This window comes from Labrus mixtus, chromosome 3 (genome assembly GCF_963584025.1).
Source record: "Labrus mixtus chromosome 3, fLabMix1.1, whole genome shotgun sequence".
Classification (NCBI taxonomy): domain Eukaryota; kingdom Metazoa; phylum Chordata; class Actinopteri; order Labriformes; family Labridae; genus Labrus; species Labrus mixtus.
In genome coordinates, this window is record NC_083614.1 from 24718247 (window position 1) to 25004918 (window position 286672).

The following is a 286672-nucleotide window of genomic DNA, read 5'->3' on the forward strand; positions in this document are numbered from 1 at the left end:
GTGTGTCTTTTGTCTATTTTAAAGAAATTCCCTGAAACTATTAATTATCAACTGTGTTAAAACGGCAATAAAGTATCTTATCTCATTAAGTTGTTTAAAAAAATTATATCCCTGTGGTGTTCTCATTTAAAAAAAAATACATTTAATGATTACAGACTGATGAAGATAGGCTAAATCGGAAACAGCAGGAAGGCCAGTGTTGAAGAGCAACGGTAGCTACACGGTCTGGTATTGATGGTGCACAGTAGGCGGGACTCCTGTATGATTGACATGTTCTTATCAAATCAGACTTTAGAATGTGCCGACGCAGACCAATCACAATCAACAACAAGACTCCACAACTCGTCGTGGTAAATGTGAACGCTGTCGGTGAAGTCCTGAGGTCCTGACAGGGCTTTCACCGAAGAAGTTTTGCAAACACGGTTAATGGACCGTCTCTGTTTGCTAGCTAACATTTTATTAACAGGCTACTTTGTTATAGCTGAGCTTTTTACAGGTTACATTTGATGTTTCTGTCAAGGAAAGAGCTTATTTTACAATGTCAGTCTTTAGAATGAACCACACGAGAAACAGCCAGTTCGTTTGATATTAGTCACTTAAAATTATGCTCCCATCAATTTATAATGGGATAAGGAGAGCTGCTTTCCACACACTAAGGACAAGGTTTGTTACTAAACTTAATTTATTTTGCCATTAATCAAGAAACCGTCCATATTCTTATTTGTATTAATTCTTGCCTGCTTATTAACACTTCAAAGGGAAGTTAAAGGTTATCAGGTGACTCAAACATACAACAGAATAAATTTATGATCAACAATCTTAGTTGAGAAAGTAAGATGAACATTTAAGAGCAATGGTGTTTTAGTTTTGGATTATTAATCTCAAAAAAGTTGATAAAAGAGGAAGAAGAAAAAACCTTTTCTCCTCATCAGTTGACACTTTGCTGCATTTTTTTCTTTCATCTCTCTACTTTTCTTCTACATTTATTAAGCTTTATATTTATTATTACCCTTTATTTTGATATTTTAACAAACCACATCGTTTTTTTTTGCAATGTGAGTTGTCCTTTTGAGATGCCTGACACACGTTTTAATGTGTGAAGAATACAACAGTTTGTCTCGATACAATACAATGTATCCTACTGTATGTGTGACTTTTATCAGTCCACTATATTTTCAGATGTTTTTTTTTTTTTATGTCTTTCTGTCTGCACCAGGGGATCTCAGCCTTGCAGAGTCCAGTCCACCTTTGATGGACTCCCAGCTGGCCTGGCTGATGCCGAAACCATCTTTGCCTTGTCTTCAGGCCATGGCAGGTGTGGGGTGGCTGTGGTACGAGTCAGCGGTCCAGCCTCAGCTACAGCTCTGAGGTGTATGGCTGGGCTAACTCGCAGCCCGCCTCCTCCACGCACCGCCCTGTTACGCAGCATCACAGACCCTCAGTCCAAGGAAGTACTGGACCGCGGACTTGTCCTCTGGTTTCCAGGTTTAATGAATTTCTTCTTCAGATTTCTGTCATTGGCGATGTGGATTTAATGTGATCAAACCTTTTTAACACACTGTGAGCTACTATCATCTTCTTGCATTAGATGTTATCGATGCATGAAAATCTTATACATAATGTTTTATTTCAATACTCAATACCCTTTTTTCAGAAGAGACTAAACAATCAAATGGTTAATACTTAAAAACATTAACAACAACTGCCTACCTCTGCACCTCCCTGCACATGCAAGGGAGAAAATAAACGCAAAATACACATGCGCACAGAGATACAAAAAAAAAAGATTAATTGGAATTGTGATGTAGTCAAGGAACCGGTTTTTTATTTTTTATTTTTTGGGGCTTTTTGTGCCTTTAATGGATAAATAGGACCGTAGATAGAGTTGGAAATCAGGGAGAGAGAGAGAGAGTGGGGAATGACATACGGGAAGGAGGCCACAGGTGGGAGGTGAACCCGGGCCGCCCGCTTGAGACGACAGCCTCCATATATGGGGCGCGCGCACTAACCACTGCGCCACCAGCGCCCCAAGGAATGGGTTTTATAAGCATAATGTTGAAAAAAGAAAAATGAGCTCCTGGTCCACTAAAATGTGTAGTTAGAACTATGAAGTTTTCAGTCTCTCCAGGCTTTAATGACATGATCTGTCATGTTTCAATTGTTTTTGATTCATTTCACTAAAAGCAATTGTGAGTCATTAACTTACAAGCTCCTGAATATTATTGAGCCTTGTGAATGTCTGAAGTTTTAGCAGTATCAACTACTTGAATAGCCAAAGTTTAATTTAGGAATCCTGAACAGAAGTTTCTAAAAGCGTACTCAGACTGTGTTGTTCCTCTCGTGTGTTCCTCTCATCAGCTCCTCACAGTTTCACAGGAGAGGACAGTGTGGAGTTCCACATCCACGGCGGTCCAGCTGTCATCACTGCTGTGTTACAGGCTCTAGGTAACGTGCAGATGCCATTACATGTATGATGCAATATTATACACCTCAATATAACGCTTTATAACACACACACACACACACACACTGTGTCATGTGATGTAATGTTATTTTTAGGGTGTGATTTATGTCTTTAGAACCATGACTGAGCTGTAAGCTTGCACAGTAACTTGTCGGGTCATGTTGCCGTCCATCACTTTCACTTAAAAGGGAAAACTGTCGAATGTGTTTCCATTTCAAAGATACTTATAAAATGTTCCATGACAAGCAAGACAATCCCACTGTGACTGACATGTAATATTTCACTGCAGTTCTCCCAGTGGCCTTCCAGGGGGCAGTATTGTATAAATAAGATGTGTTACTTAAAGCTTCTTTCCAAATAGTGTGAGGTTATTACTGATTAGGAAAATACTGGTGGGATTTTTTTCCCCCCCATAACAATGCTGAACAATGTTGGACATTTAAAATGAATTGGAAGATATTGGTGAAATGATTACAAGCCAGTAGAATAAAACATGAAATGTGGCTGCTGCTAAAAATCATGACCCTCATTAATTTGGGTTCAGTGCTCCCTGTCGTCTCCAGGTAATTAGACCTGAAAAATGGTTGTGAAAACAATGAAACTGTCACCTCATTAACCTGCTAAACAGTTCTCATTTTTTGTGAATCCAGAGTGACTTATTGACACTGTATTTGATTCTTCTGCTTGCTTGTGTGTGTGTGTGTGTGTGTGTGTGTGTGTGTGTGTGTGTGTGTTCGTGTATGTGTGTGTGAGATCCGTGCCCACCGTTTGCCTTATGCATTTTTCTTTGTTTGTATGCCATTTGTGTTGTTTTGTGTGTGTGTGTGTGTGTGTGTGTGTGTGTGTGTGTGTGTGTGTGTGTGTGTGTGTGTGTGTGTGTGTGTGTGTGTGTGTGTGTGTGTGTGTGTGTGTGTGTGTGTGTGTGTGTGTGTGTGTGTGTGTGTGTGTGTGTGTGTGTGTGTGTGTGTGTGTGTGTGTGTGTGTGTGTGTGTGTGTGTGTGTGTGTGTGTGTGTGTGTGTGTGTGTGTGTGTGTGTGTGTGTGTGTGTGTGTGTGTGTGTGTGTGTGTGTGTGTGTGTGTGTGTGTGTGTGTGTGTGTGTGTGTGTTTCTCAGGAAGCGTGCCTGGCATGAGGCCTGCTGAAGCCGGAGAGTTCACGCGGAGAGCCTTTGTTGCAGGGAAGCTGGGTTTAACAGAGGTAGGTCAAGAAGAGCACATAAAAAAAAACTCACTGAGGCAGATCTGTGCAGATTTTTATGTCAAGAGCTCTTCAGAGTCATTTTGTGAGGTGCATGTAGATTAAAGAAGGACACTGCATTGAAAGTCAAAAAATGAACATTCCCCCTCTTTTACATATTTTGCCCTTTGAACGCGACTTCAATTTGGTTGTCAAACATTTATACAAGAGTAAGGCTACTGGGCTTCTTTTTTGTAAAACTGCCAAGTATGTAGCGCAAGGCATTTATAAGGAGCTGTGCCGGATAGCATGTTGCAATATATTCTGAGTAGATTTTAATGTAATACACCATGCTGCTATTTATTCATTAATAGACAATGCAAATGTTTTTCTAACCACATGACAAAAAAAAATACCTTTAAATGTAGAAAAATGCTCCCTCTGAATAAAACAAACCCACTATATCTTATCATTGTGCTCTTGAAATATGAATTGTAAAATATGTGTATGAATAAAGATATTACAATAAGTAATGTATGGAAACCGTGTACTGACATGCTCCCTGAAGGTGGAGGGTCTTGGGGATCTGATCCACGCTGAGACGGAGGCTCAGAGGAGACAGGCACTCAGGCAGATGTCAGGAGAGCTGGGACATCTCTATCAGGACTGGAGTCACAGACTCAAACGGGTAGGTTTACCTGTAGTACACAGACTGATGGTGTAGAGAGTGGTTTCATCAATCCTATCCAGGACGGGAGTTCTGGGCTAAAGGGTGTGGATGTTATATATGTTGCCTATACCTGCATGCTCTATATTAAAAACCACATTTAGATGATATTTGATGAACTTTTTCCTAAGCATTATTAACATTTCATCAGAATTACACGTACTGTAGAAACCTGTTTGTGGTTGATAAATCTCCAGTTTTACACACAGATCACACACGACCTTACTGACTTGACGGTGTTGTTTTTTCATCGGTAGTCTGACTTTTAACAACAGGTCAACAATGAATGAAAAAAAAACATTCTACCTTATTGTTAGTAAGCTTGACAACACAAGGCACAGACCAAATCATCCCTGGAGAGATTCTGTCCATGTCCATGCCGACATTTCCCTGAAAGCAGTGTTTTGGGAAGAACGTGTCTGTACTGTGTTGTGGGTCAGGCCTCTGTAGTTTCACACCTCAACAATACTTTCTGTTGTTTTCTTTATATAAATCAAGTTCTGATGGGTTAACTTGGGGGAATAAGAGGCTTCCTGTTTTCCTGTTTCTGTGCTCCAGGTGTTTCTGTTTAATACTGAGGATGAAAACACTGATCTTTATGGCACATGTAGATTTCTATCTTACATTGTCAACAGGAATGTGAAAACTGGAAAAAAAACAGGATAAAAATCAAATGGTCTAGATCTAGATGGATAATAGATTTCACATGAGATCACAGAAGTGAAAAACTTACTGGAGTTACAACAAGACGTCGTTTTTTTATTTCACCCATTACTCTATAGTGAAGTAATTGTTAATGAAAGCTATAATATGTCACAAACCTTTGAAATACTGGTATTACATTTCCCAGAATATAAAAGCCTTTTATGAACAACTATCTTAGGCTCACTGATCTGTACGGTCACATTTCTTGTTTTTTTAAGATAGTTAATTTGATGTTGTTATTTTCACTATGGGATATCTGAAGTGGCTGAAGGGAACAGGATTGGGTCAGATTTTCTTGAGGAAAGCTGCTTATTACCTTAAAGGACACATCTCTGTTATGGCTTTGTGACTTTCCAAAATGTTTTGGTAATAAATCAGATGACACCCATGTGATGTGTTTTCCATGAGAGAACATCTGGCTTTGTATTTTTCTGGGTTGATTATAGTTTGTTATACAAACTGCGGCTGCTGTGCGTGTTTATTGTGTGCCTGTCACTGAGGACGGACACACAATAAAGACATTGATGGATTCTGTGCAGCAGTATTGTTTGGCTTATCTGTACAGTATCCTGTTTTATACTCTATGTATAAATACGTGTCACAGTTGGGTCGGTGTTAAAGGTAAGATAAATGGTAGTGACAGAAGAATGGAAAAGTGAAGCACAGCTTGTAGGAAATGCTAAGAAGTATTTTTTTTTCTGCATTTTTTTCTTAATTTGGAAGCAGAGATAGTTGTATGACATGCAACAAAGGTCTCAGCCATCAGGATAATCCTTACTACACAACAAGCGATACTTTCTTTCTTTCTCAGCACGAGTACATACTACCTGTTAGATGGAGTCCTTATGCCAATGATTTTACAACAATTGCTATGTAGTCTGATTGATCTAAAGCTAGCTATCAGCCCCTGTCAGATTAATTTAATGGTAAGAAAAGCAAGTGCTTTTTAGATTTTTGCGGGGTTCAGGAGGGGCATGATGGAAACACAAGAATTTTGTAAAACAGGCAGATAGACAAAAAAGTGTATAAAAACAATGAATTGTAGCTTATATGCATCCTTGAATTCTTGTCATTTGTATCATACTCCTTATTGTGCAATAAAACAATATAAAGTGTGAAAGGACTGTTTGACTGTCACGATAGACTCCATATTGTTGTCACCATAGACTGTATAAAACATGGACATGGTCTCAGACACGTCATTTATTGGTTACTAAAGGGGAGTTTTGAAGCCAACGTTAGCGGTTGCCATAATGAAAACGCTGTCTCAACCAACTTTGGGTCAAGCTAGTAACAGTCAAAGGAGTGGAGCTGAGGCGGACCTTAAGCCTCCTGACAAACGGCTACAATGAGGCCTTCTTGCAGCCCCAATTATGCAATACCCATATCCTTGATCAAATATAGAACAATTCAACCCCTGTACGTTGTTCACCAATAAATCAAACCAAAGTCGCTTTTGTACCAGGCTGTGATTTTTTTAAATTTTTGCTGTAAAAATGGGGGATTTTAACTTCTCTGCTGTGAACTGTTTTGTAGATTGTATGTTTCAATACTTTGGCACAAGATCTGACCACTCAGTCCAGGTGATCTCCCGTGAGAATCTGTGTCAGGCTGCTTGTCTGCAGCTTTCTCAGGACAGTTCCTAGAAGTAATTTAAAGTAGAGTTTATTTTTGACTCTGATTTCTTAGAATCAGAAGTATACCATTTGTATCAAAGTATGGGAATCTGATGCTTCCTGTTATTGTGCAGCTTTACTTCTCTATTTATGGTTCCCAATGTCAGTCACGCTGTTTTGGGAACATTGAAGATATCCCCCCTCTGTTTTCTAGATCCAAATGCAACTCCAAATATAACATTAGGTCAAAATAGTCCTGGAAAAGACTAGCTGAAGCCCTGTGTATTTGAAATGTTAGAATCTATGCACATACACTATACAAATATATGAACTATGTTTAAAACAAAGGTCTGAAATAGTTGCTTATCTGTGAAGAAATCACAACATAAAAAAGGACTTTTTTTCTTCATGACAGTTTTGATCTCCTGTGCCATGAATGGACTGTGAACTATCACTGAAACAGAGAGCTCATATGTCAAAGACTTTACAAAGTGTGCTGAACAGAGTGTATACTCAATCTAGTAGGTTGAAGAAAAAGACAGATTGAATGTCAACCTGAGCTCTGTGAACTTATGACTTCAAATCTAAGTCAAACAAAGTATCTTTACTACACGACCACAGAAGTCAAACATCCTATCATTAGGAAAACAAATTACTGAATGTTTTAAATACATGCTGAAGAAGAAGGGAGACTTGAATATGTTTTGGATCGATATAGATTACAGTACATACTGTAGGTATCACAGATGGCACAGTTATAATCTGTATTCAGTGTAAGCATATTGGCCCCTATTCACCACCACCTGCTTGTGTGTGCCGGCTGGTCAAACTGCACAGTACAAATAGTACATTGTTTGATTAATTATTGAGATCCTTAAATAATTGATTGAGATATTTTCTGGCTGTCAAACGTGTTCATTAACACAAACTTGTATAACAAACACTGACGTCTTCCCTTCTCTCCTCTGTGCTCTGTGTGTCCCACAGTGTCTGGCTCATGTTGAGGCCTTCATAGACTTCAGTGAGGACGAGCTTATTGAGGACGGGGTCTTAAACCAAGGTATGTCTGCACTGTGTTCTCTGTGTGAGGGGAAAAAAATAGAGAACATTTGTCCCCTGGGCTTTCAGAAGGGGTGAATGGGGTCATACAGGGTTCTGTTTCTCTCTGAGGAGACGAGGGGTCCGACTGGCTTTCCTGTTTGGATCTTCAGCCGTCCATCGTGCACCTTTTGCAGCTCTGTAGGGAGACGCCATGGACATCAAACTGCTCAAAAGAGAATTTCCTTAAGGAAGTGTGGACAGAGCGCCAGGGGGACAGTGGAGGCATTCGTCTTACCTTCAAAGCCAACCTGACACGTCGCTCACAGGAATAGTGCTGTCAGCAGCAGTGTACAGTCCAACTGTTCTTTCTGTGCCTAGGTTTCCCATGCTTCCAGTGTGTGTGTGTGTGTGTGTGTGTGTGTGACTGCGAGCTTGTGTGTTTGTGTGTAAGGGATGTCCCCCCCTGAGCCTGTCTAGCACTCCTAAGCCTCAGATGTTGTCGAGTTTGGACACAAAAAGCCTGTGAGCTTTTGTTTATCCTGGTGCCATGGGATGAGGGCTCACACCCCGGAGAGGGGAATATTAATAGGCTTGTTTTTTTACATTTTAAATCTGGTTTTAATATTTCCATTTCCCACCTGTAGACATATAAATCAAACCAATGACTTTAGTATCAACTTTGATGTGTTATTGCGCAATCACGAGTTTCTAGATGAGTAAATACATTTTTCAGTCTAAGACAGTGATGCACTGCTGGTGAACTGTATTGTTAAAAGCACTTAACAGTTTTCGTCACATGCGGAAAGTGACTTGTCCGTGACCCATTTTTTTCCCCCCGTCCAGACAGTTTGTCAGACGACAGAGGAGAGGCTGTTTTCCCCTCAGAGGACAGAAATTCCTTTGACAAGGCCACGAAAGTGAAGTTGAACAAGTAACCTTTGTCACGTCCTGTTCCCTTCTCTGTCTTTATCTCCCTCCAACACCCCTCCATCATCTCACAGTGGACGGATCAGTTCGTGATCTGCAGGCAGAGATAGAGAAACACCTGAAGGATGAGAGGAGGGGCGAGCGGCTACGCAGCGGAGTCCAGGTGGTGATCGCTGGAGCCACCAATGCAGGGAAAAGTAGCCTCCTTAACACTCTCTGTAAGGGACACACACACACACACACACACACACACACACACACACACACACACACACACACACACCTTGGAGGGATTAAGATTAAATATGACATCATACCATTTTCGTAATACAGACCCTTATACGGCTGTCAGCCACGGTTAGGGGGAGAAGAAGAATCCCACAAACTCTAAGCAGCATTGACCCACATCGTTTTGTGAAGTGTGTATCATTCATTGAAATGCAAATACTCTGCTTCACAGACAGACGGTGAGAGAACCTTTTCTCCTGGTCGAGATGGTCGAGTCAGCGTTTTGTGAGAGCGATGTTTGAAATTATGAAAAACATTTCAGACTTGATATTTTCTAAAGAAATCATTAGTGTTTCTTCTCTAAAATCGAGCAAATCATCCAAAGAACATATCACACCTTTCTACCAGGGACAGACCATATGGGATTTTTGGGGCTGATACCGAGATTAGGGAGAAAAAAATGTCATTACCGATATATCCACCGCTGTCTTTCTGAGATCTATCTATGATCTTTAGAAATAGAGATACTGATATTCACACACATTTATTGCATTGATCCCTCAAATGCTGTGATCATTTCTTGTGATAAAGATTTATAATTAAGACAAGGTTTTTTTTTTTTACAGTTGGACAAAAGTCTTTATTGGCAAGATTAACAATTATAAATAAAAACTATCTAAAAAATAAATAACAGACTTAAATTGAATAAACCAAGTTATATATAAATTAGACGATACCGATATTATCAGCTCTTTTTTCTACTAATAAGTCACAATAACAGCTTGTATAGCAGTATTTTCTCAGTCTCAGAGGGGTTTGATTTATCTAAAAAAAAGAGACATCTGTCTCAGTTCATAAACAAATTAGGGCGCGTTCTTAAAAGTACAGAACTTTAATCTTTTTATAACTAAATATATGATCAAAAAACATTAGAGCCTACTCTATGAATTGCCATTTTTCTTCTTCTTCCTAAAGATTCTACTGTATGTATAATTGTTGGGCACCCATTTAGTCTCTGTGATTCTGCAGACAAAACTGGAGTCAAAGTGTGCCCTCAGCTACAACCAACCACTCTCCAAAGAGGGTTGTCAATGTCTTCTAGACTTGAGTTTTTGAGTTTGCCTCCTCAATATGTTGAAGAGTCCAGATCTTGTTGTAATGCCTCAGCTTCTTTGACAGCAAAAAAAAAAAGACATTTTCAAAGAGTTCGACTATTTCTGCCAGACATAATTATTTGGAATATTTGAAATGTGAATTTGAAAGATTAGCATTTGAATGTCCTCTGTAAAGCAGTTCTTCATTCATGTTTCCACTTTGTCGTCCTAAGGAAACCCTTATTGTTGTTGTAAAGGTATGTTTGTTTAAGATGAAGTATCCACTAAACATTTAGAATCACTTTATGTAAACTTGGCAGGGTGAGGCTTGGCAGGGCTTCCTCACAGTTTCCTATAAATAATGCACATATTTATCAAACTTGAGATTGTTATCATTTCCTGTTCTGATTAGTCGTCCCTGCGGCTTAGACTTAGAGTCCTAATGAGCTGCAGAGTTATACCACGTGTGCTGAACAGTAATGTAATGCTGAGATCTTCAGCATGTGCAGTTTTTTTTATAATGCAGTTATGTCTCATATTGATGAAATTAAAGACAATGATTTGATTATCACATTTGCATATGTTTTAGCTAATGTGCAAGAAAACACATGAAGTTCATCCTGTATGGCAGTCCTGCAGCCATTCTTCTTTTCAAAGATAAAACTAAACTACATAAAGAAAATAAATCAAATGCATAATAAACGTCCTGAACAAAAGTACAAACCAAACACAACCTTTTTTATTCATTAAACCGTATTTAAATACTACAAACATCGCAGAGAAGAAAGCCTTTACAATGACACTGTGTGGATTACTAAAGCAAAATTATTATTATTTTTTTATCATTCTAAAGAGAAATACATTTTTAAATCTGCAGCTGAACAAAGTCCGCAAACAAAACAATATTTACTTTTGTTTTAGAAATGTTTGCTACAGTTCCCAGCTGTTTGTGTAAATGAAGTTTATTTGATAAAAATGTCAGTTTTTTTATCTGTATATTTTGACAAGTTTGTAAGTGAAAATGTGTCCTCATTAAAGAATATCAGCTTGGTGCTGAGTGATACAGTGGAGAGGTATGGTTTCCTGGTGTGAAATATGATCATTCTAGAAGTGTTTCACCTTGGGAAATTTTAATATTTGACCACACCTGCCATCATAGTGCCCATCAGCCTGTTGGTGTTGAAATCTATATACAGTATATGGGTGTGCCCCTTTCTTGGTTAAAAAATATACGCCTGAAGAACATAATTGGGAAGAATTCAAACTTTTTGTGGTATTTGAGCATGTGTGCAGACCTATCTCCTTCCACAGTGGAGAGGTACTCTTAGTTTCTGTCTTTTATAATGATATTGTTTGGCAATAAGAATAAATATATGACATATTACCAACCTCATTGACTTTTTCTAACCAGGCCAAAGACCTGCAGCCATTGTGTCTCCCATTGCTGGCACCACCAGGGACGTAGTAGAGACAGCGCTGGACATCGGTGGATTCCCCGTCCTCCTGAGTGACACAGCCGGCCTCAGAGAGAGCCCAGACCTGGTGGAGAGGGAGGGGGTCCGCAGAGCTCGGGAAAGGTAGTGTGGGGGCTTTTATTTTGAATATTTAAAGGTTCTATATGTAACTTTTTACATGTATAAATCGTTTTTCATCGCCCATTAATAAGCGAACGGTTAACTGATGTGAAAAAGTAGATGTTCACTGTCTATCTGTGTTGCCTGTAAAAAAAAATAAAAAAATCCCCGGGTCGTATTTTCCGCGAAAGCTCCAGGAAATTACATTTTATTCGCGTTCTCAACGTCCTCCTCACTCTGCTCCGCTTACAGAGATCAACAGTACAAACTCATCACACACTCCCGCTACAGCCAGAGGTCGTCTTCCACACACTTCTATCCGCCCTTAGAGCTCCCAAAGGCGGACAAACTCATCACGCACTGCTGTTCTCAGCCAGTGCCTGCCGAGACTGTCGTTTGTAGGATGGAGAATGAATCTAATATGGAACAAATAAACGACTGGACTCAAGCACAGCACCGACTCCTTCACAGCACGTATGACGAGCACGCGAGGGAGAGAACAGGTTACTGGTGCAGTTCGCCTAACGGCCATGCGGTATCGCTACAAACGCAGTATTTTTGAAAGTTACATATAGCCCCTTTAACAAAATAGAAGTCATTATGCTCTTTTTTTCTGCTGTTAGAGGCAGACAAAAAATAGAGTAGCAGCAGTGTAAGAGTACATGTAGATTGCTGCTTCAGCATCTGTTGTGTTTAATATAACACAGGACAAATGAGCCTGAGACCGATGTAAAATGTCCTTGAAAACAAAGAAAGGAAGAAATAAGTCATTGCTTTTCCCCTGGCCATGATGCTGAAGTCCTGTAATGTCTGTGCTACATCCAGAGTTTATATTATTGCTGAGACACGGTTATAAATACACGGGACAAACACTCTCAGGAGGTTGCATAATGAAGAGCCTCCTTTCCTCATTTTTACCATTAACACATTCTTCATGTGTGCTGTTGAGAATGGACATATATGGCCCTTCAGCTGACAGCTGCTTCCACTATTTACACCAGGGAGACATACTTGAAGAGCTCGTCGTCACTGCTCTATCACAAACAAACAGGCAAACAAAGGTTCATCACACGTTATTAAATCATCTGTTATACACAGATGTTTGATCACATGAGTTTGGTGTTTGAGAGGAGGAGCGACAAGGATCAGATTAAGCTAATGAGAAAGAGAAGTCATCAGAAATATTAAATATCAAGGATGAAACACACGTCTAAATAGATCATGTATTGATAGGGAGTTGAAAGTTTGAAGTGTCTGTAAAAATTGCTTCACTTTATGGAAACTTTTGTTTATTGTTGATCCTTTTATCTGTTAATACTGCAGAGAAAAAGTACGATTTAAATCAATAGTATGTGTTGCCAATACACCTTACTTGACTAGACTTCATGCAAAATAAATTAAGGGAATAAAAGTTTACAGTTTGGTGTTTTCTTGCCAGAAAAGACTAATGTTGATTGTTTCCCTGAGTACTTGTGTTATTGGCAGGGAGAATAAGAATCTGACAGAAGGCAGGTTTTAAATCACTGCATGTTTATAGGAAATGAAATTTGGTAAGTGGTAGAAGATTTATAGGGACTCACAGACCCTTTTTTATCAAGAGGAAACAGTTGAACTTGTAATTGATTCAATAAATGTGTAATAACAGCCAAAAGCTCGTTTGGTGACACATTCTGCAGAAAGATTTTGAAAGAAAACATCCGTGGAAATCCAGACAGAGACATGATGTGCAAAATGATGCGATTGCAGTGCAGACGTTCTGCGACTCCTTTACCATTTGTTTGAGTTAGTTGGGCGACCTGGTGGCTCCATAGGAAGGGTGGGCACTTTGTGTTCTTTGGGGGGGGACTTTCTGTGCAGGGAGCAGGTCAGAGGCTCATGACCTGGGTCACTACAGGAAGGACGTGGTGAGAACAAGCATCCGCTGCTGCTGCTGCTGCTGCCCCCGCCTCGCTGAGGGGACTGACGCGCTGGAGTTCACAAAGTAATGAAAGTCAAAGCCATGAAAGTCCTTCATTAGAAATATTCCTGCTTTTATAGTGTTTGTTCATATTTATTGAGAAGGACACTCAACTGCTTCTGAAATAAAACCACAGGGTGCCAAACCTCCGCTCTGACCCGGAGCTGCTGCAGCCTGTGGATTAAAGATAATTCTGATGACTTGTCGTCTTCATAAGCTTCATATTAAAAAAAAAAATCTAAAAAGTTATGAAGAAGAGTATTATCCCAGTCTGAGAAATACCAGATTCATTCTTGAACAGATGACAATATTCGTATTACTAATGTGGCTATAAATGCATTTAAGATCAAAGTAATAATTTATCCTGGACAGTTGAACACATTTCATTATACTGCAAAAAGCGATGACGGCTGTTGAAGTATAATGATTAAAATTTTTAATTTCAGTGCTCTTATCACTGCAGCAATCTTCTTTCTCAATATTGATGCCATTAGACCTTCAAAGAGAGTATTGACGGGGTTCAAAATTAAAACTTCTCGCTGCGATCTCCGCTTAGAGAATTAGGCTTTTCCACTTAAAACGTAGAATTTCACTTAGGCTTTCTTTTTCTTTTTTCTTTCTAGAGTGGAGCATGCAGATCTGACTCTGGTGGTTGTGGACTGCTCTAATCTTCCAGCTGAAACAACGCAAGCTGCAGCCTTCCTTCAGGATCACCTCAGGACTCTCCTGCCCACTCAGGAGCAGCCGGGTACCGGTGACATCTCCTCACCTTTCTGTCAGTGATGATTTTTATCTTTAGTGCACTTCAAGCACAATCCTATGAAAGGGTTGCACAATTCACCTACATACCTATAGATGAAACATTAATCCAGAGGTCACTGGCTGATAGTTTACAGCCTTCAGAAGTTATTAAATTGAAGTCATGTTGCAGGGGAAGTTTGCGCTGAGTCACTGATATTGATCACATTTCTCCCTCCCTTGCCATCTTTAGTTTTTCCCACAGACAGGTTTCTCCTGGTGCTGAATAAAACGGACCTGCTGCCTGAGGAGCAGAGGCAGAAGCTGGACAGAGAGCTGAGACAGGTCTCTGGGCTGCCTCCTGTTTGTCTGATCTCCTGCCACAGTAATGACGGACTGCAGGACTTCATCACAGCGCTGCACAGCAGGGTCAAAACTCTGTGAGTAGCTGCAGTTCATGACATTTTGTGATTTATTAATTTAGCAAAATGATTCAAATTACATTTAAATCATCTTTTTAGTTCATTTCCCATGCATAAATGCCAAACATTTTCTGCTAACAGCTTTTTTTTAATTTGCTCCATGTCCTTTTCATTTAAGAAAATATGGAAGTGTCTTTGGGTAAATTTATGTAGGTTGAAAAAAATATATATTTCGAGACATGGCTTTGTGCTCTGGGAAATTGTGATGAGCTTTTTTAAGATGATATGGCATTTTGTTGAAGAAAAAGGTAATAGACTCATTGTTAGATGTTTTTGTTATATTAATCAGATTTATGTAAATATTATCTCAGAAAGATGGATTACTTTACATCCAAAGAACCTTATTTAAAAGTATATTATTTGCATGGGTCAGCATGTCACCTTAAATGGCCAATCCTACTCATGTGTTCATGTTGCTCTGGTTCATTCTGTTCTCTGACTTCCTCTGTAGGTGTGGAGATCCTCTGTCCGGTGCCCCTACCCTGACCCAGGCCCGTCACAGGGCCCACCTGCAGCAGTGTTATGCAGCGCTGGCCCAATACCAGCAGCATCGCAACAACGACCTCGCTCTCGCAGCCGAGGGGGTCCGGTTGGCTCTCACCAGCCTGGGCCGGATCACTGGACGGGTCTGGGTGGAGGAGATCCTGGATATCATCTTCAAAGACTTCTGCATTGGGAAATAGTCAGTGTGTCGTCCAGTCCTCAGACAGCAGGAGCAAGAGTTCATGTTCTTGGCTGCTGGTTCAGTCTGCTCCTGAGACACAAAAATGTTTGTTTTCTGGTGATGTTGTTTAACAGACTGGAATAGTTTCAGAGTGATGACAGGTGTCTCTAAGGCCTTGTGTGCTGGACATTTCATTTAAAAATGTTTTTTTAAAGCCTTTTATAGGTGAAGATTGAGCTCTTGGGATGTAACACATGAGGCCAAGGTCATTTAAAAGTAAGCCAGCCAAAGGCATCTGCAAGGTCATGGACTCAGTGTTCGGCTGTTTACTTGTAATGCAGACATTGAAGGAGAATCTTTTAGGGCGGGGGCTCCGTTTCAGCTGCACTGTGTGTTTGCACCATGCACATGTTGTAGATTTATCTCAGATTGTTGCATATTTTTAATACTTTGATTGTATATGTTGTATTATGTTTTCAGTTGGTCTAAATGTTAACATTTGATCATGTTTAAGTCGCCATAAGGAGTACTTAACTGTTGTTAATTCAAAAATGTCAAAAAGGATCTTCGATGCAAAGGAAATGGTATTACTATGGAGTCATGTCTGTAAGGCTTTAAAACAGGCACCTCAAGCTCTTCAGTAGGTTCATTTTCAGTGTCACATACCACAATATGCACTTCACTTTTTTTTTGAATCCTCATCACCAAAAAAAAAAAAGTTTTACCATGCAATAATTTATTACCTGTTCTAACAAAGATTAAGAAGAGGCCATTTCTAACTGCACAGTTGCTGCTCTCACATTGAGTACAAGTACATCTGTGTAGTCTGTGTTCAAGGACCATAAAGAAAATGATGTACATGTATGATGTAAAGAAGCTCAGAGTGACCCAGCTCTCCTCTCTGCTCTGTGGGAAAGGAACATTTTTGGAGGTAAAGCTCTCTGTGCCCTTTGTTCCCCTGTCAATCTGGCCTTGATCAAATATTTATGTTTCCTCGCTGAACTCCTCAACCTTCTCCCCTGCTTGGCTATGTCTCCTTCAGTCTCTGACGACAGTTACCCTCCTGTCCACCAGCTTAAACTGTTTGTCTGCCTTTTTTTTTTTTTGTCTCCCTCCGCTCTCTCTCTGCTACCTGACCTTTCCTTTTTCCGCACCGCTCTGTCAGCCTTTTTGTCCTCTTTCATGTTTGCTCTGATTAATTACAACTGAGGGGGAGTTTAGGCTAAAAACTGGTCCAGCTGTAATTTAAAAGCAGTAATTTTTAGGGACTGCTTTGTCTTTGAAGTTGTGCCAGTGTGTTGTCTTCTTATTTGTGAAAAACAACTGTGAAAATGAATTGGATACTAACGGCAAATACTTCTGAAGAAACTCACACAATACTTTTTTTCTCATCTAAAAGACAATAAATGTTATTTATGATTGATACACCACTTTAGTCCAGGCTGAAATGGATTCACATTCTTACATTTTCTACAGACAATTATAGTCATCAGAGGGGGTATCCTAGAAAGTTTCTAGTATCTTCATTCATTTTCTGTTTCTGTCGCAGTTCAATCTTTACAATGAAATGATAAATGAAACGGGTAAATCACACTACATGCAGAGTGTGAGTTACCTTCGTGCAGATGGATTAATGCCGGATTTTATACGGTTACCAAATGATCATCTTTAATTAAGCTCAATAAATATTGGATGTTTTGCCATGGTGTTTAACGACAGATATTAATGCAACTCATTGAATAGGGTTACATCAAATAAAATATATTATACAGTACATAAAAAAGTAATTGGGATTCTTCCCCTAGGCACCAATAATATTCGTACTAGATCTTTTTTGTCAATCAAGGTAATAGCTGTCGAAAATGTTATGTTTGAAAAAGCATATATACTGTATGTAGACTAGCTGTGCTGGAGAAAAAGCCACAAAAAATCAGAAAATGAAAAAAATGTGCTAACATAGACTTATAATAGAGAGTGAATATGAATAAATAAAAATGAAAGCAAGGCCAAACAGGACCGTTTTAAGATTGAAACAAGGTTTGATCTGAATATAATATGAACTATGAATGAAATGGAAAGAAGACTTTAAAGCTATGAGGCACAGATGAATGTTTATCACTTGTCTCACCCTTCTCTTAATTTCACAACATGACTTGTCGTATTTAATTCACTGCTGACTAATCAGCGGCCCTTTTAGCTCTCTGTCCGTCAGTTTCCTGTGCTTTTGATAAATGAGATGCACAGTGGACTTCATCAGCTCCACCCTGAACCCATTAAACCTAAAGTGAGGATGTAAGTGTTAATGTATGTGTGACTTTGCTCGTGTCCATTTTTGGGATCCAAAACACTTTAGACAAAGGATTTCCTGCAGACAGGAGGTAGACTCCGTCACCTGTAGCACTCACATCCATCACTACAGTGAGACCGAGAGTTAGTCATCATGTTTTCTTTTTATGCACCATGGAAAGAGTCTCAAATATTGGTAACGCCTAAATCAATGAGTGATTTATCCGCATCTGATTCAGCTTGTCTAGAAGTCAGAAAATAAATCTTTATTCTGATCTACCCAAGTTATGAATTTTAATTTACTGCTGTCTGAATGAAAACTTTGATTCTGTTTTTGAAGAACAGCAAATTTATGAGCTTTTATCGTTTGTTTCTGTAATGATTCAGAAGCCAAAGGCCAAGGCCAAATTCAAAGGCCAAACATGTTTAAAATAATCCAAAGTTGTCAAATTGACATCACAGTTAAAGAAACAAAACCTTAAAGTGGCAGTTTTGGACTCCATACATATGATATGAATCAAAGACACTAAATCTGAATATTAAAGAAAGTGAGAAAGAGAAGTTAATTCTAGAAGAGTTATATAAATTAATGTTAAAACAGAAAACTGAACGTGTTCAATACACTTTGAAAGATCCTTTTCTTTTCTCAGGTAGAGCTTAAATGGACGGATTTATCGACAGAAGCTGGCTCTGCCTCTGTGGAAAGTAGACTGAGTGGACGAAAGCACAATTTGAAGATGTTAACTTTGACTCTGAAAACTGTGAAGAGCGTCAATTCTTTTATATTTAATGGACTAAATAATTGAACATTTAATGGTAATTTATTAAACGACAAATATATTTATGACATATAGAAAATGGCATTAAACACTCTTTTAGGTGTGTTTTAGTACTTCAGTGTATCTGCATCCATAATAACCATAAAAAAAAAAGCTCAAAGAAAAGACCGTCTGCTTCCAGTGCCAGAACTGTATGTGCTTATGAAAGGAAGGGGAAGTAGTAAAGCTTGAGAATAGTTCATATAACAGCTACTGTTCAGATCTCATAAAAAAAGAGAGCATAAAAACAGCAGTCACTTGATGTACATTAAGATTTTAACTGGTTACTAGTCTAATCCATGCCAAATGTATTTATTTATTTTATTTGTTTACATGAGGTCATATGGAGTGTGAATGAGTGCGGATGTGATGATGTGTTTTTGTCTTGGTTGTATGTATTGACATCCTGGCTGCAGGAGACATTCAAAGGTGTGAATCACGAGGAAACATAAAAGGAGCTATTTTAGATGATTCTGTTTATAGCTGCCCAGTGAGCAGCTGCTGCACACAGTCCGTCTGATTGTTAATTATGTTTCTAATACTCAAGAGACAAAATAGACCAAGGACAAAACAGGAGTAAGTCTGTCTTCAGTTTACTGTATTTTATTTCTTCATGATAAACATAGAACTACTAATAGAACAGTGACACACAACAGCAAATATTTACACCAGTGTCATCGGTTTTATACATTTACCTGGGGAGATACAAAGTTTTTCACAGTAAAACCAAACCTAAAGAAATCATGCACAAACAACAGTAGGTATGACATTACTATCAAGGTATTTACAGGGCGTGTTGAAGTGTGGTGTTTTGGGAATATGTACATGTCCTTCGTTCTTTAAATGGTGATCACTGTGGCCTCCAGTGTTTCTTGCTGATGCTGCGTTTCATCTCACCTGGAACACAAAACATGAACAATTACAGTTAAAAATTGATGATGGCAATAAAGGGACCATTTCAAAATGTAAATAACAATACAGATTTCAGAGAGAAATATTTGGGAATAAAAGGTGATGAGAAACAAGCAGAAACATAAAAACACAAGGTGCACACATTTTGTAAGCTAACAGTTTTGTTAGCGTGTGTTAGCCTGATGTCGGCCTGTCAGTTGAACTCAAGACGTTTATGTCTTAACTATCAACACAAACACTCATTAGTCCTCAGAGGATAAATCCGACCAGTTCTGGTGATCCCCTGACAATCCTGTAGTGGTTATAGTAATGTTAAATTTACCGTTGGGGTTTTGCTGATGCCGGGCACTCCAATTAAGGGCCACTTCTGTGCGCCCTGCTGTGGGGCCGCCAGAAGGCCGACAGGTTTAGGAGCAGAAGGCTGGAAAACAGATTTGATTATTTAGTATTATTTAAAATGAAACATAGGTCCTTTTTTTTCTATATGTATTTTTCTGACATTTTTCTGCACTAATAACAATGAGGTTATTTGAGATTTTTTTTTTTTTTTTACTGCTTTTTGTGAACTTGAGACCCTTAGAGAAGGCTTTTCCTTTGTTATCTCTCCTGCCCATCCTTCCTGCTGCCTTCAGATTCCTCATTTCTACTGAGTCCAAACGCACCAGCTTAACGCTACACTGCTGTCAATGTAGTAAATCTTACGGAATAGCACTAAGGTGAATCGTACTTAAAGTGAGACAAAAACACTCTTTAGAGATTAGTCCTGAGGGTTAAACAAGGAATTCTTCATTTCAAATCCCCCGACTCTTTTGTTAAACTTTCTATTGTATCTTCATATGTTTGTTCAGAGCAAAAAGTTAGACTTGTGTGTTTATTTTACCTTAATGTTGGACAGAGCGTTTTGGGGCATTCGCCTTAGGGTTTGAAGCTCTCTCTCTCTGAGGGCCAGAGCGTCTTCCACCAGCTTCTTCTGTTCTCTCAGCTGGTTCTGATCCACCAGTAACCTCTCCACCTGAACCACACGCGCATTTGTTAATCTTAGCAAAAAGGTTCCCTTTACAAATTCATCACTAGTATCCTGAAGTTTGTTTAGGATCCTGTTTAAAAAGATAAAACTGAAGAAATCAACATCGGCCTGCTTCAACACACACACCTGTGCACAGTTAATATCTACCTGGTTATCGTGCATCTGTTGCTTTTTGGACTTGTCTGCCTCCATCTCTTCGCGATTTTGTTCACACTTCTTCAAGTCAGAGCTCAAATGTGAGCTTTGCACCTCCAGACGGCTAGACAGGGCCTGGATCTCTGCCACCTGGGACAAGAAAAATCATTATTTTAATACATGAGATACACATGCCATGTTTTTTTTTTAATTTCTTATTTAAATGGAATATGTTCTTTTCCAGACAAACTGCAGCAGAGTGTGGGAAAGTCACTCAGAGGTAATGGGTCGCTGTGGTAGATGAACATATCACGTTTCCAGATGGCGTCTTTACATAATCACACTTGTCTTTGTTTACCATGCGTCTATTTCTATCCATCAATGTGAGTGTTTGTTAATGTACATTTTACTCAACATCACAATGGAGAATGAGCTGTGCAGCCGTCCTGGGAATTTAATGTATACTGTCCCCGAGGGAAATGACTCCATAGTTTAATGTTGCTCTAAATCAGCCGTGACCGGGCTGGACTCTAATGCTGCTTGATTACGTTTTAAAAATGGAGCAGGTCATCAATTTGACTGTGCAGTTTGAAGACTCATTAAGAAAACTGCCTGACTCTTTTCCTCAGGGAAGCCACTAATATGGGAGATAAAGAAAGTTTAATTAAAAGGCTCACACAGACAATGTAGAGAAAAGTTCCAAACTTACTGTTAATATTCAGACTTATTGGACACTATCAACAATTCTGTGTAATTTACAGAATCCATCATCTTTTTTATATTTAACTTACTTCTTATGATATCTATTTCTAGAGTTTCTTATGTTTTGCTGAACCCACTTACAAACATGAGAGGGGCACAAAGTCTTAATCTACACAAAACTGAACAATGGAGCTGCAATGTACGATCAAGTCAACACATATGACTGAAGCCATTTGGAGAGAAAGAGTGAACATTTTCAACTGGTTGTTGGCTTTGTCTGTGTAAAGGTTTGTTGTTTTCACAGAGGCTTTTAAAGTCGACAGCACACACTTTGTGTAAATGAAGAGGACATTTTAACAATTACTTAGTAACTTTAGGAAAAAAACTAGCAGATACATTAATGTTACTGTTATTTTGAATTTACCAATATATTGGTTGGTATCACTTTTTGTGTTTTGTCCTGATTTTTTAAGTATTTTGTCAAGTTTTAGTGTGTTTGTATAAAAGCTAGTATACGGACAGAGACTGTAAAAAAGCTTTGGCTAAGAATGCTGCACTATGTAGCTTTAGTCCATGTTTTATACTTATCAGAATAAAGGAAAACAAACAGATCAAGAAAGTGTCAAAAAAAGGGGGGGAAGATAAAGGTTTAATTTTTTGTGGGGGAAGTTGTATTTGGATTTGTGCCAGCATAAAAACAACTGATAAAAATGATGAGAAAGAATAGGAAATGATATAAAGCAAAATATACTTTTTGACCCTCAGTGAGTGTGCTGTCCAGATGAAATATCGAGAAGTGAAAAAAAAGATGTGAGGATGTGTTTTTGTTGTTCTGCACAGTGCTGCTGTGTCAGCAGAACCTCACGCCTCACCGTGCTTTGACCCTGAGGTCATCCTAAAGGGTCACCTGTCTCTTGAGCTCCATTTATCACGCATGATTCAGCGGTTAGACTTCCTCCCTCCAGAAACTGGTTCCCCATTCAATTTGTGCTTTGGGATCTTTCATCCACTTTGAGGAGACTTTTTGAAAAGAGTTTAAAAGAAAAGAGTACAAATACTGAAAACTAAAAACCATTGAAAAATGCTGGAAAGCACAACGACAACATGTGTATATGTTCACATGAGCTACTTTGAGGTTCATTCATTGAAATAATTCAATCGTATCCACATTTTACAATTGCTTTAATTTTATTAAACAGTATCATGTTTTGGCCTTTTTCAATGTCTTTAAAGTTAAATCATGGTGTCCAAATATCTCTAGTTTTGTCCCCTTGTCACATTTCAGATGTGTATAAGCTAGGAGGAGAGATGTTCCCTCTTAACTGCTACAGTTTTATTCAAATAACTTTATGAAGCCTTCACTGACAAAATATGTATTTTTGTTCAGACTAAGGAGCAAGCATTAGGAAAAAGTTTGAAATTGGATGCAAAATTATTATGTGGCTAAATATTTTTTCTTTTACATTTATGAGAGATGGCAAGACAGAATCTTTTTTTTGGGGGAAACCAGTGATCTGACTTTGATGCTTTAAGCTCATTTTATTGATAGCAGAAGATCTTTCACCTGAGAAGGATTTGAACATTTATAATTACGACTTCCATCACTCTGAATTAAAGTCTCAACAGTATTAGTATTTCACTGCCTTATCCCTCAGGTTTGTTTGTACTAGTGAAGCCCTGCAGAAAATTCATGAATGTCATTTAAAAAAATAAAATCCAATCAAAGAATTATAAAATATTTTGCACACACCTTGTTTCCCACTTTGTCTAAGTATAGCTGGAACTTGTTCTCCACGTCTCTGGACAAGTTGGTGCAGCTGCTCCTGATCTTCTCCATCTGCTCCCGCTGGCTGTCACAGGTCAGGTGAAAGGTGAGCTGGTGAGGAAACAGGGTAGTGATCCTGTTCAGGAAATCCCGGGTCACCGATTGGATCCCGTCCAAAGAATGAGCAAAGTCCTCTTTGCACTTCCTGGTTAAAACACAAAAGACATTAATTAATTAATATTTTTTCCATCTTAATGTGTTCAGCATCACTCACGGAGCCCACAGAGGATCAGACAGGTGACCTGGTGTAGGTGGTGAGTTGCTCCTTCACCATGTTGTTCTCCCTGCGCAGGATGATGGCGTCCTGGTGGTGTGTGTCTCGCTCTCTCTGGGCTTTGTCTCTCTCCAGACTCAGGTACTGAACAGTCTGAGTGAAGTTTGCCTCGATGAGAGTAATCATGGCTTTCTGCTGCGCGTTGAGGCTCTGCAGAGTCTTCACCTCACCTGCAGGGAAAACAACAGTGAGATTTACAGCCACCTTTTTAGTGGTCATTTATTTTGTGATGCAATGTTCTGACTGACAAAGTGAAACCTGTTTATATGCAGAAAATAAATCAGTGGTGTTTATAGATCAGAGGATAACTTTTTGGTTGCCTTGTTGCTCAGTGATGTTAAGAGAAATGACGTTATGATCAAACGTTTTTTACACTTTCTACAAAGTCATCAAGCTCACTGTTCAAATATCAATTTGTCATCAATAAAGGCTCTTAAACTAGCAAATAAAGCATGAATTAAATACCAGCATTAGATTTTATTCACACCCTGGAACCAGAAAGAAGTTGTTATGATGTTTTTTTTTTCAATAATTAAAAATAGTTTTACGTGACGTACAAATTATGAGCCCTAAATAAAGAAAGCTTTATAATGAAGAGGGGCTTTCATTCTCATTTGTTTAACTGTATCTAAAACAACTAACTTGTCTTGTTTTATTTTAACCACATCTTTGCCTTACACATACAATCTTTATTACCAGGGGAACATTTTTTTTTATATTCATGGAATATTTACAAAGACAGTAATAATTACCCATGTTTAAATAATATCCAAACACTTTAGGCGTACATACCGCTGGTGGTGACCACGACAGGGGGCACGATGGGAGGGGTCGGACGATATGACATCATTTTTAATGTCGTTGAACTAATTTTCTCACAGCTTGCCTGAAAATGAAAAAAAAAAAAAAAAAGAGTTTATTTCACAGGATGATTCAAGATTTGGAGGTTCTGGTTTATTACTGAAGTGACCAGAAGTGTTGTAATGCAACATTAACTCAATTACTCCGCTGTAACAGTACAAAATATGAGGTTCTTCTTTACTTGAGTATTTTATGCTGATTTACGCAACACAACATTTTACTCTTCTTCATGTACAAGCAGCTGTTTACTTAACAAATAAAGATTTGATGTAGAAAATGTAACAAGCAAATGTGACACTCTGGTGAAGTAAAAAAATATTTCACACAAATAGTTGAAAGGATTAGTTAGAATATCATCAGTTAGCTGTGTAACACATTTCACAAACGAGGGAAAAAAAGGAAAAGAAATCATGAAAAAATGAAATCAATCAGATTGAGCCTCGTATAAAACAGTCATAAATATCTCCTCTTTAAAGAAACTCAATGAGACTTTAAAGTGGGAGTAATAATAATGACTTATGATAGTATAACAGAGCGAAAGGCCATTATCTGTTATTATGTACTTTTAATACATACAAACACTTTAGTACCATTTGAATGAAAGAGTGTGACTTGATGTTTGAGTGATTTTATTCTAGTAGAGGACCTGAATACTTCCTCCAACACTGATGACCGATAGGAAAACTAGAACAATGTAAAGGAAACAATCATCATAAAATAATCATGTACATTGTTAGAAAAAAAGAAAAAGATTTGATGTATTTTTCAAAGCAGATTCACTCAATAAAGACCGCTCCTCAGCACTTGTTTTAAAATGTACTCACTAGTTTTTCTCTGAGTGCGATTTGTGTTTTGTTGGCCTCGGTTTTCAGCTTGGCCAGCTCTGCCTCCAGAGCAGCCTTCTCTGCCGTGCGAGCTCCAAGCTGAGCACCCAGCTCGCCTTTCTCCTTCCTCAGCTGGATGTTGTTTTCACTCAGGCTGTTGAAGTTCAGCTCCATCTCCTTCAAAGTTAAGACACCACTCAGACTCACTGTCACTGCGATTTACACCTCAGAACATTTGGACTTCATGCTTGTAAATAAATCAGTAATAATGCTATTTCAATAAAGAAACCTTTGTGTTGAAACATGCAGATGATGATTTATGATGTCCTTTTTTAAAAAACCTAATTAAGGCTCATGACATGCAACTATTTCTAACTAAAGTAACATTAAACCAGATATATTTCTATTGAATGTTCATTCAATTTGTACTAAAATAACAATTCAAATGTCAGTACTTTGATATTTGAAGAATTGCTGAATTGAATCAAATAAACTGAAGTATATCAATTTGGAATAAGTGACTGACCTTGACTCTCTTCTCCTCTGCAGTCTTCTCCGGCTGTCCATAGATGAGGAAGAGCACCAGGCTGACGATGATGAGGGACTGTATGAGGGAGGAGAAGAAGAAGATGATCCTCATGTAGTAGCCGCAGCTCTTCCCTTTGGGCTTGTGAAGCGGCTCCCTCGCCTCCAGGCCGAACTTGGCCCGCGAGTAGCTGGAGCTGTACATGGCTGTTGGGGGTGAAATGGTGACGGCTGGTTTTGGCAGATCTAAGCAGGAATTATATTCAGTTAAAATCCACAAGGTTTCCCCCAGCTTCTGTCCTGACCTCTTGGTTCTCAGTGGATCAGGTGCTGACGCGTCAGGGTGAACACGGTCACAGATGAGAAATGGAGGAAAAAGCAGCAGTGAGATGTTTATTTCACACACTGACAGGCAGAAATGGCACGTATAGATGGATGTAAACAATGACCTCTAGGTGTGCAGATGGGCCATGTTTATAAATGCTCTTGGAGGCACACTTCCACTCCATCCTGGCCCTGCCCTCACCTCCCCCTCCCTCCCTCTCCTCCCCTCTCCTCCCTCTTTGACCTCTGTCACAGTTTGAGCCTCCAGCTTCACCAAATTATCAGGAATTTTCCTAATGCTTAGGAAAAATTTCAGGAAGATTACATCCTCCAAATACTCTAGCTGCTAGTCTTTCCTTTCTCTGTCTTGTGCATTCAAGCAAAAATACACTTGTTTCAAATAATTAACAAAATTACATCTTTAAAATGAGTTCTGTTTTTTTAACATGCATTTAAAAACAAAAGATGGATTGAAATCTTTTGCCGTCTCTCTTAGTGCTCATGTGTCATTTTACCTCTTCTTTGGGAGTACTCCATGCAGCACAGGACTTCAGGGTGATCTCATGGTTTTTTGGGCGTTCAGTAAAGGGACTGGGTAACGGTGCCTTTTACAGATATCTGCCCCAGAGTCCCTCTCCGGTATATCTAGGCAGGCTGTTTGGAATATAAACCCTTTTTAAAAATAAGACCACCTCCCAGTCTTATTTTTTGTACCTTATTTTCAGAAATCTTATCCTCTTAAACTTTTATATATACATATAGATATATATAGATATATATATATATATATATATATATATGTATATATATATATTTTTTTTTTTTTTTTATTAGGTGACTTTTTCTGTCATGTGTTGCTGCCTGGTAAGAAACTGTTTTAACAGAGATTTTTAACCTCAATAGGGATTGTACCTGGTAAAGGAAATTTCTAAATAAAATATTCTATTTAATTTATATCTACAGCCATGGAGTTATTGAAGTCAAATTTACAGCATTGTCTTCTGAAGTGTTTAGGAGAATAAAAACAAGTGGGATCAACTCGAGCTTCTCAAGTAGCGAACAAACACCTCAAGCTTGTAACTGTAAGTTATTTTCCATAACTGTCAGCACGTGATGGGGGGAAAGATCAAATATAGCTTCTACAGATTGTATTCCCCCGGCGATGGATGAACAATGTAAACCATATGACGAGTTACTGCAGAAAACACCAAACAAAAACCAGAATTCAACCATATCCTGTTCCAACCAAGCACGGAAAGGAGTCATGGCAGTGGAGGAGTGAAAGAATGAAAACAATAGGGAGCTGTCATTCTTCAGGGATGAGGGAATAACAAATTCCCCTGCAGTACAGGCACACTGGACCCCCCCCAAACACACAAACACACACACACACACACACACGCACACACACACACACACACACACACACACACACAAACCACTCCTTGTGCGATCTGTGGTGATGACGTGTCTTCAGGGGGAAGTGTGCAAAAGGGGAAAGGTCCTCTGAGCCCAGGGTTTTCCTGCTCACCCCCATTGTCTCCCTGACAACCTGTCCTCACAGGAAAAAAACTAATTTATGACGGCATGTTGGAGTGACAGAAAGTGAGCGACTATCAAGAGTCAGGACTGACATCGGCTCAACCTCAGAGCAAAAACAGGAAACCAAACGCTTGAAGATGGAGATAAAATCACCTCTTAAGATAACCGAGCAGACACCTTTAAGGTGAAAGGGAAACATATCTTTAGACTGAAGTAATAAAGAAGGACAACAGATAAACTTTTCACCAGTATCTGTGATAAGAGCTTAGTGATGCTCTCATTTAGGCCTGTAGATTCACAAATAAGAGTTACAGTGAATAAGAAGCAACACAGTGAAAATGTGCAAAACACTGATAGAGGGAGTAAATGTAAGGATTTTCTCACATAGGAGTGAGTTCAAATAAAGAAAACTAACATCACCTTACCCTCCATGCCGTTGTCTTCAGTCATCTTAAGAGGTCATTTGCTGCCATCTCCTGACCTGAAGCGGTTGTGTACTCTGCCTTGCTTTGAGTGATGAACCAGACATAAGCAGCATTCACCTCTGGCCCCAACACATTTATTCATGTGGGCAGGACGCAGCACACGGGTAATGACAGAAGCATATCAGGTCTCCTCACAGCCACTCTTGGTGTAATAAGCTTAAAAAAATAGCTAAAAAGAAACAAACTATTTACCTAACTGCTGGTTAGCAAGCTACACCACAGAGATCTATGGTTAGGACAGCTTCAGCTAACAATGTAGTCATCATAAATTACTCAATGACAAGTCAATATAATCTTATGTTTGATTTCTCTTAAACATACCGCAGGAATAAATAGCACTTTGTTTTAAGGTTTTTTTTTAGCAGAGTTTATTACAGGATAGTGGAGACGCACAGGGTGCACTGGTCAAGTCTGCAGGGGCGCCATACGAGGACACAAAATAAATACCAGCCGCTAAAAGAAAAATGACATTCTAAATAATATTTAAACAAGTAAAGTAGTAAAATAAGGGCAATTAAGCGTAGGGGTGTTTTATATCCAGAAACACATTCAAAAAGTTCATCTGTACAATATTTTTAATGTGCAGCGAGACAGGCAGTCTGAGGAGCCTTCTTCACAATCAGCCCATCAGTGCCAAAAATTGTCAAAAAGAAAAGAAAAGCCTCTTCTACATGACTATTCATTCTTCGATTGCCAGTCTAATGTGCAAGAAGAAATGATTGAAAACATATAAAATCAAAGTCACAATAAAAAAGGCAACCAAAGGAGGAAATTCCCTACTTTTAAGAAAAGGCAGTGATACAGAAGAAGTGACCTCTGTGATGAAGTAAATCAAAATACAGTTTCTCAAAGTCTCAGAAGGCCAGCTATGGGAGACTGTCACATGTTCATACTGACCCTTGATAAGTAACTTAAAGCCAGATCAGTGAGGTCTAAGATTAGCAAGAAGAAAACAACGATTAGGGGTGTAAGTTTAACAAAGCAAGAAGCTTTCACCAGTTTTTTTTTTTTTTTTTACCTTCACCTTGTAATTGTGCCCTGATCCTCAACTCTGACTTCCACTTCATCGCCTCATCTCCAGGAAACTTCCAGCAGTTTTACATCTCACAATCAGATTATTTTATTAATCCCCAGTTAAGAACCATGACTCATCAATTTCTCTTCATGAAAAAAAAAAATGGTTGTGTAAATAGTAACATGTTGTTTCTTTTCTTATTTTTCAAATCATTGTTCTGCAGAATATAATGGTAAAAACCTTCAGTAATATGGTGTAGTTGTAAAATCCTGACATTTTTGATGAACTACAGTGTCCGAGCTTTCAGTGAAACAGGGTCCTTTGAGCGTTTGCAGCTTTAGACGGTTGCCTCAATGTCCTGGGGGTCGTCCCCCTCCAGCAGGCTGTAAGACGCATGGCTCTGAAAAGGTCTCTGCAAAGGGTGAGCCAGGAGTTTGGCCATGCAGTTGTGCAGCTCGATGGCCGGTCCACTCAGAGAAACCTCAAAGCGATAGCACATGCCCTTTGAGTCCAGGTTGCAGAAAGAAGTGTAGTTGTCCTGGAGATAAAAAAAACCCAAAAAAACAACACATTTGTGATATTCAACATGAACAGTTTGGAAATCAACTGCAAATAATAAAAAAAAAGATCAAAAGATCCTCCCATATGACCTCTAAGGAGCCCCAGAGGAAAGTCTCTCAAAGAGGTAAGAAATGACTTTGTGTTGATACAACACGTAGCACTGAACATTTTCATAAATACAATAATAATACACAACAGCAAAAGAACTCCAGCCAAACAATACAATCTGCTAACAATAAAATGACTGATTATTTGCTGTGTTTAAGTTTATTCACTCACCCTCCAGCTGGTCTCATCCCCCTGCTCCTCCGCCCCGTTGTGTAGGTAAACCACATCAAAGAAAAAATATGGAGACTGCAGCATTTTCTGTGGAAGGACACAAACATGACATTGACTACATCGTTAAGTAATAAACATAGAGTCACGTTAACAGTCTGAAAGAGGGATATCCCTACAGTAAGTTGTTCTCACTCTTACACTAAAAGCCTCTGAAGGGTTGAACTGGAGCTGTCCTGCATGTCGGCTGTAGATGAGCACCGTCCGCACCACATACGGAGGAGGGATGGTCTGAACATTCTCCATCGACGGGAGCTCAATCTTCGAACGTCTACAAAAGAAAAAGAAGACGAAATGACTTTCAATAAACACATCCACGTAACATTATATTTATTCTGAGAGAAATCAGAGAGTGCTTACATTACATTAAGAAGATCTTCCAAATCTAGAGGCAACAGTTAGGGCTCAAACGTGACATCTGAACTTTACTGAAGATCCTACACATTGCATAAAGTAGGGAATTTAGTGATTGTTTTAGAGGAAGTTTTGATTGAAAGGATACTGAAGGACTCGCACACGTTGGTCTCCAGGTCATACAGACAGCTGCACAGCTCCCTGGGGTCAGACGTGAAGCCAGACAGCTGAGACACAAACACATCAGAAGAGAAAAACATGTTACATTGATACTTTGCATGAGCATAACCCTGGGCGATATAGTCTAAAATTAGAAACCCAGAATTTTTAGAAACCAAACTCAACTTGTGAGTTTAATCGATTTTTGACTTAAACAAGTTTTGCTTTTTTTTGATAAATAAACTTTAACAAAAGCAAACTTAATTTCCTTTCAAGGATTTATAACATACATTGCATTTCCCTTTTGGGGTTAAAGTGCAAGCTGTAAACTAGTCTTTAAAAATTAACTTTGTCATTTCAGACTACAGCAAAAGTACCGATGAGGAAGAGCAACTTCAGCGAAATACATGCAGCTGGTTCCACGGGTAAGGAAGTGAACGAGCGGGAGGATGTGAACTACAGGAGCCAAAGGGGAGCAGCGGATTAAGTTGAAGAGAAAATATTGACTTTCCACAAACCCGATTTATTGCTCAAATTGATTTACAGCCTGTACACGATATGTAGAGCAGATGTACTCACTGTACTCACCCATAGAGCGTCATCGTTGACCACTACGAGGGCAAACTCGTGTCTTTTGTCAATCTTGTGTTTAGTTCTGACAAACATCTCAATCATCTTCTGGCAAATGTTCAAGGCATTTGTTTTAGATCTAAATGGACAGAAATTATATTAGATAGTGATGAAAAATTAGATATTTGCATTTAGATAAAGATAAAGATAAAGATAAACTTTATTGATCCCCCGTGTGGGAAATTTGTGCATTACAGCAGCTCCAGAAAACAGGGGATGGGAATATAATTATTAAAAATAAAAATAGAAGTTAAAATCAAATCAAACATATTTACATTCAGTTAATTAAAAAAATGTAAAATTACACAGGAGACAGGATTTACTTTACTGTAGCTTACCCGTTAAAAGACTCCAACTTTGGCAAAGACATCTCTTCAGAAAGGTCGAGGCAGATTATCTGACATTAGGAAGAGAACATTAGATAGTAAAAGCCTTGAGGGGATTCTAAATGTTCATACAAAACCAGTACTGTAGATTAGGCCTACCACTTTCTCTGGACAGTTGACACGGGGAACTCTGAGCTGGTACTCTGCTGGTGGAGGGACTGTGGTCAGTGGTGGCTGCTGCTGCTGCTGCTGTGCGGGCTTCGGCCTCTCTTTGGCAACAGCAGTGGAGGACAGAGGCACCGTGGAGCAGGCTGCAGCTGCTGCTGTCACCGCTGCAGTGGGGGCCACAGTCTGAGCTGCGGCCGCCGACACAGTCGTGGTGGTGGAGCTGGGAGGGCTGTCACTGGTTGACGCCTCGCCTTCCCCTTCGACACGACTCCCCACGGCGGGCTGAGAGATGCTGGGGTTACTGTTTCCTCCGAGGCTGCCTGTGCTGCTGCGGCGATCCTCTGCACCTTCGGGGTTGGAGCGTGTCCGAGGTCGCAGCTCCACCAGACGCTCCTCTCCATCTGCTGGGCCTGGCTCTGGCGTCTCCATTACGACAAGGGTTGCTAAAAAGTGGACATGATGAATTTGTTGTAGGTGAGTTAGCCATAAAGTGTAACTATTAACATAAAATAAAGAAAGTACAAGTCTGTCTATTAACCTAACAATCTAAAATCTAAATATGTTTTTACCACAGGTGCAGAGTCAACCTCTCTGCCTAACCCTCTCCTATCACTGTCTGCCTCTCATCTGTCACTTCACAAGCTGCTGTTTAGAAATGGAGCTAAAACAGGAAGCAGCAAAGATAGAGAGAAAGAGATAAATACAACCACTTTGGTTTTTCAACACAAAGTGAGAATCGTACAAACTGACAGTGCAGATCTTTATGGACATGCAACAATAATAATAATAATAATAATAATAATAATAATAACAAAACCCCACACGTGTAATATAACAGGATGAATAGTTAAGTAAGAAATGCATAAATCAATCACAGTGAGTTCATACGTACAACAATATAGAGATGACAGTGAAGTAGTCTTAGCTGTTAGCATTAGCTTCAATAGAAATAACATCGGGACAGAAGACTCTAGAAATACTTTGCCTATAGTTGTAAAATCATACTTACGAGAAACCTTTTTTTCCTAAACGTCTAGAAAAAGAATTAAGTAAAACTCATTGGAGAGTTGCAAAAATTATTTCACAACAAGCGAACATTCATTTAGATGGGACAACTTCCTCACCGGACATGACCTAAATCCGGAAATCCAAAGCATTGTGGGTAATGAAGTTGAATGGAGCGGTTTCATTTTTCTAGTCTTTTTACAGTCTAATGGGCATTAGTACGGTGGCTGGGAAGTGCAAAGCAAAATTACAAATGTGAGACAAATTTACATTTTGAAAAACATTTTTACATTTTTAGGAAACAAAATTACAAAACCAAAAACACTAATACCAAGAGAAAAAAAAACACATTTACATCTTATAAAACAAATTTACAAACGACAGAATCTTGACAAAATGGGAATGTACTAAATGTCGGAAGTGACCCGGAGTGAGGGGGTCATTTTGTTTGTTTTGTTTTCGTCGCGGTACATTCCCTTTCCGTCAAGATTCTGTTGTTTGTAAATTTGTTTGGGGGACTGGTAAAAGTGTTCTGCTTCTTGTAAATTTGTCTCGGCGATTGTAAAAGTGTTTCACATCTTGTAAATTTGTTTTGGCCTTGGTAAGCGTTTTTGGTTTTGTAATTTTGTTTCATAAAATGTAAAAATGTTTTTCAAAATGTAAATTTGTCTCACATTTTGTAAAAGTGTTTAACACTTTGTAATTTTGCTTTGCACTTCCCAGCCACCGTACATTAGCCTTATGTTGCTGGAAAACTATGAGACCAAACCAGGGACAAAACGGAGAATCTATCATAAAATATAGATTGATATAGTAATATTATGTTGTTCAAATTTACTTTGAACAGTAAAATGTCCAGTAGATCGCTGCATTTAAGAAGAGAACCCTTACAGTGCCTTTATCATGTTAGAGAGGCATCCTAAGGACACTTTTAATACTTTTCTTAGCATTATAGAAGCAGTGGAATGAATGTCCAGGGAAGTCATACCTTTAAACTTCAGACAGGAAGAGATTTTGCATTGAACCTTGGCTAATAGAAAAATAATAATATGTAGTTGAAAACACATTTTGTATCATTCATGATTAATTATAGATTCACTGTTGGTTCAATTCTGCACAATCTGCAGCAGTCTGGTTTAGTGAGCAAAGCAGAAACTGTCAAAAAGTTAAAAAAAAATAATAATAATAAATGTGTAAGACAAGGCAAACGTATCTACTAGATCATATAATGGTCCAAAGTTATACTTCATATTTTGATTTCTAATTAAAAACAATAGACAGCATTCCCAGCCATACAGAGAGTGTTTTTCTATTTAAAAATCATGGACGCTCGCTGTGGACAAAACAGGAAAGGACTGTGAGTGACGAGGAATGGGTGGGGATGACTTTCTGAGTGTTTTCCACTGACTTCATTCATCACAACAAACACTGTTAGGCAGACATGCAGACTGCAGCAGTGACGGACTTTCTGTTAGTTAACTGAATAACACAGAGCAGGAGGCCTGAAGAAAACATTCACTCATTCTGTTGGATGTTTACTTGAAAGCAGTGAAGCAGCTACGACAGGAACTTAATAGTCGCTGCAGGCTTCAGGATCCAGAAGTATGGAGGTCAGTATCTGCTGGAAAATGTGTCTCTTTTCATAATGAGAGCTATATGTGAAATATTTAACCATTGTAAATGATAGCAGAAAGTTTTTTGTGTTAGAGTTTTTAAGTTGTATCATGGTATTACACATTTCCATTATATGAGGGGCATCCTGTCCTCATTCGAGAAATTAACCTCTAAATCACCAGAAATGGTAAGTGTGATTGTTATCTGATGATCTATCAAATGTTTGTTTTCTTTGTAAGCATGGATTGTTACTTTTTACTGGCTGGATAAGGAATTTAGAACATTAGAAACTATCATCTGACCTCTCCAAGTCACGAGACAAGGTTTGTCAGATTTATCAGTATCAAATGTATCACATTTTCACAATAAAAAATTATATACTTTGTTCTAATGTAATGTTTTAGGAGTTTATCCGACATTCTTCCTGCTCAGCAATAGACGGTTAGGTCCACAAGAATTTGTCAGGCAGGATGTTGGGTCTCAGGATGTTTTAGTTTCCTCCTTTTCCCTGCTTAAAACAATAGCCGCTAAATACTGCGGCAACACTGTCAGGTTCAAGTGCATAACAGTCTTACTGTTAATACTTAGAGGGTTTTTTTTTTTTGGCTTAGGAGGATTATTATTTCCAGGCAACAAAAACTTACATCATGTATGGCTGACAGTATATTAGTACACATATACAGGGGCCCTAAATGGGGGAGACAAATAAGGAGGATTCTGAGTGAGGCAGGAGCCAAAAACAAAACGTAAAACATCATTTAAATTTTTTTCATCGGGGCACCAAATCCCTACTGGAACCCCTATATGTGAGTATATTTGAAGGGGTAAAATTGCTTTAATAAATTGTTTTTTAAAAAAGTATCTTTGACTGACAGAAGGCCTACGTCTCTGTGTACGTGCAGGATCTAGGCCTGGTTAGATGTGACAGCCTGGATACTGGGACGGGGTCTGACTGGGAGGTGATGGCCCCGATAGACCATTTGACCCTTGACCACGAGGGCTCTGAACCAGCAGCATACCTGGAGCCTTCGCAAGCAGAACTGGCACAGTGTGAGGCAGAAGTGGGAACACTGCTCAACATCATCGCTGAACTGAACAAGAAGATGGGCTCTTTAAAAGCTCCAAGGTAACCTTATTGAACTAATCTGATGTGGAATAACCTACATTTAAAAAAATGCCACAGTGTTGTATCCCATTGATACCGAATATATAAAACATAGTGGTATTTAATGCAAAACTTAGTTCTGCTTGTACTCTGCAGTGAATCAGGGGATCTGAGACCCCCAGGACCACCTGGGCCTCTAGTTCCTGACCTTTTGTCCCACAGACTGGCTAGAAGCAGCCCAGAGAGGACCACTGCATATGCAAGCAGCCGAACAAAAGGTTATCTTAACATTTTTAAAATTGAACATTTCTATCTAACCATGTGTTTTCAATGAAAGAGCTTATCTCATCTTGTATAATATAAATGATCCCTCACTTTAACTTGAGGCATTGCATCTTTGCTTTTTTTTCCCCACAAGGGGGCAGTAGTGTAATGTGGAGTAAACTGCAGGAGGTTTTATCTTCAGTGGAGACCTCCATCAGCTGCAAGCGGTCCTGGGCAGCCCCCATCACAGCTTTGGACCAGGACAAGCACAGAGAGCATCTAAGGGCGGCCCAGGAAAGCAGGGTGAAGGCCACTGAGGTAGTGAATTGTCTCAAATTACTTAGACTTTATTTTTAATATATTTGAATATTTTTAGAGCTTTAAATATCAATTATAACATTTTTTCTGAAAACTTCAGAAAATAATAAAGGTTCTAGCTAATGTGGAGTAGAAGAAAACTTGATTCCTAACCATTTCAAAAGATGCCTAACATTGTTTTATTGACTAGAGTTTTGATAATTTATTGTACAGTATATACTGTGGACTTCCACCAGCCTCTCAAATAATTTTGTCTCTCTGAATGCAGATATTAGAGGACATGGAAAAAGTGTTCGGGATTTCATGCCCGTCAGGCCCGTCAAAAGACCAGAATCAGGATTACAAACTGGATCTGGAGAAGCATGACTCTGCTGTCCGAAGCAGCCTTCAGGGTCACCAGGAGGAGCAGCAGAGAGCACAAAGCTCCATCGGTCAGATGGAGGAGGAGAGGAGCAAGGTTGGAGAAACTGTGTTTTAATCTTATTTAATTAAATGCCAAAAACATCGAGGAGTTTAGAAGCTGTGAGTAAATAAATAAACATAATTCTGAGATGACTTTGTGACTTCTATGTATGAAGCTCAAGGTTAGATTTAGAGACAGAGTCAGCATGATGATCTACATTTGATGCTCATTGTTTTTCATACGAATAATGTAATACACACCATGTGATTGATTCTGAACATCATTACACAATGGAGATAAACGTAGTCTTGTTTTAAAGAAAGGAACACATTTTATCCATGTGTAAAAATTGTGTGTATGGACGAGATTAAATGTCAAGAACACACACTGATCAAAAAAACGATTTCTCTTGTGTTTAAGCTGGTTGGTCTCCATAAATCCTGGAGGTCGGGGAGTCTCTCTCCCTCCTACAGATCCCACACTGGGCCTCTCAGTCCAGACTGGGCCTCTCCGCCATTCCCTGGTTCACCTTTACAGAGCAGAAGAACTTCCAGAGCTGTAACCCCTCTGTCCCTGGGTGGAGATGGTTCTCCTCTGGGCTCTGTTCACTCATTCAGTCCTTGTCCGAGCCCTGTCAGCTCAGAGTCAGAGATTGAAAGACTCAACAGGTGAGACTGAGGAGCAGATTAATAAGCTACAGCTCACCGTCGAACACATACAGTATGTTATACTTTATTGAAAAGGTGCATTCTGTTGAAAAAACTCTTTCACACAATAAACATTGTAAATGAGTCAAAGGTCAAAAAACACATTCACATTTCTGAATAACAATTTTTTGAATAACCATTTCTGCCTCAACTAATCATATCTACATTAACTACAACCAGTGGATATACTGATGTTACTTCCCTGTGTACAGCACAGGGGCGTGTCCAGAGGGGTGGCATGGGGCCCCCTTGAATTCAGTTTGGCCACCCCAAAATCCTAAACTATGATTGCCTATTTGACTTATCAGAGGCGGGACTTTCAGAGACCAGAATTTGCAAGTAACGCCCTCTCTAACTTGCAATGAACTAACAATAAATGTATTTTTGTTAAGTTAGACAGTGTGCAAGAGTTCGCATGCATTTTTTAAAGTACTTGTGAGTTTGGACATACATCCAAAGTCATCAAAGAATTAAGCAAAGATTTATGTGTTGCCATTCTCTTGTGTTAGTTAAAAGAAGATATGATCAGTGGAGGTAGAAAGCGTAAATAAATCAAATGTATTAGTGTGTGCACACATAAAACTTCATGCCACCTTTATAATAGTCAATGCCCCAGGTTGGGCCTTTGTTTTTTTGTAATAAAATAACACAAGTTTCAGCAACAAACATCTTACATGCCTGATTTTTTAAGGACTTAAAAAAGTGTATCTCCAAAAGTTACAGTTTAAAGTAAGACACAACAATGCACTGAAATGCCACAGAAACTACAAGCATCCTGTTTCGACATAGCCCAATAAGAGATCTTAAACACAAGTAACATAAGTCCTGATGAAGGAGATAATAGTTTGGGGAAGGTTTAAGTATTTTTCAGTTTAGATAGTTAGCTCTTTCTACAATTCCAAAGGTGCCCCTCAAGTTTTTTGCGAAGACCCTCCTCATCCTCTCCCCTCTCCTCTCAGGTGCATCGAGAGGCTGAAGGCCAGAAATGAGCGTCTGACTGCAGCTCTGGAGCGAAGGAAGGGAGAGTCAGAGCAGATCAGTGTTAAACTGAACAGACTAGAGGCTGACTGCTGTGCTCTGCAGACGGCTCTAAAATACAGGTACACTCCTGTCACACAAGCCCAAAGGCCTGTCTGCACTCATGCTGTTTGCCAGTAACCTTGTGAGACGTGTCAAAATAATGGCCTTGCACATGCAGCATAGTCATCTAAAAGTATTATTCAAGGATGTTATGATCAAGGGAGGTCATTTTTTTTGTCTTTGTGGTTGTGATTGACAGCGAGGAGTGTGAAGAGGCCTACAGCGAACTGCTGTCGATTTATGACTCCAAGAAGCAGCAAAGCATTCCAGACTCAGCAGGTGCTTGAATACCATGTTTTAATACCCAGTGTTCGCATTCACTTACATGTACAGCATGTATGTACGTCATTCACACACACACACACACACACACACACACACACACACACACACACACACACACACACACACACACACACACACACACACACACACACACACACACACACACACACAGTCGGGCTCACAGTTTTTCCTCTCTTCAGAGAAAGTCGTTGACATGCAGCAGCCCGACAGTCCATCAGATCAGCTCAGGAAAATGGGAACTGAGGAGCTGTCCACCTCCTTCTCAACAGCAGGGGGAATAGAGGAGGCGCAAACACAGAGCCACACAGGACAGAGGTGATGTTTTAAAGTGCTCTTTGTACATTCACGCATAGGTGGAAATGAAACATGTGTAAATGATTGAGAGAGATTAGATTGACGGACGAAAGGAAAGTTGAGCGATATTGCATTCGAAGTCATGACACAGCAGCAAGGATCCCCATGATGTTGATTTAATGTATTAAAAGCTACCTGGGGTGACTCAATGTAGTGTGAAAATGATTAATAACGCCTGATCACGCCATCTAACCCTCACAGGATCGCTGAGCAGGTGGAGCGGGAAGCTTTTCTCCTTCAGCAAATTGAGCGCCTGAAGAGGGACCGTGCAGCCATTTGTCCACCAAAGCAAAGTCCAAGAGATGAGGCCAAAATGAGCCCTGAAGTTGGTCACCTGGCTGGAATGAGAGGGGCACCTGTGACGAAAGAAAGCGCCAGACCTCAAGATGCGAAGAAAGAGAAGGCTTCACTCTTCTATGAACTCATTTCTGTCAGGGTAGGAGCTGTGTGTCTTCATGTATGATTCAAAAAATAACTAAATCCTGTCACATAGGCGCCATAAAGTAAAGATGTCTCCAAACAAAAATACTTATTCCAAAAAGTTATGAGATAAAGATTCCTCTAAGCTCACAACATAAAAACACAGGGTTTGGATTGAATACCGGTACATGGTCATTTTTGGGAAAATGCTGACAAACCTGCTACTCATAGATTGAGAGGAGTCAGACAGCCCTAAGAGACCTCAATATTATAGAAAATCATTAACAGGAATAGTTGGACATTTAGAAAAAAAAAGACTGGGTTTTTTAATAGATGAGAAAAACTCCAGATGTTGCTTCTGATGTTGATTATCCCCAAAGCTTGCTGTTTCACTTGTCACATAAAACACATGATGAAGAGCATTATTCAATAATCTGTATGAGAAAGTTTAATGTTTTCCTTTGAGAAGAGCCAGGCTAGCTGTTCCCTCCGTTTCCACTCTTTGTGGAAGGTAAACACAAAGAGCAAAAAATATTCAGTCCACTATTTTCTGATAAGAACATCACGAGCAAGCATTAGTCACATGACACATGTCTGATATCTCATTGTATTGCTCACTAAAACATGATTGTGTCTAGGCCTATAGGTTGTAGTTAATGAATGAAAAATGGCTTAACCTCCAACCACAGCATCTAATCTAAAACCTATGAGATATGAAAATGTCGTCATGGTGTTCCTTTACCACTAATGTAGTAGGTATTTTGTTACACTTAAATGATCTGTCTTTGTTCAACTCTAAAACTCTGGTTTATGTTTTTTCTTTGTAAAATCAGGAGGAGATGTCAGATCTGCGAGCTCTAATCCGTCTCAAAGAGAAAGAACTGAGATGTCTGGAGTGGAGTTTGATGGCCCAGAAGGCGCAGGAAGCAGCCGGAGCTTTTGTTCCAGAAAGCCTCCAAGAGGAGCCGGAGGATCGTACAGCCGAACAACAGGTAGCATAAACCCTTACAGCAGCAACAGGGACTTTTTTTTTTTTTTAAATTTTCAAATCATACAGAGCCAAGGTGAAACCAGCAAGAGGGAGCAGGACGATGGTCTACTGTGGCAGACCCGATTCAAATCTGGATGTCCCACACGGGAAATCACACGTCTACAAATGCAGAATCCCTCCAGGCCAAGAGAAAGATATTTTGGTTTCACAAGGTCTTCTGCTGGGCTGTCCTGCCGCTGCAGCACAGATTCATACCACACACACCTCTGTCGTTGTCAAATACGAGAGAACTGAACAGCTACTAAAGGTTAACACAGCTTGGGAAGTTTATGTGGTCTTTGAAACAATGGAGGTGAAAATGTCCCTAGAAAGCTGCCGTATTTCTTTCTAATGGTTTCAAAGTTTATCTAAATCCACATGGTTGACAAAAAAAACATGTCTTTGTCCAAAACTGATCTAAGAGACTTAATTTCTGTTGACAGTTTGAACTATTTTCCAGTGAATCAGAAAGTGAGATCTGGTTTAAATGTAATCTAATCGGCTCAAATTTAGTGAAATAGTGTCGCCGCTGAGACAATTTGTCAAATTCAACACAATGCTGAAGCTGTGCAGCGTGTGGCCATCTTGCTCGAAGAAAAAGATAGAACTATTACGACCATGTGTAGGGAGCTCAAAATTTCAGCTGTTTAAGAATTTCACACATGCGCACAGTTCTGCGACTAAAATAAATAACTCAACAACAATATTTAACAAGTTTAGTCAGCGCTCCACACAGTGAGGCATTCAGATTATTCCTTAAACACAAGTACTGGATCACTGTTTGCTATTTACTGATATCTAACACAAAGGTGTCAGTATCGATATCAAGTCTGAAAAAGTCAAATCAGTGCATCTATCCCGATCTTTAGATCAGTTTTTCTCAAACTATGGGTTACGTCTCTGCAATGATAGGTTTATGTGGCAGTCTCAAGATAATTTACAAAATGAGCAATAGATAAAAAAAAACGCATTCATGCTTCACAAAAGTAGACCTTATTCCCACGTTGACCTCTCCAGGCCTTTAAAACACATCTAAATGTATCACAGACACAAAGCCGTACACAACACTGCTCTGCTTGAGAAGGTCAAAAGCTACAGTGCTCCAGGCATGACTGCTTAGATAACGTGGTATAACATGTACATTTCAACAGAACCGAAAAGGAGCTAAAAGTATAATCGTTCCTGAATGTGATGTTTCAGAGGCTCTGTGAAAATGCAGCTAACCTGGGCAGTGTCGGGGACATCGCCAGCCCTCGGTCCAGACCCATCCTGAAAGAGCTGCAGGCGGTTCTGCAAAGGTGAGACATTGTCATCTCACTAGACTTAACACGGAAAAACCTGGTGATTTAATTAACGTCATTCCACCTGAATAAGTCTTGGTATTCAGAAAAGAAAAAAGAAAAGAAAAAGGTACCTGATAAATGTTTCATTGTAAAAAAAGAATCATTCACACATCGGCCTGTTTTTTTTTTTTCTTTCTTCTGTTGCTTAAGAAGACACTTAGGAGCATCTTTTTCACTACTGAGCTTGAGTCGTGTGCTTCTACATAAATCACTGTTGTTAACACTCTGCTTCACATTTACTCTAAAGTCAACTACACATCATGAGACACTTCTGATTCTTTGCTTTGACCTTATATGATTTCTAATAGGATACGTCATCAGTGCCTGAAGCTTTATGAGTATACAACAACAAGATGGTCTCAGTTTTGTTTTATTTCATCTTATTTTTAGGGAACAAGCTCTCAAAAAGAGACTGGCGTTAGTCCAGGACTCCCTAAACAGCGCTCTGACAGACAGCACCTCTCACAGGAGAGACAATGGGGAGCACTTTGCTCGGCTAACGCAAGCTCACAGGTAGGTAGGAAAAGAAAGTCTGAATGTCAATGTCTGTGGTTATTACTTTTCTGAATCTAAAACCAAAGCAGTAAACGTATGTTTGTTGGTTTAATCTTTTTCAGCAAAGCCTTGAGTTCGTATCGGCAGATTCGAAGAAAGTATCGGGAGCAGGTTTGGAGGCTGGAGCAGAAAGTGGCGGCGATGATGGAGAGTCACCAACAGCAGAGTGAAGCCCAGAAAGCTGCGGGGGAGGCAATGGAGTGGAGGAGGGAAGAGACTGTTCTGTGATCATTCAGTTAAATACACTTTTTTACAATTTATTATCAACTACAACGCACCTTCCTTCAGAATTTAAACAACTTGTATATTTTAGTTTTCTCATTTTTTTACAGCATACCTACAGAAAGCTCGTCATACCAGTAGCCTTAGATGTGATTTGTTTATATTATTATACATATTAGTGTGCCAAAATGCTAAGCTAAGATGGTTTGTATAGACCATTTAATGTTTGACCACAGTGATGACATGTTTTGTGGGCGGAGCCAAACTGGTGGCACAATGTTAGCTAGCAGTGTTGAATATGCTGATGATACTCCGGCAGAACCGGCTTATGAGGACCATTGTGTACCATCAAAATAATGTTAAACATATTTCTACAGCGCTCGCTTCCAGAATACCAGAATTTATCAGTACATGCATGAGTTTGGACTGCAGAGGTAGAACAGGAAACGGACAAGAAGTTTTCTCCCACCATTTGCATTTGCCAGTTATATAGTGTTACTGTACATCGTCATGCCTCAATAAAAACACTACGTCCAAACTAAAGACAAACTGAACACAAACAAATCTATTGACGTATACAGTTCTGTTCTGTCACAACGTTGAATACTGAGATTTATCAGATGCTTTTGTGTATTAAAGACCAACGTAATGCCTAGCCAGCCACAAGGACATAATACTCAGCTAGACGTGCATTTTGCTACTATGAGCTTCCTCGACGACAGCATGTCCTTGTTCTGACCTCCAACAGCAAAATAAGTAATTCTTTCTCTTAAACCAAGGATCTTGTTTGCTCTTTGTGTCTCTCTCCACTTGGTCTCGCTGTTTTTCTGCCACAAGCAACTGATGTGACGTACATTTGAGGTAGACTCCACATTGGTCTGTTGTAAACATTTATCTCCGTACCACAGGAAAACATTGTTAATGTGAGCATGTGATCATTCTGACATTAGCATTAAGGTAAAAGCGCAGATTTACCAAAGTAGCGCATCATATAGCTGCTAGCATTAATTCTAAAATAGACTGCATACTTGAGGGTAATCTAAAATGTAATATATGTTTTTGGATGACAACCCTGGTCATCATGTGTACCCATGTAACAACATGTACCCAATAAATTACAACAAAAAACTTTTCTTTGTGTTCTTATATGAAAATCAAGTTATGTTCAAGTAAACAAAATTGGATGTGAGCTTACACAAGCTTAATAAACCAATTAAAAATAAAATCCACCAACCTTCAACATTAATATAATCAGAGCTAGCTAACCAAGAGGATGTAAACGAACCATTTTGACCTCATCTATTTGTTTTGTGACTTGTCACTTTCAAATCATGTTTTAATGTTCAAATGATTTTCATCCTGCCATCCCCTGACTGTTTAAATATGTCATATGAAATGTGTTGTGATGCAGAAGCTTGAAGTTCTGTTTCATCGCATCTTTTCCAAGATATGTTAATAACAAGTTATATATTCACTTACTTCCTGTAAGGAGGTGTACTTGATCTGTTTTTCATCTTTTTGATCCGGCAGTCCATCATTGACATCTACAGCGGTCCTTTCAGGCATTCATTGGCTCTTCAGAGGTAAATATAGATATGTAGGGCGGTGGTACATGGAAAACATTGTCAGATGTGCCTTTTCAACTATTGTGAGAATTACTAATAAACTAAACAGGATTCCAAAGCTTAACATTTCTAATAGGAGTCACACATCATAAGACACATGCCTTGTTTCAAAGAAACAGCTGCCATGCCATCATGAATGTGTAAGGTTGACTCAAGGACTGAATCCACCGAGGACCTCGGGACTGACCTCGAGAGCGCACATGTCTTTTTTCCCGCACAGGCCGACTCTATAAAGCTGCTCCCAGCCGGCCGTTCTGTCAGGACAAAGCGATGAGAAGGGGGGATGGGGGGCCCGGGACAATGGCAACGCATGATGTGCACACAAAATATACGACCAGCCCATTACTCTTCTGAACAGTTTGATATTCCTCTTCATCTCACTCTCTACACACTTCCCTGTTTCCAATTAGAAACATTATTTCACATCAATTTCTTGAAGCTGTGCAAATGTTTTTTTTTTTTTTATCCATCTTGGGGATTTTGGTCTCAAATTTAACATACTAGTTGACGTGTTCCTTCATACAAAGAGAATATTGAATATTGCAATTATATTCTTTCGGTTCCTGCTGCTGTAAATATGAATTATTCTATGACATTTGACTGCAACCAAAGAAACTACAGTACCTAGCTGGTTTAGTGAATTACTTGCTTTTGTGAAAGATAAAGATAGATTAAGGAGTAATGAGGGGGCTTGTGGATTACAAAGAAAAAGAAGTCAGACAGTATTTAGATGACAGTTAACAACTTAACAAACATGTGGAGGGCTCTGTGTCACTGCTCAGATCTATTTCTGAGAAAATGTTGAAAGACATTATGGGAATGCTCTGTGCTGTGAATGAAGGGAACAGTAGAAGATATACTTCTACTCAACACAAACAATTGGTGTAAAGTTGATCCGCTTGGAAAAGATTATTTAGATAAATTTGATTATAATTCCACTGCAAAAATATTAGTATAAAGGCATACGTCCCGAATATGGATCTCTTAAGATGTAAATAAATTAAACTAAATCAGTGAAAACATCTAGAAATGAAGGTAAATCAGACAATATGAGTTTTTGTATTTGGGTGACCTGACCATTTAAAAACTCCGCTCATTCTCACCTTCTCTTCACAGCCATCCTTTGCTCTTTACTTCTCACTCAAACCACCATTTCTCATCCTTCAGCCTCCATCTCTTCACCTCACTCATCTCTCAATCATCGCTGTCCCCTCTTCCCCCCTCCAGCCGACCTCGTGTCCTGACCCACCATGGCCGGTCAGCTGCAGCTGTGACCGGCGGTCAGGAGGTTAAGGCAAAGGTTGAGAGTCACACCCACCGGGTCACAACGATGCCTGGCTGTTGTGTTAGCCAGTGAATGGAGAGTTCAGAGTGCCAGACGAGGTGGCGAGCCCCTGACGCCCTGACTCTTGCCTAAGGTTGCCCTTTCCCGAGCAGAGGTCACCGCAGAGGGCCGGTCCTTGCCGCTCCCCCAATACCTCCAGGTCATCCTTGCTATTGTTGTAATAGCTGCCATTAGAGCAGATGATACAATTATCGCTCCATTTTGTTTCGGCTCTCTGTAAGATCTATGGTAAGCTTCTGACTTCATCAAAGGTTTTTTTAGATGACATGATTGTCGTAACCTTTGGGTGACTCTATAAACCCTCTATTACAAGTTAAAATCATAGGCAAGAAAAAGTGTGTATTACAATTAAAACTGAATATTGGTAGAATTTATTAACATATACTCCAATAAAACTGTTAATTTAACTGATAAATCAGTAGTCCAATCATTGTATTTTACTGTTGTGGTTTGCTGGGAAGGAGCTTAAATAACAATATAAATCATTAGGAAGTATTACTTGCGCCACCAAAATGTTATGGTTTAGGGTCAAGCTCTTCCTTTAAGAATTCTTTATGAAATTTGTCCTTTGCAAAACAATTTGTAACGTCTGTATAATGTCAAATAAATGTAAAAAAGTGGAGTATAAAGCACACAGAATGCTAGTCTCAAGAAAGTGCACCTACTGAAGTAACTCCCTTTGCATCTTTGATTCATACAGTGGGGTTGTGTTTTGATGAGGAGATGATTCAAAGTTGCAATACCGCACTTTCAAAATTCACTATTACAAAAAAATGCTCTATTAAAAATTATAAATGAGAAAACTACCTACCAAATCTGAAAGAATTGTATGTATACCTCGTTGTCGATATAACGTGTTATTATTAGATAATTATTTGCTATATAAGAGTATGAGTAGAATTCTTGCTAATGTGGATAAATATTATACAAACATACTTCATACTTTCTAATTTAAATCAATGAAACCTTACGTTAATGTAAAAAACCCTATTGTAGTGTGAAGAAAATATGCATCAAAATACAATCTGGTAAAATTAGACTTGTGAAAAAGAGAGTTCATAAAGTGAAAAAGCCCTTGAGGTCTTGAAGTCTTTTCAGGTGCTGTAGTGACTATGCACCTATCTACAACCCAACCACCCTAAAACATGCAACGGCCTTGTTCAAGCCTGTGGATCAGGGTGTTTTTCAGTGCCTGGGAAGAAATACCGCACCATTATGAGACACCGACAGAGGCTGTCAATCAGGGTGGGGGTGGACGCAATCACACACGCAGATCAACAGGAAGGGGGTCGGTGACCCGGGGGTTTAAGGTCAACTCATTTACTCTGTGCTTCCAATCCTCATTTTAATAAGTTGTCCCTCTGTAAGCTGTATAAAGAGATCACAGCCCTGCGCGTCATCCCCATGGCCTTTCTTTCACAAAGCCATTAGCTCACCTGTCACAACCACTCCATATCCCCTCTCATATCCTCCTCCTCTATACATCTCTCTCTGAGCTCTGGGATGCTGCCAGCTGACCTGACACCTCACTCCTGAGCATTTGGACACCAGCCAGCCTGGGATGAGGTCAGGAGGAAGGGGATGCAATGCAATCGGCACAGAGAACTGCCAACATGTGACCTCAATCAAACGGCAGATCACATCCTCTTTGTGCCCTCGCCCACTCAGATGATGTCAGCAAACTGCTCAGACAAACAGGCCATCGCTACATGAAAACCTCCTAATGAAGAGGGTGACTTTGTCGCTCGAGAAACTGGGTCTAATTATGGGGATTAAATATGCAAAAGCTCCCACTGCAAGACTGCATCCAGCTTTTTTGTAGCTTCAAAGATATTATGAATGCCTGAAATCAATTCTGTATTCCTTCATCCTGGATAAGCGTTGTCATATTAAAGGTTTAAACTTATTGTAAAACTTGGCTTGCGGCTAGTTAACTTAAAAAAACCTTTGTTCTGTCTTTTGAATCAGGATGTAAGAGAGTTAAGAAGTTCAACTCGTAAATATTGTCCATGACATTTGTTTTAAAAGGCCCAAACAACACAAACAAGACTAACAGGTAAAGGTTACTGAAATAATTAACTGGCCACGCCCCTAATTATGCATAACCATCAAACTGGTGAATTGTACGAATACTGGTCATACATAGAAATGTTGCTATATACCCAAATACTTTTTTTTCGGGCTGTGAATGTGCTTATTTCTGCTTACATTTTTTTTTCGTTTTTAATAAAACCTTCTAGAGATCTACCCACTTTTGGGGCTAACTTGAAGTGGCCACTCAAAGAACTGCAGTTTTTGGCACTGCTGCGTTGAAGTGAGAGTCGTCTTCAGATCTGCCTCACCAACAATCTTCCCTCATGGCCTCTGAGTCAGTAGTCCAGTTTTTGATTTATAATTTTTTAGAATCACACAGTGGAAACAATTGCCATCAATCTGTCCAGATATATAAAAATAAATCAGCATCACCTGTAATAGATCTTTCTAGGACACTGCACGGTTCTGCCCTCTGTGACCTGTAGTGATAAATACCACATATATGGTAACAGGAGCTGATTGGGCTTGACATGTTGGGGCAGCTTGTACACGGTCTATACCTGTCTGGTCTCAAGTGTTGTGAGTCTGTAATCCAATACATGTACGACGTCAGGTCAAAAGGGAGGACTGACAAGTCATCTACGGTCATTTTCACATCCAGATGTAAATACAGTCAGGTGATGATAGTAGCTTGATAACGATAGTGTCATTGTTTAGAGAATCAAAAAGACTACACTTTTTTATAGAATACTTTGAATCTTTGTATCTTTAAGATTGATGTTTTGAACAATAGTTATCCAACTACAACAGAAAAGAGAGAGATGAACTGGATGATCATTTTTGAGGATGCTGTTGGACAATTTATTTTCTCTCCAGAAAATCTACACAACTTTACACTGTCAAAGTCACACATTTAATTCCCCACCTTCCTGGTAGCCGAAATTCACATGAAGCGTTTATTCAGCTAGAGGTTCTTTAATTATTTTTTTTTAAACAAGGATGTAGTTTGAACATATCATACAGCAGCTTTGCATCATGGGAGCTGTAGTTGGGATGGCTAATAAAATATTTCCAATGAAAATATTTCTGCTATGACTCATAAAGAAGTCATGTTCAGGGACAAGGTGATGTATTAAAAATCCCCATCCAATTATCATTTGCTTCTACTCACGTTACCTTTTTTTTTTTGCAAAATTATCGCAACAAATTGTTGTTAGCTTCTTTTCTAAAAGGCTAACAACATTAGCTAAGAAGAGCTAGCAGACAATCTTCACACACACTTCCTTTTTCACTCTTGTGTGTTTGCTGTTTCCCCAGAAGGCAGGTGAGCAAATGTATTGCAAAAATAAACAAGATTATGAATTTATCTGTTTGAACTTTTTTCTGAACATTTTGGGAAAAGAAATAAAGAAAATCTGTTCAGAAGGTCGAGTCGTATTTTAGCATTTTGATATGGAACTGATGCATAATCGCACATTTGACACCAACTATTGAATGTAGGCTACCTTAGACATAGACGTGAAGACTAGATGGGAAAACAAAGTCTGGATGTTCTTCAGTGCGAGACTAAAGAGGTCACTTAGCTCGGTAGATTACAGCAATAAGGTGTTTAGAGAGGAAAGATGGCGGGAGGAGTGGCCTCTCATTAATCCTGTTAAAGCATTTGAGTCTTCTTCAGTGAGCTGATTAAGTTCATTTTCTGTCCTGTTTAAGCACCTTAATTGACCCGTAGACAAAAGCGGGCCAACAGCAGAGGGAACATTTAGGGAGCAACAGATTGGACTCAGATTTACAGGAGATTGAAGCTGGTGATTGGGAACACAATAAAACATGTTGTGACTGCAAAGAGTGTTAGGTTAATGCCTTGTCTGAAAAAGCTGGCTTGGTTAATGGTTGGTGGCAAAGAGTTCATCTCTATTGACAGCCTCTTAATGGGCACTTCAGATCTTAAGAAAACACTTTGGCTAATCGTTTCTTTTCAATGTAAACAAAGCAGATTCTTCATCCGCTGGAATGGCCGCCCTTATAAACTTATTAAAACTACATTTGCAGCAGACACCATTACTCTTTTATTCTCTGGTGCAACGTAAAAATATAACACCTGCAATGTTAGCATCAGAGTTCAAGTGGTTGAGCTAACGCAAAGCCAAGGCTTGTTTTCCTACTCAATTTGAAACAGCTTAACAACCGCCTCATTCAATAATGCATCTTATCTTCAGATCTGACACATTGACAAAAGTTCCACTGTCGATACAGTAAACAGTTCTATTGACTCATGGACAAACAAAAGGCTATTATCTTGTTCATGTTAGCTGGTTTAAATAACAACAACGCAGGCCAAATGGGAAGTTTCCCACCATCCCCAGCAGGTACTGGGAGGGGAGGATGCCAAACATTGATTGGACACCATTTGTTTCTCTTGATTCACCCCAGCAGATGTTTTTCTTTGGCAGGTTCCACTGCCCTGTGTGTTTTTGAATTGCTCCGTCATTCGTTTGAGGTCAAAGGCCCGAGGATGGAGCGAGAGTTATGTAAAGGAGGAGAGAGAGAGAGAGAGGGGAGAGAGGAAAAAGATGATTTTTCCCTATAGGCCAAAGGGCAGTGAGGCTAATGAGGAAGGAGCAAAGACTCATGTGCTCTCTCATGTTCAACCCGAGTTACGCCTCAGAGTTAAAGTTTAACCCCGGTGTTCACATTCCTCTACACTTTAACTAATGCAGTTTTCAGACTTCAAAGATTATATTTGTGGAGAATTATCGTAACTGTTTCAAACTCGGGTCACACTTCCATGCTCTAAAGAAAGAGGGCGTTGAAGATCAGTTATACTGGTTTTCATTTTTCTGATATTTTACAAAAACATTTTCATACAAAAAGTCAGCACTTAATTTTCAGCAGGGGAACTATAACCTGTGTAGTTTCAATATCTCTTCTTTTCAGATGAGAAATGTGAACTTTGTTGAAGAAAGTCAGATTTCAGTCGACACTAAAGATCCACAGAGCTGCAACAGGTTAAACCTGAAAGAGAGTTTTTTTGTCCATGCCTATCTGAGTGTATGTGTGGGATCCCATCTTGTCTACACAAGCCTTCAGATTTCTATAGCTTAAATATGAACTTTATCTTTTACACATTCAAGCCACTATGTATCATAAACCATCACATGCTTAAAACTACAAATAACACCTAAACATGTTCTGGAAAAAAGAGAGGACAAACAATGCTTTAGTGAAAAACTAACAACCTCACTGAGGTTATCCTGAATCATATAGGTCCCCCTACAAAATCGCAGATATTTAAATTAATGACCATGAATACATTTAGGACTGTATATTAGCCAGCTAGGCAGCTTTTTCAAGTCACTTTTGAGGATATATACAACTCCTGATTAAAGGGATAGTCGGCTTGTATGCAGTACTTGTGAATAGTAAATGTATTAACCACATGAGATGGTGTTCAGCTTGGCCATTTTATTGAAAAAAACAGCCACCTATAAGCTAAACTATGCATCGCTGCAGAATGGAACATTTGTACCATGCATTTAGCTGAACTGATTGGAGTTTGACGCCTAGTATAGTTACATGTAAATATGCAGGCAAGATAGAATATCGAAGTGTAAGCATCACTCTGCAGACATAAACTATATGAGTTAAATTCAATAATATGACATATGTCATATATGTGCTATATGTTCATAACTCTATACACAATCTGTCCTCAGAGGGAAAAAAAATGGTCCCTGCAACACAGTTTGAAGATAAAATGCTAGGCGAGAAGTAATGGTGGGGGGGCCGCAAGAGTGAAACCTTAACTCTCCTGGTAGCTAAACAGTGTTCCAGGGACCCATTTTTTCTTTAAGTAAAGTTTGTGTGTTTAGTTCAGAAAATATAGCATTGAATTGTTTCACTTCTCCAACTTTCAAATTTCACCACCAAATCTCCATAGTGCACCTTTAAATAAGAGAGAGGTATTTAAGAGGAATATTTGAGCACAGTCGTTTCCTCTGGTGGCTGTGTGCGTGTGTGTGTGTGTGTGTGTGTGTGTGTGCGTGTGTGTGTGTGTGTGTGTGTGTGTGTGTGCGTGCGTGCGTGCGTGCTTGTGTTCAGGTGAGTGAACTGATGGTTTGTTTGTTTCACTCTGATGGTTTGGACTCCTGACTGTGTTGAGAATGCACAGACTCCAACACAGTCGACTTCACGCTGAGAGCAGCAGCATTCCTGACCTGCAGTTCAAAGAGCAAGACATGCACACACACACACACACACACACACACACACACACACACACACACACACACACACACACACACACACACACACACACACACACACACTATTCACAACACTAACTCCCAGATGTGTAAGCTATAAGTGGTAATGCAAAAGAACACTTACAGTACAGGACATTTCAGAAACCAAAACAACATAAATAGAACAGCTGTAGGAGGGAAATTCTTTCACACACACCAACAAACCGTGGTAACATACACCAACTGTCTGGTTTTAACCTCACATGCCAAAGCTGCTGATAATCTAAGCAACCAAACAAGTAAAGTCAGAGGTCAATGGTCCAACCTGTTTCTTCTACCTAACACATACCTAGGAAATACTGTTGTCTGCTCCTTTAAAAATGTACAATTTTTATGTTATTGTGCTCAAGTTGGCAAAGTTGTGTTCATTTAATGATTAATCTCAAAGAGAGAGACCGTCGATAAAGACTTCCATACAAAGGATAACAAAGATTACATTAAAATCAATATCTAAACAAACCAAAATACAAATTGAGACATGTTCAACTGAAGATATTCATGTGTTGGATTAATATATTTATGTTCACATTTGTTTGAAATAAATCAGTAAATATCAGTAACCCTAAGGGTCTGTGTCCACAAAAATTATTTTGCATCAGCAGCGCCCACTACTTAAATGTCAGAGGAACATAAATTTACAGCATGATGAATTTGACAATGTTTCTCTGATTAAGTATGTAAAAACAAAACATGGACATTTCATAATCCTCAAACATCTATTATTCTTTTCCCAGGATGATTTTCATCCACTAAACCTGACAGAAGGCTTTTTAAAATAAACCAGATGACAGTTAAACAGATGGTTTTTAAGTTGACACTTCCTACCACTAATGCTTTACAAGCCATTTCCAGTATTGTTAAGTATCAGATACTCTCCCACATGGTCCACTGCCACTGCTGGCTACAAAGGCTCAGAGGAAAGCACTAATTCAAAGTATAGCAGCTTAGCTTGGGCCCTGATAACCTCTTAACCAAACAAAAGGCCTATCCATGCACAATGAGTCTCGCTGTGACGGATGTGGGTTAAAGTTACCTTATGCTCACATTTTAAAAGGCTGACTTAACCACACTGACAAAAATGGCGTAAGAGAAAGCCTTCCCCTTCCTGCCGGCCCTTTTAATCACAAAATACCTCTCTGACATTTTCTCCTGAGGGACCAAAATGTTCTTTTGAACATCACAGGGAAGAAATGGTTTGTCATTCTGAGGGAATTCCTGGAAAACCATGTGATGAGCAAACACTTTTTTGGGTAAACAAAGGTTCTTTTAAGAAGGCATGCAGCAGTGAATACCTCTACTGTGAGCTTTTTTTTCTTCCTGCATTTGGAGGCTGTTATTGGAAACCTTGGCAGCAGGCTCAGTTTGTTTATTTATCCTCCCTTTTTTCGTGGAGACCTTCAGATGACAATGCTGCTGGTACGACAGACAAAGCACGCCAGAAATTCCACAGGAGCTTTGAAAACTGTCAAGACGATGCATGAGCTGCACCGCAAATACATGCAGATAGGTTTGTGTAACTTAAACATACATCAGTGCTTTTAGTTGTGCCGTGGATCATTGACAGTCTAACTTAAAGGGGAAATCCATGGATTTTACAGCAATGCATCAGCGCACAGAAAAGAAAGCAGCTTGCTCAGCAGAAAGGCGACGCAAGCTGCTTACTACTCCCGAATGACTGAGAGGTTGGCCATCATTTTCATCGTCCTCAGATGATAGCCAATAGGATTAGAGATTGGTGGTCTGACAACTTGACAGGTGTTTGGTAAGTGTGGGAAAATGTACATTTCTCTGTTATACTGAAAAGTTGGCATTGCATTAACGTCTGGCATTGGCGTACAATTCATGTTCCTTATGATTGTTTTAAAAGACTAGTTTTCAATAATGGCAGATTAAAAAAAAAAAAAAAAAACAAGGTAGGAATCGATCATGCTGGTGACATCTTCTATAATTTGGTACTATGACTAGACATTTAAATTTGAAGGGAGGGTCACAGATTGATTGCCAGAGAGTTCTGGAGAGTGACCTCTGGGTACCCTACAACCTTTTACTTTGAACCTCACTGCTGCCGGTCACACCACTGTACCTCTGTATTGGGGCTTCAGAAGCTAAATCATGAAGTGCAGAATCACACAGTAGGGACACTGTGTCTCTCAACTATTTAAAACCGATTCTGACTTTTCTTTTCCGAACCCTCCCAGTGTGGCTCTAAAAAACAGTTTAAAAAGGGGCACCAACCAGCACCATCCAGGATCTTTGGCATCCCTCACACAGACCTGTGAGTGTATGCAGCAGGTGTGAAAAGGAACCAGTGGAGTATCATATAACCTTTTGACAAGTTGCTCAACAACAACAAGCCTCCCCTGTTATTGTCGGGTCAACATAGTCGGAGGAATTCTTTGGGATTAGACTGGAGTGGAGAACATGAGTGTGAGTGCCGTGTGCTGGCTGTGTGTCGACCCAAGACCCTTCTCTTTGTTTTACAGCAGTGTCGGGGTTAACTCCCCCTTTGCTCCCAGGCTGGCCCGGGGTCAGGGGGGAAACAGGCGGCCAGTCAGGCAGCCAGGCATTCTTTCTGTGTGTATGTATCTGTGTGTGTGTGTGTGTGTGTGTGTGTGGCTGCAGCCCACTCCGTGCTCTTTGACTCCACTGGCCTTATAAGGCATCCAGCGCCATGGCAACGGCAGGGCTTGAATAGCAGTGTCAAATCCCTCAGCACACAGACACACGCTCACTCTCCCTAAAGGAGGGAGCAAGGCAGAGACACAGAGAGAGGATTGAGAGGAGCATGAGAGAAGAGTAGTGGAGGATATATCACTGAGCTGCTTTCCACTGCAGCGCCTGGCTTTCACTAAAAAATCTCTGTGACCGTGTTTTTCCTGCTCTTGTTTGCCTAATTTATTCCTGCCGGTGCCAACAGAAAGAAAGAAAAGCGGATGGGCAGAGTTGTAAAGAGTGCAACAGTACACCCTGACTTGCTGACAGGGAATGCAAAAGAGGTTCTGGCCTCTGGTTGTTACTGCTGGATGGACAAGCACTGACAAAACAAGAGAAGAAGAGAGGGACGACACTTTGAGAGAGGAGGCCAAACTGCAAACAAGGACATTTTCTCGAGTCTGGTTTTGTTTAAGGTTGTTGTTTTTCTCTGTGACATTTGAGCCTCTTGACAGAACAGACTCTAACGAGTTGGAGGAGCCAAAAGAAAACTTTCTTTCTTCACCAAAGACGCAAGAAGAGGAGGACTTATTTCAAGAGTTTGAGAGATAACGCAGTCTTTCTTGCTGCTTATTTCAACACCAAGCGCGGAATCCGGATAGTTTTCAGCCATTTATAAAGGAAAGAAATACTTCCTGGTTAGAAAAAAAAAATCACTGCATAAAGAAAGCTGAAGTTGAATGTGGTAATTTCACAAACAAATCCTGCTGTCCAAGCTTTTTAATTTTTCTTTTGTAACATATACTTGGGCATTTCCAGAGCAACACCTTCTTTTTCCTCTTCATCACCATCCCCTCAGCGTCTATAACAGCCACGACAAGTCAAGAGTGAGTCTGGACTAGAACTGCCTCAGATCAGCAGATAACACCTCTGCATGGCAGAAACTGGTTGGACTAGTTTATAAGTTGGAGGAGAGGGCAGGGCAGTTTAACCCTGCTTGAAGGAGAGCTGTGTTTTCATTTTTCCTCCCACTCGCTTGTCCTTTTCGGAGAAAGTCCTACCCTGTCGCTGACAGAGGGGCACAGCTTCTTTTTCCTTTGGATTGGACTCAGTTTGGTGCCCATGCTTAGGGATAAGTGAGGTGTTTTGTATCTTTTACTTCTTCCACAAGGGGGGGGGGGGGGAGAGAGAAAGTGAGAGGGAGGGAGAAAGAGAGTCAAAGTGTAATTTATTGTTTCCTGTGAAAAGAGCAAGGCTGCACCCTTTTCTTCTGCTTGAACTCTGAACCGCTCAATGTGCGTCTGAAGTTTTTCTCAGAACTCCGTGGCCATTGATCGGAGGTCAGGACACAGAACACGAGGGTGAAAGACAAGAACAGAGAGAGCAGAGGGATTATAGAAGAGAGAGAGAGAGAGAGAACAACACTGCCAAGGACCTCCAGGTCATTACAACCGCACGGCAAAGGGGAGAAAAGGTCAACACGAGAGAGCACGAGACAACTTTTTGTCCTTCTTTGAGTTCCTCTTGGACAAAACCTGCCTTTAACACAAACTGGAGCTGCTGTTCTCTTGTGTGGAGACATTTTTTAGACTTTGAGTGTAGTTTGAAGCTGGGGGACCGGGCGGGTCTGTGTATGATCCACTCTCAGGGCTGCGTGGCTCAGAGAATATGGCCATGGTGAGCGGGGGATGGGGCAACCCCAACGGGGACACTAATGGACTGGGGGAGAAGGCTTACCTGAGGAGGGAGGAAGATGACGGCTCGCCTCAGGCTGGGAGCAGCGATGTGGACGTCGGGGACGAGGACAAGTCCTGCGTGGTGGACTGTGTGGTGTGCGGGGACAAGTCCAGCGGGAAGCACTACGGTGTGTTCACCTGTGAGGGCTGCAAGAGCTTCTTCAAGAGGAGCATCAGGAGAAACCTCAACTACTCCTGCAGGTGAGGGCTGCTGGGAGGTTCAGATTGAAGACAGATGATCAGCTGTTGAATAAATAAATGCCTTTTTTTTACTTGATCAGCTTTTTATGTTGGGCTTCTCTTAAAAACTTAGATTTCTTCTTTGGATGTTGTCCATGATTAAAATCACCATAATGTCGTTTTTAGGTGACAAAAGTGTTTATAAATGCTGTCAACAATGACTACTCCTCCTGTGGGCACCAATAACCGGAGGGAATGGATACATGATAGTAAAACACACTTTTAATTTGTAAGGTTTATCTTTAAAGTTAAAGTTGTGTGTTCTAAACCTTGTATGAAATGTTCACAGTGCTCAAAGTGAGTCATTTATAGAGATACATTTTCTTTATATAGTTATTCACATTTATAAAGGACAAAGCATTTTAGTCTGTGTCTCTCTTCAGCATAATATGTTCTAACCTTGGACACGTCTAACAAACAGCTCCAGGAAGGAAAAAAAAGGAAAAAAATAAATGACAGCCCTGAAGGTCAGTCATGTGAGGATGGATTGCCTCAGAAGGTCAACATAACCATTATTCTTCAGCACATGCAGGAACGCATTGTTGCAACTCAATCCTTTACCCTTATTAAGACTCCTCTCAGCCTCTGAACACAGTTATTGCTTCCACCTAATAATGCAGCAGCTCTGAGTGTAGGGTGTCTCTTGATTCACTTTGTCATGTCCAGGGGCTGAAAAATACTCCATGTGAAACACTGGCAGACCTCGTCCTGCACAAGGGCGTGTAGGGCTGATGATTTACAAAGGTCACAGCCTCAATAGCCTTGGCTCACACAGTTCACTCATCACAGGGGTCAGCAAGGGAAGGGGGGGGGGGGGGGGGGAGGGGGGGGGGGCAAAGATGTCAGTGCAAACATCACTTCCTTATTGGAAACTTGCACAATGTTCAAATCTTGCTTCATATCAGGAAAGAGCTGTGGATTTTAATTCTTTGTTTGCTCTAAAAATGTATCTTTGATGTTGTCTCCTTAGATCAAATCGAGAATGCCAAATCGATCAGCATCACCGCAACCAGTGCCAATACTGTCGTCTGAAGAAATGTTTCCGTGTTGGAATGCGCAAAGAAGGTATCAAAGCTCCGTCGTTGATGTGCCCAGCAAGTGAAAGGTTTAAGTTTCAGGATTGGTGGATGTATTTAATTATATTTTAATGCTAGTGGTAAACAATCTAAGACTGAATCCTTTCTTTATGTTCGAGGTTACTGTTGACTTGTTGTATCATGGTGGTTTACGATCCTTTCCTTTACGCCGCAATATATATTTATTTTTTTACAATGACGAACTTCGATGCGCAATGTGAATGGTGGAAGACTCACAGAGAATCATCATGTTGTTTTGGCTCAGTGGCTCACAAAAAACATTAAATGATGATGAGTTAGTTCAGTAGGCCTAATATTTTTTAGCACATCCAAAGAGCAACTTTATAAGTAAATGCAGGTTTGATATGACTTAGTAATATAATCATTACTGATGGTATGTGTTTGAGCATTTATATGTTGTATTTAATAAAGATGGTGGATAATTTATTTTTTGGCTAAGGTAAAACATCTTCTTTTTATAGCTTTAAAAACATGTGTAAAAACACCCTTAAGCAAAGGAAAGGAAACTAACCAATTCAAATACCAGGAAAACACACATGCAAGTAAATAAAATGTCAGAAATGGGTAATTCACAGAGAAAGTGCTTACTCTGACGGAAACAGCCACTGACATTTGCCAGTAATCCAAAGCACAATATTTATACTGTCAACCAAAACATGTTTTCAGCCCAGTGTTTGACGCCCAGCAGCTGCTGAGCTTCAGGGACCAAAGGGAACTAGAGGCAACCATGTTTGATTTGCATAACAGAAAAAACAAATACAAGTTCTGTCTGCTATATCTGTTCTGTCTAAACCCAGAAGGCTCTGTGTGCATCTCTTACATAGCCCTATTATATATCCTATATCATTTTAAAAACAGGTAGACCTACGGTTTATCTAATTTCTGTTAGATAGAAGATAGAATTCCCCTTTCCGCAGGTGTGATTTAATTTCACATCCTTCCATCCTCTAATCAAAAAAACACTTTAAACCCATTTGTAATTGTATTCTTGTAAACTCTAAGCTAACTGTAGGACTTATGGTATTTCGGTCTGTGTCAGTGGATACCATGAGCAGTCCCATACATAATGTGCACTGAGGTGACGGTATGCCAGGGGTTATATTGGGCCTGGTTATTAATGAACCATGCTGGCAGCGGCCGTGACGCAGTTCGTGCTGTTTCCACATTACCTGGAAATGTCTTTTCACCTTTAACGCAGTCTGGAAAGTGTAGCAGCTGGAGAGTTTACTCATAGTCTGAAGAATACCATTCAGGTAGGAATCAGGATCTGCGTGTTGAAGGGCAAAGTCAGTACAAATGTGCAAGCTTTATCCCCGTCCCCCACCACAGAATTATATAGTTTATTGTAGCTCAAATCTTATTTTTATTTTTTATTTAGGCTGAGGCTACATTGGAGTTCTTGTAAAAAAGTGCACATTAGACAGATCTCAATTTAACACAATAACATACCTGTAAGGTAAGACTGAGGGCACACTGAACACAACAGCTTAGCAGACACGATGACCAAACTCCACGCAGTTTATACAACAAATAATGACTTTTAAGGTGGCTTAATTAACCAAGGTAAATGAGCAATTACAACACACCAAACTAACATTAAGTGTATAACCAACTTTTGGTGCGAACTTGCGGCTGCTATGTCTAAAAAGTGTGTTTTATCACAACCCCCCTGCCACTCTTTTTCGGGGATGGTTTCGCTTTATTCCGGGTTACTGTGTTTTGTTCGGCTAGGTAGCTATTAATAATGGTGTACCGAAGTAAATTATTTGAAAACAGATTATGGCTGTGTCCGAAATCACTCCCTATCCACTATATAGTGCACTATATAGTGAATGGGGAGTAGGGAATGAGTGAGTGATTTCGGACACAGCCTGTGTTTAAGACTTTAAGTCATTGAGGAAATTCGGTTACCATGGGGACAGGAGCATCTCCTCCTTGGTGAAAGGCCTATTTCTGGGTTTGTCTTGAACAAGTTGATATATATATATATATATTTAAATCGTGATATTTACAGTCTATGGTTTAAATGTGTAATATAACGTCTTTTTCTTTTACTTACAGTGAAACTGCAATAAAAGTATGTTTACTGCTATTTAGAACAACTAGTTATGTGTTAGGTTCAGACAGGACATTTGTGTATTTACCTAGCCCTGCCTAATTCCATTAGATTATAGTCTAATCTTTTAAGACTAAAATGGAGTTAAACCATAATATACAACCTCTGTGACTTGTGATTATATTGTAAGGCTATGGTCGTACTGCATATAATTCAACGATCTAAACCCAATGTGAACATCATGGCAAACCAAAAAAAAAACAGAGCAGTGTTCAAACAACAGCGATAAAATGCTCTCTAAGTTTTTGAAATATGATAAAAAAAGAAAACACTTCTATAGGCCTACTTGCTACTTTAGGATTGTAGGATAATCATAAAATCATAACTAATTTGCAGAGAGTTTGAATCAAAACAAGAAAAAGAGACCATCATTTGTTGCTTGAACACCAAAGACCTCCATAAAGGATGAACATTACACTAGATGTAATTTATTTTTGATTATGTTTCTTCATCCAGTTCAGCTTGCAATAAGACTAGTTGATATATCGATACACATGCCTTTTGGTATTGGAGTAGGAGTAGGCTAGCTGAATGAATAGCTGGACAATGGGGAATCTTTTTTTTAAAGGGATACAAGTCCTTTAAAGGTAACTTGTTAGATCTAGTCGTCAAGGATATGAACCACAGAAGCTCATGGGATATTAAGGCCTGTTATGGGAAATTATAAGAGGGGGAGGGAGGTTATGAAACTGGCGAGCATGGAGACTCTTGGGGTTTTTTCTGTAATAACTAAAATAACATTCTTAACTTCATCAGTGCACATTTTATACCATACAAACCATCACTAAAGTAGTCTACAGCAAATGTTATTTTTTACATGTGTAAGAGAATACAAATCATTTAACTTTTGACAGGCACTAAATCTGATTCTCACTGTGCTCTCTGTCTTCCCTCTCTTCCTGCAGCAGTCCAGCGAGGGCGCATCCCTCCAGCTCACACAGGTATCAGTCCAAACTCCATGGCAGGAGGAGTTGGTGGACCAGTACCAGGTCACATTGGGGCGGACTACTTCAACGGACAGCCAGTGTCAGAACTCATCTCCCAGCTCCTCCGGGCTGAGCCGTACCCTAACAGCCGCTACGGGACCCCTTACAGTCAGGCACAAATGCAGGCGTCTGCGAGCGGAGCCTCCGTCATGGGCATCGACAGTATCTGTGAGCTGGCCGCCCGGCTCCTCTTCAGCACCATCGAGTGGGCCAGAAACATCCCATACTTCCCAGAGCTTCCAGTCTCAGAGCAGGTCAGTCAGGAAAAACAACACCTAGTGATTGTTTCACGAACCTGAACAAAATCTCAACCAAGTATTGTTTTAAAAGAATAATAGGAAATGATGCTACTAATAAGGTCTTTTTCACATGTCCCTAAATTTATCTTTCATCTAAAACAAACACCTCGAGTTCTTTAAAAAACAAAAGAAGTTGTTGTTTGTACCGCAGCTTACAATAAAAAATACCATTGACCACATGATTAACTTTTAAAGGGTTTGAAGATATTTTATTTCTATGGTCAGCGGCCAGAGGTCATGGCCTCGATGTGGACTCGAGTTACAAACAGATCTGCCAAAGTGTCATTTTCACTTTGCGTCCAATTGTTTCATTTGAAGAGTCTTTGTTGGACTAACGTCTCAATCTATTGTTTCCAAGAAAAAAGCCAAAGCTTCAAAAAACACAATTTTTTTACAAAAAATATTTCATATTCTGCCTTTTCTCTTTGATCATCTTATAATCCTGATGTTGTCCTGGGCGGCACACTGCCAGCTTTCATGACTTGAAAAATAATAATAATAAGAACACAGTCATTATTAATGTTTAAGTATTACATTAAAAAGTTTGTTTTTGATCTCTTATCCTTTACTACTCTTAAGTGACATGTTTTAAATCTACAATCGACCCTATAGGTGGCGCTGTTGAGGCTGAGCTGGAGTGAGCTCTTCATCCTGAATGCAGCTCAGTCTGCCTTGCCTCTACACATGGCTCCTCTGCTGGCAGCTGCCGGGTTTCACTCGTCCCCCATGTCGGCTGAGCGTGTCGTGTCCTTCATGGACCAGGTCCGGGTTTTCCAGGACCAGGTGGACAAGCTGAACCGGCTCCAGGTGGACTCAGCTGAGTACAGCTGCCTCAAAGCCATTGCACTGTTTTCACCAGGTGAGTTTAGGGTTCACAAAACAGCAGGAAACAGCTAGCCTGACTCTGCACAATTTCACTTTTTCACACATTTTATCTTGTCAGTCGAATGGCTTGTCCAAAAGAACAGGTGTAAGACCAACAATATGTAGTTTCATGGGGGATTTTGTGCCTGGATTGTTCTTTGTCGTGTGCAGTGACTATTCAGGAGATGCTATGAGTTAGCCACGCTAGTTGTTTCCACTTGTTTTTCAATCTTTGTGATAAGCAAAGCTAAACAAGCTAGCTGCTGGCTACGGCTTTATATGTATCCTACTGTTATAAGAGTGCAATTGATCTCTTTAACCATTGTTTCTCCAAAGTTTAGACAATTCCTTTAAGAAATCAAAAAAGTTATGAAGCATTAACTAAAAATGTTTCTTTAACACACAAGTAAAAAAAATAAACAAAAACTAAACTAACAAAGAAAACTAAAAATAAAACTAGGGTTATCAGAGTTAACACGTTAATCCCGATGAAATTCAGCAATTACCCTTTTAAATATTTGTGAATATTTTGCACGTGGTCCTGTTATCTATGGCACCAACAAGGGGCTTGTCAGTCCCTAGTCTATTTCTGACAACATGAAAATATTTTAGGATAACATGGATGCATGAATTGTATTCTTCATTTTTGTTGTTGTTTTTTATTTTATTTTATTTATTATTTTTATGAATCAATTATTATTGATTGATATGTTTGTATGTATAGGTTTGTGTGGATATATGTATGTACGTAACTGGGAACATGCGTGGGGTGGGGGTGGGTGAGCGGGAACTTGCAGGCAGGCTTGGGAACATATAGCCTCTGAATAATTTATGTTTAGAGTTTTTCCTTGTATTTTTTTCCCATTGCCTGTTTCTGTTTTAATTTAAAAAAAAACATTCAATAAAAAGAGAATCCAAAAAAAAAAAAAAAAAAAAAAAAATTCAGAAATTACTTTTTTATGATTGTTTGTCAGCTCTAATTAAAAGACAATTCTATGTGTCATTGTCTTACAGATGCATGTGGGCTGACTGACCCGGCCCATGTAGAGTCCCTGCAGGAGAAGGCCCAGGTCGCCCTGACAGAGTACGAGAGGTTACAGTACCCAAATCAGCCTCAGCGCTTTGGCCGCCTCTTGCTGCGCCTACCGGCTCTACGAGCTGTGCCAGCAAACCTCATCTCCCAGCTCTTCTTCATGAGACTGGTGGGCAAGACGCCTATCGAGACGCTGATCCGAGACATGCAGCTATCAGGGAGCTCCATCAGCTGGCCCTACGTACCAGGACAGTAAACCTTGCTGAGTCCAGAGTGAGACTCACCGAGATCAGATTGGGAGGAAACAGAGCTACATACAAACACAAACTGAATGTTATGGATACAAACTGGTATCGCAGAAGTTTATGGTACTGTTTGTGAGCATAAAGGTCAACTCTTCCCACATTTTCTGTTTAAAGTTTGGTCTAAGGCAAACTAAAGCTGCCTTGGGAGAACTAAACGTGTAATTGTCTTTATATTTATGTTTGCAGCACTTGTGAGTTTAGCACTGGCCGCTGTCTGATCTCTCTCAGTCTCACTTTGGAGGAAAAAAAAACCAACAACAACAACAACAACAACAGGGCTTTAAGTGAAGTTCAGACTCTAAAATGAGGCCATGTGCCTGTACTACCTCCTCCCATATCACCCCTCATGTGACTCAGTTTGAACCAGTCTCTGTGTGTTCTCCCTGATTTCTTTTTTCTTTCTTTTAAATCAAAGAGAAGCCATAGAATTGCCACTTTCAAAGGCAGGACTTCGGTGGCAGCTTTGGAGTTTTTACATCGTCACAGTCATGTCATGTCATGTTCGATAAATATCAGACTGTCACCAAATGTATTTGTCAAAGACTGCAAAGAATCACGTTGTACAACATAAAAACAAAGACAATGGCATTGTAATGTATATTGTACTGTTTGAAGTATTGTGTATATTAGACATTTTGTATGTTATGAGGAATAGTTCAACATTATGGGAAATATCATTATTGCTTTCTTGTATGTTAACATGAGTTTGATTTCACTTTCATGTCATTGCTGCCAATATGAAGCTACAGCTAGCTTAAATTAGCCTAGCTTAGCATAAGGACTGGAAAAAGGATGGTACAGCTAGTCTGAAACTATCTTAAGACAATAAAAAAAAAAAAAAACCTCCAGCCAACACCTCTAAACCTAACTCATAAATAAAGGTGCTGTAGCTCTGGTTTGTTACCATTAGACAGAGCGTTGATAATTATTCCAGTCTGTATCCAGTCTTTATGCCAAGTTAAGCTAACTAGTTGCTGTGCATACAGTAATTCCTAAATGGTTAGCTATTCCTAAAATATAGTAGATTGTACAATGTTGTGCTTGCAGATGTAATGTACATTAAGTGGAGGGGAATGTACTCAAACACAACCTGGCACTCAGATAGTCACATCCCTGTCGAACATTATTACCTCATATTTTATACATCAAAGACGGAGATTGTAAATCCATGTGCTAAAGATGAATATAAAGGGATCAAGGTGTCTTTACCACAGAAACCATTAACAGTTATAGTCCCCCTATAGACCTCCACCACACTTTGTCCAAAATGTATTTTAAAAATGTTTTGAAATGTCAAACTTGATATAAGCGGAGACCCAAAGTTTGACATCATTAACAGGAAGCTGCAGTCTGGTGACTTTTGCGCTTCTGTTAAATCTCAAACGGTCTGTTTGCTTTTATAAAGGTAGTGGTAGATCATTTTGATTTTTTTTCTTTCACATATTTGGTTTCCTTTTTAAAAGCATCGTGTAAAAGCACCACCACGTGGACAGAGGTCATGTTCAGACAGTTATTCTTATGCAAAGTTCTCCACGTGTTGTATGTGTTGAACGGTTATGGATTTTTGTTGGTACTAAGATAAAGGTACTAAGTCGTCACATTCATGAGTGTTTCTGCCACTAACCGCAGCTCATTGTGACAAATGTTTTCTCTTGCCAAATTAAATGACTGAAAAAAAGATACTTAGGTGGATCAAAATGTGTCATTTGTTTTGTTTTTTTGGGGTGAGGTGGGGGGGGGGGTTATAATCTGTTCGTATGTCATGAGGCTCTTCATGCTTGAGTTAAATTTGTGTTATTTGTTGGAATCTTGATTTGATTTTGTTTCTGTTTTGAAAAGAAGCATGTTCCTATGATCATGCCAAAATGCAAAAAGAAGTTCATATGTGGCTGACTGGTTATTTGTGCATCCCGAGGACATTTCAATGTGGATCAACAGAGTATCTTTAAGACATAAGATAAGATATACTTTGATATACTGTATATAAACATCGAAATCCTTGATTGTAGTACTTTATCAACAGATAGTTCCACAGAAAACTGTTATAATTTTTTTTTTTTTTACTTTACCTTTACTTTTAACTCAAGGGAAAACATATTTACTGGCTCATGCTTTCATATGTAAAATATGCTCAAACACCAGTGTTTATTTGTGTTAGGTTTTATCAAACAGAGAAATGTGATCTTTTATTAAAATGCCCCACAAAGCTATGCCCAACAAAAGCACAATCACTATACACAGCAAGTTTAAACCACTAACATGCAGATGGTGGTGAAATGGTCATTCACTCATTCATTCAAAAGAAGGGAAGATCCATGACATAAGACAACAAATTCAGCAATTCTGCATTTTCTTCAGATAGTTTAATTTCTATAGTCCTTTGGAAAGTTTTTCTGTGTAAAGAGTCAACTTAGTTATACTTACAGCGCTAAAAGTAGCACAGTGACATCTTTAATAAAAGGTTTTAAAAGTGGTTTACCAGAAGAGGGCAGCAACAGTTCAAGCTGAGTTCTCTGTCAGATCAACAGAGAAGTCGTCCTGCGCCCTCTGCTGGACAGTCAGTGCAGGTGCAGAGAGCAGCAGATCTCGTCAGACAAAGAGGGAGCAAAATAAACGGAAAAAGAAAGGAAAGGAAAAGGGCTTGATTATATTTTAGAGAATTAGAAATGTTTATTGCTTACACAATTGAATACTTTTTAAACGTCATGCCTGATGGAAGTATACAGTTACAAAAATGGTCTTCTAATAGCATCAAAGAAAATAAATTCATACAAAAATAAATGGCTCGCAAACAGTTTGTAGAATGACAACAATGTTCTTCATAAAAATACAAAAGCATGACAAATCAAAACCGTGTCTGAATCATTTTTTAGACGTACACAAGATCGTAACACTTTGCACATTAAGTGGATTAATACACAAAAATAGAACACATGGAATCAGCAGATGATCGTTTTCAGTGGTCAAAATAATAAGATGAGTGTAGCTTATACATTGTGAAAGAAACAGTGTTTACCAGTTTTTTGAGAAGCATGCATGGTAGAAAAACAAAAATAGTCCACAGGGTTTTATTAAATTGCATAGCTTAAGTACATTTTGAATGATTAAAAAAAAAAAAAAAGCCACTGTGGGTCTTCAGTATGTACAAATAACCGTGGTCATCACAAATGTTGTAAAACCTTCTAAATGCAATTGTACATTTGTTCTTGAAGTGTATGAGAACCAGACTCATTAAAAGTATATACAAAACAAGAATACCACACATCTCATTGGCCGGTTTGTCCACTTTTTGGTCTCACTGCATCGATCATAATCAGTGTCAAAATCTTTGTCTGAAAGCCAGAACGTGGGAGACGTACACAAAGTCCAGGCAGATACCTTCAGTGATGTTGAGGTTAGTTACAAACACTAACACAAACATAAAGAAAAGCACAACTTAAGATCATTTGTGATGGAGATAATGCCATGCCAAGGGTTAAAGACACTGCATATTTGACTCACTATCAGCCCCAGCAACCTGTCTGTCCCATTACTACATCCTCTACCATACTGCTCTGCTTCTTATCTGTGGAGATCAAACTAAGAAATGTTTCCAATCTGAAGAGCAAACAGAGCTACAGAAACCAAGCACAGTGTTATCACAGGTGACTGAAGGTCGCCTCTCACCAGCCACGCTCTCTGATCCAGACGAGAGGCTCAACCCTGAAAAAACAAAGAGCTGAATCTAACAGGAAATGGCAGTGCTCATTGAGAGTCCTGTTACCATGATCCCTCTAAAAAACAATTACATTGTTTATATGTAAGTGATGAGTGAATGAAGGAAAACACAGAAGACCGTTATTATTAACATACAGGATGTTCCCTATGTGTGTGTGTGTGTGTGTGTGTGTGTGTGTATGTGTGTGTGAGTGGGTTTCTGTACAGGTAACTTTGGTCATGTCACAGTCTTTGTCGTGTGTCGGAGTGTATCTTGGCTGTGAGTGTCTGCTGAGTAGAGCGCAGAGCCGAGCGTCAGGACTCGGTGGATTCACGAGTGGTTCTTGTCGTAGTCCTTCACCATGCGTTTGATGTGGAACAGTTTGTGTCTCAGCCTGCGACACTCTTTCTTCTTAGCTCGGTAGTCGGATGTCTGCAGAGGTCAGACAGCAAGAGTGAGTCATTTAATACCACAGAACGGTGCGTGCACAAACACGCACACACACCATATTCAAACTCAGGAATACGGATGCGTTTTAAAGTATGTGACTGCACAAGAATATTTTGAAAATAAATCTGTTATAATGTATTCAAGATTCAGTGCTGTGGATTTTTATGCTTTATGTTACTATACAAACGACTGCAAGTCATTGGGTTTTGAAAATGTGATATCAGAGATCTCTCTTCACCTGTTTAAGATCCTTTAACTGATTATATTCCTCTGCCACAGCCTGTAAAAAAGAAGAGAGAAAAGTAGTTGTTATGATGATGTGTCATCCAATAAAAACATAATGCAGTTTGTGCACATCACAGTCGATTTCATGTAGGCCTTGGGTTTCTATTAGACTCTTTTGTCGTGTATAACGTTCATCTATTCACTCCCTTTAAGAGCTGCTGTTGGTAGCAGAAGAAGAAAATGAGACATTACAAAACAATTAGTGGAGAATAAGTTCAAAAGTAACTCGACACTAGAAACCATTAAGTAAAGATGAACTGCCACACATTGTTTTCCATTACTTAGTCTTAGTAGTAATGCATTAAGTTACATCACTGTAACGTGTTACTCAACATTTGATACCCAAGAAGGTCGTTTGGTTTTTAAACATACTTCTTTTCATTCATATTCATTTCCCTCCTGTAATTTGAATACCGGAGACAGAGAATATTTTCAAGTGTGTTCAGTGATGCCGTTCAAGAAGTGAGTTGTGTTGATATCTGACCTGGTATTTTACAGAGGTTTCATCCAGTGAGTCCAGCTGCCGGCTTAGTTTGTTCATCTGATCATTTATGTCGTCCATCTCTGCACACAGACGCTTGTATTCCTTCAGATCTGTGTCAAACTCTCTCTTATACTCATGACGCACAGCATCAGATCTTATGTCTGGGTACGCTCTGGAGGAGGGGAAGGAGAGGGGGGAAGTTTAGCATCAGAGACAAACCTGCATCACTTACTAGAAAGACTAATGCTCTAAAGGTCTACTGAGGGTTGCTTTCAATAATGTCGTGTTAGGCCTCAAATGTCTCCCTCGGGGATATTGGTTAGAGTCTGAGTAGATTAAACCACAGGCACAATAATACTACTTTCTCATAAACTACGTTGACTTCCATGTTTTGTACCTTTGGCCCAATTCTCTTAATATGCCTGAGTTCAGCCCATGTGAACAGGCATGCCTCACAGGATTAACTTCTCTCCTGGACAGAGAGAAACACGACCAGACTGTAGGGCCTTTTCACAAAACTCTACTGTAAAGAAATCAGTTTACTATCTTTGTACTCCCCAGCTATATTCGTGCTTCTGAAAAGCTGAATTCTCATGTGAGTTTGAATCGTTCAGCTTAAAGTTGTTCATTTAAATCCAAGTATTGAGGTCTGGTCCGGAGAGAGCGAAAGTATTAAACGGCAATCTACAGTCTGTGTTCTGAGATAAAGACATTCTAATATTTAATCCAGATAGCAAATGAGCAGAGAGCCTTTGTACACTTGGTATAAATGTATTTCAGTGAACTTAACACGAGAGGACAAGTGTGATAACCTCCTCTTGCAGCTTCCTCTCTACATCCCTCTCTTTCTCTCTCCCACTCTCTCGGCCCATCCAGCCGAGGCAGATGATTGTTCAGGAATCAGTCTGGTTCTGCTTCAGGTTTCTCTCCGCCTTTGAAAAATAAGTTTTCCCTTGCCACTGATGCTAAGTGCTTGCTCTAGCTCATCTGGTGGACTGATGATAGGTCTCTGTGTTAATCACTGTTCTTACTGCTTATGTCACTCCTTGGTCAAAAGCTCAAGTACCCAGTTATTACATCCATCCCCACACAAGTATTACATGTTAGGGACAGGCTAGTTCCCTAGTTTTAGAGTTTTATTTTATATGTGTACTTAGTATTTGAATTAATGACGGTGGCAGGTTTAAGCGATAAAGGAAGAGAGAGTTAGCAAAGCAGTAATTTTTTAGGGAAATTCCTGTATTGATGTTATATTATCTGATCATGTTCTCCTTTGGGATGCATCAGGGTACATGAGAACTTACGCTGTTTAAGACATGATGTGTTCATTGATTGGTTTAAGTCGTCAGAAAACACTTTCACGTTCTTTCCGCTTGTTTTTAGCGTTCTCCACTGGTGAACCAACTTCCCAAAATGTAAAAATCAAGTGTAATCAGGCTCACAGATACTGCCATGAAACTCGTTTCTCACCTTTCCCATTCTTCATCGTCGAGTTCATTGCCTGTTTCTCCCCCTGTTGTGTACTCTGTCTCATACTGAGACTCATCTTTCTCAGGGTTACGTCGGCGTCTCTTGCCCCTGTTGGCGGAGGGTTTGCGGACCCCACCAATCTCCTCCGAGGGGCTGGAGCTGGTTCCTCCACCATTGGAAAAGGCTTCCGATGGTCTGCTGGTGGTCCTCTCTGAGTACCTGCAGGACAGCAATGAAAACATGACAATATTTGTTAGGATTGGTTTCCACTGGAACTCCTGGAAAAGTTGTAGATAGTAGATAATCTCTAAGTCTCGTTCAAAACAAAAGGCTCTAACAACAAAGACGACGATTGCCATGGATCACCTTAAGTAAAGTTTTCTGGATCAACATGGCAGGTACCGTCAAGTATGAATTAAAACAGATCTAATCATGATCAAAATGGACATGGTTTTCCTGAATCAAAATCCAATCTATCTAGGAGAGCAATAGATAAAAGTCTGTCTTATTATAAAGTGAATTTATCAACGCTTCAGTAGCTCATTTAGCTTTATGTACTGGAAAATTAAGATCAAATTTTAGTAATTTACGAGACATCAAGTTAGAGATTATGTTTAGTTTTACCAAACTTGCTCCTTAAATTCAAATGAAAAAAGCCGCAGGAGCAGCACAGCCATGATGTCAGGGATTTGTGATTGGTTAACGTTAATCCAATGTTGGTTGAGAGCTGCAATGTGGGAGTTCAATCCAGAACTGACCATGAATTTGAACAAGTTCTATCTGTACCTTCATCACAAAGCTTCACAATTTTTCACACCCTGAGTCTTCTCTTCAGTCATCAAATAGTTAATAATTAATCATTAGGTAATGAAGTAATTAAGCCTGACTGTGTGTTGCCTGGCAGGTCAAACTCAGGCCAAAAAAAGGGTCTCAAAGTCATTCTCTGCTGGGCCCAAAAAGCTGTAAATCACACTGAAGTATATACTGAAGGAGGTAGAAGATAGAAATGCTCTTGACAATAAAGAGGGAGGAAATGGTCTGTTGAAAACAAATATTGGCAGGTGTGACAGACACCACATGGAGGGAGGTCAGCACCTTTAACTTCTACTGATGATTGTTGCCCTCACACTTCACTTTGTCTTTATGCGATGTGGGGCGTCCTTATTGACCAGGAAGCAGAAATGAGGAAACACGGTGAATTTTGTAGGATGTGGAGATTTGAAGAGGGCTCCATATCCAGAGGTGCACATAACAGACATTTAAGCAACAACGCTCCACTGTGTGTCAACATCAGAGCACACTGCACTTCAGGCTAACATTTTTCTGCTTATGAAAATGCCAGCTATGTTTACTTTGTGAGCGAGGACAACATCAAAATGATGATATTCTTAGTATTCTGAACCTCATCCAAATCTGTGCTGTTACAACATTCAATTTGATTATTCTGTCTCTGAGCACTTTAGTCCTCACTAATCCAGTCATTCGGAGCATATTTCTGACACAAGCTTCAAAGGTACAGGGGTATTATGAAACTGTAAAGAGCAATGTACGCTCAGTCACACGCGGCAGTGCTGAGGAGGTTAATGCAAACCATAACAAGGTACTTGAGAAATCATTTCTAAGACGCGTTGAAGAAAAGCAAATACATTTGTTCACAAATAACCTGCCTTTTCCCGTTCTTCACAGTTTTCAATGAACAAGAGAAAAAAAACAAGGGAAAGTTAATCCAACCGGAGCTCAAAGGTCACACGCAGAGCTCTTTTATGGGTAGGGCAATATGTTCTCCTGGGCTTTAAAACAGACCAGTGATTAGATATTGCTTGCGTGGGTAACATGTTTCGAGGTTCTTTTTTTGTGTGGAACATTTGATTTAGAGTCATTCAAATATTGCAACTTCTATTTTATGGAAATGTATTATTTAAAAAAATACCTAAACCCAATTTGACTTTTGGACATGTGTCCTCACAAAGACACTCACAGGTGAAGTATTTCTTGCAGACACAGGAAAAGCCCCTGAAATCTTCCTGAGTTGCTTGTTCACACATCGGAATCAGAATCGGCGTTTATTGCCAAGTACATTTACACATACAAGGAATTTGACTTGGTGTATCGGTGCTAGACAATTAACAAGGAATAACGCAGAACTAGCAACAACTTAAATAATACAGGATAAGAAGCTATCACAATATATAAAATATAAAAAATAAAGATAAAAAACACAAAATGTACAAAAGGTGCAATGTAGGAGCTGTGCAGTGGACTATGAGAAAACATCTTAATGTGTGTAACTACTCACAGAGTGCATGTAAGGAAGATAAACATGCACCTCACAGAAGGAAGCTATCCCTGTCGTACCCGGGGTGCTGGTCTCAGGAGGCAGGACACGACGTTTAAAAGAAAAACGCGCAAATGTCGGACGAAGCAACAAAGTCTGACACAATGGAGGATTATCAACGCTTTTTTATCTTTAAATCGTTGCTACATTTAGTTTGATATATTCACTGTATCAATGAAAGAGCAGAGAAGAATATACTACCACTCGCTCAGGGTGGATTCTCCTGAATGTTACCTGCTGCGTTATCACATTAGTTCACCCTGACATTAAGCGGACAGTAAAGAGTTTTTTGCATGTGTAAAATGTTTTTATTTAGAGAAGAGTGTTTTTAGGGTCTAATTTATTTACTTGCTTTCTTCCTCCTTCCTGGTCCAAAATATAAGGTGAGGGAGTATGAATCAGACCGGGCCAACCGCTTCCTTCGTTCATATTTCCAATCTGTGTTTTTGTAAACATCTGATTTGTGTTTATAATACAGCGTAATAACTCACTGGTTGTTGTCGAAGGTGTCCTCATTGTAGGAGCTGCTGTCCACCTTGGCTGGAGGGTAGGAGATGACGCTGTTTGCTGATGCATTGAGCAGCCCGCCTCCCTTCTCTGACACCAGCAGGGTCGGGGCATCTTGCACGCTGCGGCTTTCCTCCACATTGTTCACCTACAACAGGCAGGAAGAAACAGAGGGAACCGACTCAGCAAACACAAACAAACAAGTTACAAAGACCAGGACGCGCCACAGGCTCGTTTTTTTTTTTTTTTTTTTAACAGACATCCTTTTAAAGAAGCAGTTCTTTTTTCAGCTCTTTTCCTGATGTCTTAGCTTGAGCAGCAAAGGAAGGCTATCACTTAACCAGGAACAGAAGAATGGTTAAAAGTGCTTTAAGTTTGAAAGAGCAGTCAGCTATGTAATTGGAAGTGCAGTCTACCTCCTCAGTAAAATGAAGCTGTCTGCTTGATTCATTCTTCTTAGAAAGGTCAAGACAACACAAACAAAGGGTGGCCTAATGCTAATGGTAAGATAACATCACATGATCCCTAAATAACCCTTTGATAAAGTCTTGTTTAAAGCATTTGGATATTTCTAATCTTCAAGAACATTTTATATACACACAAAGTATCTTACAGTATCTCCAGTTTTGCTTTTACATGTTTTTCTTGTCCAATGTCATTTAAACACCTGGAAGAAAAACCTCTGACGTTCTTTAATTCTATCTAAAGAAAGGAAACGCTGTGTGTCATTGTGAAAAAAGTTCTCCTTAATCTCTAAATCAAAGTCTGTCCTGTGAGTTCACACTTCCTACATGAGGGATTTCCTCAAAAGTCAAGTGTCAGGGGTGGTCACTGCTTCTTCCATTTCCACAGGTTCCAGTAAATCTACGAATTATTAGACGCCTTTTGCTCAACCTCTACATCGAGCAGTGGGGCCTTTAAAAAGATCTTGCTTTCTTTGCTTGTTTACGAGGCTAACCAGACAAATGTGACGGTGTTATTGTCCTGGCTGTGCTTTTCTATTCACTTTATTTCAAGTCTTGTCAGGATAATCAGAAAAATGTGTTTGCAACATGAAAAACTCAGACAAATCCGTAAATTCTGAACAGCAACTCAGAAAGTCAAACAGAAAGTTGGATCCCAACATGACAAATTGATGCACAGCTAAAAACAGAGATGAACAATGTAATCGAGATCTCGACGGTAAAAACTCTTTGCATTTCGCATTTCAATGTTTAGATGGTCAGTAATCTGAAATGATATTAGAGTTGCTCATCCTCAGAAAAGTGTAGTTTAGTTCTGAATTATTAAATACAACACATCTCAACAACTTACGGCTCATCGACACACCACAGATGAAAGAACAATTTCTAAACTAGCAGAATGTGACCATTGAGGAGCACATCGAAGCAGCATCATTTACAGTGTTCCGGCTGTTTTTTCCCTTCCCCCCTCGGTTTCCTGTTTCCCCCTGTTACTCTTCTCTCCAGATGTGTGTGTTGTGGGGCACTGAAACCAATTCCACCCATGAAGCCTCTGCAGTATTCAAACTTTGGCTCTGCCTTCCTTTTTTGCCAGATCCATTAATTCACCAATGTTCAACTCCAAAATAAGCTCTAGTACAAGATTAATGCTCGTGTTTGCTAAATTCATGTGTAATCCTGTGTTTACCTGTGCCTCAGGTCCACTGTCTCTCTGTGATCTGTGCCTGCCTGCTTCGCCAGCACCCTGGCTGTATGCCCTGCTGCTGTCAGCTCTATTCATCCTGCCTTCTCATCTCAAGCAAACAAACACAAGCTCTCCTCGTCCTTGATTTACTCATCTCATGCCCATTTAAAACTAATGACACTGAACTGTTGCAAGTCCTGCTTTGAGTTTAGTACCAAACCAAACCCAACAGATGCACAATGTCCTGCCTTGATACGCTAAATAGTACTGAAAACAGATGAAAACAGATTAAAAAACTAATGAAAAAGGACACCTGACCTCTATTACAATTTCACAAGCAGGCATAAACATTTGCTGTCCTGATCAACATTATCTTTCAGCACCAGCTCTCAGTAAGTTTAACATTTCTTTTGGGCAATGATTAGAGACATAAATTTACTACTACAACTATATAAAACCCAAACAAAACATCACTCTTTTGTGCTCGGCTTGGTGGTACATTACCGAGCAACCTCTCAAATTCCTCACAGAGCAAGGACAGAGCCTAACATCAGCCTAGCCCCCAAAAACAATAATCATGGAGGGTGGAGTGCCTGGGTGGGGGGGAGCGCTACCCTTATTGCAGCTGCAGGGGGAATCCTTTCTGAAGACCAAACTCAAACTCAAGAATCCTAACAATGCCCTCTCAGTGTGCAGGCTGCAGGGCAGTGAGAATGCAAGCACAGGAAGAGCGTAAGACCTGCTGATGAAAAAGAGAGGAAGCAACGATGAAAAGGATCAGAGACAAAGCGGTGGACGTCGATGATGAAGAAAGAAGGAGCAGAGGAAGGTAGTCGGGCATGGGAGAGTAGAAAAAGTAAAGTAGGGTAAAAAAAGTCATTTAAAAAGGAGATGTATGGCATGAGGGTAGAAATCAGCGACAGGTGAGGGAGATGAAAAACACATTTTCAGAGTGTAATACATATAAAATACAAAGGTTTAAGTAGATGTCAAATGTCTAACTGAACTTAATTATCACAAACACACTTCACTAAAGATCACGGAGCTTGTTCTTTGTTAATCTGAGGTTCTACAGCAAGTCTTCATTGACATTTAATTTGAAAGAACAGTAATTGCTGCAAAAAGCCCAATTGAACCAAAATGAAGCAACTTGTATAAAACAGGCAAACGACCGAAGTCATGTAAGTTTTTTGTTTTGTTTTGATTTATTGTGAAGATAAATTCACAATATACTATAGTTTATCTAAAGGGCTTTTGGTTAGATTTAATTCACTATGATAATATATCTTTCACAAATCTTCTCCTCCTAAAGTGTTTAATTAGCAGGGAATTAACCTCATCAGTCAGACAGGAGGAAACACTGGTGTTTTTTTAACCTGACAGAGAGTGTGTTCTCTTGTACCTGCCCCGGCTCTAGAGATGTAAATGAGCTTTATAGATGTCATTTAACTCTGGTACACCTTTGATGCTCTGTATTGTCTCATGCAATCAAAGAAATTATTGAATTGGAATCCAGAGACTCCCAGCCTGTATCCCATTTGATTCATGCCATCCCGTTCTCTCTTCCCCACATTTCCTGTCTCTCTTCAGCTGATTTTTCTCCAAAATAAAGGCCCAAAAAACTCTTAATACCATCCTATCAGGTGTGTTTGCTATAAATACCAATCCTATGCTACTTCTTTAAAGGGATACTTCACCTGTTGAAACATGAATCTGTATTGACATTGGGTCATATATGTAGTAGAAATGTGAAATACATTTTGAAGTTGGTGCCTTCTTGGCCGAGAAAAGGCAGAAAGTGTCTTTTTGGCGCATGTGGATGAAAGACACCAAATCCCAGAATGCACAGCACCCCAGGCCACTCCCACTAAGGTCAGGTTTACAGACATATTTACTTCAACACATGAAGCCGTTTCCTCAACTGATTCCGAGATTTCTTTCAGAAGGAATTGGTATCTTGGAAATTCTTGGCAGAAAACAGACTCTATGTCTGTGTCCATAGGCAAACAGTGAGAGCACCGACACCACCAGTCCGCCCAAGCTCAAGCCGGCCCCGGCACCTCGTCCTGCCTGTCGGTGGCGGTGAGGACGAGGTGCCACGTTAAGTTTAGATTCTGGGAGTGAGTTCCAACCCACTGATCTGTGATTGGTCTGTAGCTTCAGTGGTCGAAAATATGAGGAACTAGCGTTGTAGTTTCACCCCGATAACCGCAACAGCTTCCAGAGACGCAAAATGACGATTTTTGCGTCACTGGAAGTTCCTTTTCAGACTTAAAAATACAAAGATTTCCCATCTCAGGGGAAAATGAGGGCGGGATGCACGACCATTCAAAAATACTACCAGGTTTCTAATGATACAAAGCTGAATGCAAATAGTGAAGTATCCCTTTAACAACATTAACTCTTGATTTAGTATTATGCATCTCTGTGACACCTGCCTTCAGTCTACATCTCTGTAGCTCGTCTGTGTCCAGCACACAGAACCTGCAGAAACGGACTCTGATGACTTCATGCAGCAAACACAATGCAGCCTGCATCCCTGAACGAGCTGAATGAGGCCAGTGTGTGAGGTCATCAGAGTATGCCAGGCCTCCCTGAGCTCAGCAACAGAGTCGGGTTCAATCTCCGTCCAACCACAGCCTAAGACTGCCACTGTCATTGTGTTTAAAGGAGCCATGAAAGTCTCATGACTCATTTTGTGGCACAGATACAGTGGACAGGTAGCATAGCAACGAAAGAGATAAATAAGTGCAGCGGCAGCGTTGAACTTTAAAAATATGAAGAAAAAGTAGGTTAAGGGAAAGTGTGCCCTGTTAAGAGTCGCTGTTCATTGAGATTACATTTAATATGTCAATATACAATAATAACACACTTTGGCTGACCTGCTTTTGAAAGCAAAAGTCAATTATGTTCCACAAACTAGATACATGAGTTGCTTGAGTTGTTAATGATCTGATTGCAAAATAAATAATAAAATCTTCTTGGAGCCCTCTGCCCTTTTTCTCTGACCTTTAATATCTCTTGCCTTTTTTTCTACCCAATATTAACATCAAAATGCACATTTTAAACCGTGACAATCTAAATGGGCAGCATTGTTAACTCCATTACTGTACATAAAGTCAGATGACATCAGTGACCATGGCTGTGTTATTAGACACTAGTGCTAGTCACAGGATTCACTCTGGGCTTGCACCATCTATTCTTACACCTCTGAGGGCATGATGCCATGTTCTTGGCAATGACAGCCACACTCAAAAACAAACAGCTTTACAACATCTAACATAACAACACATCTGTTCAGGCCTCCTTTGGGGTATTTTCAGTGCGAGACATTGAGTGTGACTCACGGCACTTTATGTATTGTTTATTGACCAATATGATCGAATAATAGAGCTATGTTCCTTAAGTGTACAGAAACGTATTATGCTCTATAACTTTAGCTAGGCACGGCAAGAAAAGGCTAGCTTGGCCTTTCAAACCCTCAATACATAAAAAGCACTATCATTCAATGAGTAAGCATGACTCATCTGTTACTATGGTGACATTGACTGTTCTTATGTAGCATTTCTTCGAGTCTTCTGACCGCTCAAAGCGTATTTACACTACATGTAACACACACGTTCATATCCTGATGGCAGAGGATGCTGTGTAAAGTTCATGTCTGTATTAACTGATCGCCTTCTTTTGAATTCACACCAGGAGCATGTTGGTGTTCACGGTCCTTCCCAAGGACATTTCTTGGACATGTGGACTGCAGAAGTTTGGGATTGAACCGCCAACTTTAAGATTAAGAGATTACCCACTCCACCACTGAGCCAAATCCGCCAAATGTAGCCGCAAAGGGTGTGTCTTGTTTCCATGCTTTTTGAATTTTGGTTTATATCCTGTTTTTTTTTTATTTCCGTCACTTACAAACGGCATGCTCAGTATCCATGGTATGTAATGTGTCTGCAGGTGTTGGTTTGTGTTTTTGATGCTCTGCTGCACAATGTCTGAACAAACATTACATGTGGACATTATGTTTTGGGGTTGATGCTTTATCCATCTGGCTACAGTTAAAACTGTAGAAAACAGAAAGACAATATAACAAAGAAGCAGTTTGAAAGATCCAAAATGTTCACAAAACTTAGATACCCAATGTTGAACTATTACTGTTGTTTATGTCACGATCATAAACTGAACTTTACTTTTGAAAAGTAGCAGGTCAAGTCAATAATCAACCCATATAGCTCAGGTAACAGTGCCGGATGATTGGCACGATGTTGACATTTAAAAACCCGGAGGCAGTCTCTCTAGAAACCGCCTGCAAGCCTGCTATCTACTCAGGTGGTTAATGATTACTCAGAGCGAAACCAGGTAGTAGACCATGAACAAACAACAGCTCACTGCTATCAGCCCTGACCCTGAACAAAGTGACTCGGAGGAAACGTTGTAACAGTCGTGTGACTGGATCTGCTGGATCCTATAAACTCATAACGGCGTATTTATGACTCCTTTTGGACTTTAGACTCATGAAGACAATTGATGAAAACAAATGAAAGGTTTTAAAGTGGTTAACAACATGCAGAGTCTATCTGGTCATATGGCTCAGTCACGTCAAAAACAGCATAACAAGTGGCAAGCCAACCATGGGAATGTGAACAACTCAGCTCGTCTATTTGCATCATCTCGTCACAGCACCAACCCAACTTATCTTTATAAGTGACGACTAGCTTAGCAGGATGACTACCTCACTGATGATTCACCTACCTACCTACCGTGCATTGTAAAAATGGGTGGAAACTAATTTGCCACACATCAGTTTCGGATGAACCTTTTCTGCATAAAAACACCGTGGCTGATCATTTCATCATCTTATCAAATTTGTCGGTGAACAATGTTTTCCATCCACTTTCCTTAGGCAGGATTTAAACCCTCTGTGACCCTGTTGATTTGAGTGCAAGCTGTGCACGCACAAAATCAGGGTCAGTGAGGGTCGAAATGTGATTTTTTTTATTTTTTTTTGTAAATCCCCTGTAAACCCAGTCTTATTAAACTGTGACTACCATCCGGTTGTCTCTTACCCATTCCTCTACATCTCTGCCCTCTGAGGCTTTCCCACCGACAAGCGGCTCATCCCAGTAGATGTTTGGCTTCCCATAGCGCCAGATTTTCCCTCTTGTTTTGTACGCGAAAAAAGTTGCAACGCCCAAGGCGATGACGACCAGGAATCCACACACCATGGCCACTCCCTAGAAAAGCAAGAAGAGGGGAATGAAATCAGGACAGTTTCAAGGAGATAAGCTGGAAGATAAGACTGGTTTATCCTGGTACGAGGAGTACACAAACACGTACTGTATATGTTACGTCATTATCAGAAATACATATCACAATTTGTGGCTTCATGTACCGAAGAAGTAACAAATGGTTCTTGAGAACAGAGTCCGTTACAAAGTGGCACACTGCTGATAATATGAGAGAATATGCTTAGTCAGTGAATACTTATCTCAGTGTTCCCACATTTCCAACAGCTTTATACTCAATGGTTTGACGATAGCCAAAGTAAATGTAGAATATTTCAAATACATTCTTTTTATTGCTGATATCGTCGGTTAATCTATGAACACAAAACTAACAGTCATTTGGATCATTTAACAATACGTCATTTGATAACATGAATATGCCAAACATGTATGAACACTTGTTACAGAGATGGGACAATTTGCAGCTTGGTATATTTATATATATATTTATATATATATCTGGGATCTGGGCTGTAAAGAAAGGCTAGTTTAAGACATCTATAGCTCACATTTTAACAATGTTTCACAATGTCATGATAATATATAGACTCCACAACCACTGTATTATTTGCGCATGTGAAATGGGCACATCAATTGATGCAATTGTTACATGCAGCTCTAATTCATTTATAAATAGTCCCTCACATCGTGCATGCAAACAAATAAAACTCAACATACCTTAAAACCTGATACAGTACAACTCTACCTGACTATTGACAACTCTACGATGTTGTCAATAGTCAAATCAAGCCATTGTTAAATCACTCTATCTAGTCTAAACTATTCTACAAATTGTTAGAGGAAAACTAGCATTGTCACATCAAACACTCAGTAAATCCTTAAAATATCTATAAAATATCTCCAGGAAAGGGCACGAACCTCCTGTGGGTCCACAAAGCAGTAATGATAGAGATACTGGTTGTAAATTGGGAAGCCTCCCACTCCTCCCATCTGTGAGTAGCTGGTCTGGTAGAGGTTCTGGCACATCATCAGCATGGGGTTGTACATCATACTGGAGGAGCCCTGGGCCATGGGGTTCACCCCCACGATGTAGACGATGTTAATGATGCCCTGGACAAAAAAAAGAATGAGGTTTCCTTCAGCATATTGACGTTCATTTAGATGTTAACGCGTAAAAAAACAAACTGTCAGACCCTCAATGAAAAAGAAACACATAGTAGTATTCTTCTTTTTTAACGACTGAGACAATAATGTGTTCAAGTCTGTAATAACACTACTTTGAAAACGTAATCAGCTACAATCACCTCCATATATCTACCATCTAATGGATGCATTTTACAATACATGTCTTTTACAAAGTTTTACAAAAGACTGGGGCACAAAAAACTTCTGACATTTCTTTTGATTTAAACAAAATACTGTTAACCTGAATCACCCCATGCAAATGTTCTGGCATGTCATGATGCCTCAAAAAAGACAATTTCTGATGAGCACTTAGGACAGGTCAGTTTACATACTGTATATTTCCTTTGTTTAGACTCTGTCTGAACATCTTTACCACTAAAGCACAATCAGGTTATACAATATTCATACTTCACACCAGAAAGAAAGAAAGAAAGAAAGAAGAAGAACACAGTGATCTGAACAGGGTGAAACTGTTGAGCAATGTTTCAGATTAAACGTTTGGTATTTGGGGTTTTTGAAAACATGCACATTTAAAATACCTCTCATAACAGAGAAGGGCGTTAGACAGTTTGGATGTTGGGGATTCATTTGATATTAAATGGATATGTTTCGGCATACAGAAAAAAGTTTCTTAAGAATTTATCAACTATTGTGTCATGTTGTTAGTTTCCTCCATATAAAGTGAGTAGAGGCTGGACCAGCATAAACATAAGGAGACGGCAACATGTGACTGAGTCTTACCTGCAGGACAGCCATGATGACGCAGCTTATCAGCAGGGCCAGAAAGAACTTCCGGCTGCGGACAATATTAGATTTTGAAAAGCTTGCGATGAAGAAGGCCAGTGCCCCAAAGAAGTTAATGGCAGCCATTGCGATCATGGCTGTTTTGGCTGAGTAAGGTGAGACGTAGGAGCCGTAGTTGTTGTTGTAGCCTCCGTAACCCCCATAACCTCCACCACCATAACCGCCATATCCTGAACCGAAGCTGCCACCTGTGTAACCGCTTCCGTAGCCCATTCCCATTCCCATTCCCATTCCGTACTGCATGTCCCACATGAGAGTGGACGCCACGCAGGCAAATATGGCCACGCACAACACAATCACTGAAGCCATCATGGCCTTGACGATCCCCGGGGGTGACAGCCATTTGTAGAAGTTCTGCGGCCTGTCCTCGATGTAGTAAGATCCGGGTGGAGGTGGGTAAGCGTTGTAATCGCTCTGAGGGGTCTGGAAGCTGCCTCGAGATCCAAAGCCCTTGTTTGATGGGGGGGTAAAAGGAGGACTGTAGACGGGTGGACTCTCGTAGTGCTGCTTGTCAAACATGGCTCAAAGATGTCCAGAACTAAAAACAAAAGAAAAAAAGAGTTTTAGGTTAATCGAGAGAGCAAAGTGTCCGACTGTCCGTACAAAGTGAAGAAGAGTTGTCCAGCTGACTCTGTTTTCTAGCAGCACTGATATGAGTAACTCTGCACGCAGATATGGGAAAGTTAGGCGTGACTAGTCTTTAGTCATGAGCCACAGAACTGTGTAAATGTTTTACCATTTCCAAGGGAGTGTGATTTATGAGGGCACAAGCAAGGCCTGTTTGTGTGTGATTTGATTTTTTTTTTGTTGCAGGGAGCAGAACCTTTATCAGATTTCAAGAAACAGAAATATTAGAGGAATGACCTTTGCGTTGAGGTCTCTGAACCAACAACTCCAGAATGAGCGTGGAGATGTCGGTACCAGGGCAGGGAGGGCGGCCAAACAACAATACTTTCCTTTTTGTCTCTTCACAGGCTGTAGGAGTTTCTCTCCAGCCCCCCTCAATGTCCAGCCAGACTTTGATTATTTCACATCCCGCCCCCCCAGCTGAAAATTTTGTTTTCTTTCTGTTACAAATCTTACAGAGAGACAGCCGAGGCCACAGTGTAAACGACTTAACAATGCCCATTCTTCTACACTAAGACGTCCGGGGAGTGGACTGCTCACATGTTGCAGTGAAAAGGCCTGTAACAAGTAAAGTCACGATCAAGGAAAACATTTACGCACCTTTTACATTCCTCTTAACCTTTAAACTGTAATCTCAGCCAGATATGAACACAATGCTAAGTGCAAGGTGCTTTGAACATGTCATTTGTTTAAACGTCACATTACAATATCAAGAATCCAGAGGAGGAGGGGGCAAGAAATACATTTGCCAATTATGGCTTCATATATTCTGTTTTATTAAATTATTAAACAGTGAAAATAATTCCAAGCAAATGTACCCACATGATCTGTCAGTTCAATGGTCCTTTTTGGAAAACAAACCAAGGTTTCACTTCTGATAGGCTAGAAGCAGGTAAAAAGTTTTGGGGGGTTTTGAAAATGACTCCCCCCTGATTAACTTCTAGCATTTGTACTGGGCTAAAATCAAATAAGTTGTTTGTTCCGTTAGGATAGCTGCAGATTTAATTGAATAAATATCATGATGAATACATTTTTATCTTGAATCATTTCTTGTTTTTCCCCAAAATTCCAAATATTCTCTTGTTTCAGCTTTTCAGTTGTGGAGACAGGATGCTTTCTGATATATGATAATAGTTTTTAATATTAAGTTACACTGCATTTTGTAACAGAACAAAAACATAATCCATCAATAAAACAACTTAGAAACTATTTTTTTAAAGAAAATAATCAACATATTGGTCGTCACTGCAGGCAAATAATTTGTTCCCAATTCCTCTAAAAAATTCCTCGCGCTGTCTTCCATGTACACGTTGGGATTGTTTGAGATAACGGCCATTCAGAAATGCAGACATGCAGACCGATGGAGACAGAGACAGAGAGACAGACGGTCCCTGGCACTGCCCACGGTCTACAGTCTCCGGTCATAACTCTCCTCTCTTTATGGGACTCTGACACATACGGCAGCAGAAGTCTCGCCTCAGAGCCTCCATCCCAGACACCTTCCCATTATTCCCTCCCTCATTCCTCCATATCCTTCATCCCCCTCCCCTCTCCCCCTTTGCTCACCCCCCTCCCTCCATAACTTCTTGCCTTTGTTTCGGGAGCAGGAGGGGCAAAAGTCAAGACTGCTCGTCACGGGAACAGAGTTGCCATGGAGTTTGGGTTAAAAAAAAAAAAAAAAAAAAAAAGGAAGAAAATTGGGGCACTGTCCAGGGAGGATCAAACAAGGGCTCCTCTGTGCTGCTGCTGAGAGGGGTGAGGAGGGAGAAACTGGCTGGAAGAGGGGAGGACAGGTGGATGGGTACGTTGTGTGCAGGGTGTCAGGTATCCCTATTTGTTGATCAACAGGTGGTCTCACGAGCCAGTGGTCCTAGTTATTTTCTACTGTAGTTGAATTTGATTATAATCAAAGTATTATTGATAACAAATACTGAAATTACAGTGAAAAGGACAAAACAACTTCAGTTATAGCCCCTAAAACTCAAAAAAACTTTGTTATAGTCACTTTTTACTTCGTGGAGGATAGCATTTCAATCCACTCTTGGTTAGATAAAGGGGAGACAATGGGTTGAAAAATATTTTAACCACCACAGAAGGAGCTCAAAATGTCGTACCCTTCTTTGAAATGAGGGAAGAAGTTGCCAAAGGTATGGCTGAACTAAATTACCTTTTTTTTTTGTACGGACATGATTGATGGATTAAAGAATTTCCAAGCAAAGATTAGAAAAATGTGATGGATATGATTTTGCTTTTCCTCCTTTCAGCAAAAAATATAATATAATATAACACATATTATATATATACAATATAATATAGCTCCCTGTTTAAAGTGTGGTGTACTTTTACCAAAAGAACTTGCCGTAGCAGCAGTATAGCAGCAAGGGTAGGACGTGACATTAGCAGCACTTAATAGTACAGTAGAGTAGCTGTACAGTAGTGTTTGTCTAAAAACGTCCTGCTGGGCAGAAGCTCAGAACTTGGACCACAGTCACAGGTCAGGTCCAACACCCACCAGCCGTAGCCCGAGCTGCACTACAACACAGAGACTCTATCATCTGCTGCTGATAATGGAATTCCAGTCATACAGTCACATGCCTCACATCTGTCAAAAACAATTAGACCCCTGCGACATGTACGCTGGGACCCACTGGCTTACACACAGGAGTCAGCCAACACTTCCTGCCTGAAAACACCCCACTTAAAAATCTCAGAAAAATTGTGGAGCATGGAAAAAAACAACAAGATACAACATGCTACGGGAAAGGTTAATGTGATTTCAGTCTAATGTGTTTTAGGCTCATCTGTTTAATGTGCATTTTATGTAGACTGTTTCGGAGAGAGGCTTTTTAAATTTTCATCTTAGAGTTGGATTGTATTACATTTTACCCGGATGGGCTTTCATTTTTTGTCAACCCCATTTGACCAATGAAAGAGGACTACAAAGTGTTGATTACACACAACACTGCAAGACAAATATACTACACATTGTTTAGCTATTTCTTTGTTTGTTTAACCCTGTGTTCCTTTTAGCTGAGAAAAAGGAAAGACAAAGTGAATTTTCCAAGAGATGATGATAAAGTTTGACTCAGCTGTTTACCATTTGATGCATCTGGACTTATTACCAGGCTTCCCTTTTCTTTTTTTGTAGTGTACAGACTAATTAGTAAGTCTTAAGCGTCTACTTTATTTCACAACACAAAATAAATCTCAAGTTCTAACTAGTATTTTGTAACCAGGTACTTTATCCATCTTTGAAGGGTAATGGAGTTGAAGTTTCTCCGCTGTTTAAAGCGCACTTGTTCTTGTTTACAGATAGTTTTATGTGTTTTTTAACTCTCATAATGTGTGATAAAAATCCAGTGTTCATGCTGATAATATACACCGTAATAGACTGCTATATTGACAGTTTTTCTTGTGATTTTTGTCCTGGTTGTATTTGTTTGGTATAATTTTGAATGGGGTTTTTTTCAGTGTTGACTGAAATAATGACGCTGTTATCTTAAAAAATGTAAATCTATCCTACCTGAAGGTCACAAACTTGCAAACGTTAACTCTGTAAACTCAAATGCTCAATTCGTCTTAAACAACATCATTAAACGCAATCATGAAAGTTTAACCAGATAAATAACGCAAATACTACTTTTTACTTCAACAACCTTAATGTGGTCTTACCTGAAGGGTCGCTGAGGAGTTGAAATCTGTGCAGTCCGTTTCCTGTTAAGTCTCCTTTTTGTGTTGAAAGTTTGGAACAGTTGGAGAGAAATAATACATCCGACAGAGTGTGAATGTCTACCTGTATTTTAGTTAACCGATATTAAAACCTGATTTATTTCAGTCTTACGTTACTAGTCCGCTGTCCCAGGCAGAGACAGAGGCAACGGATCTCTCACAAGCAGCAGTCTCTGAACAAGTGCTTTGTCCCGCCCGCCTGATGATGAGGCCCACCGACCGGACAACGCTGCTGCACCGCCGGGTTCCTCCGCCAGGGGTCGGGCTTTCTACAGTTTATAACCAAAATCGATGCTATTCCTGCATGAAGCTCATGTTGTTGCATGGTTTTATCTGTTATTTTTCACATGGTCATTTTTAAAACTAAGTTTAATATAAAACTAAAAACTCACGACATATTTATGTTTACGGCTTTAACACTTTGATTTAAAAACTCTAATTGTCCTTTAATTTATTGGGGGATCAATAAAGTTAGATCTATCTATCTATGTTATATAATTTAAGCCCACCCTTACTTGACAAAGAGGCCTAATTCTCATTTGAAGTAATTCCTTAACTGTTAATAATTGGGTAAGAAAACTCAAAAACAATATAAAATATTATAAACATGATTGTATATCAAAGAATAGTGGTATTGAAATGTAGCCTGCCAGAAACCACAAAATGTTGGCTTTAATGCTTAATGCTTTCATGCCTGCTGGACCCCCGCATAGCTGCCTACATTTTCTCACTGAATGACTACTCCATGTGTCTGTGGAAGGCCCTGCAGGTAGTGTAATTCTTCTATTAGGTTCTTCTTGAATTTTAAAAAGTATGGCCTCTTTGCCCCACTGTACCCAATTCAGTACTTTACTGAGAGATGAAGATGCTTTGATGTGCAGGATGCATGCATGGCATACCCCTGCTAATGGTAAGTATAGGTATTATCTAGCTGTTGAATCAAACACACACTGATGAGAACTGATAGACAGAATGGCCAACATAAAGTCAAGTACTTTATTTAGTTGAGGTCTGTATTGTTAATTGATCACATGAACCCATTATCTTAAAATGTCCAATAAAGTATAGATAACAATCAGAAGACTTTTACATAAATCACATGTAAACCTGTGACTTTTGACTTCCTAGTACGTTTTTACAACCCGTAGTTATGAAATAGACCAGAATTAATATTATTGTTGCCTCTGCAAAAGTAAAGGGACCACCAGGAAGAAGACTGAGTATCAACAATCATTTTTAAAGCCTCAAACTGTTTCTGAGGGATTGGTGTCCCACAAGGCAATCCATAGGCTGCTGAAACAGCTTTTCTTTGGATACATTTGCCACTGCAAAGATTAACAGTGATGGTACATTTGACTATTAAAGAAAGCAGAAAGAGACTTTTTTTTTGTCAGAAAACACACTTGATCATGTAGGCTACAGGGTGAAATCAGTCAAGAGCGTTACTGCTGTGACTATAGGAGGAACAAAAATGATACATTAGAATTCACTAAAACAGCACAGTCCTTGATTAATATTTCTGGTATAATTCCTTTAATGACTGAAATTGGTTCTTATATGTTGATGTATACTTTGTTTACATACCATAGTCATAGACAAAACGAGGAACAAGTTTATTATTTCTCATATCTGATGATCATTGATTTAAAAGGGTGTTGCATTTTTATTTAATCAATTCAATCACCAAATTGAATTGATCTGAGAAATTCTGTTTTGTTCCAGTGCCTTTGACATGCAGGTGTCACTTAAAGTATTTTTTTCATGTGAAATGTCTGTAAAGTTGTGCGTCCCCAGCTTCGGCTAAGTTGTGCAGTTTGTTAAACTTCCAATAAAACATCTAGATAAAAATATAAAATATAATAATTTGTGTCACTTCCTACATTTATTTTACACCTCTGAATCCATCTAAAGACTGTTTAATGATGCATGTCTACCTGTATCATCTATATCAGGGTTGGGCAACTGGTGGCCCTCAACACTCAAAGTGGCCCTCAGGTCAGTTTTTACATATCAATTAATTGGAAACATGAAGAAAACATGACAAAATCTGAAGGCTGTGGCCATAACTGGGAGATAACAAATGAACTGAAGTGATTTGTTATTTTAGAAAGGAGCATCGCTGGTAGTCTTGACTGGTCGTAATTTAGAATCAGTAGCTATGTATTCCTTCCTTTGGTTGAATTATAAGTCCACCTAAGAGTATCCTACAATTGGTCGCTCTGGCAGTGAGAATTAAGTGACCAAAATTGTCCATCCCTGGTCTATATAATTCTTATTTTGAAGTCTGGGAGGCAGTGTAGATACTATTTCAGACACTAGGTGGCAGCATGGCTTACATTTTTTTGCAAGGTTTCCCTTGTCCAACAACAACATTTATAAAAATGACACATCGACAAAACTGTACTGTAAGTTATTATATCGACAAGAGGCTGTCCGTTTGTTCTCACAGAAGCAAGCAGTATCAATTATTGCAGCACAGACTTTGAACCCTAATTTCTCCGTATCCTGATTGGCCAGGTCATAATTGTGAACAGGCAAATTGCTGCAGCAATGGCCACACCCCCGGTTACAACGGCCATGACGTCACGATAGAACCAGACACAGTCTGGACAGCAGGCTTCTGTGCTGTGGGAGATGAAGGGGCAGAAAAGGTTTCGCATTTAACAATAACAGCAGCAAAGCAGAGGTATTAAATAAATCAATGAGATTCTTTTTACAACCTGAAAGAAGGAAAAATCATTATTTTGGTACTTTATTTACAAAAATAAATTTGCACAAAGCCATTTGCTAATGGACTATGCAGTTGTTTTTTTTATTTGTTTGTTATTTACACAAAATTACATGTAAAGAAAAAAACTGCATGCATCTTTTCCATGTCTCAGTTATTCCTTGAAGATGTAGATCTTTAAAAACATAAGTGGTGAATAAATATTAACCCGATCTTTGAAAATGCTTGTTGACTGAACAGCTCACAACTTACAAACATTAAACCTGATACGACTGGTCACAAGCAGATGTGGCTTCATATTAAGGTTTCAAAGTCAACTTTTCCTAATGCTTATTCTAATTATTAAAAAACAGAAGTTCTTAAGGATTCCCTTGTATTCTGCCTGGGAGAGAAAAACATCTAGATCAACCACAAAACAGCTTTCAATTCTCTGTCTGTGAAAAATCTTTGCTGACAGCTTCCTCTAGACTTTCATTTTAATACATGGGCAACAAGGTCTGCTAAAATGTGAAACTTACTTGCATGGCCGGAGGCTCTGGATGAGGATGACCCCAAGACCATTAGCCACCTTGTCTGTGAAGCTCATTGACCCGTAAACAAAGGCTCCACTTTGCTGCTTAATTAAACAGAGATACAAGATGATCACAAAACAAGCATAGTGTTGTATTACTGGTTTGAATCATATAAACATAATCAATCTCACAAATCAATATAATTTTATCTCTTCAGTACTGATCAGCTACTGTAAAGATAATACATGTGAAAATGAGGATAGACATTGAGCCCTTATTGATGCTAAGCTAACACAGGTATGTCTATTGTGTTGTACATGATAGGTGAGCGAGCTGATGTAATACAAACTGAGATTGGACTAATGCTACTATTAGCTGTTGGCTAACAGAATCTAATGTTTTTTAATATGTTCAATTCCTCTTGAAATATAGCTCAATGTCTCTGTGGATTCTCTGTTTATTATCTTTTATTTGCTGATTCTGCGCCAAGTGGTTTAACCATATTTGTCAAATTGGCTACATTTATACAGCTAGCAACCTGAATGATAATAATAATAATAATAATAAAAATAACTTTATGTATATAGCACCATTCAAGACAGATGTTTACAAAGTGCTTTGACACACCAATACAAGCCTTCATTTCACAGCTAAGATTGTCCTCACCTAACCTGACTGTGATACTGTTACCAGAACAAACTGATTTGATAACCTCCCCTCAGTGACCTCAGACACATGTATACATTTATCGAACTGTAGATCTACTCCCATGAATGAACGGCTTATACTGAGGTGATATTTAAGACAATGAAGCAGCTGTTTTTTTATGCCTTGTGATTAAGTTTCACCCAAAACCATGTGCTTTATGATAAATGAAATTTAAGGACATGAAGATAAAATCAGCATTTAGATGTTTCTCCATTTTTCTGAATGGCAAAGGTTTAGTGCCCTCACAGGTTGATTCAGTTAAAAGAAGATTTTCAATCTTTCGAAACTGATCAAATTGAACTTTTATAAAAAAAAAAGCTCAGAAAATTCCTGGGCAAACATTAACCAAATAGAAATAAATCCTGTAATGTGATGTGGGATATATAAGACTTTGGATACACAGGGAGAAGTAATTGATAGGACCAATTTATTGTGTGCATGTTTTTTCACATTTTATCGTTCATATCCATAAACTGTATCAAACATGGACAAAGTCTCAGTGACGTCACCCTTTTGTTTCTGAAGCGGACTTTTGAAGCCTATTGATGGCGTTCACCATGAAGGAAATGCTGCCTCAAACTAACTTTAAGTCAACCTAGTAACAGGTAAAGAGGTGGAGCTGAGGCGGGCCTTAAGCCTCCTGACAAACAGTTACAACATGCTCGCCCACCAGTCATTTCAGCCACGACCCTTTTTATGAATTACTCTTATCCTCCATACAATCAGAAAGGGCACATTTAAAAAACAATCCCTCCACAGTACAGTGTTTGCTGATAAAGAAATAAGCTCTTCAGACCATTTTTTTTTAAACCAGGCTCTAAACATGTGTGTGTCTGCGTTTAAAATATTGGACATTTTAGAATGGGGGTCTTTATGTGACTTCGGGGGCTTTTGAAGCCAGCCTCTAGTGGACACTCAAGGAACTGCAAGTTTTTGTACTTCCACAAAGGCTTCATTTTTCAACACCGAAAGTTGCAGCTTCTTCCTATCGGTGTTTTTGCTTTTTTGCGTCAAATTAAAATCTCTCCTCCAAAGCTGTAGTTGTTTTAAATAATGTTCTCTCCACTTACCGTCTGGTCCCCAATGAGCGTGGCGGTCATTGAAAGAGACATAACCAGGATAGTAGCTGTGCCGGCTCCGAGCAGCACGGCGGCTCCATAAATGCTGTCAGCTCCCATGTGCTTGGCCACATACACCCAGATGCCAAATGCAAACACCAGCGCCAGGCCGACTAAATAAGTGATCTAAAAACAAACACATAATTGTCATGTTTAATTCACCATATTCACTCGTCTGCCATCACACTCAGGGTGGGAGTGTAATGTATTAAATGATGTGACGTTGTGAGACAATTCGTTATCATTTCACTTCAGGTCCTGATTGATAAACAGTTTGGATAAAAAACGTTGCTAAAATAATTCTCAGGGACATTAAAAATATTTAAATTCATGATATATTTGACGATCTATTGGCTAGCATCATGTTAACATTCATGCACTTCCTCGCTAATTTTACTTTCTGCTATGAAGTGGCTGAACGCCGACATTTGTTTCTGCTCACGGTAATGCTAACAAGGTAGTAGTTATGCTAGTATTAGCTTTTGTATGATGGTTGCTTGTGGATTATCAAATTATTTTTTACAAAGTTATTCCTGGTCATGCCTATCTTATATTATATTATAACACTTTAAAAAAGTTGTGTTAGAATTCAGAAACTTTAGATAAGAGTATATTTAGCAGTAGGAGGCGGCTGGATGTTAACATTAGCTTAGCTGTATCATTGCTGTCAGAAAGAAGCTAATGGGTGATCATGTATGTTGTTTTAACTTTAATACGGCTCGTAGTCCTTCTGAATTGTTACCCTTGATGAAAAAATGTAGTTTCTGATCAATACTGAAGTACTAAAATTTCTGACATTTATACAACTAACTACCTTGAACACAGCAGTATGACAGTATTTGAGCCTATCACCTTCAGCGATGTCAGAGAAACATGGCTGCCTTGTGAAGGTGGTCAATATAGCTGTTCCTTGAAATCGCTCATTAAAAATTGCGCACCGGACAATTAATTTATAATTACACATGGGAGTGTTGATGCCAAAATGATAATATAGTTGTATAATAAATAAATAAATATCTTATTGGTTAAAGACTCACATAGATTCCTATGAGCTTACTGATTGGTTTCATGACCAATGAGCAAACAAAGCCGCTGAGATACATCACCAGAGGTATGATGGCAATGAAGTTCTGAGGAGAGGCACAGGGGATGAAATAAGTATTCAAACTGCAACACAGACGTTTGATGTTGATGATAATGGGTTACACAAGTCACAGTATGAAATAACGCTATGTGGTCTTACCTTTGGCAACATCAGTGAGTCGGTGATGAAAATTGAAATGTAGGTCTGAGATAAGTTGACTATGAGGCGAGTGCACATGTACAGGAAAGCCATCTGGTACAAAATCAAACAAAGGAAACGTGTTTTTCAGAAAGAAGTTTGACACCTCCAAACAAAACCATTTTTTATTCTTGAATGTTTTTGTTGTAAATGGAGCTGCTGTGACGCAAGTCAAATGTCATACTCAACACAGCAGAGTACTATCAAGCAATCATCAATTAATCAAATCAATAATATGTTCATGTTTTTTTCCTCTAGGATTCTAGGCAATCGACACATTTTAGCTCAATCAATTAATAATCTAACAAGTATTTTCTAGACCTATAGTCTTAAATAGGCATACAGCTCCGTAATGGATAGACTCAGAATACATTCATTCCTGTATTGTGGTGAAATCTCGGATTAGAAAACATATTTAGGCTGTTATGGAAGGTTTGGAGTTCGGACTACAACTATAGCGAGCATTTATTCGGCTCAATCTAACTACAAACAGTGACGAAACAGTTGTAGACAAATGCATTTGTTGGGTAATTTATAATTCCACCACGAGGCAGAGAGAGAGTTCGGGTTAGGTGAGAGAATCAAGAAACTTGTTTTTCCACGTAAATTACTTAAAACTCCTCAGAATAAAATTACCGTGTGAATAATGGCCTCTTAAATCTTGCTGAAAGAAAACTTCCGCCAGAAATTCAATTATTACTGTATTTTACTGATTTAGTCGTTTTACTTAATAAATGCACAGAATGCAGGAAGTTAAGTATTTGACAGTCAATACTTTTATAAAAAAAAATGAATAGATATATATATTGAATTGAAGGTTGTAAACTCTCAAGTTATTTTACCCCTATTAAAAAGTCCACCACATTTACTTATAGCAAACGGTTAAAGAGCTTATCCTGATTAACTTTACAGTCCAAGTTACCAACAATATATCCGAATGAGGAAATATATGATGCAAATCAGGTAGCCAAGCCTGAGAATTTCATTTGGAGTTAGGTGTTTTGCACCACTCAAATGAAGTTTGACACAAGATAGGAAGGGGTAGTTCAAAAACAACAGGCGTGACTGATTATCAGTCAGCTAAGGTGTAAATTTAGCTTTGACAACAAACTTCATCCAGAATTACAAAGCCATTCATCACTGTGAATTTTCCATTTTCCTCTCAAGTCTTGCTCGGGGTTATGCTTCTATAATACCATTCTACTGTGTTATTGCCAATAAACCGTAGACTGAATGGTACGTGGATGTAGTCTCAGTGATGTCACCCATTGGTTTCTCAAGACGCATTTTGAAACGCAGCGATGGCAGTCGCCATATTTGTAATGCTGACTCCAACTACCTTGCAGCAAATCCAGAAACAAGTACTTTCATCAAGCTCGTCATTAACATAGCAAGCATTTTCCAAATGCTGAAAACAACACACACAAAGCCAATAGTTCAATGTCAGCGGTGGGATTTAGTTCAAATAAAGCCTAGTCTCCTGGCAAAGAACACTCTGTTGTTAGTCAAATCAGCCACGTTAGCCTTAATATAGGCTAATCAAAACAGATACAGTTTTTATTAACACAGAAATCAGCTTAAACCGATATTTGTACGGGGCTTTAATCACGTTTATTTCTGTTATGAAAGCCCATTTTAAAATGGGCTCAAACCGGGTTTCCTCTACTTTTGGGGCCAGCCACAGATTTTTTGCACCTTGCACTTTTTAACACCGGAGATTGCTGCTTGAATTACCTCCTTTTGTGTACCACTATCACAAAGTTATGTTATTTTTTTAGCCACTTCCTAGCTAACATTGTAGTGTTGATGGTGTTAAATGTAAGGAGTCAATCCCTAGCCATTTATGTTAGCTATAAGGTGGCTGTTGTCTGACAGTTGTTGATTGGTAAACAACTATGCTTTAGCTTGAATTAAGGCTCAATATCCCTTTTGCTAGTAAGGATTAGAATTATAAGGATTTTTATTCCCTATATTTATTTGACAAATAACTTGGAACAAAGCAGTAGATGGCATTTGAGTAGGAGTCACCTGGTAGAAGGAGGGCTCCTTCAGCCAATTCTTCCATTGAAACACAGTACGAGGTGGGGTATCCTGTGACGGGGCAGGTGTGATCAGCAGATTCTCTCTCTCTGAAGCCAATGTCCCCTCCTTTGTGCCCACATGAAAAACCAGAGAGAATAAAGCCCCAAGGCCCAGCATAATGAGGGCCAGATCCTATAGACAGAGAGGCAAAAGTTAGGTTTAAAAAAAGGGATTCTGCAGTGTAGGAAGTGGTCAGGTATTACTCTTGTTACCCTGAACAGAGGGATGTCCACTGGGCCCACATTGTCTGTGATGGTAGGGTTGATATTGTGTGGAGTCTGGAATCTAAAGAGCAGCCAGGCTACAGTGAACACTGTGATATTGGCCACCACAGTGAAGGCATACCTGAACAGGAAGAAAATGAATTCAAACTTGTTTGTTGTAGCTTTTAAGGAGTAGTAACAGAAGACAAAGAGGATTCTTATTCATACTCATACGTACTACAATTTAAAGACATTACAGCCTCAGGATCTCAGCTGCTCTGGATACAATGATGACATAGTCGAGTTACTTCCCGTTTTGATTTCACAAGAAATGTGGCTGCTGTTTCAGCCACATTTGACTCTTTACTTCCAGCAGTTTAACCATAACCTGTCTGTGACACAAATCTCATGTTCATCTCATCAGCTGTTCTTCTCTCATATTTTGGACAATAAATGACTGAAAAGAATCTTTTTAACTTTCTACACGGGAACGTGGCGAGAGCTGCAGACCAGATAGGAAGCTGGAGAGAGGAAGAGAAGTAATTGAAGAACACGCCACGTCATTCGTGTGTGATATTGTGACATCTGTCATTTTCAACGCTTTGACCTGAAGATGACGAGTGATTTAACTGACACTTTTTTTTTTTTTTTTTTTTTTTTTTTTTTACCGCTTACTGACTCCTGAATTTTAACAATTAAAGCTGAAATAAACTGTTAAACTGCCCCATGATGTCAAAAACAAGTTTAAAACTGAAAAGAATAGTTATCCTTTAAATATTATGATCGCAAGGTTTGTATGAAAGTTCAACTGAAAGTAAATTGTTAAGAGAAGAATTTCCAAAAACAGTCCAGTCAAACAAAAATAAATGACTGCTTGTCCCAAAGCGGGGATTTTTTGTTTAAGAGATTCTTTGAATGCTGCCGTCACTTAGGAACATCTTTTGTTGAGATGCAGAATCCAACATATTTCATATTGTTAAACATGTATGCAAGCACGCACAGCAAATAATCAGTGACACAGTGGCAGGTCTACATTAAGGGAACAATATTAATATATTTATTTATATATCACATTGTGTACCTCAGTTAACAGATCTATAAACATGTCAGTGATATATTATTCTAAAGAGAAATCCTAAAGATATAAATCTCTGATAACTGCTTTAACGAAAGAGGGACTGAACGCAAAAAGAAAAATAATCAGCAAAATTAAGTAAAAACAAACAACATTGCTCAGACCTGCATGAAGTTTGTTTCATTCTTCGATGTATTGTTTTGAACATCTCCTTACAGAGTTCACCCTGGTCTTTCTGATCAGTCTTCTTAACAACTTCCTGACATTTTAAAGGACATGTCATAAAAATTTGAGAATATCAGAAGATAAATCAGGGATGGCTGCAGCACTGTTTGTGTGTTATGGTGTAGGTAAACAAAACACTAAATCATAAGCTTAAATGGTAAATGGACGTGAGCTTGTATAGCGCTTTACTGGTCTTCTGACTACTCAAAGTGCTTTTACACTGCAGGTCACACCTACACATTCACACACTGATGGCAGAGGCTGCTATGTAAAGTAACTCATCCCATTCATACACATTCATGCGCCACAGACGAAGCAGCAGGAGCAATTCTGGGTGAAGTGTCCTGCTCAAGGACATATCGGACATGTTGCTGCAGGAGCTGGGGATCGAACCCCCAACCTTCCAGTTGAGAGACAACCGACTCAACTTACTGAGCCCACAGCTGCCGATGTTGTTTCTTGTTCTTGATTTATGAACAAACACAAAATATCTTCACTTAATGACATCATCATTTTTAATGCCCTGTCTGCGGACACTTCACTTACTTAGCAGCTTCAAATTCAACTTGCATGCCATTGTAGGGTGTAGGCTATATTCCCTTTAAATATTTGAGTCACAGAGTCATAATCATGTGAACATCACAAGGTATACAACATTCATAGTTAGACATTTTGGAAGGTAAACAAAGATAACACTTATTACCCCATGATTTACCGCCTGCAGGTGGTTAGCTTATAGGTGGCATCAGGACAGTCTGAAGAGAAAACCAGCCTGGCCTCCAACCAAAATCCACTTTACACACACAACCTAAACTAACATTTCTTTGTTCTGTTTCATCCACATAAAAAAAAGGTGTTCACACTAGTGTTATGCACTATAGCCTAAATGTTCGTTATTTTAACTGGGTACAATATATTTTAATTTTTATTGTTTTTATTTTATTTGTATCTTTGTTTGGATAATTTGAGGAGGTTTTGCGATAAGCCCACAGTGTTGGATGGTTCTACCTCACCTGCACATGTGATTTATTTTTCTTCACTTTTAGGGGATGTAAGCTTGTGGTGTGCTTGCAGTGTTGTGGGACTTCGGGGGGGGATACAAGTGACAGTTTACAGAGACTACAGATGTATATGAGCTGAAAGCTAACTCTGGTGCAGCTGATTCACAAGTCAGCGAATAAACATTCCGGCATAGGACGATGACGTCAGCTCACCTGTACGCAGTCAGCTCCACCCTTTCGCTCTCCCGGGTCACCAGCTCCGGGATGAGGGACAGGTGGGAGATCTGGGTGGCTGCCCATCCGAACTGGAAGATGATGATGAAGGGGGAGAAGTATACAATCTGAGCCCATTGAGGACTGCTGTCGGTGCAGGCCAGGCAGGGGTTGAAAATGAAGGGAAACGATATAATAACACAAACAGTTCCTGGAAAGTAGAGGAGGAATACGTCTTATTAAACTAGTCTACGTATTGTGTTTTAGCATCATAAAGGCCTAAGCGTGCCATGTAAACAAACTATGACTCGTTTAACATCACCTAATAAGAAATAAAAATGTTTACTTACTTCGAGTTAGCACTTAAACTGATATTTAAATTCCTCTTGGGGGCAATTTACTTATTAAAGGTGAGGAAAGTAATAATTCACACTTCTTCAAGCGTTCACTTTCTTTAAGTCAGAAAAAAAAGACCTAACACTAGTCTTGTCTTCAATAACTTACCCAGTAGATGCCAGGATTTTCTTTTTCCACAGATGCCACTTAATGTTTTGTCGGATTCATATCCAACCAAAGGCGTGCAGAGGCCGTCAGCTATTTGTCCTATGAGCAGCAGCACACCTGCGTAGGTGCTCTGGAAGCCCAGCACGTTGTGGAGGTAGACCAGGAGATAGGTGAACCACATAGACGCACACAGGTCGTTCTGAAAATGTCCCATTGCAAAACATAACCTCCTGCAGAACGACAAAGAGCGCTCGGTGCGCACATAAGGCTCCATGATTGATTGCACTCCTGTGATAAAACTTCCTTTATTCACAGTAAAAGATCCGTTGTTTTCATATTGACAAATACATGATGCAAATAGTAACACCAACAAGACGTTGAGCAAAAACTCTGTTCAACCTTTGGTCTTGGGTATACGCCAAAAATCTCCCCAAAAGTAACAATAAACGCAATGTACTGGATTATTCCAAGCTGGTCAGCTGAACTGGTTTAACTTTCAGGACAAATATTTAATGCTTCAAGAAAAGCTTTTATTGAGTAATGGTCCGAGGATTTCACGCGTAAAAACGCATCAGGGCACCCGGCGTGTTCCGAGAAAACATCTGGATATCTGTGTTGTCTTTAAGATATTTTATAGCTCTGAAATGCACACGCCTCCGGTGCTGTCTGCATTGGATGAATACTCAAGCGGTGGAAAACTCGTGAGTTAAAATACTGTTACCAAACGCTGTTAGTTCCTCTTTCCTTTCTTCACATGATGAGTGATTCAAACCCACTGTGGTTACCTAAACCATACACATATGGACAGTTATATATATATATATCTCCGTCAAAGGTTAGAGTCAGGTAAGTTTGTAGAAGATCAGGAAGCTAAAAAATCATCAGCAGATAATATGCAAAAAATATAAAAATGTCAACTTCAGATTTACTTCCCCATGCAGCTGTTCGATCAGACATGTAAACAATAGATTCGCAGTATTGCATTTTTTTTTTTTAACTCAAAGAGGGAAACAAACAACTTAAAACTTCCCCTTCTGCACCTTTTCATGGAGCTTGCCTTTATGATGTGGTAATCATGTGCTGGCCGTTCAAGTTTTGAGTCACCTACAATCTAAAGTGAACCACAATGTGTTGAGGCTCAAATGAGTCTTACAAAGGAAACGTATTTAACATAAGAATAACTGCTCAGCCATCATCAGGGAGCTGGGGATCCAAAGTCTAAATTAAATAATGATGCTAGTGATGTGATCAGGGTAATTTCACATGAGTGAGCTGGTTTAAGAACAATCATCAGAGGGTTAACTGTGGGAGCATTTAAGAGTCAGGATCTACTTCTAATGAAGTATTCTGTTGCATTAAGGGAATTGTAGTATCCTTTTTTAAATTCATCTGATACAAGTCTTGATATGTTTTGGCTTCCCAGCTGTCTACGGGTTGGGGGGGGGGGGGGGTAAATAATCCTGGACACAAGCTGAGCACAAAGCTAAATAATAATACATCTTTTTGTGGGCCAGGAAATAAAAGATGACAAAATATGGTCATAGAGATACATGAAGCCAGAGCTGCAACTAAGGGCATAAATAGATGGAATGAAAATTACTCTGCAGCCATTGTGAGAAGCGATTCATTATTGAAGTAATCTTTTAAGCAGACTAAACAGCCATAGAGCCAATTAGGCAAGGTGGACAAATGCCAAGATTCTCTGCTTTTCATTTCAAGTTGAATTTTTGTGGACAACACATGACATATTTCACATTTTTTTTAGGCTTTATAATGCAAAATGATCAATCGCTCATTAAAAGAATCCTGTGTCGCAGCTCATGTTGTGTGCAGCAGCAAGGAAATTAATAAAAAAAAAAAAAAAAGGGAGATTCATAGTACATAGTAAATTCATGAAGGTTGCAGCCCAATAATCCAGAGACATGATGTGATTTATAAACAAGTAAAACCTCATTGAGGTGCACATCTGTCTGTGACCCCATAACATATATATACTGTGTGTATATATATATATATATATATATAGTATTTCACAAAAGTGAGTACAACCCTCACATTTCTGTAAATATTGTATTATATCTTTTCATGGGACAACATTGAAGAAATGACACTTTGCTACACTGTAAAGTAGTCAGTGTACAGCTTGTATAACAGTGTAAATTTACTGTCCCCTCAAAATAACTCAACACACAAACATTAATGTCTAAAATGCAGGCAACAAAAGTGAGTACACCCCTAAGTGAAAATGTCCAAATTGGGCCCAATAAGCCATTTTCCCTCCCCGGTGTCATGTGACTCGTTAGTGTTACAAGGTCTCAGTTGTGAATGGGGAGCAGGTCTGTTAAATTTGGTGTTATCGCTCACACACTCTCATACTGGTCACTGGAAGTTCAACATGGCACCTCATGGCAAAGAACTCTCTGAGGATCTGAAAAAAAAAAAAAAAAGAATTGTTGCTCTACATAAAGACGGCCTAGGCTACAAGAAGATTGCCAACACCGTGAAACTGAGCTGCAGCACGGTGGCTAAGACCATACAGCGGTTTAACAGGACAGCTTCCACTCAGAACAGACCTCGCCATGGTGGACCTCAGATGTTGAGTGCACATGCTCAGCGTCATATCCAGAGGTTGTCTTTGGAAAATAGAGGTATGAGTGAAGGGGTTGGGGGGGGTCAGCCTGTCAGTGCTCAGACCATACGCCGCACACTGCATGAAATTGGTCTGCATGGCTGTCGTCCCAGAAGGAAGCCTCTTCTAAAGATGATGCACACGAAAGCTCGCGTAGAGTTTGCTGAAGACAAGCAGAATAATGACATGGATTACTTGAACCATGTCCTGTGGTCTGATGAGACCAAGATCAACTTATTTGTTTCAGATGGTGTCAAGCATGCGTGGCGGCAACCAGGTGAGGAGTACAAAGACAAGTGTGTCTTGCCTACAGTCAAGCATGGTGGTGGGAGTGTCATGGTCTGGGGCTGCATGAGTGCTGCCGGCACTGGGGAGCTACAGTTCATTGAGGGAACCATGAATGCCGACATGTACTGTGACATACTGAAGCAGAGCATGATCCCCTCCCTTTGGAAACTTGGACACAGGGCAGTATTCCAACATGATAACGACCCCAAACACACCTCCAAGACGACCACTGCCTTGCCAAAGAAGCTGAGGGGAAAGGTGATGGACTGGCCAAGCACGTCTCCAGAACTAAACCCTATTGAGCATCTGTGGCGCATCCTCAAATGGAAGGTGGCGGAGCGCAAGGTCTCTAACATCCACCAGCTCCGTGATGTCGTCATGGAGGAGTGGAAGAGGATTCCAGCGGCAACCTCTGAAGCTCTGGTGAACTCCATGCCCAAGAGGGTTAAGGCAGTGCTGGAAAATAATGGTGGCCACACAAAATAACGACACTTTGGGCACAATTTGGACATTTTCACTTAGGGGTGTACTCACTTTTGTTGCCTGCGTTTTAGACATTAATGGCTGTGTGTTGAGTTATTTTGAGAGGACAGTAAATTTACACAAGCTGTACACTCACTACTTTACATTGTAGCAAAGTGTAATTTCTTCAGTGTTGTCCCATGAAAAGATATAATACAATATTTACAGAAATGTGAGGGGTGTACTCACTTTTGTGAGATACTGTATATGGATATAAAAGAAAGAAACAAGGGTTCATACTGATTTGGGTTGTTCAAGCTGGCACCATGAACACTTTCTCTGTGGCCAACACAAACACAAAGAGACACACACACATTCCTGATCTCTCTCTCTCCACACCACCGCTGAACAGATGTGTTGATTGTCACAGTGCAGGATGAAGGCGAGGGATGTGTACTGCCTGTGAGAGCAAAGGTGTGTACACAGTCATTTAACACATTCACTTTAACCTCCAGAGTTGTAAGCACTCACTCACTCACACACACACACACACACAGGCACACACACAGACACACACACAGACACACACATGCACAGACACAAAATAATCCAGTGAGCATTTGGGACAGATCATATAAAATGTCATTGCGCGACACTCACTTGAGCTTTAAACATTTTACTTAGAAAGGCACAAACTATGATTTCCTGGTAAATTATTTTTGATGTAAGAAATAAAAATTGAAAGACATATCTTTTTTTCTTCATGTAAATCGACAACATTTTGCGGCCATAATTCAGATATAAGCGTTATGAAGGACTCTTCCTAGATCAGTCTTTATTTAGTTGTTTTCTTAATTGTTAATTTCAAACCTAAAGTTTTTTTTTTTCCACTGTCATATTTTTCTCTTTTTTTTTTTTTGTTTCCAAAAGTGCAATAACAATAAGAGAATTTGATATCTGTTTCTCTCAATCGTCCACAGTACCTGAGGCCAGTGACTGTGCTACAAAGTCCACGTCGACAGACAAAAACAAAGCCAGAGTGAGGAAAAGAATCAAGCTCCAGAACACTACAACATAAAAATAAGTTTTCAATGCAGGGATTCAACTTTGAAAACTGAGGATTCCATTACAAAAGAAGAAGAAAATAAAACATAAAAGTCCTCCAATTCTGTTTTATAGATGAAATGCTTCCTGTGTCTCTCAGATTTATCATCGGCATACTTCACCTTTTCCTCTTCACCTTGATCCCAAAACACACACCAAAGGAAGAAAGAAAGAAAAAAAATAAAACAATTTCCTAATGAGCAGTTTTCTTTCACTCAAACCACTTGTGGTTCCCCCTGATCAACAGCTGACTGTTGGAACAATATGCAATCTTTATGGAATCTAAATCAATACAACAACTGTTTCAAACAGCATCTTTTTTCATATTCACGCCACAGATTCGAGTTTCATTGTTACAGCTTTTTTTACTTTGTCTCAAGCCCCCCGTTGTAATGCAGGTACGTATATTTCGTCGATAAAGGAATCAAGAGTCTGTTGTGGAGTCAGTAGGACTGCAACATTCCTTTAGCTCGCCAGAAGCCGGGGAGCTCTGAGAACAAGAAAGAGAGAGCGCGAAGGGAGGAGGGGTACAGAGTGACAGGGAGAAATGAGGTGAGAGGGATAAAGAGGTGAGGGGGGGGTGGGGAGCTGGAAAGAGATAAGGAACAGGGATTGGGGTCTGTGTAGTTGCTTCCATTTAAAACTTGACAGTGACCACAATGTTTCAAGTTCTCTCCGTTCTCTTCTTTCACTTGTGTCGTTGCAAGGCTTTCCTCTTTCTTCTCTTGAAGAAACAACAGCACCTGCAGGAAACAAAGAGACATTACATTCAGGGAAAAGACACAGAGTCATATTTAAGATTCTGATTCAATTCTTTGTGAGTGAAGAGCCATGAGAAAAACATCGAGTACTGTGAGCTGATCCCGAGAATGTCACGTCAATATTTAACGTCGGAGATTGTTGTTATGAGATTTCCGCTGGCTAAAGGAGATTTCCTCCAATGCAAACATGTAACAAGATTTCAAATCAGGGTATTTTTTTTTAAACATGGATGCATGTGTTAAAAAAATAAATAATAATAATAATAATAAAAAATAAAAGATCACACAAGAATAATGAGCCCAACCCCACCCACGTCTGAAAAATGCTTATTGATGGCTGGTAGTTGTGGGAGGTGGAGGTGGGGGGTTGCTCGGTGACATTGATTCCTTTTTTTTTTTGGAGAAAAATATCATGTAGTAGACAGAAACCAACTTCACTACTCCTGGCCTTGCAAGGTTCAGAACAAATGAAAATTAATAGGTTTATTTGTTGAGCCTTTATTAAACCGAGATATTGTTGTAAACAGAGTATAAAAAGTTAACTTTTATATTAGAATAACTGAGTTTCATTTCTTACGATCATTACTTTCTTTTACGGCTCAACACCATGTTTTCAGTGTGCTGAACCTCTTTAAAAATATCAGTCCAAAGATATTCTAGTCGTCCTCTCGCAGTTTTTTTCTGCTTACCTGTGCACCTCAGGCTCTCTCTCTCTTCAGTGCATGTTTAGAAATGGATTCATTTCACAGGTGTACTTGTGAATAACAAAAGATAACTCTGAAGAACTCCACAGAGATCAAAAGGATCTGGATTACGTTTAGAACATCATACTAGATGTGGTCTCAAAAACTGCTTCTGTACCTAACCCCAACCCTACGACTAGTAGTGCTGTTTTCTAAACGTGTGTTTTTTCTACATGCTTGTTCATACTTGGTTTCGTCAGCCACTTCAACCTCGGTGGGTGCTGTGATGGGAGCGTTGGAGTGTCCGGCTGTAGGATCATCAGTGTTCAGCTCGCCATTTGTTGAACTCATCACCTAAACAGAAGAAAAACCAGAGTGCTCACAAACATACACATACAGCTGACTGCAGGGAGGAGATCAACATTTACATATAAATATGTCACACTGAATATTTCTGTTTATCTGCCCTCTCGGATACAGCGAGCAGTTCACCATGTAGTCTGGAACCCCCAATATTAGAGATAGGGGAAGAAATCCAGACTCCTCAATCCGTGCAGATATTCTGTATGTTGTGAGATGCATCTAAAGCTTGGATTTCTTTTTAGCAGTTTGATTTTCAAAACATCAAATACGTGTCTTTCAGAGTTACAGTATTTTTAGAACTCAATTCCCACACTGTGTTACTTCTCCTCCACTGTAGCTCAGGACAGAAACAGTGTCTGTGGGAACATAAAGGGGAGTTCCACAGTAGAAGTACTTTCAAATACTTTATTTAACAGAGTGCATTTTTTTAAGTTGTATCCTCCATCTCTTCTATTAGGAGATATATGAGAATATTAAAAACAAAAAGTGGATCTGATGTACACATGGTCGTATACAATGTTTTTAAGACAGACTTGAAACATTTTAAAAGCTGCAATTCAACGAGCTGACACTAGGTGTCATATTTGAGCCATAATAATTATGGAGGACTTTCTCTTCTAATGACATACATTTGACCTTTTAACACAGTGAACAAATGGGAAATGGTCAAATGATTTTAATTTGTTTATGTTTTCTGTTGCTGTGTTTGACCTTTTGTAACACTTTTACTTTTCTATCTCATGAGCTTTGCACCAGAGATTATTTTTCTGGCCCTGCTCCGTGGGCAGCCATCAGCAGATGAGGCGAATGAAGCTGTGAGAGCGAACACACAACAGGCAAAGATCTGACACACAGGGATTCAAACCATCTGACGCAGTCACGCACACAGAGGGTCAGGACAGATCACCTGACAGGCAGGCAGGGAGAGTGGAGTGAGAGGAGGGGTCAGACACACACAAAAAACTATATGGCTTCATGCATTAGCCATCAGAGCGGCAGCAGTAGCATTAGCAGCAGTACCTGAACAGAGCCCCCCAGCCTCTCAGCTGTGAGGTGCGACCCCAGAGTCTCCTTATTGGTCACTGGAGTGGGCTGAGACTCACTTCCTTTGGGCTCAGGCGACTTGACGCAAAGAGCAAAAAGTGTAGAGGCAGGTGGTCGTGAAGTGGGGAGAAAGGGGAGGTGGGGGTTGGGTGAAGGGTAAGGGGGTGAGGGTGAGGCGGTGTGGTGGGAGGATGGGTGTGAGGATGGAGGGAATTGGGACAAGGAGGAAAGGGGAGTGAGTGAAGAAAAAAAAAACAAGGAAACAAAAACAAAAAAATTAAAGAAGACATCTTCCAAGCAGAAGCAGGCTTGTTAAGACAAACTATGTTAATAGAGGAGTAGAGGGAAGCAAAAATTTTACGCAAAGCACAGATCAACACTAATCAAGTCATGCAGGAGTAAAATAAAACAGCCTTGATCACCTCAGCTAGAACTACATAATCAGAAGAACACAGGTAGGATTTTGGGCACGAAGCTAACAACATATTTTAACTTCAAGCTAAAGTTTAGTTTGCTTCTTTTTAAACATTTTGCTTTCATTTGCAGCGCTAACATTGCTCATTATTCTCTCCCCACCAACTAAAACACACCACTTAGCAATAAAGACACCATGTGTTTTATTATGAAACAGCTGACTGTTTGAACGAGGAAGTTACAGGTTTTTACAGTCATGAGAAATGAGGTTGGTACTGATTTGCTTGCTAGTGCTGTTAGATAATCACACTAAAAGGAGGGCAGTAAAAAGAGTCTAGAGTCCACTGATATCAAGTCACAGTAAAATCTAATGCACCACCTGTATGGCTTTACGTGAACCAGAACTATAACGTACAGTAACATGTTTTGTGTGTATGAAAAGTTCTACTTAGTTTTTTTTTACCCCCTTGACTAAACTTCGACATCTAAAACTAAACTTCCATTATTACAAGGCTCGGATAGCATGCCATTAAGAGAGATACAGACATTAAGAACAAGTCCACACTTTGTCACACACTAAGTATGTCATTGCTGGTATGAACAGTGCAATTTGCATGTTCAACTCATGCATGCAATGATTGGAGCTTAGCGTGGCAAAGTGTGTAGATTAAAGTTGTTTTGTCTCACAGCTGGAGCGAGAGAGCCTGCCTCATTGTCTAACATGTACTTTTATTTTTCTTTCATTTGTTAAGCCATATAGTCTGTCAAGGACTATTTGGACAGGTGACGTCACTGTCAGCTGACTTTTACAGGCACAGATATGACAGAGAGGTGGAACTGAATGGCAGCCATTTTCTCCAGGAAGTTGATAGACAACAAGAGTAGCTTGGCAGAGGAACCTGACTGACAGGATTGGCTGGTTGGCTGGCTTGCTTGCAGGCTGGTCAGTTGGCTGGTAGATGGTGCATGGGTGTGGTGTTTGTTGTGCTTTAATACTGGTGAACTCACCTGGTTTTTGGTCTGCTGTTGTGCTTTGTCTCTGCTGCTGGGCTGCAGGGGTGTGTCACTGGGGATGGGGCCTATAGGTGTGGGCTGCAGGTAACACAAGGAAACAAACGCTAAGTCAGAAGAAAGACAATTTTAAGAAACCAAAGGAAGAGAAACAGTCATCAAATTATGAAATGATAGAAATATTTCAGAACCACAACATCAAGTTTTACTCATGAAGTGTATCATGGCCAATGTAGGTTAAGAAATCCAGGGCCTGGGGATGGGAGTAATATTCAGAAAAACCCAAGAATCTCTAAGAATAAAGTTGTATATTTAGGGGGGGGGTGCACATTTTTAAGAGATTATAAAGTCAAATCTTTTTTCATTAAAAACTAACAAACAAACAGGTAAACATGTGGGATCTTTTTTTTTAAAGGAACAACATGGTATCACTTTGAATGTTTTCCAGGGTCACTGCGGCTCCTAATCTGATGTTACAACATCACTGATTGTTTTTTATTATTAATTAAACAACTACATGAATGACACAGACTCCACCGCAGCTGCAATGTATGCAACCTGTTCGGGCTGGGCAATTAATCAAATTTCAATTTCAATAACCAGTTTCCCACGATCACAGAAACAAGATCATCAAGATTTCACATTTACCGCATGCTGTGTTGCGCTCATTTTTGTCGGGGGGGGGGGTTATGTAATGTGTGGTAAATGTTTCAAAGTGTTTGTGGCAACAAGTGTACATCATCACTACCTCAAAAACTAGTAGACTTATCTTCAGTTATTTGTTATTCTTTTTTTTTTGGTGCAGAATGTGAAAGTGTTAGGAGTGTTTAGGTTTGATAAATGCATGTTATGCAGATGTTGTCAAATCAAGTAAATTGTGTTTAATAATCGTGATGTCAATATCAATAAAAAAAAAATGATTCTGTAAGAGGCACTCACAAGTGATTTGCCGACCCAGTCGTATTCATAGTCAAAGACATAGCCGTTCCTGTCAAACAGATCGGTGAAGAGCTTCCTCAAGTAGTCATAGTCGGGCTTCTCAAAGAAGTCCAGCCTCCTTACATAGCGCAGGTAGGTGGCCATCTCTTCTGTAGCCAAAGAGAAAATATTAATAAATCAGAAATATCATTAAATGTGGAAAACAATGTAGTTACACCGAAGTGAAACTAGTGGATACTACTGACCAGGGAAGCTTTCACAAAGCACTTCAATGGGTGTGGCCCGTTTGGTGTCCCCAATTTTCTGATACCTCTCCTTCAAAGTGTCCGCCTAGAGAAGAGAAGAAAGACAGAAAAATACATCACGCTCAGAATGTAAGCAAATGTAAAGCTGCTGGCAGTGGAAATGTTCAGGTGCAACTGGGCACTGAGAAAGACGGACATCCTGTGGTTAGTCATTCTGAGTGCTTGAATCCTTATTAAACAAACACAACACTGAGTGTTGTGTTGGCATAAATCACTCTGTCTGCCATGGCACTTCAGACTTTCACCAGGTCACTAAAAATGGGATGCACTGTGCAGCATGTTCAAGACAACAAGCTTTGGCAGAGACTAAATGGGAACTTTTAGTTTAAACATGTTTAAAAATGCCAAACATTTGTATCCCCCTCCAGACTGTGAGACTAAGAACACAAATATTGTCAACCAATGTTCACTGACTGAAAAATCAAGCCAACGTGGAAGTCCAAAAAGACACAATTTCTCGAATGGCTCAAAAAGTCCATCCTTTAAGAAACCGATTTCAATGCCAAACATTATAGCAGAAATCACCAGTTAAGAGCCAAGTGAAAAGTCTTAGACTCCAAGTTTTAGACTCCATAGTTCATTTAATATTCATGTGAACCTTACAGGGAATATATTTCTTCAATGTGCAGTTTAATGTACTTACAGAAAACTAGTGACATTCTAGTATTATTTTATTCATATGATAACATTCATGTAATATTCGGTATATAGCAAAAGGGTTAATAATCATTGTGTGCACTTTATTACTGCAGAAAATGACTTGTGGCTAATGTAGAAGTTCCACACGGTGTTTCAACTTTTAAGTAGACTTTGTAAAACAATGTCATGTCTATTATTTCCCCTGAATATTGTAAGAAACCCTGTAAAACTCTTGTGTTTGATAGGAAGCATTAAGTTGTCAGTGCACCTTATATCATCTATCGTTCTTCATTTAGCTTACAATTATCGACTACAAAAAAATAAAGAAATACTTCTAATCCCATAAATGCTGCTCTACACTTAATAAGAATCCCACGTCAGGTTTGTATACCGTTACACTCCACAGTTGCTCATCTGTGCTCCTTTACTGTATTTTGATGCCAACTGTTATGCTGAGTGTTGGTGAGAACTGGCCTGAGCCATCCATCATCCTCCACATTCATACATCCCTCACATTTGTCTACCACGAGCTGCCTCCCACATAGCAAATGTGAAGATGAGGTGTCTTGTCTTCTAGTCAGTTCTATTGTGAACCTTTGATACTGACACCCAGCAATCATGTGCAGCCATAACCTGTCCGCCTCGCTTTGAGCTCTGTCTTAGTTAACCAAATGTATATATTTTAAAATGGTCACCTTTTTTCAGTTGACCATTTAAAAATATACTAATTCAAAAATACCTAACAGAAGTATTTTCAGACAAGGACCTAAGTGGCATCTAGACAACAAGTCCAATTGGTACATTGCCCAAGAAGAGAGAAAATAATAACCAACTGTGGCTAGGGAGAATTCTTGATTGTTATTGGCTGACAGATGACAAAGTCATTTATATCTGATCACCTCCTCAATGTTCATTATCACAGATCAAGTTTATATTGAGTCACAGTTAATACAGACTTTAAAGAGTAAAATCCAAGCACTTATTAAGCACTTCAGAGCTACTGGCATTCAATCTGCATTTTAACTCTAATGCAATAGCCAAAATATATAGTTAACAGTTTCCCCTATTACCAAAGAAATCAATCTATATCCCCACTTTGTTTATTTAACCTTTTGTATGTTTTTTTTTTTCTAGATCGTTCAATGCTTGCTGGTTGTAGAGTAAGGGGTCAACAGAGGAATTATTCAGCTGGGAATAATAAATAAAAACTTGAAAGAATTTATGAATAAAACTAAACAGTGAATTAAAAAAATCAAAAAAGTCTCAACAGTTGTGTGGCTGAGTGACAGAGATGGTGCTTATTACTTTTTCAGATTCAACACAAATACATACAGTGGCTTGCAAAAGTATTCATACCCCTTGAACTTTTCCACATTTTGTCACGCTACAACCACAAACGTAAATGTATTTCATTGGGATTTTATGTCATAGACCAACACAAAGTGGTGCATAATTGTGAAGTGGAAGGAAAATGATACATGGTTTTCAAATTTTTTTACAAATAAAAAACTGATAAGTGTGGTGTGCAAAAGTATTCAGCCCCCCATACTCTGATACCCCTAAATAAAATCCAGTGCAACCAATTGCCTTCAGAAGTCAACTAATAAGTAAATTGAGTCCCCCTGTGTGTAATCTAATCTCAGTATAAATACAGCTGTTCTGTGAAGACCTCAGAGGTTTGTTAGAGAACATTAGTGAACAAACAGCATCATGACGCCCAAGAAACACACCAGACAGATCAGTGATAATGTTGTGAAGAAGTTTAAAGCAGGATTAGGTTATAGAAAAATATCCCAAGCTTTGAACAGCTCACTGAGCACTGTTCAATCCATCATCGGAAAATGGAAAGGGTATGGCACAACTACAAACCTACCAAGACATGGCCGTCCATCTAAACTGACAGGCCGGGCAAGGAGAGCATTGATCAGTCTCTAGATGTGCAAAGCTGGTAGAGAACTACCCCAAAGTACTTGCAGCTGTAATTGTAGCGAAAAGTGGTTCTACAAAGTATTGACTCAGGCTGAATACTTTTGCATGCCACACTTTTCAGTTTTTTATTTGTAAAAAAAAAAAAATTGAAAATCACATATCATTTTCCTTCCACTTCACAATTATGTGCCACTTTGTGTTGCTCTATCACATAAAATCCCAATGAAATACATTTATGTTTGTTGTTGTAACGTGACACAATGTGGAAAAGTTCAAGGGGCATGAATACTTTTGCAAGCCACTGTACATCCGTGTGGAGACATTGAAATGTCACCAGTGTGATGGAGAAAGTGTAGTAAACATCAGGCTCTCTGTCCCTTGAGAAGCCTTAAGAGATCAATCTCTTTACCAAGTATTGAGAGGATTATACAGGAGTCTGTTATAAATCTCCATCGGTGTCAAAACACTTCAGTACCTTTAGGCCTTGCCAGGGGAGGCTGCCTCGGAGGAAGTACATGAACATGTGACCCAGCGCCTCCAAATCATCCCTTCTGCTTTGCTCTGGAAAAGACAGAACAAGAGGAAAATTAGGTTACCTGTGAGAAACAAATTCATACTGGAAGCAGCTGGCAAGGTTTAATAATTACTGTGCAGTACAAAATACAGCACAATTACCCAGCAGTGATAATTAACTATGTACAGTTTGAAAGGTTAAGCATCAGGGTAAAGGAGGGTGGGGAGGCAATCCTAAACTACAGAGCACCAACAGTCTGCAGGTTTGTGTTCCTCATTCCACCCACTGATTAGCAAGGGCGAGTAATCAGTGAATTCACCTTCTTGAGGTGATTGGTTGGACTTAAAACGTGCAGACTGTTCTCTCTGCATGGCACACTGTTGGCCAAAATTGCCAAAGAGGAAAACAGAGGTGATTAAGGGCTTAAAATTTCCCAGAATTTAGGCAGCAGAGAAATCTTTTGAGATATTTGTGAAAGACGGATAAAGTTTAACAAGCTTCAATATACACTGCTGATTTCCAGGTAGTTAGGTTTCCAAGGGTCAACATATCACTGTGGGTAAAATCAACGTTTATACATCTCAATTAAACTGAATATAATTCTAAAGGATTAACCAGTTCATGAGACTTTCTTACCTTTTCCCAAGTGTGTGTTGATGCTCATGTAGCGTGCTGTCCCAGTCAGACTCTTGTGCTCCCGGTAGGGGATATGTTTTTTGGTCTCGGGGTCTATGTACTCTTTGGCCAGACCAAAGTCAATGATGTGGATGGTGTGCTGCCTCTTGCTCCCTGGTCGCCCGACCAGGAAGTTTTCTGGCTTCACATCTCTGTATATCAGACTTTTGGTGTGGACGTACTCCATCCGTGTTATCTAGAAGAAAATTAAACAGATCACATGAGTTTCAACAACAAGTATATCCAGTTCATTTTCAAACACAAAGACCTGACATTTTTCTCTTTCCTTTAGTTTTAAAAACCAACTCTACTATACAAAAATATTCAGAGCTGCACTACATATCCTTTAAAGCAGTGCTGCCGGACTCGTTTTCCCCTGGAGTCCCTCTCTTATTCTATCTAAAAAAAGCTTAGATCCCCAAATCCCACAGGAAAAGAAAGTGATACATTACCATCCAAAAAAATAGTTTTTACCTGTTTTCATTGATAAAATCCCAATAGATAAGGGCTACACACACATGCTCTTACTAAAAGACCTTTGAATAAACTATCCAGTAAGTGTGTTATTATCATTTAAGTGAATATATGCAACTTAACTTTTGGACAGCCTCAGTTAAACCCCCTCTCCCCTTCCCCTGAGGCCATGTTTGTACCTTGCGCCAACATCCACCCTGGGTAGTAACATACCAAGGGGATAACACTTAAATACGGACGTTTACACTTTGCATTAATTATGCATCTCCTTTTAGAACTTCGTATTCGGATTTACTTGCCCGCCTCACGTGCAAATAAGTTCCTGCCTGTTTGACAAGACTGAATGAGTCTTTGTTTACACCAAGCTGGAGGCAGCATTGTTCTCCTAGTTGAGGGAATGGTCCTTGTTGTTGCCCAGGGCACATGAACGTCTCCACTACCTAACCAATCTGGATAAATGTATGCCAGACTACCTCCGTATAAGGTGTGAGCTGTTGGATTTCAAGATGCATTTGGGTGCGTTCCGACTTTGCAATAACGTTTTCCATCAGATCACCCAGGATGGATGTTAATGAAAGGTTTAAATAAGGCCTGAGATCTTTGGTCCCCACCCTAGGGGGGCCCAGACCCCAGTTTAGGAACCAATGCTGTAGAGCTTGAACTAATTTAAGTCAGTTTATTTCAACATGCTGTGCCAATCCTCCAGGTCTTACCAGCTGTATGGCTATCATGAGGACGGTCTTGAGGGAGAAGGTGCGGTCACAGAGGTCAAACAGGTCCTCTAGACTAGGCCCGAGCAGCTCCAGAACCATGGCATTGTATTTCCCGCAAGGACCAAAGTAGTACACCTGAGGGATTCCCTCTGTGAAAAGACAAACACAGTCATAGTAAGGTTAATAATCATGCCTTGTCAAAGACGTGAGCACAGTACAAATATGTTCTCTGACAAAATATAATTTTCTCTGAAATGGTTCCTCTAGTCACCTTTCTATCAAGAATTACTTTGTAGTTTCGACAGCCTGTGTAGAAAGCATAGCTAATAAAGCCCAACATACAGTATATTCAGAACCCTATCAGGCCAATAGGGCTGACTATCAATATATCTGAATGGGATATGTATTCCAAATATATGGCAGTATTCAACTTTTTTATACAATATTTAATATAAAAAAACAATGTTCAGGATTAATGAAAACTGATCACAAGGTGTACACTATTGTTAGCACTGTCTGCACAACATGAAGCAGAGTATTAAGCTCAGCAGGCATTGGTCCACACCGTAATGGTTTGACAATGATTAATCATGTTAAATATTTTGAATCAATCTGTTTATGTTTAAGAAAGCAAGCTTCTTAGTACTTTGGTGTAACATACGTGTACACTACATTTCATATAGAAATGATTTATTTATGTTCCAAAATGTACAATATGTGCCAACTTGGCATGGTGCTCTACTTTCTCAACACTGGAGTTACTTAATATGATGACAAATATGCAGGATTTAAAAAACTGTAAATGCACAAATCGGAAGAGGTATGACGTATAATGGCCGGCCTTCATCATCGAGATATCCAGGAGTGTTAGAGGGCCAAATAATGTAAGTGCAGGCCTGCGGGGGACTGGGGAGGGAGGGAAATAGTGCTTTGGCAAGGTACAAGGCAACTGGGCATAGTGTGATCATGCTTTAATTTAAAACCCAGCCCTGGTTTGTGGAGGGAACTATTCTTTGGAGAGCTACACTTGACATTGCTCCCTTCAACAGGTGTGTCAGAAACAGGTGTGGTTTAAAGACTCTGACGTAGAATTAAGAGGAAAGGTGTCTTAAAGAAACACCAGCCAAGTGAGCAACTCACTAGCAACAACTGCAAATAGCCTTTGCTTCTAGAAACCACCACACCCATTTTGTGTTGGTGTGTGTGACTTGTGAAGAATGTGGATGGATCAACCCCACACTGCGCACTACCTTTCTGTGTCAGGGTTTTGACAATGAACAAACAAAAGAATCGAAAGATAAGGAACACAGTAAGAGGTTTTTTAGCAAAAATAATAATTTAAAAAAATTGTATCTACAAAAAAGGTCAATTCAAATGTCTTCATAATTTAATCCAACACTTAGTTCTAAAAGCAAAGAAAACAAAAACAAGCATGTCATAGTGACCTAAAGCTGCTGTTCACAAAAGGCCTACTAGAAACAGACTCACAGCTTTTTCAAAGCTAAATGAACTGCAGTGGCTTGTGAGAAAACAATATCATACTTCACAAAATCTCTCAAATGACTTCCAACAGCTCACTAGAGCATAGAAACGGATGAAAAACATTAACACAAGAAACAAACAAAACAACCTTACGTTACATTTTTGCCAGCCTTTACCAAATGAGTTGGGAGAAATACTAGATAATAAATCTAAAGTTTTCAGATCATTTTTTTTATAAATTGCTGTGGGTTTTGTTTAAAACCTTTCCATACCCATTTCTAAACTGGTTATTTTACTTGAATATTGTTTCATTAACAATGATTTTCTTGTTACCTATTTCTTAAGTTTTAGAGCAGGTTCTTTTGGAAAGAGGAGCCATACAATCATTTTTTAGAGCTTGGTCACTTTTAACAGTATCTTGTAACCAGACAAGGGAAATTACTTTACTGACATTTTGATAACAGTGGATAAACTGAGCTTACTTAAGCCTTAAAGATTTATAAAAGACAACTGCAGCTTGTTTTTAAGCAGAAGACACACAGGTCTACAGCACACAACACAACTGATCCCACTGCTTCTCCTACAAGCCTCTGTATCATGTAACTTCAGGAAGTATATCCAACACATTATTTGGTCCTGGTACAAGCATGCTGCATGGTTCACTATTGCTGATGAGGTTAAATTTGGTACTAAATTACAAGTCAGAGAGGTGACTTTAAGTAATTTGAACAGTGCTGAAATAGTATCAATGTCAGTAGGCCTGTGATTCTGTCTGTACAGTAGATCTGTTTCAAATCTCGATTCACAGGCTACAATCTGATTAATAGACAAACAATGAATTCAAATGTAGAACAATTTGATCTAATCGATTATGGACTCTAAAGTATTTTGTACTTAATGGAACCGACAAAAAAAGGAAAAATGTATAATTTCATAACAACATGTCCCTGAGTTTGTTACTTAAACAAGATACAAAACTAGGCTTCCTGTACAATACAAACAAATAATTGGACGCTATGTCTATGAACTGTAGTCTTCATCGCACAACCACGCACAGGTGTTTCACTATCCCTCTTCAGACTGCCGTTTCAAGCAGCGATATTTACGCCCCTGTAATGTTTCACCTTCAATCTGAATGTTGCTGTGGCATAATGTGTGGACGAAGTGATTCACCCCTCTGAACTGTCTTCCGAGGTAACAGAGGCGTTCCAGTGGAGCCAGCAAGGGAGCACAGCGCTGTGTGTGTTCATGTCGGACTGTTTGTTTATGAGCTCCTGCTGTGTAGTACTTAACCAAGTTGTTGCTGGATAATGTGAAATATTCAGGCCTATTAGTGTGCTACTGCTTGCTAGTGTTAGCATCTTAGCAAAACTGCCGCCCAGCTATCTCACCAGGTGAGATTTGCATTGCTGCCGAGTAATTGCCTTTCTCATCAAGTTAACCCCATCATTAAGGATATATACAGGAATACCATTATGACTAGGAAAAAACACAATACCGAATAACAATATTAAATATTGACCTAAAATATATATACTGCGTTTCCCCCCTACCCTACTACTTCTTCATGGGCTTCCCTTTAAATTTCACAATAAAAGCGGGATATCTCTCCTTCTCAAGAATAACCTGGTCTGTGCAGTTAGTCTGAGACATAGACTTTTTTTTATATACCCTTTTTTATATCGAGTAATTTTGGACTGAAAATCTGTGTACATTAAATGCACTGTCAGAACATTGATAACCTTACACTCCGCTTTTAAAAAAAAAAAAACAGCGTTCTTTTATCAGGCAGCCACCCATTAACCTTCGAACCACTCTTTGGGGGCAAGGGGCAACTACTGCCTATTTTCCACATAACAGCCATCTTCCTGAAAGCAAGAGCTACAACAGCAAGTGCTGCAGATCTGATGTTGTACGTTAGCTAATAACAAGAGTGACTAATATAGATGGTAAGATGAGGGTTAATGCTCCTAGTCCTTTGGGACCCTAGTCCAAGGGTTACAGTTGAATTTACGCCTGGACCCTAATTTTTGCCCACAGAGCAACAAGACACAGTGTCATTTCACAGACGCAGACTAACACACATGCTCTCCTGCATGCACACACACCTGTCAGACCTTTAGTCTCTAGGTTTTTCTAGTTATAATGCCAATGCCAGATGAAGCAGTGACAAGAGATCACTGGGAGGCTGACTCATCAAAACATGGCCCAAATTTAGAGGGCATTCAAAGCACAGTCATCACAAAAGGAGAGCACACAGTTTATTATAATCATCTACTGCTGGACAGGAGCAAAGAGTGGTGCTAGCAGCTACTGTAAAAACAGAGCAGAAAAGGGAAAACGTGGATGAGACCCAGGATATGTGAGATGTGTGCTGTTAGAAGCTTGCATTAAATCGACTATTAAGATCCAACCAATAAAAAAATGACTCTCCAGCCCAACAAATGTACTTCATAAAAGTAAAGACGGAGCTCTTCAAATCAAACAGAAGGAAGAAACATGTCAATCATCTTATTCAGAAAACATTTGGTTCTCTTCATCAGCAAAAAGTCAATTAAACTATTTAAGAGGCTCAATAACTCAAGAGTGATTATAGTCACACTGCTGCCATTTCTCTCTGACGTCACTCTCAGGTTAACATTCCCATCTATTGTAATGTTGTATTGTTTCCATTTCAGGCTTGCAAATCATATAAAATGTTGGAGATGGGGCAAATTGTATTGTTTCACCACTTCTTAAGTGATCAACAACTAACAACACAATGATAGGTGAAAATCAAGAATCACCAAAGCCTGTATAAAAAGACAACGCCATATTTTCACCACCTAACAAGGTGCAAAAAATTCAATTTGATAAACGCTAGCGCTCAACTGATTCTAAGCTAATATTACCTCATAACATTATCTAACTGTAATGTGTGCTATGAGGTGCTTGGATGCTAAAGTAAGCGGTTGTTTTCATTGTAGAGAGGTTAAATATTTTGTTTCAACTTGAAATACAGCCAAATGTCGCTCTGAACTGTCAATCTAGAGGAAGTGAAATATCTGAATATGCAGAATTGGCAAACTGAAATCTTTCCAGCTATTTCATATAACCATACTAAAGTCATAGTCTGTTCAGCATTATGTGACATGCTCTGGCTTTCACCGCAGGCCAATGTCATTGGTGTTCTGACCCCCACTGTCTTGACAATTTGAGACAATCAGACTATTGTATCTGCTGGAAGGCCTTCACAGGCGACACAGTGAGAGGGGAAGGCTGCATCATGGCAGCTGAAGACAATGTTTCCCTACAGTGAAATGTCAGAGTGAAGGGGCAAAGAGGAGAGGTTTGGAGGACAGAGGAGAAGTACAGAGAGGCAAATAGGGAAGGGAATGCATATTAAAGATTGAAATTATGTATTGAGTGGAGTGGACTGAGAGATGAGCAGGAGGAAAAGAAGTGACCATTAAGGCCCAGTGCTCTGGGGATGTTCTCACACGGCTGAAACATGATCAGCACTTCAGCATGCACAGGCTAGGCCTGGAGCTACAAATGCATCACAGCTCATAAGCACAACAATCCCACAAGACATCAAAGCCCTGAACGCAAGTCGAGGGGATAAGACAGCAATACAAGTTAATTATTTATTCTACCAGAAACCTGCAGTTGTTTTACTCTGTAGCAAGCACAAGAATGTAGTCAAGAGAAGATGAGATGAGGTTTTGGCAAACACTAGGGCCATTGTTACTCTTCATGTATTGTTTTTGCAGAACCAGACATATAGGTAAACTATTCTTCATATTTATGGACCACAATGGTTGGTAAAGACTAGTCTGGAGAAAGTTGTTGTCATGAGTGCAATGGTTTGATGTTTCAAGTTGTGTCTAATTGGCATTCTTTGCATTTTTACAATATACATTTTGAATGGTTAGGTGTTACCTGCGGTGTGAAGCGCTTTGAGAAGTCACAAGACCAGAAAAGGGCTATACAGGCTCACGCTCATTTACCATTTAAAATGATGCAGCAGGGGTTGTGTCTGTCCCTGCTCGTCAGTCACGCTGCTAACATAAGGAGCTACATGCTCTGGAGTTGACTAATACAACACTTACTTCACAATCAACAGCAAATTTCAACAACTACTGTTGAACTGCAATGCAATACTACTGGCATTATGCCAGTACAATGCCAGTACAATGCCAGTAGTGTAAATTACTCTAAGGCTGAATTTCCAACAGCTGGGATGTGTTCAGGACAGAAGAGAATTAACAGTGTGCAGATAAGCTCCTCCTTGGCGTTAAAGGTCCCATATTATGCTTTTTCTGGTTTTATATGCCCTTTAGTGTGTTTTCCAAGTGTCCTGTGCATGTTTAGGTACATCTATGTGCAAAAATTCAAAGTCTGCGGAAACGCAGCTTCTCCTACGTCCTCCTGTTAGCTGTGGCATTAGCTGCATGTAACGCTCGGTTCTAGCCCCCCTCGATAAAAATGTGTCAGTGCGGCGTCATTGTCAGTGTGAGATCACTGATCTAAGCCCATTGGCTCGTTGTGGCAAGCCCAGCAGCTCATGTTGAAATTTCCGAGACGCGTGCTGAGCAACTGACCAGTAACGACAGAGCGGATCGGCAGACCAATCAGAGCAGACTTGGCCCACGTGGGGTCTAACAGTGGGGGCTCAGCAGAGCATAGCTGACGGACTTAGAGCGTAGAGGGAGCAAGGAGGAGCAGTACATGAAAACAGACACTTTTTTCGGACTTTAGCTATTGTGAACGTACCAAAGTAGGTACATAGATTAAATATACGAACCCCAAAAAGGGCATAATATGGGCTCTTTAAGCGCTGACTTGTCCATGCCTGTAGAAATATTGTATTGTAATTGTAGGGATCTGGTTTATATACAAGTGCAACGTGATCTTAGCCCAGGCCTTAGATATATCAACTGTGACCTGCATGAAATGGCAAATGAAGGTTTTCTGTATGCTAACAATAACTCAGTGTAACACAGAAAAAAAAACTCCCAAGGTAAAAAATCCTAAGCAATAATTCAAGGAAATGGCACAAAGCATTTAACCTACATTTACTTTAGATCATGCATGTATGGACATGATTGTGTGATATCAGCTTCAAGACCAGAATGACAACATGCAAACAAGGAAGAACAGTTTAAACTCTGTTAGCAGTGCATGTTACAGAGTTCCCTGAAAATCTGCAGTCATCAATCAGGGAGGACACCGGATACTTTGGCTTGGTAAAGCTTTCCAAGCAGACATCACCATGGTGGCCTGACTGCTCGTGAAGGGCTAGCTATAAATAGTCAAGGAATGCCCTAATGCCCCACCTCCTTATCAACAGTAAAGGGCTTTTGCTCTGGCACAAGGAGTGAGGAAGCTGGCACGTGTCACTAAATTAGACCAAGACACACTCACACACACTCTTGCCAGATGATGTAGGATCAGTGCAAGCACCTACATTAGTCTTAGAACGAAAAACAAAAACACACACATATAATACTATCAAAATTCAACTACTAAGTAAGTTTTCAAATATGTTTTGCTCAACATGTAAATGTCACAGTGAAGCACATGTATGTGTAAGAATATGTGTAATAAACTAGTCGTGCCCCTTCTATACTGAATACGACTCTGAGGTGTATCATGTGTGTTGACAACATCTCCTAACTGTCCTTGCAGTGTCTGAGCCACAGACCCAGCTGCTGTTTGCGCTAGCATAAGCAAGCTCAATAACTTGTTGTACATGAACTTGATTTATTCCTCTCCAGTAAGGGGAAAAAAACAAAACATAAACCAATGATTACTGGCAGACTCAGGGCTCAAAAGGCTTAGATACTACATGGCTACAGCTACGTAATGATACATCTTTAAAGACACGCAAACCTTAATAGAGATGCTGTCCCAGCAACACACCAACAGGGTTCCTCTCTCAAAGGGTCATAAATAGGCTCAACCAGCTCTAGTTGCAATCCACACTACACTGAGCAGTGGGTAGTCTCCAATGTTAGCAGACCCTACATGTCTCACCAACAAAGGTCCATGCAACCTACAGTCATTTCTCTCTCTTATGCGTGTTCAGTTCATTTTTATAATATACTCTAGCAGACAGTCAGGTAGTAGTTACCTTTCAATTACCTTAATGGGCATTGTCCCAAATTCTATACTAAAATATCAATTGGGACTTGGTTTCACCTTAAAAGAAATAAGGTACTTGGTCTGGGTTATGGGTCAATAAGAAGCTATGGGATGAGGAGTAAAGGCTGGATGCTTATAGCCCTTCTTGTGATAGTAACTTCTGCTTTTGTAATTTTTAGGGCTTTCACACTGCAAAATATTTCCAGGAGGAGCTGTATATGTGAACACAAACAGCCAAATTTTTCCTTCGGACTTGAGCCAGAGTCTCTCCTGCCAGACCGCTAGTATTTTTTGCTCCGCATGTCCGAGTGAGCTGATGTGAGAACGCAGCAAAATAGGAGGGAAAGTGACATTTATATACTGTGACTGCTGCACGGTGCATAGAATGTATACACGTGGCAACTATTATGCATGTAATTAAAAGGCTGCATTACCTTTCCTGTTCGTCAGTATGTTTTTTCTCCGCTCTAGTGTGGATGTTGTCATTCCGTTGGACTACACATAGCATTGATATAAAGGCAAATGTTCTCATTATAGCGTCATATGGCGAACTCTGTTGCTTTATGATCACGTCTTACCTCAGGAGACCCCCCCGCCCCCTCTCCCCTCTGACAGGGATAGTCACCCGCTGTGAGGAGCATATGTGAACAGCAAGGTCAGGAGAATATCTGGAGCAGGTCTCCTGATATGATCTAGATATTTTCAGGAGTGCATATATGAAAACGACTTTTGACTATGTTTTGGTGACATGTTTGCAGATAGTTTCTGGATTAGAGACAGGGCACAAGTTTTGTGAGCCATCCAAATAAATGCATGCACCTTGACAAACTTACATCAACGAGGCAGTGCTGTGAAATACAAGTCCTCTGTCATTCCCTGCCTTGTTTTTCACTCTCTGTAACCTGATGTCCAGTCAGACTAGATCAAAGAGCTACTCCCCTGGAGCCCCAGCTATGTATCATAGCACATTAACATGTTGTGGACAGTGCTGTAGGAGAGGAAATACTTTGGGTACCACAGAGGTGAATTTGAAAGACGACGCAGGCTTTCATAACTGCCAGTACCAACCAGGGCTGCAGAGAGATAAACAAACTCACTGTGAAATTTTGCCTCAAGTAAAATAAATTTGCTGTTTATGTTGCACTTGTGTGTCAATTCACCCTGGTGTTACATGTCCACAATATTGAGGATAGACATGAAAATGCATCTATTCCTCTCTGTTTCTGCCTTCCATTCAAACTACATAGACAGTTTTCACTAGTGATGCAACAATACAGTCAGCCCACGGTTCTTCTACGTTTTGGTCACCATTTTCAGTTTGATACAATTCTGAAAGCCCGCACTGTTGGAGTGTTTTTTTGGTATTCCTTTGTTTGATGTTTGAGGCAATCTTTCCAGGAATATCAAGGGGTTATGAATAAAAAGACAAAATTATTTTATTTATATATTTTACTTTTAAGAAAAACAACTTTTCCATTCATACACATTCCAGGTGTATGTTGTATAGTCTCAGTTAAAAACGGGAACTTTTAAATATTTATATATAGTTAGATATATTCAACACAGAAATGGTTGTAAAGCGTTGATATTCCAGTGAGAATGGTAACTTTTTTTACAAACGCTGCACTGTTCACTCCAACACCAACTGCTGGTGTAACAGTCAGCAGCTTCACATTAGTAACGTTACAGCCTGCTGTAGTCTGTTGCTGTAAACTTAGCCAAAGTAAGTGTAAGTGTTTCCACTTGAGACGGTGAGTCTTGTAAACCATCATTTGCAGACAGTCATGTTTTTTTTCACCGTTTTCTCTACCTTTACATACTCCACACTGAAAGCCAAATGTCTTCAGATCACTGATTTGAAACATGGCGGTGCTTCCTCACTATGCAGCCTTTCCTCACCACTCGCCATGTTTAAGTAATTTGTGTTATCTGACACCAGTGTTGTCATATTTCCCCAACTTTAGCGCATAGTGACTGTATATTAACTGGGGGGGGGGTCCTTATCCCAGCACATGGACTCACAGGCAAACCAATCAGGCAATTTTTAATGAAATACAATGTATGGAAAGATGTTGCAAAACAAACAAAAAAACGCTATTCACAAGCGCGAAATTGAAGCGTGAATGACTCACTGAACAGTTTCAACATTATGTTGAGAATTGTTGTATCCCTAGTTTTCACAAACAAGAACTGTCATTTTCCTCAAATGATATTGTAAGTTTAATGAAAACAATCTCTGATAATTGGAGGATTACAGAGGACTGTTAATCTTATTTGTAACACAACATAAAAACTACGCTGAGAAATAGCTGTAACGCAACTCCAGTGTAAATCTGGTACAAAGCTTAATTAAGCATTTACTCAAATAATCTTTCCACAGTAAGAGCTAGAATGGTAGGGTCACATTCACTGGCATACAGTACATAATCATAATGTCATGTGCAATGAATTGTCTCCCATAAGCTTCACAGACTTTGCCCTAAAAATCTTTTAGTGAAATAAATCTATATATTTAGCATACACCCTGTCAGAAACCCAACATATTAAAGGGACTGACACTTTCGCTCTAACATTTTAAACTTGTTCACTTAAAAAGGAATCCATTTCTACACTTCCATTATTCACGATTGCCTCCTCTGGTTCCCTTTGTGAATACAAGTCAGATTGTGAGCGCGAATGAGTCAACTGCAAGCTGCCCTGCCTTCTGTGAACTCTGCCTAGGATTTTACATCAAATAGAAAAAACATTTAAAAACTACATTGGAGGTAGGTTGAACAAAGAAACAAGTTGGGTTTTTTTGCTACACAAACTTTGTTTTTTTAGCATGTTGTATTCTAGACGTGTTTCCTGCACACAGCCGATGGGCTTCTGTAGATACTGAATATTTGTAGGTGATTAATGCTGTTGAAAATGCAGAGTTTTAAATTATAAGATTCACATTGCTGATGAATTAATAGGAGTAGATTGTTTTAAAAATCAAGCATGTGATATTTAATTTAGTTTATTTATTATAATATATGGTAAAACACCTACAAGGTTGCATTGCTTCTTAGATTTGCTTTAGTTACAAAGTATTATGTTTATTTTATAATTTTTTAAACATAATGTACACATATATTACCTCTTGAAGGGTCACAGAACTGTGGTCAGTGCAGCAGATGTTTTCTCTTTGTGACAGGACTGTTAGATTTATGTTGCGTGACGTCTGTGTACCGTGTTTTTTGGCCCTTTAATTGCACATCAACTTATTTACCGATGAGTATTCTCTGCCTGTCCAGCACAATGCAGTGCAAAAAGGCTTGTTCAGATTTAAGTCAGGATTAATGTGCTGTGTATCAGAGAACAATAACCTACAGGCTACATATCTCTTACCTGAATTTCCCAACTGTTTGTAAAATCTATATTCCAAATGGAGCTGTGGCGCCCTGGACTTTATAGGTTCCTGAAAGAGAAGCAAGAAAAATAGAGCATAAATATTACAAAGCTCACAGATCAGGGAATGTCAATATTCCCTTTCTACAATGACATGTTATTTGTTGTGTAATAACCCTGTGGTGAAGAATTATTCTCAGAGATTATTGTGTGTTTGTAATTAATTTTTAAAAAAGCACATTGGAGTAGTTGTGAAACATCAATACTTGTATTGCTTTAACCCAATAAAGGGAAATTAAAGACTTAATTCAACATCACAGTAGCACAACTGACTGTGCTACGAGCTTTACTCCAGGTGAAGACCGCTGATTTTCTGAGTGACAACCTTGCATACAATTTAATATGATAACCTCCATTTTCAATTACCTTGTATAACTGCAGCACAATGCTGTTCTTATCCCAATGCCTATTGCCTAATAGAACTTAAATTAGGTCTCAGGTCAGACTTGTGGGATGTGAGAGGATAAAGAGCAGTTCAAGCTGGCGAACAGCCGGCTTTTGTGATGACTTGGCTGATAATTGACCCACTAAGACATATTGTTCATGATATCCCGAGCTCCGGCTTTACAGCCTAAAATATAATCTGATTAACCCCACTCTCATGATGACAAGGGCATTATAGACAAATGTGAAGAAGATAGAGAACACACAGACACAACTTAATTCCTTTCCATAATCTTCAATAGCTGCACTAACTGTGCTAAAGTCATTGAGCAGAAAAGTGGTATGTAACCCCTTTTTACAGACTGCTATCATCACTGAATGGGTGCAAATTGATAAAATAAGCTCCGCTATGCCTTTCCATGCCAAGCAGGTAAACAAAAGATTGACCATCATAATTCATTTACATCTGGCTAATGGTTTCCTTAGAGTAAAACAGTGGGATACAAGTGATGACAGATACGAGGAGAGTTATTGCATTAACCTACCTACAAGTTTAACCAAGTTAATAGTAATAATTCATTTAGATTACCAATTTGTCAAGTGAAGACAGAAGGGAGATTTTAACATTAAAGTTGTTTCCTATGCGCATCAAATTCCAAAGCACTTCTAGTTTGAATTATGTCAACTGAAAGCTGTTAAGCTCCCACATTCACTCCATTAGGCCGTTATCAAATCAGAAGCATTTTCTCCTCTGGTGCCTTCATAGCACGTTGGAGTTAACACACAAAAGGTATGGTCTGTGTTCAACACAGCAGGAGACTTTCCATTATGACTGGTCTCAGTCCTACAGGATGTGTTCTGTGGTTTCACTTGAACGTACAATCAAGAGACGGTTTTTATTTTGTTTCAAAATCTCACTGAGATTAAGAATGTCATTCACAAGAATATCCTGGCCAAGACAGACACCAGCACATTAAAACGTTACAGATATAAAACAGAGCAGTAACAAACACAGATTTAGCAGAGATGGTTAAAGAAAAGATGACCAGGCAGGCTTTACTGTGTAACATAATGTCCCCCTAAGCAGCCATACATAATTTAAAACGTTTGCATAACTTATCTTATAGTGAAAAAAACCTCTACACTGATTGATAATTCAGTGACTATACCGGTTATTCTACAATCCACTGGATAACAAATGCATTACTGTTCTTTTAAGTGATGCAAACATGAGAAGTTAAGATCAACACATTCCCTTAAAGCCAATAGTTGCTCTCACAGACACTAAATAGTTCACACAATGTTGTTCTATCGTCTTCTGCAACATAATGTCAACAAAGTACCAGAGAAGTAAGAACAAATGTGCCAGGGGCTAGAAAACAGAGAATGAAAGACAGGAGGCAGCACAGAGGAGTGGAGGCCTGTAGGAGGACGACACGTGACCAGTCTGGGAGGCAGATCTGGGAACTGCTGTATCGTTATCCACCTCCCACATGAGCGCAGAGAGCGAGCACATCTCGCACAAGTCAGGCCATGCCAGGGAGGAGAGGAAAAGAAAATAAGAAATATATAAATAATGAGTAAAAACAGATGGCACCAAACCACAGGACCCTTTAAAACAGCTTACAATAGGAAACAGAGGCTTATGTCAGCTTTACGTACTTAAGAGTCATCTCTACTCCCAACAGATGGGATAAGCTATGGCTGTGTAAATGACGAGGGCCACGCTGCAAATGTCTGATGTAACATATGACAAGGATTTTTCTCAGCTTCTGCCCATAGATCGTGTTTTAATGAGGTGAGGTTCTCCAATGACAGAAGCTCTGTTCTAATAAGAAATGTACTGGGGGGTCAAGATTTGCTCAACATATTTCCCTTTTTAACACATGCTGCCACTTGTATCCTCTTGGTATTTGTATGAGGGCAAACTTAAGCACAAATTGTTTTCTGATGACTTAAAAATTCCCCTGTTTCTTCATCCTGTCTGCAGTGCTTGACTTAAGTGAAGTTTTTGTTACACCGTGTGTTGTCATGCAAGGAACAGCTTTTTGCCAGGTGTGCTGGCCTGTGTCCGGGGCAGATGACCCACAGGCCAGAAGGGCCCTTCTCTGTCTGACCTGCTGCTACAGGAACCTCTTCAACTCAGCTGTTTTACACAGTGCAGCCCTGTGTGTTGCTGACCGTGACCCTAGTTCAATAAAAAAGTATGATTGTCATTGTACTCTGTGGATGAGACAAGCACATTCTCAACTGATGTACTACGACAAAGTAAAAGTTATTCTTGTTGATTCAGCAAGGAACTTCAATCAAACTCTGTCAGGAGCATGAAACTTATTGATTATGGCAAATCAATGAAATCGAGCTATCAGGAGGCATTTTTTCTATACCCAAAACATAGCGATGGTTGTACATTTCATTTAGCACATGAATACGGTGTGCATTAGATTTGCTTTTGGGTATCAGGAGTTATAGTTTTAAAAGGCCAACAGAAGTGACAGTGTTCAACTAGAAAAAAGTGTGAAGAAGCAATACCTTATTATGCAAAGAAAGTTTGGTTTCTCCCATTTTTGTTGAGACTAAAACAACTAATTTTCAGCTTTTGTCGGTTTTCCTTTTCACAATGTATAACATGATTAAATTCCCTTCATCACAGTGTATTCTTTGCTATATGCTTCCTCAACATATATAATTCATGTGCCCTGATAACTGGCTGAACTTCAATTACAATATGGGAAAATAAATTGTGGTAACAATATGGGATAATAAATTGTGGTAACTGAGTTATGCCAGCGGCAGCTCAACGCTTAAAAGCTTACAGATTTGTTGGTAAAAGTGCTGAAGTAGGTCTCCAGTAGGATCAAATCCTGCAGCTACAACAGCCATGGGGTGGATGCAGGATGAGAGGCTACATGCCATATCAAGGATCCCTCTTAGAGTGAAACACTTGAAGCAAATATATGATTATGTCATCCCTGATTACGTGACGGTTTCTGCATGTTAACCTGTGTGGGGGTGATGGCCTGCTTCATCCACACAGAGTCCTCTTCCCGGGATTAACTAACTCTGCATATGATGTCATCCGGGCTAAATCTGATCTCTGCTGCCACAGTGATGAGCAAGATCAGACGTGACCTCGCTGAATGAATCGAGTAATGACCACCAAACGAAGAGGAAACAAGTTTTATAAATATATTTTTTTAACTTCTTGAGAGGTAAATTTGAGAATTTGTTGTACTCTCTCTGACAGTAAACTCACTGTATTTGGGCTGAGGACAGAACAGTTATTCAATGGCATCCTCTTGGGTTCTGCAATCACTGATCAACATTTACCTTTTATTAGACACTCTCTAGACCAGGGCTGTCAAACCCATATAAGGTAGCGAGCCAATTCTGTCACTTATAAATTTTTTGCCTAAATCAATATGACTGAACATATAAATAGGCTGCTAGTGGATTTATTATTTAAAATCAGGAGTGTCAAGGCCCTAACAAGGTGAACATTTATTGAAAAACATACCTAAAGTGACCATTTTTCAGATGTAGAGGTACATAGAAAAGTAATATGACAAACTATTCTTACACCAATATGAACTTAACAGCTCCTAAGACATCTAATAGAGTTCAGAGCAAACCAATGATGTTTAAAAAAAATCAACCAATCGAGAGATACAATTTTAGATAGAGACATAAGCGTAAATTATTTTTTCGATGTTTGTTATCTTGTCTTGGCTGCCAGAAAAATGTTGAGCTGTCAAAAGTCTCTGGATGATTTGTGTGCTTTAGTGAGACACCTGTGTGAGGTTTTGCTCATGCTCACCTTCATCACAGAGTGAAGTTGCTCACACAGGTAGGCAATGTGCTTCCAAACATGCCGAGCATTTGAGCAGCTTGTAGGTGGAGTTGGGGGAATGTTTCAGGGATGAGGTGTGGGAGTTTAGCAGCCACAGACTCCTTATGTGTGCCATTACATCAGAGTTCCATCGGCTACATTTGGACATTTAAAAGGACTTTTTCCACGTAAGCTGGAGACAGATTATTGAGCATTTCAAAATTAATTTTCTGAGCGAGTCAAGAAAAAAAAGTCTGAAAATCACAGTGTAAAATCGGTGCCATTTATGCTCAGTTTAACGGCACAGTGGGCGGTTGGGAACACAACTATGGAGAACTGGTTTGTCAATAATAAAGTTGCACAAAGTTCTCTTCCTGTATTCGAGTCGCATAGGCGCAGCTGGGCTTTGAAAGCTCTCACTGCATACATGCAAACTCTTATACCCGTTTGTGATCACATGGCCATGAAGCTGCAGGTTTTGCGCACCGAGATGCTCAGGTATGCTGCACAGAAATAGCAGCAGGGAGGGGGAGCTGCAAGTCCTGATTGGCATGCTAGCCATTGAGGTTCATTCTGGGATTTGTAGTGTCAGTGGTGTGTGTGTGTGCGTGCGCGCGTGCCATCAACCGGCCAGTTATGATAGAAATATAAATATTAAGTTATGGGCTTGATCATGGTAAATGTTTGGTACCATAGTACAATTATATAATCTAATCTGTCAATTATTTAATTGGTAATTATCTTAATTGGCGTCCATTGAGTTAAATACAAGTGGCAACCTCCGTTCTAGAAAAATGAAGCCAATGTGGAAGTGCAAAATCCTGCAGTTCATCGCTCGAGGCTGGCTCCAGGAGCCCTGGAAGTCACATACACACCACAGCCAAAAAAGCCAGTTTTACAGTACAAATTAACAAATTAACAGCCTGGTACAAAAAATTAAATAGGTCTGATTAGCTATTGTCATCATGGGCACACACTGCTAACGGCTCTGTTTTGATTTTATGAACGATACGTGATGTCCATAGATAGGCACGTAGCTGACATGACTGACAGGTGGGCGCGATGTAACAGTTTAAAAGGCTTAAAACCAGCCTCAGCTCCAGCTTTTAGCCTGTTGTAAGGTTGACTGTAAGTTAGGCTGAGACAGGATTTCCATCATGGCGGCTGCTGCCAATGAGCCTTCGGAGCTCCCTGCCGAAACAGATGGGTGACATCATTCAGGCATCATCCATTAATATTTACAGTCAGTGGTTAAATATTACTCTCAGTGATTGTATTTGTCAAGAGACCATCATTACTGATCGCACATATTTATGATGCATTACTGGACATATTATTTTTGGACTTCTATTTCAAAAGATCATGGTACAGTGAAGCAGACAGTTGGGGTGGTGTAATGTAACACATAAACACTTGTTTTGTATATCTTTTGGAAATCCAAAATGACACTGAATGTGTGCAAATGTATGCCTATGTGTGCCATGATCAGAGGGACATGCACAGCATTATGCACAAGGCCAAGAATAGACCCTGACCTTTGCTTGACTCCCAGTAAACCATCTCACAGTATGAAACTGGCAATGTGACTCATCTGATCTTAGATTGAGCAACTCAAATGTCAACATGGTGCATCTCCACTCAACTGCCTTCTTTTTTGTGCCTTTATTGGTGTGATAAAACAACAGTGACGTAAAGGACAAAAAGATGACAAGACAATGAAAAATGTACTAACATACAAGTAATGGATGACTTAAATAATTGGCAATATCTGATATGAGAAGTAAGAGAAAAAAGTCTTTATGATCAGAGGTGTCTATGGTTTGAAGCTGGTGTTAAAGAGCGAGTGGTGTAATAAGTAACAGCTGGCTGGTGCCCAGCACTTCTCCTGTTTCAGCTCAGATTTAACACACTCAGTTGGAGCCATAAGATGCCAAAACCCACTAAAGTAAACAGGCAATGTTTGATAACGGGCAGAGTCAGAAATCAATTGCATGTTCTGTAGGTTTTTTTTTACAACTGGCATTGGATATGAGAAGCCTTGGTCTATCCCAACCTAAAGAGTTTGTCAAAGAAGTGGACATTGCCTTTTATTCTAAAAAGCCATGCCAAATCAAGTATTTGAGTATAATGATCTATTAATGTCTTCATTAGAGTACTGGGGTTTTAAAGCAACAATTTAGGAATTTGGTTTGATGTGCTTTATAGTGCAACTGCACTGTCTTAGACAACGGGCCCTCTTAGACAACATGCATCTGCTTACAAGCAGAGGGTGCAGAGCGCGGCCGGCAAAGCTTGGTGAGAAACCTCCATGCTGACTGACCAGGTACAGTAATAGTACCAGGTTTTTTGCAAATATTACTTTGCAAGTGTCTTCATCCCATTGTTTTCAAACTGTTTGCACGTGAAGTATGCATATTCAACTGTCGCCATGATATCTATAGGCTGTGTCTAAATGGTTTCATTGGAGAGGGCAGTTTATTATGCTAGTTGAGGTAGGTTTGTAAGGTTCCAAAAGTGTAAAGCTAAGGACGACAAGGAAAGATTAAACTTTTTGGTGTAAGATGGATTTATTCTATTTGTATGCAAACCTAAAGGGTTGCTAAACATGAGACAATGATAACACCGATAACTACACGGTCTAACATTATGTTACAACCTGTTATGAATAATATCTGCAGGGATGTACACTCTGCTTCTTGCTTGGTTGATCTCTCTTTTTCTCCGCCACACAGTGGTCACGGGAGAAACATCATTCTCCCTGTTGAAAGTTATTTTGCAATTAAATAAACCTTTAAACTACTATTTTAAGGTGTAAAAGTTACATATTGTTGCTTTAAATACAAAAATAATAATAATAATTACTGCCTATACCTGCATTTCTTTTGTTTGTATTTGGTGTTAAATTGACTGGGTATTGACTCAGAAAGTTGGAGAAGCATGCCTATGCAACATATCAGATTTCAATACTCCCCTCCCATTTGCTACCAGGACAACAACAAAAATCTATACAAATAAGCAGGTTTCATAAATTCTGTAAAAGAAAATATCGGGCTGGCTTTTTATAAACATGCTGAACTCAGCAGCTGCAGTGAGAGAAGGCAAACGCAGCACACTGTTACCAGTGATCGACACAGCCATGGGAAGTTCCATTCACATGAACCCAGGAGGCAAGTCTCCTTTGTCATTTTATATAAGAGTGAGGCATGGTACAATGTATTTTGTATTGTGCACTCCATCATTAGTTTAACTTCGGCCTGTAACCAATCCAAAATTAACAAAAATTCCTGATGATCTAAACCACAGCACAGTCACTAAATACTACAACAGAGACGTATTGTTGTTGTCCTAGCCCTACTTCAATGTACAGTCTACAGAGCAAACACGACAGCATCCACAACCTCAATTTCGGAGCGCTTCTAACTAGCGCTTACTGTTGCTAGTTTATGAAATTAGTGTTGCAACACGTTGTACCCTTCGTGATGATCATTGAGTCTGATTTATATTGCTCTGTAAGTCTGTATGCTTAATATTTGCTTTAATTCTACCCTTGAACAAGTCTTGTTGCATAGGCCGTTCGTGTCTCCTCCCCCATTGTTGTTGACAAAGATGGTATCATCATATTTATATAAATTACATGTGTGGTTTACCTATTCATGACATGTCAAAATGTCTGTCGTTGAAGATAATCAAAAGAGATAGGAATCATAAGTCAACACAACTAAATATGTCACTGCACTATATCCAATGGTCTGCATTGTATATATAATCACTGTATGGCACAAGTAAACAACATATTCCTATTTCTTACAGTCCATGAACTACATGAATGTTTATTCCAACGTTGATATTTTGTCTTGCACAGCAGTTTAAAATAGACCTGAGGAGGTCATTTTGACTTCAGCTTGTTTCAAATTACCAAAATCTGAATCTGGTTTGGTTATTTTGGCTGAAGTTTACAACTTTTCTATGATGGCATCAAAAAAGTTGACAGAATAGAGCAGTGTTAGCTCATGGCCCAAAACCATTAGCCCAATAAAATATGAGAAAACGTTTTTTCTTTTAAACACAAAAATACAGTGTCATTGAAACTCTTAAATGAAAACATGATGGTGCTCTGCCCTGAACCAGCACACATAAAAGTTTAAATTACACAGTACTCACTGCTTTGCAGGCACACACCCTCCTCCATGTTCAAACCATTTTCTTGCCGGGTCACAATTTACACATTACACACATCTTTCTTGTTGCAACTTTGAGGTCACCAACATTCAGACTTTCCTGTGCAGGTTTTATGACTGCTACTTAATCATGATTACAGCAACATAGTCTGTCTGTGTCAAAGTACTGTGCTGCTGCTTACTTCTAGTTCATTAGAGGATTAGCTAGTTGACTGAAGGTAGGCTTTTACATGCTGTTGACATCCATGGATTTATTCATTTAGGCTGCCCAGCATGCTCTCTGGGGAGCCCAAACAGGGAGGGAAGAGCAACTTAAATCGTCAAAATGCCACTTTAATTCTGGCCAAACACGCCGACTGAGCTTGTGTGGTTTCACAGTCTTCGACAACAGCCTTATGAAGAGCTGGTTTAAGCTGCTGAGCTAGCTTGCAACAAGAGCTGCTTATCATGCTTCAGTGGGTGGCAGACTTAGCTCAGTGCAACACCTCAGATTTCCTTCAGAGTATCACGACTGACCAGCACAGTGAGCAGCTTCACACCACCTTACTCCTGTGCCTCTGCATCAGTGACTCAGCCAGAGAAAACAAAAGTCTGCCAGAAACTTACAATATGATTACATACCATACAGTACAGGAGGGATTTTTGAATGCAATATACAACATTTATGTCATACCTAAAACATCTTTAAACTTTTTTGGCAAATTCAAAGCAAAGCTCAGGAACACTTAAAAAAATTCAAAACAAGAACAAAAGCCTGGAGACCTCCAAGTGGGTGGCCTGGGTTTGAGTCCGACCTGTGGCTCCTTTCCCACATGTCATTCCCTACTCACTCTCCCTGCCCTATCTCAAAATAAAAAAGGCATGAAAATCCGAAATGTTGGATTCGGACATTTCCTCAATAACAAAACATACCCAATGGCAGAGTGGTATTTCTCAAATATGATATTTACATGTTCAAAAGCAAACAGAAGACATTTGTAGAGCACATTTACCGGTACAATTTAGAAAAAAGCAAGGTTATTTTTGGCAAACTCAATGAATTAACCTTAGTTATCTTAAGATAAAGAAGTCTACCACCTCACTTTTTGATTCAGCGGGAGTAATCAAAGTCACAAGCCAAAAATGAGAAGCCCGAACTAACACTATTTTCTTGTTGTTTCATTTGTAAGTATGAAATCCAGCCATGCTTTGAACAAGCATTACAAACAATAATACAGCACAAAGGGTGAAACACTGCTCTGTACTATTCTGGCATACAATGTACAGTACATGTCTTAATTTATTCTTCTGTGCTGGGGTATAAGTCCAGACCCTATAACCCTCACTTACTCTGCTCCCATGATGGGCAGATATTAAGGCTACTCATCACTGTCAAAACTGTTTGTCACCACTTGAGGCCATCAGTTGATTTATTTGTTAATACTGCTAGTACTGGCTATACAGGAAACAGGTCTCACATGTGTCCCCTGGCTGTCAATGAATAACTGGCTATACCAAGAGAAGCTATAATTAAATACAAGCTGTAACTCAAACTGTTTGCAAAAAGGGGTGGTGAAAATGTCTGTAGAATAGATTCAACTGGATTCCAAAGCTCAAATAATGGATAATGTGGGTGTGTGCTCGTGCTCTGCACACAATTCTAACAAATTGATTGGGATAAGAGAAGGTCGATGACCTTGATATAGAGTACAATGAAGATATTGGCATAAGATAAGAGACAGAAACACTGCTAAACCAAAATAGCCAGAGTTCAAATAAAAATAGTATGACTCAGTGTGCAGGGGGGAAAAGAGGATTAGATGGTCATTTTCTCAGTGGACAGTTATGTCATCAAGCCATGGGAGTGTATGAGATGGTTGTGTCCTTTACTTAAATGGGTCTAATGTAAGACTTGACAGAAAGCTGAAATTCAATGCTGCTGTTTCTTTAAGACGCTGGGATCCCCCTTTGGGAGTTAAGCCTGCAGTGTACCAATACCAGTAGCTATATGGTGCTGCCTCCATCACACAGACGTTTGTCAGTGTGAGATAGTATCCAGCTGAACCAAAGACTGAACCACTGTGTGTGGACAAGACCTGCTAACAAAGACGACCTTTCTGCGCTCAGCCGTTTCCCCCGTCTCCCTTGCCTTTTGCAGCAACACTCACAGCAGTTCCAGATCCACTGACAGAGGATCTTGTGCAGCAGGCCTGCCATACATGCTCCCTCCGTGCCGTCACGTGGTGGAGCAGGGTGACACTGGCATTCACCTTTGTCCCAGGTGCAGGCAGGCACCACCCACATGCCCTAGTCGGCAACGCCAAGACTCTCAGAACATAAACGCACTAAGTAATCACTGTGTGCTGTTCTGTAGAGGCTGACAGCTACAATTTATTGTGTAACTACATGTAACTAGTTTTAACCAGCCAGATAACAAATCACACTCTGCTATCTCAGTTTGATTTACTTGTAGATCAACAACACTTCTGTCAAACACCCATAAAGTAATAGTCAGAAAGTAATAATTGCCCAATGGTTGATCAGTTAAGAAAACATTTGTCTCTTCTTAAATTGTAATGACAAGGGGATTATGAGAGGGAATGTGTTACTTTTCAAAGTGTGTCTTAGAGCTGAATAATAGATTTGCCATCTTAGACATGTTTAAGTTAAATGATTGGTTAAGTAATTTGAAATTAACAAAAAAAAGACTGGGCAACACACTCCATAGATAAGTATGATCAAACAGTGTTTTCGGATTCTATCTAGAAGGGAGCAGTTACCACTGAAGTGACTGACAGACACACTACTTATGTCAAGCATGTGTTAGCAGGTGGTTGTAGATAACAGGGCTGTTATTTGTGTTAGCCTGTAAGGAAGAGCTCAGCAACAGCTTCTGAAAAAGCATGAGGCCTTACTAGACAGGCAGTGACATAGAGGTGGGCGATATGGGAAAAATATCATATCACGATTTTTTTTTGGCTAAATCACGATCACGATTTTATCAAGATTTTTTTCATAATGATCTTAAGACTAAGTTGTAAGTTACTGACCAGTTCAACCAAACTTATTTCCTGTATAATGTTTTTAAGTGCTGACAAGTTTAATCTATTTGACAAACATCTTTGTAGGAGGTCTGGAGGTCTCAGCCAGAACATCTTTAGCAACAGAAATGTCTTTCACTCAATTTGATCAATATTTATGCACAATTGGAAGGTTTTCCTCACCACTTTGAAATGATGATTTAGTAATGTGTCCTCTTTTTATCTTGTTTATCAGGAACATTATCACGCAGTGATTCATTCATTTAAAAACATGTAAACTTCAAGTTCTTGTGTTTCTGTTTTATTTAGCCCTGCAGAGTTCCTACAGCTGTAGCTTCATACAGGCTCTGCAGCCTTTGTTCATAGGCATTCAGGGACACACAGACACATGTGGACAGACAATCGTGCCAGAGTCTAGGTTTCCCCAAGAATGGACAAGGCAGAAACCCTCTCCATCTCATGTGTGATAACACCAGTGAACAAGAGCAAAACTTGATCAACTAGAGAGCAGCGCTTTAGAATTTATGTTGCAAGAATGAACCTTTATAGAGTCACCGTAACAAAAATCAAAGGAATAAAATAAAAATGTAAAAGTATCTGGAATGTGTCCTCTAAATCAGACTCTAAACACACATAAGTCCTCACACTCAGGATGAACTATTAGCTGGGCCTTGTCATGTTTCTTCACACCATTAGCACACTTCCTCCTCTCACTTTTTACCATGCAGATAAACGTTGGGTCCAGTGGGCCAAGAGAGCCGTGGAGCAGTGTCATGGCCCTAATGCCAGATCCAGATATAGCTGGACACCGTGGGGATAAAAATACCCAAACAGATGGGAGGTTTCACAGGCAAAGGGGGAAGCAGCAAGCACAGCTAAAGATTTCAGAAGAGAGGAGAACTGCAATTACGGCTGTTTGCTAACCTCTGTCTTCTGTGTGGTTAGCAAAGTCTTCAGTGGATTGTATACCCGCTCTGAGATAATGACCTCGCTGGGAGATACAAATGTAAGAAGTATACACAGACCAAATGTGGTCGAGATGTCACCAAGCTCCCATCAGCTTTAGTATGACTACTTGACTACAGTAATTTGTTGTTTACAAAAAATAAGATATCCAGCACAGTGATCAAAGTGCTACTATTGGAAACATATTTGTAGCAAAAAAAGTTGATGTGAAAAGGAAGTGGTTGAATAGCTACTGGCTAGCCTAGAATCAAAGAAAAGAAAAGAGCCTTGACATTTCATGTGTTTTTTTTTCCAAGTCTGTAAATGCTACTAAACCAGTGGTTCTATAAAAAAAAGGTGCTAATGCAGACACAAAACAAAAAGACACTGCATATCATCAATTGCTTAAAAGGCCTGGTGTCAGGGTATTAGAGGAAATGCTTCAACAAAAATTAAGAGCTACTCTACCGACTGAGGAAGATGTAAGATAGGTAGGTAGGAACGTTACAAATCAAGCTTTTTAATTTAGATATTGATGTACACTGTATTTTTATAAGAGACATAAATCTGTCCCCAATGGACATCAAGTAATCATTTCTACAATTTCTAAGAAGCACTGCTAATAGCTAAAATTATCGAATAAATGCTTTTAAAAACTAAAACAGCAGTCACAATATGGTTTATGATTTTATAAAGTCTTGTCTTAGCTCATTCTTCAGCTTTTTAGTATCACAAGCACAGCATGGTTGACTCATTAACAGAACATGAGGCCAATCTGTGTGTGTAAGGAGGGGGGCACAGTTTCTATATTCTTCCTGTGTCTGTCTCTAAGGTCATATTTAAGAGTCTGCTGCATATGACAATCTTTTTTAATGAATTTAAATACTAATGACGCATATTAAACATCAGGTCAGTGAGACTATTCAGACTGGAGGTGTACCATAAAAGCAGTGTGGTGCTTGAGTGGAATTTTGGGTTTATATTTCTGTGCTACTTCACAGACCCTTAGGATGCACTTACCAATTTGATGGCCACGTATTCGTTAGTATAGAGATTTTTCCCCAACCGGAGCTCTCCAAAGTTCCCGCAGCCGATTTTTTTACCCACACGGAAGTTTGGGCCAACCATAAGAACTCCAGAATTGGTCCCTGAACTCCGGCCCCCATGTCCAGTCCTGCTGCCTGCTGTCTTAGACATCTTTTTCCCTTCCTCTGTCTCTCCCTTGCCCCCTCTCTTGTCAAAATCCATAAGCTTGTGATACCCTGGCCTCTCCACGGTTATTCTCCAGCCATGCAAACCATAGAAACTCCAATAGCAGCGACCGAGGAGGCTTTAAGGAGGGGGGTGGGTCAAATCTCACAAGACAGAGGAGAGGTGCTGCTGTTAAAATGGTTCAGAAGACACTTAAATGAGTGTCCCGAATGTTGATCAGACAGCTCTTCTGCTGGGTACTTCAGATTTTGCTTTATGTTCCTGGTTTAGCAGAGAAAGGCCTCCTTTCTTGGGTGTTTCTCCGGTTCCAGTCTCAGAGTAGCATACCCCTGCCTGAGGAATAGGCAGGTTGTGCTAGGATGTGCCCACAGACACACATACAATACTAGTCATAAAAACGCACTATGAAGCGTAGCTACTGCATCCACAAGGCCACTTGGGAACATCTCCTGGAGTGCCTCATTCCTTCTGGTCAGCCTTCAGTGACACAGTGGATTCTCTCCATGTTTCAGGACCACAGCAGATGAGGCAATCCAGAGTAGAGAGAATACAACTACAAGAAAAGGGTGGGTTTGATGTCCGCTGGAGATCTGCAAAATCAAAATAGACAAAAATCAGTCTGTTTTCTGCACCGACTGTAAGAACGACACAAATCAACAGTCACATATGAATACAAACCATTGCTCATCCCTACAGTATCATGAAAAAACCCAGATGTTTGCTTTAACAATGCAATGTTTATATAAAGCCCTTACAGATAAAAAAAAATAAAAAAAATCTTAACAAAACAAACATGGTCTTGCCCCAAAACACTTTGTCCATGGAGACATTCAAATATTAAGTTAAATTATTTTACACAAAGTTAAATTTCGGTTGACTGTAACAATGAATCCTCAACAGCTTCTTTAGATGAGACGTCCCTCAGACAACTTTAAAATAAAAACACAAATTCAAAAGGGTGAGTTTAAGAAGAAAATTGATGTAAAACTTTGACAACACATTGTAAACAATTATAAAAGCAGTTCTAGTAACAAACTAAGCCAATAACACACATAATTTCACTATTTTATTGGCATTGTAATTTGACCTTCCCTGTGCATCTTTTTGCTCACAATCACATGTAGACATCTCACTCTTAACTCCTCCATGTCCATGATCTAGGAATCTGTTGGTGCTGAAGAGACCAGGTAATGCAGGCACTAGTGATGAGCAGCAACTATTTCCTATGGAAAGGCACTTAAACGGATCAATGACTGCTGTAATGCCTCATCTCATCATAACATTTGCATCAATGGGACTTATGTAATTTGAGGGATTTGGACTCAGTCTGGTGTACAACTGGCTCAGCTTAGTCTGACAGACAGAAATAATGTAAAAAATAATAAAACTAAAATACATGCCAGAGAAGATCTGATGACAAATGGGGATTGACACATGACACCCATATGATTTAAATCGGTTTTAAAGAAAGTTTATGCCATGTCAAATTAAAGAGAAGACATTTTCTATGAGGAGGCAAAGCTTTGTTAGAATAACTTAAGCTACAGAAACCTGAAAAGTTCTGTGGAGAGCAAATATTCAATAACAAATCAGCTGTCAGCTATGTGTCGTTTGTATTTTTCACTATGGTACCACACCTAAGAAAAAGTCCACATTTGTATGCCAGGTATGCAGTCAGTAATTACACTGCAATGTGTTTCTTGATACATGACACATATCATTACTAACTGTAACTAATAAGACCAACCACAAGTTACATGACTGGAAGGGGGGTAAACGCTGTTAGTAATTATTAACACAACTTCCAGTGAAACCTGTCAAACACTTAATCTTTCAAGGTGACTCACACCACAATAGTTTGTGCATTTTTGAATATAAGTGTCATGTTTTACTCTGAGAAACAATGGAGGTGTCCCTAGGCTAGAAACAACAACAAAAGATCAAAATAACTCAGTCTCATGTACCTCTTTGGAAATCTTGGCCTGTATGTCTAGACTGCCTTATTTCAGGAAGTTGTGTATCGTTTTCACGTCAATTCTTATGAGGAAAAAAAAAGCTACAAACACAGTGACAGAGTACACACATTAACTTTTAAGGAGCCACTTACACAGGGGGAAACAAACTCGTGAATGTGATCTCATGTAAACTATGTTTTGGGCAGATTGAGACACTAACCACCTTGATGATGTTTACATTGAAGTATTTTCTGTTTCTTGACTTGGCTTAGTAATAACACAATATAAGACTAAATCAAAAGTCAAACACATGAATACACACCCCAAAGGAGAGCAAATGTGACAATAAAACATAAAAATACCGACTCATATTAGGATAGTTTCCTTTTCAAATGGTGTAATAATTCGTAATATCTTCATTATGAGCATTTTTACTGGGAGCTAATAGCCACCTAGCTGTCAGGTAGGGTTAGTTTCGGGGGGGAAAAGTGGCTGTATTCTCCTTATGGTGGCAAGAAGTTTGTTACTGATACAAGATTAAAGTGGAAAACAAAAGCTTACAACAAACCCCGTCGAATAATAAGCCTTGAGGAAACCAAAAGGTTAACATAACAAGCTGGTTAGGCGGACAAGGCCAGACACTCTCCGGCTACCTAACACCACAGTTAGCCATTTCAATTTAGCAATGAAATCAATTAGTTTATTTTTAAAATTGAGCCACCTTTTAAGAGATATTATTTTTAAAAGAAACCCCACAGGGGGTGTTATGCTCGTCAAGTAAGTGTTGGGTGTTTTAACTTCACGTCGCCGCAAAATCGAAACGTCACACAGCAGATTGAAAGCTAACCGAGCTAACGCCAGAAAACACGGTTTCATCTCGGCCTCATACCAAAAAAAAAAAAACCCCAGCTAAAGATGTAACATTAGCTCATCTTTTTTAACAACACTGAGCCATGATAACACAAACCCTAAGCGAACCAATGCGATCTGAAACAGCCTCAGAAGGGAAACGAGTATAAAATGAGTGATTGATTGAAAGGCATGTCTTTATCCTACATTAACATGGTTTAGTAAATAACAGAATTATAACATCCCCAAGTGAAGTTCAAATGAGTTAATCACGTCAAGTGGAGTCACGTTATGATAAAGTCGTTGTTTTTTCACCTGCTGGGCTCCTTTTTTTAAGTTTATATTCCACTTAAAGGCTTCATCCTGGCCACTGCTGGGCAACTCCTTAATCCTAAACAACCGACTGCCTGCCTGGGATCTCTTACCGCTTAGCACACAGAGCTAGCCGTGTAGCAACCTAGCACACGAAACGTTAATATCCGGCGAGCAGCAATTACAGTCTTCACATTCACACACCGTGAACTGTAAGCGTGTTTACCTTTGTTTTCCGTAGCTATCGAAACCCAGTCGAAGTCATGGTTCTGTCTCTCTCATTTCGTGTTTCTCTTGCCCCCCCCCAAGTTGCTATGATTTTGCTGTTGTCTCTTTAAGCCTCCCTCAGCTGCACAGCGTCGCTCTCACACACTCTCACACACTCACACACACACACACACACACACACACACACAGCACTGCACTCCGCAGTAAAACCTACGCAGCTGGTTTGAGGAATAAGGCAAAACATCAGGCATGCGTAGCTCATAACTGCTTCAGACTGGTGTGTTTTGGTTGACACATTTCCTAGAACAGAATTGGCATTCAAACCTTTAAAGCTTTGAGAATGTTTGAAACACAACACTGGTCTTAAGTTTGATTGTTTACTTTTCAATTTAGGGGGGTTATTTATGCTACCTAAATACTATTTCCTCAAACCTGACTTTTTTTAATGCTACAGGTGTGTCTTAAGTTTGATAAGAGTTTGTTTTGAGTCAATTGCTTACTTAGTTTCTATTATTTGCTCTAATATCAGTTGTGAGTGACCTCAAGAAAGTAATTTACTAGTCTTGGTTCTGAGAAATGTTGTTGAGCATTCAGTAGTCCTGTAATTTACTGACTGTTTTTACAATTCACAATAAATAAATAACCCAATTAAACATGCAATGGACTGTTTGCCATGGAAAGCTGCCCCTGGAGTTCATAAGACTGACATTAGAGAAGATGTATTTTTCTGACTCAGGTGCTTCATGAACTACACCGTGGGAAAAATAGTCTAAACTCTCTCGAAACAGACATTTTGCCTTTGTAAAAACCTTATAGTCTAATGTTTGTTAGATTTAGGAATATCCTGTCTTACTTTGTTCCAAAAAAATATTAAGTAAAGCTTTTTTAGTGTCAGTTGTTCCTTTCTGAATAGTGTTTTAGAAAAATCAATCCCAAAACACCGGAGTCCATGTAAAGTCAGACAGCTTACATAAGTGCAAGTGTTTTTTATATATATAGAAAGTAACTATTAAGATGTAAATGTAATGGGGAAAAGCAATGACATTAAAATGTTTTATTTTCAATATTGATATCATAATCTGGCAGATTTTTATTCAAATCAAGACCATATATGATTGCAGAGCAACTCAACTAATAAATATATTTCATTAATTTGTTTTCCTGACAAAGAACTACAGATGTAAACCAACAGATAGCTAACTAAAGAAGCTGTGCACATTACATAAACAAAAAAATATATATAAACAAACCATAAAGCAGTGTGATGCCAAATAGTTATTTTTTAAGTTTTATTTTTGTTGTCAAGTTTGCCCCCCAAAACTTTTTAAAATTAAAATAAGAAAACGGAGAATTCAGGTACAAATAATTTTATTTCACATGTCATGTCAATGCTGAACTTTTATTAACAACAAGAATCCTACGTCAGAAGCCTTCACCGTTGTTTTCACTGTGTTGCCACTCACACGTATAGGGCTGGCTAAATAATGCTGGAGGACACGATGGTGTCTTTACAAACTGTTGTTGTTCTGTTTGGACTCCAAATGTTATGATGTCAACAGCTCGCTAATCTTGCCAACTAAAACCAACCCCTTAAAGTGATTTAAGCAGACCCAATTACACTTTGTGTTTTAAAAAAGTACTTTAAAAAACTTTACAGCTTCTGATCCTTTTAAACTGACAGACATTCATGAAGCTCACTAGAGAAAACAAACTGTGTTCACTGTTTAATGTCAGGTTTAAGAAACAAGGCAATAAGTGCTTCTCCACCTTATCCCTCTGCCTGGCCCGACACTGCAGGGTTGTTTCAGGTCTACCTGAGTCCATAGGGAGCAGAGATCCTGGACTGTTGAGGTCTCCAGTTACAGCCCCAGGTGAGGGTGAGGCACAGTTTTACCTGAACGAGCAGTCTAAAGGGAGAAGCTGCAGTTTTTACGAACCGACAACGGAGGAACCCCCTGGCCGGAGCCGTGCTGCTGTATGACCGGCCAGAACACCGGGGGGAGGGGGAGCTCGGTGGACAGAACGCCTACGACAGGCTGGTGAGGCGGGTGGCTGTATCGCTCTCCTGCCATGAAGGGGAAAAGCGGAGGGGAGTGCAGGCAGAGGGAGAAACGTGCAACATCAGAGTCTGAAGGAGTCAGAGGAGGGCAAATGTCCCGGGTTGTGTTCACATGGGGAGGAGGAGGAGGAGGAGTAGGAGAGCAGTGAGGAGGGAGGTCAGCAGGTGATTTGCTGATGTCTTCTTTTTCCTCTGTCCTCTCCTCTTGTCCCACCTTTTGTTGATGTGACGCCTCCTCCAGACCGTGATCTCTGGAGAGCGGGGAACACCTCTGACCTTTACGAAACTTTGCGCGCCTGTTCTTGAACCACACCTGGGTGAGAGACAGCAAAGGTAATTAACAGTCAGATATAATGCCGAGAAATGTTTACTTTACACAGAATTTGAGAAAAATATGGAATAAAAGAAACATTTTATGTTATTTATTTTCATTTATTCAACCTAATTTAAGCATGAGGGACTAGATGAGGTTAAAAAAAACGGTTTTCAAAAGAGTCCTGGCCAAGACACGTAGCAGCACAAATAAGATCATGAACTATAGTGTATCTTAAAGTAGGTTCCAGGGACACCCAAGCGTCCTTGAAAGGATTCCAGGTGGTCAAATATAATTTTCTTTTCATATCAACACCATAACAGAATGCATGACTATTTGATTGAAGTTTTTTTTTTTTTTTAATATGTACTGAAATAGAAAATCTTAATACGTAAACTCTGTCAGATTTATGACCTAAAACAAAATCTGATCTAAAGGGTCAATGGTGTAGTTTCTTCCAGTTTAGTAGTAGTTGTAGTAAAAATGGTTAGAAATCTCAGCTAGAAGTAACTAAACAACAAATTCATATCTGTGTACATTTGCATAGATTTTCTTTTGTTAATTCAAATAAAACATCTTTGTGTTGCTAAGATTGTAACCATCCATCTCTTCCCAATAGTAACCAGTCTGAGAATTCAAATTCATTTTATAAAAGTTAATAAAGCAGGTTTTTATTGAAACCTTCAACGTGGTTTAAGCAGATTCAAATTCAGGTGTTGGGATAACAGTGCTCTCTCACCTGTATGCGAGCCTCAGGCAGGTTGATGTTCACAGCCAGCCTCTCTCTCATGCTGACGTCTGGATACTGTGTCTGCTGGAAGGCTTTCTCCAGAGACTGCAGCTGTGACACTGTGAATGCTGTGCGACTGCGGCGCTGCTTCTGCTGGTTGCCGTACCGAGCCTCCAGAATCAGCTCTGTCAGGACGGAGGGGAATAAACCAAAAAATCATCATCAAAATAAAGTTAAATAAAACTACTACAAAATGTTTCATATTGCTATGTAATGTAACTATAGTAAGCTATATGTAAGTCAAAGACCTGTCCAGGTGTGAGTTCTAATCCTGTATTCACAATCGTGAATGTATTATAAAAAAATACTTAGTGTAGTGTAAGTAGAATGTTGTGCAATGTTGGTGCTGATTTAAAAAGTATTTATTTGGTAAATAATCAATGGTGGGAAAAGTACTATTGAATGTTTTACTCACGAGAAATTAAAAGAACAATAGATTTAAAGATACAGCGTCACAAATAAATCATCTATTCAAATGTTCACTTAATCAAAAGTAAATATTAGCATCAATATACTTTACTTCAAGGAAGAGAATACAAAATGAGTCCAATTTCTATTTCAGATTAATACCTTACATTCTTTTATTCTGCTATAATTATTAATGCATTCACCACTTTTATGTTACAGTTTACCATGTAAATCTTCAAAATACTTTTAAAATATCATCAATAATTTAAAGAATGCAAAGAGCACAATATTTGCAGCCAAAGTGAGTGAAAGTAGAAGTACAAAGTGAGTTAGACAGAGATACTCAAATAAAGCCTACTTTCAAACTGTGGGTCAAAAAAAAAGTGTGATGCTAAGACGAGAATAACTAAAACAAAATGTTTATTAATTTATACTGCTCATGAACTACTACCCTACTGTGACCATCAGCTAGGGATATATCAATACCACACAATACAATCAAAATAGATGGACACATGGACAAGTTCAATTGATTTAAAAATATATATATGGCAATATTCTTTTTTAATCAGCAGAGGGCACTATCTGCTTTTGACGTCTCTTGTCTGACATCAGTCGCCCAGTATGTTTTGTAAGATATTATCAGTGTCACTATTTATTATAAAGAACACATATGCATTGTTTTATTAGTAGGTGTATAGCTTTAAACTAAAAAAAGAAAGAAAGTATAACTTATTTAAAAACAAAAAAAGCAAAAGGATATGTTTGCATTTTTATTGTCAGAAAAATAGAATTAAACAATCATATTCATTCATAAAGTGAATTCAATCTCATGTCTAACTCAAACAAATCGAAATTAAATCGTATTGTGATATAAATTGAATGTGTTGTACAGACGTTATAGGCTATTTCCTCATTAAAGAATCACATTGAACTGAAAACTGAGAGTGACAAAATAATCTTGAACTTCATACTTATTTGTTTCTACAGACACTTTCTATTATCAAGACATGATGATGACCCACCTGCCAGCCTCTCGGCCACAGAAAGAGTGTGCACTGCGGGGCTGGCTGCAGAGTAAACGTGGTACTGCTCCGCCATCTGCTGGTGGAGGTCCAACAGCAAGGAGTTCACACCGTGCAGCGGATACACACCTCCACGGGACGGTCCGCAGAAATTCAGGGAGTTCATACTTGAAGTTAGGGAGACAGAAATACTTATTTTACGCACCGAAGGATGATGTCTTTCCATTATTAGCCACATTAAAATGTATCCTACTGGATCCCACATTGAGCATACCCTCATTCCCAATCCCCAGATGAACAATCCGTAAAGCTTTCTGAAAACACTCGCGAAGGACTTGCTTTTAAGTTCAAGGGAGAAATTGGCGATATATCTGGTTTAATGAAGAAGTAACCGCGTGGCGACACAATATTTATAATTATTCTGTGGCATCAACATTATTTTCAAATGCTAAATTTTTTTTCATCATCAACGTCAATGTCCTCCAGTCTTCAGTCAATTATTATTGTGGACTTGTCATTTCATTACTTATTGTTTCTATAGGCTTTTTTTTTTTAATAACACTGACGCAGCTGGCGGGGTTTTTTTTAACGCCAGCTGCCCAACAGCTATTTTGCATCTCATAGCCCTAAAAGCTGCAATTTAAGACGGATAATGAACACTCAAACCAGATTATAGCCTATTGAACCATCACACATTTGTTTAAATGTCCTTTTCCGTTTACCTGAGATCTGGACTCGGAGAAGGGGCGTGAGATCCCGGTTCGCTTTTACGCACAACACAGGCCTTGTTGAGGAGTAAATCCAGTATCGCCCAGTTAAATTTGGAGCCTATAAACTATATCCTCTCTCGCACACCAGCGTCTCCTTGTCGTGGTATGGATCTAATTCCCCGAAACCATTCTCACCCACGACTATTTAAGAAGCATTTACCCAGGCTCCCCTCAGCCATTAACCAATAGAAAGAAAGGTATTAGCCGGGATTAGGTGGGATGAGGGAAGAGAGGGGGGTTGCAAGGGGCTCAAGTTTTTTGAAACTATTGAACTTGGGAGATTTATGCCAAGGATCCCCTATAAGCGAGCGTTTCATTCCCTCCCGTTAAAACAATTAAAACAATGTAGTGGGCTAATCTCCGAGGCAGCACAGATTAAAATAACAGCCTTTGATTGTGCTCTCCTTCTCAGCCCCTTTTCTCCCAGACCGCTGAATCTGACAGCCCCCCTCCTCACGGGGGGGTTTCTCTGAGGGTTTGTTTTGCTAACAGGCTCCATATTTTCCCTGTAAACTGTCACCGTGTGAAGTTAATCTGAACTCTGCTTCATGAGGACACTTTGTGGATCAAGATCCTTCTGAGCTAAATTAGAAGTGTTCCCAGGAACGGAATCAAGAAAGACCTTTAAATGGCATCATAAGTAAGTCTTCTTAATACATTTTATAGACTGCCTGGAGACATTAACTCAAGTAGGTAGCCTATACTTCACACAATAGCCGTTGTTAGATTAAGAATATGCACTTTATGCCACTTTATACTTCTAATATAGTATTTATTTGCTACAATTATTTAGTAACCACACTGAATTCAAACATGCAACACCACCATCCCACCCCACCAATACACACACAAAATGAATAATCACTTAGTGAAATATACACAGATCAGCCATAACAGTATAATGGTAATAATAATAATAATAATAATAATAATAACTTTATTTATAAAGCGCTTTAAATCAAAGTGCTGTACAAAGCAATACGAGTAATAGTATGAGCACCATATGCAATCAAATGCAATCCAATACAACAGCTCTACCATAAATTCTACTATTACGCATCTTCTACATTCTCAGTTCTGATGACTTGATCAGAAAGGTGATAATTCTACTTTATTATTATCATTGAAGTTGTAGGGGATGCTGGTGGTGTCACATCACATGATGCTTTTTTTTTTTTTTTTAATAAAAAGGCATGAGAGGTACTGCCGAAGTTTACTTTAATAAAGGATTCCTGGAATATAAAAGGTAAGTTCACAATACTGCAAACAAAGCTCAGGGAAAATTCTCAGTTACGAGGTGAGTTTACTTGATTTTTTTCTCCCTAGTATCTTTATTGAACTTTTCTGATACACAGAAAGATACAACACAGGCCAACACAACAGACAAAGGGAGATCTATGTGATACCAAAAAAAGAACATAGAGGGAGATCAGATCTCCATCAGACTGCATCACTTCCCTATATGCATACTACAAACAAAGATAACCTAAAAAATAACAGAACAACAACAAATAAAACACATTTCAATAAAATTGGGGGAGGCTATGGTCCACATCACAAAACCGAGAATTATAATTAACAAAGTAAAATAATATAGATAAATAGACAACATCCAAGTCTTACCATCCTGCACACTGTAGCATCACTAACACTCAAGCATTATTGGATACTGTTCGTCTCCATAGCAACGGTGTTTTTAACTATGATCTACCAATCACCTCATTACGATGGCTGACAGTCTAAGAACAGGGACCACATTTTATAGAATACCTTAACCACTTGGGCGCCGGTGACCTAGCGGTTAGTTTGCACGCCCCATGCACAGAGGATTTCGAGACCGACCTCCGGCCCGGGTTCGAGACCGACCTCTGGTTCTTTTCCTGCATGTCATTCCCCATTGTCTCTCTCTCTCTCTCTCTCTCTGCCCAGTTTCTGACTCTGTCCACTGTCCTAACTCAATAAAGGCAAGTAAAGCCCAAAAACAATCTTTAAAAAAAAAAAGAATACCTTAATCACACACTTAGACCTGTATGTCAGATATGCCATTACATTAAAAACACCCTGGGGTGACCGTATTGTTGGAGGTTTCCTTTCACAGAAAGTTAAGACACATCGTAGTCCTTTGGAATGTGCATTTTTAAGTTGTGCATCTGGGGACCCGAGCAACAAACACTACTTGATATTTTGTGGTGAAAAAAAACAACCTGGTGAAGTTTACTTATAATGAGATTCTATTCAGCAAGTTTTCATAATTAACAACATAGAGAGTGTGAAGTTCTCTATAAAAACTCTTTTGCATTGAGAACAACTTGTTGCATCTCTTTGTTATCATGACGTATAGCGGAGCCATTCCCCTTTCTTTATCATCTAATGAACTTATTTTGATGTAAAATGAGATGCTACAGGTACATTCCTCCACCCAAACCAACTGCACACAAAGACAAGGCTCAGGTTTTTATTAATATTCACAGATACCCTCGTGAGACGTCTTGGTTGTTGTATACTTTAACAACATACACGCATAACGATGGTTCACATGTTACACACATACAACTTCTCAGACTTCTAAAATATGTGAAAATGTTTGTGCTCTCTCCTCCCCTGGCTCTTTTTCCTCCTCCTTTCGCTGTTCTTGGCTGTCAAGCTATATTAGTGTCCGATAGAAATAAGTCATTTAGAAGAGGCTCTGTCGGCCAGCCCCTCAGCCCCACTAAAAGCTCCAGGATTAGGTCCCAGAGGCCTTTGTCTCCACAGCCCGCAGGATTAGGGGAGATTTACTGAGAGGAGAGAAAAAAAGTAGTTATTTCATGGCACTTTCATGATGAAACCTGGCCAAAGCTGTGTTGGCTGGGGGGATTAGAGGCACACAAAGAGTGTGGTTGTGTGTGACCCTCCCCATCCCAGAGCCGCCAATACTCACTCACAGCCTCCTCCTCCTTCTCCTCTGGATCATTTCCCCTTCTGCCAGGCATGGTTCACCTTCTGCCTGTCAAGATGACCAGGGTTCAGTCTAAACAGCTTCAAAACTTCATCTTCAAAATCCACCCAGCAACTAATGAGACCAACACCCACTAACATCATGCACCTTCAGGCATCAGTGTAGCAGGTTTAATCGCCACAATGTGGTGACTGGTTTTGCATTAAAGACTTTGGTGCAGAGTTAAATGAGAAGTTAGTGGATTTGAGTCCCTCCTGTTGTGTTGAAAAAGCTCTCAAAGAGGAGTCATCCACTTACACATGCACAGATTACAGCGAGTAAAAGACAAAAGGTAAAGTCACATTGCTAACGGTGTGCAGGTGACACCACCTCATGCAGGTTTAAAGGGTAAGATTCAAGGACTCTTCATTATCCAGGAAATATGTGGTTGTCCTGGTTAATGAACTAGATCTGGATCATTACAAGATGTATCAAGCATTAAAGAAGGTATTAGTTACCTTTTTAAAGGATGCCTCATGAGAAAAGTATACGCCGCTTCTTTGATAAATCTTCTAGTACAAATGTTTTCTGTGACCTTTTTTGCAAAAATATAGAAACATCCACTCTGTATGTTTCGACAGCAACTATTCACATCGTCGTTATATCACTTTCAACAGGCCAGCGAGGTCTCACTTAGTGAGCGAGTGAGCCTTCATCAAAAGAAGTATGAACCTATATTTCTGCATTAGTACTTTTAGTATTTTTTTTAACTTGTTTTCAAAGTCAGTGGGTTTTTGTTTGTTGCCTGAGGTGTTATTGTGTCACATATACATAGCTCAGTAAAAAACCCACTTTCGCGTTCAGTTTGTTGAACCCATAGAAAAGATGCTCAAACCAGATCATATCATATTCTCTATCAGGATCTCAGCTTTGGGTTTCAGATATGTTCACATTTACAGAACATGTACCTTACTGGGAGCTGTGTGTCCTTTGATTAGGGTTCAGATTTGGTTGCATGCGGCTGAAAAATACAGAGAAAATGTAACAAAAAAAGCCGCAAATCCTCAAAGTACGAATCTGAAACTATTAGAAATTATTTGGCTCTTGATTGAACTCAATAGAAAGTATTTACCACTTAATTTTCTGTCTGGAAAATGTAGAAAAAGTAAAGTGGAAACATCAGTGGTAGACTCAATGCACCTGTTGTTGTAAAGAGTATTCACTGATAGTAGTGAGGCTGTGTGATGACAGCGAAAGTAAGTGAGGGTGAGGGGCGGTTCATTTTCTCCTTTTTTCTCATTGTCTTCTTTTTTTTTGTCACTTAGACGTTTGTGTTAATGTCTCTTGTTTAACAGATGTTTCAGAAAGCAAACCCCCTTATGTTTAGGCTTTCTTTAATTACTTATCAATAGTGGAAATTTGTATTGACAAGAGCCTGTCAGGAGGGGACCTTTGTAGTTGTCAGTTATCTCCAAGGAAGGCGCCCCCCTCGGACACCAACTGGATCGATCGGCATGCAGAACACAATTGAGGGGCCTTCAGGGGCTGCGATGATCGTCCGGGAGCATGTGGCCTGGAGAGGGGCGAGCAGGAGCAGAGCGAGGCTAAATACTTCTTCATGGAGGGGAGAATCGATAGGGCCGGCTGGCCTTTGACCTGAGGGAGGCAGGGAGAGCGGGCGGCGGGTCAGTAGGACCTCTTAAGCCCCTCTGAGTGCCCGGATCATGCTGTGAGGCCTGACACTGGCTGTGACACACTCAGGGCTTAGAGTGACATGGACCTGTTTGCAAACACACCAAGTACACAAGAAAAATCTTAAATTTACACACAAACATAGAGCAGAGTTTATATGAGAATGTTTAAAGGGAGCAACCAAATCCTTAAGTCTAAGTTCAGAAGAGTTTAAACCCTGAGGGATGCATTAAGCTGCATTAATTCATCTATTATGAGACCAAAAGCTTCCAATGAGTTTCTTATGATCTAGTTCGGCCCCTGGGAGCGCGGCTATAAGCAGCTAAAACGACAGATCAATAAGAGAGGACTGAGTAAAGATCAGTCTCTTAATTGGGCAGGAGAGCTGCAGATTAAAGATGGAGAGCCAGAGAGACGGGCAGCTGCAGGTGTCCTGGGGGTCAAGGGCAACCATAGTGGGGTACACTGGGGTGTGAGAGCTGACCCCAGACCAACAGAGAGAGAAAACAGACCCTAGGTCAAGGTTTCTTAAGCCTCAGCTCTTCAGCTGCCTTTTAAGACCTGGTGATAATACAAACTGTTTAAACAAAGATTTTTGGTCGAAAGTAAAGCGAAATGAAGATAAATATGTGCAAAATGCTGCTCTTTATCCTCACCAAGAAGTGATGGAAGAACACTCCATTTGTGCACATATTTAACATCGTTTTCTATTTTTCCTTGATTTAATGACCGCCTTACACTTCCTCTCTGTTTCATTTTATCAGAGAAAAACAGACATTTCTTTGAGAAGTTGTCTGTCTGAAGTATTTTGATGTTTCAAATGTGATTTAAACCAACTGCAGTTATTTCTACCAGTTATGTTGTGTGAATTGTCAAACTATGTCAACTTCAGAGAGAGTTGGATCTTTTTCGGGAGTTAAATTTGGATGCAACAGATGTAGAAACTTATCTTAAGGATCTTCAGTGCTCTGATTATTAGTCAAATAATTGATGAGCTGATACCAAGCATCTGCCAGCTTTTACCAGCTTTTCTTTTAATTTGAGCACATGTTATTTTTCTTGTCTTGTAAAATCTGAAACATGTTTGGGGGTTAGGAGCTGATAAATGAACAAAGTAAAACAACTTAAGACTTCATTTAGGTTCTGAGGATTAGTGACAAGCCTTTAATCATTTTTAACAAGCCTTATATGACAAATAAAACTGGAAGTAACGACACCAGTAGCTCTAATCCTAAATACCACAAGAAGGATTTCCTGGCTGAAAGTAATCATTTACAAATTCCATTAATGTTAAGATTTATTTCTCCATTTAGAGTTGAGTTTAAAAATGGAAAAACTTCCAAGCTGACCTCTCCAAATGTTTTGTCCAAAGGATATTCTGTGTATTATACTAAGTACATATCCAAATGATGATCCAGACAAGAAACTGGAGAGGACTCTTATGATTAATAAATGATAAAAAAAAGTAATTCCACAATATTCTCTACAGATCACTTAAGCAGCTAATTGTTTCAGTCGACTCAGGCAGTAGGCAGTAAAGTGTTTCTTTGCATTGAGATAATGCAGCTCTCCATCTCTCAGCATGGGGTCTGTTTTCAGAGCCCCGACCCGCTGCTTTCCCCTCGTGACCCACATAGTCAAAGGTGATCACAGGGGAGAGAGAAAGAGAGGCGCTGATCGAATTTGATAATGAAGACGACCCCTCTAAGCTGCTTTGCTCCACATGTTCAAAATCTCTGCAACACTCAATAAACACTAGGAAGCCCCCCTCCCTGTCACTGGAACATTGTGTAGGTATTGATCCCCGCTAACTGGGTCCTTTCATACCTGGGGTCCGAGTCCCGGCCGGGGGAAATGCATCCTGACATGTGACGGGAGGAGCTTAACAGGCAAACACACTGAAGAAAGGATGGGCCTCTCAGTTTAGCATTTCTTTCCTATTTTTTCCAATTTACACATCTGCTGAAGAAAGAGAATTACAGCCGCTGCACCTGCTGTTGACGAGACACATAGACCGCAATAGGCCCGACACTGTACAGAGAAAAATCTGTCACACTGTCACAAACTATTTTTGCAGCAGAGGTGTAGAAAGTATACAGTAAGTACACAGAGCTTTTACTAATGCAAAAAGATATATATATTTAAAACTGTGAAAAAATACTTCTTAATGTGAGCGGAGTGAAAGCATCAAAAGGTGAATTTAATTAGTTCCAAGTTAATTTAACTAGTTTTAACTTTTATACCCTTCAGTGCTGATGCAGTTGGAGTTAAATGTATCTACTCCTGAGATTATTTGTCCTAATGGTCTGCAGATGGCACGTAACATGACAGATTTTGGCATGCTGATATGAAAGAAGAAATTAGTATGCCCAGTTCAAACATCTTCCTGGTGACCTCTTTACATATTTCTCCAGTAGAACGACTTGTTTTCACCTCTACTACTTTACCGTTTACCGGCTGATTTCAAGCTTTGTGTAAAGATACTTGCACTGAGTCTTTTTTAAAAGTGCTTCAAACCAGTTGTTGAACCTACTCACCAACTCACTAAAGTAAAGGTCTTGTGTGTTCCCATTATGATTGGACAGAATTGAAAAGTGGGTATATAGCAGTGGGATGCTGTTTGGTAGGTTAATCTGTAACTCTGTGTTTGCTGTGTAAAAGGGGATGATTCTATGTTTTGAAATTAAAACTTTGCAGCGGGAAGCATTATTACAGTAAGAACTTCAGAACTGCTGTTCCTTCCTTTTAATCTTAAAGGCTGAAAATCACATCCTTTCATAAAGTGGACTATATGCAATGTGAATACACAAACTACTGATTTGGGAACAACAGTTTTTAGGTTCACTGCACATACTGGAACAAATTGAAGGTTGATTCTAAATAGCTAAACGGATACCTTTAAATGTTTTAAACTCTGTGAAATCTCATGAAACCAGGCTTTCTGAGTACACATGTTAAGATCTTTTTAATCTACTGAATAATTTTGATTGCTGTGTGTTGCTGCTAGCCAGGACTCCCTTTTAAATACTTATTTTGGGGCTTTTTGTGCCTTTAATGGAGAGATAGGACAGTGGATAGAGTTGGAAATCAGGAAGAGAGAGTGGGTAATGACTTGCAGGAAGGGAGCCACAGGCGGGATTTGAACCTGGGCCGCCCGCTTGGAAGACTACAGCCTCCATACATGAGGCCAATCAATGTGCCACCAGCGCCCCAGGACTCCCTTTTAAAAGAGATCATCTGTTTTCAATGGGATAAGCCTGGCTTAATAAGTAACTCAAATAATCTTCTGGGATGTAATGGAGATAAAGTAGCAAAAAACAGATGCCCTTCAATAAACTACAAATAACTTTTAATTGTACAGTAGTGTGTATGTACTTTGACTTGATTTAACATTTGATCCCTGTTTCTGCATGACTGTTGCACAAACAGGGATCAAATGAACGGGACTGTTGGGATGTACAAACAGAGCAACAAATCTTCTTTTGACTAATACTTTTTAATAGAAAAAGTTAAACAACAGAAAAAAAGAACATATAAAAAAGGAAAATGCTTACAGCGTATTTAGAGCACTCAAGTACTTTTTTTTCAGTCAAATTGAACATAAAACTGCACAGGTTAGCTGGTACTCACTAAATGATAATTGTATGTATTCAACAGTCCTAATTTAACAACACTGATTCTCATTTTGTGTCATAATGGAGGAATAACATGTCATAGCTGCTATCACAATGATTCCTAATGGTCTTTTTCATGCAGGCGGTCTTGTCTGAACTATGTTTTATCTGAACTATGAAGTACAGTGATATATTCTATCAAGTAAATAGGTAAGAAGCAGAGAGCTTTTTGTATGATCAAGTATTATAGAATTAGTCAGATTCAAGGGATGACCAACAACCTGGATAAGAAACGCATAATAAACAGAGCATCAGTGACAAAAAAAAGAGGTGCAAAGTGAAAAAAACAAAAAAAACCCAAGTGCATTTACAGAATAATGTTCAACACACTTAGACATCAATGCACTTTCGTGTACCTAACAACATGTAACGTGTTATTCATTAGAAGTCAATGCTTTGTAACACAGATGAGGTACTCAAGACTCAGGCTCTATAAAACAAGAGCTTTTTCTTTAGTGCAATTAAGGCTGAAATACAGCCTGCCATAAATATCATATCAGTCATGACCATTGAGTGGAAAATGCCCCGGTATTTTCGCTATATAGAAAAGTTTTATCCATAAAATGTTTGAGGCCTCAAAAGACATGTCTCAAATAAACAGGAATACATTTAAAGTAATGTTATTTAGAACAGAAATACCTAGAAGAAAATGAAAAAAGACTGTTTATTCAGGCTCCTATTGCTTTGACTGACTGGTTTTTTTATTCATTAGGCAGCAACATCCATACTCTGTCCTTCACTCTCTGGGAGCAGATACCCTTAACTTTCTTCCTGTAACTATCATGAATGCAGGAAGCTTAACTGTGGAAAAGGAGAGAGTAAAGGGGTCAGAGGTCATCTTTTGAGCTTGGCATCCTCCTTGATCTTCCAAACCATCAGCTCCATGCAGGCAGAGGCGTCTTCGCTTGAGTCGTGGCCCTCCACTGCAATCACATGCACAAACGAGAACAAAAGTTTTGTAACCTCAGTACTGAAATGTTTAACAGCATGACATTTTCCACCAGTTAAATACAGACAAAAAGGCTGTATCTAAGGTTTGAAGAATGTTAAGAACATCGTAACAAGAGTCTACAGTCTGCTGGCTGCTCTGAGAGGCTGCACTTTTGACTGTATACAAAGATGGTCAACACATCTCCATCATAAGCCGTTTTCACATATGCACTCCGGATAATATCTAGATATTTACAGGAGGACTTCTCCGGAGATTCTCCCGACCTAGTCGTTCACATATGCTCCTCACAGCAGGGGACTTTCCCTGTCAGAGGGGAGGGGGCTCGGGGGATTTCCTGAGGTAAGACGTGACGTAAATAAACAACGCGGAAGTAGCGGCCGAAGCAACAGAGTCCGCTACACAACGCTATAATGAGAATATTTGCCTTTATATCAATGCTATGTTTAGTGCAATGGAAAGACAACGTCCACAAAAGAGTGGAGAACAACATACTGACGAACAGAAAACAGAATGCAGCCGTTTAATTACGTGCACGGAGATCGTAGTGGTCGCATGCAGACACTTTAGGCAGTCACTATATAAACGTCATTCTCTTTCTATTGGCTCAAACTGAAATCTCCGGAGTATATGCTGCTGCGTTCTCACATCAGCTCACTCTGATTTTTTGCGGAAAAAATACTAGGGGTCTGGCCGTGAAACTCCGGGTAAAGACCACGCGAAAAATGCAGCTGTTTGCGTTCACACATAGCCTAAAGACCCTCCGGGTAGCCAAATCTCCAGAGTTTTTCCAGGAGATTTCTGTATGTGTGAAAAGGGTTATAGACCGTATATGGATATAGTGTAAGGGTCGTCACCCATTGTTTTATAAGATGACTTTTAAAGATGCCCCTACATTGAATATGCTATTTTAAACGAGCTTCCAGTCAACCAAGCAACATGTAAAGATGTTGAGCTTATGGGGGCCCTAAGCCTCCTGGCAAACAGCTACAACACACCCGCCTGGCACTAATTATGCGTAACCATTAGCCTAACTAAAATGTAAAACAGATGAGTTATATCTTTATTACCGATAAAGACGGTAAAGAAGTGTTATTGATACCAAATTATTCTTTTTTTGAACTAGGCTGCATACATTTCTGCTGTTAAAATGAACATTGTAATTTGGGTCCGTCTGAGACTCTTGGGGCTACTGAAGCCAGCCTCAAGTGGACACTCAAGGAAATGCAGTTTCTGGAACTTCCGCATTGGCTTCATGATTCAACACTGGAGGTTGCCACTCTGTCTCCACCTCCACCCGGTGTACAAGAGTGTAACCTAGATACCTGCCTGCGACGAGTGCTGGCAAATAAGGCTGGTGACGCCATATGGAGCAAGAGTTTCAGAGCGGAGTCTTCCACGGTTTTGACAAAGCACACATTCAACTTACATCAATAAGTTCAGTAACCCTTTAGTAACCCTTTTTGTTTGTTGTTTTATAGTTCTAATGTTAATTCATACAAAAATCCTTTTGATATGATTCAGTCTGAACCACCATGTTGTGAACCAATCAACCAACAGATCCACATCACCACCCCTAAAGCTGAATCTTTTTAATTGTCTTCTTCTGGCACTGGTTTGTTTTTTTTAGATGATGAAGAGGAAGAGGTGAGAACACTGGTAACTTTCCCAAAGCAGCAGATGCATTTGAACGTCATCACTGTTAAAGTTTTCCTTTTTATCAGATATGACGGGAATTCAAAAGAAACATCATTAAGTGCTGGTGGAAAAATCAGGCTTTTAAAAACTTTGAGAAGTTTCTGCAGTCTACTAAACATATTACAACACTCTGCCTTCAGTTTGCACTTAGCACAGGGGTGACATCTGTTGGTGAAAAGTATGTATTGCAGTGGAATTAATTGACTGCATTGAATAGATTAGAGCAGCAAATACAAGACTGACCACACACTATACATATTATGAGACTGAAACACTTAAGAAATACATCCTCTGGATATGACAAAATGCACTATAAGGACATACGTGTGAGTCTAATCAGTGAACTGGATCCATCCATTAAAGTTTGTCTTAATACTATTATTGATCTCCAAGAATCAAACTGTTGTTTTATGTATTCTTACAAACTGTTAACTTTTTTGGCGTTTAAAAAAAATGTCTCCCTCTTCAAAGCGTCGCTCTTTTGCTTTTTTTTTTGTTATTGTCTCTCAACACATACATACTAACAGATGCTGACTGATCAGTCAGTCAATCTACATGTTTGTGTTTTCATGGAATTTGATAGGGTTACATATGGAGATTACGGGATTATGCTATGGGGCATAAGTGGGCTCAGGATACGGATGAGGGAGTCTGTTTGTGTAACTTGGGCCATACATAATGTGACAGCGGATTAAGTATTTATCTGTGTGTTAATGGGGATGAAATGCTTTAAAACCTTTATCCCCACAACTGAAAATATTTTTCTTGGCTATGGAGACTCAAATGGTTTCATGAATTTCCTCATTTTGCTGTTTTGAGTCCTAGAAATTCCATAATAATTATCCCCCCCCCCCCAACACTTTGACTTCTTTGTCACTTACCACGACACATCTTAAATGTTAAAGGCATGTGATGTAGTTTTATGACGTTAACAGCACATGTAAGACATTTTAGCTGCAGAAAAACAGATAATTATACATGTTGTTAATAACTTGAATTGTAAGGCTTTTTAAAAACAACAGGGCAGCAGCTGATTGCCGTGTATTTTCTCACCGTTGTCCTGGATGATGCGTTTGAGGTGATCGGCCATCAGGTTCCGCAAGGCGCGTTTGAAGGGTAAGCCGAGGCGGTGAGGGAACACGATGGCCGTGTCTACGACTGTACTGTGGATCAGCTGGGTAAGAGAGAGGGACGGAAGATGAGCGTATTAGTAAAGGTTAGTTTTTCTTATTTCAGCTCAACAGTAGAAACTCATTGTCTCATGATCTAGTTTATTACATTTTATTTTTTATTAAACTGATTTTGTTGTTTCATATTCTATTTGACCTGTTATCTTCAGTCATAAAACTTGAAACAACGTGAAATATTAAGGAAATACAAAGTGCCAAAAACTGCTCTTATGGCCTTACATTTTTAGGATTTCTTTCTTTTACTGTCAATAAGTTTGATTAAGATCAAGTTTACCTTCAGAGCGAGCAGGTCGCTCTCCAGACTGTGTCCTATAAGGATGGATTCAGCACTGAACATACTAAGTAGCACAGCCTGAACGTCTCTCAGACTGATGGTGACGTCCTCCAAGTCCTCCTCCGTCACACCTGAAAACCTGAGAGATACAAGTATATACTGCTTTACACGACTGTGACACGTTTAAGAAAGTGGTAAATCTGTGAGTTTACTAAATATCTGACGTGACCCACAGAGTGTGAAGTGGGAGGAGACAAACTTACCGTGTGTTGTAATCAACCACTTTGCTCTCTGGTTTGACAAATGTGTCATAAATGACCTTCATCTCAGAGTCGATGACGGTCACCCTCGTCAGCTCCAGGCCCTGCTTTGTATAACACTGATTCACCAAAGAGCAAAACACAAGATTAGAAGACTGTATCACACACACCACAATCAAAATACAGCTCTACTGTAGAGGTAACAAAAAAAAACTATTCAAGTCGTCCTAAATTTCCACACAACACAAGATGACTCACCATCTCGCAGTCCAAAGCAAACACCCCTCCGTTGCCATCAGGTGGGAGAGCTTTACTGAACGTTGTGACGAAACCATCTAACGACTCTTTACGCCCGTCCTGAACATGTTGCTATGGGAACATGAGATGATTTAGGTTTGGGGGATGTTTATCAAACATGTTGATTTAAAATAAAAAAAAAGTCAGAGGGATGTTTATTATAGTTATACTGGAAGTATATGGTTTACCGTTTACAGTCATTAAAATAAAGAGCTTATTTAAAAAAGAGACAAAGGTTGGCTTAAAGGTCACACATTGTGCAAAATACACTCTACCATGTGTCCCTAGTCTGTCTACAAACCACCCAGTTATGAAAAAAAGTCCATCCTCTCCATCGTTTGCCTGCTCCACTTTTCAGAAAATGTGTGCTCAAACAGTCCGTTTGGACATTTTACCTCTGTGACATCACAAAGGGCAGTAAACCCTCCCCTAGTCTGATGACCCTCCGAACGCTAGGTGTTTGTTCTGCCAAGCGCTTACTAAAGTAATGTAAATCTCTGACAACAATCAAATGCTGACTAAAAGGCTTTAGAAATGTTTTCAATTGACTGATAAAAGTAAATCTTTGTTCTGTATCTTTATCCAGATGTTGTTCCGTTTTACATTTCAAAGTAGCTTTCTTTTATATGTGAGCAGATTTTTATCAGTGACAGCCCATATTCCTGACTTCTGCAGAAGTATAAAACATTCTTTAAAGATGATACCTTGCAAACTTGGCATCCTGGACCACCCACAGCCGCAGCACAGCAGCTGTAGTTTGTCTCCCAGCCTCCAGACACTGACAGAGAGGAAGTGTTTATAAAGTTGAGAAATAGGATTGGAGAGACGGAAAGGGACTTAGATTTTGCAGAATTAATGTTGAACTAAAAATAGACCAAATCTTTTGTTTCTTTATTTGAATAAATGCAGGCAAACTGACCTTTATGTCTGCGCAGACGTCCCCAGTGAAAGGTACATTCTTCTTTACGAACACAGCTGCCGTTGACGTTGATTTTATACTCCGCTCCACAGCGACAGCAAACCTTGTTGAACGCTGAAGACACATTACAGAGCTGAAAGTTCAACAGTTTCTCGACCGCAACAATATCAATTTGATTCAGAATTGGCTGTTCGAAATCAGAGAGCGCTGCAGGGTCATGTGGTTACTCACGGTCTGTAACGGGTTTTTTCTCAGGCAGGTTGTGAATGACAGCTCTGCCTGCAGATTCAGGGTTTGTTCTCGGGTATCCATTCTCCTGGAACTGCTCCTCTGTCATCAGGTACGCCTGCAGCCTCTTGTACAGTGTGGCTCCTGAGGTCAAACATAGAAACAGGTGAAACACATGTAGGCTTTGTGCAGTGACGTCAGAAACCTACTGAAAACATGTGAAGAAGAAGAAGACAGAAGATGGATTTAATCATATTCATTAAGTGTAGCAGTCGCTCAGTCTGTAGGGACTTGGGTTGGGAACCGGAGGGTCGCCGGTTCAAGTCCCAGTGCGGACAAAAAATATGGAAGTAATTGTTCTGGTAGCTGAAGAGGTGCCAGGTCACTTCCCAAGTACTGCCGAGGTACCCTTGAGCAAGATACCGAACCCCCAACTGCTCTGGCGCGCTCCCTGCATAGTGTGTAGCACCCTGCCCTGACATCTCATTGCATGTCCTCACGTCCTGTTTGTGAGTGTGTGTACTTCAGATGTGATAAACATGTCTCTCAATAACAAAGGGTAAAACCAGAATTTCCCTCAGTTATTATTAAAGTATGTACAATTAAAATGAAATAAGAATTAAACATGTTTGCTTTCTGAGAAACTTTCAACACGATCTGCTACATTTTGTGAACGGAACATCTGCCTACAGAGTTTCAGTAATGCAATGAACCATCAAGATTACACGGGAAAAAAATGACATTTTCTTCAATCTAACATTCCAGTCCCAGAAGAGAATCAGTTTTACTTTAATGTAATATAAAAAGTATGAGTGAGTTCCTCTTAGTGAAGACCCGATTCTGCCCCCCCAAAGTTCCTCATACCCTTAACTGAATCATCACCTCGCTCATATTATTTAGGCTCTGTTTTTTCAGTTGATCCTGATACAGAAACGTGGTCCGCCTTTGGAAAAAAATTATATTGCAAAAGCAAGTGTGCAAGTCGCCTCTATTTGATGGACTTGTTCTGGATTCAAGGTCGGGGGTCAAGCATTTCATCTTTTACTTGATAAATGGCCCAAAGGATTTATCAGTTCATATCCTGTTAAGTAACACAACTCAACAGTTCTTTCAGGAGTGCTACAGTCTCGTCAACACATCAACTCTGACGTCAGGTCATGAGGCTGAGAGGTTTTGTTGCCAGCAGCACCTGGAGGATGTCCCATGAGTATTTGAACAGTTTCTTTATTGCTGTTAGCTGACGCAGCACATCACCGAGTAGACTTACTGAACACAAAGAGGCTTTTCATTTCACCTTTAAGTTTTTTCTTCTATCAAAGGAACAGACACTTCATTTGGTAAAAACTACTTTTAGCTTCTCTGCTGCATTCACATGGAATATTTGACATTCAAACTGCTCACACTTGTGCATATTGAGTGACTAGTTTCATGTACTCTCGGCATCAGTGTAAAATGAGAGCTTGCCTTCATTGGTTTTTTCGAGATTTAAAAAAAAGGTTTAATAAATGAGAAGCTGCATTTTCAATCCGTCTTGGACACAATCGGGTAACAGAACAAGAGCAAAAATGGGAAAGAGGTGAAAAGAAAGTGGTCAAGAAATATGTTCACAACTATTCTAGAGAGGGAGATCTACAAACACTGACAGAGCAATACTCTTTATTTCATCAATATAACTTGTTCTCACCGATGAGTTTCTCCTCCTGCTGTTTACCCGTCCTGTTGACAGTGAAGCTGGTTGTGGCAGCGAGGCGACCTCCTAAGACCTCCTCATGGGACTGAGCCTTCCTGTTAGCAGCAGATCCAGGATCCTCTGCAAGACAACACACGCAAGTCACCACCAGAGTGAACCATAATGCATACAATGAACTGTATTTGACACATTGTGGCCCTCTCAATGAGAGTCAACAAACATATTAAACAGTGTCTGAAGGTGTGACATACTGGGGACAGCTGACGGACGGGAGCTGCTCTTGCCGCGGAGCTTCTTCAGGGTGTTGACAGCTACATTGAGGTAGATGTTCTTACTGCTACTGCGCTCATACACCAGCTTCTCCTCATCCAGGGCCTGAAACAGTCACATTTCTGTCAGTGCCTGCTTTTTTCTTTTTCACACTTTTTTTTTGTTGAGTTTTGATTAAAATCATCTCTCTGAAGATTTCAGGAACACTGTTTTAATGAGAAAAGCTGTGTGACAAGTGATGAATAAAACATGAACCTGTTATCCTGGTTACACTAAATCATTTAAAAGTTTTTTTCCTCTTATTATCCAAGAAAAAGGTTAAGCATCCCCCCTGCAACCCGTTGAATAAGGATCTGTCAGGGCCTGTCCATTCTGTGTGATGCGTTTATATGGAGCATCTGTTAAGGCTTTAAACGGATTGTTATCCAAATACTCGACTCAATTTTGAAGTAACAACTGACAAACAGAAAGCTTAAGAAACGTGAGCATTATTTCTTATTTAAAGGCATCTAGTGATTTAGAATATGTGGCACTCTTCAAAACAAGGTGTTAGTCTTACCATCTGGAAGGCGTCTTTCTCCGACGGGCAGAATTTGACACATTCGTCTATGAAAGTGGTGAGGTAGCGCTGGCGGACGTTGGTGGGAACTTTGGCCCCGAACTCAGTGGGGATGACGGGTCGTTTCATGGAACTACTCTGAAAGAGTCGGAGCAGGAGAAGAACATTAAAAAGCAATCATGGTTACGAAGGGATGTTCAGATACATAAACAAAAAGGAAAAACAACAACGGTCATTTGTGGATACCTTCATGGTGGGTGTGTGTGCCACCCTCCTCTGCATGGCAGTGGACGAGGTCTTAGACAAGATGCCTGCGGTGGTTTGGGGCTTCACAGTCTCATGGGACTGGTTCGGGGACAGTACTCGATTGGCAACTGGTTTGACATCTGCAGGTTGTAAAAGGGACTTTTTTAATTTTAACAGTCAAATACTTCTATCAAAGGAATAGCTTGAGGCCATTTCATCTAGAAAAAAGTTTTCATCACTTCAAGAGTTGACCGGGGCACAGCGGTACACTTCTGAGAAATGGAAAACAAAAGCGGAGTTACAGTGCACATTAGAGGAGGCAGTCATACTTGTTTTGGAGGATGGTATCTGTGGGCTTGGACGGTGTGCTACCCTCTTCCTCTCTCCAGAGGAGCCGGGGCTGGAGCTCTGCGAGGAACTTTTCACTGAAGCAGAGAGCTGAGCAGCTTGCTGCTGAGCCATCTGCATACGCCGGTAACAGACTTCCTGCGCTGTGAGTCTTCTGTACGGCTGCACTGCGCTCTTTGAAGGTGCATCAGTCTGATGTAAAAAGACAAAAACATTTCATTCAAAGTGACCATTGTGGGGCTCTGGTTGGCCTAGCGGTTAGGTCGAGTGAACCATGTACAGAGGCTATAGCCCTTGAAGCGGACTGTTTGGGTTCGAGTTGTACCCCAGGCTCCATTCCCACATCTCATTCGCCACCCTCTCTCCCAGATTTCCTTCTTCATCTTCTCAAATAAAGGCTTTAAAGTCCAAAGTAAATCTAGAAAAAAAATGTGTTCAGTTTGTTCTTCAGATGCAAAGTATGACGATCGCAATGACAAGGATTAAGTCAAGTCACTCTTTAGTTTAGGCCCAATAAAAATGTAGTCTCTGCAAGAGTTCCATGTATTTTCTCCACCAGAATATCAGCAGCTGGTCATGCACAATTGCACACTTTTTAAAGTCATTTTGTTTGTTTTTATTCATTATTTTGGTCTTTGGACAGCGGTTTATAAACCAGAGCATTGAGACAGAACTAAACAGATCCTCTGCACATTTTTTGTATTATGGGAACTAAATATAATGGGGGGGGGGGGGGGGGGTAAAGTATTCACACAATAGTAAATAAAAACATGTCTGGGTGAGCGAGAGACAAAACAGCAACACATCCTTGGTTAGCTTTCCAGAAACTCCATCCATAGAAGCCTTACGTATTTTACTCACTTGGTTCAGAAAACAATACACACATCTTGCTGAAAATGTAAAAAAGGGATTCTTTCTTTCCATAGCATAAATATTATTTACTGATATTATTTACTCCTTTTCCTGTATGGTGTGGGGTTCTGGAAGCAACAAACGCCTCTTTTTACAAGCAGAAATCAAAATGTCAGACGTGTATCTATCAGGGCATGTTGCCTAGAAATCTTTAATAACATGTTTAATCAAAGGGCCAGGTTCCTGCTAAGTTTGCTTTTTAGTGCTTTATGAAACACCACCACCTAGGTCATTTAAGTTCAATCGTTCAATATAAGTGATCTACTTTATTGTTAACTGACATCATTTTTGATTATTGTAAAACAATAGCTATATTTTTGGATATTGTAATAAAACAGGTAAATTTATATCTGCAGCCCTGACTGACTTCCTTCAGGCCGCTCTGTGGGTTGAAGAAGGACAGAGAAGTTAAGTGACAAACTTACATTTCCTTTGGCAACACAATGAGACACTCTCTTCTTTTGACCAGGAAAGAGAGTGGTTAAAGTGCTCTCTGTGTCTTTCTCCTCCTCTATGTCCCTGGAGGGCTGAGGGGGGACATAACAACAACATGTCTAATTATTTTACAAACTTTTACAAAAAATGTACCAAAAATAAGTGTTAAAAAAAACTCAGGAAACACATGAACAAGTGTTGAGAAGGAAGCATTGATACCTGTTTAGCTTGCCTTCCCTTGTCTTCCCTCTTAACGTCCTTGGACTCATTGAAGATCCGCAAACACTCCTCCATCGGGTCTGAGTCAAAGTCCAGGTCGTCCTGGAAACTCGAGAAGTCCATTCCAACACCGTCCAGTTCGTCCTTACCTGCCGCGTCGTCTTCAACCCCGCCAACAACCTCTTCGTCAGAGGAAGAGGGAGTCAGCTCTGATGCTTTCCTCTTGTTCAGACGTCCCCGTTTTAAAGCATCAGCAGATTTTCTAACCAGCACTTCTTCTTCTTCTTCATCCGAATCCTCTAACATTATCCGAGAGGCCTCCTCTGGACTCTCGTCTCCAAACAGATCAGCATGGCTGAGACTCGCACTTCGCCGTTTACCCTCAAGTTTCTTTCCATTTGAAGAGCTGATGTTGTGCTTCTCTTTTTCTTTACTGTTTGCAGAACAACCTTTACTAGAATTACTGCTGCTAGGACTGCTTTTGCTATTTTTCTTTAGGTCCTTTTGTCTTTTACAGCTATCAAGTTTACCATTTTTGTGGTTGTGGTCCTTATACCGGCTGTGTTCCTTTTCCTTGTCTGATACCTTGAGTTTCTTGCTTTCCCTTGCAAAGTTTTCCGCATCTTTATCTCGTTTTCTTGAGTCTGTTTTTACGTTTTCTGCAGCGTTGATCTTACCATCACTTCTCTTTTCTTCTCTGCCTTCCCTCTGAGATTTATCAGAGGATTTAACCTTGGCTGTGTTTTTCCTATCGTCTCTTTTTTCATGACTCTTGTTCTCCTTCTTTGCGGAATCCTGGCTTGAGTTCTTTATTAACTCTTTGTCTTTGCTGCTGCTGCTGCTGCTGCTGCTAACACTCTTACTACCACTTGTTTTGTTTACTTCCTTTACAGCTTTATGCACTTTCTCAGATTTGCCTCTTTTGTCTGAACTAGATTGACCTGCTACTTTCTTTTTCTCTGTGTGGTCCTTGTGCTTCACATATTCCTGGACGTCAGAGTCCCCTGCAGAGTCCTCTTTGTTCCTCTGTGTCAGTGCATTCAGCATACTTTCAGTTCTTTCTTTTTTCTCCTTCCCTACAGCGTCCCAAAGTGAACTACTGTTGCCCTTCCTCTGCTGAACATTACTAAGCGACGTGGGTCGATACTCTGTTCCAGAGCTCTCACCATCAGAGTCAGAGAAAGTGTACTTTTTGGAGTCTACACCCTGCTGCCGTGGTTTTTTCGCAGCTACGACATACTCCTGATCAGACGTGTTCGATCCTTGAAGTTTGTGTGATTTCACAGCTTTTGCACCTCCCTCTCTCTTACTTTTCGCCGCAATTCCTGCCGAGTAGTTGGACAGCGGGTCGTACTCCATGTCTGTAGACGGTTTAGAATTGTCCACCGTGTATTTACACTTAGAGGAAGATGTGCTGTTTGAGTACTTTGGACTGGGGGGAGGAGAGGGGGGTTGGTGTGTTTGTATCCGAGATGGAGCCTTTTTCACCGAAGTTGGAACATATTCCATCGAGTTACTATGGTTCCCTTGCTTGTCTGAATCCAAACTGTACTTGCTGCAGCCTGGGGCGGGATTATAACCTCCTGATGTCATCTGATAGCTCCCTGGGTCGTAGGCCATGTGTGAAGGTGGCGCTTTACTTTTAACAGCGTCAGACGAAGACATGCCGGCGCTTTTGCTGGGGTTGTATGGTTCATCCCCAATCCGAGACAGCTTCCTCTTTTCCCTCTCCACCTGACTGCGGACCTCCTCGATGGCCTTGTTGACCATCTCCAGAGCCCCGCTGAGGTCTCCATCCTGCTGATCCTGGGGGTTCACAACTTCTGGGTTGAAAGGATCATAACCTTGTTCTGCATGGGGAGACATCCAGACAAGTATAAGAGATGTATACTGAATGAAAAAAAAAAACTTTTTTGTTGTATTTAGAAGATTTTTTACTCGGTATGAACTCATGTGTTTGCCACAATACCAACCTTATTAAGCAGCCTTATCAAACAACAGATGCAACATTTATCTTGTGAAATAAAAATCACTCTTTCTGCTTTAATTTAAATTCATTCAGTGACAGGGAACCATGATTTAAATTCAGTGCCAATCTTTGGAGTATAATACTGTACAGTCATAGTTATGCAATGGACATAATTACAATTTGAAACACATAAAAAAAAAACTGTATTTGAAATAATTACAAGCCAATACTCTCTCAAGAAGCTGTGTAGAGATGTGTTGACATGAGATGTGAGGTAGTCACCGTAGTACAAGTGGGGTTTTAGTCTTCAGTGAATATATGATGACAACAAAGTACTGTCCCATCAGTCAAAGCACAACCTTATTGTTTAACTACATGCTGAGATGTATTTCCTGCCAACAGATGAGAGCTCTCTCTCTCTCTCTCTCTACCCCACAGCATTTTAAGTCCTCAAGTCCAAATCATGCATTTAAAAAAAAAACAAAAAAAACTTCCCTGTCTTTTCGGTTTCTAGAATATTTACGGGTCTCCATGGTTTCGTTTGTTTTTGTTTGCGATTTAAAACACATCACAACAAATCCTGGGCTTACTTGCTTGGACAACACACCTGTGCAGGTTGAACAGAGTTATAGTTTAGACCTCCTTGCATCAGGAGCCATAAACCTTGAGGATGCTGCACATGTTAATGACTCTGAAGTGCAGCTAAAGGGTGATGGAAGATGACCAGCAACGTTACTGGTTTCATCAACTCTTTGGTCCAGTCCCCCCCCCTCCTCCACCCCTCTCACCACGTCTTTGTTACCAACTCTGTTTAAGTATTCAAAGCTGTGTTTCTTTTCATACTCAGCACCTTTCTGTGCGGACTGAAGACCTCTCTGCTTCTTCACATCTGCTGCTGCTCCGTATGAAGCCCGTCTCTGCTTGCTGTGTCTGAAGTGACAGTACGGTCTGTTGCACCCATTTCTGCTGCCTTTATCCTCGCTGTACTCCGCGTAAAACGGACAGTCAATCCCTCGGAAGAAGCCGGTGGATCGTAACATTGTCTCTAAATGTTCCTCTCATGCCCGCATGAACACACCCGGCCGTTTTTCCGCGTAGTCTCTGTCGAAACGGAAAGATCTTTGAGAGCGACGGAACAATAACAACGTCCCTACAGCGCCATGTTGGATTTTGGTAAGGGGGATGAAATCTCGCGCGAATTCACGTGTCGCTGCTGCTCGACGTCACGGGACTGTAAAAACACGCCACTCTCCCTGGAAATGTTTGACGTTGTGAATTTGAGCCCTCAGCCACAGACGAGGCTTTTATTGTTGTAGATTTAACCTTAAGTAGCCTACAAACTTTAAGTCAACAATACAAAACGTAATGGACTTGTTTGATTAATCTCGTCACTTCCCTCCATTCAAGTTCATAAGTAGTTTTAGACTGAAGGCCTTTGGGTTATTGTTAGATGGTAGAGGCCATGTGTTGATGTTTCAGGTAGGAAACACTTCAATGTTTCAAATCAAATAATTTTAATCACAAAGAAACGTCGGTCCACTGTTTTTTTGTTTTTAAATAAAAAGACACGTTATTTAATTATTTTTATTTCACAGGAATCCAGAGAGGCGTCGTCTTCAGTCCGCAGGTTAAGTATCCTGGAAAGAAAAGCAAGGTCAGCCAAACCCAGCAACAAGTAACCACAGTTTGACATTTTGTAACATGGCCCTATTCTCTGTGAATTAAGATTTTTAAACACTGTTCATGGCTTCAACCAGAGTTAAATAATGCTGCGAATAACCACAGTCACCAACATGTTGAACTCAAATCAATCCAGTTGGGAGAGTGCATGCACGTTTACAAAGTATCTTAAATATAGATAATACGAGTTCTTTTTAAAGTTTTATTAGAAAATAAGGCAACCTAACGAGGAATACTTTAGCTGAACATTATTTAATTATAGCCGATTCATTTTTTAAACTTTTAATTCGCCCTGGCTTAATTTCCTTGTGTCAACACACACATGCTCTGACATGTACTTAAAAACTATATATATCATTTACACATGCTCCCCTAAAGCGTTTCATGATACCTACCTCCAGCTCCAGTCTCAAACTTCATGCTAGCACGTGCCAACAAGCCTTTGTGAACTCCAGGTAGGACACGTGATCCAATTATCTCCAGGCCCATTGATTAGGACTCACAGGTGTGTTAAGCAGGTGCACCATAATACTTCATAATACTTCCTCTCTGCAGAATATTTCCCTGGTAGATATTTATGTGCGGATCTCTTCTAGGCTAAGTGTTTCTAAATGTGCTGACCTTATTTTATAATTCAATTTGTAGGATATAGTTTGCAATAAAATGTACCTTTGGAATGAACTAAGAATGAGGAGTATTAAATGGGTTAAAAATATTTTTAAAGTGTACAGTTTACAAAAGTCTCAGGCTCTCATACCAAAGCAGTTAAATGTTTGGAGAACTCAAACAAAAACCTAAAACACTTGTAGCCCATTTGACAAATTAAACAGTTCATTCATAAAAACTTTGAAACATGTAGGAAAAGAAGAGGACAATAAAAAAAAGTGTGATCCTTGCTTTGGGTTCAGGGTCCTGATGGATGCTGGTTCCTAATGGAAAGCAGGGAACTTAATTTTTTGAAAAAAATGAACTTTAGTTTGTTTTGTTCATTTATGATTTTTTTTATTCCTCAAATGTTTATAGTTTTCTTATTTCATTAGGATATGAAGTGACAATGTTGCACTCATTTCTGTGAGAAGAGTAACAAATGAGTTATTAAATAATTTGATCTCAATTATAATAAATCTTTCAATGTACACCGGAATATTTAAGTTTTTTATTAATCATTAAGTCAACAGTTTTTGCTAGTATTCTCAAAAAATGTCTTCATGTACCAAAAAAAAATCACTTGACCCATTTCAGGTTTTGAGAATTTGATCTCATGACTTTTAATCTCATGACCAGCAGTTCACACAAAGAGGATTTGTTTCCCTCCTCTGTTGTAACAGGGAAAGTATAACATTAAAGTTAGTTCTAGCAATTTCTGTTTGCAACATTATCCACTGCATCTTTATGAAATATGTCTTAAAAATCGGTAATGGAGAAGTCATGTCATTTAAAAAAAAAAAAAAATTAAAAACCACACATGAAACAAACACGAAAGGAGGGTACCATTGTACGGAAAGTTATTTGGTGTTATCAGCAAAACCTTCTTGATGTATTAAATGCAATCCTAAGTAATGTTGTAGTATATACCTTGTTTGTGTTGGTCAGTATTAAAGGGAACATTTGTATGTTGAATTTTTACTGCTTTAAAATTGCATCACAGTCTATATGATTATTATGTATTTCCAGCAATCAATCAATCTTTATTTGTATATCACCAATTCATAACAGGTGTTATCTCGAGACACTTTACTAAAAGCAGGTAAAAGACCTTACTCTTTGTTATTTAACCAACAACCATGTATACCTGAATGTTTACCCACAGGCTCAGTGAAACTTCTTCAAGTTTTGTGGATCTGCATTTGACAGCTGATCTATTTCTTTCTTGGTGTTTATTTATCGTGACATTTCAGAGAGTATATTCTTCATTGCATACAAAAGGAATGAATCAGTTAGTTTCTCTCAAATAGTAAAAAACAAAACTTTTTAGAAACATGTTTTTCAGGGGAGTTGATGAAGTACTTTTACTCACTAGTAAATGTAGTAGTTACCATCATGACGAGTGGCTGTGGCTTAGTGGTTGAGTCTGTTGCCTTTTACAGGAAGCGCCTCCTTTTACAGGAAGCTCCTGCAATGTCAAAACTGTAAAAACATTTATCTCAAGTAAATGAAGCCATCTGTTACCTACTTACCCATCATGTTCATTTCAGCATCTTTTCTCACCACTGCACTGTTGTCTTATTTAGTCTTTGTTTATTTGTTTGTTTAGTGCCAATGTTTAATGTTATTCTTTAGGAAGGAGAGCAATGTTTATCATTAAGTCAAATTCCTTGTATGTCTAAGATTGCCTAGCTAATAAAGCGGACTCTGATTCACATTTCTGGGCACTGAACCCCAAACTGTTCCCACTGCTAAATTGACTGATTAGTACTGTGGGGCCGTTGGGCACTTGTGTGTGAGTTTGGACTGTAAACTTCGCTTTGAGAAGTGAGAAGTCAATTTACCATTTCATCAGTATTACTAAATACAGAAGATTTTGACGTAAGAGCTCCACTAGGGGGAGACAAACACCTGATATTTCTCACCCATCTCTGCAGCTTGCACAGAAAACTTGCTGCTGTTGCATCGTTTAATTTCCTCTCTTGCCTTATGACGCCAACAATGCTGAAATAGAAATTATGCAATGCATTTCTTTCTTTTTTGTTCTTGTAAGTTAGAAATCTGCAGCAAATTCAAATTAAATGGGGAAGACTTTAAGAATGATTAATCCATAAGTATGATGATTGTGATAAATGAATACACATCAGAGAATATTTGAAGTTACACAAGTTAGGGCTTCCCTGTATTTGTATGTAAATTTAAATGGACATTTTGAACTGTTATTCACAAGACATCAGGAGGGGACAACTTACAATTTTAGATGGACATTTCCTTTACTTTTCTTACATTTCATGGACTAAATGATGAAGTGAGATGTAAATAATACACTCGCTACCAATAATGAAAGGACAGTTACTGAGTATTTATTTACATTAAAAAGGACATTATCCATCCCTGAGATTGTTCTGTTGATTTTTATGTTTTGAAGAAGTAAAAAAGGGGAGGAGATTTGTATTTAGTTTTGTTGTTTTTCTTGAATTGCTCCTTTTAAGTCATGAAATGTGTTCAGGCAGTCTTGGTCATAGTGTATTTTGTGTGTTGTTATTTTGTAATGAGTGAGAAAATAAATTAAATGATCATCTATCTTCTTTTTTTGTCTGCTCTTTTGCTATTAATTTCTCTGGAACATGACATCAACTTTTGTCCAAACCCACATCCCTCCTTCTGGTGTGTGCAGCTGTTTTTAACCTGATGACAGGTCCTGACTTGTAGCGCTGTTGATATGATGCACCAGCAGTTTAGTTAATTTAGCATAATTGATGTGGTTTTATTTCCAGGAAGATCATGTGGTTCACTGAGCTGCTGCAGCTCTTGCAGCAGGTTGCATCAGTCTCGTCAGATCAGATCAGGAGCACTCGTCATATCGCAGCAGCAGCAGCAGCTCTCAGCATGACTAATGCAAGGTGAAACAAGTCACATTTGTGTGTGTGTGTGTGTGTGTGAGGAGACAACTGCTCATATTCACCAACAGCCAAGGACACGTGACAAGTCAGCTCAGGTATCAGGGAGTGTAACTGATAAAGGGGATTTAAAGCAGGGAATCAGATGAAGCTGTGTTAGCCTTGGCCACAAGATAACACTGCTGGTTAATATAAAACTAGAGATACCAGGGGACATGTTTTACCTTACTGTTTAACTAAACATGAAAACATTTACAGTAATGACAGAGGACTGAATGTAGGTCAAAGCATTTTATTGCATTTTTTTTTAGAAAAACAATACAAAATTCTGTTGCAACTGTCATAGCTGTTGCTTTGAGTGAACTGCAATCATTCACATGGTACAGTAAAGTGCTTATTTTAAATCAAAATATCTTTATGTATTTTAAAGGATGTATTTATTTCAAATTTCCTCCCATATACACAATGGGGTTGGGGGATGGGGCGTGGTTCAGACAGTGTTAATCAGATGTGTCAACTCAAAAAAAAAAAAAAAAAAAAAAAGAAATGGACAGAATAACCCCACACCATGTCCATGACACAAACTATAAAACATTTGATCAATGTTGCTGGATTGTAAATGCTTTTGCCTGTGGGCTACATTCAAATTGTGGGGATGATGATGATGGACTGTCCATTTGAATGAATGAATGAATCACTGAATTTCTACACGTCCTTACTTCAAAATGACTGACAATATAAAAATTGCGAGGCTTAGAGATATCATTTTGTCCCCTTCCCCCCCCCCCAATAAAAGGCAGTATTTAAAGCCACTGCCATGTGACAAAATAGAAATGGTCATGACCAAGAAAACTCTACACCATTAAGGATATGACAGAGTATGGCCAAAGTCTGTGCGCTTTTGAGTATCCAACCCTAACAAAAAGTAGGGACTCACTTGTCTGATGCTCAAAAGGGAGAAAAAGGCAGAATACTGAACTGTATTGGTAATTCAAAAACCCCAGGATTGCCTTGGTCATCAGCCTTATGCTTCGACATTACTGATAGCAAAGTAGTTTCCCAAGTGGAGAAGAAAACAGCTGCATACACAAATTCAAGTAAGTCTTATTATAAGACATAAACCCCATAGCTATGCATCTGTAGAAAATGTATTTCAGAACTATTACAGTGTCCTATTATCAGCATAATGGGTCCTTTGACACCAAGGGAGCCACTTTGTAGAAAGTACCGTCGCTGCAGTGCTGGCAACAGGACGTGGACAATCAGAAGTCCCCACTTCTCACTGCCAGGTGATGATCACATGTTCAATATCATGACTTGAACCGTCTTTGGTGAAATGGCTACAGTGTTGTGAGACCTCATCACCAAGTCCATTACCTGTCAGCTTCAGATGAGCTTAATGAACTTAATCTGAACAAAAAAACAAAACAAGATTATTGCCAACTCTTGTACATAAAAACTAAAAACTTGCCTTCGCTGGGCATGAACGCTCCAGATCAACTTTACTTCCCACCTCACCTTGAACACAACATACTCTGAACTTTTAAAAACACAAAACATAAAAAAATAATAAAGGAAAACAACCGGTGTTTCACCTGAACTGAACAGCACCTGCATGAAAATCACCATGTAGAAAAAAAAAAAAAGCTTATCAACAGCTATATAAAAGAAAAAAGGGGACAAGAAATCAGTGTGGCACATTGACATGGAGTTTTCAAACAAGAAAATTAAGTAAACTTAATACAGCTACACGTCCGTGGAAGACTTTTTTTTTTCTTTTTGTGGAATGTTTTTCCTTTTTTAAATGATTTTTTTTTAAGTCTTACCTGCCTCTTCATTTGTAATGAGATCATTATTTTTAGAAAAAGGGTCAACTAATCAAAAAACAAGACACAAAAAAAAAAGATGGTCCAAAAAAATGTATTCAATCAATCATTGACACTTGGGTCACCTTGGCCAAAATGTGCTTCTCAAACCCCTGAGACAAGTTCTAGCCTTTACTGCCAAAATATTCAAGGTTTAATCTAATGCATAACTTGACTTGCAGATATAAAAAAAAATACAAGTTCTGGTTGTAGCAGGGGACATGTCATGAATTATTTTCAATGAAAGCAACACGGACCCAGTTTAGCTTGCAGAAATTTAACATGAGCTTATATGAACATACTGAATATATACGTACTTCAGAGCAGGATCAGATGTCTAATTTTGGGATTGCCCTGCTTCATGTATTAAGTGCAGTAGTTTAACTCAATACTATTAGACTTGCCCAATGATGGCATATAAACACTAAAAAGTGTGGCCAAAGTTAATTTGGAATACATGTTCATAAAATAAACTATGAATGGGTGTACTGACAAACATTCCATGCTCTATCTAGGAGCAGTAAGTGCATGGCCATCAAGCTAGATCTGGCTTGTTTTATCTCAGACATTTCCAGAAGAGGCTCAGTGTTAAGGAATTCATCTTAAATTGAAAAAAAAAAAAAAATATCTTTGAAGTCTCCAGCCACAAAGTGGAACACACCAGGCACGGACAGCATTGGCTTACAGCCCTTCCAAACCCTCATACTGAATCCCTTGGAGACAGAAACAGCCTTTCCCTTGGCATATTGCATAAGCTTGTACGTATCTGCAGAGGGGTCATTCATGCATATACATACAGGCAAAGAGAACATTCCAGATAACTTAATTCACAGTGGATCCAGTTGTAACGTGGGAGCAGCACAACAGGTAGTCCTTTGGTGTCTGAGCTTAGTCTTGAACGATGCGTGTTTGGATTTCTTTTGAACCGAGTTTCATGGAAAAAAGAAAATAACTTTCCTTTCTCCCTCCCGAATCATGAACTGACCCTCCTCCCAAACCCTGACATGCTCATGTGTGTTTGCTATAAGCTGGCCCTGGGCTGATGTGCTTCAGAAGTGCTGCAGAAAGGCAGAAGGCATTTAGAGAAAGGGATGCGTGCTGCATCGCCCTTTACAGCGAGGCAAGAGAGCCTGAATGGCAGAGGAACCAAGACCAGCTAGAGTCAGGAAGAAGGGCCAGAATTGGAGAGGGAGAGTCTCAGGGCTGTCCAGACATTAATCTTAACGGAAGGTCGGAGGTCAGGGTTGACGAAGTTCAGGCACAGTCTCCCACAATAACAAGAGGAGCCAAGAGCTGTCGCAGCTCTGCAGCAGAGACGGGCCCTCCGTTAGGCTGGTTGCTCAGCTGCCTACGCCGGGCCAGCTTAGAGTTGGAAGGAGGAGAGAGGCGCATAGAAGAGCCAGTAGCGGTAACAACAAAGGGGACTTCCTGCTGCTGCTGGTCTTCAATGCCGTCCTGTTCAGCCAGCTGCCGGTTCACAGCCATGGCTTTGCCAGCGAAGAAAGTCAGATCCCTGGCATTGCTGGTTCTGTTGGACAAAAGCAGAGAAAGTCAGTTTAATTCAGTACAAGTTACAAATATCTTAGGCTCAAGTATCCTGAAGAATGCAGGCTATTGGATTAACATTCTCTCACCTTTGATGCAAGATTGATGTTGGCAAAGTGTCAAATGCACCCTGAATTAAAAAAAAAAAAAAAAGATTAATCAGAAGCTCAACCTTTTGATAGACATACAAAATGTTTTTAAAAGACATTTAGAAGAGGCTTGATGGCTTTAAACCTACCCCCTGCACCCAGGGGTGCTGCAGAACCTGGCTGGCACTCAGGCGGTTTTTGGCATCTCGAACCAGAAGTTTGGATATGAGGTCTTTGGCACTTGAGGAGATGTGAGCCCAGTCTTTCTCTGGAAACTCGTATTTTCCTTCCTGAATACTCTCAAACAAAGTGTTCTAGAAATGTATAGAAAAATATTTACCATTAGTTACAGACCCGGCGAGAAAGTGTTAATTGTTTCTGTTCAAAAATGTTTTGCACAAGAAGGAAGCAAGCAGAAGAGTTTAGTGGATGTGTCAAATAATACCTGGCAGGTGTGGCAGGGTTCCCCTAATTCCCATCCACAGTCACCACCACAGCGGCCTACAAAGGGTGGGTAGCCGCTTAGCATGATGTAGAGGATGACTCCAAGACTCCACAGGTCACAGCGCTTGTCGTAAATTGTGGCCTCCTCACTGAAAGCTTCAACCACCTCAGGTGCCATGTACTCTGCCGAGCCACACTGTAAGACAAAGAAGAAAAATATATTATTTTTCTGTCACAGGGACGACCAGAAGAAGAGAGTGGCAGAAAGAAAAAAGGGTCAAGAGAAAGACAAGCTTGTTTGAGCTGCAGCCCACATTCTTCAGCTCAGCTGATACCTCGTGGTGGGAGCACTAAAGCCTGGGGCCCACTCTAGGGCTGTGTGGTGGGTGACTATGTGACAGTCACATGCTTATCTGCAGTGATGGGTTCATTTAAAATGCCTTATATACAGCTTTTCTCAATGCCCTGGGGACAGCTAAGTAGGAACACAGTGTACAATTAGGTATCAGGGATGGAGGAGGGAGGGTTGTGCTTTAAAGAAGCAGGTCAGTTTGGTTAGGCAGCAGCAGTAAGTCAAAGCTTTGACCATTCAGCTGTCAACAAGCCAGGCAGATTGGGCTGAGGGCAATGACAGGCCTAGCTCTAACTGTGCCTTGTTATGTAGCTAGGAGAGAAATTGGGCCAAACACTGAGCATGGAAAAGAGGATTGGGTTGTCCTGCAACGCCTGAGACTTGGCTTAGCCCTCATCAGTTACATAACTTGGAAACACAAACACCAAAGGCTGTTTTAATACTAAGGGAACAGAAAAGAGGAGCAGGTCACTAGTTCACCTAAGAAATTAAGATATTTGTGGCTAAGACATTGCCAAATTCTTTTATGGTCTAATGAGTATTGAAAAGATGTGTTTGGATTCTTTACATTTAAACCAGTAGTTTTCTAAATCACATCATCTAGAAATCTCAGAGAACCTGTTTATCCACCCCAAACACATTTTTGTTTTTAAGTCTTCGTTCCACATGAGACCTTAACCTTTGCAGACCATTCTGGCCTATATCCTTTCTTCCATCTGTGCGCAAGCATGTTTACGTTGCGCAGGGCTCTATTGTGTACCAGTACCACATCCCAGCTGTCTCCTAGCTCCTCCTTTCAGCCTGCTGCACCCTTATGTAATGAAATTTGCTGCACAGGAATCTAGTCCCAGACAAAGCTGCCTCTATTGGAGAGAAAAAAAACCCAACCCCCACACTGCCACCAACAAAATCATGTCTGGGGCGACTGCCTCCACAGACAGGCCCCCAGGATTCAGGCCAAATGCAGCTGCAAAAAGAAATGGGCATACAATATATTTTGCGGGCCATGGTACAGTGAAACTATGTGCTTTTAAGGTTAATCTATTTTCAAAAAAATGAGCCACAAATTGCACACCAACCAGTATCAATATAACCAGTACAAGACTGTTGCAACTACCAGAAATCACAGACCGTTCTGCTTGTACCGCTCCTGATCTGTATCAGTCACATCCTCTTCAATACTTCCAGTAAGAAGCATAGATAGTTGCTAATCAGCTGATGTTAGTTACTGCAGGATATGTTGGCATCATAACCTGGGGCTTTCCTGAAGCCATGTGACTAGTCAGGCCATATTGACACCACTGATGACATACACCTCCGTCTGTAAACTGACGACAGGATTATGTGGAGAGGCTGTAAAAGATGGGGGGGTGGTGAAACCTTCTACTGTCGTCATGCAGCTGCACCTGTGACAGTAAAATAATGTAGGCATTTTTTTTTTTAAATGTTTAAGTGTTGTGTCTTCGTGTTGCACTTCAAGTGCAGCACATGAACCATAACATTTGGGACTAATTTCATGCCAAGCTGAAAGACAGGCTGCTTCGTGTGCAGCTTTCTTTGTAGACTAATATTAGCTTTTTCCTGGAAAGGCCCCTTTCCTTTTCCACGAGTACCTGACATTCAGGATTTTACAGGAGAGCACGCAAAAAACATCCACGGTAAACTTTAATCAGGCCTTAGATAAAGTTTATTAAACCCTTTCAGCGTGACCAGTAACATAACAAAACATTTAAAGCACACAATAGTGTGCAACAGCAACTCTGGGCAAAGTGGGGGGCAGGGAGAGACTGCCAATAGTACGATGAAAATCAGATAACATTGTTCCTGTGATCATGGCAAAGAAAACAAGCCAGAGCGCATGAGCAGGCTGGGTCTTTGTCCCTCCCAGTTACCCTCCCCCTCCCACGGGTCTAGCCAATCACATCTCAGTTGCTAGGTATACGGGCAAAGAGTACATTTCTAGAACAAGCCTTATGCACAGCCTTTGTATAAAGAACATAATGAAAGCGCAGACCAGCACAAGCGCGGTTGGGGCCACTGGGCGGAGACTAAGAAGAAAGCTTGTGTGGATGTTTTTCTCATACCACAGAGAGAAAAGGAAAATAAGCTAGAGTTAGTGTGCTTTGGTTTCAATAATACATCTTTATGCTACAGGGAACGGCCTTGTTAAAGTCACACTGTATTCCCTGCAGCCATAATCACCCACCAAGGTTATAACATTGCTTCTTATCCGCAGGCTTAAAGCAAGATTTCAATGGAAGACAAGTTTATCTCAAGGCCTGTTGGAAATAAACTTCTCACACAACTAAAGTTGTTATAAAATGCAAGGATGGAGGATGCGTCCATAAACAAGAACCAGGCAAAGTAATACTTGCAGCCCACCACATCAAACATCCACAGTTGTTCAGGCCCAACATAAACCATGTAGACTAAACATGAGGCCTCTCGGTCCTCTTTCAGGGATGGGCTCTCTACCCATTCTTTCTCTCAAAAGGAAGATGAAGTTACCAGTGGTGAAAACCCCCACCCACCCTTACATTTCTGCAGACTAAACTTGCTCTGGTCCATCCAGACCACAACAAGCAGAAGGGGTATCTGTTGACACAAGTAGAAAGCTTGCCAATTCTTCTTTACCCCTCCACTTTGAGGTTTCTAGGGTCCAGCACAGTGTTCAGAGAATTAGCTTTGTGTTGTGACGTCAGCAGAGTGTTAATCAATCGTAACCCCAAAAATTCACTGGTCTCAATGTTTGGACTGATAAGCAACAGGACGTTGACGTTAAACTGAGGCATATCTTTCCAAGTGTTTCTGATTTTCAGCATGATAAGAAAAGGTTAATTCTACCAGACAGGGGCAATCCAACTTATTGTAGAGAGCCTGCCCAACACTGAACTATGTTAACCTCAAAACAACATTTACTAACCAATCAGCAAGCTGTCATGGAGCTCACACCACTCAGAATTGCCCAATAACAAGACAGTCTCTCGGTCCTGATAAAGACATTGTTTTACAGCCTGAAAACACCCAGCTTATCCAAGAGATGACAACCCCCCATACAGTGTCGTGACCAAGACTGTATGACAGATTAATCTCTCCCTGGTTCTCAATAGCAATACTCATACTGCATACATGCATTTAAAACCACCCATCCATGTTCCCATTTATAAATTGGTAGACCAAACAAGACAGACATAATCTACAGCTGGACTTACAGGAGTAAGGAGCTCAGGGGTGGAGATGGGTGAGCTGTCACTGTTCAGCTTGATCCCACTGCCCAAGTCAAAGTCACAGATCTTGACTGGGGAAATCTGAAGAAAAAAAAAAAAAAAAAAAAGAGAGTTAGTATTTATCTATTTTTTTTACAGGCCTCTATTCATTCATGATGAGATTTCCATTATCACAGTTTATATCATCATCTGAGAATTACTTATCAGACTTAATAAGTCAAGTTTGTTGCCATTTTAAATAATTAGGCTCAACATTTTTTAGTAGCACACTCACCTTGTCGGCACTCTTGCAGAGAATGTTTTCAGGCTTCAGGTCTCTGTGTGCCATTCCTAGCAAATAGAAGAAAGGCAATCAGTTTCTGTTTTGTAGAGAGATTTGACAACTACGCCTGGAGAAAGGAAAATGTATAACACCATATTAAAAATTCAAACAAATGTGAAAAGATTATTGTGTCTCTTGGCTAATTCTTAAAATAAATAGCCATGTTCATACCCTCAGGCTTTTCCTATTGTGGTTATCATGACATGTAACAAAATTACTCAACATTTTGTACAAGTGGTCTTACCCTTGTTGTGCAAGAAATCTAGAGCGCTGGCAATGTCCTGCACGACCACACTGGCTTCCTGCTCACTGAAGTACCGTCTCTTGTGAATGTGCGCCAAGATTGACCCTAATGGATGGGTGGAAAAAGAGTATCTGCTTTATTTACAAGCACAAAGCACATAATGAAAGCCTTCCCACACACAGACACATACACAGGCCACACAAGAGACTGGACATAAGCATTACCAGAATTTTTGAAAAATAAACAATAGGATGTGATGCAGTCATCCTGTATCAGCTATAATTTACTCACCTCCCCTGAGCTTTTCAAACACCAGGTAGAATTTATCTTCCTCTTCAAAGAACTCCACCAGCTCCAGTATGTTACTGCAGAAAAGAACCAGGAGCAAAATGAGCCAGTGGTAACACAGTTAAATTGAACTGTCTCCATCCATTCATCAGGTGGCATTACTTTAGTTGAACATAAACAGGACATTACCTGTGGCCCTGGCACTGGTAGAGCATCTCAACCTCACGGAAGACACGACTGCGGCTGTGACCTGGTCTTTTCTCAATGATCTGGAGTAAAACAAAATAATGCTTTAATAACAACATCTAAAATGAGTCTCTAAAGCAGGAGAATAGACAACAATTCTAAACTGAACCCATCTGCTAGAGATGATACACGGGTGATGGCATTCCGCTGAAACTACACAAAAAAACCCACAACTGGCTGCGTTTACTGTATGTGGTATTGCACCAATTCCATATACAGAGCCCTATAACTGGTATCCTTTCAGACCTTCATTTTTCTTTCCTACCTCTATCCCACCCGGTGACACATTTGTCAAGATAGTTTTAACCTACTTTCTGTGCAGCAAGCCAAAGTAATGACAGAACAGAATGAAAATGAAACAAGTCACAGCAGCTTTAAATTTAGACTTCATGTGTGACCCATATTTATATCTCAAGAGCTCTGAAGGAGCCACGAGTGTTCCTTTCAACCTCCATGAACTTATCCAAAACTGTTTACGATAACAAAAAATAGGCTCTATATATATAACTTAGTGATGCCTGGAACTAAACCACTAAGGGGCCACCAGCTGCACGATGCTTTGCCAAGAGAGAGAAAGAATGATAGACTGCTGACACCAGAGCAAAAGGCCTGAATTTTCCAGCCCTGGTTGGTTATTGTCTGCTTGTGAGGTTGCGCATGTTTTTCTTCCTGCTAGCTGGATTACAGTTGCCATTGAAGCTCAGTGGGGCCAGAGTTTCAGTATGTGTCTAGGATTAATGAACAGACAAGAGGCCAGTGGGCAGTCCAAAGCCTCTGCACTGTTCCAGTCTGAGTCAGCAGCACAAACAGCCCCCCCCAAATCAGCTCACTTTCACCTGATCGCAACACAATCCTCACACCCTCATAATCACACGTGCAGGTTCAACATAAAAGTGCAAATCATGACTAAATGCATTATCAGCATGATAAGTGGAAGTGGGTCAACTGTTATTTGAGAGAGATTTATGGTTGTTTATCAAAAACTAAAGATCAGAATCACAACAGCATTCTGCAAAACAAGTTATGCTGCATGATCAATCATCAACTCAGTGTTGTGAAATAATAACTTCCGGGAGAATAATTTGTTTGGAAACCAAAGCGTCAGAAAGGCACGCACTGCACGGCCCTCTGCCCTTCCTCGGTGCGCTACGGCTTTTGTTGCTATTGCGACACAAGGAGCCCACACAACCCACCTCAGTCTGGAGGGGGAGGGGAGAGACAGGACATCTGGCAGGAGTAGTCTGAGCCCCCCTTCAACAGCTAAATGACCTCCCAATAACGTGCGACCCCCACGCCTCTTCCATACAGAACTGCAAAGTCTCAAGGGATCTACCAAACCAACCAGGGGTAAACAAAGCAACAGATCACAGAATATGTGCGCCAATGTCTCTTAAATATTAATGGTATGATATGGACACATGCTCTATAGGGAACTAACCATTTTCCTCCAGCCTTTATTTAAATCGTTAAGGCTAAACTGCATAGAAATGAAGCTAACAGAAAATAATGTGGACATTGCATGTCCCCATGACATTCTTGGTTTAGTGTCAAGAACTCCAAGAAAAAACAAACCCCAGTTCTGCTTTTCTGCACATCAGCAAAAAAAAAAAAAATTCACAATGTTTTGTTCCCAGAAATGAGGAAATGAGCATCACACGTAAGAGCCAAAAAAGGAAGTCCCTTCAAGTCAAGACATGTACGCACAAGTCAACACCCATTTGGAGAGAAAAAAGAGAAGAAAAAAAGTTCAACAATACTGAGCGAGAAACAGAACAAAGCAGTGTAAACACCCTGGGTCATAACTCTCACCCAGCGCCCCTCCTACCTCTCTCTCTCTCTCTCTCTCTCTCTCTCTGTGGGTTTTGTTTTGGCACAGTTAGCAGTACACAATGTTCTCAGTAGGAGCGTCCCCTATAGGCAACAGGGGTAAAGGAAGGGGGTGGGTACATCCCTCCCAGCTCCCTGATTGGCTGAAAACTACAAAAACAGTGAGGGGAAGGGTTTTACTAACAGCAGCTAGTGTTGCACATCATGTGCAGCAGTAGCACAACACAGAAAAGCCTGCAGACATCTGTTACAGAGCTGAACTGTACGGAAAAAAGAAGCTTCCTGCCCCCGGGATCAGAACTTCCGTCAACGACACACATAGCCTAAAATAGTGTTCTTCCATTAGACTGTTTAACAGCTCCTCCATGTACACATTCATTTTATAACTCAACTCATCCCACAAAAGTTAATGAAGTTTGCAAAAAATACTACTCATTTAACACCAGGTCACTAGCCAAACAGGCAGACGGCATGATTTATTTGGACAACATTTGCAGACTTGTGAGAGGAGAACTGTCAGGACTCAGTTTATTATGCTCATGTTTTCAAAATATTCCGTCAATTATCAAGTGTCTTAGTATGTCAGCTGGCTTACCTTAACAGCATACTCTTTGTTGGTGATGAGGTTGATGCATGTTTGCACTCTGGCATAAGCGCCCTCTCCTAATACCTCTTCCTGCAGTCTGTAGACATCTGTGGCAGAGTTTAACAAGTTAGCGTTGCCAAATGTTATCATGGGTCAGATTTTCAATAGTTACAACAGTTTTTTACCCTCGAATCGCCCAGAGAAGCTGTCAGTTGCCCGGCAACGCTTTTTCTTCTTGTTTCTCTTCTTGGCATCGGGGATGTCGATAGGCTGGCTGGAAGGCATGTCTGGCAAAACAAGAGTGCCTATATTATTATGGGCCAACCAATGTTTTGGTTGATTTACATTTTTTTTTTTTTTTTTAAATGTGATAAAAAAAAGCTGCATAAACAGATCTCTGGACTCTGTTCAAAATACTAAGTTAAAATACTCACCATGTCTTGGGGAGGAGTCAAAATTAAAAGATGAATCAATAAGATGGGATCCATTTTTGGTGAAGTCATCTGATTCAAAGGGATTTTGGCCCTAGGGAGTAATAGCAGAAAAACGTGCTTGTTTAGATATCTTATCAGTGAACTATTGAGTCAAGAGAATCAATTGTAGCCATAAATGCTAAAATAATTTATTATCTTCCTTCCTACAACCATAAACTTGGTACACCCACAACAGGATTACAGTCAAGGGGCCATAGCTTTTACAAACAGCAATGACTGTCAGAATCGCAGCCACAAAGGTATCAAATGCCACACAGACGTGCATCCTAACACAATACAAAGAAATATTGCCTCATATGAATGCAAGAGGCAGACTTTCTGCAGCAACACCCAGTCGCCATCTAATGCGGTCACACTTTCATTAGCTGAACATACACGTGACACCAGGCCACACAGCACAATTTCTCAAACATAAGATGTGGGAGAGCAACAGATGGGTTTTATATTTAGCAAGATGATGTCCTCGGATACATGCGTACAGGGACTTCCCACAAGACAAGACATGAGCTCTACATATAACAAATCAAACTCACCTTGAAAGAGCGATGGAATCCAGTGACTTCGGGTATCTTATTTTGAACCATTTTGCTTCGGTTTTGGGTAATTTTTTTTTGGTGGATGAGCGGCGGATGCAGTGGTTTTTAATCTTGGGATATCAATTTCAACTTCTCCGAAACAACAGGGTCGTTTCAGAGAGAGTCTCAAGTGATCACACTGCGCTGGATGGTCAGCTTGCTGCGGCGCTTTAAACGGGAGCCCTGCGGACAAACACAAAACACACGCAGCGTTTACAAGCAGAGCAAGTCACTGAGATACCCAAATACAATGTATAGTTTCGTCCAAATAAATAAAACACTGAAAAATCAGGAAGAGGGATTTCGATTTGGAAAACACGGCTTGTTAACGGGATGATAAAAAAACAATCACAGTGCAGCAGCAGCAGCTAACTACGACGCCACCCACGTTCAATTCAACTTTTTATTACGTTTTCAAGGCCATTTGAAGCACAAGTTTACACCGTTTATACAGAATTAAACTCAACACAACACTACACTACACTTTGGGCAAGCTAAGCATACGTGTCGAATAGCCAGGCTTGTTTTCAGTAATGCGATGAAGATAGCGGCGCCGCAGAGAAGCTAAGTTAGCATTAGCACGTCCCCGAGTCCCAACAGTATTTTCACAGTCTATGGTCCCAACACTGCCAACTCGCTATTTTTTTATTTATTATTTCTCCATCACTTGACGCGACTCGATTGAATTAGACAACAGTTAGCGAAACTATATCATGATGTAAAATTAATGTGGTAAAAAAAAAAAAAACAGATAAAAAGCCCTCCTTAAAAACGACAAATACCGTCTAGGTAACAGTCTAGGTAACAGTCTAGGTAACCGTCCAAAGCCGCTTCAGCTACTCACCCCGTTGTTGATTTTACAGCTCCAGTGTTAGCGTCGTTGTTTGACCCACTGCTTCACTAGCCGCAGAGGACGGTCGAGGGGGGGATACGCCAGATAGGATGTGCGTGGAAGGTGACAAACAAGCTGTGGTTTAGGTCTTTTTATAACCTCCCCGTTGACTCCTCCTTGTCTCCTCCCTCCTCAGGCAACTGCATCAACAGACCACAGACTAGAAGTATCACGTGCCTTCTAGAAACAGATACGTGGGCTGGGTTCCATTTCGTTTTGCGACGAAAAAAACGAATGGATTGCAGCAGCCAATCTTGTGTAAAATACATCAATTAAGATAAAAACACGAAGAGTTCGTCTCTCTTAGTGGGTTGAAACTGTTTGAGGGAATTCTTAACACGTTTCAGGGAAAAGGTAATGGGAAAATATTGCCACTGCACACGAAATGGAACTCGGCCAGAGAGCTGTGTTGTATTACAGAGGTCCCACTTCAAGATGCATGGAGGAGCGAGACGACGAGTACGTGCACATCGACACAATCGACCCCTACGGCTGTTTTGATGAAAGGGGAAAAGTGCATGTGAATGGAGGCGAAGAGAGACAGGGCATTATGTTGTCGGACCAGATCCTCCAGTTCAAACCATGACTTAGTTGAAATCATAATAAATGTTTCTGTGTCTGTTAGCAGACGTCAAAGCCAGATTATTCAGCTTTGTGCTATGCAATGCATACAAAAGGAGTTCCCGCAGACATACACCACCCATGTGTCCTTTTCTATGTCTGTGGAATTGAAACATTTGCATTTATAATGCCTTTAACGTTATTCTCACACCCCGAGATGAATGACCATGCCAGATGGGTGAAATTCCCCGTCTGAGTCACTACATGCACCGAGACTGGGTCAGAATACCTGCAGCTGTTGCAGCATTTCAACACAAATACACTGACTGACATGCTCATCTAGAAAACGTTTCAGTTGTTATTCTTCACGACAAATAAAACATATATGCACTAAAATAGGCTACCAGTAAAGAGGTGTAAAAATGTAGGTCTACTTATTAAAAGTAAAAGTACCCTGTTGATATATGATCTAGGTAGGTCTGCTGCAGTATTTTTCTGTTGTGGACGGAGACATAAAGCTATACTTGTATGATTTTGTCCACTATTAATTGGGTTAATCTATAACAGAACATATTTTATAGAATGATGTTCTTTTTGTGAGTTTGTTGGTCTTTGGTCTCCAAAGAAACCAGGAGACAGCCCATGTTTTTATCTTTGAGTAAAATGGGAAGCAATAAAACAAATAGTCTACAATGCTGAAGTTTTCACTGCTGGCCACAATTTAATAACAACTCTAGTTTACTTTTATTTTCATCTGATTGTAGTGATTCAAATGGAGTTGCTTTGGAAAAAGTAACTTATTCTGATACTCAACAATATTAGGACACAGCTAATAATGCTGCAAAACACAATAGTCAATTACATAGAAGGTGAGCACAGTGGTTTTACATCACCCACCCTTTGTGACGCGTGACAAGACAGACACAGCACGTTTTGGAGCCTGTTGAGGAGGCTCTTCAGACAAACGTGTAGACGCCGTCTCATGGTTGTGATATCCTAGAACTCAGTTGATGCAGCAATGTGTGCACTTCTAACCCATCTGCTAATTGTGAGAAGCCAAAGCAATACTGGCACTGACATGACAAGTCCATAATTATATCCACAGGTATTTAGAGATCAATTGTATTTTGACAGAGACACTACACAGGATGGCAAAATCCTTTTGAGATGACATATTCATTCATATTTTTAATATGCATCTTTTTCATTAAGTCTAGATATTAGCTCCTTATCTTCAGCATTAGAGTCCAAGACAAATTTCACTAAGGGGACAGTAAAGTGTATCATACTCTATCATATCATATTATATCATATATTTTATAGTATCCTAACTCATTGTATTGTATCATAATATCAAATCATGTTGTGTAGTATCTTCTGTATCGTGTGGTATTTGTGAGGTGTGGTATTGTGTAACATCAGATTTTACTGTATGGTATGTTATCCTATCCTCTTCTATACAATCTTATTGATCAAATCACATTGTATAGTAATGCACCCGATCATATTGCTGCATATCATATGGCATTGCATTTTATAGTCAAATATAACATTACTCATGCAGAGAAATGTAAATGCTTTATAGTAGCTTGCACTTTGTTTTTGAACTGAATTTCCTTAGTGATTTCCTAAGGCTCAGAATATATAATCCCTAGTCTGAAGGCCTGCTCTCTATAGCATTAATGTAATGTTTATCTAAGGTATTCAATTTAAAACCATGTACGGTTTGTTTTCAGGAGTCAACTGTCTTGTGACCGGAGGCTTTCTGCCTCTCCTCCTCCTCCTCCTCTTTTCACCTTCTGCACCTCAAACATAAGCCCAGTGGTAGCAAACATTACGCAAGCTTCGAGCTGCCTATCCCTAGCCAAGAGCACATGGTGTAGTCAAAGTTTTAGTTGGAAAACAAGATCATACATTCAAGTGCAGGGGGGTGGGACTGTGTCACTACAGGTCAGAAGGAAGAGGATCAGGACATCATAAATAACTTCAGGTGGCATCAACACAGGCTCTTATGTGAATAGAACTCAATCAGGAGTAACTCAGCTGGAGGTTCCATTCATAGTTAGATGTTATTCCAGACGGGAATATGATGCACAAGAGGCGTTTCTCTGTTGTTGTTGTTGTTGTTGTTGTTGTTGCTGTTGCTGTTGCTGTTGCTGTTGCTGTTGCTGTTGCTGTTGCTGTTGCTGTTGCTGTTGCTGTTGGCGACACTGCAATTCAAGTCCTGTCTGCTAAAATATGGTTTACAAAGAAAAAGCAGTTCTTATGATTTCCACCATATTAGCGTGTTATTGCCTCATCAGAGGTCATGAAACAAACCACATTCTCAGTATATGTATTTGAAAAAAGGTTACTGCATTGAAAATTATTTATTTTCATAATTATCCCAACAACAACAAAACCTTTAACATGTAAACCTCACTAATACAGCCAAGATGGGTTCAAAGCCATTTTAAATTCACGCAACTCTATTTGAAATGCAGAAACAGAGGTTACAAGTTATTCTAAGATATGAATTCTGTATGGCTGAATTTTGATGACGTGTATTAAATCATGTGCAAGACATCAACAATATTTCCATAGGATGCAAAGGTGCATAATGGTGCCATAAACAGTGTTCATGTTGACAGTGTTTATGTGGCCTTTTCTAAACTAAAACCCCCCCACACATTTAAACATTAAAGGATAGAAGAATTTGTAGTACCTTGATATATAGGATCCTAAGTCTGGGCCAGCAGGATGTGTTGCAACAACATTCCTGTTCTATCTATTCTAAACAATACAGTGCTACCCACTGTATGTATCTGTTCATGTGAATAAGAACAGTCATACCAGGAAATGTATTCATGAAATGCACATGTCTGGCATGTTCAAATAAATCTGTCAAAGACCAAGAAGATACGTTTGCTAGAAGCAGCCAGTCGTCTTACAGAGTTACAACATGCTGCATACTTTTCTCTAGTGGGAGGGTCAAAGCCCCAGGCTGCTGCTCATGGTGTGTTTTCTAAGAAACACTCCCAAAGTGAACTTCTAAGAAATAAATATCCTCCAGTAAGGGAACGATTCCTACATAACCTCAGGCAAAAATGCAAATGATTTAGGTATTGTATTAGAAAGACGGCCTACTGGACTACTAAAATGAATCCAATATTCAGCAAAACAACTGGCAGGATTTTGTACCAGCCTTTGTTTTTGTTCTGCTGTTGTTCTATTTGTGCTCTGGAGCACTTCTTGTATTTTTTGTGCTGCACCTGGTTAGACTTGTATAGCCTGTAACAAAAAAAACATTTTGTACATTAATCATGTTTTTTAAGTTCTTAGAATCTTCATTCAGATTTAGTAATATACCAACAACAAGACACCATTACTAGCAAAAAGTATGAAGTTTAAATGTTCCGTTAACTTTCAGGCTGATTTTTATGTCACTTTTTAATCTTTAATGTACCATGCATGCATGTTTTAAATGATAAGCTTCCGAGATATAATCGTGCACATTTCAATGACCATGTGATATCCACTCTTTGTTTTGCAGTTGTGCAACATCAGGCATAATTACAGAGCACAGAGGGACACTCCTACATCAATAACAAAAAGGAAGTTGTGGTTTGCTGTGGATTGGTTGACATGTACATGGAAAAGTTTGGAATATTTTGTGAAGAATTGACATCAGGGGATGTAAAAGTTTTTTTTAAATATAGAGTGAGGAAGCTTACATTGTGTCAGAGCTGCCACTAGTATTTTTAATTATTATTATTAATCATATATTTTACTCAATCAATCATTTAGTCTGTTCTTGTCTATAAGTCACAGATGAATCGTTTAGATAATGAAAAACTAAGAAAAGCTGGAATACGGGGGTACATGTTTGTAGTGTTTGAAAACTGAGCTCGATTAATAATTGTCAGAATAGCAATGTGCGTAAGTTAACTCTGCCCTGGTCACCTATTTGATCTTTTACTGGATGTTTTGTGGGCATTATTTGCTGTTTTCTCCCAAAACCATGAATGCCTTTCATCTCTGCCACATTGCATGAGCTGACAGACTCACCAGCCACAAAACCGTTAAGGGTGTGTGCTCATTCCAACAGTTGCTGATTCACTTTATCTTCCAAACCCTTTTGTCTACGTGTAAATAATCACACTGTACCATCAAAACAACAGACACACACGCTGCTGTGTATAAGCCCTGACAGAGCTGGACGAGCTTTAGTCTGATTGGCTGCGGCCTGGAACTCTTCCCCTTGTTCTTGGCCTCACTCCAGTACTTTCCTTCATGTCTTGTAAGCCTTTTGGGGCTGCCTGGTACATTCCACTAGAGAAAAACAGCAGCGGGAGGGGAGAGAGAGAGAGAGCTTGTCTCACACGTAACACTAGCAGTTCATGCTGCCAGAGTACAGTGGACGGTTTGGAGGAAGTGACTCTGCTGGGAGGAGGAGGAGGAGGAGGAGGAGGATAGGAGGGACAATCCTGTAAGAGGATCAGGTTGCAGCAGGCAATGAGGTCATTTCACTGGTTGACGTTTTTGGGGCAGAAAGTTACATCATCTGTTGATTTTTTAAATGAATATTAAAACATAAAATATAATGTTGAATGAAGGAATAAATGTTATATTTTAGATGTGAGCTGTGCTGATTCTGAATGTTGTTGTGATGGCTGACAGATCATTTTTATTTTAATAACTAATTATTACATTAGTATCCAATCTCCATCTTCCTGTGTATAAAAGTCCGTCAGTTCTTAATAAAATATAAAGGACGATAATGCTAATTTGATCAATACCGCTGTCATTGTACAATTACATGTCATGGAAATTAGCTGCAGCCATAAACACTTTGCTTGGAAGAGTTATGACCATACTATACAGTTTAATCAACTATTTGTTGTTATTTTGATCTGAATACCTCTAAAAACACTGCAGATATTGACCTCCAGCTGCAACAGAATGAGGAGAATGTCCCTTTATTAAATGTACTATTCTGTCAGAAGTTATCGTGTAACGATATGTGCCCATTGTTCACATAATGCAAACTTTTACGACTGATGACTGCCTCTAAATCTGACCAACAATGTGCTTCTCAAGCCCGGTCATGACTGTTGTTGACCCAACCAAACAAAGCTGGGCAGATTGCAAACAAAAACTCTCTCTGTTTTCATCACAGAACAGTCTGGCCTGTTTCTTATACAACCGGATTATTCAAATCATTAACCCGAATCAGGTCTAGAAAGGCTACACCTCCTCTCTTCATCATTTCTATAACTGGGACAGGGTGCAGCAGGGCTACAACATAGACTCCACCATTTCAGGGTTTTTCCCAGCAGAGATGGGTTTTGGTGTGTGATGCCACCCAGTGGACGGTTTCATACCTGCTCTTTTGAACAGGTGCCGGCGCCACTATAGTTGTGTCAAGTGACGTTCGAGTCTCGTGTGACCTTCAGCTGCCAAGTGTATCTGCAACAAACACCTGCAGACTCGTCATCTGAGAAGCTGCCGGATGGCGCAGGCTCCAAAGCGTGCAATGACACAAACTTGATAATGTCTGACTCCACAGCAGTGTGGACTGTATTTAGCACATTTCCAAATGTGTGTGGAACTTCTGAATGAATGGCTACGAGCCTAAAACTTTCTGAAACACCTTTAATGGTGTTCAAAGCAGGACACTTATCCTGCATTTAATGAAATGTGTTTTTCTTATTAGGCACTAACATTTTAGAATTTGTGTGCAATGTTTCATGTTTTCTTCTGACACAAATAATACAACACTACAAAGAAAGGTGGGAAACTAGGTTAGGAAATTGCCTAGTTCTATTAGGTTCAGACTTAAACCTATCAGTCCTGATATAAATATAAATAAATGCGACATTCAAATGATTTTAGAGTAAAGAATCATTTTAATGTAACAACATAGTGACTTTATAGACATACAGTAAGAAATCGTACTAATTTGAGATCATTGTAGACAGACAGGAAGCCAGAAACCTCCTGGAATGATTGAGATTCAAATAAAATAGAAAAAACATCAACACAAACATACACCTCTTAATACTGTGCTCTGATAAAATGTTTGAAAGCTTTTTTTTTCTTTTTTTTAAAGGAACAGAACGCCTCATATGATAAGGTTCTTGCTTTAAACCTACAGTATGTGGCTAAAATAGATTACAGTACTTAAATATAAAAATAGACTCTTTCTGGAATTTGTTCTTTTAGTTCTCTGCTTCAGTCGTCTAGATGGACGGATGTGTTTGTCCGGCATGTGTCTACAGGTTCAGCGCTCCTTCAGTGACACATCCGCGAGGTCATCTCTTTCTGCAGACACACACACAAACACACACACAAAGTGCAGTGAGTTAGACCAGTGAAGGAAATACTAGAACTTCTCACAATGTTAAACCACTTAGGATGCGGTGACTAATTAAAAAAATATATATATATATCCATAAACCCATCAGATAATTTATGTGAAAAGAGTAACAGTAACAGCTTTGCAAATGTAACTCAAAGAGTCATGACAACAAACGTACTGAACACAACCACAAGACTAAAAAACACTCTGGTGCTGAATGCAAATCAGAGAATAAAAAACATCCAAACATCTGCACACTAATCCTCATGCAAACATCCAGATTATTGTCTAATCCTTTAGTCAGACACGGCCTCTCAAAAAGGGTGGCTGGACCAATGACTATGAATTAACAAAGAGCACAAAATAGATCAGTCTATCACTGTTGGGGGATGCAGTAAATCACTATGACTGATACTGCATTATCAGATACTGATTTCTTTGAAGAGAATCTTCTTCAAATTTAAACAATGATTTCTAGAGTTGTTGACTTGTTGAGTGAGAACGAGCAGAATCTGTATCCCAACTCTCTTAACACCTTATCTTAATTTCAAGCTAATGTGATCTATTTGCTGAGGACACATTGCAGCAGGGTCCTGTTACACTTATGACTTCCCCTTGCAAATTGTGGATAAATTTGAGCCCCTCAGTGCTTTTGCATGCTCAGGAATGTACACAAATAAGCTGCTTTTTGATTAGATAAATCTCTTTAAAATGTCACCATTGAAAATACTCTCATGCTGCCAAACAGAGTTAACACATTGCATATTGCATTACAGGTCATTGTCAGTGTCCTAAACCACTGGGTCAGTAGCCTGGGAGGAAGATATATCTTTGAACTTGTGTTTTATTTGCTCTGGCAGATGTAGACTGATTTCCATCCGGTCAATCAAAAACATTTATCTACTATGGAGCAGGCTACAGTTAAGAATATTCCTAAATAAATAACTATCAGAACATTAGAATTGATCAAACTGGACAGGAGTTCACATTATGTCAAATGTATACATTTTGTGTAGTCAATATGTAAGTACTAAAAGCCAAATAAAATTCATGTTGAAAACAGCTACCTTGCCATGCGGCCCACTTCTACATAACAACTTTTGTTCCTCTGATAGGTTGGAACATACAAAGGTTGAGCCGGTTAGTAAAGCCCCTTGTCAATGTAAATGAACTAAGGTCTAAGACTTAATTATAAATTTGGTTTGGTCACAAGGCCACTAGAGCTCCAATAAAATATCCCTTTTTAATTATTATGAGTAATCACTTGGAAAAGTTTAGCCGCTATTTTTTTCAGTCTACATTAATTTAGTTTGAGAGAAACAGAATCTCAGTTACAACATGTGTCCACAAGGGGGCGCTGACAAGATTTTTAACTGTTAAAGAATTAGGTGTGATCCTTATGTTGTTTTGTCTTATATTTATACGTGAATTAAAAAAACTATAAAATTATAAACTATTATTGGCCATTTTAGGACACAAATATCCTTATTAAATTCAAAAATCTAGCATTCAACAGGCTCTTCTTTTTATTTCATTGTGCACTCTAATGCAGGACAACAGTTTGGTGATTTTTATGTGACTTATATTTATACTGGTAAGTTTCAAACAGTTGCATATTTAATATTGAAAAAAAATCTTTACAATACTTCTATAACTAATTTAAAATTGAGTGTTTCAAATCCATCATTTAAAAACTAATCAAAGATTTTGTCCTCCATATTACATCTCCCTTTCCCGCTCTTTGACTCACCAGAGGCTCCAGCTCTTTGTGGTCCGTCAGGTTGAACTCAGTGACAAAGTAATAGAAATGCTTGTAGCAGGTGTTGACATGAGCCTCAGCCCCCATCTGGCTCACACGGTCAAAGTGATGGATGTAGACATGGACAAACACCCGGAACAGACGCGACAAAATCTTCTTAGCCACCTGCATGAAGTGCTTAGGGAAGGGAGTACCTGGGAGTCAAACAGATGGAGACAGAAGAACACCACAGTCAATCCAGAATGACCTTTTGCTATCTATTTCACAGAGAATACCATGATTAAAATACTGATGTGTTTAAAGTTTTTATAGAACATTTCAACTAACCTATAACACATTAACCTCTTTATGTCCTCAAACTGGATAAAAGCATGTTCAAAGAATTAGCATCACTTCTTCCATGATGGAAAATCAACACAACTTTGTCTGAGGGATAATCCTAGGCTCCGGCCAAGCGATTAATTTAGTATGTTGTTTTGCTTTGACTAATTCAATTATATTTCAGGAATCTGTTCCAGAGGACAGACACGTCAGAGGTCGATTCTATTCTTAGCCTGCTGTGCATTGTGTGACCCATTTTTAAATCCATTGCTTAGATGTTTCTGTAGTTAGTCAGGACATGCCCACAGATAGATACATGAAAACTGAGAATGCCACAGCAATAGAAGATAAGCCGATAGTGTTTGAAATGTGCAACATTGTTGATAAACTAATATACGTGGCCTTGCAGATTAAATCATTTAATCCGCTTTTAGATTTATTAATTTCTTTGGAGGGGGGGGGGGGGGCTTCACTCTGCAGGAAATGATCTACATCTAATCTTAATTTTGCCTTTGTGTTCATTACATGTTAATCAGTAAAGAGGATTTTTCAAATCTTTCATGTGACCACTGTTGAAACGGTTAGTCCATTGAAAGAACAATTCATAATTTAGGTCATTTGTTTCATAAAGTACCAAACATGTTCCCATTACAGCAGCCTTTCTCTGGTCAGCAGTCAACCTGCCCATATAATTGACACATAATGACTACCTCATGAAATATTAAGACCCATGAATAAATAGTTGTAAGAAACAACATGGTAGCAAATTAAGAACAATTTTTCCCCAAAACATTATTATTTCTGTCAAGTGATAAATGTAATCTGATTTTTTTTTTAAAACAAGATTAATTTTGTAAAATGTCTGTTAGATTGCAGATTTCGTCTGACATAATCTTGTAAGCATTGTATGAAATCTGTGTGCTGGATCGATATGTCCCCCAAAATGATAAACAGACGACCCCTCCCTCCTTGCATTATTATTATTATTAGATCATTACTTTTACAATTTTGACCACTCATAAGTGTGTCATACTCTGAATACTGTGACCAATGGCAGACATGAATTCCATTTGTTTGATCTGTTACTGTATGAATAATAGGAAAATTATGCTTTTCATTGGGATCTCCCATGAGTCATGACCCTAAACATTTTAGTATTTTTGTTATAACAGAAACAATAATATGAAGTAAGGCTGTCAGCATTAAATAATTACCGTAATCGCCAATAATTAATGCATTACATTTCTTAAATCACAATTAATCGCATGCTGTTTTGTCCTTTTAGGTGCACCATGGAAAAGTAATATCTACCTTATGACATCAAACATTTCACTTTTTTTGACGTTCCTTCCAGCTTTTTTTATTTAGTTTTTGATCCGTAACAACTTCATTTTTCCCTGGTTGAATAAATGTTTTAACCTTAGGCCTTACTTTTTTTTATTTTTAAATATGACGTAATCCAATTTCTTACATGGGAATATAACTGTGATTAATTGTGATTAACTGTTAAAGCGTAGGGATTCATCGCCATTCAAATTTGTGATCGTTTGACAGCCCTAATATGAAGTCATTGGGGACACATATTCCTGGATTATGAAAATGTGAAATTAAAAAATAAGCACCTGAGAGCTATACGATAGGTCAAAAGAAAGTTATTCTGTATTTGACAAGATGCAAATATATGGAAATCTAAACAAAGAGATCAACATTTGTAGCAGAACTATGAATATGCTTTAAATATGAATGTTTATAATCATTAAGTCAACATCATTGGAGGTCTGACTTTATTGGTTTTCTTTGTTCGGACAAGAACAACAATTCAATGTGATTTGGGATTGGCACTGATCATTCTGTTATGATGTGTCATTGAGCAGATAATACATTGAAATAGCCTTACAGACAATAAGAACATTGGCAGTAATTGTGACGCTGAAAGTCTGTTGCTACTGTGAATGAATGGGCGATGGCTTGGATTTTCTCTACCTGAGTCAGAAACCATGATGAGATTCTTAACAGCAGGCTAAAGAAAGGGTCGTTTATACCTGAAACGTTTGAATAAAACCCACTAAACCTTAAATATGGCTGACTTAATCTGGACCTGAGCAGAGGGTTTAAGGCACCAAAGTCTTAACAAACCATATGTAGCTAATCTCAACACTTACCAATGTTGGTGGGGAAGATGTTCTCGTTGTTAATTTGTACCTCGATCCAGTCCATTAGCAGGCTCATGTATTTGGGGGCTGGCAGCGCCGTTGGCTTTTTGTACTTGTGCTCATCCTGCCAGCGGTATTCATACTTGGGCCCCCCGGACATGACCGGGCAGGTCTGATCGGTGCAGGAGTCACTGATGGTGCCATAGATGAGGTTGATGCGGTTAAAGAAGTCGACCACGTGGACGGCCACCCAGTCGTTGAGGTCCTCGCCGTGGGGCAGCGCGACGGCCTGCTTCAGGTCCAGCCCTGCGTTCAGAGACGCCTGGGCCTTCTTGTGCAGCTCAAAGCGTTGCGTCCCGGGCTCAAACTTTCGCTTGGGCCGGAATGTCCTGTCTTTGTTGAAGACTTGTTTCAGGGCCATGGACATGGTTGCATGTGGTGGTGGCGGGCGATTGGCTTGAACGTGTCAGGTAAATTATTATCTGTTGAAACAGCAGCAGTCAAAAGGTTGTGTCAACAACCAGCACAGTGTTATGATTTGGTCTGACTATCTGCTCCGTCTGTGATCCTGCATTTCATTAAAGGAAGGGAAGAGAGAGAAAGGATTTTGATTAATAGATTTCGGTTTTCACTTAAATCTGTACTCTGTTGATCCTTGTGATGTGGTAACTTATTTTCCAACATATCAAAATACTACAATTAAAAACCTTGACAACAGTTTTCATTGTTGTTTTTCTAATTATTCAACTTTTTATTAATTAAATAATTTGGCCTGAAAGATGTCAGAAAATAAAGAGCCCAAAAAAGATTGTTTTATATTTCATCACTATTTACTAGCCTGAAATTGGTCTGGTCTGGCTTTCAAGCACTGAAAATGTACTAAAATGTTTAATCTAGGGCGGCAGCTAATGGTGATTATTAATGAATCACTATCTAAATACACAGTTGTTTGACCCTTTAAATGACATAACAGTGGAAAAATATTAGAGCCCGACCGATAAATCGGCCAACAGATAATATCTCATGATATTAGCATATCCAGTTACTATCAGTATTGGCTAATTTTAGCGAAGACATGCACAGATATAACTAGATTTATTCACCAATCAAATAGCATTTTATCGGGGATTGTCGTATTACACTAGCGGTTCTCTTTCTGGTTGTGACCAGCAGAGTGTGCTATCAGGATTGCAACAAGCATCATCACTCTCCAAACACGAACATGTTACTGTACATCTTTTCCATGTTCCAAGTGTTTGATAACTGCATTTGAGGGGTCAATACAATACATGTTTGTATCTTTATCTAGATCTATCTCTACAGACTGAACATAAGATAGATCTATGAAATATGTCGGCTGATATATATCGGTACCAGATTTATTTTTCTCCAATATCGATATCGGAATCAGCCCCAAAAATCAAATATCAGTCAGGCCCTAAAAAAAATATATCCACAACCAAAATAAATTGATTAACTTTCACAGAGACATAAAAGATCAATAATTACATTTACAATTGAAGGTAATATTGAATACTAATCAATTAACCGGTTGCCGCTGTAGGTCAATCATACAAAATAGTTATAGTTTTGGTTAGCTTATCAATTAATCAAGTTCAGCTTTAATGCAATCCCTTACACTTATTAAACATGTAAGAAGCCTATGTGAGAGTTGGCTAGGAAATTACACAATAGAATTTGTGTCCCAGCTTTGGTATTAACTTGGGCCTCAAGTTGCATTCATTAATGTAGGAAATTACAAGCCTCTCCAAACCTCATTAGAACTTAAAATTCTTCAATTCATGTTTTTTTTTTTTTTTTTTAAATCTTGGTGACATTAAATATGGAGGTCATGTCCCTGTAAATGTAAACATATTGCATTAAGTTTGCTTTCAGTATAAAGTGAGGAAGCCAACATTCAGCATCACGGGTAAAAGACAAGTCTGAACAGTGACAGCACACGGAAGGTGAAGTTGCCTTAAAGATGAAACATCGCCTCAAAGTGAACATGACTCATTTCCTATTTCAGACACTAATTCTGCCGCTAGACCAAGAATCTGCGGAATGACAATAAAACAGAGTTAACCCGTCTGAAACCATCGTAACAGGCACTATTTGGTTTATTTAAACAACCATTGTATATACAGACACCCTCAATGTTATAATAATGTGGTCTTTGTATCGTTTTAAGCCCACTTTTTCAAGATAAAAGCCAGAGATTAAACAGCAGGGCACATGACGACAAGTTTATTCGTGACGTGACTAGCTAAGTCGGTCGGACTTGTTGCTTTCTAAAACAGGTAAAAAAAAAAGAGCCAACAGGACAATATAAAGACACATTATTCACCGTGAATGACATCTTCAACAGTACGGTCTAACAAGCATTATATACGGATGATCAAACGGTGACGAAACCGCACAGTTGAAAGCCACTTTTCCAGACCAGAACTTACTTGTTCCGCCTTCCTGTTCCGTCAGTTTCCTTCGATCTTCTATCGAAATTATCTGCTTCCTGGTCAATAGCTTTGCGTCAACGACATGTACGCACTACATTATGGATACATGTTGTGAAATTACTGTTAATTCAATAAACATGTCACTTTACTACATAAACTAATGTCTGACTCCTCCCTGCGAAACGAAAAGTACACCAGCGTCAGGTTAGAGACGTTAGCAACAACTTCCGGTCTGAACTTTCAAAATAATGCACTTCTTTGACCAAGTAATGTCAAAGAAGTGCATAAATGTAATGCCTTAATTATCGTTATTGGCGATTACGGTAATTATTTAATGCTGACAGCCTTACTTCATATATAAAAATAAGGCCTAAGGTTAAAACATTTATTCAACCAGGGAAAAGGGAAGTTGTTACGGATCAAAAACTAAATAAAAAAAGCTGGAAGGAACGTCAAAAAAAGTGAAATGTTTGATGTCATAAGGTAGATATTACTTTTCCATGGTGCACCTAAAAGGACAAAACAGCATGCGATTAATTGTGATTTAAGAAATGTAATGCATTAATTATTGGCGATTACGGTAATTATTTAATGCTGACAGCCTTACTTCATATTATTGTTTCTGTTATAACAAAAATACTAAAATGTTTAGGGTCATGACTCATGGGAGATCCCAATGAAAAGCATAATTTTCCTATTATTCATACAGTAACAGATCAAACAAATGGAATTCATGTCTGCCATTGGTCACAGTATTCAGAGTATGACACACTTATGAGTGGTCAAAATTGTAAAAGTAATGATCTAATAATAATAATAATGCAAGGAGGGAGGGGTCGTCTGTTTATCATTTTTGGGGACATATCGATCCAGCACACAGATTTCATACAATGCTTACAAGATTATGTCAGACGAAATCTGCAATCTAACAGACATTTTACAAAATTAATCTTGTTTTTAAAAAAAAATCAGATTACATTTATCACTTGACAGAAATAATAATGTTTTGGGGAAAAATTGTTCTTAATTTGCTACCATGTTGTTTCTTACAACTATTTATTCATGGGTCTTAATATTTCATGAGGTAGTCATTATGTGTCAATTATATGGGCAGGTTGACTGCTGACCAGAAAAAGGCTGCTGTAATGGGAACATGTTTGGTACTTTATGATCATTTTTGAAGTGTTTATCCTAATACACTAGGCCTATATAACACTGCACTCTTATTTTTATGCTTGTATTTTAAAGCTCTCTTATAAGGCCTAATTTTATAGCTTTGGTTTATGTTGTTTTTCATTTTATATGCTGTTTGGTTCTTAAAGGTTTGTTTGAATGATTTTTCTAATTAATCTGTTAATGTGTTTCTTCTGCCTTTTGTCATGACATTGTCGTGAGTGAAGCACTTTAAATTGTCTTGTTGCTGAAATGTACTTTATAAAAAAAAATGTGGTCGTGCCTTAGAGTTTATATGCTATGTAGGCTAGTCTTTAAGTGAGATGAAGTGTGTGGATTTTGTGGACTGTACCTAATATATGGGTTTAGGCTCTTGGTTTGTGAAGCAAAACCTTCTTTCCATTTTATCTTTTTTTCTGTAGGAAATTAAATGATGATCTAAAGTTAACTGTACCTTGGATATACTAAACATAGCCTACACTCCTTCAATTTTATAGCAAGCTCCTAATATCTTAAAACTGTCTACTGAAATATCCCAATTTTTATTTCAGAACACAGAAAATTTAGGTTTGAAGTGATATTTGTATTCATTGATCGCAAATTGAATGTCTTCTCATGACAGTGACTCTGTTTCGTACAGCAGTATTACTGTAACTGTGTCTTTTACTTGCTTTCACACTAATTTGAGTAGGCCTATAGGCTAAGAATATTGTCAACTTAACTTGTATATACATTTATTGTGTTGTCCATATTTTTGAAACTCACTGGATTTAAGATCTGTTTATATCATTATAAATGAATTTAGTTTTTTAATCCTGAAAAACAAAACTTTTATTTTGAAGACTAATTCAGCAATGTCCGGTCAGCGTTGCCTGGCAGCTCAAAACCGGCAGAGGATCATGTTGATCTTTTCGAGACTTAAGACCTAAAGACGAAATGAAACATAATTCTCCTTTAAACTACTGTTTTCTTTTCTTTTAGGAGAACATCTTAAAATAGTTTTGAGATTTTTCAGTTTAGCGTTTCACAGTTTTTACCAGTGAGCCTTAATGATTAAAATGTACTCTATTACCCTGCACACATAGGCCTATTTAACACTTGTTCCTGGGATGTAATTCCCACATTTCTATTGTTCAAACTTATTCAAGTAAAAGGTTTGTATAATGGTTCTTATTGTGGTGTGCATACTGTCAGCAGTAAGAATCTGAATAATTATAGCATTGCATTCATATGCACTAGGCTATGTAGGCTACACAGTTTTTACTCTGTCTTCAAAAATATTGTCAAATACTTTATATTGGACCTATGATTATTTTGATTAAGTTTCATAACACAACATGCATGATGATTAGTTCATAAAACAATTTACATATCGGTTAAAATGAATAGTAAGTATACTTTTAATACTGCTTTTTTTACTTTAAAGAACAAAACCCAAGAGTCCTTTTTTATATACTTTTTATTGGCATAAAAAACAATGAACTCCTACATTTTGTCATATATACTGACATATATATTTGCACTTGTACTTCCTACACACTCTCATTATTATACTCCAAAATACCAGAATACAAAATTAGATCATTCATCAATGGAAAGACGTCAATACTTAACATTCAAATCACAACTGACAGACAGAAATTCTCTTCACATGGTGAACACACTTAAGTCCAACTTACAAATGCACATTTATTGTCTCTGAGGCCTGTTTAGCTGCAGTGGTTGTGTAGTTGAAGCTGGTCAGTGTGCAGCATTCATAAAAAGCTCTTTGTTTTGGTTGTTTAATGGCTGGTTGAAAGGATGCTTTGTGCAGCACTTGGACAGTATGTGCCTTGTTTTCTGTCTCTATTTGACAGGCTCAGCGGCGGCTGCAGCTTCCTCAGACTTGGCCTTGTTCGATATGGAGTAATGGTAAGACCTCATGTACTCTTCAACCTTCTTGAAGTCAGGACGCTCGTCGTGCCTGGAGAGAGAGAAACGATGGAGGGGAACAAAACAGCTGTTCAATGGGTTGTGATTTAGGGTTGTCAACGGAACACATCACACAATGTAGGTTGTGTAAATGTAAATAATCTAACAAACTACTCGCATTTCAACAGTTCTCAATTGATTAGAAACTTTCGAGACAATGGGGAAATCTGGAGGGAAATCCTGCCATAAGCTACCATCGTACAACAACTAAATCTAGCATTGATTCATTTGATAGTTAATATTAGAAGAACTGGGGCTTAAAATACTGTCCTTGAATTGTTAACTAGGAATTTACTTCCTTGTAAACATTACGTTAATTAGGGGGTGGCTGAACGCTAACATTAGACATTTTTTTGTCTGCTGAATTGACAAATGGCTTCAATTACGAGATAGGAAGTGTCACCTAGGAATTTATTTTCTTAACAGTCTGTTAGCTAGGAAGTGGCTGAGTGGTGACATTAGCCTGTGTGATTTTTCATCTGTTGTTTCTCAGAACAACTTAATTGACTAGCGAAAAAAAAAATGTTAGCAAGAAATGTACCTCCTAGTTAACATGATGTAAGCTATGAAGTGGCTGAGTGTTAAAATTAGCTTGCATGTTGAGCCATGATGTTTCAGGTCGAGCTCACACTACAGTTTTTCTTTTTTTATCATAACCTGTTTTGAAATTGAAAACTAAAAAGGAGAAAGTTCAAATAAGTCTGGTGCTGTCCTGCTGTCATGTTTTATGTATGTACAGTTAGTGTAATCTTTTGAGTGACCATGTTTCCTCTTGTATGGTTTAGATTTGCTTTCACTGCTTTTTTGTTTTTTTGATCTGGGCAAATTTTAATTGGGTGTGTTCACAACCTGACAGACAAACAGCACTGCAAACCTTGTATGTACAATACACACACATACAAACATGTACAGGAGACAAACGTTTTCTTACTTGTACGTCCAGCATTCTTTCATCACTGTATACATTCTCTCTGGACATGCTGATGGACAGTCTAAGCGGTTATCAGCATCAATGAAGCGCACAACATCCGTTCCTTTTAGTTTCTGGATAAAAAGAAAATTAAAAAAAAGGCACAAGAAGATAGCTGTAATAAAATGTCATGTTCAGGATGGACCCTGGCTTTGGTGGTGCTCTGCAGAAATGCTCTGTACCTTGTAAGGTTTCCCTCCGTAAGAGAAAGCCTCCCACATGGTGATGCCAAAACTCCACACGTCACTTTTACTGGAGAATTTGCGGAAATGAATACATTCGGGAGCGTACCACTTCAACGGCCACTTACCTGAAGAACGAGCCTGTAAAACATCAGAAATGATGATGAGAAAACGCATGTGGATGGTTAACCAAACTCAGACATCATCAGTTATAATAACTTTTCTTTTCTTTAGGTACATTTTTGCACAACAGTTTTCCATTTGTCAAAACAGTAAAAGAAATCACATCTGCTCACATTTTTTTGAATTTGAAATAAATGACAAACATGTAAGGGGATAAGCATGCTTCATTTGTGAATTAGCGTAAATTGTTAAATGTATTAGTAAATCGGCACTAGGCCACCTATAATTAGTGTCTTGTTTTGCCTTGTCGTTTTGTGATTGAGAGCAGGCCGATGTTATTCACCATGTGTTGTGTGTTTGTTTATGTACCAGGAGCAAATATTTCCGCAACAATTAAAGTCTGGATAAATTAAACAATATGTTTGAATTGCAAGGGCACATTTGTGTATAATCTGCTCAAAGTCAGGGAACCCTGGGACTTTCTGAAACCTCATACCATGACCAGTAACTAAAGGAAATGAATTGGATGTTTGTTTTAGTTTCTGAGCAGGCGACACCTTTAGGTTACTATCTGTGCAGTGGGAGGGCAGAAATCCTCAGGAAAGCAATTCATTCAAAACACAGTATCTATTTGTCCAAGCTGCAGTACTTCCATAATAATTCCATAGCCCCTATCCTTTCTACATTTATGTCTCTTTGTCCTGCAGTACTAAATCATTCTATTATATGTGGCTTTGTGCATACCTTGTAATAGTTGTCATCTGCTCCCAGGGCCTTAGAGAGCCCAAAGTCACTGATCTTTGCAAACTGTTGGTTGACCAGCAGGACATTACGAGCTGCTAAGTCTCTGTGCACAAAGTTCTTCTCCTCCAGATACTTCATCCCCACAGACACCTGGTGCATCAGGTTGACAATGTTCTCTACACTTACAGTATCCCTGTGAAGACAAATATACACTGTTGAAAGTCTCTGGCAATTCTGACAATTTCATTCAACATAAAAACGTCTACTTTCTGTTTGGTTGATAATAACTGTTCATTATGATACTTTCACTGCTTTGAGAATCCAAAAAATCCTACAAATGAAACAGACTGAGAAGTCAAAATCACGCTTTAGTTCAACTGCTCATGATGGATTAACATCATCATCACTGCATAACAATTCAGAGTCTTAAGAAGACAACACAGCCTTTTAACGGGCAAAAAGCAAAAAAAATGGGGTTGGATGTGTCTTATTGAGCCAAGATTTGAACTCATTTGACCTGGTTTATTTTCCTTTCTAAGTTTGAAAAAAAAACTGTTATCAACTGTACCAAAATTAAATGTTCAATGATCAATTTATTTTACAGCCAAATAACAACCAAACACAAAATGTATACTCAATACTTATATCTGCTATACCCTCGGGGAGGTTCTACATAAATACAATTCAACCTGCCCAGCTAAAAGATTATTACATGTTTAAAATGTTATAAATTCGAGTCATATAATGTCAATGTGGTATTGTGTTTGAATTAACTGTCAGCTGAGCTTACTTGTTGTTGGAGAGGAATGTGTTGAGAGGTCCGGCAGAGGCTAACTCCATGACCAGCATCAGGTTTTCGGCGTTGCACAGACCCATCATGCGGACGATGTAGGGGTTACTGAGCTGGTGCATGATCTCTGCCTCCCTCATCATCTCCTCATTGTCGCTCCTCAGCCTCTCGTTGTCGCTCTTCAGCACTTTGATGGCCACATCAATCTGGCCCCTGAGAGGTGACAAACATAACCTTTGGATGAAATTCTTCCCTTCAAAGACTAGAAAAACACGCACGCACCAGTCTGCAGTAAAAGACCTATAAATGTGTGTCGTTTTTAGTCCTTACGAGTCGGTCTTGAGGACTCCTTTCTTGACACAGCCGAAGTTCCCTGAGCCGAGCTCCACTTCATCGATCAGCAGCTGGTCCCTCTTAATGTTAAACCTTCTCACTTCATTGGGGTTGTGGTATGGGTTGAATCCACTGCAGTCCATCGGCAGAACGTCACGGTCTGCAGGCACTGTTACTGCTGCTCCATGTCACAAATGAAGGTCAATACATAAAGATTAGATACCAGCAATGTGTCATTTTCTTCAAAGTTCTACATTTTCATGTAGCCTGAATTTTACTAACCAAACTTCTGTACTTAAACTATAAATAATAAATACAAGATATCTTGTGTAGTTTTTTAAGAGATCTTAATACGTCTTATAATCTGTATTTCATGCAGTTGTGTTTTTGTACTAATTTGTACACATTTGTTTTGTGTGCTATGATATACGTGGTTTCTGTTCAAGTTGTCCCAATAAAAGCTCAAATTAAATAAATGAATGAGTTATTTTGCTGAAAGTAAAGATACCAGAGCTACAATATCAATGGAGTTGTTTTAACTGGTTGTAGTTCACGTGACTGACCTCTGGGTGGCGGTGTGTATCCGTTTGTGAACGCTCGCCTCTGAAAGAGAAACAAAAAATGAATCTCTTAGAAAGAAAATCGAAGAATAAAAAAAAAAATGATCGCAGGATGAAGATTACTACTTACGACGGCAGGTAGATTGGGTGTCTCTGAAAAATTAGAAAACAAATAAAAGTAAAGTTAAACTATTTGACTGGTGAGTTCAATGATTTATAAAGGTCGACTGTTACAAAAAATATGAACTGCAATGTTAGGGCAGCAGTTTTACAATGTTGATAGAAGTGGGGAAAAAAAGGAAACACAGTGTTCATTACTTTCAGCAGCAGCTTTCGCGTTAACACATGCCTCTCCAAGAACAGTCACCAGGCCATCAGACTTCATCTTCAAGTACTCAACCAGCTACAGAGTAGAGGTTAACAATCAGTGTATGGTCATTCATGGATTTACATTGGCATTGTGTGTATACATATATATATATATATATATATATATATATATATATTAATTAAGGTCAGCCTCGGCAGTGTCTCCCTGTAGTCACAGTTATGGAAAAGAACGATCCTGCTGCTTTAAATGTCTCATTTCCCTTTAAACAATTCTCAGACAGATCAGTCAGAAGTAACCGTTCCTTTTAGCTGTTTTCATTTAGTTTTTGATCTGTAACGAGTTCCTTTTTCTGTGGTTCAGTTCATGTTGAAACCTTTTGATCTACCAGAAGGGCCTGACTTTATTACAAAATAAGAGTAGGGTTGAATTCAAACAGCAGAGTCAAGTACTCTCAGCTCAAGACAGGACAAACACTCCAAAAAGAAGCTGTTTCTACTTTTAAATGCCCAAATAATGTGATTTTAAACATGCGATTACATGTATATCCTAAAAAACATTAACAAAGAGGCATTCATGTAGACCTCCTCCTCCCATTTTTAACAGCGGTTGTATCTACGACACCTACACAGACATTAAACCAGGGGTCTCCAACAGGTAGCTCGGGAGCTACTGGTAGCCCGCGGGCAGGTTTTCAGTAGCTCGCCTACAGGTTGACCGACTGTGTTAAAAAATAAAAATAAAAATATGACGACGGTAAATGCACCTCTTCCCACTATTCATATATTTGGCCCATAAAAACAAGTATGAAGTACTGATGTTTTCTTGGACATTGATGTGAATTTAAGATTATTGATAAGCATTGGCTTATTGCAATTTCACACATGTACAAACAGTAGCTTAATTCAGCTGAGCTATGTAAATAAATGCAAGTGATTTGATGCAAGTAGCCCTTGGCCACTTTCATTTTTTGAAAGTAGCTCTCAGATGAAAAAAGGTTGGAGACCCCTGCATTAGACTGAAAGTCACCAGTTAACACGATTCATTCAATTCACCTGCAATGAAGTTACTTATTGGTAACATTGTGTTGCCCAACATTTGGGTTGAACACGAGGATGAGGAGGACGGTAGAGAAGAGGAGTTAAGTGTAAATGGGCTTCATCAGTTAAAAGTCCTTCTGTCATGCTCTGTGTGCCTCGGGTGTGTTTGAAAAGTTGGATTAGTTTTCTTTATCATGAAGTCGTCCCTCCGATGCTACAATCCTTTTTGATCTTAGATTAAGTATTTTGTAAATCCACAGATGCATTTCTTAGTGACTTTGATTTGAACAGTGATGGGGTGGTTCTTGTTTTATTTAATGTATTTATCGTGTTCAATAGTAATACACAGAGACAATACTTTGTATTTAGTTACATACTTACCTGAGATAATTGATTCTCTATTTTCTGCAGTAATAATTGGTATTGTGTGTTTTCTCAAAACATCCTGAGACCCTGCTTCAAACATTCCCACTAAAGCTCCCCATTTGACAATCCCCCTGAACCCCCTGCTAATAGAGAAGCAATCATCAAGATTCTCACCTGCCAGATTGTGTCAAACTTTGTTCCGTCTGGCATTGAGTATTTCCCCGATTTGTCTTGGAGGATCTGATAGTGGTAAACAGTTTTTCCATACATCGTGGAGAGAGCAAAAGTACCCGACTCATCTCTGTCTCTCACTCTGAGAAAAACAAAAAAATAAAAGCAGTGTTGCTTAAAACTTTAGACTGAAATGGAAAAAAAGAGACATAAAAGCAAACAATCCGCTTGAGCAACTTACAAAAACTTGCCATCTGGTTGTACTCCACTGTAAAGTCTCCTCTCACCCTCCTGGCGGGTAATTTTACCATGATACCAGGGCATTTTCTCGTGGGCTGTTGTGGCGATCAGTTTCTCCAGCTGAGGAGCCTGGCTAATGATGGCCTGCTCCATGGCCTCTCCCTGAGCAGAGAAACATCCATTACAGATACAGATATAGACATGCAGGACACACACATTCACACTGATGAGGGGGCTCACGATTTCATCCTGGTGTGTACAAGGTAATGTCCTAATGTCTGCTGAACCTTTTCTTATTGCTGCCTGATATCCTGTAAAGATGCATGTTACTACTGTAATGTGAAAAAAGGAAAGTAAATTAAAAAAAGGTCGAGTGATATTGCATCGAGGTGACATATGAAAAGAGGAGCTTTTTGTTGTCACATGCAAATAAAGTATGAAATCCACAGACTGTTAATAGACATGGACAAAGCCTGAGTGACGTCACCCATTGGTTACTGAAGGTGGCTTTGGAGGCCTGTCAAGGGCGGTCGGGTCGACGTGCTGAAAATATTGTCTCAACCTAACTTTCAGTAAACCCAACAGCATGAGCTGGAGCTGAGGCGGGTTTTAGCCTCCTGACAAATCATGTCTACTTGTCGGTAAGGTTAGCCATGTGCCTTATGATCAATAAGTCTTATCCTTTATAAAAATCAAAATGGATGACTTATTTAAAAAATGTACACACTGTGTGCTAATAAAGACATATTCAGAGACATTTTATACTTTGAACCAGTCTGTAAATTTTGTTATTTCTGCTGTAAAAACAGTCTTCTTTAAATGGGTCTGTTTGACTTAAGGGGCTTTTGCATCCAACCTCAATGTACACTCCATGAACTGCAGGTTTGTGCACTTCCACCTTGACTTTTTTTCTGTCTACTTTTGATCAGTGTCTTACAGTTAAAAACTAATTGATAACACAGAACCCACAATGTATTTGTTATTTCATATACGTTAGTAATCCCTGAGGCTCCCTGAGTTTTACCCTCTGTTATCGAGAGACATGCTTCTCACACACATACACAAACAGGGCCTGTGGCGAGATGTCAGAGTGGGGCTGCTACACACAGCTAACAGACCAACTTCCATATAATGGTCTGGGAAGAGTTAAAAAGTTGGGGCGAGAGAGAGAGAGAGAGAGAGAGAGAGACAGAGAGAGAGAGAGTGGGGAATGATATGTAGGAAAGGAGCCACAAGCCAGATTCTAACCCGGGCCGCCTGCTTCGAGGACTACAGCCTCTGTACACTGGACGTGCAAACTAACCACTTGGGCACCTGCATTTTTTTTTTTTTTTTACACATTTCACTCAATGTATTGACTTTTACTGACTGCAACCTCAATACAGCAGAAACAGCAGAACTCACCTCCAGGTTCCAGGTCTGCTTCACATACTCCCTCAACATGTTCTCTCTCAGGTTGTCAAACACGCCGGGCCGTATCGGGGTCTCTGGGGCGCGCAGACAGGGTTTCCTCAGGGTGCACACCAGCCCGTCAGAGTCTTTGCTGTAAAACTCACAGAGCTCCGCAGGCCCACAGTGAGGCTTCCCTCCTGTGATGCAGTAAGTCCCGTTGAGCTGCTTCTCTATGGGGTAATGGTGAAACTCCAGGTTCCACACCACGGACAGAACGTAGCCTCCCAGACTGCGCAGACACTGTCTCAACAAGAAGATCCCGTCGGCCATCCCGGCCAGCTTCAGGTGCTGCTCAGCGTCTGAGCGGCTGATGCTGCCGTAGAAAAAAGGCAGCTCGGATGCTGGGTCAATGGACATAGTGCAACCAGGGAGAGGGGAGCTGGATTTTTGTCTTGACTCCTGCAATAGGATGTGGAAAGAGAGACAGAAATCTAAGCAAAACCGGGGTTTAAGTTTTTAGAAATGTTCTCACTAAGTAGCCCAACATGTCACAGCACACTCACTGATCTAAAACCTGACAGTGACCTCGGATTTCTCAACATTCAAGCTCCCACCTACGCTCCAACCTCTGCTCAGTCAACACAAATTAGTCATCTGCTTAATGACCAAAGCAGTTATGGAAAAACAGTTTCCTGACTGTGTCTTTGTATTTCTAATAAGCTGAAAAGTGATCATCCAGAGAAGCCTCTCCTCTTCTTCTTCTCTTCTCCGTTAGAGAAAGTTTGTAGTCGTACAGAACAATGTCTTTTCCCAGAACTGTCAGCTCTACACAAACAAGCTGTGAGGTGCTTCATGTCAGGATGAGATATTTCGCATGTAGCACCCACACATTAAGTCTGCATGATGCGTGCAGATTAACAACTGGGGACAAAAAGCCACAACAGGAAGTCCCCTTCCGCCCTCACAGCCTCCTTTCTCCAGCTTCTTTCTCTTCGGTTCAACAGGTGCTGCTACTTGGTTCTCGATCATTCCCTCTGCTTGAGAAAGTTTTTTAATTCTTCCTTTACTGGAAAGTCAAAGATTTGGGGGAGAATTTTCCACATGATATGATGAAAACATCTTTTGTGATGATTTAGAATCTGACACGGGGGGTGGAAAGGTGTCTGGTCTGAGATAGATTTGCATGTTTTTGGCACTAAGGAACAGTTAGGTGATAGTGGGTGGAAAACGCACGTTGGAGTTTAAAACAAACATCAGTCGTGATCGTAATCATCAGCTCACAATCCTCATGCTTTTGAGAGCAGAAAGGGGATTGTCATTTTTAAATCATTGACATAAAAACACAAAGAAAGGGAAAATAAGATGTCAAAGACTATCGGGGTTATTCTCTTTGGCTTTAAATCTGGACATCAACAAACACATTGATAAAGCTCACATGAATCAGAGAAATGCACTCACATTCGTTTTTTTGCACCCTGAATGGATTACACCTCGTATTTTGTTAGTTGAAAAAGAAAACATGTGAAACCTCAGCTTCCGTCATACCTGTGTCTGCCCACGTCCACAGTGGACAGCTGAACAGAAACACACAGATGCCACAAAACAGGAGACCTCCTTGTGGTCTGACCCCCCATCCTAACCAAAACAAAGACCTTTAGAAGAGACCCTTCAATGTAGGTGAGCAGATAGCCCACAAGTGTAGACAAGCTGTGATACAGTGTCACATTGCGTCAGGGCTTCACCAAATGCAGCTAAACGTGTTTGATTTGGTTTATTTAAGACTGTTTTAATGCCAAAGTAAGACTCAGTGTTTGCTTCTTCATTTTCTTAATTTATATATACACACTTTATTGAATAAATCCCTGTAGGGAATTCAACAGTTTGCACAGCAAATGTAAGCATGTGGTGTTTGGTTCCTCACGAGTTACTTTTGTTATTATAATGTTCTATATAGAAAAACATCTGTTGAGTTCATTAGAGATCCACAGTTTGTTTATAGACCACATCATGCTTTAAAAAGTCAAAATTAGATCCATACAGCTATCAATACTTACTTTAAATTAAGCAATAATAATAATAATATACATTTAATTTAAAGGCGCCTTTCAAAGAACAGATAAAAACAACACAGTAACAATACATTGATAAAGTTAACATTGAAGTAACTTCTATATGTAATTGAGTGTTTCTGTTTTACAGTATTTCTTTTATCAATCCTATACCTGGTTGACCATGCGTCGATGAATCACTGCAGCAACAAATGTCAGAAATGTTGCAATTGCAATATTGTTATTTTTAAATTATTATTAAGATTGTTGTTGTTGTAAATTCATTCATTTGTGAGTCTAGACAAATGAAGAAGAAACTGGAGCTCATGAAAATCCACATTTCACTTCAAGAATCTATAAGTCAGGAGATTGAATTAATTACCTGTTTTACTTTTTTGAAAAATCCTTAGACACGGGTTTTTCTCCAACGAGACATGAAACTTCTAATTTAGACAGCAGCCAAGTCTTTGCCCAACTCATGTTCTTAAAGTATGATTATTATAGCTTTCTATTTAAACTTGGGAATAATAGACCACAAAAGGTGACTTGAGAGGCCGAAAGAAGCTGAATGTAATGTACAAACAGTGCACGAACAACACACTTGCAGAGGAGGTGTTGCAGAATAAGCAGATAGTGACAGAGTGGTGAGCAGTGGAAACAGTCCTATGAGTCACTCACAAAGCAGTTGAGAATACATTTGTGACACGAGCCAAAATCTACAAGCCTGAGTGATTGTTTTCTGCAGTTTTTTTTTCTTTCTGGAATGATTCAGGTCATGAGGTACAAAGTGCATGTAATTTAATACAAAAACGAATTCTGATTGTGTTTGTCATCTGCTCAAACTATTCCATGTTGGAGAGAGAATCACTTTTCCAAGCCAAACGTGATGTCGTGATGTCGATCATGAAGAACGGAGTGAAATGAAACACAAGAGCTTATAAAATCTTTGATTTGTGATGAAGAACTCTCTAAGAATTACAATAAAAGCTCAGGCACACATCTTTCTTTCCTAGAAAAAAATGTTTTGTGGTAAATTTGGGCTAGGTTGTATGGAAACACTCTGGGCCTGTCAAGTTAGAGGTCTTATTTTTATCCATTAACATTTGCAAAATCACACTTCAAAGGTTTCATTACAAGTGAAAGAACAGAATTCAATTAGTTCTCACGTACAACTAAAGACAGACAACTGGCCGGCTGACTATACTTAATATTCTGTAACAAGACTACTACTGCAAAATGCTAACGTCTTTATGCTAACCTGCTCACAATTACAATTTTCAGTAGGCTATTTGTACCATGATCCCCATTTAATGTGTGTGTTAGCATGCTAAGATACTACATAAGACACTACTATAGCACTAACAAAAAGAGAATGCTGATATGTTTGGTGTCATAGACGGTTAAGAATACAAAAATAAAACAAATTGTTGGCACTAGATGGAAGATCATGGAAAGTCTGACATGTCAAATGATGGAGACCATGAATATATGTTTGACCAAATTTGTAGGAACCTGCCCTGTAAATATATACATACATATATATATATATATATATATATATATATATATATATATATATATATATATATGTATTCATATATATATATATATATTTATATATATATGTATTGAAGTAATTCTAATTGAAACCTTTTACCTTCTGGAGGGCTCTAGAGAAAAAAATGATGGGTTCCTCAAAGTCCACATAGTTCATCCCTTTTTTATGTTATATGGAAATCCATCAAATAAAGCAGCAGCTTATTTATGTCAACAATATTTTCCATTTGTATTCACTTCATAGACAGCTAACAGTTCTCTGTTTGGAAAAAATGAGTGTAAAACATTATAGTGTAATTTAGCTGTGTGTAGATCCACGTTTTAAATCTGCCGTCTCACAAGAAATGTACGTCAAGAAAATCATTCATGGTCAAAGCTAGGAAAACTTTTTTCTATATTTAGATTATTCTATAGAGCTGTACAGTTATATAACTGACAGAGCTACAAGAAGTAGCTCTAAGTAAGTAAGTATGAAACTATGGGGATGTTGTTTTAGGGTATGATCTGTTTCTATTCATTCAGATTTTATGGCCTAAAAAAACCTCCTAAAAATGTGTATTATACACATCATAATCATTCTCATCATCGTATAATTTTACTTAGATCGGAAAAAGATTCTCAACCTTGACTCACAGGAAATGTAACAGTTTAAATGAATTGTGCCTGTGTCTATTTCACAACATCTATCCAACACCTCATTGGCATGCCGATGTTACTGTCACATAGACACCATGTGTGCAGTGGTCAGTCTCTGTCTGCTTGAAAAGACAAAAGACTTAGAAATCTCACAGAGACTTTTCAGCTTTTTTACTCTTCTGACCTGTGAATGTAAATTCCAAGATGAGCTCAGTGATTGAACTTCTTGAGCCTCTATAATTATAAAGTCCTTGTTGTCTGTGGATTATTTGACTTAAAGTAAATCAAAAGCATTACAGTGATTACTATTCAGCCACTGAAGTTATTTTAGGTCATGATTATTTATGTTTAGCTATCAGGGAGTCATCTCGGATGATGTTACTCCAATCATTCCTCCATGGATATGTCAACACTTGAGACCGTGTAAGACTTGTGTAAATCAGTGTACTATTGATGAAAGATTCAACAGAAAACTCAAAGCACTTGGTCTTTTTTTCGATTCTCTGATTTTTTTAAATTTTCAAAATCCAAAACAAAAACCACCAACCAGAATTTACACGTTTAGACACTTCAAATCCATTATTACTATGTTGTATCCTTTACATAGAATGACTTTTCCTCTACACTGGACTTTGTTTTACTGATGACTAATTTGAAAACCACTAAAGACTTATGAGGCTGATCTAAATATCAGATAAGGAGCAAAAATGAAACGAAAGCATAATTTCCTGCACCAATGAAAACGATAGATATCTAAATGCAGTTTGTCTAATTGTGTTTTTCCAAACTAAAGAGTGCCAGTTGATACAGTATTTAAATCAACATTCAGAAAATAACTTAAAGTGGCTATCATATTAGGACTCAAATAAACTATTATTAAGTTTATATATAAACTAATAATACAATTATTTATAATTCAAAGATAAAAAGAAGAGCAAACATTGATTTAAAAAAACTGAAGCACTCTGCAGTAAATAGTGAGACTTTCTCTCTCAGCTGTGGATTTATCTGAAAGTAAATATAATGTTCAAATTCTATGTAGAGATTAAATTCTTTTTCTGCCATGCAGGCCGATACATGTCGACAATAGCAGGAACATTCTGCAGAAACACTTCAGCCCGGGACCAAAAATACATCCAGTTATTCAGGAAAAGTAAGTATCAATAAAAAAAACACAAACGCATTGACCTCTTTTCTGGTTTGGAACTGCCCATTTTTGGTTTTCTATTCTGAGGCACAATGAAAACAGCCGTTTATATTTTGCACATGTAATCTTTTGCTGTTGTAAACCAGACCATGCAATGCCTCACCCTGGCTGTGGCAAACACGCTCACATGTCATGCGTTTTTACAGCTAAAACACATACTGGAGACTTTTTAATGTGGCTCAAAATACAAATATTAGTAAAATGATGAATACTAAACATTAACGTAGGATCGGTAACATTTTGTATTGAATCTAAATATCTCAGAAGTCAAATAAAGCTATTCCAGCTTGGCTTTTAAGGTGGCAGGTAACTGAAATGTATTTATTTATGTATTTGTTAGGATCCCCATTAGCTGTACCGAGAGCTCAGCTATTCTTCCTGGGCTCCATGAAATAAAATGTTAAACTTAGTAATAAACACCCATGGTTTAAAGTTTTTGTGTACTTTAGAGATAAAATTGATTTTAAACTGCAATTGAAGTTGTGTTTTAGTAGCCTATTGTATTAATTAAATACAGTTTCTCCTTAGGCCTTAAGGTCTTAGGTCCTTAGGTCTTAAAATAATAATAGCCTAACTATTGTCACGTTTATTTTTTTTTAGCAAAAACAACTTAAAGCTTGTGTGCTGCTCAATCAGATGTACAAACAGAATCTACTCACGTCTTCCTGCGAAGTGAAGCGCTGCTGTAACTTCAGACACAAAGATGTATCTGTTGATCTGACTGCAGTGTCAGGTGCTTTGAACAAGTGGGAGTAAGAGAACACACACACACACACACACACACACACACACACACACACACACACACACACACACACACACACACACACACACACACACACACACACACACACACACACTTAAACATGAAGGAAAATGTACACACGACTATAAGGCCAACTATGCAGTTATTTTTTTTTAGACCTAATTTATTTTTTAAAGTCTCTTATTATGTGTCCATATATCTGCTTATTAACCATTAACATTAAGGAAAAGTTTACTGTGTTATATTAACTTTCTTGAATAATATAGGCTGTCCTGGCTAGCTGCTCCCCCTGTCTTCAGCTTAAACTTACCGTCCTGTTGGTGTCTATCACTTAGTATGAACAGGTCAATCACCTCCCATAAATCTTGGCAGGAATGGACACAGTGTTTATCCAAAATGTTGCACTTTTTTGTTAGCAACTGTGACAGAAGGTGCTTAATCATGAGATGTATGAGGCTTCTTTTGGTTGGAACCAGGCTGAACCTTTTTTCAGTCATTATGCTCAGCTAAGTCTTGATATTTTCCTACATGATGTGCTTGTGATACAGGGACCTTATTAGAATATATTTTCTTTTTCACTGTGTTGTACTGTTCATTACACAATAACCATTAAGTCACATACACCTAGACACCTGTCCTGTACACACACAGGCAGCATATGAAGAGTAAGCCCCTCCTGAACACACACCATCACCACAAACCTCCACTTAACCGGCTGCAGCTGCTTCCTGATAGAATCAGGCAGGAGCCCGCTGAATCAAGTCAGACAAAATACAGAGAGCGTTAAACCGGATAGAGTGACGTGTTCCTTCAAAATAAAAGCAGCTACATTCACTTCGATTTCCCCATAGTTGACTTTCTTTTAAATATATTCCGCAGTTTCTCTGATGCATATCTTCAGGTTTGACGTTGTGCCGTTATTTATTTTTCATCTGCGTCTTGAGGACATGTCGAGTTTCTTTTTCCATTTCTTATAGGCTACCCTGTTCTGTAAAATGTTGAAATAGTCTCCTAACAATAAACAATGATTATGACATTATATGACATTATTCTTATTTTTTTTTTCATATTAATTAATTCAGTTAGTCACACAAGAACAAATAATGCAAATCCTCACTTAAGTGCTGGTTCTTAATTAAGATGTTGATACATTGTAGTGTTACAACTTCTCATTAAATCAGTATTGTAGATGCAGGGGAAGACGATGGCATCTTCTGTGAGTATGTTCTTTACCTTCATTGACATGTGGTTGGACCCAACAGCCTTTACAAACAACAATTGAAGAGACAGAAATGTTCCAAACCCAGCTCTTGAATGGAGTAGCCTACTTTTAGGCAATGGTGTAGCTAATTGTGAAAACTGTAATGTATTAATTGATGATATGTGGATATTATTGAAGACATGGGGAGTTAAAATAGGCATATCTCGTGTTTTAGATGACTCATTTAGTGATCAAGTTTTTTTTTTTAAAGTTGTAGCCTAGTTTATGAAGATTTTTTTAATGTTTGAGCTCAATGTGAAAAGTATGACAGAACAATCAGGAATTTTATAGATTGGAGGCGATTGGAGGTGACAGATGAAACCTCCGTGGTCACATCATTTCCTACCACTAAAATCCCCGTTTCAGCTGTTGAGCTAACTTCTGCAGACACGACTTTTATTTTGTGAACAGTCGCTACCGGTAGCAGCCTCGCTTCAGCACCGGTGACTTCACATCACTGTGAGGCTCCCTGGTGCTAGAAGTGGAAGAAGTTGAGTCTCCTCAGTGACCCGCCGGCGCCGCCTCCTCCTCCTCTCTGCTCCGCTGTGGAGGACAGAGGACAGACTCACGGAAACTCCTGCACGGGGACAGAGGAAGGTAGGTCCACGAGCCCGGACTCACACACTTTATACCTTTTCTCTTTTTTCCGCGAACAATGGAGGAAAACGGTCCTGACACATGATGCTGTCAGGAGTCTGTTCTTAACTGTAGTACGCCCATTTCAACAGAGATATTTCTGCAAACTTTAAATGTCGCCCTTATTTTGTCATTATTTGCCTTTTTATTGCGGTGTCACATGTGTTTATGTACCTCTATGGACTAAACATTGTCTCGTTATTTTTGGGTCGTATTCCTGCTAAAACTGTATCGTTGGCTTTGCTATTCTCCTAAAGGGCTCTTAAGTCATGGCTGGGATCTCCTCACTGGTGACAAGGCAGTTAGTGTGTGTGTGTGTGTGTGTGTGTGTGTGTGTGTGTGTGTGTGTGTGTGTGTGTGTGTGTGTGTGAGTGTGCGCGTGCGTGCATGCCGGTGAAGGGAGATGATGTGGCCGACAGCAGACATCAGGTCCTTTTAGTGAAGGCTGGCATTGTGTAGTTGACCGGCTGGGGGGAGCAGCCTGCAGCTCCTCACTGATGGGAAAGAACTATGTGACATCTCGTCGTGATCGATAAGCACCTCCACAATGTCAAAGCCCACCTCAAAATGTAACAGCTGCAACACCGATTATGTAATAAGCAGCAGGTCGTGTATGCCCATGCAATGCAACACATCTCAGGTCCCTCGTCAGTGGTGAATGAGTCATTTGATCAGCTGACTCTGCAGACATGTAGTGCACGTTAAGTTATCAGTGCACCTTTTAGCAGCACGATGTGCTTCATTTATTATTGCCAGGTATGCGTTACAGCCTAACTGCATCATTTCAGGGTTTTACCTGGTCAGACTGTTGGTTATACTATATGACATAAGCATCGTTGCATATGCTGAAAGCAGCAACTTGTTGAATTTAGTTCCTAACATTGTGGGATTTATCTATGAAACCTGCACACACACACACACACACAAGAGATGCATTTTAAAAACGTCTGTCTCTCTCCTGAAACTTAAACTGAGAGTGTATGCCTAATGATAATGTCAAACCGATACCATGTGATTTCCCCCCCCCCCCCCCCCAATTAACCTCAGTGTGGAACTATAAGTGACAGATAAAACGAGCAACATTAGACAAGGTTGGTCACATCAATGCAGGCTTACAATTTAAAGCAGGAACCCTGAATAACAACAAAGAAACCGTATTTATCATTTCTATTATTAAGCTCAGCAATAGGGGCAATAATTGTGTGCCATACTGGAGTGATTCATCATGTTTTTTTTAGTTTTTTTTTAGTTTTAGTTTATATAATGTTACATTTTTTGCATCACCAGAAAGATTAAAATCAGGATTCATTTGATGGGATAAGACAGATAAGAACTGCCTGGAACAATCGGTTAATTCACCTTTTCCGTCCATTAACAGAAAAGTTTATTTGCAATTATTTTTGACATATTGTGTTTCCAAGAGAGACGAATGCCAAACATGCACGTGTTGTTTTCTCAAACACCAAGAGTTGACTTTCCTTTGTCTTATGTGACACTCAGCTGATCAAAACTGCAGAAATGGAGAAAGAGAAAACCTTCCACTTCCACATCTGTGCTCTGTTTCCAGTTCTGCTGCTGCTCCTGGCTGACTCACTTCATGTCGAGTCAGCTCTCTCTCTCTCTCTCTCTCTCTCTCTCTCTCTCTCTCTCGCTCTCTCTCACTAAATATTGTTTCAGACTCAAGAGGCACATTTTCAGAGTGAGGGGAGCACATCCGAGGTTCTCCAGCCTGTTTATGTTCCCACTTTTCATCTGCACACTGTTTATTTGGGGGAAACAGAGAGAGGAATGCCTGCCTCTTTCTCTTTCGGTCTTCAGACAGAGGGCATGAGGGTTTAGCCTGAGAAGTATCCCTCAGCTCTTTGGATTATTTGATCACCTGGTGAGGATTTCACGTGGCGATCTTTGTGAATCTTGACTTTGATTTTTGCTCCCCATTCAGGGAGTAGCCTAATTGTTGCTGAGGCAGACATAAAACGCTGCGACTGACTTGTGACATTAGTGTTAGGGCTATTTGATCCCACAGCCTTATGGTCTTATTAGAAAAGAGAAGCAGCAGTACCGGTTTAAATTAATAATAAACTGAACCTAAAGCTGATTCATGAGCTACACACTGATCAAAGTGGAAGCCCTGTGTTTATGTGTGTGAGAGAGAGGGGGGGGGGGCTAGACTTGAAGCTAAGCTGAGGGACACTTAGCATCTGTTCGCTCCACACAGACTTTACTTTGAGCTGGGCTGGTCATATGGCTTTGATTAGTGTGCTGGTTTTCGGATAGCTCCACTCTCCCTGGCAATACTTAAAGACAAGGACAGCATAGTTAGCTAAGACCAAAAAAAAAAAAAACCTCACTGTACATCCCTAACCCCCCCCCCCATAAAAAAAAAAAAAAACACCAGTCAGTGCTTGCAAGTCGATGACTAGATTAAGAAATAACGTGTCAAGAGGATTCTCAGTCTGCTGGCTTGATTACAGTACAGATTTGGCCCACCCTTGAATTCCCACCTAATTATCCTGAGTGGTTCACTCTCTTGTTAACAACGACCCCTTTCTTCTCCCCTCTTTTCTTTTCCCCTTTTTGCACATCGTAATTGCGTTTAAAATAGGTTGGCTTGTCTGCTGCAGCTCAGGCCACTTTCTCTCTTGGCCGTGATTGTGGCTATATACGCTGGATATTCGTTCGCTTAATCCAAGCAAAACACTGAGTCAAGAGCCGGCGTATGTGCTCACTTGGCCGGCTGACAAACATACGCTTTTTATTTCGCCAAAAGTGATACAGCCCAGAGGGAAGGTTTTGCACAACAGACCGCGGAAGATGTACGACACCGTCACCTCTGAGAGACAGCTTGCTCTTAATTTAACAGCGCTGTGCACAGTTTACGATGAAGTGATAATTTACTATGAAGGCAGCGCGAGCGTGTTGTTGTGAGGATCTTGAAGCCTGACAACAAATCTTTTTAAGCAGTTCTGCTGAAAAAGCACCCAGGGATAGCACAAGGGGGTCCAGTTCCCCCCCCTCCTTCTCTTGTTAAAACAAACAAGGGGAGAGTTAGTGGTAATGAAAAGCACTTGATATCAAGCTGCAAGTTTAATAACCCCACAATAAATCGAGAGCGGGAGCGTAAGAAGTAATGAAAATGGAGGGGAGTTTGGCCTGTGCAGGAAATGACTGGGAGAAAGCCTGAGGGAGGGGAGGAGAGAAAGACTTTCAGTTGTTCCACGTATGAGGGGAGCTACCATAGTAGAAAGACCCCTTAGTGTTTTTAAAGGAAACTCTCCCTTAACTGTACCTTCCCTTTGCTGTTTGAAATGAAACGAGAGGCACATTAGGGCTTTTGAATCCTCATTCCTCTACTCTCAGTTTCAGAGTATTAACACTCGAGAATGGCTCTCCCAGCTGGCTCCAACAGCTTACACTCTGCTGTCTCCTTCATTCCCTTTGGGCTTTGCGCTAGTTTTTTTTCTCTCCTTTTTTTTTTTAAGGAGGCAACTTGTTCCCCCTGCTCTCGTCACCAAAAGGTTTCCCATCTGCTTCCGATTACCTTTGGCTGCAGTTGGTTAGCCGCCAGCCATCTGGGCCAATGTGGCGTCTCTGCTCGATCTTCTCTTTGCCCAGACGGCACTGAGGGAGGGATAGACGGGAGGGAACTGGGGAGAGGGAGGGAGGGAGGGAGGCTGGGGCAAGGATAAATTGGGTGGGCAGACTTGTACTGGAGAATAGCTAGGGTTTGATTTTAGCTGACACTGCAATCTATAGCCAGGAAACTCAAGTCAAAGAAAAGGGCACGCATGAAAATGTGATCTGGCTCTTTTTTTTTTGTAATGGGTACTGTGGGTCTGAGGAAGTCATTTTCTGTGTTATCACAAAGTAGCATGCCAAAATGTTGGAATATGATTTTCAAAAAAATCTCAACAGGAATTGACCTGGAGTAAAAGTGAAGGAACAATCTGTAACATGTTATTTCTGGAACAAATATACATCAATTAAAGTCTATTGAGAAAGGCTTTGATTCAATTGGCACTGTGAAGTGATATGCAGCCTTCATAAGGCCGGGTCCCAACAATACACTTATGTCCTGCATTTTGTCCTAATTTACAGAAATGGAAACTGGTTTCTTTCTGAACTGTCTTTCACTGTTCAAGTGATTAAAGTGGCTTGTCCCTATTGTGATCAACAAAGACATTTACAAAATTCGGGGAAGGATATCCTTAAAGTTCTCTTTTCAAAGAATGGAGATTTAATGAAAAGCCAACAAAACAGTGCTTTAGTTATACCTGTAAATAAAAATAAAAATAAATGTATCTAGCGCTTCCTTGACTACTTATTAGTTTTTTTTAGTTGCTCTTTGGAAAGGGTTACATGCAGCCACAGACGTCACAAACACTTTGAGACACTCTCTTTAAAACTGTTTTAAAAAGCCATTATTGTCACAACATTGTCATGCTTCACCCTTCATGAACTCTGATGGGTTTTGACATGAAGACTTTTCTTCTGTTAACAAACACTCAAATATGGACTCGATCATTCAGAGAAAAGTTGTAAAAAAAATCTAAGGGGTCTGTTGTCAGTCAGGCTATGATAATTACAGTACTCTCCCCATTTGGCTCAGATGTAAACAAGCTTCATATAGGCACTCATACCATCCGTCTGCTAGCCAGGACGACAGCCAATTAGTAAGCTGTACAGTCAGGCAGCCTGCCAGCAAATCACTCAGCCATACAACCAGCCACCTCAGTCAGCCAGCGTAGCAGTGATGGCATCCTGCTGCTCCTCTCAAATTGGCTCATTTTACCCCCAGAGCCTCTGACATAATACCCACTTCAAGCCCTGTTTGGGCATTAAGTGAAGCTTTATACAACATCAATGGCTTCCTTTGTGTTTGAACTCTTTCCGGTGGGCAGGCAGCTTGAAGCTCAGGGGCCTCAGGGGCCCCAGGTTGGGACTTGCTGTTGTCTTTGGTCATCAGAGAGAAAGACAGGGAGTTTGCCCTTCCCCAAAGCCAAGATTGATTAGCTGAGGGATACATGTGGGAAGTGGGGGACTTTTACTGGATGAAGAAAATGGACTGGGTAGATTTTTCTTGTTAGACTGGGGACGACATGGGTCAATGGTGTCTCATGCTCTCTCTCTCTCTCTCTCTCTCTCTCTCTCTCTCTCTCTCTCTCTGTGTGACTGTGTTTTACTTGTTCCACCCTTCTTTTTGAGCCTAAATCTGTCCCTCCCCTCCATTTTCCCTCCCTCTATTGGGCTTCCTCTTACTCACTGACTGATTTCTCCCCTACAGGGCCAGAACGTGGAGTCCAAACTGGCCACTGCTGCTGAGCTCTTTGTGAGATCCATCCAAGCCGTTTTGGATTCTGTGTGGACTTGTTAAGAACTCGACTCCACTTGCTGATCAACCCGCTGTCGAGGCTATCATGTCTTTCTGAACTCATGGATCTTCCTGCAGCCATGGCACAACAGAGCGCTGAGCTGTCCCACTGCTAGGTGACGGGGCATCCGAGAGGACAGAAGACATGTTGGGACAGACGCCCGGGGTTAACTGCACTGAATTCTGTTACTATAGCAACTACTGTAGTAACCATGGAAACGCTATGGAGGACTGGTCTGGTCTGCAGTGTCATCATCGTCATGGTTGCCACAGAGGTCGCAGGAGGTCACAGAGATGAGTTTGCGGAATCACAAGGTGAGAGGAGAGGTTATGGAGGTGCTTCATGTAAATAACAACATTAACATGACGCATTAAAGTTTCTGGAAAATGAAATGTAAGCTCCTCTGAGGAGATGTTAACTTGTTGGGTAATCAGACTGAAATGAATACTCAGGCCTGTATATGAGCTACAAAAGGGAAACCAGACCATTGGCAAGAGGATTCATTATTTCAATACTGTTAGTTTTAAATCCTGTCTTTATTTACATTTTGCATGGTGAAATGTCAAAGATAAACTGTTAAAAAAGCAGGTTTTTTTTTTTCATTCCAGAACACTAGTTGTGCATGTATAGGAGCGGATCAGCAAAAACATACGATGTCTTGTGGGGACTGAGCTAGTCAAGCTGTCATTGGCTGGTTTGAGAACATGGGGCATCCCAAAAGGTTCCAACAGCCAATAAGCCAGAGAAAAACCGCCTGAATACAGTAGTTAGGTGTTTTCTCTGCGTATTACTGATTAGAGGCAAAAGTGGCTCCTCTTCACACTAAACAATTCTTGGAATAAACACATGAAATTGACAGAAGAGAGGACATCTTGTCTCAATTCACGACATAAATTAGTCTTAGTCATCTGCGACCTACCCTCTACCCCCCCCCCCCCCTTTTTTGTGCTGTTTAAATCAATCTTAGTAATGCAACTGTAGCACTATCAATATAATTACTTGTATTTTAAGATGCTGTGAGTTACATCCAGCTTCAGTTAAAAGCTTTAAAGGTTAAAGGCCAGGTTGTATTTCATGTATTTAAACCGATCCACAATTCAGTGTACACACGGAGACTGGCATAACCATTAAACACAGCATTTACAACACAGGAGTGTATTTTTGTCTTAATACATAGTGGGAAAACATCACGATTTATTGCCTGTGATCCTGGCTTTATAGTGTGGTTTACTCTAATTATTTTCACTCTTTGAGAACAAGAGTACTTTAATGTTTTTAACTGTCCAGGCTCACAGAGAGAAATCTGTTTTTAATTTCAATGAAAAGAAACAACCATGTCAGTGCTACACATGTTGAGAAAATCCTAATTAATACACTTTTTTTTTAACGTTTCTACTTTTATTATCTGATCAGAGTTTAATCACCACTCAGCATGGGTTTTTGTTTTTACTGAACTCTTTTGTCTTATTTGTAATCATTTGATCAGGAAAGTTGGGTGAATGAGCTGCTGGGGCAACACTGTGGTCCTGCAGGTCTTGACCTCTGAACTTGAACTCAACCTCCACAAATCATGTCGCTGTGTTACCGCCACGTGCCCCCCCACCCCCCACCACCCCACCCCACCCCACCCTAACCCTCTCACCACACAGTCTCTTACACACACACACACACACACACACACACACACACACACACACTGAAGCTAAACTGACTCAAATCCCCTGAAGGCAAAAACATAAAATCCTGGAGAGTCCATGTCTCGTCACCCAGAATAAGGCTGTGATTGTCCATTTCCTAAATTTAACCTCTGACCCCTCGCAGCCATCTGTCTCACATAGTCTGCCATGCTGCTTCTTTTGAAATACACACCCCTCAAACCCTGAAATGGCCTATTCCCTCATAGACTTTCCACATTTTCTACAGGTACACAGGTTGGTCTAAATATATATTTTTCATGTCAACAATGACTAAACAATGACTTCATTTACATTGTAAACACACAGAAAATTATCACCCAGCCCGTAAGTTACACTTAGTCCATGTAGCAATTTAGTATAATATAGTATAACTTTTATTTATTAAAAAAAACACCCAGACTAACCCCTCTAACAGATAAAACTTGTAACTAATATGCACTCTTTATTTGCAATATTTAAGAAAGTACATCGCACATTGCACATTTTCTCATGTCATGCAGGCCTAATGTTGCTGACTGTTGAATCGTGTCTCTGTCCTTTATCTCTCTGCTTCTTTCCACCCACAACAGACAGCTGTTTTTCAACCAAAAGCTCTGTTAAACACTACCTGCCCAAAAGCAAGCAGCAGACAGACAAGGTAGTGACTAGCTGTTAAATGAAGGGAAGCATATAGCTGCTTACAGAAGTGTGAGTGAGTTAGTAGGTGTTTTGATGGTGATAGTGCAAACTTCCATCACTTTAGTTCTTACCGTTTTATTAATCACAACTTCTTCTTTCCATGTGCTAGATGTTTGAAATGAGGCAGATTAACCTTTGGCCTGAGGTGCAGTGAAGGTGTGTCAGAGATGGAGGGAGGGACGGTTTTCCATCCAGGGTACTTCCTTACACTATTTTTGTATGGTGATAACAGAAGCAGCCAGGGTGATGCCCCGCTCATGGGTGGATGCCTGTATTTATCAGCCAAAAAAAGTTTGTGTTTGAAAGTTTTTGAACCTAAGAGTGTCCACTGTTAAATTGAACACGTATGTTTCAACTGTCCGCTTGCTCTTTTCACTTTGATGTCTAATTCACAGTTTAATTTGCCTCCACAAGGCCCACTACACAATATCTGCTGGGACTTTTTATTAGGTTTACTTCGAAGCCTATCCAGTGTTAGTATCCGACTACTCCCAACAGGCACCAGAAAAAATCCAACTTTCACTTGAAGGCCTATGTGTGTGTTTTTCTCCCATAGGATTTTCTTTTGCAGTAGTTGGAGAACCTGTGGAGAGATAGCTTCAGATGGTTGTTTTAACGCTTCCTCTTTAGTTTAAACTACATGCTTATTTGTTTTGATGGTTTTTATTAGTGCATGTTCTGTTCTGTGTGAGGTCCCATTATTTTCTTCCTTGGAGGTGAGTTTTATTTACTTTATTATCACCCGTCCTTAATTTTCTCTGCAGGAGCTTTTCCTGAGTTTCAAAGGTAATTGTAATACCACCTACCTGATTATTGCTGTGGTTTGAAATAGCATGGATGTGTTGTGGGAAACATCTTAGAGCTCTCAGGAGGGTTAAACATTTGAACCCATTTATGGAATAAGGCAGATGTGATTTTGGCTACTTTCAATGCTTTTTAAGGTTGTTTGAAGTAGCCATTGATGTGTGTTTTTTTCACCGGTGCAAGGGTATAGTTTCTAATAGTGCCAGTTCACAGGAGGAGTCATAACCTAAAGAGACCATTCTTCAAATATTTGTGAAGTCTTGTTTGACGACAAGTGGCTTCAAGTCTAAGCAAAGGATCAAATAGTGTACTATTTTTTTTACAATTTGCTGTCATTCTACACAGAAGGCTATACAATAATATTAGGTATAATAAATATTCCACAACCTAAGTTAATAACATACATGAATTAATTTATCAACTTGATTTAAATTATTATCAGACAAAAGTTTACAATTTCAACATTACCTGTCAAGCCTAAAACCTCACAAAGTAGCCATTAGCTTTCACCAGTCGATGATAGTTTTGATGATGAGTTCACAATTATTTCCAGTAAAACTTCAGTTCAACAGTAAAATACACCATCCCGCTTCCTGGAACCCTTCTTGGGGGAGTGTTTTCCTCCATAGTTAGGGAGGAAAATTAAACATATAATTATAATGCAAAAATGCTGTTTTTGAAAAGAGTACCAAGGCCATCAAGTTTCGTGCTCATTACTGAAACCACTTGAATAGCGGGCATATTTTTCACTAACCTTCTTGTGTCAAAAATACAGTTCAACCTCATGAGTTCCATGTGAAGGCTGCATCTATAATTGTACTAGCTCTTTATTCAAGCCAGACCTATCCGCTGCTCAGACTGTTTTTTCCCGGTACAGAGCTCTCCAAGTCTGTACCAGGGACCTCTGATCTCTGGGTATTTACTTTGTGTGGGAAGGGGGCTGCTTCTCCACCAACTGGGGCCAAAGGTTTGATGAAAACTTGGATCATTTGCTCGTGACCTTTCCCCGTTAGTTAGCTGACGTTTGCTGTTTGGAGCAGTTTTGTGTTTGGACAATAAATCTCCACCAGGCCCCGGCACAGACTGAGGCAGACAGGAAGTATACAATTTCAGTGTAACCATGGCAACATCCCTTTGGCCTCATGCAGAAGGGGGTAGGGGATCTTGCAAAGTAGGGATCTTGTCAGTAATTGGCCAAAAAAGCCTTTCAAAGGCTTTGGTGCCAACCGGGTGACTGTCAATGAAAAAGCTCAATGGCTGTGTTCAGAATAGGTAACTCCTAAATGTTTTTTGGAGTAAATAAGATTAAGCTGAATTTGGCTTGAATAAATTAAACTCTGATAATGGTTTCATGCCTTCTTTATTCCTCTCCCTCTAGCTGCCTTTCTGACAAGTCTAGGCCAGTATGAGATTGCCACTCCAGTACGTGTTGGGCCTAATGGAGAAACGCTGGATGCAGAAGCACCTCAACACCACAGAAGAAGAAGACGCAGCACTGAAGACAGGCTTCCTGATTCTGTATAGATTTCCTTTTCTCTTTTTGTCTATTTCTGTTTGTCTTACATTGACGTATCATTAAATGACTCTTTATCAAGAGCATTAATAAACCGCCTCTCTTTTTCCATCCCTCAGCTCTTCTACCAGCTGTCCACACCGCGAAACAACTTCCTTCTGAACCTGACGCTGCAGGGAGGCCTCCTGTCACGGCAGTTCAGGGTGGAGTACTGGAAGAGAGGACGATTAGCCTGGAGTCATCCCTACTCCCCCCACTGCCACTATGTAGGACACCTCCAAGACCAGCCGACCTCCAGCAAAGTGGCCCTGAGCAACTGTAACGGCCTGGTAAGACTTAAACCTACAAATCTAATCCACATCTAATTCGCTGAGCGAGGTCAGCAGAAGCAGCGCTGGCTCAGCAAGTAAGGGATCAGTAATGGTTGATTCGGACTTCAAAGCATGACATTTTAACAAACCTTGAGCACTCAGGCCAGCTTTAATCTTTGTCCAGATTCAGTGTGGTCCTCAGAAACAGAAATGACCTAGAATGTAATTTCAGTTACCTGAAAACTTCAACCTAAGCTTCTATCTGAAAAGAATGACCTTTATCTCATTTGTACCCCTATAGATAATAAACCAAGTGTAGAATACGTTATAACACAGCTACAGCTAATACAGCTAAAACAAATCCTTAGTTTCAAGAGTTTGCAGCACATTCACAACTTCTTTAACTTGACAGACAGCATTTGATGGAATATTTTCCAGACCTGCCAGTGATCATTTCACTGAACACCGGAGACGTTTTGCTTTTCTGAAAATTGACCTTTTAAAATATAAATAATATAATCATTTATGAAATAATGCTGTTCTCTGACTGGGTGCCGGTGGCCGAGTGGTTAGTTCAATCGCCCCATGTATAGAGGCTGTAGTCTTCGAAGTGGGCTTCCTAGGTTTGAATCTGACCTGTAGCTCCTTTCCGACATTCCCCACTCTTTTCACCCCGATTTCCAACTCTATCCGCTGTACTGTCTCTCCAGTGAGGCTTTGGATTGATAAATTATCAATGATCAACACAAAATTAACAACTTTAAGTAGAAGGTTTTATACATTTTCCAGATCATCGTAGATAAAGACATTTTGAATACTTTCAGATCGACTCTCTTCAGTAGCATTCATGTTGTTGCACTCATTTGTAGAAAGTTGCATGAAGAAGGAAAAAGGTTTCAGGAGAATTTGCAAAGCCTGCTTACTTTTTCAGCTTTGCAAATGGACATGATTTTTGGTTTTCGAAAGTGTCAGACATGATCGGAAGCAGTCCTCTTTTTCTCGGAAGAATGCCGTAGTTTGTCTGATAACCCCTGTGTTGTAGACTGAGGCCCTTTAACTGCTGACTTTAACCCAAAATGCAACGAGTGTGTGCATGCTCTCTTGGAGCTGTTAAAGGAAGACTGTTTAAGAGTAGATGCTGGGTTTGGTAAAAAATATATAAAACCAGCCACTTCAATCTTCTGAAACATCATAACAAATTGTTTTTGTTTACTCCTTAGAAAATCACCAATTCCTTCTCCATTCCCATTCTCATCAGGTTATCTGTTTAATTATTCCCCAAACCAGGAGATGGAAGTTGGCTCCCCATTCTGAATCACTTTAATGGATCACTAAAATGTGTTGCTGCGTTTTGTTAGCTGATACAGTTTTCCTGAATTGTGTATTATGTGTATCCTCCCACCACCTAACAGCAGGCTCCACAATAACAGTTGTATACACAGCTGAGGATTAGATGTGTTCACAAAGCGTTAATAAAGCACACACGTAATTACTGTTAGTCTGACCCACGTGAGCACATTCACCAGCGAGCCGGCTGTGTGTCCAGGGGAGCATCACTAACTTTATTACGAGATTAAAGGCACTCTGAAAGCAGCCGCTGTGAGTCGAGGGGAGACACTCCCTCTGACTGACACATCTGAGCAGAATCAAAGGAAGTGTTAGTGTATCACTCTCTGTCTCACTCTTTCATTTCTCTCGCTCTTATTCATCCTCATTTTTTTTTTTTTTTACTGTGTGGTCCTGATCCTCAGTGCACCGACAGATGACCCTGTAAGGGGGGACAATGTTTGTAAGGGGACTGTCCCAACACAGAGCATTATTACAAGCTGTGTTGAATATATATAATAAGTTAAAGAGAAAACCAGTTCAATATTGTTTCACAATTTCATTTTTAAAATTCAAAGTATCATTGTCTCTGCACTGCTGATGTGACTTCTCACTTTTCAAATTATCCAAATGAAACCTATTTATTCTGCCTGTTTATGTTGGAGCTGTTCCCCCATCCTCTTTTTCTTTGTTGGGGTTTCTTCCTTCTTGGAGAAGGTAGGGTAACAGAACCAGATAGAATGATGGACCTAAAAATGCAGGCTCACACAAGAGCAGAGTACGATAAAAAAAAAAAAACAGGGATTCATTCATGGTTCAGGTCGGTACACAGGTCATCTTTCAGGCAAAAAGGCAAAGGTCAAAAAGTCAGGCAATAGTTGTACACTAGAAACTAAGGAACGCTGGAACGTGGTGACACGAGGGAACCTGGCTTTCACCTTTATGTTGAAAACCAACATAAAGGAGGACACACTGTGGTTTATATACACAGACATTCAGGGGATGACGAGACACAGGTGAGAACAAGGGCGAGAAAACACAGGAGCAGAATCTGGAAGACAGAGACAAGGGGAGGTACAAAACGAAACAGGAAATGACAATAACATTCTAATAAATGAACTAAAACGACCAAATGACCATGATGGACCGTGTCAGTACCCCGCTCCCCAGAGCTGTCTCTGAAAAGAGCTTGTGTTTGTGTTGGCTGTGGACTCCTGTCTTTACCTATTTGCAAATATGATACTCCCTGATCAAGCCAGAAGCATACTGTAAGTGTTTCTCTAAAGGGTTAATGCTGCTGTGTTGATCTCTTTGGTGATTCCATGAAGAAGGCCACGGATTCACTTTTATAATACATTCATTTACAGCTTTGTTGCCCACTCTTCTCTGTCGAAATCAAGAAAATGAGTGAATGACTTTAGGCTAATCAATGATGATGTTTTGGTAACGATTGAGACTGCATGTGTATTGTTACATTCATGAAAACAATGATTCTTGTTCTTTTACTCTTTTAATCCGTTCTTTACTATGTATGTGTCTCTCTGCAGCAGGGGGTGATTGTTGCAGGGGGAGAGGAGTACCTGATTGAACCCCTTGTCTCACCAGATAATCAGACCAAGACAGAGAGGGGGGAGAGAGCAGAGGGGCGCCCCCATGTGGTTTACAAGCGGTCATCTCTCCGCCATCAGTACAAGGGCCAGTCCTGTGGAGTCATTGGTGAGAGCAGACACGTTCTGGTGTTTTTAGGAGCAGCAGTTCAGTCCAGACTGGACGGGTAAACTACACCAGGCTGATTTGCATAGCAGCCAGTGGCAGAAGACTGTGGTTGTCCCTGAAGTAATTGGGTAAAACTCAGTTTGTTGTACAGGGCGTTGCTGAAAAAGCAACATATATTTAATGTCATTCTGCTTTAAATTGTTCTCAGTTAATATATATGTAATATGTAAATATGAAACTATCATGCTGCTTATTAAAACTTTGCAGATCATCATCATTGATCTGTTTGCCGGTTATTGCTAATGCAAAGTGTTTTACAAGTAATGTATAGTAGACTGAACTACTGTTGTGCTTTTATATGCGTCTTCCTTCTTTAAAACTGGAGTGTGCAATCTTTCCCAGACGAGAAGCCAATGAAAACCGCGTCATGGTGGCAGCGAACTCTGAAGACGCCTCCCCATCATGTTGGCCGCGGCCAGCTCCCGCTAAAGCGTTCAGTAAGCCGGGAGCGCTACGTGGAGACACTAGTGGTAGCAGACAAGATGATGGTGGGTTACCACGGTCGCAGAGACATCGAGCAGTACATCTTGGCTGTCATGAATATTGTAAGTTTCACAACACAAAAGATGTACGATGCATCACAAATCTACCTTCACGAGGGTCAGCAGAATTACTCTAAATTAAATTAAATGTCACACTGAGAATATGTCTTTAAGATTTAGTTAATTTTTTCATGCAAGTCCCCTTGTACATTTCTGAGTGAAGTCAGGGTGAGCTGATGTAAGAGCACATTAAGAAATATTCAGGGGGAAAAAACAGCACTGATATAAAAGTATAAAGGCAAAATTTGTTGTTGCAGCGTCAGACTCTGTTGCTTTGTCTACCCCTTTCTGACAGGGATAGACTTCTACTGTGAGATGCAAATGTCAACAAGCAACTCGGGAGGATTTTAGGGCAGTCTTATAGTTTTTAGGAGTGCATATTTGAAAAATGGCTCAAGAAACATTTTGAAAACTTAACAACTTTAGTAACAAAAATAACGTTGAATGCTATTCCAACACTGAGAATCAAAAAGACAAACTTGCTTGCACAAAAATGTGCAACAAATTACTAAAAAAATATCTGATTTAGTTGCTCAGATAAAACTGAGACAAAAAAATAAATAAAAGCATTGACCTATTTTGGTTTCTTCAACAGGAGGCAACATGTTTTAGTCACCCAGGCTTAGGTTGTGTGTCATCTTCTGCACTATTTCTGTCACCAGGGATCTCTTTACAGACACTTGATCACTTTAAACCAATGCACACACGTGTTAGGAATGTATTTAATGAAGGGTTGGTCAGCTGCCATTGTAACAAAGCCGGCTGAATCTGGAGTACAGAATCACTGAACCAGCCGTGTCTGTTAAGTGGTGTAGAGCAAAGTGGGCCGTAATTACACCAGACAGCAGTAATGACAAGTGTCTGAGTGCAGCTTTAAGGCCAGTAGTGGTTTTTAAGCTTGTTTTTTTTTACTACAGTTGGTGTTGTTACTCTCTAATAATCATTCCCACTTCTGGTGTACTGAGTTTACGTCTCTTTCAAGGATCCAAGGCTAGTCTGTCTGCAATATAAAATGTTTGGTTATAGCTTAACATTGATTGGGGGTGCCGGTGGCCTAGTGGTTAGTTCATGCTCCCCATCTACAAGAGTAGTTGTCCTCAAGGCGGGCGGCCCAGGTTTGAATCCCGTCGGTCGCTCTTGTTCTGAATCTCATTCCTCACTCTCTCCCTGATTTCTGACTCTATCCACTGTCCTGTCTCTCAAATAAAGGCATAAAAAGACCTGAAGTATATCTTATTAAAATTGATTGGAAGGGGCACAGCAGGGATCCCTTCTCAACCCACCTCTATTTGCTCTAGGGTCTAGTTCAAGACTGGGATTTTCTTTTCTAGGTCAAATCTTAATTCATGATGAATTGTTCCTATGTCTATTTATAGTGTTGTTCAAGCTACGGTATTGGGGTGCTACATTGGTGCCACAGCTGTTTTTTTAAGACTGGTCTTTTCTTGTTTCCCTGGAGGTCAGGTTGCCAAACTGTTCCAGGATTCTAGCCTGGGGAATGCAGTCAACATTGTGGTGACACGGCTCATCCTGCTCATGGAGGACCAGGTAAATAAACTTTGTCAAGAATTCAAATAAGTACAACCGTCCCCTCTGTCTAGGTCTGCCTGTGCTTGTTCTCATTACCTGCACAAAACTCTTCCCTGACTAGCATCTATGAGCTCCTTGTATGTGTCAAATTATTGGCTTATGGGTCTTTTCCTCCATCGCTCCCGGTGGACTCTGGGTGTGTAAGTGGGTCTTAGCTGTAATGAAAGGGACATGAACGACGTAAGGCGGAGAGGAAGAGGGAGATTGGTGAGGAAAGGCGGAAAAGTCAGGATATGAGGGGGGTTTTGTACCTGTCAGACAGAGCTGCTTTGTGACTGTCCTGCTCGCGAACAGGGACCTCTCTGATTGTCGCTGTGACGCACATCCATGATGAAGAAAAGCTCAGAGTAAGATTTAGATGCTGATGAAAACATCAACCTCTCAATTAGCTTTTTACAGAAGTCCTAAGTCAACACACATTCATGCGTTCTATATTCTCTTCAGTTTAACTTTCTGTTTGGTTCTGATAATCAAACGCTAACATCAGCATGTTCTGTCACTGTACGAATGTAAGCACTCTGACGGACGTTAGCGTTTACCTCAAAGCCTTGCTGTCCACTGCTGCACAGAGTGGTACCTGGTAAGCAAGGCCGTAGGCTCTTGCTGTGTGATATAACTGAGTGAACAGAAGTAAAAAAGGGCACAGATTTAGAATCCACAGCCGACCACAAAGCAGGCGTTCAGGTCATAAAAAGTGCTTGACCTTCATATAGCACAGGAGATGACTGGGCCATATGTAACTGACTTTATTAGCCAGCCATTAAAAGCCTGTGGTGAGACGTCGCAGCTGACCTCATACATAGAAGCTTGATCCAAAGGCAACTGGACTTGGTTGAAGAAGCTGACCTCATAGTAATGTTGACCTTCTTACAATCTGACAGATGAACCGTGCAAGCATCGTTAGAGAACAGCTTTGAGGTTTCCTCCATCACTGTCTTATTAGGGAACATTTATGATTCATGCTGTTTATAGTACACCAAAATAAGCTTCAAATTCATGGCTCGGATGTGTTCTTCTTCTGACAGAGGTAAATGTTAGGATCATTAGTGGTGGGCAGTGTTAGTGTTGTTATTCTTTCTCCATGGTCCATTGAGCCTGAGGTCGGGACAGGATAGAGCTTGCTCGTCCAGTGGTTCTGCTGCCGGTTTCCAGGTCTGAAAACGGTAAAGCTTCCCCTGGAAAATTAAAAAAAAAAAAAAAACAGGCCAGCAGCAGACCCAGAAATGAGGGACTGCGGGATGAGACAATTACTAGTTATGTCACCACAAGCATTCCTGGGTTAAGAGTTCTCGCCAGCTGTGGCCAGCAGAGCACTCCCTCCTCCCCGTCTCCTCTCTGCACTCTCCTAATACTAGAAAGCTCCTTCACTCAGTGCAACAAAACTTCTGTCCAATGAAAAGCATGTGCCTTTATTATCGCTGATATTATTTTTATTTAGATTACCTTAAAAGAAGTGTTCCTGAAAAACCCAATGGATTATCTGAGAAATGTTCTGTCACAAATGCTAACATAGTAGGGCAGAAAACAAGCCGGAAACACACAATACAAGAACATTGGGACTAGATTGTTATAGCATTGTTGAACCTATCACCTGAGTTGAAATTTTCCATTTGTTTTCTCTGGAAATATCGTTTACTGTTTTGTAGTTTTCAGAACTGTGAGATAGCTATAGTATAAACCACAATTTTATTGTGTTTTAAGTTGATATATTTTTGTTAATTTTCCCAATTTGACTCTATATTTCCCCTCTTGTCCACCTTCCAGCCAACACTTGAGATCAACCACCATGCAGGAAAGTCTTTAGACAGCTTCTGTAAATGGCAGAAAACCATCCAGCACCGGAGCAGCTACGGCAACGCCATACCAGACAACGGGATCGCTCATCATGACACTGCTGTACTGATCACCAGGTTAGACAAACAGACACAGATTCTCACAGATATAAGCAATAATAACTTTAAAGCTGGGTAAATGTACATCTACATCTCCTTCTGTAACTTCTTATATGTTCCGTCTATTTCTCTGCATATTTAACGGTTAAACTCTGTTTCCTCAGAGCTGAAGTCTCACATTCCCATCTTGTGTTTTCAAAGTTTTTTATCTAGTCAGATCAGCTGAATCTTGTCCTGTCTGAGGTGACGATTGCTGGTGCAGCTTTGCCCAGCTCAGCATCTGGAGAAATAATTTTTAAAAAAAAGATACGACGAGGGAGCAGGACACAACGACAGATTTATTTTGTATAAAAAGCCTAAAAGTCAGAGAGCAGAAATCAAATAAAAACTGTTTTGATTCTCTCAAATTGTATGTTATATTTCTAATTGTGCTTGCTGTTACTGATACTGCTGGAGGAAAAATAGAGACAACAGTGGAAGATGCATATTAAGCACTCAAAACACTGATGCTATTGACTGAGGAATGTGCAACAGCAAACAACACAACCATGGTTTGGACAGTCATCTGAATGCCACAAATGCTTTCCTATTCTATCTCACAGAATACTCTAAAAAGAGGAGGGCTATATAAATGTAGTGATAGATGTCTGTTTTTCTGAGATGCTTTGAGGTGTGTGTGGCCTTTTGTGGGAACATTTTGGTTTAAGAAGAGGCTTATCAAGCAGAGGATGGAAGCGGCCCAGACAGATGACACCAAAGTGACCCTCCATGACTTCCTGCTATTGTTCTTTAAAAACTTAATCTGTCTACTATCACTGTGTGAGCGTGTCTGTCACCAGCTGTGAATATACCGTGTGTCCATGTAGAGTGTGTTCTTATGTGTCTGGATGCTTGCATCGATGTCATCACTTAATATGCTGGATTATTGAATCGTGCTACTTCTGTTTGTATGGGTCTGTATGTCTAAATTTAAAACCAACCCGTTGATTTTTATTCACTTCTGCAGGTACGACATCTGCATCCAAAAGAACAAGCCTTGTGAAACCTTAGGTAAAGAACACACACAAACAAGTATTTGTAGTGCTATACTTATGATAATGAAGGATTATCTTATTTTATCTTGTGAGAATAACCATAAACCATGTGATTCATTCCCTAACACCCAACCCAAGTACTGAACAGAACCTTAACATCCTTTTGAGACAGGTCTGGCTCCTGTGGGAGGGATGTGTGAGCCAGAGAGGAGCTGCAGCATCAATGAGGATATCGGACTTGGAACAGCCTTCACTATTGCCCATGAGATAGGACATACGTGAGTGAAGCACACTAGCTGTTTACATACATGCACTTCTGAAAAATTCTAAAAAAAACTTCTGGACAGCCTGCCCCTGAGGGGCAAAGCTGTTTTTCACACTTGGCCCTTTGGACTGGGGTTCGGACCCTGGGATTGTAATTTTTGAAGATATCCAAGATGGAGAGTGTAAGCAGAGTCCGATGCTATAGAAAAAGGTTTTGCCTTTGTATCAGTGCTACTTATTGTTGAAAACATTTTTAACTAAAGAGTGGGGAAGAACATACTGGCGAGTAGAAAATCAATATGTGGCATTTTCTGTTCACACATGCAGCCCATCCTGAAAATTTGGGAAAATGTATTTTATTCATGTATGAATACTGCTACACACTGGAAAACATAAAGAAGTAACTATCCTGCAGGTTTATTTACATTTTTGGATCTTTGTTTTATGAATCAGATAGAAATCTACCTCAATCTTACTGAATGGGATTCTAATCCTACCTCTTCATTCTTGGGGTGATTCTTTAGAAATGAATGTAACTTCTGGTGAGCCAACAGAAATTATTGCTGTAGTTAGTCCCAGTGGCGTACCGCAATGGCCACCAAAAACAATTCATCCTCAATTTATCAATACTGCTTTTTTTAAAACCTATATTTAAGTAAATGTTTCCATGATGACCTTGCATAGATCTGTTTCCTGTTGGCATGACCCTGCTGTGCATTAGTTCATGATATCCCTGTCCGTCTCTTCCTGACTGCATTCTCAACCTACATGTGAAAAATATGGATTGAAAATGCGCATCAGGTTGAGGTGAAATAATTGATTTTCTAAATGTGGCATGTACAATTTGCTCCAGGTTTAGGTTTAGATTCCCACTATTATGAAAAATAACATCTTCAGCTTTGTGACAGGACAGACCACAAGTCGCACCCATTGGGTTTCATGGTGGAAAAGAATAGAGTGGATATTTTTCTTGTCAAAATCAGTCAACATCTCAGTGTGCAAGCTGTTTATTGAATGGCTAAGCTAAAAAAAAATTGCATTAGTATGAAACTCTAGCTCTTTATATGCGAAACGAACAGAACAGTTTGGAATGAACCACTCAGCAAAGCCCCAGATAGAAACAGAAATCATGTTTGTGTTGCAATTGTAGCTCTGGTGGCGATTCATCCTTTTCCCAGGTCCTAGCACAGGCACAACAGGGTTCCTGCACATGAACCTACAACACGCTGAGGCTTTGGAGGAGAACTTCATAAACCTGTGTTGTTAATCATCTGACCTACTGAAATGCGCCTTTTAAAAAACACTGAATCTGAATCCCAGATACAGATCAGTGTTGGCAGATTAGTTGTTTAACTGTGGCTGAAACACAAAATGTCCCAGAAGGAATCCCTGAGGTGTCTCATGTGTCTTTTAATGTGTTTTGTTTTGAGATGATCCCTCCCTCCTCAGATTACATCTCCAGATCCCCGGAGAGATTTTATGTAATCTCCTAACTCCATGAGTCATTTCCATCTGTTGAGAACGTGTTAATAGTTGTATATTTTCTCTCGGTCACACTATTTATGTGTGGAATTAGTTACATGTGGAGCTGGTGCAGCACCTGGTGATACTCCTGCTTTTTATATCAGTCTGGACCTCCTGGATGGTTTGAAACTGTGTTGTCCTCATTTACCTGGTGTAATTGATCTGAAGCACTTAGCAACAAGCAAGTTGTTATTCTGTATGATGTATATTTGTCATGAATCCAGTATAACGTAGTAATAGAGAGGTTAATGATTGTATCTCTAACTAAAAAGTTCTCATTGAGAGTGTTGGACTTGCATAGAGTAACTAAGTGTCCCTTAGAATTTGTCTGAGAGGTATTCACACAGTTGGTTGATCTGTCAGTGTCCTGCCTTCCTAATGTTGAGTACAGGCAGACTTTGAGCATTCAGACCAAGAGGCACTTAACATGACTGGACAAAGCCTGTTGATCGGTGTGTATGTCTGTTTATATGTATTTACAAAGTTCCCTTGGCCTCAACACAGTCAGCATTTGGTTTTAATTGTCATATAAAATGTTTTGACATCACAGTGCAGCATTAGATGAAACACAGGCCTGTTTGTGGTTGAGGGCATTCACATGAAAACATAGACAGACCCAGTCAGAAATGACTCAGTGGAGTTATGAATAGCTTATGGAACATTTAAATTTCAGGCTCAAACAGCTTCTGGGAGTGTCTATGAGTTATTGAACACTCCGGGGGGAGCTAACACTGTGTTTGATATAATACAGTACATAGTACTCCATGGATGTCATTTCATGTTCCCCTTTGGCATGTCTTGATGAAAATGACCCGTGTCCTCCTGTGTACACCTAAGTGAGTCTAGACCATTGATCAAAAAGGTTCTTTGGTTCCTGGTTCTCAAAGTTGAGAATTTTCATGCTTTTCCTTGTCTTATATGATAGTATATTGAATATCTCTGGGGTAAGAAGTGCTGGTCAAACTGACTAAATCTGTATATTTTATTTTCTTCACTAATCATTTAGTTGTTTGGGTTTATAAAATGTTAGAAAGTGGTGATAAAACATGTCTCACAGTGATGTTTGTAGTTCTGCTATGACATTACTGCTATCATCAGAAACAATGTTTATATTCAATTATAAATTACTTTACTGTCATCACAGAGGTACCAAAAAAGTTTACTAAACATAAACAATGCGAGAAAGACATACAGTAATTCGATAACATGACTATGTTATAAAAATACAGTTTTAATATAGTGTTTTCACTGTTTCATCCCGGGCTACAGGTTTGGGATGAACCATGACGGTATGGGGAACGCGTGTGGGCCTCGCAGCCAGGAGACCGCCAAGCTGATGGCTGACCACATCACCATGAAGACAAATCCGTTCATCTGGTCTGCCTGTAGCCGGGATTACATCACCAGCTTCCTGGAGTGAGTCAGCCTATCAGATATCTGCAACAGCACAAATCATTTGTAATCTGTAATTAGAGGTTTGAGACCAAAAAGATCACTCTGAACTCATAGTAACATATATGATGGTCGGAGAAACTCTCATGAACTGATGGATCTGGAAGGAGGCAAACACTAAATTCTCTGTACTTCGTTAAGGATCGGAAGAAAACTGGTTGTGTTTTTTTGACATCTTCAGAACAATCATCACAACTGGAACATTGCCTCTTAAGGGCTAAAGCCTAAATAATGCCTAAATCTCAATCTTACTGTTTTCTCTTCTTCTGTTTGGCACCTTTTAGCTCAGGTATGGGCTCCTGTCTGAACAACGTTCCCCCAAAGCAGGAGTTTGTGTATCCCACCACAGCACCAGGTCAGGCCTACGATGCAGACGAGCAGTGCCGCTTCCAGTACGGCGTCAGATCTCGACAGTGTAAATATGCGGTGAGTTGTATAAACTTTTCATTCATTATCCACTTTTTAGCTTACTTTTCCTCTCAGCTGATTTGCCCCTTTCACACAAGAATTAATTGTTTTTTTTAATTCATAATCGTCCTTTGATATTGTGTTTTAAAGTGCACAACATTTTGCTCAACTGAGGTTGTTTTAAATTAACTATTTACATAAAATGTAACTTGACATGAAACCTTCAGGACAGCCTGACACTGAAATCTTCCTGAGTTGCTCTTTCACCTATGTATGTTTGGTCACTCACCTTGACCGAATACATCCAGGGATTGCTTTTTGATCAGGTTCATCATTTGCTCAAGGGGCATTCTTAATTCATTACTTGTCATTGTTTTAAAGTATGTTCTATTGAGACCAGGCCTGCTTTATTGTCTCTCGAGCTCTCTCCTTCATGTCGGCTTCTCTCACAACGGGAAACATCTTGCAATACCTCCGCTGAAGAGCATCCACTTTATTGCATGGTCAACTTTTATTGGGCCAGGCTCAGAGGGAATGTACATCTGGAACGGCATACTGCTTTATAGACTCATTACTATCCATACTATATGGTCAGAACATATGTACACAATAAAACATAACCACCATGTGTGAGAGGCATCGCTGTAGAGGGAGCAGAGAGGAAGGTGAACGAGAGTGTGTCTGCCCTTTTGTTTGTGTTATTTGTGTCTTATATAGTCTGATAGGCTCTCGTTTCTTTTCTTTGTTTCTCTCCCTTTATTTTCTTTCTTCCTCTTTGTTATTTTCTATTCTTGCATTTTATTTATTTTCTTATGTCAATCTTTATTAGTTTAAGCAGCCTTTTCTGTGTGGGTATCAACATGTGGAATACCTTACCTGCTGGATCCTGTCTTGCCGTGAATTATCTGATGCTTCTTTTTTCTGTTATGGTTTTATTTGTACTGAATTATGATCCTCATATTTTATTGTTCCCTCTGTATTTTTCACGTCAAGTGCTTAGTTTTGTGTTCTCAATATACTGATCGAGACTGACTTTGCAATTTGTTTCTTTTGTATTTGTTGGTGTTGGGGGCCATATTGATACAGGCATCTTGAACATTGTGGTGTGTGGCTTTGTTTCACATGCTTCATACCTGTCCCATTACAAATGCAGATTGAATAACTAAGTGAATGTGTCTCCTTTCATGCACACACAGGAAGTCTGCAGTGAACTTTGGTGCATGAGCAAGAGCAACCGTTGCATCACCAGCAGCATTCCTGCCGCAGAGGGAACCATCTGTCAGACCAACACCATAGAGAAAGGGGTAATTACAAAAACAAACCTTTTTTCTCTAAATATTATTTTCAAGATTTTATTTTGTATTTAAAATCACAGAATAAACTCCAGTACTCTTAATGACTTATCTTATCCTTGTATTTTTTTGGATAAGATTTATTCTAATGAATGTAAAAGAAGGACAGAAATATAAATAATAAAGTCCTCATAAAAAAAAAACAACATTTTGAGTGTTGAAGAATATCCAGTTTACACCTCTTCATTACACTAAAACAGAAAGAAACGTTCTAGGGCATCATTTTACAGTTTGACTGTATGAATACATGTATGTTTGTGCTGCAGTGGTGCTACAAGAGGGTGTGTGTTTTGTATGGGACTCGTCCAGAGGGCATAGACGGAGGCTGGGGTCTGTGGTCCCCCTGGGAGGAGTGCAGCCGGACCTGTGGAGGAGGAGTCTCCTCTTCTATCCGACACTGCGACAGCCCCAGGTACTGTTAACTATTAGGGTCTGAAATATGTCACAGTCGTGGCTCAGAAAATTCCAACCGATACTTTAACTTGAAAGTTAGACATTTTAATTTAAAGACTCTATTGGCTTGAAAATGTAAAGTTTACTCCTTTCAACCACCACTAACGTGAATGTACAAATAGTTGAAGATAAGCTCAACGTGTCCTTCACTCCGCTAAATTATTCACACATACATCATTGTGTGAAAGCTACATTTTTTTTCTTTGTAACAGGGGTTGCATGAGGTACTTGATTTCTGGCCTGCACACAGCTTAAAAGATGTGAATCATCGTGGCACAGATTGGCTTAGCGGTTGGGTCTCACCTTATGTGTGGAGCTGTGGTTTTTCCGGGCGGCGGCGTGAGTTCGGGTCCAACCTGTGGCACCATTCCCGCATCTCATTCCATGACCTCTAATCCTGATTTCCTACTTTATCCACCGCCCTGTCAAATAAAAGCAAAAAAAGACTAAAAAAAAAGTTAAAAAAAAAAAAAAAAAAGATTAGGCATCATAATTCACCGTCCTTGTGCAAAAATATATTGTGTGTTTTGTAGCTTTTTGGCCAGAATTCTTCCTTGCAATTAACCTAATGTTCATGCAACTTCAGGCACGTTAGAAAATGAACATCCTTAAGCTAAACACTAAGGGGGGAAATTTGTGCTGAAAAGATTTTTAAGATAAAGTAATAGAAAAATGTCAACCTGCACAGTAGATTTTGAAAAAGCAATGATGCAGCATAGTTGATTATTATATTTACTGATACTGACTGAAAAGGCTTTTAAAGATTGACCAAAGTGACCCTAACCTTAGATATAAAGATGCATCGTTGTCATGGTGCCTAAAAACATTTAAACAGGATTAAAAACTTTCTAGATGGGAATGGTTCAAATTAAGTTGAATACCTTAAATGATGTGTGTTCACCATTAATTGTTAAAAACATGTAGACCGCCTCATGCCTCATTACTCATAGACCCTAATCAGTTACAGAAATGACAGGGAACATACATGTCGATGATTACATTCTGAGAAAATTGCTTATCAGTTTTATGCGTGAGAGGAAACTTAAATAAAACTTACATGAACACATGAAGAACCCCTCAAACTCATAAAGGTCTGTGATTTATTTCCTTCTCCCAGGCAGCGGTGCCACGGTTTCTACCATGTATAAAATATTTCAGATAGGAGTCTGAATCATCACCAAACAACTAGCAGGCCTACATTTGAATCCCATTCACTGGATCCCTCATCTTGAACTGATTAAACTTAGAATGAATTGACCCAAATCTGAGGCCAACCGTGTGCTTTCATTTAATTTCTGAGCATCTTTTCCCCATTTTTTCCTTTCTTTGGCTCCTTTCTGCCTAGATTTGTTGACAGTTTTGCAGAGGCAGTCATCTGACTGTAGCTGGCTCTGGCAGCCTTCTCAGCTAACGTATAGGTGTTGTTGTGATAGTCTGTTATTGGCAATAAATACACAGACATTGAGATTGAAAAAAGACCTGATGAAGGCAGACAGAGCAGAAATCAGGAGTCTGTGTTGTGTTATATGATGTGATGGGATTAAATCTTGTTAAATTGTACTCAGATGTGACTGAGTAGCCTGGTTCTCTGTTTTTCTACAGGCCAACCATTGGTGGAAAGTATTGTCTGGGGGAGAGAAAGCGCTTCAGGTCCTGTAATATTGATGTGAGTACAGTGTTTATTGTGAATCAGCATTGATTGTTCATCATTTGACAAGAACAAGAACAAGTGGGCGATCGAGGAAGACCCAAGACAAGGGCTATAAAACCAAAGTTTAGGCTTTTAGCCTAAGCCTTTTGGGGGGGGGGGGTGTAAATAGTGATATATACAACTATTTGTATGTTGGTTTCAGGAATGTGCTCCTGGCTCTCGGGATTTCCGGGAGATACAGTGCTCTGATTTTGACAGCGTTCCTTTCCGGGGCAAGTTTTACACCTGGAGGCCATACAGAGGGGGTGAGTGAGTTACTGGTCTCTGTGTTCGGTGAATGTGTCTGTGTCTTATTATCCATGTTTTAAGGTTTAATGCACTGTGGGGATCTCAACTGCAGAATGGGTATTTGCCCTCAACATCATTTTCAATCAATCTTTCAAAAGTAAGCATTTATCCATATATTCAAGTATTGAGCATCAAGATTCACAAATGTTTCTCTTATGCAGAAAGTTTTAGCTCATAGTTTTGGGTTTTTACATCTTAAGAGGTTTCAGCATACAATAAAAGTTGAAGTTTTAGTTTTCTCTCATCAACACTTCTGCTAGCAGCAGGTGGCAGCTTTTAAGAGGAAGAAAGCTAAACCCTTCTTGACTTTTAGTGATTTCTTAGTGAACAGAATGAAAACATGTTGTAAGAAAAAAAGTATATTTCAATTACAAGTTGCTGTAAACATAACAGACCTTAAAGGGGAGTAAACACCAATTCCAGTTAAAGGAAATTATAAGGTACTCATTCTGGCTCTTGGTTGATTGCTGCTTCTAATACTTCTTCGCTCCACAAATAGAAAAAAATGCATTTTATATACATATGTTATCCATTTATTTAAATTGCAGATCAACTGGTACTAAGTATTTAAAAAAAAAACAGATACAGTGGAAATAAGATCTACATTTTTAATAAACTATTTATCCATATACAAACTTTACCTCAACTCTGTGCAGGGCGTTGAAGATTAAAACATAAATGATGACATGGGGGTGCTGTGGCTCAGTCGTAGAGACGGCCGTCTCTCACCTAAGAGGTCGGGTATCGATGTGTACTTGGGCGAGACACTGAACCCCTGGTTGCTCTTCCTCTACGTCAGCTGTGTATGAGAGTGTATTAATGTATCACTTAATACTCATTGACACTTTACATAGCAGGCTCTGCCATCAGTGTATGAATGTGTAGGTTTGACCTGCTGTGTAAAAGTGCTTTGAGTAGTCAGTAGAGTAGAAAGTGCTTTTCAAGCTCAAGTCCATCAACCACATGATACAAGCAATCCACACAGCCATCTAAGACTCTACAAAGCTATGATGCTTTACACTGTGAATCTGAACAAACTAATAACTATGAACGTCTTTACTTCCTAATGCATAACCAGTTGTTTGATTTTTATTTTGAACATGTAACATAAGATGATAACTGAGCCATATTATAATCAATAATACATTTTTCTAAAGGGGGCATGTAGCTCAGCCTATTTCATTTGCTGTATTTGTTGCAAATACTTCACATGTTTACAACAATAGATCGTTTATTGTAAAAGTCACATTAGATAGGAGGACGGAGAGGAGGGATGAGGGAAGCCAAATTCTCTCACTGAACTCAGCAGCAACACATTTCAAACACATAGTTTATATTCTTCAGGATTACAAATACAGCAGAATAAATAAAAATAAAACATTTCTCTGCACTCATTTTATCTCTTCTGTAGCTCTGATAATAAAACATTTCTTGCTGTTCCTTTTGTGTATCAGAATATCTCTAAAAGACTAAGACGACCATAGATGTTGATTTTGAGAAGAGAATGGATCATTGAAATTAGGAAGGAGGAAGACAATAATAAAGGTAAAAAGATGTGAGCCAAGATTTGAATACAGGAGACGAACAGAAGTCAGGAGAAACAGTAGTGCGTGTGTGCGTGTGTTTATGTGCAGACAGCGAGACAGGAGAAAGTGAATTGAAGCTGCAGACTCCCTTCTGTCTGGCCCACAGATGCTGGCTGCAGAGAGTCATGCACCCCAGAATGCCTTGCGAGAATTCCTCGCTCCTGATGAGCACTGCACTGGACGCAAAAGATAAATACTTTCAACGACATAACTGCCTTTAATCTAGCCCTCCAAAAACATAATGGCTAACAGAGACGGCTGGCCTGCCGAGTCCAACTTCAGGCAACAAGTGTTCCTTTCATCAAGTCAGCTGATTTTACAATGGAAATCCCTTGCAGCTGTTAAAATAGGAACAGTGCCATAGACTCGGCCCCGCGTTAAGGCCAGATCACACAGCCAAGCCCCTTCCGTGTCCTCTGCAGCCCTCTCACTCTCTTCAGATTCTTCATTTTAGCTGTCCTGCTTTCACTTTAAACCCTCCTACTCAGCTCATTTTACTTCATCTGACTCTTTCTCTCTGTCCACTCTGCTCTCCTCTTATTAAGTTTCTCCACTTCTTTCACTTTAGTTCATAAACCATCATCTATCTGTAGCTCTAGCATCTAGCTTCTCTCTCTCTCACCTCAGGCAGCCAGGGACAGTTTCTAAAAAAAGGTAATATTTGTAGCTTTGAACATGCTGCTCAAACAGCATACTGCTGCAAGCCAAGGTTGCCCTGCCAATGCTAGGCACCATGGGAAATGTAGTTTTCCGTGGTCTTTACATATTTTCTTCTTCAGGCTGTGCCAGCACATACTCGCTCTCTTTCTCTTTTTCCCAGCACACACTGTACCTGCTTCAGCGCTGCCAGCACAAACAAACACAGAGCAGACTGATGTCAACAGCCACTCAAACAGTGGAGCTGTTGGCCAGCAGCGCTGATGAATGAAGGATATATACCACTTGGCTGGGGGAAGACCTCTAGCAACAGGGCGTGTGTGTGGAAAGTAGAGAGTGAAAGGAGTGAAGGTCTATGCCAGTGCAAATCATACCTTACTGTAAGTTTGTTTCCGGTGCCTCCTTACATATAGGTCCAATTTTTTCAGGGTTTTAGTTTATAACATTTTATCATTTAGTAAACTCATCATCAACAGGTGTGTTTTGGATCCAAGTTATACCCATCAGCTACTGTCAGATCTAACAGATGCCAGAGAAAACAGTGAGCGCTTCCATAACCTCATAGTTTAATATTTACCATCACTATGAGTACCAACAACTGTTTGGGGATTGAAAAAGCTAACAGAACCCGCTTGACTTTTTTTTTCTCCAGGAATGTCTTCACTGGACATCCACTTATTAATACAAGGTCAAGGACTGACTCCGGCTTAAAGTTAATTTTTTTTGCAAGTTTATTCAGAATGATGTGTTCATGTAGTACATAGTGCAACACATTTGATCTTGCTGTTGGTATCAGTTTCGTGATAGGCCTTAGCATTCAGTTATATCGTCTCTGTGTGTGTAAACATGGGAATCAGACCTAATCACAATCAGCTGTTTGTTCTCTGGTTGTCAGCACTGGCAAAAAAAAAAAAATTCTACTCCCCTGCAGATGCCTCTCTCTCTCTCTCTCATCCTCCCTTGTCTGTCTGCAGCCTTCATAAGCATGTGAACATGTGCTAAAGATGTGCAACAAGTCCCATATGACAATATGACACATAGTACTATAAACCACATGCCTCAGAAATCAGCAATCATGTATCATGATCCTTATTCACTTATCAGAGTTAGAAGCTGTCATTTTCATTAAGATGTATATGTTTTAATTTAAACCTAACTCAAAAATCTAACAGACCTTGTGTGTGCAATCTTCAAATGTTTGTGTGTTGTACTTTCATTTGGGATAGAACTGGTTAACTCATACTGCATGCCTTTATCCCTGTGTGTATGGTTGTTTCGTGTAAACGTGTATGTTGTTCGTTTGCGTGTGTGTGTGTGTGTGTGTGTGTGTGTGTGTGTGTGTGTGTGTGTGTGTTTACATGTAGGTGGTGTGAAGCCTTGCTCTCTCAACTGCCTGGCTGAAGGATACAACTTCTACACAGAGCGTGCTCCAGCTGTGGTGGACGGCACACCTTGCCGAGATGATTCTCTGGATGTGTGTGTAAACGGAGAGTGTAAGGTGAGGAAGAGCTCTGTAAGCCTCCGAGTATTCATTGGAATACACACTGTTAGCTTCTGCACTTGAGCAGACAGTTGAAGCTGCAACATCAGAAAAGACAAAGGTTATATTATTTATACTTGCTCTTTAGACTCTGGACGCCCGCCACTATCTACACTCTGACTGCTGGCAGTCATCACACTCAGCTGCTCAACCAGAAATTGGTCTTGACTCTGGCAGTGATCTTAGATACTCATTAGCTTTACTCTCTCTTAATCTCAGCTATTAATGAAAGCAAAACATGTAACTAAAGCTCTAAAGAAGTGGAGACCACATGGGGCTCCAAAAGGTCCCTGGAAACTATTTTGAGTCACACTTTTTTTTTTTAAAGGACTTGGACAAAGAAAGTTATGGTAATAGCGTGCAGCTTATTTGATTGCTGTTGATCCCCAATCTGTTAGTTCTACTTGTTTGATTTGGATGAAGCTCTTCACCAAAAAGAAAAAAAGAAGCACTGGATTAGGGACAATAGTGTAAGGGCTGAAAAAAGCAGCTCTCAGACGTTCAAACTCCAGGATATCCAGCTTGTAGTTTTTGTGGTTTGACTGCTGTGCAAAAATAATTCCTTTTCCAGCTCCTGCTCTCCCAGCTCTTACTCCCTCATGCATGTTGCTTTATTTCATGTGTCTCAGAGATTAGAGGAATGGGGATGGTAGAGTCCCTGCAAAAAAAAAAAAGATCTTGTTTATTAACTTCATCAACTCTTTGTTCTCTCCTCCTCTTTTCCCTTCTTTTTTTTCCCTCCGCCCTGCTCAGGAGGAACTCAGTAACCCCCCAGCTCAGCTGTTAGTCTGCCTGCACTGCATGCAGGCTTTCATTCAGTCCAGTCTTATTGTTTCTCTTCTTTCTACATTCATTCATCTCATTTCTCTCTGCTTCTTTCTTCCTTTTTCTTAATACTTTCCAGTCTGCAATCCAGCTTCTTTCTCCTTCAGTCTGATCATCTTACCTCTCTTAGATTTTATGTTCACCTGAAACTTCAAACACCCTGTCGAGACATCTCTGTCTGTAGTTTGCAGCCTCAATCTGGCGACAGTTCCAAAGCTGAGGTCTGACAATGAGGAGAGGGCTGACGGAGAGGGAGAGCGTTAGGGAAATAAATAAAAAAAAAAAGACTCTGGAAACAGATGGTCCAGTTGGACACAACATGCTGCTGCAGACAAAATGCATGTCGGCCAGATCCCACTTTCCCGGATCTGTTGGACAAAATATAGAGTGCTGAATATAAAAGAATGGTGATGAGTTTTGGTATTCAGCGCCTGATTTACTAAGTCAGCAGTTCATTACGCCGCCAGCTCCTGAACCGTGTCTGCTACTAAACCTCGAAACACAAGCATGCATCAAATTATTTATACACTAAGAGGCATTAGTTGCAGGTTGTTCAACGTCATTAGTTTAAAGTTTGATGAGAAAAAAAAGCACAGTAACAGCCCTTCTTTCTATATGTCATAGAAATAAGATATTGTGTTCATTAAAAGCAGCCCATTTGTGTGATGATTGTGGTTATTTATTATATTGATCCTCTATTTCATTAATGCCACTTTTAGCTCTACAGTCAACCTTGTGGCTCTATTAAATCCCACCTGGGATAGTTTTTACCTCTTGAAGACAAATCTTACACAAACTCACAGTCGCAGAGAGCGTGACTCGTAGTATCAGCATGATAATTATCAACCCATCTTAAGACATCTCTCTTTATTATTTTTAACTTCCCTAATATCCCCTAATGGAGACACCTTGCAATCACTGGCACGAGTGAAACTCAAAGTGGGACTCCTGCTTTGTTTGTCTGCCTGGTAATACAGAGTATGTGGGGGGGGCTAGATTGTGGTACATCTTCGTTTGAAAAGCAACCAGAAAACCATTCTTTGACCCAGATTGTACAAAACATTAGAAACACACTCATCAAAGAAACCAGGCAAATCCGAGGGAAGCTGAGCCTGCTAATCAGCTAATCTTTGTAATGCAGAGATTGGTTGAATACAAATTTAAGGTTTTCGGGGCCTTTTTGCCTTTTAGATTGGACAGCTTGAGAGAGACATGAAATATGGGGAGAGAGAGTGGGGGACAGCGTCAGGAACAGGAGTCGACCCTGATGTCAGTGCGGGGAGGAATGAAGTCTCCGTATACGGCGCACCTGCTCCAACATTTAAGCTTAACCAGCACCCCAGAAATGAAAGCTTTGAAATCTAGAGACCTAGACTCTCTAAATATAAATTACTTGTGTTCATACTGCAATTGATGTAAAATGTTGTAAACGATTGGGCTGTCTTGGATCAAAATGCACCTCAAATTTGGATTGACAAATTGACTTTGTTTTAAATGATATCAGAGGACTTTTCTCTGCTCTATGTGTTAATCTAGTTAAGGCAGATTCATTTCATTTCCTTGTTTGTTCTACATGTGATATTTAATCTGAAAGCCTGTTTATGAATTTATTTGTTATTTCTTTAATTTGGTCCCAAAAAACAAAAAGAAATGTCATCAAAAATATGTTAATACAACAACAAAGAAATAAACATTATAAATACTGTATATACAAAAATGAATTAATAGAACTACAACTAAGAATTGTGTTTTTACTGGATTAATTGCTTTGTCTGACAGAAGATAGAATATAATATACATTATAGTGCCCACATAAAATATTCCCATTGAATGATTAGATATGTAGTCTAATATGAATCCTCATCCACTTCTACCAATGTTCGAGCACTGCCAACAGAAATGTAGGCTTTCTGTTTTGTGCGATTTGTCTGAAAGAAACGCGAGGCCTGCTGCAAGATTAGATCTACATCAGTTTAAAATTCAATAACTCACTATTTATAAAGCCAACGGATAAACATCAGGTGAATCACAGTTTCAACTCTGGATTTAGCTCTGATCTGTGATCTAATCCGTGTAAAACTAACAATAAACCAAAGCTTCATTATCCGTTTCTACAATAAACAACTGTCATCTGAATATATGAGAATGAGAGAGGTTGCCATTCATTCTCTAAACTTTTGCTGACGTTTGTTTCACTGTTAAATAGTTTGAGTAAAACCACCTGCTGCGCTCATCATGAAAGTTATTCATGTCGACAGCTATGAGTTTAGCAACCTAAGAGCATTATGTCTGCTCAGGATCAGCAATCACATCTGGACTCATCATTTGATATTTCTGTGTTTTGTGAAAGACGTCTGGATCACATTAGAGGTAATCCCAGCCCGGCCCCTGACACCTCTCGACTTACTGACTGTGCCCCTTCACCCATGACCCTGAGTGACCCTGCAGCTCACTCGTTTCTCCCTTCTCGCAGCACGTAGGCTGTGATCGAATCCTCGGCTCGGACGTTCGTGAGGACCGCTGTCGGATCTGTGGGGGTGATGGGAGCAGCTGTGTCTCTGTGGAGGGACTCTTCAATGACTCTCTGCCAGAAGGAGGTACAGAACTAAAAACACACAGGCACTACTCGTCTCTTTTGGTAGCTGCTGTCAGCGAGGTTTCTGCACATAAAGATAAATATTCTGTGTGTCCTTGTTTTATTGGGAGGGGGTAAGGGTGATTTAAAGCTGATGCTGCTCTCCTGAGAATCAGATTAGTTTAACATGAGGCATTACCATGAGAGGTTATGCAATATAATTGTTCTGTAGTCCCCAAAATGTGCACATGCACAGATTGGATTCTGAGGCTCTGGAAAGTTGCCTTGTTTTGTGAGTTAGGATACCCCAGACATTTAAAATATATTTAAAATTGTCTGTTGAAATTCAAACACTTACAGCAGCATACTATTACATTTCTGTTTTTATAAAACCAACAAAACTTCTTGAATCTGTAAGACGAGCATTTATTTCAGCATCTGCTTTACGAAAGGTATTTCTGATTGATTATTTAATATTAATTATGTGTTTATACAGAATATTAGGTCTTCTGCAGCCCAGATTCAAAGTTGGCATTACAGATAGTAACACTTAGTGGTCTTATCCCTTATTGTGTCTGCATAAAGAAATGTGATTGGATTGGATTTTAACTTCCTGCATTGAATTTATTTGAAGGCCCTCTCTGTCAGTTCATTTGTCCATCAATATAGGTTTTTTACAGGGTTGATAGGAGGCTATATTAGTGTATAGATATATTGGTGTATCACCATGCGTATAAATGAAACAGTATGAAAACTTCTATTATGTGACCAGGGCTTCCATGAAGGATATTCTTTATTTGCTCACTGCCTTAACAATTTTTGCATGAATAAACTATAATAAGCAAGAAAAAAAAGATTTAGATGTGTCATTGAAGCACAAGGTCTAAAGACTACATTCTTTTCCCATCAGCCAGCCAATGTCAAAGCACCTTTTTGTAAGAAGAGTCTAGGACAAAGGGTGCACACACACATACTCAAAAGCCATTGATATAAACTTACCGGAATGCAAAATGGAAAAATATACAAACCAATAACCCAGATCAAGAAATGTTTTATACAGGGGAAGATGTAAAAAAGAACAGGGCCCATATTGGACCCTTGGAGAACACCACAAGTAACTTTGTGGCATGGAAATGAAGTACCAAGTTTGAAATAGATAAACATGTTAGAGGAACGATTAAACAATTTAAGACCTGATAATCAAATTAGATTTGGACAGCGTAAAGGCCATCATGGGTATCATCGTGGAATTCATATTAAATATGTCCTTAAGATAAAATGTCCAAAATTTTAAAATAAAAACTTTTACATTGTACATTTTAAATTTGAATAATTACAGTGAACAAAGTCAGATGGATACCACAAACTGATGTATCAATTGTTATTGATCTAAACCAAGATGTTTTAAAGGTAAAGAAAAACTTCCTGAAAGACTCTCAGTGATTTGAAATCAAATATAAAAATACAAATACACATACCATACACTGTGTATATATAAACATATTTTTATCCACCAGCCACCCACGGTCACGTGGCAGATGGATTTAGTTGAGGTGCAACCAGTGTGGCTTGAGGTCCGTCTGCTTTTGTATCTATTCTCGGGCACATTTCTCCCCGCAACACCAACTTAAGATTTTCTCACCCAACTGTCAACACCACTCACCCCCTTCTAGGATTCCTCAGAGAGGACGCACCCTGAAACAGGCAGCTGTGCTGGGACCACAGTGACCGGGCCAGTCTGTCAACCAAGCTTTGGTCTCATCTACCCTTGAAATATCTGACGTTAGCGCTGGCTTAAGAAAACTCATTAGTAAGGCCAAAGTTGTAGAGTAGGTTGTTAAGTTTTGTGTGTTTGTTAATTTGGTGATCGTGTCCAGTATCACAGCTATTAATAAATGGGGTTTCCCAGTGATAATGTGTTGTACTTCCACAGAATCACAGCAATTTCCACCAATGTAGCAGAAGTTAAGGTTTCCTTACTTTTATTCTCTCACATCTTTTTTTTTCACTAAAGCAGGATTTGTTCTGTGCTCTAAGCCGGAGCAGAAAAACATCTTCAAGGTTATTTTTTCAGATTTGAGGAAACAGAATTTCGAAATCTAAATCCATAGAGGTTTAAGTAACAAAAGGAAGAGGTACGAAATAACAAGGAAACCAAAGAGGGCACTTCTGAAGACTGAAATTACAAGTGGGGGATTGTACACGTTTTTTTACGTATCCAAAGATTGATTGATTTATTTATTTTTTTAAACTACTCGTGAAAAACCTTGTACTGTTTCCTTAATGAGCTGCAGTCTCAGCATTCAATTATAGCGCCAGCAATTTTGTGCTTTTTGTCTCATTTGGTCAAACGTTGGTGGACACCAAACATTGCACCCATATGTGATTGTGAAAGACCTCATTCCAAAACCCAGAGTCTATACAGTAAATGCCGCTATTAAAGCCACGGGGAAAGGTCTCCATATTATATTTGGATGGATCCTCTTTCAACCATAAGAGCATTGGGAAGTGTGGGCCCTGGTGTGTGCTGTTAGGGCCTACTTTCCAAGTCACCACTTGTGTAGGAAGTGGTTGAAGTCATGGTCAAAGATATTTAGACAAAAACATCCGAATACTTTTTAAATGCCAATAAACCTCTGGTACAGTTTGGTAATTTGAGTGTCTACATACTGAACCAGAAGTATAAACTTTGTCACTACTGCTGTAACGCTTGGTCCTATCTGTACCCAAACTGAAACTCCAGAACTTAAATGAAGGCTTACATTGGCAACATATGAATTTATGACTCAGAATCACTCAATCATCTGTAACAAGCCTTTGACTTCTCTAAACTAAGTCTTAAGCCAGAGCTTCTCTTCGCTGCATAAATGATTTAAATAAGCTCTGGGATGAAGCCAAACCATCAAATATACACTGTAAAAGAGACATCGATGACTCAGGATGTTCCTTGCATTGAGGAGTAATGGTTGAAGCTGCTCGGTTACTAAATTCTTCCTCTGTGCCCTCAGCTTTGAAGCAATAATGTCAGTTTAAGTCTCTTTCCATCTGTCCTGCCTGTGGCTCTGGTAGGTGGTGAGGGGTTACTGAAGAGTCAAGGGACGGGGGGGGGTTTACATCTCTCTTGCTCTATGTTGACCACACAAACAGAAGAACACACTTTTCTCGCTCTTTTGCTCTCTTTCAGAGTCCAAACCCCTCAAACTCTGTCTCTATAATCTTCCACGCCTCGATCTAGAAACCCAGAGCCAGGTCAGTCCCTCCTCTAAAAGCTTCACGAAGAGGTCAGGAGCCAAACCTTTTCTTTCCTCTTGCGGCCAGAGTGCTGGAAGGAATAGTTTCATTCCTTCATATTTTTTTCAATTCCTTCTTCCTCTAGTGAGGCTGAAGTTATTTCCAGGACCGTACTGGCTGGTCTGCTGGCAGGACAGCAGACCAGAGCTGAGAGAAAACAGAGCGAGGAGGAGGCAGGATTAGTGTAAAAAGAAAAGGGAGAAGAGACCAAAACAGATGGAGGCAGAGGAGAAGCCGGCTCTTGGCCTAGTTCTCGCTCTCTAGCAAAGAGCTAAGAGCAAGCTGCCCAGGAATGCAGCTGGAATCTGAAGCCTCTGCTCAGTTAATCGACATCCCACAGAGCTAAACACTACTTATGCATCAACCCCCTGACCCCAAATGAATGACCTTTCACTTCAATTTCTTTTATTTAACTTTGTGTTGCTCTGTTTGTGTCTCAGGTTATGAAGAGGTGGTCAGAATCCCCAAAGGCTCCGTGTTCATCCACATACAAGAACTCAACATTTCCCTCAACTACCTTGGTAAGGTGATCTGATGACCTCCGTGTATTAGGTATAATTGCCTGTCAAAGTAAATAGTTTAAGAAATATGACGTCTATGACAGGACAACAGGCTGCTTCTACGCACAAGTTTTATCCAATTTCACACATTTTGAATCCTCTTCTATGTTTCATATTTCTGCAATCAACAGGTTTTTTTCTGCATCAAACTTTTATTTTTGTGTGACTAATGCCGCTGAGGTTTTCAGTTTTAGGGTAGAGCTATAGTTGATAATGACAAAATGGTACAAAGAAACTACATTTAAATGACTACCAGACCAGTAGAGGGTTGAACCATGACAGAATAATGCAACCATTTCCAAATAACCTGAGGCTTATCTGTATTTTGTTATCTGCGAACACTGTATAATGCAGGACTTTTCCATGGAGTGGTGAAGGCATGGCATGGGCATCAGGAAATCTGATGGTTACACAATGTGGCGCTAAATCATGATTTGCTATTTGCATGGTTAGAGGCTATACTTGTGTTCCAAACCAACCAGTTTGGCTGCGTTACAACAGGCTGCAAGTAGTCTTTGTTCCTGTTCTGTTTCAATGTAGCACATTTCCTCTGTTGGTATTTTTGATTGTTACTAAGCACATACATCTTGTTTATTAATCAAGATGTATGAATAAAGAATCAAGCATGGAGGATTTTTATGTAGTTCAGTTGTTGTTTTATTTCATTTAAAAACCCTGTAATTCAGAAAACAGCATCTGTGTGTTACCTTTTTACAAGTATTAAACAATATATGATTCATAGATTTAGAATATTATGCTATTTGCACATGTGTGTTGGACATTTACTTGTTTAAGTTCCTGGGTTGGGACACCCCAGTCAAAAAAAATCTTGACACGCCCCTGACCAGAACATGCATGGGTTGCTTTGCTAATCAAAAAATCCATTGAACAAACACCGAAGCTGTCTGGTGTTATTATGTTGTTGTTTTTTAAACAGCAATGAAACCTTAGTTAGCTTATGTATTAGTGCAAGATTTAAAACAGCAGCCAGCTTTCAGTGTAGGAGTGTTGGTGACTAGCTCGCGAGCTACCCAGATGCAACATGTAACCAAAGCAGTTTGTCAGCAGCTAAACTGTGGGTAGCTTCATTTCCTTTAATACTAGAACTTTTATTGATTTTGATCTAAGAAATGTCCTCAGAGGACACAGAAGAAGTGCATACAAAAAATGCAACATTCGTCTTATCTCACTGTTTTACCTTCACCCTGGATTGATACATTTATTTCTTCCTTTTTACTTTACTGTGTATCTTCAGTGTCTCTCTCCCTCTCACCTGTATTCCAGTGCTAAAGAGTAAAGGGGATCAATACTTTATCAATGGGAAGCTGACCATTGACACGCCACGCAGGTTCGATATTGCCGGTACCATCTTCCACTACAGACGGCCCACTGACGGACCGGAAACTCTTGAGGCTCTGGGACCAACAAACATCACCCTGACTGTCATGGTGGGAACGGAAAGACACCTCAAAACATGTCTTCAACCAAAAAGTCCAAACGATGTTATCCGTCTGTTGTGTTAAATGTTTGGTTGTTTGTGTTAAAGGTGCTGGTGAGGGAGGAGAACCCAGGGATCCACTATCGTTTCAACCCCCTGCTTTCCAGGGATCCTCAGATTGGCTTTGCCTGGCACTACACCTCCTGGTCACGCTGCTCAGCTCTCTGCGCTGGAGGTAGACACACACACACACACACACACACACACACACACACACACACACACACACACACACACACACACACACACACACACACACACACACACACAAACACACACACACAACAGAGTCACTTTGGAGGACATTAGGCTCAATCTTACCTCCTTTGATAAAAAAAAAAGCAAAAAGGAAGTATTTGTTGAGTTCTAGTTGAGGCCAGATGTGTGTGAGGAGGTCACAGCCTCTGAGACTTTGCAGATATTGTTTATAGCCAATCTGTCTTTTCTTTCTTGGCCCTCTTTGGAGAGACTTTTTAAGCTTCCATAAATAGACATTCAAAGATTTTTGCATCAGAGTATCAGATACGCTGCATTTAGACACAAAACTCCTCACACTTGCTTTAAGCTGTTCACATTCTGAAAGTTTGAACTGTACCATTATTAGCTGACATGTAAGAACAATTAAATATTGCAATATTAAATAAAGATGAGTTCTTTGTTCTATTGTCAATGTGCCTTTTTAACGTCTGTCGTGGAGTTTCAGATGAAAATAAGCTTCTACCTTCAAACATTCAGTCATGTACTTTTGCTCAACTACTAAAGTAGATGAAAAATGAAATATCTGACATTGTAATGTTTGCATTGCCTCTTTTAAAGTCTGTCTCGTTGTGTCTCACCTGTGGACAGGTGTGCAGATGCAGCAGGTGGTGTGTAGGAAGCAGGGAGACCAATCAGTCGTCTACAACCACTTCTGTGACAAGAAGAACAAACCCAAAGAGAAGAGAAGGACCTGCAATACTGAGCCATGCTCCCCAAGGTGAGTAATGTGTTTTATACTTGTGTACTTTATGATTTCATACCAATGGCGTTGTCAATGTGAGTGTACAGTATTTCTTCACCATATCATGTGATGACAACAACTAAAGATTCTTATCCGTCTGAAGCTGGTGGACAGGAGAGTGGTCAGAGTGCAGCCGCAGCTGTAACGGCGGCCTGCGGACACGGGAGGTTTTATGTAAAAGGAGGATCTCCACGACCGAGGAGAAGGTCCTTGACGACTCTGCCTGTTCCTCCCCGCGTCCTTCTCTCACTGAGCCCTGCAGCAACCACAGCTGCCCCCCTGAGTGGCTCGCCCTGGACTGGTCTGAGGTACGCAGCCAGACGTGTCCCTTTATGAATGAACACCTGCAGTGTTTTGTTTTAAACTTGTTGCTGAATTTGAACCAACACATGAGTTTTCTGCAGGATTCCTTTTAGATAAAGAAATAGTTTATTTTCCAATTGAACCTAAGAAACCCAAATATCTGCCAGGGGAAAGTTTTATTACCTTAACCATGAAATACTCAACAGAGGCACGGAGCAGACAAATACATCACAATAAACATGGTGTTACAGTCATGAATATTGTTACACTTGTCAAAAGGGAACTCTCTGACCTACTTTTATTTATGACCTTTTGTTTCAGGAGTCTGACTTGTCTCTTTTCTTTGTTGTTTCCTAAATGTCAAAAACCTAAACTGTTAGACGTGCCTTCACTTTTTCTTCTACTTCTTAACTATGATATGTTTTTAAAAATTCCTGTTTTTTTCTTGGATATAAACTTTGTTCAAGCTGTTAAAGAGAAGTTAAAACAATTTAGATGGTGTTAGAAATTCACAAGTGTCAGCTTTTCTCATGCGTTTAGTAACCTAAACTAATGGCACAATGAATAAAGTCGAACTGATTCACAGAAACAAAGCAGCCTCTTGACTTTGTTTTTGTGCAGCTGCTGCCCTCTGCTGAGCAGATTAAGAACATATTCTTTTGCATGCTCATGACCACAGTGACCTCATGCTGCAGCCTCCCATCACCCTCTCTCCTGTTGTTTTCCTCTTTTTCTTCCTCTTTTTAATCACCCTCTCTGTCCACAGTGCACACCCAGCTGTGGTCCTGGCTACAGGCACCGTGTGGTCTTGTGTAAGAGCGGGGAGAGCGGGGACACGCTGCCAGAGTCCAAGTGCCCCAAACATGGCCGACCCACCTCCAGGGTTCGCTGCAACCTGCAGCGCTGCCCTCCCCCTCAGTGGGTGACTGGTCCCTGGGGAGAGGTGAGCCATGCTTTTTCAGTTTTAGTGGAGCATTTTTATAGAACTGAGTGTCCATTTGTACTCGAATAAAGCGCCCTGTTCAAATAGTTGTGTGTGTTTGTCAGTGTTCTGCCAAGTGTGGTCTGGGTCAGGAGATGCGTTCAGTGCAGTGTCTGACCCACATCGGCCAGCCGTCCAATGAGTGTCTGGAACATCAGCGGCCAGCGGCCATGCAGCAGTGCAAGAGCAGATGTGACCTCAGTCTGCCCATCAACATAGACAACCCTGAAGGTAAGAGTACATATTCACACACTGCTCCTCATCATTGTTTTAAGGAAGAACAACAAGAAGGAGAATTTCATCTCAGTGCCTGAATTTGAAGAGTTAAATTTTCTAATTGAAAATAAAATTGTTTGTTACATGAGGTGAACTGATCCATTGTCATGGGAAGACCATCTTAGTTATCCTGATATAACGAGGTCACATAAGTCTGGATCTTGAAACTGTGAATTACTTTTACGTATGACACGCACATGCATCGGCTCTCATATCTATTTATTATATGTGTATAAAGACACAAATGTTACTAAAATGTTATAAAATCATTTTTGTCTCATTTGAAATCCTGCACAGTTTCTGACCAATCTGCCCGGAAAAAAATTAAGCTGTTTAATGTCGGTCTTCCCTGCAGAGTGTAAAGATGTGAACACTGTGGCCTACTGCCCCATGGTGCTCAGGTTCAAGTTCTGCAGCCGGCCATATTTCAGGCAAATGTGCTGCAAGACCTGCCAGGGACACTGACCACATGGACATCATGAAAACTCAAAGTCGTGTACACACTCACAGTAAGCCTGAAAACCCTCCCACTGAGCCTTTTAACAGCAGCCTCTCACACTGCCTCCGTGTCTGGAGTGTGTGAGATCGAACTGGGACTCTGGTGAACTGACACCTGGTGATGTTACTGGACCTTTATCCAGCCAGGATCAGACGCCCCTTCTGGTCAAGCTGAATTATACATTCCACTTGAGGGGGACGGCTGCTGAAACCTGGAGGGACTTCATCTTTTAAGGGATGAATCCTCTCTGTTTGTGTCTCTAAACGATCTTTCTGTTGTAATATTTTGGTGCTATTATATTTCCCTTTGGCCGCAGGGCTGGTCGCAGTACTCTCTTAAGCCTGTCTGTTAACAGGTGATATTGTTTAGTCATGAATATAAGAAATCCTCTTTGTATGGAAAATGATTTTCTAGATATATTTGTCCGTGAAAAGGAATATCTTTTGTTATCAAATGAAAGATTTGTTTTCGTGTTATCTAATAGTTGTTACTTGACCAGGTTGGTTTATGTCTCTGCTTTGTTACATGTCAAATGTATTAAGAGTCCTCGCTGTTATTCAGCTGAAGTATGAGCAGAGTTTGAATTGCACAAAGTATCAGCAGTCAGAGGACCTGAGTATTTTATTTCTGTTTTGATGTGATCTGACTTGATGTCTCCGTTGAAGCTATAAATGTGTCACTGCAGTGAAAGTGCCATTTTCTTGCCATTTTGGTTAGTCTGCTGAAATGTTTTTTGCTATACAGTAACACAGGACACATGGAGACACGGCCTAAGTGTGTGCAAAGCTAGTGCTTACCCGCAGGGACATTATCCACACAATTAGGACCGATATGGGATTAACTGAAAGGAACTCACCATCAGGCCCCCTTAAGATAAGATAAGATAAGATAAACTTTATTGATCCCCATTGGAGGAAATTAGGGAACATACATGAGCAACATGAGCAAGTTGTTTGCCTTCGCTGAAGTGACCGATCCAGCTGCAGACTGGTATAGCAATGCCGAATACGGCAACATGCCGATTAGTGAATTTAGACCGTCCGTCCATTGTCCATAATTCGGTCTAATTTGAAGGTTGCCATTACTCACAGGTTTTTAAAGACGGTGGCTGTAAGTGCTGCATTGCCTCAGGTGGTACACCTACTTTGTAGTATGGTAAAAAAAGTTTCTTTAAGCAGCGAACCTTTTACTACAAACACTCTCAGTTCTCACAGTGTAAACAAAAGAAAAATGGGAGGAGTCCTTCTACTGTTCTCACAACTATCAAAGAACTCCTGGTCCAAAAACACAGAGTGTCTGTTTTCTGGTGATCCCTTAGCATTGAGCTTTGCTGTAGATTTTCCTTTTTTCTCTTTGTTTTCACCAAGTTTTCCACGGATGTGACAATGCTGATAACTTTCACTGTGAGTGGAAATTCAGAGCACAGGGAGACACAGTGAGTCAGCTCTGCCAGCAGGAACAGGCTCAGTGAGGGAGAGTGAAGACCTCTGACAACGCTGCTTTTTACAGAGTGATAGTCTGAGGATGGAACTGCACGCCCAAAAAATATGTGATATCTCTGTGCCACAGATCAGATGTTTTTATGGCTTTCAGGAACCATCTGATATCTACCCCAAGCTTTTATAGGGGGTAATCACATTTTGATTTGTGTGATATGAAACTACCACAACAACAAAACAGGCATTCAACACAACACTGACATATACACTTGAAATGTTTTGGTTAATTAAATGCTGTTTTTTTAAACAAAATATAAAGGTGACTTTTAACGGTGACCTTTGCTGCGGCACAGGGATGGAGGCCCTTGCAGGTGTTGAGTTGACATTCCTTTGAAGAATCACAAGCTGCAGTAAAAGGTTCTGATCGGACGACCCCGACAGTGAACTGAAACTTTAACTTTAAAGCTGAGCGATGCTTCAGATTCAAGTCCTTTGACGATTGTTATCACAAATCACAAATTCCCTATCATGAATAATTCAGTGTGTAGGTTGGTTCCGAAAATGATTCCCACAGAACAGCACAGCAGTGGAAGGATTACTTAATGCACAGATGAATGTGTGAACCATTTCTTCCTTTTAAGGACAGTGATGCTATTATGTGTCCCAAAAGAGAGCATGTCACATGACTCTGATTTGTTTGGAATTCATTGAAGAAATGTGCTGACAGATGTTATGTTTAAAAAAAAAAAAAAAAAAAAGAAGCTGTGTCAGCTGTTTCTATATCCTGCAATCTCAGAGGCTCACAATTCAGTCATTGCTGTGATGTCTGCTGTGCTCTGAACTCTGCTCTGACGGACTCTTCATCACAAATGTTCACACTGATTGTCGCTGACAGCAGCTCTGTGTGACACCATGTGTCACATCCTTTTATGTACAGAGGGGAAGCTGCACGTCTTTCCATCTTTATCACTATCAGCAACAATAACAATGTTTGTTTCTTTTTTTTTGTCTTGTGGTGCTTTGGTTTGTATTGGTGCTATTACTTCACTGTTGTCATTTTTTTCTAAATTATCATTATAACAACTGTGCTTTTACTTATATGAGCCTTTTTAAGTTAACAAATCTGCAGAGCTCAACAAACCACCCCTCACTCACCAGCAGGGGCCCTCTGTTGGTCCATTTTTATCATGGTTTCAGCTCTTAATATAACTCCACACACACACACACACACACACACACACACACACACACACACACACACACACACAAAATCCCCAAATTTAGACCAGTGTGCAAATTAAAGGATTATGTCAAATATTGAAGCAATTAATGTAAGTGCCTATACAAACACGTTTCCGCTTGTGGTCTTCATCAGGGTCCCTAACAAAGGCCACAAGCTGAACTGTGTCAGTCTTATGAAGTTGATAAAGTTGATCTGCATACTTCAAGTGTTACTGGAGCTTTTTGAGCTTAAAAAATAGACAATTGAACGCAGTGGCAGGTCGTTTTGGACCCTTAAGACAACACAACAATTTTGATTAAGGGAACAATATCTATTTCTTGAATTTTAACAAAAGACTTTGGGGGGTCCAAATAATTATAATAAAGGTTGCATTATTCTGTCAAATATTAAAAGTCATTACAGTTATTAATACATCAACACGGAGCGCAGGAACTTCAGGAATGTTTCATTTTAAAATTCAGACTGGTTGTACTTCATCAGATTTTAAAGCTATCTCATCCCTGTAATGTTTCAGGGCTGAACAGGTGTAACATTTTCAAGAGCATTTCATGTTTCAAAAACCTTCTGTATAAAAAAAAACAAGTCATTTTCAGTTTCTCTGTATCTACCTGTGCCTATAATGAAGGTTTTCATTGAGAATTGAGCCTGTTTTTTTAGTAAACAAGAGGGACATTATCTGTAATGTTTGTTGTGTTTCACATGCTAATTATAACATGACATGTACTGTATGTTGTTTCTTTCTATAAAACATGAATCCATCCTTGTACATCATTTTAAAAGAAAATATTACATCGATTAAACACGGTGCATTGATGACTCTAAGACATTGGATGGTGTCAGCCTCTTTTTTTCCACTTGGTGTACTTTCTTTGTATCAGCATTGGCAGAGCTTGAGTTTAAAAAAGCCTCCAGACAGAGGCTGAGATCATCAGTGATGGCTGTCTATTTCTAGATCTCACCGCCCTCATGGAAAAGCTGAAGCAACAACTTGTTCCTGTTGTCTGAGGCTGAGACGTCCTTCATGACAGTGGGCAAGAAACAGCGTCTTAAAGATACACTGTCTTTGTCCATATAAAGAAATGTTCAGCTGTGAATAAGAAGGAACTCAACAACTATGGCTGGAAATCAAGAGTATCTCTAATGATCGATCATTTTTTGAAGTAAACTGAAAAGCAAATCATACTTACCTATAACCCAAAGTTACGATTTCAAATGTCAATCAAGAGTCCAAAATCCAATAAATAAAATTGTCAACCATGTATTTTTTTTAAAACATCAAATTCTCACATCAAGAAGGTTGGAATTCTTTGCTTTAAAATCACAATAACAGATATTTGACTATCAAAATGTTGCAGATTATCTTTATTCAAACTGGCTAGTCAAAGATTTGACCCTCGGGACACAACGAATGGTCTGAAAGCAAAGTGAAACTCCCTTTAATCCCTTTAAGTAATACAACATGGACTATAAATACTGAACAGATTCATTACTTTGTTTTTTAGACATCTTACTTGTGAGAGGTGCGTTCACAGGAAGACTTGAGTTAGTTCAAATTTTGACCTAGTGGGTTCTCGAACTCAGTTATTCAGGGTTAAAACTAAGAGTGAACATTGACAGAGTTTAAATAAAAATATATAAACAGGTAGGGGCCTGGTAATACCAGGGAACTTAAGTTACATTTCTGTATGAAATAACTGTTTACTCTTGTTGGACAGTCATTCAAACCAATGCAAAGATACACAAATTGACCAAAAAGAGTCAAAAACAAACAGAGATGTATGACAAACAAACATTCAAATTACCTGGAAGACACACAAAATTACTATGACATTGTTTAAAAAGAAATCAAGGAGATAAAAAAAAGAGGTATAATGACTAAAAAATGAGGTTTTATGATGACAAATCAACCTAAAGACACAAAAATGAACCTCAGTGGCACAAAACAACCACAAAGACATTTAAAAAGACGTACAGGGTCCATTAAAAAAAGATGCTTAGGGACCAAAAAGAGATGCAGGAAGAGAGACAAGGAAAAAAAGGCTGAACAACGTCAACTCTGATAACCTCTGATAGCAACTCAAAGACGCAAATAGCTACAAGGCTAATTAATCATAGACAAAAATAAGGTGCAGAAATGAGGCAGGGTAATCTCACAGGCCAGTAAAAAAATGAACGGTAAGGATGACCACCAACATTTCAAAATGACAAAATGACAAAATGACGTGCCGATACACATTTTGGAGTTCTTGCTTTTTTTGTGTTTAGAAGTCTCTTTCATAAAAATATTATTCAATGGACTCCTGTCAGGCTCAGCCAGAATCCACAGAATGTACTGGAGCACACAAATCACTTAGGGCACATTTTATTTGGTGCAAAGGACTAACGTTTTGATGCACTGCGACTTCTTCAGAGTCCTTTGATACTGTGCAGAGACTTCAAAAACACTCTCATTCAACATCAGATAAAACAGCGTAAAACACACGGTTTGTCACCTTGACACAAACACTCCTGCCAGTGGTGTGTGTGTGTGTAGGTGTGAAGGTGTGTAGGTGCACTATGTGTGACCTCTGCATCAGTTATGCAGGGCGTTGGAAGCAGAAGATCCTCGGATGATACAAAAACATTCAGTGAAGCAACCACAGGCTGGGTGGAGCTGGCAGCTCACTACTGAAACACCATCATTGGGCAACAGGCTGAACATAATTATTGTTTCTCTGCAGTTGTTGTCGCTGCCATCATCCCGATGAATTGGATTGAATAATTGAGCTGTTTGGATGAGGTGATGCTGCGTGTTAGGTCATTCTTTCATCCTTGCTCTGATGACAGAAATACAGAAGTGGCAACTTGACTGTGTAGTGAAGTGTGTGTGCATTAGTGAGTGTGTGTGTGTGTGACGTGTGTGTGAGTGTGTGTGTGTGTGTGTGTGTGTGTGTGTGTGTGTGTGTGTGTGTGTGTGTTATCTTCGAGCAGTTCTTGTTTCACACAGTGAATCTGTGAGAGTATGAGGAAGTAGCTTTTTGAATAGTCGCAGTGGATGTCTTGTAGGTTTTTGCTGGCTGCTGTTTTGACCGTCCTGCTGTGTGTGTGAGAGAGATGGCTGCAATCTGTGGATATTAACGACACACACACACGCAATCTCTGGTCAGTGGACACCTGGAGAGGAGAGACCCTCAGGAACAATGGTACGGTACCACACCTTTATTACCTACCTCACACACCTTCTGACGGATGTAATCTATGTACACTCCTGAAAAGCTGATGCTGCTAGACTTTTCTTGTCCACAAAGACTTGAAGCTTGAGTTTGGAAACTTCCTTTCCTGAAACAGCATTTTTAAAAAAAACAAAAACATTTTCTGTTTCAGAAAGTGACAAAAGCTCGCAACATTTGTGTTTCATGTTTGTGTTTTTATATCTAACAAAGCCAGGAGAGGCTTTTTCATGCTTTAAAATTAATTTGAACAAATAAAAAAGGCTGTGGTTAATATTCTGAAAGATGCCATCTCTTCAGAGAAATTCAGCTCCAGCAGCAGCACCAAAGGGAGTTTCCTCTTTTTTCAAGACAAACCTTTTCAATGAGACACATCAAATGAGATTTTAAGTGTGCACAGGCCATGCAATACACTTTAGATGTGTCATTTATGTTTGAAACAAGCAGAAAAGAAAACTATCTTTATCTCTTTCTCTAAGTACTGACAATTTGAGCTACTGTAATCTCAGTTTCTTCTCTTTCTACTCTTTTAGTAGTTGGTGCACACATAGATGGGGGCTGCCGTACCAAGCTGCAGGCAGTTGCAGGAAGAGAAGCGGTATAGCATGTACAGAGTTTAAAGAGTTTCACAAGAGGCAGAGGCGTGATGTTAGAGAAGGGAAGTGAACTACAGGAGCGGCTCCACACTTCCTCCTCAAACTGTATGGTGCTCACACATCCAAAACTCACACAGTCCTATCGTTAAAATCTGAAAAATCAGAACCCTCGAAAATGTAGTACAACCTTTAATACGAATCTAAAAAGTAAGGTCATGATATTTCACCATCACCAAACGGCTGTTCAACTTTAAACATCCCAGGTGAGACGTGGAGGCCGGGGCGAAAAAAAAGTCTTACATTTCACACGAAAGTTAAGTAACAAAGGCAGCGTTTTAGGCAGAAACATCAGCTCAGGAGTGAAACCATCTCAAAGGATCAGCTTACTTTTTGTCTTTCTTTTGAACCGTGCCAAAAGTTCTGGTTTCGTGCAATGAGGTTTTGAGAACCCATCGTGTCAAAACCACAAAATGTGAGCGATGATTGGCATTTTGTCTGTGGTTTGTCTGGCACCTGACATTTTCATTTTTGACTCAACAACAGCTTTTTTTTTTGTGAATGTTCAGTCAGCTAGAAAATGTTTCTCATTTAGATATGATTGCAGGGTTGACTGCTGATCTGACAAATATCTGAAGGAACTTCTGTTAGTTGATGTTGAGGTTTTTTTTCTTCAATATTTGGATGTAAGATGAGATAAAGCATACTGACTTACATGAGAAAGTTCCATCCATCCATTTATAAATTGGCAATATTTAGCAATACAGCTTACCTTCATGTGTAGCATGTATTTTTGATAAATAATCAAAACAGGCTTCAGGCATATGTGTCATTTTCAGATACTGCATGTCACAGTAGAGTACATTTTGTGTTGTGTTGTGTGAAATAATTAGAAAAGTAAATCCATGACAAACCAACAGAAATATGATCCAGAATTACTAAACTGAAAGTGTTTTCTAAGGTTGTAGAAGACAAATAAAATAAAATAAAGGTTGCAGAATGTAGGACCATGACAGCTATATGTCCAGACTTTAAAACCTGAGTTCTCTTATGATTGTTTAAACATTTTGTTTTTAGACTTACCCTTGTGTCCTTTGCTCTTGGACAAAGAGCGGAGTGGTACACAGCACGAGTGTCCACACTGGGAATAAAGTACATTTCAGGAGTGGCAGGATTAAACTCAAAGTCTTAGCAGAGACATATTTCAAACTGAGCTTCATCATTGTTCAGAGGAGAGAGACCGAGGGGGAAATAACAGAAACGCTTGTGAGATTGGAGTTCAGTCAAAAGGCTGAATAAATAATAGCCACTGCTTGAATGACATCTTGTGCACCGTTTGTAATGGAGCCAGAAGCTATCCTAATAATAACAGTAATAAAAAAGTTTATTCAAAAAGCACTTTTCACAGACATCAGCCACTGAGTGCTTAATAAGGATACAACACACAAAAAATACAAATAGTGACAATAATGTTATTGTGACAAAAGAATAACAACAGCAACAACAACAACAACAACAAAACAACAACAAATAATGGAAGGCAAGACTGTGACATGAGCCACAGATCGCAGAATACAAGATTAAAAGCACACTTACAAACAGTAAGGTATAAGTGCATTAAAAGATAAAGCATAAGTACCCAAATGTCTGTCTAATCAGGAGTGTCTTTAGCCGGAGTTTTTTAACAGTTTTTTCAGAGTGCAAAGAAATGGGCAGAGCTTTCCAAAGTCTGGGAGCTATGACCTGGAAAGCTCTATTACCACCGGTCTTTAGACGTGTTGGAGGAACAGAGAGCAGTTGTAGTGTGTTTGACTTCAGGGGGTGAGTTGCCTGATATATGATTTCAGACAGATAACCTGGAGCCTCTGTAAGTGAGAGTGAGAACTTGTGAATGTAACAGGGGGCCATGGTGAAGTGGTCTAAGTACAGGAGTGATGTGAGACCGTTTGTTTGACCTTGTTATTACTCTGGCTGCAGCGTTCTGCACTGAGCGAAACAAACGAGTTGGCTTCACATTTCAAACCTTGAGTTTGCTGCTTAGTGAAGTCAGAAGCTGAACATGAGCTGTTAGCAGATTACAGCTAAGGTCAATATAATGTGTGCATCTTTTGTCTGGGGTAATAAACGAAACAGCCAAGTGTTTAAATACATACTGATGCTACAAAGCAGAAATGTAGCTCCGGTTTTTATTTGGGGGGAGGGCTATATGTGCCTTTAATAGATAGGACATAGAATACAGACAGGACGTGTAGGAAGACGAGAGTTGGGAAGTGACAAATGTTGAGGGTTGGACTAAAACCCAGGACAGCCATGAGGACTAGTAGCCTCTGCATATAGGACGCACACTCTACGCTAGGCCAAACCAATCTCCCACCTACCAAGAATGTTATCCAAAAGTACAGCCATATGGATTTCTTAAGCAGCTTATTTTACGACCATATATAAAAACATTTTACAGTGACCTCTCGCGGCTGTAATAGTTATGACAGGATTAAGGAAAAAATAAATTGGTGCAGAATAAAGGACAAGAAAATTCTGTTTAGGGAGGAGATTGAGGCGGATGGAGTAAAAACACAAAAATCCCCCTCTGGACAAGTCTGGAACAAACAATATCATGCTGAGTTGTTTTAGAGAGTGTGTTAAATTTAACACATACGACAGGTATTTTATGTTTGTACATAAACTGCTTAAATGCTAAATCTCAACCAATCTAGATCTCTAGCTAAAACTAACCAAGTAGTTACAGACTTGAGTAAGCTGTCACTGTTTCACTCTGTTAATTATGTGTTTCACGTATATGTCTGGCCACTGTTCACACATGGTGTTGTGGTGAACAGTGTTGCATGCAGCTTTAGGAGTCATTTGCAACGGACTTATTCTGAAGTTTGCATTTAGGATTGGACCCTTTACCTTTACGTCATGAGACGAGAAGACATGAACTCCAGCTGATTCAATAAAGGAAGAAGGGTCATAGGTCATAGTCACACTACCGCTTCTTGATATCACCATCATACAATTGAAACTGTGTGATCTTGATTTAAGCAGCTGAACAGTGCAAGTGTGAGTGTTGTGAATTTAACGCTTCTGCAGGTTCATCAGGAAAGACTGAGGGGGCTAGCCGTCTTGCAACACTTCCTGACAAAATGTAGAAATCGACATCACTGTGATGCTGTTTAGCAGAGATCGAATGATGTTCTGCATTAAGGGGAAAAATGGAAAGACCTAAACCATGACTTTAACTCTAGGGTAAACTCTTTGCTTAGTGCATTCTTTTGCATGTGAGATCCATAAATGTGAGCGCAGCAGATCTTCAGACTCTAAAACACACCAATCTGTTGCCATGTATGCTCACTAGAACCCAAAAGCGTATTCATCCGCCACTCAAAATAGTCCCTAACAAATAAACACTTACATCTATTTAAGTGAAATTTAATAAAAACTACAGTGTCTGTTTATTCCAATAAATGTTTAACCCTTAAAAAAACATTTAACTGTATGTGTGTGACCCTTTTCTAACAAAGTCATTTCGTATAGCAGGAACCAATGAGCTTTGGGATCAAAGACGCGTAATGAAGAGAAGTTGGAAAGTACAGCGAGAAGTAACACAATTTATTTTGGTTTGTCGCAAGAAATGTACAGTTCAGATGAAAAATTAAGAATAAAATAAGATTCCTTTTTTTAAGTCTTTTAAGAACCATTTAATGAAGTTTTTAGAAGAGAACGAATGAAAACAGAGACACAGTCATTTAAAACTTAAGGTCCATGTTGCTGTTTTTGGTTTCAGTGGTTTCGATTAGACGATGACCCTTGAGGGTTTTAACCTTAGAAATGAAATGCTAATACATGTGACATACACTGTTTATCGTGTGTCTGTTTAGTCTCTGAGTTTATTCAAGTTTCAACACGCCTTTTATTGAAACTTCTCTTTGAATTTCCTTCAACTTTGTCTGGCATGATGAGGCACAGTGGGAAACTTAATGATCTCAGCTGGTTCCTAAACCACACCAGGGTTTCTGTTTCTTATGATTTATTAGGCTATAGAAATAAGACAAAATAAAATGTTCTAATGTGTGAATTTGGACACAACTTTTCTGTTTATAATAATTCTTGTTGATTTGAAAATTCTACAATGCCAATATCATCTAGAGATGTTGAGACTGAAGCTGAACCACAGTGCCAATGACAAGAACACACATCAAACAAAACACACATCAAACAGAACAGAGTCTTTTAGGGAAAACCAACATACAGGATGGTTCACCTCAAGGTGTTGTTACAATTTGTCATAATCCAGAAGTTGAGAGCTTTGTTGTATGTGACGCCCTTTACTCGTTTCACAACACAGCTGTCATTATGTTATAGTCAGCTTTGTTGTTGGTCGCTGTAGTTTCACAAATCTACAGCGGTGTTTCTCTAAATGTCCTAAATTAGAAAAATTGCTCACCTCATCTGTGACCTGTTGCCTGACAACCAGCCCCAGTTTCCTTCAGTGGCAACCACAACGAGTTACGTTTCTAAAACAACATCTACACCGATGCCAAACTTGTCTTTTTTTTTTTTTACCTACTTAGCATCCGACAGTCATCACTGCTCATCTTTGTTTCAATACATATTTATCGCTATTTCTTTTATTCTTAGTTTCAATTTTGTATCTGGTTTATTTTTTTCTCGTTGGTGTTTCTTATTGTTATTTGTTGGATCCTTTCTCTGTTCTTGGTTCTTTCTTTCACTTCAGTTTCATGAATTTTGTCCGTTGTTTTGTAAGGTCTTACATATACTTATGGGAGGATTACTCCACTATAGGGTGGTATTTCAGAAAAGTTGGGGACTTTTTGACCCAGATGTACAGTAAACTAATCAAAATGGAGACATGTTCTGTTGTTAAGCTCAAGACTAGATACTGGATTAATCAGAATTTATTTTCTTTGTTTGAGATTCCTCCATACCACTGTCTTTTAAAGTCTGTGTGAGAAGTTCACTGTTGCTAAAAATGTCTCCAAGCTCATCAGAACTTATTTCAGACTTTGAGTCTCCTCTTTGGCCACAGAAGAAACAAACTGTTTTACAGGTTGTGTAGTTCTTTGCATGGAAAATAAACCTCACCTGTAAAATCAACTGTTTAATTTACATTGTTCTATATGAGGGACGGTATGAATACATAACATTTCATTTTCTTTAAAGCGTCTCAGCAAAGTTTCAATCATCCTTTCCTCTCTCATGTGTGATCCAGGCGAAGTACCACTGGCAGAGTCAAAATGTGAAGCAGAGCGGCGTGGACGACATGGTCCTGCTGTCCAAGATAACCGAGGACGCCATCGTGGACAACCTGAAGAAGAGATACATGGACGACTACATCTTTGTATCCTACAAGCTGACAATGTCATCATTTACTTCATTTTTTATTTTTTATGATAGGGTTTGTTAGTCGACGTTTGTTTTCCATTCATGACCAGTTTGGACAGCTGACATGAATAAGGATTTTGAAAATGACCACACTGGATCCAAGTAAAAGCTCATTTGCATCCCAATAAATAAAGACTCTTGTTTAGATTTTGTGGGCAGGAACGTCAAAAAAAAACTGTGAGAGAGGAAGTTTATGTGCCAGCAATGGCAACCTTTACTTTTTATCACTGAAAAGAACCAGAAAACTGATTTTAAAGACAAAAAGACAGAACCTAGGTCGACCTAAGTCATATACAGTCAGAAAAAACCCGACATTTAACAACAGAGATAAAATGACTTCACTCTTCTTCTTCTTCTGCATTCACGGTTTGACTCAAAAGCTCACTTCCTTCTTCTCTGAGCACAGCTTAAGTTCAGGAAATACATTTCCCGTCAATTAGCAGGCAACTGACATCACAGATAAAACACTAAGGCATTAAGTCAGATCCGTTAGGCTAATAGATCATGAATCTTGACCTGTGCATGATATGAATATATACTTGTGGAAATGAATGACTAGCAATTTGCCATTTTCCTGCAATAGTAAAAAAGAGCTTTAAGTTCCCAGGTGGTAACTTCACATCAAGGTAGAACTTAAAAAAAAGAATATTTAGAAAGTATTTATTACTTGAACTTTCCATTTTACTCAGGATTCTTAACATTTATTAAATATTGTGTGGGTTGGCATCACAGACGGTACAAATTCCCAAAGCCCTCTCAGAATTAGTCACACCAACTCTGGGGAATTTCGGTCACTTCCTTGTGTTCTTGTTTCTTGTGGTTTTAAGTGACGTCACGATGATTGGAGTGACAAAATTGTTCTCGTTGCATCTCTTCTCAGTATTCAGTTTTGATTTTGAATTCTTTAAAGCTATTAGCTATTGGGGCGGCAGTAGCTCAGTCTGTAGGGACTTGGGTTGGGAGTAGGAGGACCAAGTCTGGAAGTTGGTCTGGTAGCTGGAGAGGTGCCAGTCCACTTCCTGGGCACTGCCGAGGTGCCCTTGAGCAAGGCACCCAACCCCAAAAACTGCTCTGGAGCGCCCGCTGTGGGCAGCCCCCTCACTCTGAGACCTCTCCATTAATGCATGTTCATAGGATCCTGTTTGTGCATGTGTGTGTATTTCAGCCTATGTGTGTGTAGCATGTTCATTAGACAGAGTGTAAAACTGAATTCCCCCTCGTTGGATTAATAAAGGATGTTAAGTCAAGATTGTTTTTTGCCGCAATAAGTACATTTTCCTTACTTTCTAAAATGTTCTGTCAGTTCACATGAATCAGTTTCAGTTCCAGTTTTTTAATAAACCTGTTCAAAGATTTCTTGTTAGAAAATATATTTTAAAGTGTGAAAAAGGGAACAAAGAATACCGGTTAATGTGTTGTGTAGGCCTATTGCATTGCAGACAATATTGTTAAGGCTTTATTGAACATGTACAGAGATGATACCAAAGGTTATTAGTCCCTGAGGCTCCTTGACTTGTCTGCTCAGACGTACATCGGCTCCGTGCTGATTTCAGTCAACCCGTTCAAACAGATGCCCTACTTCACTGACAGAGAGATCGAACTTTACCAGGGAGCCGTGAGTAAACGTTTCATCGACTGTTCTTGTAAATCGGTAGTGTTTAGTGGAATATTGACCAGAAAAAATCTCTTTCTCTATATTTATCTCCCTCAGGCCCAGTATGAGAACCCACCACACATCTACGCTTTGACTGATAACATGTACAGAAACATGATGATAGATGGAGAGAATCAGTGTGTCATCATCAGGTGATCACAGCTCCTGCATGCTTTGCTTCTCAAATTGCCACTGATGTTGGTTCTTCTGTTGTGTTGATCTGTAATACAACACATTTCAGCATCTGCTTGTGTGGTTTGAGTAATGTTATGTTTCATTGTGGTGTTTTCTGTGCCATTTTTTGTGGCAGCGGTGAGAGCGGTGCTGGAAAGACCGTGGCTGCCAAATACATCATGGGTTACATTTCTAAAGTATCTGGAGGAGGGTCCAAAGTTCAGGTAGAGACAGCACTCAATGACTCTTTCAAACTTCCTGAAGTAAGGGGTTTAGCTATTTCTGTAGCACCTCAAAATTGTGTCACTATGTGTGTTTGTTGCAGCATGTAAAAGACATCATCCTACAGTCTAATCCTCTGCTGGAAGCTTTTGGTAACGCCAAGACTGTACGCAACAACAACTCGAGTCGCTTTGTGAGTACCCTCTTTGCTTCAACACTTAGGACTCTTCTCATTTTTCTGTTGTGTGCTTCCTCATCTCGTCTCTTCTTGTCATCCTGCCTACATGGAAATGTATCACAGTATCCCCCACACCCCCACGTGTGTTCACCTTGATTTAAACAGAATAATTACCCATAGGAACTAAACATCTAATGCCTTAGCTTTTTTTTAACTTTGGAACGAGTTGACCCAGAACTCAATCTTGGGCTATTCCATCTGCTGAGAAGGATTGTGTCATGTAATTCAAAGAAACAGCTACTTTATGGACCTAGTTGTGAAATTGCCAGGTTCCTTTTTTCAATGTAAATTCGTTTTACTTTCAACCTCAATAGGAACAATACATCACCATAACTAGTTTTATAGATTAAAATACAGCATTACCAACTAGTTCCATGTTAAGCTAATTTCTTATTCTACCGCCTGAGGTAATGACTTTTTCATGAACATTCATCCCTATATGGATCACTGTCGGTCTATGAAATGAAATGTTTTAAAAATGTCAACAAAAAGATGACGTTTTATCAGACCAACAGTAGAACAGTAAGAAAAAGGATACCACTACTTTTTGGATGGGATACACTGACCGACTGTAGAATAAGAAATAAAAAGGACCAATTAAACATCAGCCTTCAATAGAGGCGTTAGAATGCATCAAAGAAGCATTTCCCCTATTAGTGCTGGTGTGATCCACACATGCCTTTTCAAGCCTCCCCCCCCCCCTCCCCCCCCTCATGTATCATCAATGCAGTCCTGATGCTCAATTTCACACCTTTAAACCACATCAGTGTGCAGCAGCTTCAGTGCATTCAATTTGTTTTTCCGTCACCACTGATGTAGCGAGAAGGATATCGGGTGTGGGGTAAATGCATTTAGCGGTAGATGTTTGCAGAGTTCCTTTTATAGCTCGTACAAATTGCATGAGGGTCAGCTCACTGTTGCATTGTTTTATCACTGTCGAATCAAGGTCGTGTTTTGGGGGGTACACGCTGACTCTGAGTCATTGATTTAAGAATTAAATGAAGGTTTAACTTTACCTGTAAACTATGTTTGTTTGTATTTATTATTCAATAGGTGTAGGTAGAGTGTCTAGACTGGGTGAACAATTCAGACTGGGTGGGAAATTCCTCTGCACAACCTCATACTTTGCATAAGTTTAATTACAGCTTGTCACCTCTGATTATTGACTTGTATTTTTGTATCTATTAGGGTAAATACTTTGAGATTCAATTCAGCAGAGGGGGAGAGCCAGATGGAGGCAAAATCTCAAACTTCTTGCTGGAGAAGTCGAGAGTGGTGAGCCAGAATGAGAACGAAAGGAATTTCCACATTTACTATCAGGTGAGAGACATGCACACTCACAGCCGACTAGAACAAGTTATTTGTGTTACTGTTCATTCCTGATTTACATTCATGTAGTCACTTACATACTCCCATTTCCCCCCGCTTAAAAACATCAATTATAAAAGCTGTTCCACTTGCACTGCTGTCTTCCAGATGATAGAGGGTGCCAACGCTCAGCAGAAAGAGGGCCTAGGCATCATGACCCCAGACTACTACTACTACCTCAACCAGTCTGGGACCTACAAGGTGGATGGGACCAATGACAGCAAAGACTTCCAAGAAACTATGGTACCCATAAAGCTGGACAAAATCACTTGCCACACAATGATTATTTGTACAAGAAATAGGTTAAAACTTTGTTCTGCCATACAAATGAAAGCTGTTATGCTCTCCTTTAAGTTAATTATGTGTGGCAACAGGAGTGATGTTTGATGATTGGATTTAGAAAGCAATACTTTAGAAGTGATCCTGCCTTCACATTTTGAGCTAGTCAGTGTTAAAAAAGATAAGATTTAACATTTCTTATGCTTTTAAACTGTATTGCTATTTTTTGCCATAATTGATATAATCAGAGTAGGCATTTCTAAAACAGAGCATTTCAACAATGATAGCTAGGTGTGTTTGCCTGGTTTCTGTAACACCTGCATCCATTTAAGATAACTTCAGCTAGCTAGGTGTTGCTCCTTTAATCTGAGTTAAGATAGTTTCTGAGTGTAGGACATTGCTGTGACTATGGTTTTATATTTCTCAACCAGGAGGAATGTTAAGTTAATTGTATCATGAGTTTAAAATGACTTCTTTGCTGTGTTACAAACTGCTACCTGCTTCTGTGTCGATGTCTCCAGGAAGCCATGCAGGTTATCGGGATCCCCGGCGAAATCCAGACTCAGGTGCTGCAGATCATCGCAGGCATCCTCCACCTGGGAAACATCAGTTTCATTGAGGCTGGAAACTATGGCCAGGTGGAGAGCACAGACTGTGAGTGATTAACATGCACATACAGTCAGCAGACACATGTGAATTTACTCATTTATGCATGTACACATATTCCCACCTGGTGTACAAAGTTCTTTCCAAGGGCGATGAGTTAACCAAAGCTCACTATGACAAACCAGTCCCTTGGTAAACACTCCTGCTAATTGATAGAGTCTGTGCACATCACTTCTACCTTGTTTATCCTTCCCTTTGTCTGCTGCCTTGGGATTCCCTGCTCAATAGATAATTGGTGTTTACAAGAAGGCTGGCGTTCTATTTTACCATGCCTCAGTCCCTGTGTGGATTTGTACAAATCAAACTTTTTACCAGCAACAACTACATTTAGTACAAAAAGATATGGTCATGAAGATGAGCATACCCAAATCCTTATTACAAAGACTCATTTTGACTTAACTGATGTATTTGTGTTGATTCCAAATATTGTTTTTCAGTGCTTGCCTTCCCTGCCTATCTACTGGGTATTGACCATAGCCGCCTGCAGGACAAGCTGACCAGCCGGAAGATGGACTCAAAGTGGGGAGGGAAGTCTGAGTCCATTAATGTGACCCTAAACCAGGAGCAGGCCACCTACACACGAGACGCCCTGGCTAAAGCCCTCTATGCACGACTATTTGACTACCTGGTGGAGGTAGTGAAACATTTCACACAGTAGCAACAGAACAAATGGAATGAGGAAATATGCAGTTTTTCCTTTATCAAGGATACCTAAATTCACAAAAATCTCTTCTGTTTTCTATTTTTTTTCTGCCCCTCCTCTGTCTGTTTTCTCCAGGCCATAAATAAAGCCATCCAAAAACCATATGAAGAATTCAGCATTGGAGTTCTTGACATTTATGGCTTTGAGATATTCCAGGTTTGTCCTCTTACAATCTTCCTTTTCGATAATATTCCCAAGCAGCCACTAAAATACTGGATGCTAATTTTACACATGGTACAGTTGAGCAGGTTTTCATTATAATGGTATCTGATGATGTACCTCCTTGTCAATAATCTGAAACCGTCTGGATTGTGTTCTTCTCTGCAGAGGAATGGCTTTGAACAATTCTGCATCAACTTTGTCAACGAGAAACTGCAGCAGATCTTTATCGAACTGACCCTAAAGGCTGAGCAGGTAGTTACAGTGAAAATAATCACTTTTTTAAAAAATCCTTCCACATCTCTTTACAGTCCTTTCCTGTCTTTTAACATTTACACTATGCTGTAAGGTTATCAAAACATGTTTCAACCAGATTTCATGTTTTCTTATTTTCTGACAGGAAGAGTATGTTCAAGAGGGCATCAAGTGGACCCCCATTGAGTATTTCAACAACAAGATTGTGTGCGACCTCATTGAAAACAAATTGGTGAGCTTGTAGCAACAAATCCTATATATATATCCTATACCAACCTATAAATATAAAGGATTCTCACAGATCAAGTTGAATGGTGTTCTTCACTTGCACTGACATAGCTGGTCCTCAAAAATAAAGGAAAGCATGACTCCAGGGGTCAAAAGCAGCAATAATTATAACCTCATGTGAAATACTGACACAACAGAACACAACAAATCTTAAATAGGAAATTTGTTCTTTTATTATCTACTCAGCATCAAATAATGACTCTACACGAAATGCTTTCAAGGGGGATCTTTTTCTATTTCTAAGAAATTCTATTCTTAAAATTTGTCAAATGTGTCACAGCGATGAGTGTTTGCAGCTTAATTCATCCCATGTTTCTGCAGAATCCTCCCGGTGTAATGAGTGTGCTGGATGATGTGTGCGCCACCATGCATGCCAAAGGAGAGGGTGCAGATGGCACTTTGCTGCAGAAACTGCATGCAGCTGTGGGAACACATGAACATTTCAACAGCTGGAACTCTGGCTTTGTCATACATCACTACGCTGGCAAGGTGGGAATCTGACATCAGTCAAACTCACTCTTCTGTAGCAGAAATACTCTTTAACAAGAATATGTGGTATATTCATTTTAAACAGTACGGCTGATGTCTATAAGGTTTGTTGCCATGCTTTTTAAGACCTGATCTGTTGTTATTGCATGAACACAGTAAACAGCAGGCACATTGGAATCAAATCCTTTAAAGAAAATAACCTGACAATGTTCTTTTCTAATAAACAATGTTTGCCTGGTTGGTAAAGGCAACACACAGCAATAATAATATGTGATCCCGTCTCAGGTGTCATATGAAATCAACGGCTTCTGTGAGAGAAACCGAGATGTGCTGTTCCCAGACCTCATTGAGCTCATGCAAAGCAGCGAATAGTAAGTCTCTTGCAGCTATTTGATGTTTTCACTTACAGTATGTTTATTAAAGAAATGCAGTGGAAAAATATTTGTCTCTTCAGTGACTTCATCAGAAGCTTGTTCCCTGAAAACCTGAACACAGACAAGAAAAGCAGGCCGACCACAGCCAGCTCTAAGATCAAGGTGAACTTTTAAACATCGACTAGCTCCTGTCATGTTCAGTTATTGCCTTAATACGTTTGGAGTTTAAAAGAAAGAAATAAAGAGTTTTCTGGTGTTGTCTTGATTGCTCATTGGTTTTTCCGACAGAAACAAGCTAATGATTTGGTGAACACGTTGATGAAATGCACTCCCCATTATATCCGCTGTATCAAACCCAATGAGACTAAAAGACCCAAAGACTGGGAGGAGAGCAGGTCAGCATTCTCACTTCAAAAAACGTATAAATATACATACTAACATACAGTAAACAGTCCCAATGAGTTTCCTATCTGTTTTAAGAGCGAAGCACCAGGTAGAATACCTTGGACTACGAGAAAACATTCGTGTAAGAAGGGCTGGATTTGCGTACCGCAGAGTCTTCAATAAGTTTCTGATGAGGTGAGACTATTTCTGGAAGAAGAACACAGCTCAAAGGAATCTTAAAGGGCCTTTAGGTGAATGTTTGCGTACTTGTCGTTATCCAGGTATGCTATCCTGACAGCTGAGACGTGGCCATGTTGGAGGGGTCCAGAGCAGCAGGGGGTCCTACACCTCCTCCGCTCTGTCAACATGGATAACGATCAGTACCAGATGGGACGCTCCAAGATCTTTGTGAAGAATCCTGAATCGGTAAGAAACTTTGTGTGGTTTTCTAGTGTTTTGCGTCTATAATGATCAGTGGTGGAATATGTACTCTACTTAATTTGAGTTTCTTTTGTGTTACTTAAAGAGGACATATTATACCTCTTTTCCCCCTTTTCAAACAGTCCCCTGTGGTATAAATGAAACATCTGTGCTGTGCTTTGGTCAAAATATAACATGAATCAAGCACCAGAGGAGGTTTGTGACCCTGTATAAACCAGCTCTCTCAGAACGCTCTGTTTTGGTGTGTGTGTCTCTTTAAATGCAATGAGCCTCCTGAGTTATCATGATAGACATCAATCCTCTGGAGCAAGACTAAAAATGGCGGACCTGCACAAACGTTTTGTTCTAAGATGGGGGTGGAGTCCATGGGTGGAGATACCAGGGGAGCGGATGGTGTTTTTTTTTACCAGAATCCAGCTTGTGACATCACAAGCTGAGCAAATTTGAAACTGAGCACTTTTCTCGATAAGACTTATGCAGACTACAAACAAAGGACTGGATGGGTTTATTTCACATGTTGTGGGTCGGTAGACACTCAGGTTACCCAAATATATGTTCAAAAACACTGTCAAAGTGGATTTTTCATAATATTTACCCTTTAAATGCTTACATTTTCTTGCTACTTTAAATTCCTGCCCCTCTACATTTTAAATAGAAATACTTATTTTCTTATATATATACTTAAATACTTAACATAACATTTCTGCAATGCCACCAAGTAGTTACACATGTTAAAAAATACCTTTGAACTGCAACACCTACTCCTTTCTTTTGCTCTATGCTTATAGCTTTTCCTGCTTGAGGAGATGAGGGAGAGGAAGTTCGACACGTTCGCCAGAATCATCCAGAAATCCTGGAGGAGATTCATCGCAAGGAAGAAGTATGAACAGATGAGAGAGGAGGGTGAGTAACAAAGCAGAAATATAACGTACTCCCTGATGTGCATATTGGGAGCTGTGACTCTTAAATATTTGTCCATCCTTGCGACACAGCCTCTGACATCCTGTACAACTCGAAGGAGCGGAGGAAAAACAGCATCAACAGAAACTTTGTCGGGGACTACCTCGGTCTGGAGCAGAAGCCTGAGCTGAGACAGTTCATGGCCAAGAGGGAGCGCATCGACTTTGCCGACTCTGTCACCAAGTATGATCGCAGGTTCAAGGTGAAGCTCGAGAAGCCGTGTCACTGTGACATGTAGACTTTTATTCAGTTTTACCGACAATGAAGTTACTATTGTTAGATGTGTGCAATATATAAGTGTAACCTCTTCCCCAAAGCCACCCACTCTTCTTCTCCTTTCTAGAATTGCTCACAGTTCTCACTTCTTTTTTTTCCCACAACCCAGTCTATCAAGAGAGATATGATCCTGACCCCAAAGGGCATCTACTTGATTGGTCGAGAGAAGGTGAAAAAAGGACCTGAGAAAGGAGAGATAAAGGAGGTGCTGAAGAGAAAACTGGAGTTCACGAGCATCAGTAGCGTCTCTCTCAGGTAGTCCTCCAGTTAACACGTACAAGAGATCAACACCACACTTGCTGATAGTGAAATTAGTGGCTAGGGTGATACTTTTGGAGAGCAACCTCTGAATGTAAAGCTGCTGTTACACCTAGTACAAATATAGAAATAAACTCATTTGTATTACTTCATAGGCTAAAAACTTGACTTCTATTGTAAACAATGACATGCTTGATCAACATTTTTATTCAGATCTAAAAAGATCAATAATGTCAAACCCTGAGACAAGAGTGCATTCCTGAATAATGAAAGTACTCCACAGAGTAAAAGAGTACTACAGAAACTACGAAAAAAATGTAGATCGTATGATCTTGATGGTCTGTTTGTTTTTTTCATTCAGTACGAGACAGGATGATTTCTTCATCATACACGAGGCCCAATACGACAGTCTGCTGGAGTCAAACTTTAAGACAGAGTTCCTCAGCTTACTCTCTAAACGCTACGAGGAAGTGACCAAGAGAAAACTGACAATCTCCTTCACTGACAGGTAGAGGTCCCTAAAACACGTTCACGACAGACTTTTTGGCATAAGAAATCACATCAACAAAACCACTGACATGCTTTATTTCTTCAAACTCAGACTGGAGTTCAGGGTGAAAAAGGAGGGCTGGGGCGGAGGAGGCTCCAGGGTGGTGGTCGTTCAGAGGGGGCAAGGGGACCTGCCCCAGCTCAAACCTGCAGGGAAGACCCTCACAATCACAGTGGGGGACGGTCTACCAAAGTCCTCCAGTAAGTTTAAAGCAGTCCTCTAACGGCTTAATGCACAGATAAGCATGACAAAACTAGCGGAAAAATCCTTAAACATAAGAACATAAAAACATAAGTAAAAGATAACAAAGATTAAAATGTTTTACTATTCAGTCTTTTTCTTTACGTGAATGTAACTAAAGCTGCATTTTCTCAGAGCCAACCAGGAAAAGTGCTGCACAGTCCTACGGTGGAGGGAGAAACAATGTTGCCAGCAGAGGTACACTCAGACTTTCTAACTATCTGCAGCTCCGTCCTTCCATGTGATGTTTAGTCTGTTTGTCCTTATCATCAATCAAAGTCATTGCTCGGATGTTGTAGTTCAGCGCAGTTTTGCATGTACTTTGTAGCATATATGATTCTTTATAAGTCCACTTTCATATTCAGGTATTTCATGTTTTCATTCAATTCATTCATTTCCACAGCTTTGGTTACTTGTTACTTGAAAGATCAAGATTTGAAATACAAAATGTTTGACATATGAAGTGCAATCTGTAGAAACAGGATCAAACTAAAGACAAGTATACAAATGTTAGAAATTAGATACACATTTATGAATTAGGAGTTACAATCCAGCCAGTTATATCATACAATGCTTACATTTGTATCAGTAGTGCCTGCTTCAGTACTCCCTTTTTATTTTTGATACTTTGAGTATACATTTGGCGGCTCATGCTTCTGTGTGTTACATTTTGAATGTAGGACTTGTATTGAAGGTATATTGTACTTAGTTAAGTAAACTATCTGAATACTTTGCCCATTACTGAACTTTTCCAAAGCCATAGTATGAAATCTTTTAGTAAAGTGCAGCATGGCACTATACAAATAAAGATTGATTGATTAAAAGATGCAGCTATACTAAAGCGAGGAGGTTTTATCTTTTATTCCACTTTCCCTCTCCACAGGGCACCCGAATGGAGCAGCCAAGTTTTCCAGAGCACCTCACAACAAACAATCAGAAATCGCATACTCCTCCCCACACAAACAGGCCCGACCACCCAGCACAGCTCCGCCCAAACTGGGCTCCCAGAGGGCCCCCCGAGTCCCAGCCCAAAACCAGCACAACCAGGGGAACCTGGACTTCCTTAATGTGCCTGACCAGGGCATGTCTGGGTAAGAACCACCAACTTCCTCTCCTGAGACATGAACAACAGGGAGGGAATATGTGTGGGGGCGGAGCTTATTAGTCACTAAAAATCAGTGTATACTAGCCTGCTGAGCTGTTAAGGCATGTCAAGGCGGGGCTCAACGCTGACTAAGCCCCAGCAAATACATGAATTTCAGAGTGAGATGGATAACCTGTTTTTAGAGAGTTGACGTCCAGTTGTTTCACAAGTTTCTGTCAAGGCCTGGCTAATTTTGGATCAAACTGGTTTGTTGGTATTTTCATCTGAACAAGTCAATGGGGGGGCAAGATAAATCGTAATTCAAATATTGGCCAAGTAGCACACAATGGAAAGAATCCAAGGTTTTTACAGAAAAAATATAACAAAACTGACTTTTTTGTTTTTATATGATGATGTAGATAGTGTGTGGCGGGAGCCGGTTTTAGATACGTGGAAAACATTTCCAACAAGCGTTACATTTGAAGCAAACTGTTGCCAGGATTATCAATAATGATGATCTCATTCCTTTACTCTTCCTCAGCTTCTGTTATGATAAGCTGTAACTGCTGGTGTGTATTTGGACTGCACATAGCAAACTGTTCACAGCTTCAGGTGTAGTGAGCTGTCGGACATCTGGCCACGTCTTCCTATTCTGTGCGTTGCATTGTTTACAGTCTGACTAGCAAATTGAGAATGGACAGTGGTGTTGGAGTTGAGAGTCAGTGTATGTGTGCTAAATGTTAGTTCCACTTGTATGTGGGTACTTACAGACATCAATAATAAAAAGAAGATAGCCAATGGGTTCTGGGATTGTATTACAGTTATGTAGCTCAGTGGGCTTCCTCTTTGCTCTCCACACAGACTACTGTTCTGCATACAACCAAAGCCCGCAGTAACACCAGTTGATCTGCATTTATATGCAGTCAGAGATGAACAGCGAGCTAAACAGCGTTGTTGCTGAGTTTTGACTGTGTCTTCATCTGAGTGTGTGATTTTTTTCTTCTCCAGCTTCTCTAAGGCCATTTAGCTTCAACTTTATTAGTCGCTCTTGTCATTAGCTTCTCTTATCCCTTTGTCTTTTTTATCTCTCTGTGATGCAGGAAGCAGAGGAAAAGGAGCATCAGTCACAGACCTCCTCCTGCTCCTAAACCACAGTCTCGACCCCAGGGGCCCCGCTGCCGGGCGCTATATCAGTATGTGGGCCAGGACACGGACGAGATCAGCTTTGATGTCGATGAGGTGTTTGACCTCGTCAAAGAAGGTGTGTGGATGAAACAGAACAAGATGGAAAGGGAAAAAGTAATATAATCAATGTGATTGTTCTGAACTGTCCTGCAGTGGTTTATGATTCATGTCTTTGCATTTTGTCTCTGTAGATGCGACAGGCTGGTGGACAGGGAGGATTCGAGGACGGGAAGGTCTCTTTCCCAGCAATTATGTAGAGAAGATTTGATCAGGACTCGATCTTTACTTGTGAAGATTTTTATTAAAGCAGCACATCCTGTATGTTAAATAACCTGTTGGTTAAATGTTCATGGAAACAGGGCCAGTAAAGGTTGGAACGAGCTGATATTCGGGCCACATATAACTTGTTCTACATGGTGACAGACATAGTTTCTTAAAACACAAATCCACTGGAAATAGCTGCTCAGGTTTCATCGCTCTGTTGTCGTCCCAGGGTCTTTTGTTTTAAATGACATGGCAGCAAGGTCTAAACCTTGACTCAGTCTCCAACAACACCTTTCTTCAGGGTGTGTAAAAGGTTGTAAATGTCAAACTTTTTTTAGATTAGATTTATTCTTATATTTTAAAAATATTCTTTGAAGAAAGTGGCAATAAAGATTGATTAGTCGGGGTATAAAAGTATTCTGTAACATTTTTTTTTTTTTTTACAATTCCATTCATAGTTCTAAGACAGATGAGATGACGACAGCCCCAAAAATAATTTTGTGTTGAAGGTACCTTGAGAGTGCTTGAATAGTTCTTGAAATGACTGAAAGATAAAGTTGCAGACTTTACAAGAAAAAGACTTAAATGTGCTGCATCCTCCTGGTGCTTCCTGCTGTCTCCACTCTTCATATTTCCCTGAAGCTATTCTACATGTCTGTTGCTCCTCAGTAGTCATGATTGAGACTTAAGCTTAAAATCAAGTAAATCAATGCATTTTTAAATATGTTGAATATGTAAAAAGTGAACTTAACTTTTTACTTTTTCACTGAAAACAAATTTTGCTTCAGTTAATCAAAGCCAATAATAAGACAACTTCTGGTCTCACTTAAAAGGTAGATTTTTTTTTTTGCATTGTTGTTTGGATAAGTTTCTCATACATTGTTTTCATCTTAGTAAAAGAATAAAAAATATATTTTCATATTTTACCTCAAGAACTTTTGCACTGGTTAAAACTGTATCATCAGTAAATGATAAAATATTTCTGAATAAAACAGAAAGGGGAGACTAATTGCTTTTACATTTGATTCATTTTTTTTACCAATTTTGTATTCTTTTTCATTTCAAGTTGATTTTGTATGATTGTCTGGTCAGTATTCAGTCTGTTTTGTTTGATAAAAAAAAAATAAAAACGTTTTATCAGAAATAATTTAATTTTTTTCAAAACGTTTATTCATGTAAAACAAAGTCAATATATATATAAACAACGTCACTGAAATAAAATAAATTTAAATGGCAACGTCACATACAGACAAACTCAGATTACAATGCTGCCGGTAATGAATTAATCTACACACACACACACACACACACACACACACACACACACACACACACATACACACACACACACACACACACCGCTCAGTGTATTTGCATCGCTTGTGTTGGCCTGGCTCAGCGGAGGCAGATGGACCGGTTGAGTCTCTTCTAGAGAGGACCTGAGATTTCACAGAAACGTCCAGCAGCTCCCTCTCTAACACCGTTTCGGTTCTCACTCTCTACCGTCTAATTTTCGTGGGTTATTAAACAGACTTTTCAAATAGGCTCTAATAAAGAAAGCTAAAATACACAATTTTGCTCTAATTAGAAATTTAAAAACGTATGTTCTTTACTTTCATTGTTTAGTTTTGTCTTGTTATGCTACCTGTTATAAAGGTGAACAGGGAGTCCGTTCCAGATCTTTTCTCTCGGTGACGTAATGGCTCTGAGATGCGAAACCGTTCAGCAGCGTTATTAGTGACGTCACGGTACCGTGCAACAGGATCGGGAGGATTTCTATGCCCCGCCTCCGCCCGTTAAATCCACCTGTTCTACCACCTGCAGCAGAGCAACACTGACGGACGCTGCTGCAGCATGGGAGGTAGGATCCAGTCATTTCTGAAAGCAATCACCTTCTGTTTAAAGAAGAATTAAAGGAAATAATAACACTATTATTATTTTATTTTTAACTAGAAAAGGAGTAAAACTGTCCTATCTAAAAATCATTTTTTCACTATAAAGACTGAAAGCAAACGTGCTGATCAATAGTGAGTTTTCAACGACTTAAGTTATTACATAACATACATAGAGTAGTCTAATAATCCAATAAATATCCAATATTTAAATCAAGTATGTTGCAATCACAATCAAACAGTCATACCGTAATTACCTTATAATATAGGCAACTGTTTAAACTCTGTAGCCACTTTACAAAGTACACCTGTGCAATATATCATTGTTTTACTTCATTGTGTTCAGTTGTTGGTGACAGTCATTTATATTTAGGGTTTACAGTAGCCTATGTTTATTTTTAAGGTTGTTGTGAACTACATTATAATGACAGGTGTTTATTCATTTTGTATGTTCTCTTAAAATACAGGGTAGAAGAGTGCAAACCCCTCTTACCATTTTGCTTTATTCAATAGTTAGTTCCATTCTGATTAGACAGGAGGAATTTCATGAGTGCTGATGTAAAGTACAACAATGCTGTGACTTTTCACAATGAGTATCACTCCAGCTAAGCCAGATGTTCTGAATACTGCAAGTTAACAATACAGCTGACACATTTCTTCCTGGATAATCTGGTTTCTGAATCACATAACAGACTCTTTTCTTTACTCTCTGCATGATGAATGAAAACAAAAAAACATAACCTATTTATTTATTTATTTGTTTATTTGACAGGGACAGTGTACAGCCAATTAGCTGTACCAGAGTTAGCTATAAGATCATTTACATCTGTAGTCCCTATGTACCTCATTACTGATGCCCATGTCATTGTCACATGTTAGTGATATATTGACACACAAATTTGATCTGACCACTTGCAAATAACAGTGTGGACAGTCTTTATTAAGGCTCTCATTTGAAAATCAAATCTGGTTGGCCTGCAGTTGGATAAAAGACTGAAATTCAAAATAACTCAGCCTCTGCTTCAATTTGACTTTTTAGCTTTTAGTCTGTCTTTGACAAGTATTCTAACATAAGGGAGTTTAATACCAAGTAACTAGAAGCAACCTTATTAGCAATGGATCCATTTATCTTTTCTTTCAATTCTTTATTTTTTGCATTATACACAAGATAAAAAGTCTGAAACCATGAACGTTTGGAGAAAGGGTGCAATGCCACATTTGAATACAGAGGTAAACTCAGGAGACATTTCCATAAACCATGTACACAAACACTCTGCCTGGCCTCTTGGATGTATACCACCATTTCATCTGCGAGTTGAAAACACAATACGTCTGTAAAACTGCATGTGTGCACCTAGTTCTTGACTGATTGGAAACTGCTGGTTATTGTTTCCCCTTTTCTGTCTGACAGGTTTCTACTCCAGTGAAAAGATGGCAGGAGTTTTCTCTTATGAGAGTTCAGAAATCGACTGGTGTGAAGACAACTACAAACACTCAGAACATGTAGTGGAGTACTTTAACACGGTATGTTCTGGATCTCTACACTGTGAGATCCATAATGTACCATTCAGAAAGCATTAATGTTTACAGAGAAGCATCCAGCTGCAATGATTTTTTTTTTCATTTTTGAATATTTCATAAATGTTTAGCATCCACATTCTTCTCAAAAGAGGGTGGGTTGGCTGGTTGATTGATTTGTTGTTGTTGTTTTTGACTGATTGTTGTTTTTCCTGCAGATGAGCAGCTTTATTTTCTTCATTATATCTCCCATCATGCTCTACCTCCTTCACCCTTACGCCAAAGAGAGGAACCTAGCGATTCATGTGGTTTGGATCATGATGATATTTGTAGGTCAGTAAATCACATTTTTTTCATTTCAAAATGTCATGTTTCTCTTTATCGCTAGTTTTTGTTTCAGTTTTGATTTGAGCATAAATCACTGCATTGTCAGATACATCATTACAACACAATGAACATAGTTGAGTGTTCATGCAGAGTCCAAGTGGTCCCGAAATGGATCCCTGAGGCACCAGGATTTTTTTTTTTTTATCAAGCAGAAAACAACTTTAAGTGTTCAAACCATGTTGGCTTCTGGCTTCAAAATAGCATATTTGTTACAGTGCTCTTAAACTGAATTTGTGGACTATGTAGTTGCATAACAAGCAACAACACTTTAAGATGTCATAATGGAATCTGCATTTTCACAATTTTTATCGAAAAAGCATTTATTGTTACTTGAAGCCAAACTAGCAGACACACACTTGTCATCAGTTTGTAATTATAAAACAATTGAAAGGGGAATCATCCTTGCCCAAAGTGTGGAAACAGGAGGTTTTTTTGCTAAATAAATAGTAAAGTTGAGGGGAACGTTTGGCTAGATTTAAAAGTGTTACACTTTAAGGCCCATTTGCAGACTGCATATCTGAAATATGCTCGTCTTCTCATTATATCCTATTTATTTTGTGTGGTGAAAACATTCATGATGTAACATTTAAAAAGTTCTATTTTTTTTTTGCAGGGCTCTTCTCAGC

At 39.6% G+C, this 286672-nt stretch overlaps 16 protein-coding genes across 28 annotated transcripts in view; 6 read left to right on the forward strand and 10 right to left on the reverse strand.

Moving 5' to 3' along the window:
* Positions 1-380: 380 nt before the first annotated feature.
* On the forward strand, positions 381-17934 carry gtpbp3 (GTP binding protein 3, mitochondrial). Of its 2 annotated transcripts, none has more exons than XM_061034135.1 (11): positions 381-663; positions 1217-1485; positions 2359-2445; positions 3578-3660; positions 4208-4327; positions 7675-7747; positions 8730-8873; positions 11389-11554; positions 14132-14256; positions 14500-14686; positions 15180-17934. In XM_061034135.1, exons 1-11 carry the CDS (start codon positions 605-607, stop codon positions 15409-15411), a joined length of 1545 nt encoding a protein of 514 aa, XP_060890118.1. In that variant the 5' UTR covers positions 381-604; the 3' UTR covers positions 15412-17934. The 2 variants fall into 2 exon arrangements, with proteins under 2 accessions (XP_060890118.1, XP_060890117.1); XM_061034134.1 differs by having other exon boundaries at positions 14132-14283; positions 15180-17931.
* A 1139-nt stretch (positions 17935-19073) lies between these two features.
* Positions 19074-26050, reverse strand: plvapb (plasmalemma vesicle associated protein b). The gene is made up of 9 exons (XM_061034136.1): positions 25583-26050; positions 25057-25233; positions 24164-24257; positions 23340-23541; positions 23023-23242; positions 20583-20720; positions 20289-20420; positions 19731-19829; positions 19074-19393 (listed from the first exon to the last, which is right to left on the reverse strand). Exons 1-9 carry the CDS (start codon positions 25784-25786, stop codon positions 19385-19387), a joined length of 1275 nt encoding a protein of 424 aa, XP_060890119.1. The 5' UTR covers positions 25787-26050; the 3' UTR covers positions 19074-19384.
* A 2439-nt stretch (positions 26051-28489) lies between these two features.
* Positions 28490-32627, reverse strand: babam1 (BRISC and BRCA1 A complex member 1). Its single transcript, XM_061034137.1, has 9 exons — positions 32491-32627; positions 31473-31924; positions 31326-31384; positions 30946-31066; positions 30347-30425; positions 30205-30229; positions 29986-30115; positions 29788-29874; positions 28490-29485 (listed from the first exon to the last, which is right to left on the reverse strand). Exons 2-9 carry the CDS (start codon positions 31908-31910, stop codon positions 29285-29287), a joined length of 1140 nt encoding a protein of 379 aa, XP_060890120.1. The 5' UTR covers positions 31911-31924; positions 32491-32627; the 3' UTR covers positions 28490-29284.
* A 1308-nt stretch (positions 32628-33935) lies between these two features.
* ushbp1 (Usher syndrome 1C binding protein 1) lies at positions 33936-43339 on the forward strand. Of its 2 annotated transcripts, none has more exons than XM_061034140.1 (14): positions 33936-34096; positions 35003-35226; positions 35362-35483; positions 35624-35787; positions 36056-36244; positions 36611-36858; positions 37857-37997; positions 38177-38256; positions 38463-38598; positions 38839-39073; positions 39891-40049; positions 41288-41385; positions 41821-41943; positions 42048-43339. In XM_061034140.1, the coding sequence occupies exons 1-14, from the start codon at positions 34091-34093 to the stop codon at positions 42211-42213; spliced, it is 2091 nt and encodes a 696-aa protein (XP_060890123.1). In that variant the 5' UTR covers positions 33936-34090; the 3' UTR covers positions 42214-43339. The 2 variants fall into 2 exon arrangements, with proteins under 2 accessions (XP_060890123.1, XP_060890124.1); XM_061034141.1 differs by lacking the exon at positions 33936-34096 and adding an exon at positions 34429-34906.
* A 10902-nt stretch (positions 43340-54241) lies between these two features.
* nr2f6b (nuclear receptor subfamily 2, group F, member 6b) lies at positions 54242-64525 on the forward strand. Of its 2 annotated transcripts, none has more exons than XM_061034157.1 (5): positions 54242-56104; positions 57114-57208; positions 60265-60596; positions 61254-61500; positions 62520-64525. In XM_061034157.1, exons 1-5 carry the CDS (start codon positions 55836-55838, stop codon positions 62792-62794), a joined length of 1218 nt encoding a protein of 405 aa, XP_060890140.1. In that variant the 5' UTR covers positions 54242-55835; the 3' UTR covers positions 62795-64525. The 2 variants fall into 2 exon arrangements, with proteins under 2 accessions (XP_060890140.1, XP_060890139.1); XM_061034156.1 differs by having other exon boundaries at positions 54243-56104; positions 60262-60596.
* A 963-nt stretch (positions 64526-65488) lies between these two features.
* Positions 65489-85473, reverse strand: si:ch73-61d6.3 (occludin). Of its 2 annotated transcripts, XM_061034153.1 has the most exons (9): positions 85250-85473; positions 80888-81488; positions 79880-80071; positions 78782-78949; positions 72056-72219; positions 69230-69448; positions 67760-67931; positions 67229-67270; positions 65489-66972 (listed from the first exon to the last, which is right to left on the reverse strand). In XM_061034153.1, exons 2-9 carry the CDS (start codon positions 81467-81469, stop codon positions 66871-66873), a joined length of 1641 nt encoding a protein of 546 aa, XP_060890136.1. In that variant the 5' UTR covers positions 81470-81488; positions 85250-85473; the 3' UTR covers positions 65489-66870. The 2 variants fall into 2 exon arrangements, with proteins under 2 accessions (XP_060890136.1, XP_060890134.1); XM_061034151.1 differs by lacking the exon at positions 85250-85473 and having other exon boundaries at positions 80888-81631.
* A 1343-nt stretch (positions 85474-86816) lies between these two features.
* On the reverse strand, positions 86817-98359 carry mfsd12b (major facilitator superfamily domain containing 12b). Of its 2 annotated transcripts, none has more exons than XM_061034142.1 (9): positions 96958-98359; positions 96454-96664; positions 93949-94081; positions 93683-93868; positions 91616-91708; positions 91410-91502; positions 90325-90498; positions 88553-88650; positions 86817-87931 (listed from the first exon to the last, which is right to left on the reverse strand). In XM_061034142.1, exons 1-9 carry the CDS (start codon positions 97229-97231, stop codon positions 87796-87798), a joined length of 1398 nt encoding a protein of 465 aa, XP_060890125.1. In that variant the 5' UTR covers positions 97232-98359; the 3' UTR covers positions 86817-87795. The 2 variants fall into 2 exon arrangements, with proteins under 2 accessions (XP_060890125.1, XP_060890126.1); XM_061034143.1 differs by having other exon boundaries at positions 88553-88647; positions 96958-98358.
* Positions 98360-100996: 2637 nt separating this feature from the next.
* On the reverse strand, positions 100997-137128 carry csnk1g2b (casein kinase 1, gamma 2b). Of its 4 annotated transcripts, none has more exons than XM_061034145.1 (11): positions 136321-137128; positions 122885-122954; positions 111905-112053; positions 110679-110913; positions 110004-110089; positions 106901-106985; positions 106656-106801; positions 105714-105797; positions 104268-104369; positions 103132-103238; positions 100997-102183 (listed from the first exon to the last, which is right to left on the reverse strand). In XM_061034145.1, the coding sequence occupies exons 1-11, from the start codon at positions 136546-136548 to the stop codon at positions 102129-102131; spliced, it is 1347 nt and encodes a 448-aa protein (XP_060890128.1). In that variant the 5' UTR covers positions 136549-137128; the 3' UTR covers positions 100997-102128. The 4 variants fall into 4 exon arrangements, with proteins under 4 accessions (XP_060890128.1, XP_060890127.1, XP_060890132.1 ...); XM_061034144.1 differs by having other exon boundaries at positions 106656-106804; XM_061034149.1 differs by lacking the exon at positions 104268-104369 and having other exon boundaries at positions 136321-137127.
* A 4085-nt stretch (positions 137129-141213) lies between these two features.
* On the reverse strand, positions 141214-145343 carry zgc:101100 (uncharacterized protein LOC445169 homolog). Of its 2 annotated transcripts, XM_061035010.1 has the most exons (5): positions 145174-145343; positions 144452-144618; positions 142968-143143; positions 142130-142228; positions 141214-141921 (listed from the first exon to the last, which is right to left on the reverse strand). In XM_061035010.1, exons 2-5 carry the CDS (start codon positions 144615-144617, stop codon positions 141883-141885), a joined length of 480 nt encoding a protein of 159 aa, XP_060890993.1. In that variant the 5' UTR covers position 144618; positions 145174-145343; the 3' UTR covers positions 141214-141882. The 2 variants fall into 2 exon arrangements, with proteins under 2 accessions (XP_060890993.1, XP_060890992.1); XM_061035009.1 differs by having other exon boundaries at positions 141214-142228; positions 145174-145342.
* Positions 145344-153307: 7964 nt separating this feature from the next.
* rexo1 (REX1, RNA exonuclease 1 homolog) lies at positions 153308-167128 on the reverse strand. Its single transcript, XM_061034150.1, has 16 exons — positions 166818-167128; positions 163999-165848; positions 163770-163871; positions 162414-162624; positions 162085-162224; positions 161839-161976; positions 161261-161384; positions 161004-161129; positions 159323-159463; positions 159092-159205; positions 158877-158950; positions 158134-158244; positions 157879-157994; positions 157616-157754; positions 157205-157325; positions 153308-154427 (listed from the first exon to the last, which is right to left on the reverse strand). Exons 1-16 carry the CDS (start codon positions 167005-167007, stop codon positions 154339-154341), a joined length of 3786 nt encoding a protein of 1261 aa, XP_060890133.1. The 5' UTR covers positions 167008-167128; the 3' UTR covers positions 153308-154338.
* A 4340-nt stretch (positions 167129-171468) lies between these two features.
* Positions 171469-184300, reverse strand: mknk2b (MAPK interacting serine/threonine kinase 2b). Of its 2 annotated transcripts, none has more exons than XM_061034155.1 (14): positions 184141-184300; positions 183255-183479; positions 182662-182752; positions 182413-182514; positions 182237-182334; positions 179758-179837; positions 179572-179645; positions 179281-179385; positions 178989-179044; positions 178700-178795; positions 175137-175331; positions 174841-175005; positions 174692-174732; positions 171469-174585 (listed from the first exon to the last, which is right to left on the reverse strand). In XM_061034155.1, the coding sequence occupies exons 2-14, from the start codon at positions 183303-183305 to the stop codon at positions 174312-174314; spliced, it is 1428 nt and encodes a 475-aa protein (XP_060890138.1). In that variant the 5' UTR covers positions 183306-183479; positions 184141-184300; the 3' UTR covers positions 171469-174311. The 2 variants fall into 2 exon arrangements, with proteins under 2 accessions (XP_060890138.1, XP_060890137.1); XM_061034154.1 differs by having other exon boundaries at positions 182413-182532.
* Positions 184301-190742: 6442 nt separating this feature from the next.
* On the reverse strand, positions 190743-197989 carry mob3a (MOB kinase activator 3A). The gene is made up of 4 exons (XM_061034158.1): positions 197776-197989; positions 195332-195804; positions 192840-193042; positions 190743-191052 (listed from the first exon to the last, which is right to left on the reverse strand). The coding sequence occupies exons 2-4, from the start codon at positions 195747-195749 to the stop codon at positions 191023-191025; spliced, it is 651 nt and encodes a 216-aa protein (XP_060890141.1). The 5' UTR covers positions 195750-195804; positions 197776-197989; the 3' UTR covers positions 190743-191022.
* Positions 197990-200398: 2409 nt separating this feature from the next.
* On the reverse strand, positions 200399-208657 carry LOC132967910 (tyrosine-protein kinase ZAP-70). 2 transcript variants are annotated; one of them, XM_061034160.1, is made up of 12 exons: positions 208174-208657; positions 206771-206931; positions 206533-206671; positions 204943-205027; positions 204755-204777; positions 204628-204667; positions 204062-204239; positions 203732-203944; positions 202942-203134; positions 202075-202215; positions 201854-201966; positions 200399-200914 (listed from the first exon to the last, which is right to left on the reverse strand). In XM_061034160.1, exons 1-12 carry the CDS (start codon positions 208576-208578, stop codon positions 200797-200799), a joined length of 1809 nt encoding a protein of 602 aa, XP_060890143.1. In that variant the 5' UTR covers positions 208579-208657; the 3' UTR covers positions 200399-200796. The 2 variants fall into 2 exon arrangements, with proteins under 2 accessions (XP_060890143.1, XP_060890142.1); XM_061034159.1 differs by having other exon boundaries at positions 204062-204242; positions 208174-208656.
* A 7481-nt stretch (positions 208658-216138) lies between these two features.
* adamts10 (ADAM metallopeptidase with thrombospondin type 1 motif, 10) lies at positions 216139-261362 on the forward strand. Of its 2 annotated transcripts, XM_061034161.1 has the most exons (26): positions 216139-216233; positions 221557-221958; positions 226202-226341; positions 226456-226665; positions 229521-229689; positions 230092-230294; positions 231756-231839; positions 233646-233791; positions 234780-234823; positions 234980-235085; positions 237865-238011; positions 238332-238473; positions 239652-239759; positions 240074-240219; positions 241863-241926; positions 242114-242216; positions 245867-246000; positions 249341-249464; positions 253174-253254; positions 254578-254741; positions 254840-254966; positions 255638-255767; positions 255895-256099; positions 256861-257037; positions 257142-257307; positions 257708-261362. In XM_061034161.1, the coding sequence occupies exons 2-26, from the start codon at positions 221856-221858 to the stop codon at positions 257815-257817; spliced, it is 3333 nt and encodes a 1110-aa protein (XP_060890144.1). In that variant the 5' UTR covers positions 216139-216233; positions 221557-221855; the 3' UTR covers positions 257818-261362. The 2 variants fall into 2 exon arrangements, with proteins under 2 accessions (XP_060890144.1, XP_060890146.1); XM_061034163.1 differs by lacking the exons at positions 216139-216233; positions 221557-221958; positions 226202-226341; positions 226456-226665 and having other exon boundaries at positions 229553-229689; positions 231751-231839.
* A 2157-nt stretch (positions 261363-263519) lies between these two features.
* myo1f (myosin IF) lies at positions 263520-283396 on the forward strand. Its single transcript, XM_061034164.1, has 28 exons — positions 263520-263715; positions 269566-269694; positions 271264-271353; positions 271450-271544; positions 271703-271790; positions 271892-271981; positions 273215-273346; positions 273503-273637; positions 274195-274327; positions 274777-274973; positions 275118-275198; positions 275370-275456; positions 275602-275688; positions 276066-276233; positions 276519-276604; positions 276688-276769; positions 276896-277002; positions 277088-277186; positions 277273-277417; positions 278221-278335; positions 278425-278594; positions 278778-278923; positions 279288-279434; positions 279528-279676; positions 279852-279914; positions 280600-280807; positions 281901-282061; positions 282177-283396. Exons 1-28 carry the CDS (start codon positions 263713-263715, stop codon positions 282251-282253), a joined length of 3270 nt encoding a protein of 1089 aa, XP_060890147.1. The 5' UTR covers positions 263520-263712; the 3' UTR covers positions 282254-283396.
* Positions 283397-283517: 121 nt separating this feature from the next.
* The window catches only part of acer1 (alkaline ceramidase 1), a 6868-nt gene continuing 3713 nt past the window's right edge, over positions 283518-286672 (forward strand). The window contains exons 1-4 of the mRNA XM_061034165.1: positions 283518-284110; positions 285553-285665; positions 285878-285992; positions 286660-286672. The exon at positions 286660-286672 is cut by the window's right edge and continues 126 nt beyond it. Of these exons, the coding sequence (XP_060890148.1) occupies positions 284104-284110; positions 285553-285665; positions 285878-285992; positions 286660-286672 (248 nt within the window). The 5' untranslated portion in view covers positions 283518-284103. The remainder of the gene's footprint in view (positions 284111-285552; positions 285666-285877; positions 285993-286659) is intronic.

Excerpts from the sequence above, each read along its gene's own strand:
- rexo1 (XM_061034150.1), bottom strand. The coding sequence starts at position 167,007 with ATGTTACGATCCACCGGCTTCTTCCGAGGGATTGACTGTCCGTTTTAC. Across the intron at positions 162,225-162,413 it reads GATACCATCCTCCAAAACAA|ATGTCAAACCAGTTGCCAAT; the intron begins GTATGACTGCCT and ends TACAACCTGCAG. Across the intron at positions 159,464-161,003 it reads GCAGGAGGAGAAACTCATCG|GAGCCACACTGTACAAGAGG; the intron begins GTGAGAACAAGT and ends GTTTGACCTCAG.
- zgc:101100 (XM_061035009.1), bottom strand. The coding sequence starts at position 144,617 with ATGAACTCCCTGAATTTCTGCGGACCGTCCCGTGGAGGTGTGTATCCG. Across the intron at positions 143,144-144,451 it reads TGTGGCCGAGAGGCTGGCAG|AGCTGATTCTGGAGGCTCGG; the intron begins GTGGGTCATCAT and ends CCGTCCTGACAG. Across the intron at positions 142,229-142,967 it reads TGCCTGAGGCTCGCATACAG|GTGTGGTTCAAGAACAGGCG; the intron begins GTGAGAGAGCAC and ends TCTCTCACCCAG.
- mknk2b (XM_061034154.1), bottom strand. The coding sequence starts at position 183,305 with ATGGTTCAAAATAAGATACCCGAAGTCACTGGATTCCATCGCTCTTTC. Across the intron at positions 179,045-179,280 it reads AGATTTCTTGCACAACAAGG|GAATGGCACACAGAGACCTG; the intron begins GTAAGACCACTT and ends TCTATTTGCTAG. Across the intron at positions 175,332-178,699 it reads CCCCTGAGCTCCTTACTCCT|TGTGGCTCGGCAGAGTACAT; the intron begins GTAAGTCCAGCT and ends TTTGTCTTACAG.
- myo1f (XM_061034164.1), top strand. Across the intron at positions 276,605-276,687 it reads CTCATGCAAAGCAGCGAATA|TGACTTCATCAGAAGCTTGT; the intron begins GTAAGTCTCTTG and ends TTGTCTCTTCAG. Across the intron at positions 278,336-278,424 it reads TGAACAGATGAGAGAGGAGG|CCTCTGACATCCTGTACAAC; the intron begins GTGAGTAACAAA and ends CTTGCGACACAG.
- mob3a (XM_061034158.1), bottom strand. The coding sequence starts at position 195,749 with ATGTCCATGGCCCTGAAACAAGTCTTCAACAAAGACAGGACATTCCGG. Across the intron at positions 193,043-195,331 it reads CATCTTCCCCACCAACATTG|GTACTCCCTTCCCTAAGCAC; the intron begins GTAAGTGTTGAG and ends TTTGACTCCCAG. Across the intron at positions 191,053-192,839 it reads ACAAAGAGCTGGAGCCTCTG|AAAGAGATGACCTCGCGGAT; the intron begins GTGAGTCAAAGA and ends GTGTGTCTGCAG.
- babam1 (XM_061034137.1), bottom strand. The coding sequence starts at position 31,910 with ATGGAGACGCCAGAGCCAGGCCCAGCAGATGGAGAGGAGCGTCTGGTG. Across the intron at positions 30,230-30,346 it reads CAACGTGTGCGAGTCCTTCA|ATTTGGAAGATCTTCTTAAT; the intron begins GTATCCTTTCAA and ends TGTTGCCTCTAG. Across the intron at positions 29,875-29,985 it reads ACCCTTCAGAGGCTTTTAGT|AAAATGCTGCAGTCTCCATA; the intron begins GTAAGAGTGAGA and ends GTCCTTCCACAG.
- mfsd12b (XM_061034142.1), bottom strand. The coding sequence starts at position 97,231 with ATGGAGCCTTATGTGCGCACCGAGCGCTCTTTGTCGTTCTGCAGGAGG. Across the intron at positions 96,665-96,957 it reads AAAATCCTGGCATCTACTGG|GAACTGTTTGTGTTATTATA; the intron begins GTAAGTTATTGA and ends TCTACTTTCCAG. Across the intron at positions 87,932-88,552 it reads CAGAGCCTCCGGCCATGCAA|CACAGAAGCCTGCTGTCCAG; the intron begins GTAAGTTTCACA and ends CATCTCCCACAG.
- plvapb (XM_061034136.1), bottom strand. The coding sequence starts at position 25,786 with ATGTACAGCTCCAGCTACTCGCGGGCCAAGTTCGGCCTGGAGGCGAGG. Across the intron at positions 24,258-25,056 it reads TCGCACTCAGAGAAAAACTA|GCAAGCTGTGAGAAAATTAG; the intron begins GTGAGTACATTT and ends TTTCATTTTCAG. Across the intron at positions 23,243-23,339 it reads CAACTCACCACCTACACCAG|GAAGTGCAAAGAGGACTTTG; the intron begins GTCACCTGTCTG and ends TGTTTTAACCAG.
- LOC132967910 (XM_061034159.1), bottom strand. The coding sequence starts at position 208,578 with ATGTCCATTGACCCAGCATCCGAGCTGCCTTTTTTCTACGGCAGCATC. Across the intron at positions 205,028-206,532 it reads AGTTTGACACAATCTGGCAG|CTGGTTGAGTACTTGAAGAT; the intron begins GTGAGAATCTTG and ends TCTACTCTGTAG. Across the intron at positions 202,216-202,941 it reads CAGATGACAACTATTACAAG|GCTCGTTCTTCAGGTAAGTG; the intron begins GTATGCACAAAG and ends GATGTTTTACAG.
- adamts10 (XM_061034161.1), top strand. The coding sequence starts at position 221,856 with ATGGAAACGCTATGGAGGACTGGTCTGGTCTGCAGTGTCATCATCGTC. Across the intron at positions 226,342-226,455 it reads AAGACAGGCTTCCTGATTCT|CTCTTCTACCAGCTGTCCAC; the intron begins GTATAGATTTCC and ends TCCATCCCTCAG. Across the intron at positions 249,465-253,173 it reads TGACTCTCTGCCAGAAGGAG|GTTATGAAGAGGTGGTCAGA; the intron begins GTACAGAACTAA and ends TTTGTGTCTCAG.
- nr2f6b (XM_061034156.1), top strand. The coding sequence starts at position 55,836 with ATGGCCATGGTGAGCGGGGGATGGGGCAACCCCAACGGGGACACTAAT. Across the intron at positions 60,597-61,253 it reads AGCTTCCAGTCTCAGAGCAG|GTGGCGCTGTTGAGGCTGAG; the intron begins GTCAGTCAGGAA and ends TCGACCCTATAG. Across the intron at positions 61,501-62,519 it reads CATTGCACTGTTTTCACCAG|ATGCATGTGGGCTGACTGAC; the intron begins GTGAGTTTAGGG and ends ATTGTCTTACAG.
- si:ch73-61d6.3 (XM_061034153.1), bottom strand. The coding sequence starts at position 81,469 with ATGTTTGACAAGCAGCACTACGAGAGTCCACCCGTCTACAGTCCTCCT. Across the intron at positions 67,932-69,229 it reads GACGATGAAGAATGGGAAAG|AGCGTACCCAGACATAAGAT; the intron begins GTGAGAAACGAG and ends CCCCTCCTCCAG. Across the intron at positions 67,271-67,759 it reads AAACCTCTGTAAAATACCAG|GCTGTGGCAGAGGAATATAA; the intron begins GTCAGATATCAA and ends TCTTTTTTACAG.
- csnk1g2b (XM_061034144.1), bottom strand. The coding sequence starts at position 136,548 with ATGGATTTTGACAAGAGAGGGGGCAAGGGAGAGACAGAGGAAGGGAAA. Across the intron at positions 106,986-110,003 it reads TCCCCTGGCAAGGCCTAAAG|GCGGACACTTTGAAGGAGAG; the intron begins GTACTGAAGTGT and ends TCTCTTCTCTAG. Across the intron at positions 103,239-104,267 it reads GGCTGGGGGGCTCTGTTCAG|GTGATGAGTTCAACAAATGG; the intron begins GTACTGCTGCTA and ends TCTTCTGTTTAG.
- ushbp1 (XM_061034140.1), top strand. Across the intron at positions 36,245-36,610 it reads TGGAGGAGGAGAGGAGCAAG|CTGGTTGGTCTCCATAAATC; the intron begins GTTGGAGAAACT and ends CTTGTGTTTAAG. Across the intron at positions 38,599-38,838 it reads CAGAGCCACACAGGACAGAG|GATCGCTGAGCAGGTGGAGC; the intron begins GTGATGTTTTAA and ends TAACCCTCACAG.
- gtpbp3 (XM_061034134.1), top strand. The coding sequence starts at position 605 with ATGCTCCCATCAATTTATAATGGGATAAGGAGAGCTGCTTTCCACACA. Across the intron at positions 1,486-2,358 it reads ACTTGTCCTCTGGTTTCCAG|CTCCTCACAGTTTCACAGGA; the intron begins GTTTAATGAATT and ends TCCTCTCATCAG. Across the intron at positions 14,284-14,499 it reads TGACATCTCCTCACCTTTCT|TTTTTCCCACAGACAGGTTT; the intron begins GTCAGTGATGAT and ends TGCCATCTTTAG.